At 38.9% G+C, this 288,358-nt stretch overlaps 1 protein-coding gene across 9 annotated transcripts; it reads right to left on the reverse strand.

The window, feature by feature from the left end:
• Window positions 1-52,862: 52,862 nt before the first annotated feature.
• Window positions 52,863-192,291, reverse strand: HEPH (hephaestin). 9 transcript variants are annotated; one of them, XM_015461727.2, is made up of 21 exons: window positions 192,243-192,291; window positions 184,205-184,410; window positions 181,988-182,232; window positions 180,851-181,063; window positions 179,974-180,156; window positions 178,268-178,522; window positions 176,690-176,858; window positions 175,391-175,527; window positions 171,067-171,198; window positions 169,208-169,419; window positions 167,654-167,804; window positions 164,694-164,906; window positions 157,488-157,701; window positions 155,720-155,859; window positions 154,832-154,963; window positions 66,378-66,484; window positions 64,953-65,178; window positions 62,403-62,542; window positions 60,898-61,060; window positions 57,378-57,422; window positions 52,863-53,788 (listed from the first exon to the last, which is right to left on the reverse strand). In XM_015461727.2, exons 2-21 carry the CDS (start codon window positions 184,369-184,371, stop codon window positions 53,556-53,558), a joined length of 3,477 nt encoding a protein of 1,158 aa, XP_015317213.1. In that variant the 5' UTR covers window positions 184,372-184,410; window positions 192,243-192,291; the 3' UTR covers window positions 52,863-53,555. The 9 variants fall into 9 exon arrangements, with proteins under 9 accessions (XP_015317213.1, XP_010820344.1, XP_002700213.3 ...); XM_010822042.4 differs by lacking the exon at window positions 192,243-192,291 and adding an exon at window positions 190,656-190,943 and having other exon boundaries at window positions 184,205-184,384; XM_002700167.7 differs by lacking the exon at window positions 192,243-192,291 and adding an exon at window positions 190,656-190,943 and having other exon boundaries at window positions 52,863-53,785.
• Window positions 192,292-288,358: the final 96,067 nt, after the last annotated feature.

A 288,358-nucleotide genomic window follows, 5' to 3' on the forward strand; every position in this document is an offset into this window, starting at 1 on the left:
GTGCACCTTGAGAAAAGGGGCCATCTTCTTTCTTATGATGCAATTAGTATTGCCTGGCAGAGTGTCTGGATATGTGGGCACTCAAATATTCTCTGAATGAAGGATCTCTACTGTTTCTGTGTGAATGGATTTGGATATATAGCCATAATGAATGATTGAATCCTACCTCTCCAAATACATTTGGCTAGCTTTTAATGTGGTGTAAAATGCCTTAGTGTGTATATAAGAAAAATATTTGGATCTTGCTACTTGTAATCCAATTTGCTTAATCTGAAACATGAGGTTTTAAAGACCTCTTTTGGTTACAAGTGTATATGGCTCATTTCCTCCACCTCCAAACCCAAATAGCATCCCTCATCAATCAACTCCACCACATGTTCAAACAAAGAACAGGTTAGGAATGACACTCCGAATCAGAGCTTCTCTGTTTGATGGGATTGAGCAGGGAACTGAACCTGCTCAGCATTAAAGAAATCCTCCACAGGATAACTGGAAGAACTGAACGAGGAGGCAGAAATGAAGGCTATGGACTAAATGTTTCTCATTAGCTCCAGGGAACATTCCTTGCTCACAATAAATAATTACACTTGCTTCCATTAGTTTTGTCCTGCAGGTTCACCCCAACAGATTTATGGAGATATTGTCTAAGTTTAAGATGTACACTGTGATAATTTTCATACAGGTGTATGTTGTAAAATCTTTCCCACAATAAGATAAAGGAACACCTCCTTCCCTTCACATAGTTAGCATTTTCTTCTTGTTGTCATGGTGAGAACATTAATGACCTACTCTCATAGCAACTTTCAAGTATACAAGAGAGTATTGTGAACCATAATCTCCATGCTGTACCTTAGGTCCTCGTAACTTATACATCTTACAACTCAAAGTTTGTAACCTCGGATGAGCATCTGCATATTGTCCACCACCCCAAAACCCCTCATGCCCATTTTTGTTTTTATAGTTTAATGGTATTAGATTGAGTCACTTAAAGAAAAAAAAAATCAAAACAGGGAAATTTTGCTTCCAAAGAGTCACAGTTTTACTGGTCATGGTGATGACTGAACAAAATAAAGAGTACTAGCAAAGGAGTAAGTGTGGGTAGTTGGGCCCTGCTTTCCCAACTTATTGCTCTAATACCAGGGCAGGGAAAGAGGATGGAAATGAAAGAGATCAGGATACACCTTACTTCATGCATTGTTCCCCTTTAGAACACCCTCAGATGTTCATACTGTTAAGTCTAGATTTAGTCTTAAATTCATGACTTGGGAAGAGATCAATATGTATGACCTTTGCTAAAACTCATTCTGAAAGTAAATAAATTAATAAATAAATAGACTGTAAGGACTGTCAATACAATTTATGGGCTAGTACGTTTTAAAAAATGCAGAGAACAGTGATAAGAGATAAAGGCAACATGAAATGTTTTATGGTGAAAATACCAGCCAGGTGAGCAGTGTGACATCATCTCCAGTTTCAGATAATCTTCGATTTTTTATTGGTTAAAAAAAAACAACAACAACACAGTTTTTTAACGTTACTTCATGAAATTCACCTGGGGATGCAGAATAATACGTGTGATCCTGGTCAGACCATTAAATATAGGTTCAGAAGTGTGTGTTTCTGTGCTTGTGTGTGTGTGTGGTTGTGTGAGTGTGTGTGTGTAGGGAAACTACCAAGGCAGATAGTATGAGGGAATTTGAATTATATAGATCTTGTAATTTATCTTCTTACCTTACGGAAAGGACATGTGTCTTTTTCAGGGCCCAAATCTAACAATCTGTGTGCATGTTTGGAGTGAGCTCCTCAAGGGGACATCACCTGTAGCCCAGGGCAGGGAGTCCCTGGGGAGCAAGCTCAGCTGTGACTAGGCCAGGGGGGCAGAGGGTGCATCCATAACCAAGGGATTCTCCTCCTCAGGGTGTCATTCTTCTTGACCACAGAGACAGAAGCAGGTGTTTCAGTGGGCCTCTTCCTGATCTTGCACTCTCCTCCATCGGAATCCTGTCCCTGGGCACCAGGCACTTGCTGGGGGTGGCAGCATGGGTTTTTGGGATGGCAGGATCCATAGTGTGGAGGGGGCTTCTGTGGCGGATTTTGCTGGCTTCGTGCCCGCTCTTGCTGTGCTCTTTCTCCAGCTGCTCTGAGACGCCTGGTGAGCATCTTGGACCAGGAGTGGTGCCTCAGCCCCTAGGGAAACTCAGCAGGCCCTGACCCCGCCTAGGATGCCCCTCCAGCCTTGTGATGTGGGTGGACCCAGGCTGCCAGTCTGACCGGGGGCTGCTGGTGGTAGCCAGGATCCATGGGTGGTGGGTCATAGATGGGGCCCTGCAGGAGGGCAGGAAATGCCTCAGTCGTTGGTCTTGGGAGTGGCCAGGCAGAGGGCGTCTGAGGCCCTGGGGTGCGGTGAAGCCTTCGCAGCTGCCCTCGCATTCATCAGCGTCGCCTTCCGTGCTCTTGGGACCTCGCGGTGGCGGTGCATGGCTGTGGATGCTGAAGCCCCAGCGGATGCTGCTATGGTGGGCAGTGTAGTGGCTTCCCTTCAGTGGTGCGTCCACTGGCCCGGTCACTTTAGCGGCCTTGGTGCCCTGCTCGCCCTGCACCACATCGAACTCCACTGTCTCACCATTCTCCACGCTGCCTCGGTACATGCAGGGGTTTTTCCTGGTGATGGCCGTATGGTGAACAAACACATCTTCCTGGGTATTGTGCATGCTGATGAAGCCATACCCTTTCTTCTCCTTAAACCGCACAACAGAGCCTAGGACACTCCTAGCGATGACCTTCTTAGGCGCTTTTCCCTTGGTGCCCCCGGTGGTGGTTTTGGGGATCCCATCCCCGCTGAGGTGGCTTGTGTCTAGGGATAGGGTCTGGTCTCCACCTCCCAAGGATGCTAGGGGTTTCCAAGTGGCATGAGGGCAGAAAGAAGTGGCCACGTCCGTGAGTGTGGCCTCTCCCGCCTCACTCATCAGGTCATCCTTGCTCTCCTTTGTCTGAGAATCAGAGGGTAATTTGTCCTTCTGTGGTTGGAAGGGTGGGAGGGGACTCGGGCTGGAGGCAGGGGCCTCTCTTTGGGAGGTTTGTGGGTTAGGGCCAAGGGCTCTCTGGATTTAGTCCGAGAGTCTTGGAGAGACCTGTGGCATCTCCTGAGACAACCCGGACATGGACCAAACAATGGCTGCCATGGTGCTGGTGAGCTCTCGAGGGGTAGGGGCAGGGTGGGTCCTTGCAGTAGCTTGAGCTAGGGGGAAGGGTGGGCAGGGCAAATATACTTTGCCCCAGCCCTCTGCCACCACATCATAGTACTCCTGCTTCATGGCAGAGAAGGAGGCACATTTGAAGCTCTAGGGAAGGGCCTTGAGCACCCTCTTGCTTGCCTGAGTGGATGTGAGGAGTGGACCTATGTTCCACCACTCTTCCTTGGTTGGGGAGATTCACAGCCTTCTAAGGGGACTCACTCAATATTCTCTCACAAATCTCTGGTCCTCTTCCAACCCCTGGGGAGCCCATTGTGTGGGTCAGGCATGTTGTGTCACTTGAGGCAAGAAGACAGCCGTGTGATTTGAAGACCCAATCCAAGAAACCTGCTGTGGGTTTTGTCTGTTTGTTTTGTTTTTGTTTCCCTTCTGAAGGCTGCCAGGCCTAGAAAGCTAGTGCTAAGAGGACCCTAAGGTAGCGCATGTTTATCCAGACTAGTGTTAAGATTGTGTTGACAATAGACTGCCAGGGATTGCTCCACCAAAAATGAGTTTACTCTAGATCAACAGAGAATTGCAATTCAGGGTCTACAACCATGCTGAACCATGCACAAGCTTCCCTAACAGGAAGAAGATAACTCTTTGGAAGAATGGGGAGTTTAGGAAGGCTGCACTAAACAAAGTGTCCATGGGAAACTGAGGCTTTGAGGTATGGTGGCTCTTCATTCGCTGAGTCCTGACAGTGTCTATTTGGCTGAGCTCTTAGCACGCAAGAAGAGGAAGGCTTTTTTCTTCCTGCTGGGCTCTGCTGTCATGTCTGAGAGCCCTCCCTTCTGGTGTCCCAACTCTATCTTAATGGAAATGTCTCTTAATTTTTACCCCTCACCTGTTTGACCAAAATCTTTCTCCGAAAGCATCAATGATCAAGAGTTAGATTTTTTCAGTTTCAGCAGCTTTCCGCCAACCCCTGCCCACCCTCCTTCCCCTCCTCCCCCCTCCATGCCCCTATGCCAGGAAAGACCTCTCCTGGGCATAGCATCCCATGTTAGAGTGAAAGCCAAGAGTCTGGAAGCATATTGAAGTCATTTTAGAGTAAGAAGGAGGGGCCAGAGGAAGAACTCTCAGGCACTTTTTCTCTAAAGTTCGTGTTTTCAAGATCATAGACCACCTGAAGCATCATGCCCCCATCAGAGGTTTGGCAGACAAACTTTCAAGAGACGTACTCTGAATATCCTGGGAAGGCTGTCTTGTCAGATATCATGTCTGCTTCCACTTCAGAAAACCTCAACTCTCAGATCACTAGGTACTGTGTGGGTCCTGTCAGGAGCGGTGCTTTCTTTAAGTGTGTCATATGAGTCCAAGAGGCTATTCCCTGGAGCTTGGTGGCACAAGGGCTGGCTAGCAGTACCTGATAGGGGCCTTCCCAGCAAGGTAGAGGTGACTCCTTCTGGAAGTGTTTCTGCCAGTAGATGTAACCTCCCTGTTGCAAGGTATGTTGGAATATCAGAGAACTTCTCCTCTTCTCAGTGGTGGGTTAAAAGAGGCAGGAGACAAGTAACCATCCTGTGACTGTCTCAAAGGGTGAGAGTTTATGCGTTCCAAATAGAGTGGATCTGTGATTCAGAAGGACCAAAAGGCAATGCTTTTGGCCAAGGTAATTGGAGGGCCTCCACAAATCTTGCCAACTGAGTCTTAATAATGTCGTTAAACCAGACTACACCAGAGGAGTGAGGCTGGTCCGTGTCGTGAAAGTGTTGTAAAACTAGCCAAATTGTGCAGAGTTGTGGAAGTAACTGACCAGTAAAATGGGGGGCCTCGATCATTTTGAAGTTTGAGAGGAGTTCCCCAGATAGGGATAATCTTCCTCAAGGACTTTAGCCACAGAAGAGGCAGTAGCCTGTCTGCAAGGAAAGGTTTCTGTCCAATGTGAAAACATACCGACCGTGACTTAAACACATCCACAGGGTGGAGGAGCTTGTAAGGAATCCTACTTCCAGTGCCTTAATGCTCCACTGAGGCCATTTAAACTGTCCAGGAGGATTACAGCCAGTCTTCTCTGGGGTGTATTTTGGACAAGTGGGTCACATTATTTCAAAGATGATATACAGCTAATAATAGCTAAGTTGACACAAGCATGATACACATCATACACTGTAAGGGAGCTACAGATGAAAAGAATAGGATAGCACCACGCACCTGTTGGAAAAGACCCTGATGCTGGGAGAGATTGAAGGCAATAGGAGAAGAGGGCAACAGAGGATGAGATGGCTCGATAGCATGACCGACTCAGTGAACAGCAATCTGAGCAAGCTCTGGGAGATAGTGAAGGACAGGGAAGCCTGTCATGCTGCAGTTCATGGGGTCACAAAGAGTCGGACATGATTTAGTGACTGAGCAACAAGAACACACACCTATTAGAACTGCTCCTTCCCTCCACCCTACCCCAAATGCAAAAACCAAATACTGGAGGTTGGGAAACATCACCAACTTTAACTCATTGCTGAAAGAATGCATTTGCTGCCTCTCAAGAAAGAGATTGTCAGTGTTTTCCGAAGCTAAGCAGGCCTCACACCTTGAGATCCATTGAGGTAGGCGCTTTTTGGCCCCTTGTTAGTGTTTCCCCACCAACAGGGATTCACAGATGCTATCATTCCATCAGTTGGTAGTAGTTTAATGCAAGTTACAATGGCTCCGAGGGGGAATTTTAGTCTCCAGTAAAGCTGCACTGCTATTTGGTCTGACTCGGATCTTTCCCTTTTAATCAAACCAACAATTGTTTAACCCTCCAGTCTTTCTTTCCCTTCTTGAGGCTAAGTGTCAGGCCCCTCTAGCCAGTTTTCCCAAGTTATAATTTGGGGAAATATCCCTGTGCACCATGACAGAGATTTGGCTACTGCTGGTTACTTTAAGAGCAGCATTCCTTGGGGAAGTATCAGCAAGGTGATTTGATTTGCCTTAGCTTCCAGAGCATCAAGTTTAGAATGCCTCGGTAAAGATTGCACCCCCTAATCCCTGAACAGAAGCCATCTTAAATTTTGCTTCCCTTGGCAGTTAGGAAGTCGTGTTGCTTCTACACCATTCCAAAGCCATGAGCTACTGTGAAAGCGTATCTGCTATAAATTTAAATACTGTTAGTTTTGTGCTTGAGAAGACTCTTGAGAGTCGTCTGTGCTGCAAGGAAATCAAGTCAATCAATCTTAAAGGAAATCAGCCCTGAATATTCATGGGAAGGATTGATGCTGAAGCTGAAGCTTAGGTACTTTGGGCACTGATGTGAAAGGACCCTGATGTTGGGAAAGATTGAAAACAAAAGGAAAAGGGGCTGGCAGAGGATGAGACAGTTAGATAGCATCAGTGACTCAATGGACATGAACTTGAGCAAACTCCGAGTAATAGTGAAGGACAGGGAAGCCTGGTGTGCTGGAGTCCATGGGGCTACAAAGAGGCAGACATGACATAGCGGCTGAACAGAGCAGAAAGTTCAAGCCTGTGTGCCTGCTAAGTCACTTCAGTCATGTCTGACTCCTTGTGACCCCATGGACTGTAGCCCTCGAGGCTCCTCTGTCCACAGGATTCTCCAGGCAAGAACACTGGAATTGCTTTCCATACCCTCCTCCCAAGCCTGTGTAAGAACAGAGAACTCACGCTTGTCTTTCAGGATGGTGGAGTAGAAGGACATGTGCTCCTCTCCTCCTGAGATTGCACCAAAACTGCAACTAGCTGTTGAACAACCATTGACAGGAGGATGCTGGAGCTCACCAAAAACAGATATCTCTTGTCCAAAGACAAAGCAGAAACCGCAACGAGACAGGAAAATCAAAACATGGGAAAGTGAAATCCCATACTGGCCAGGAGCGGGAACCACAAACTGGAGAAGAATAATTCCAAAGACGTTCTCCCACTGGTGTGAAGGTTCAGAGCCCCACATCAGGCTTCCCGGTCTGGGAATCTGGCACAGGGACTGGAATCTCCAGGGAATCTGTCATTGACCACCAGCGGGATTTGGTTACAAGCCTTCCAATGCCCTGGGGAAAACAGAGATGCCACTTTTGGAGGGCACAGACAGAGCTGTGCCTGCCCCAAGGCTCAAGGGAAAGGAGCAGTGACAGCACAAGAGACTGAAGCAGACAAACCTACCCACTAGTGTTGCAGATGTGGGTTAGCAGTGGCTCACTGCAGGGACAGGGGCACTGGCAACAGCAGTCCTGGAAGCTTCCCTTTGGCATAAGCTCTCTTGGAGGTTGCCATTAACTCTATCCTAGAGCCCAAAGAGCCCCAGGGCTGGGTCGCCTTAGGCCAAACATCTAACAGAGAGGAAGCACAGCCCCACTCATCAGCAGATAGTTCGACTTTTACTGAGCACAGCCCTGCCCACCAGAGCAAGAATGAAGTTTGCACACCACCAGTCCCTTCCATTAGGAAGCTTACACAAGCCTCATAGCCTCAACCGCAATCCCACAGCAGCCAGAACAGGAACTGCATTACAGGAAGTTAATCAGAATGAGTGATTGAACAACAACAATGCCTAAATCCTGATTTTTGCTCAGTCACTCAGTTGGGTCCAACTCTTTTTCGATCCATTGACCACAGCACAACAGGCTTCCCTGTCCTTCACCATCTCCCAGAGTTTGCTCAAACTCATGTCTATTGAGTCAATGATGCCATCCAACCATCTTGTCCTCTGCCATCCCCTTCTCCTCCTGCCTTCCGTCTTTCCCAGCATCTGAGGGTTTTCTGTTGAGTCGGCTCTTTGCATCAGGTGGACAAAATATTGCTGTGATAGCATCAGTCCTTCCAGTGAATGGCAGCATTGTTTTCCTTTAGGATTGACTGGTTCTCCGTGCAGTCCAAGGGACTCTCAAGAGTGTTCTCCAACACCACAGTTCAAAACCATCAATTCTTCAGTGCTCAGCTTTCTTTATGGTCCAATTCTCACATCCACATGTGACTACTGGAAAAACCATAGCTTTGACTTAGACGGGTCCTTTTCGGCAAAGTAATGTCTCTGCTTTTTAATACGTTGGTCATAGTTTTTCTTCCAAGGAGCAAGCATCTTTCAATTTTCAGAGCTGTGGAAGACACTTTAGGACACATTGTACTATTCCATGAGAAAAGATGTCAAGGGAGTGTGTTTTGTAAGTGTTGACTGCCATAGTCGTTGTTACTCTAATTAGATGAAACTGTATGGTCAGATACTATTCCATGAGAAATGAGGCCAGGGGAGTGTGTTTTTTGAGTGTTGACTGCCATACTTCTTGTTATCCTAATTAGGTGATTTTGTACTTTCTGATGACTTCCCATCAAGAAGTGGAAGCTCCTGTTTCTTTTCATAAAACACAAATACTTGTCCATAGCTGTTGTTGTAATGAAGGAAAAAATTAACCATTGTGCTTTATTTCAGGTTTCATGCTGAAACTATTCAGGTTTCACAGTGGGGAAATATTTCTTTTGCCCTGATTCCCCAATTCCCATGTTCACAAAAATGTTTTCCTGTTTTTTCAGAGCTTTGTAAAGACACATCTAGGAAACACTGTATCATTTCTTGAGAAAAGAAGTCAGAGGAGAGTGTTTTTGAGTGTTGACTGTCATACCCTGATTAGGTGAAACAATACTGTCTGGTGACTTCCCAGTAATAAGTGGGAAGCAGCCTGTTTTTTTTTTTTTTTTCCCTCAGAAAACTTAAAAACTTGACCAAAACTGTTGTTGTAATGAAGAGATAACAGAACCAGTGTGCTTTTCTGGAAGGTTTGAGGCTGCAATTATCCACTTTCCAAAGATGGAAAATATAGCTTTTGCCATACAGGCCTTATTCCCAGATTAACAAGGCTGACCATTTCAGAGTTGTGGCACGCTGTATCATTCCATGAGAAAATTTGCAGGGGAAAGTGTTCTGTGAATATGCACTGCTGTATCTGTTGTTACTCTTACTAGGTGAGACAGAAATGTCAGATAACTTCCGACAAGAAGTTGGAAGAAGACTTTATATTTCAGAAAACTCAAAATCATGACCAAAGCTGCTGTTTCAATAAAATTAAAATTGAACCAGTGTTTTTCTGGCAAGTTTAAGGCTGTAACTCTCCAGCATTCACTAGGAGAAGATACTTCTTTGCCATCAGGCCCCAATTCCCAGGTTCACAAAAACATGTTTTCATGCAGTTTTAGAGCTGTGTAAAGACATTTATAGGACACACTGTATGAATCCATGAGAAAAGATGTCAGGTGAGAGTGTTCTGTTAGTGTTGATTACCATACCAGTAGTTACTGTGATTAGGTGAAACTGTTCTGTCAGATGACTTCCCAGCCAGATTTCAGAGGCATCCTTTTTATTTCAGACACTCAAAACAATGAGAAACGCTATTGTAATGAAGAGAAAAATGAACCAGTGTGCCTTTCTGGCATGTTTAGGGCTGCAACTACCCAGTTTCACTGGGGGAAAATAATTATTTTGCCATCAGGACCCAATTTCCTGGATCACAAAAACTGATTTCCCACAGTTTCAAAGCTTAGTAAAGACACTGTTAGAACACCATGTACCATTCCATTAGAAAAGAGGTGAGGGGAGGGTGTTCTGTGAGTGTTGACTGTCATACCTTCTGTTACCCTTATTAGGTGAAACATACTGATAGATGACTTCCTAGCATGAAGTGGTAAGCATCCTGTTTCTTTCAGAAAACTCCAAAAGGAGACCAAAGCTGTTGTATTAATGGAAAAAAAATGAATCAGTGTGTTTTTCTGGCAAACTTAAGACTACAACTATCCAGTTTTCACTGGGGGAAAATATGTCTTTTGCCATCAGGCCCCAAATCTCAGGTTCACAAAGCATGTTTCCTTTCAGTTTCAGAGCTATGTAAAGACACTACTAGGACACATTGTACCATTTCATGAGAAAAGGTGTCAGCAAAGAGTGTTCTGTGAGTCTGGACTACCATATTGGTGTTTACTCTGATTAGGTGAAACTGTACTGTCAGATGACTTTTCAGCAAGAAGTAGCAAACAACCTGTTGCTTTCAGGAAACTAAAAAACTAGACCAAAGCTGTTGTGATGAATGGAAAATGAACCAGTGTGTTTTCCTGGCAAGTTTAAGGCTGCAACTATCCAGCTTTCACTGGGGGAAAGTACTCCTTCTTGACATCAGGCCCCAATGCTCAGGTTAAAAAAAAAAAAAAAAGCTTTGCCTACAGTTTCAGAGCTGTGTAAAACACAATTATAAGACACAATATACCATTCCATGAGAATGACAAAAGAGATCAGGGGAGAGTATTCTGTGGGTGTTGACTGCCATACCTGTTGTTATATTGATTAGGTGAAACTGTTCTGAAAGATCACTTGCCAGCAAGAAGTGGCTAGCAGCCTGTTTCATTCAGAAAATTCCAAAACTAGACCAAAGCTGTTGTTTTAATGAAGAGAAAAATGAAACTGTGTTTTTTTCACGCAGATTTGAGGCTACAATTACCCAGATTTGACATTTGGAAAATATTGCTTTTAACTTAAAGGCCCAAAGTAAAGCCTTTTTCTTTCAGAAAACTCAAGAAATCGACCAAAGCTGTTGTAATGAATAGAAAAATGAACGAGTGTGTTTTTCTGGATTGCTTGGGGCTACAACTACCAGCCTTTACAGTGGATAAGTACTTCTTTTGCCATCAGGCCCCAATTCCCAAGTTCACAAAAACATTTCACTGCAATTTCAGAGCTGTGTAGATATTCATAGGACACAGGTTACCATTACATGAAAAAAAGATGTCAGGGAGAGTGTTCTGTGATTGTTGACTGCCATACCTGTTGTTACTCTGATTAGTTGAAATTACTGTCAGATGATTTACCAGGAAGAAATATCAAGCCTTCCGTTTCTTTCAGAAATCTCAATATCTAGACCAGATCTGTTGTTTCAATGAAGAGAAAAATGACCCAATGTGTTTTTCTGACAGGTTTAAGGCTGCAAAAAATTTTCAGGGGAGAGTGTTCTGTGAGGGTTGACTGCCTAAGTCATTGTTACCCTGATTAGGTGAAACTGTACTGCCAGATGGCTTCCTGGTTTGCAGTGGGAAGCATCCTTTTTATTTCAGAAAACTCAACATCATGACCAAAGGTGTTTTCGTAATTCAGAGAAAAATGAGTTGGTGTGTTTTTCTGGCAAGTGTAAGGCTGAAACTATCTAGATTTCACTAGGAGAAAATACTTCTTTTGCTATCAGGTCCCAATGTCCAGGTTCACAAAAACATGTTTCTCTGCAGTTTCAGAGCTGTGTAAAGACACTACTTGGACTCAAAGTACCATTCCATGAAAAATGAAGTCAGGAACAACTGTTCTGTGTTGTTGACTGCCATCCCTGTTTTTACCCTGATGGCACCCCACTCCAGTACTCTTGCCTGGGAAATCCCATGGATGGAGGAGCCTGGTAGGCTGTAGTCCATGGTGTTGTGAAGAGTCAGACATGACTGAGTGACTTCATTTTCACTTTTCACTTTCTTGCATTGGAGAAGGAAATGGCAACCCACTCCAGTGTTCTTGCCTGGAGAATCCCAGGGACGGGGGAGCCTGGTGGGCTGCCATCTATGGGGTTGCACAGAGTTGGACACGACTGAATGACTTAGCAGCAGCAGCAGCAGCAGTGAATCTGTACTGTCAGATGACTTGCCAGAAAGAAGTGGCAAGCAGCCTGTTTAATTCAGTAAACTAAAAACCTAGACCACAGATGTTGTAATAAAGACAGAAATTAACCAGTGTGATTTTCTGGCAGGGTTGAAGCTGTAACTGTTGAGCTCTCACAATTGGACAATACATTTTTTGCTATCATGCCCAAGTTCCCAGGTTCACAAAAAATGTTTTGGTATGTTTTTTGTTTGTTTGTTTTGCATTTTTAGAACTGTGTAAAAACATACCTAGGAAATACTATACCATTTCAAGAGAAAAGAGGTCTGAAGAAGAAGGCGGAACAGTAAGACAGGGAGATCGTCAAGCCTGCCTCCCCACAAATACATCAAAAACTCATCATGATATGGAATAACTCCTACAAAGCAAACTCTAGGTGACAGCAGAATACCCCAAGCCTCCATGGGAGCAGACTAAACTCCCTGTAATAAAGTAGGGGAGAGAATGGAGTCATAAAAAGGGAAAAGATGGAGAACTTCTTGAAGGGAGCTTATGACCTGAGGGAGGGTGGGAGTCATGAAGCGGGAAGAGTTCCTGTGCACTGGGAAGCTCCCTCACAGAGGGGCCCAAGAGGGAGCTGAAGAATCTCAGAAGCTGGACAAAGCAGGGATTTAGAGGGCAGAAAACAGAAAGTTGCACTTCCCAGCCCATAAAAACTCATGGACTGTGGCCCAGACCAGACAGCTGGGTCAAGGAACAGAGAGAAGCCCACAGAAGCCAGAGGTGCAGAGGACGGGCCCGGGTGCTGTGAGAGGGGTAGCATGAAAACCTCTGCAATAAACATAATCCTCACATCACAGAGGGTGGGCCCAGGTAGCCAAGAGTGGCACAGCATACAAATCTCTCAAGTGCACTCAACTCTCGTGGTGCAGAGGGCAGGCCCAGGTGAGCCCAGAGAGGTGAGGCATACAAACCTCTGCAGTGCACACAAATCTCATGGCACAGAGTGTGGGTCCAGAGAACCAAGACAAGTGCACACAAGCCACAGACATAGAGGGTGGGCACTGGGAGCTGAGACAAGTGCAGATAAGACCTGTGTTGCAGAGGGCAGGCTTAGAGAGCCAACAAGTTCACACAAGCCTTGTGACATGGAAGGCAGGCCCAGTGAACTGAAACAAGTGTGCACAAGCCCTATGGCATAGAGGGCAAGCTCATGGGGCTGAGGGAAGCCCACACAAGTGTTTGTGATGCAGAGGGCACAGTTAGGGAGCTGAGAAAAGACCACACAAGCCCCTAATTAGCAAGCTTCAGCTGGCAGTGCAGTGTGCAACCTGGAAACAAAAATACCAGCAAAGATTCCAGGGACAAGTAGGGGGCTGGTGGCAGTGAAGATATGCTGATAGGGCCACTTTGACACGGCTATGGAAATAGACGTGTCTAACACTGACAAAGCCAGAAGGACTGCCCAAAGACATATTGAACCCATAGAGACCCCAAAACTTACTACTGAACACTGCACTGCCCAATAGACGTGTCTAACACTGACAAAGCCAGAAGGACTGCCCAAAGACATATTGAACCCATAGAGACCCCAAAACTTACTACTGAACACTGCACTGCCCTTCAGAAAGATGAGATCCAGCTCCATTGATTAGAACACAGGCACAGGGTCCCCCAACCCGGAAAACATCACAGGACACTGATCCAACCCCATCCACAGGGGCAGACTCCAAAACCAAGAACTACTTCTTTGATAACTTTTTGTGATTTTTCTGATGTTTCTGATATATTTGACAGCTTTTCTTATAGTTCTTCACAAGCTGTAGCTATTCCTGAATATATATAAATCCTTTTCACATATGTGTATTTAGCTTCTCTTTTCTATTTTTTCTTTTCTTTTTCTTTACCATCTGTTCTACTCCTTCCTTTTCTCTGCTCTCCATTCTCCTCTTTTATCTATATCTTCTCCTTTTTTTTCCTTAATTCTTTCTTTTTTCACCATATAAGCTAAATTGTTGTGCTCTCTTTGCAATATTTCCCAGTTGGCACTCTGCTCAGGATCAGATTTCCAAAATGAGCATTAGTTAGCTCTGCTTTTAATTGATTGATATGACTTTTGCTTTCCCTTGTTCACCAGGTCAATCTTCTGTACTCCTTTATTTAGAACATTTTGGTTATGACTGTTTCTGTGGAAGTGTTTAAATATGTCACATTATTCCTGTAATTACTTGCTTGATTTGCTTGATCTCCTTCCACTAGAACACAGGCACAAGTCACCACAAACAAGAAGTCAACACAAACTACTCAACCAATCTTTCCCTACAAGGGCAAAAAACAAAAGGAGGACTACAACCCTAAAGCATGGAAAAAAGAGTCCTCAAGTGGAGCAAGACAGGAAAAAAAAAAAAGAGAGAGAGAGAGAGAAAAGACAGAGAAATACAGCACAAATGAAAAAACAAAGTAGAGACTCATGAGACCAAATAAATAGAGAAGAAATAAGCAATCTACCTGAAAGAGAATTCAGAAGAATGATAGTGAAGATGCTCTGAAGACTTGAAAATAAAATGGAGAAAATCTAATAAACAATTAACACAGTTAATACAATCACCAAGGACATAGAAGAAATAAATAATAAGCAAATAGAGATGAATAATACAATTACTGAAATTAAAAACTCTCTAGGCAGGAACCACTAGCAGAATAACTGAAACAGAAGAACGGATAAGTGAGCTAGAAGAAAGAATGGTGGTAATTATTGCAGAAGAACAGAATAAAGGAAAAGGAAAGAGAAGAATTGAGAATAGTCTCAGAGACCTGTGGGACAATATTAAATGTACCAACAATCGAGTTATAGGGATCCCAGAGAAAGAAGAAAAAAAGAAAGGCTCTGAGAAAATTTTTGAAGAAATTACAGCAGAAAACTTCCCCAACATGGGAAGGAAACTAGTCAATCAAGTTCAAGAAGAAAAGAGTCCCTTACAGGATAAACCCAGGGGGTAACACATCAAGACACATATTAATCAAGCTAACATATTAAACATAAAGAAAGTATACTAAAAGCAGCAGGCAAAAGGCAATAGGAAACATACAGGGGAAAACCCATAGGATTAACAGTGGATCTTTCAGCAGAAACTCTGCAGGCCAGAAGGGAATGGCAGGATATATATAAAGTACTGGAAGAAAAAAAAATTACAAACAAGATTACTACATCCTGCAAAGATCTTATTCAAAATTGATAGAGAAATCAAAAGATTTACAGACAAGCAAAAGTTAAGAGTATTTAGCACCACCAAACCAGCCTTATAACAAATGTTAAAAGGACTTAAAATGCCAGTAAACACAAGAGAAAAGAAAGACCTAAAAAAAAAAAAAAAAAAGAATATGCCAATGGGAATATATATATCAATAACTGCTTAAATTTAAACTTATTAAATTCACCAACTGAAAGACACAGACTAACTGAATGGATACAGATACAAGACCATGTATATGCTGCCTACAAGAGACCCACCAACTTCAGAGCTAGAGACACATAGAGAGTGAAAGTAAAAGGATAGAAAAAGATATTACATGAGAATGGAAACCAAAAGAAAGCAAGAGTGGCAATCTTTATTTCAGACAATGCAGACTTTAAAATAAAAAATATTATAAGAGATAAAGACGGACATTACATAATGACCAAAGGATCAATCCAAGAAGAAGGCATAACAGTTGTAAATATTTATGCACCAAACATAGGAGCACCACAGTACAGAAGGCAAACACTAATAGGCATAAGAGGGGAAACTGGCAGTAACACAATAACAGTAGGGGACTTTAACACCCCACTTACACCAATGGACAGATCATCAAAAGAGAGTCAATAAGGAAACACAAACCTTAAATGCAACATTAGGCCAAATGGACCTGATTCATATCTTCAGGACTCTACATCCAAATGCAGAAGAATATACTTTCTTCTCAAGTGCACATGGGGCATTCTCCAGGATAGACCACATCTTGGGCCACAAATCAAGCCTCAGTAAATTTAAGAAAATTGGAATCATATGAAGTATCTTCTCTGACCACAATGCTATGAGACTAGATATCAACTACAGGGGAAAAAAAAAAAAAAAAAACCTTCAAAAACCACAAACTCATGGAAATTAAACAATACCTTACTAAATAATGAAGAGGTTACTCAAGAAATAAAAAGGGAATTCAAAAGATTCCTAGAAAAAAATGACAATGAAAACATGACAACCTAAAAACCTATGGGATTCAGCAAAAGTAGTTCTCAGAGGGAAGTTTATAACAATACAATCTTACCTCAAGAAACAAAAAAAGCTTAAAACAGACAACCAAACTCTACATATAAAGTAGCTATAAAAAGAAGCAGAAGAAGAACAACAACAACAACAACAACAAAACCTGAAAGTTAGCAGAAGGAAAGAGATCATAAAGATCAGGGCAGAAATAAATGGGAAAAAAAAATGAAGGAAACAACAGCAAATATTAATAAAACTAAAAGTTGGTTCTTTGAAATGATAAACAAAATTGGCAAATCACTAGCCAGACTTATCAAGGAAAAAGGAGAAAAAATCAAATCAACAAAATCAGAAGTGAAAAAAAAAGAGTGGTTATAACATAACTTTGGCATTGCCTTTCTTTGGGATTGGAATGAAAACTGACCTTTTCCAGTCCTGTGGCCACTGCTGACTTTTCCTAATTTGTTGTCACATTGAGTGCAGCACTTTAACAGCATTATCTTTTAGGATTTGAAATAGCTCAACTGGAATTCCATCACCTCCACTTGCTTTATTAGTAGTGATGCTTCCTAAGGCTGACTTGACTTCGCATTCCAGGAGATCTTGCTCTAGGTGAGTGATCACACCATTGTGATTATCTGGGTCATGAAGATCTATTTTGTATAGTTCTTCTGTGTATTCTTGCCACCTCTTCTTAATATCTTCTGATTGTGTTAGGTCGATACCATTTCTGTCCTTTATTGAGCCCATCTTTGCATGAAAATTTCCCTTGGTATCTCTAATTTTCTTGAAGAGTTCTCTAGTTTGTCCCATTCTATTGTTTTCCTCTATTTCTTTGCACTGACCACTGAGGAAGGCTTTCTTATCTGTCCTTGCTCTTCCTTGGAATTCTGCATTCAGGTGAATATTTCCTGCTTTTTCTCCTTTACCTTTAGCTTCTCTTATTTTCTCAGCTATTTGTAAGGCCTCCTCAGAAAACCATTTTGCCTTTTTCCATTTCTTTTTGTTGGGGAAGATCTTGATCCTGTCTCTTGTACAATGTCACCAATCTCCATCCATAGTTCATCAGGCACTTGAGAGCCCCTTGGACTGCAAGGAGATACAACCAGACCATCCTAAAGGAAATCAGTCCTGAATATTCATTGGAAGGACTGATGCTGATGTTCAAGCTGAAACTCCAATACTTTGGCCAACTGACTCATTTGAAAAGACCCTGATGCTGGGAAAGATTGAAAGTGGGAGGAGAAGGGGACAACAGAGGATGAGATGGTTGGATGACATCACTAACTCAATGGACATAAGTTTGAGTAAACTCCAGGAGTTGGTGATGGACAGGGAGGCCTGTTATGTTGCAATCCAGGAGGTTGCAAAGAGTTGGACACGACTGAGTGACTGAATTGAACTGAACAACAGACAACACAGAAATACAAAGGATCATAGGAGATTATTAGGAGCAATTATATGCTAATAAAATGGACAACCTAGTTGAAATGGACAGATGCTTAGAAAAGTTCAATCTCCAAAGACCAAACCAGGAAGGAATAGAAATTATGAACAAGCTAATTACAAAAGCTGACATTGAAACTGTGATCAAAAATCTTCCAAAAAGCAAAACCCAGGGTCAGATGGCTTCGCAGGAGAATTCTATCAAACATTTAGAGACAAGGTTGCCTATTATTCTGAAACTCTTGAAAAAGATTGCAGAGGAAATAACACTTCCAAACTAATTTTATGAGGCCATGATCACCCTGATACCAAAACCAGGCAAGGAAATCTCCCCCCCTCAAAGAAAATTACAGCCAATATTAATGATGAACATAGATGCAAAAATCCTCAACGAAATTCTAGCAAGCAGAATCCAGCAACACATTAGAAAGCTCACACAATTGAGAGGGTAACAGGCAGGAAGGCCAGGGGTCTCCAAACAGAGGAAATAGGCTGCAAGTGTCAGACATTTTTATCTCTCTTAAGTGACAGGAGGAAACAAACTAGAGATATTTTTTACTTCTCTATACAAATTTAAAAGAAGATTTCTCTTAAAATACTATGTTGCCGTAATAACACCTGGTCTCACCTGAAGTTAACTATTCTCAAACCTTGAGTTAACCTATACATTTTTCTTATGGAAATGTTTGTCTTAAGCTATGTTAATGTACTATGCATTTACCCCAGACTCTGTCTTCAAGTCGGTTCCACCTAATGGCTCAGAACCTACTTGACAAACCGTTATGTTATACTCAGATATTATTCCCCTAATCTATGTAAAAGAAACTATTTGTATGGTAATCTGCCCTTCTGCAAGATTCACGTCAATCATTTTATGGCCCGGGATGAATCATCTGGTGCCGAGATTATTCCAAATACATCTTATGGATGAGAGGCCTGGTGCCATTCTGAGTTTTAAGACATTCCTTTCTTTCATTGACAGACTGCTAGTGACTATATAACATCCAGCTGAAGACTAGCAGGGGGGGTACTCTTTCTTCCCCCTTCTGATGCTTATGTCAGAAGCTTTCTCTATCTCCTTTATACTTTAATAAAACTTTATTACACAAAAGCTCTGAGTGATCAAGCCTTGTCTCTGGCTCCGGATTGAATTCTTCTCTTCCAGAGGCCAAGAATCCAGGCATCTTTTCATGGGTCAACAACAACCTTTCCCAATGATCAAGTTTATTACAGGGATGCAAGGATTCTACAATATATACAAATCAATCAATGTGATACACCCAATTAACAAATTGAATGATAAAAACCATATGATCATCTCGATAGATGCAGAAAAAGCGTTTGACAAAATTCAGCACCCATAAAAGTGCTTCAAAAATGGGCATAGAAGGAACCTACTTCAACATAGTTAAGACCATATATGATAAGTCCACAGCAAACATTATTCCTAATGGTGAAAAACCAAAAGCATTCACTCAACATTAGAAACAAGACTAGGGTGTCCACTTTAACCACTACTATCCAGCCTAGTTTTGGAAGTCCTCACTATGGCAATCAGAGTAGAAAAAGAAATAAAAGGAATTCAGATCCAAAAAGAAGAAGTAAAACTCACTGTTTTGCAGATGACATGATACTATACATAGAAAACCAAAAAGAAACTATAAGAACATTACTAAAGCCAATCAGTGAACTTATCAAGGTTGCAGGATACAAGGTCAATACTCAGAAATCACTTGCATTCCTGTATACTAACAATTAAAAATCAGAAATAAAAATTAAGGAATCAATCCCATTCACCATTGCAACAAAGAAAAAAAAAATACCAAGGAATAAACCAAACTAAGGAGACAAAATAACTGTATACAGAAAATTATAAGACCCTGATGAAAGAAATTCAAAATGACGCAAACACATGGAGAGATATCCCATGTTCCTGGATAGAAGAATCCATATTGTGAAAATGACTATACTACCAAAGGCAATCTACAGATTCAATGTGATCCCTATCAAATTACCAATGGCATTTTCACAAATCTAAAACAATAATGTCATAATTCAAATGGAAACACAAAAGACCCCAAATAGCCAAAGTAGTCTTGAGAAAGAAGAATGGAGCTGGACAAATCAACCTTCCTGACTTTAGATTATACTACAAAGCTACAGTCATCATGACAGTATGGTACTGACACAAAAAACAGAAATATAGAACAATAGAACAAGATAGAGAGCCTGGAGATAGACCCATGCACCTATGGGTACATTATTTTTGACAAAGGATGCAAGAATATACAATGGGGTAAAGATAGCCTCTTCAATAAATGGTGCTGCAAAAACTGGACAGCTACGTGTAAAATAATGAAATTAGAACACTTCTTAATGCCATATATAAAGATAAACTCAAAATGGATTAAAGACCTAAATGTGAGACCAGAAACTATAAAACATTAGAGGAAAACATAGGCAGAACACTCAATGGCATCAAAGCAAGATCCTCTATTACTCACCTCCTAGAGTAATGGAAATGAAAACAAAATAAACAAGTGGGACCTAATTAAACTTAAAATCTTCTGCACAGAAAAGGAAACTACAAACAAGGTGAAAAGACATCCCTCAGAACGGGAGAAAATAATAGCAAACAACTGGCAAAGAATTAATTTCCAAAATATACAAGCAGCTCATACAACTCAATACCAGAAAAACAAAAACCCAAAGAAAAAGTGTGAAAAAGACCTAAATAGATATTTCTTTAAAGAAGACATCCAGAAGACTAACAAACACATGAAAAGATGCTCAACATCACTCATTATTAGAGAAATGCAAATCAAAACTACAGTTAGAAAGCACCTCACAATAATCAGAATGGCTATCAACAAAAATTCCAGAAAGAATAAATGCTTGAGAGGGTGTGGAGAAAAGGGAATCCTCTTACATTGCTTTTGGGAATTTAAATTCATACAGCCATTATGGTAGATGGTATGGTGATTCCTCAAAAAAACTTGGAATTAAATCACCATATGACCCACTAATCCCACTACTATGCACATACTCTAAGGAAACCAAAATTGAAAAAGATACATGTACCTCAGTGATCATTGCAGTGCTATTTCCAATAGCTAGAACATGGAAGCAACTTAGATGTCCATTGATGGATGAATGAATAAAGAAGATGTGGCACTTGTATACAGTGGAGTATTCAGTTCAGTTCAGCCCCTCTGTCGTGCCCAATTCTTTGTGATCCCATGGACTGCAGCACACCAGGCTTCCCTGTCCGTCAACAACTCCCAGAGCTTATTCAAACTCATGTCCATCGAGTCAGTGATGCCATCCAACAATCTCATCCTCTTTCATCCCCTTCTCCTCCTGCCTTCAATCTTTCCCAGTATCAGGGTCTTTTCGAATGAGTCAGTTCTTCACATCAGGAAGCCAAAGTATTGGAGTTTCAGCTTCAGCATCAGTCTTACCAATTAATATTCAGGACTAGCTTCCTTTAGGATGGACTGGTTTGAGCTCCTTGTAGTCAAAGGGACTCTCAAGAATCTTCTCCAATACCACAGTTCAAAAGCATTAATACTTCAGTGCTCAGTCCAGCTCTCACATCCATACGTGACTACTGGAAAAAACCATAGCTTTGACTAGACAGACCTTTGTTGGCAATGTAATGTCTCTGCTTTTGAATATGCTGTCTAGGTTGGTCATAGCTTATCTTTCAAGGAGCAAGTGTCTTTTAATTTCATGGCTACAGTCATCATCTGCAGTGATTTTGGAGTCCCCCAGTGGTTTTTCCAGTGGTCATGTACGGATGTGAGAGTTGAACTGTGAAGAGAGCTGAGCGCTGAAGAATTTATGCTTTTGAACTGTGGTGTTGGAGAAGACTCTTGAGAGTCCATTGGACTACAAGGAGATCCAACCAGTCCATTCTAAAGGAGATCAGTCCTGGGTGTTCATTGGAAGGACTGATGCTAAAGCTGAAACTCCAATACTTTGGCCACCTCATGTGAAGAGTTGACTCATTGGAAAAGACTCTGATGCTGGGAGGGATTGGGGGCAGGAGAAGAAGAGGACGAGAGAGGATGAGATGGCTGGATGTCATCACTGACTCTATGGACGTGAGTCTGAGTGATCTCTGGGAGTTGGTGATGGACAGGGAGGCCTGGTGTGTTGCGATTCATGGGGTCGCAAAGAGTCGGACACGACTGAACGAATGAACTGAACTGAAACACAATCCTGGGACACAATGTATCATTCCATGAGAAAAGAAGTCAGGAGAGTGTGTTCTTTGAATTGACTGCCATACCTGTTGTTTACCTGATTAGATGATTTTGTATTCTCAGATTACTTCCCAGCAAGAAGTGGCAAGCAGCCTGTTTCTTTCAGAAAACTTGACCAAAACTGTTTCCATTATGAAGAGAGAAATGAATGTGTGTGTTTTTCTGGCAGGTCTGAGGCTGCAATTATTGAGCTTCCAAAGGTGGAAAATATTGCTTTTACCATAAGGTCCCAATTCCCATGTTCACAAAAGCATGTTTCCTGGCTGCCTCAGAGTTGTGCAAAGACACACCTAGGATACACTGTGCCATTTTATGAGAAAATTAATCAGGGAAGACTGCTCTGTGACTGTTGACTGCTGTATCTCTAGTTACCCTCATTTGGTGAAACTGTAGTGTCAGATGACTTTCCAACAAGAAATGGTATGCAGCCTGTTTCTTCCAGAAAACTCAAAAACTTGACCAAAGCTGTGGTAATGAAGAGTAAAATGAACCAGTGGCTTTTTTCTGGCAAGTATTAAGCTGTAATTATGCAGCTTCCACAGGTAGAAAATATAGCTTTTACAAAAAGGGCCCAATTTGCAGGTTCAAAAAGGCATGTTTCCTAGCTGTTTAAGAAACGTGTGAAGACACATCTTCAACACAGTATACCATTCCATGAGGAAAAGTGTCAGGAGAGTCTTCTGTGAGTGTTGACTGCTATACCTGTTTCTACAGTGATTAGGTGAATCTGTACTCTCAGTTGGCTTCCCAGCATGAAGTCAAAAGCATCCTTTTTATTTCAGAATACTCAAAATCATTGCTAAAGCTGCTGTTGTAATGAAGAAAAAAATGAGCCAGTGTGTTTTTCTGGCAAGTTTAAGGTTGCAACTATTCAGGTTTCATTGGGGAGAAATACTTTTTTTCCCAACAGGCCCCAATTAACAGGTTCACAAAAATATGCTTCCCAGCAGTTTCACAGCTGCATAAAGACACACCTCGGACACATTATACCATTTTATGAAAAAATTAGTCAGGTGATAATGTTCTGTGAATCTTGACTGCCATACTTCTAGATACCATGATTAGGTAAAAATGTACTGTCCGATGACTTCCCAGGAAGAAACGGCAAGCAGTCTGTTTGTTTCAAAAAAACTCAAAAACGTGACCAAAGCTGTTGTAATGAAAAGAAAAATGAACCAGTGCTTTTTTTTCTGGAAAGTTTTAGGCTGCAGTTATCCAAAGCTGCTGTTGTAATGAAGAACATCAGTTGGGAAATACTTTTTTTGGCATCAGTCCCCAATTTCCAGGTTCACAAAAGCCAAGTTTCCCTGCAATTTCAGAGCTTTGTAAAGATATACCTAGAAAATACAGTACCATTCAACAAGAAAAGAGGTTAAGGTGAGTGTTCTTTGAATGCTGACTGCCATAACTGTTGTTTTCTGAACAGGTGAAATGGTACTATCAGGTGATTTCCCAGCAAGAAGTGACAAGAAGCCTGTTTCTTTCAAAAACACAAAAATTTGACCAAAGCTGTTATTGAAATGAAGAGAAAAAGGAAAGAGTGTGTTTTTCTGGAAAGTTTAATGCTGCAAGTATTCAGGTTTCACTGGGGGAAAATACTTCTTTTACCATCAGGCCCCAATTCCCAGGTTCACAAAAACATGTTTACCTGCAGTTTTAGACTGTGTAAAGACACTCCTAGGACATTTGAACAATTCCATGAGACAAAATGTCAGAAGAGTGTGTTCTGTCGGTGTTGACTACCATACCAGTTGTTACTCTGAATAGGTGAAATTGTACTGTTAGATGACTTCCCAGAAGAAGTGGCAAGCAGCCTGTTGCTTTCAGATAACTCAAAAACTTGACCAAAGCTGCTGTTGTAATGAAGAGAAAAATGAAACACTGTGTTTTTTTTCTGGCAGGTGTCAGGCTACAACTATACAGCATTCACAATGGGAAAATTGTTCCTTTTCAATCAGGCCCTACTTACCAGGTTCACACAAACAAATTTCCCTGCATTTTCAGAGCTTTGTAAAGACATATCTAGGAAACAATGTACCATTCCATGAGAAAAAAGGTCAGGAAAGAGTATTCTTTGAGTGTTGACAGCCATACCTGTTCTTACCCTGACTGTGTGAAATGGTATTGTCAGGTGACTTCTGAAGAGCAAGAAGTGGAAAGCAGCCTGTTTCTTTAGTAAACTGAAACATTGATGAAAGTGAGAGGGTAACAGGCAGGAAGGCCAGGGGTCTCCAAATGGAGGACATAGGCTGCAAGTGCCTCTTAAAATTCTGTGTTGCCATGGCGATACCTGGTTTCACTGGAAATGAACTTTTCTCAAACCTTGAGCTAACCAATGTGTTTTTCTTATGGAAATGTTTTACTTAAGCTATGTTAATGAAGCTATGTATTTGCTTTGGAATTTGTCTTTCTTCAAAATGGTTCCACCTAAGACTAACTTTTTTTCTTTTCTCAAACCTTGGGCTGATAATAGCTCAACAAACCAGTATTCATATCAATTGTTTTATGACTAGGGGATGACATACCTTGTGCCATCCTATCTCAAAAATGCATATTGTGGGAGAGGTGCCTGGAGAAACACTGTCAGCCTTGAAGTGTCTCTTTTATCTGATTAATAGCTTCCTAGCAGAGACATAAAACATCCGGCTAAATACTAGGAGGGGGGCAGTCTCTGTCTCCCTTCTGATGTCTATGTCAGAAGCTTTCTCTGTCCCTTTTTATACTTTGATAAATCTCTGCTACACAAAAACTCTTGAGTGATCAAGGCCGGTCCCTCATCCCAAAGCTAAATCTTCTTTGGAGATCACAACTCTGACACCGTTCACCATAAGTTATCATCTTGGGGGCTCGTCCAGGATCTTCAGGACAAGGTAAGAATACTCAAGAGCTCTAGCCTCTCTGCTTTCTCAGTATACACGTTTTCTGCTTTACTAACTCTCTGGTGTGCTTGTGTGAATGAATGACAAACCATGAACAAAGCAAGTGATGAGCCCTGCTCTGTGATTTCACGGTGCCTTGTAATGACTGAAGGCAGTCCCCGAAAGGGGAGACTTGTCAGGGGTTTATAGTGACCTGCCAATGCAAAGAGACACCCAATGTCCCTGCGAGGGGAGCAGCCAGAGATGGGTAAAGCGTGTGACTGAACTTTCCCTTCTCAGTCATCTTTTCCTGGCCTCTTTGACCACTTTGTAATTGTGTGGGGAATTAGAACTACTAACATAATCTGTCAGATCATAGAATTTCAAGGGAATTGTTACTATGTACTTTTACTTAGATGCCATGTATGGAAGTGTTTAGCCTTGCTAGGAGCCAAAAGTTACAAGAACATGTTTGGGAGTGAGGCAGAGCTCTAGCTCCAGGCATGTCTCTCAGGCTAGAGGTCACTCTCTTGGCTGCCTGCCTCAGGGGCCAGCGACCTGAAAGTGAGTCTTTGTCACAACTGTGTCTCCTGTCTATGTGAATAGAACCACTGCTGGTGACCATGAGGTTTCTGAGGACACAGATTGGGAACTGAAAGAGCTAGTCAGATTGGAAATGCAATGGGCTTCTTATTTTGGTAGTGCTAACTCTTAGTGGACCAGAGGAGGCTCTCTGATGGCTTTTGTCTCAACTCCTTAGATATTCCTTTTGTAGAATCTGTGGACATGAACTGGAAGGATTGGCCCTAATAGCTCAAGAACAAAAATCAATTTTTTCCTCGCTGGCCAGCCCTCCAGCACCTCTTTTGCTATCACATATACTGGTGTGGTGACACTCAGAAGGGACATCTTGGTTGTTCACTCCATTATGACTCACCAGTTCTACTGAAGTCAGGACTGTACTCAGGAAGGTGCATAGGCACATGAAAGATGAATGTTTCCCCTAGGAGTCCTAGCTTGGGAAACATTCTGGGAAAACTACTCTGCACCACTCCAGGTGGCATCAGAGAAAAGGGCAAATCAAACAAAGGTCTTGGTGGTTTGGAACTGAATCGGTCTGGGATACTATCAGATCCACCCCTGGTGCATCTCCATCTGCCTTGGTGGTAGAACCAGGAGGGACGAGTAAGAAGCCTGTGTCAGTAAGGGACAGGCTAAGTCTGACCAAGGAAGGAAAACTTTGGTGGAGAATCTGTCTACACTCCCATCTAGAGCAGGGAAGGATGATTCCAGTGGAAAAATGCCATGGCTGTGGATGGTGCTTTTTTCTCCCTTAAAAATGGGAGCTAGCAGTTTCAGAACCACTCCTTTAAGATGTGTTTTGTTTTAAAAAGTTGTGATGTTTGATCCCGAGTTTAAAAAGTCATGTCTGATCTTCTGTGATACTGAATGGCCATAGTATCCTTTGGAATATAGGGAATGCTGGCCTGTTGAAGTGGCTCTTAATTATAATGCTGTTTTACAACTAGACTGGTTCCATAGAAAACAAGAGAAATGGGTAGAAGTGCCATATGTGTTGCTCTTTATCTCTCTGTGAGACATGCAAGACTTATGTTCTAAGGGTGCAGTTTTGAATGTGAAACCTTCAGCTTCTTCCTGTCCTCTTACTTTGCCCCTGTATCTGGGGTTCCCAACTGAAAAGGCTGAGAATCAGTGCATCCTTCCGGGAGGGGTTGCCTCAGTCCCGGTAGAAATTTAAACGGTATCAATTGTGGTTGAGACCATCAAGAGGATCCAAAAAGTACATAGAAGCCTTTATGGTATTAAGTTTACTTTAAGAGATTACTTGGAGAGATGTAATGTATGTCTTGGGACAGACACTGACTCCTGATTCAAGAACTTGAGTTTTGGGGGAAGCTACTACTTTTGAAGATAAATGGCTTAAACATGAGACAAGGGGAAAGAGGGAACATGAAATAGCCTTTCTTCTTACTGGAAAGCAAATGGTTTCCATAACAGAGACACTTTGTCAGATGTATTCTTGAAGGACTCAAGCGAGCACACATGCTGAGATTTTAGACTATGTTAGGTTTGTTGACATACAACAGGGAGAGGAGGAAACTGCTGGCAAATTCCTAGATACAGTATGGGAGGCTCTCTGCAAGTTTACTGATGTTGATCCCAAAAGTGCAGAGGAAGAATGATCTTAAAAGATAGATTTATCAGTCAGCTCCAGATATCTGCCACAAGTTATGAAAACAGGAGTTGGGGCAAAATTAGTTAAAAAAAAAAAAAAAAAAAAAAAACCTGTTGCAACTGGCTCAGATGGTATATTATGGTAGAGAATATGAGGAGGAAAATAGGAGGAAAAAAGAACCAAAAGTGGCATCCAAAAGACTGAAGACCCAACAATGGCTGTTAGATATGCTCTGAAACAGCCTGAGGAAAAAAGCCCAGAGAAACTCAGGTGAAAAGGGATGGGCTTATTACTACTGTGGAAATGAGGGACATCTCAAGCCAGATTGTCGTCAGGCGTCTAAGCCGCCTCCAGCTCCATGTCCAGTCTGCAAAGGATCATACTGAAGAAGAGACTACCCTCTGAGGTGTTGGCTCCAGGAGTAGAACTCTCAAGACAATCAGGACTGAAGGTGGCCAGGGGTCCCCACACAAGCCCCAATCCTAAGTACCCATGAGGAACCCTGGGTAGCAACAACTGTGGAGGGCCAATCAGTCGATTTCTTTTGGACACTAGGGCAAATTTCTCTGTGCTCACTGAAGCCCTTGGTCCACATTCCACATGATCCACTACCGAAATGGGACTGTCTGGATGAGTCAAATGCTGTTATTTCAGTCATCCTTTAAGCTGCAGCTGGGACTCTGTACTGTTTTCTCATGAGTTTCTGTTTGTGTCTGAGTCTCCCTCACCTCTTCTAGGGAGATATATACTGAACAAGGTCCAGGCCTCTGCTCTTTCTTTCCCATTAATTGAACAAAATGTAAATCCTACTGTGTGGGCTGATTGAAAAACTATAGGTTGAGCACAAAATGCTGTTCCTGTCATCAAGCTCAATGATCCTCACCTATCTTCACATCAAAAGAAGTATTCACTGAAGCCCAAGGTTAATGAATTGGCAAAATCTTACTGTACTGACTTCTCATGATGTAAGTGGGCTCTTAAACTCTAAAGTTCAGAGTGACAGTCTGTCACTCAAGGGGTGTCAAAAGCTCTAGGAATAGAATATCACTTACACTGTTCCTGGAGACCCCAATCTTCAGGAGAAGTTGAAAAGGCTAATAATATTATTAAAAGACACCTATGTAAGCTAACTCAGGAAACACAAGACAGTTGGTTTAAAGTTTTACCCATAGCTTTAATGAGGGTTTGAACTGCCCCTAAGAAGAAGGGACAGTCTTTATGGCAGACCACTTTTGCACACAGATATTTTCATAGACCCTAAAGCCTTAAAATTAACTTTGTGACTCAGTCTTTTCAACAGACATTACCAGGAGGTTAACTCTTGACCCAGACTTTGAGTTAAACAAGCTGGTGTTTGAGCCAGAAACCGAGATGGACCTGAGAACCTATATAGGCTTGCTTCTGCTGACTCCAAAAGTCATGAGTCTGTCGTTTGGCCCTCAAGACAATGCCTTCCTGTCCTGGGCTCATTCTTACACTGCATTCCATAATCAACATAATTGCTGGGTCTGCAGAATGCTCCCCACTTCATCCATGGAAGTCTTCCATGGTGGGCATCTCCACTTCAAGGAAAGAACTTACTCCAAGTCTGCAAATACCTTCAATAACAACAATCATATGTGATGCCTCTTCTTAATCTAAGGACATCTAACAATCTACTTATGGGAGTGGCTTTCCCCTGACCAGATAGTGAGATGCACCCTAGGTCTAGTTTTATTCATGGCTTCATACTTTCAGAGCTTCCAGAGAAGCCTGCTAATTTACCACACCTTAGAACTCGCTGAGCAAGATCTGTATTTCACTGGCATGATCATTTGGCTGCAGCATTTGTTCCCTTTCTGGGAACTACAGATGTTATAATATGAGTTGAGACTCTGACTAACTTTACTCAACAGGCTTTACAAGATTCTCAAAAAGCTATTTCAGCTCTTAATACTGATAAAATACAAATTAGAAAGATAGTTTTACAAAATAGATTGGCCTTAGATATTCTGACAGCTGCACAAGGAGGAACTTGTGCCATTATTCATACCCAATGTTGTATATATATGCCAGATAAGAGTACCAATGTTATTCACTTTACTAAACACATGAACAAGATGATTCAGGCTATGGATACTCCTAAAGCCTCAGTCACTTCACTTTGAAAAATGTTAACTAGCTCCCCATGGTGGAGAACTATCTTAATTGCAATAATTCTAATTGTTTCTGTAACTGTGTAACTGGATTTGTTTCTAACTGTCTGAAAGCTTTTAAGATACAAATGGTTGTTCAGGCTTCTATGAGAGCCACAGCCTCCTCCATCTATTACTTGAGGCCCCTGGATCAGAGACCCTCCATATGAGGGTTAGGAGAATATGTTGCCTCAACAATTTAGGGGCAATGCCCCTCAACAGCAGGAAGTAGTTATGGAATGAGAACAATGCCCCTTTCCCTAGGCAACATAATTATCCTAAAGGAAAAGAGGGGAACAAGAGGGTAACAGGCAGGAAGGCCAGGGGTCTCCAAACAGAGGAAATAGGCTGCAAGTGTCTCTTAAAATTCTGTGTTGCCATGATGACACCTGGTTCCACCAGAATTTAACTTTTCTCAAATCTTGAGCTAACAAATGCATTTTTCTTATGGAAATGTTTTTCTTAAGCTATGTTAATAAAACTATGTATTTGCTTTGGAATTTGCCTTTCTTCAAAATGGTTCCACCTAAGTTTTTTTTTTTTTTTTTTTCCTTTTCTCAAACCTTGGGCTGATAATAGCTTAACAAATCAGTGTTCATACCAATTGTTTTATGTCTGGGGGATGACACACCTTGTGCTATCCTATCTCAAAAATGCATATTGTGGGAGAGGGGCCTGGTGAAACACTGTCAGCCTTGAGGTGTCTCTATCTGATTAATAGCTTTATAACAGATATAAAACATCTGTCTAAAGACTAGCAAGGGGGCAGTCTCTGTCCCCCTTCTGATGTCTATGTCATAGACATATGTCTATGTTCTCTGTCTCTTTTTATACTTTAATAAAACTCTGCTACACAAAGTCTCTAAAGTAATCATGCCTAGTCCCTGGTCCCAAAGCTAAATCTTCTTCTTTAGATATCATGAATCCAACTTTGTTCACTGTAAGCTATCAAAAGCTGCTGCTGTAATTAAGAGAAAAATGAATCAGTTTGTTTTTTCTGGCAGGTTGGAGGCTGCAATTATCCAGTTTTCACAGGTGGAAAATACAAACTTATCATAAGTGCCCAATTCCCAACTTCACAAAAGCATGCTTCCTGGATGTTTCAGAGTTGTGTAAAGATGCATGTAGGCCACACTGTACCATATCATTTCAAAAGATATCAAGTGAGAGTGTTCTGTGAGTGCTGACTGCCACACATGTTGTTATTCTGACCAGGTGAAACTGTACTGTCAGATGACTTCCCAGCAAGAAGTCACATACATACTTTTTATTTCAGAAAATTAAAAATCATGACCAAAGCTGTTGTTGTAATGAAACAAATAATGAACCAGTATGTTTTTCTGGGAGGTGTGAAGCTGTAACAATCCAGCTTTCAAAGTTGGAAAATACTTCTGCAATCAGGCCCCAATTCCTCGCTTCTCAGAAACACATTTCACTGCAGTTTCAGAGCTGTGTAAAGACACCCCTACAATACTGTTGTAGAAACCAATACTTGAGAAACCAAGCACTACACCTGAATAGTTAGAGAACTCAGGTTTATTATGCCAGCAGGCCCAGAGGAGTTAACACTCCAAGCTCTGAACCCTGAACAAAGGGATTACAGAGTTTTTATAGACAGACTCTAGTGGGAAGCACTAGCTGTTAATAAGCTGGTTTAAACTAAGGCGTTTTGTGCACATGGGAATAGCAGTCAAGATGGGGAGGGGGATGTCTGGCCTAGACAGGCATGATTAAGCAGGTTTGCAGGGGTTGGGTGATTGCAAAGAGCAGGACAAGGGTGAGAGAGATAAACTCCACTTCCTAGTATTGCAAGTCCCCACTTTCTGAGACTATGTGACCTATGTGATCTAGACTTTTCAAGGGGCAAGCTGAGTTACAGCAGCAGCAGGATAAGGAGGTTATGTAAAATATTAACTTTTCCTCTTCAATATCATGTACCATTCCATGAGAAAAGATGTCAGCGTAGAGTGTTCTGTAAGTGTTGACTACCAGTTTTACCCTGAATAGGTGAAACTATACTGTTAAATGACTTCCCAGAAAGAAGTGGCAAGCAGCCCATTGAATTCAAAATACTCAAAAACTTAAGCAAAGATGTAATGCAGAGAAAAATAAGCCAGTGTGTCTTTCTGGCAGGTTTGAGGCCAAAACTATCCAGCTTTCACAGTGGAAACAACTTATTTGCCATCAGGCTCCAACTCCCAGGTTCACAAAAATTTCAGAGTTATGTAAAGAAACGCCTAGGACACATTGTACCTATTCATGAGAAGAGACTTCAGGAGATAGTGTTCTGTGAGTGTTGACTACCAATACTGGTTGTTACATTGATTAGGTGACACTACTATCATATGACTTTCCAGTAAGAAATGTAAAGTGACCTGTTGATTTTAAAATACTCAAAACTTTGACCAAAGCTGTTGTGTTAATGAAGAGAAAAATGAACCAGTATGTTTGTTTCTGGCAGCTTTGAGCCTGCAATTATCCAGCTTTCACTGTGAGAAAATACTTCCTTTGATATCAGATCCATTTCCCAGGTTCACAGAAACATGTTTTCCTGCATTCTCAGAGCTTTCTAAAGACACACCTAGGCAACACTGTACCACTTCACAAGAAAAGAGGTCAGGGAAGAGTGTTCTGTGAGTGTTGGCTGCCATATTTCTTGCTACTCTGATTAGATGAAACTGTGCTGTCAGATGACTTCCCTATAGAAGTTGGAAGCATCCTTTTTTTATTTTAGAAAACTAAAAATTATAACCAAAGTTGTTGTTGTAATGTTCCCTTCAGTTCAGTTGCTCAGTCATGTCCGACTCTTTGAGATTCCATGAACTGCAGCACGCCAGGCCTCCCTGTCCATCACCAACTCCCGGAGTCCACCCAAACCCATGTCCATTGAGTCGATGAGGCCATCCAACCATCTCATCCTCTGTCGTCCCCTTCTTCTCCTGCCCTCAATCTTTCCCAGCATCAGGGTCTTTTCCAATGAGTCAGGTCTTTGCATCGGGTAGCCAAGTATTGGTGTTTCAGTCTCAACATCAGTCCTTACAAAGAACACCCAGGACTGATCTCCTTTAGGATGGACTGGTTGAATTTCCTTGCAGTCCAAGGGACTCTAAAGAGTCTTCTCCAACACCACAGTTCAAAAGCATCAATTCTTCAGCACTCAGCTTTCTTTATAGTCTAACTGTCATATCCATACACGACCACTGGAAAAACCATAGTCTTGACTAGACGGACCTTTGTTGTAATGTAATGAATAATGAACCACTGTGTTTTTCTGGCACATTCAAGGCTGCAACTCTCCAACTTTCACTGGGGGAATATACTACTTTTGCCATCAGGTCCCAGTTCCCACGTTCAGAAGAACATGTTCCCCTGAAGTTTCAGAGCTGTGTAAATATATTTCTAGGAAATATTGAACCATTCCATGGGAAAACATGTCAGAAGAGTGTATTCTGTCAGTGTTGACTACCATTTCAGTTGTTACTCTGAATAAGTGAAATGGTACTGTTAGATGACTTCCCAGAAGAAGTGGCAAGCAGCCCATCACTTTCAGTTCAGTTCAGTCGCTCAGTCGTGTCCAACTCTTCGTGACCCCATGAATTGCAGCACGCGAGGCCTCCCTGTCCATCAACAACTCCCAGAGTTCACTCAAACTCACGTCCATAGAGTCGGTGATGCCATCCAGCCATCTCATCCTCTCTCATCCCCTTCTTCTCCTTCCCCTAATCTCTCCCAGCATCAGAGTCTTTTCCAATGAGTCCACTCTTCACATGAGGTGGCCAAAGTACTGGACTTTCAGCTTTAGCATTATTCCTTCCAAAGAACACCCAGGGCTGATCTCCTTTAGAAGGGACTGGTTGAATTTCCTTGCAGTCCAAGGGACTCTCAAGAGTCTTCTCCAACACCACAGTTCAAAAGCATCAATTCTTCGGCACTCAGCTTTCTTCACAGTCCAACTCTCACATGCATACATGACTACTGCAAGAACCATAGCTTTGACTAGACGGATCTTTGTTGGCAAAGTAATGTCTCTGCTTTTGAATATGCTTCTAGGTTGGTCATAACTTTCCTTCCAAGGAGTAAGCGTCTTTTAATTTCATGGCTGCAATTACCATCTGCAGTGATTTTGGAGCCCCCAAAAATAAAGTCTAACACTGTTTGCACTGTTTCCCCATCTATTTCCCATGAAGGGATGGGACCAGATGCCATGATCTTTGTTTTCTGAATGTTGAGCTTTAAGCCAACTTTTTCACTCTCCTCTTTCACTTTCATCAAGAGGCTTTTTAGTTCCTCTTCACTTTCTGCCATAAAGGTGGTGTCATCTGCATATCTGAGGTTATTGATATTTCTCCCAGCAATCTTGATTCCAGCTTGTGCTTCTTCCAGCCCAGCATTTTTCATGATGTACTCTGCATATAAGTTCAATAAACAGGGTGACAATATACAGCCTTGACATAGTCATTTTCCTATTTGGAACCAGTCTATTGTTCCATGTCCAGTTCTAACTGTTGCTTCCTGACCTGCATACAGATTTCTCAAGAGGCAGGTCAGGTGGTCTGGTATGCCCATCTCTTTCAGAATTTTCCACGACTGAGCGACTGAACTGAACTGACCCTCTCCTTTCATTTGTGTTGTATTTCTCTCTTTTTCTAACCTGTTTCACTTGAGGTCTTCTTGTCTCAGGCCTTAGGGTTATATTCCTTCTTCCTTTCGGTCTTTTCCTTTGGAGGGAAAGGTTGTTTGAGAAGTCTGTGTTGACCTTGTTAGGGGTGACTTCTGCCTGTGTTATAGTGGGAGCAGATCAAGCAAATCAAGAAGGTATTTACGGAAACAATGGAGGATATACTCACAATTCTACACACACATTTATAAGCAACATATTCTATAGAAAAGATTACATGAGATTGACTTGGTGAACAAAAGAAAACAAAAGTGATATTGACAAATAAGCAGAGCTAGCTAATGCTCAGTTTGGAAAACTGAGCCCGAGCAGTGTGCCAACTGGGGGATACAGCAAAGACAGCTCAAATTTCATTTTGATATATGACAAAACCAATACAATATTGTAAAGTTAAAAAATAAAATAAAATTAAAAAAAATTAACTTATTTGGTGAAAAAGAAACAATGAAGGAAAAAAGGGAGAAGAAAAAGAGGAAACAAGAGGAGAGGGAAAGAAAAGATAAAATTAAGGGGTGAGAAAGAGGGTGGAAAAAAAGAGATAGAAAAGAAAACAGAAAAGCAAAGGTAAACAGACATATTGAATAAGATTTATATATATTCAGAAATAGCTACACCTGTTAAAGAACTATAAGAAAAGCAGTTGAATATGTCAAAAACAAATTCAGAAGAATCACACAAAAGTGTGAAAAAGGAAAAATATAAAGAAAATTCTTTTTATTAATTTATATATTATTTTATTTATATGAATGCTATGCTATAGATATGATTCTCTGTCAGATTTTTTCAACACTATCTTCTTATTTTTATTTTTTAATTTATTTATCTTAATTTGAGGCTAATTACTTTACAATATTGTATTGGTTTTGCCACATATTGACATGAATCTGCCACGGGTGTACATGTGTTCCCCATCCTGAACTCCCCTCCCACCTCTCCCCCCGTTCCATCCCTTTGGGTCATCCCAGGGCACCAGCCCCAAGCATCCTGTATCCTGCATCGAACCTAGACTGGAGATTTGTTTCACATATGATAATATATGTGTTTCAATGCCATTATCCCAATTCATCCCATCCTCGTCCTCTCCCACAGAATCCAAAAGACTGTTCTATACATCTGTGTCTCTTTTGCTGTCTCCCATACAGGGTTATTGTTACCCTCTTTCTACATTCCATATATATGCATTAGTATACTGTATTGGTGTTTTTCTTTCTGGCTTACTTCATTCTGTATAATAGGCTCCAGTTTCATCCACCTCATTAGAACTGATTCAAATGTATTCTTTTTAATGGCTGAGTAATACTCCATTGTGTATATGTACCACAGCTTTCTTATCCATTCATCTGCTGATGGACATCTAGGTTGCTTCCATGTTGTGGCTATTATAAACAGTGCTGTGATGAACATCTGTATACACGTTTCTCTTTCGATTCTGGTTTCCTCAGTGTATATGCCCAGCAGTGGGATTGCTGGGTCATATGGCAGTTCTATTTCCAGTTTTTTTAAAGGAAACTCCACACTTCTCCATAGTGGCTGTACTAGTTTGCATTCCCACCAACAGTGTAAGAAGGTTGCTTTTTCTCCACACCCTCTCCTGCATTTATTGCTTGTAGACTTTTTGATAGCAGCCATTCTGACTCATGTGAAATGGTACCTCATTGTGGTGTTGATTTGTATTTCTCTGATAATGAGTGATGTTGAGCATCTTTTCATGTGTTTGTTAGCCATGTATATGTCTTCTTTGGAGAAATGTCTGGTTAGTTCTTTGGCCACTTTTTGATTGGGTCTTTTATTTTTCTGGAACTGAGCTGCAGGAGTTGCTTGTATATTTTTGAAATTAATTCTTTGTCAGTTGTTTCATTTGCTATTATTTTCTCCCATTCTGAAGGCTGTCTTTTCACCTTGCTTAGAGTTTCCTTTGTTGTGCAGAAGCTTTCAATTTCAATTAGGTCCCATTTGTTTATTTTTGCTTTTATTTCCATTACTCTGGGAGGTGGGTCATAGAGGATCCTGCTGTGATTTATGTCGGAGAGTGTTTTGCCTATGTTCTGTTCTAGGAGTTTTATAGTTTCTGGTCTTACATTTAGATCTTTAATATATTTATATATATATATATATATGATATATATTTTTAGTATATTGTTGGATTCTGTTTGCTAGAATATTGTTAAGGATTTTTGCATCACTGTTCATCAGTGATATTGGCCTGTAGTTTTCTTTTTTGTTTGTGGCATCTTTGTCAGGTTTTGGTATTAAGGTGATGGTGTGTTATTGTTAATTTCCTCTTTCATACTTGTTAGCATTTGTCTTACACATTGTGGTGCTCTTATGTAGGGTGCATATATATTTATAATTGTTATATCTTCTTGGATTGATCCTTTATGTAGTGTCCTTCTTTGTCTCTTTTCACAGCCTTTGTTTTAAAGTCTATTTTATCTGATATGAGTATTGCTACTCCTGCTTTTTTTTTGGTCTCTATTTGTGTGGAATATATTTTTCCAGCCTTTCACTTTCAGTCTGTTTGTGTTCCTTGTTTCCAGGTGGGTCTCTTGGAGACAACATATATAGGGGTCTTGTTTTTGTGTCCATTCAGCCAGTCTTTGTCTTTTGGTTGGGGAATTCAACCCATTTACATTTAAGGTAATTATTGGTAAGTATGATCCCTTTGCTATTTACTTTATTGTTTGGGGCTGGAGTTTATACGCCATTTTTGTGTCTCCTGTCTAAAGAATATCCTTTAGCATTTGTTGGAGAGCTGGTTTTGGTGGTGCTGAATTCTCTCAACTTTTGCTTGTCTGTAAGGCTTTTGATTTCTCCTTCATATTTGAATGAGATCCTTGCTGGGTACAGTAATCTGGGCTCTAAGTTATTTTCTTTCATCACTTTAAGTATGTCTTGCCATTCCCTCCTGGCCTGAAGAGTTTCTACTGAAAGATCAGCTGTTATCCTTATGGGAATCCCCTTGTGTGTTATTTGTTGTTTTTCCCTTGCTGCTTTTAATATTTGTTCTTTGTGTTTGATCTTTGTTAATTTGGTTAATATGTGTCTTGGGGTGTTTCACCTTGGGTCTATCCTGTTTGGGACTCTCTGTGTTTCTTGGACTTAGGTGATTATTTCCTTCCCCATTTTAGGGAAGTTTTGCACTGTTATCTCCTCAAGTATTTTCTCATGGTCTTTCTTTTTGTCTTCTTCTTCTTGGACTCCTCTGATTTGAATGTTGAGGCATTTAACATTGTCCCAGAGGTCTCTGAGATTGTCCTCGTTTCTTTTAATTCGTTTTTCTTTTTTCTACTCTCATTTATTTCTATCATTCTATCTTCTACCTCACTTATTCTATCTTCTGCCTCCATTATTCTACTATTGGTTCCCTCCAGAGTGTTTTTGATCTCATTTATTGCATTATTCTTTATAGATTGACTCTTTTTTATTTCTTCTAGGTCCTTGTTAAACCTTTCTTGCATCTTCTCTATCCTTGTCTCCAGGCTATTTATCTGTAACTCTACTTTGTTTTCAATATTTTGGATCATTTTCACTATCATTATTTGGAATTCTTTATCAGATAGATTCCCTATCTCTTCTTCTTTTGTTTGGTTTGGTGGGCATTTATCCTGTTCATTTACCTGCTGGGTATTTCTCTGACTTTTCATCTTGTTTATATTGCTGTGTTTGGGGTGGCTTTTCTGTATTCTGGCAGTTTGTGGATTTATCTTTATTGTGGAGTTTTCTTGCTGTGGTGGGGTTGGAGGGGTGGCTTGTCAAGGTTTCCTGGTTAAGGAAGCTTGTGTCGGTGTTCTGGTGGGTGGAGCTGAATTTCTTCTCTCTGGAGTTCAATGAAGTGTCCAGTAATGAGTTATGAGATGTCAGTGGGTTAGGTGTGACTTTGAGCAGTCTGTATATTGAAGCTCAGGGCTGTGTTCCTGTCTTGCTGGAGAATTTGCATGGTATGTCTTGCTCTGGAACTTGTTGGCCCTTGGGTGGTACTTGGTTTCAGTGTAGGTATGGAGGCATTTGATGAGCTCCTATTGATTAATGTTCCCTGGAGTCAGGAGTTTTCTGGTGTTCTCAGGATTTGGACTTAAGCCTCCTCCCTCTGGTTTTCAGTCTTATTCTTACAGTAGCCTCAAGATTTCTCCATCTATACAGCACCAATGACAAAACATCTAGGTTAAAGATGAAAAGTGTCTCCACAGTGAGGGACACCCAGAGAGGTTCACAGAGTTACATGGAGAAAATAAGAGGGAGGAGGAAGATAGAGGTGACCAGGAGAAGAAGAGGTGGAATCAAAAGAGGAGAGAGCAACCTACTCAGGAATCACTTCTTTCTGTGCTCTCCACAGTCTGGAATGCTCAGAGATGTTCACGGAGTTATACAGAGGAGAGAAGAGGGAGGAAGGAGACAGAGGTGGCCAGGAGGATAAAGGGAGGAATCAAAAGAAGAGAGACAGATCCAGCCAGTAATGAGTTCCCTAAGTGTTCTCCACAGTCCGGAACACACAAAGAGCTTCACAGAGTTGGGTAGAAAAGAGAAGGGGGAGGGAGTAGATAGAGGCGACCTGGTGGAGAAAAAGGAGAGTCTGTAGAGGGAGAGAGCAATCCAGCCAGTAATCTTGCTCCCAAGTAAAAATGGGTACTGAAGATTGGGTTCTTAAAGGTAAAAAATTGATAACAAATACACAAAAGCAAAGATTAAAAATCTAGAGATTGGATTCTCAAAAATACAATATTAAAGAAAAACAAAGTCACAAAAATTATAAAATATATATATATGAAGTTTGATTTAAAAAATATGGTCTTTTTTTTGCAACATAATAGTAGATTATAAAAATGAAAATTAAAGGAGTAATAAAGAACTTAAAGTTTAAAAAGTTTTTTTTAATTTAAATAATTATAATAGTAAAAATATATCTTTTCATACTGTTCATGGGGTTCTCAAGGCAAGAATACTGAAGTGGTTTGCCATTCCCTTCTCCAGTGGACCACATTCTGTCAGATCTCTCCACCATAACCCGTACATCTTGGGTTGCCCTACGGGCATGGCTTAGTTTAATTGAGTTAGACAAGGCTGTGGTCCTAATGTGATTAGATTGACTAGTTTTCTGTGAGTATGGTTTCAGTGTGTTTGCCCTCTGATGCCCTCTTGCAATACTTACCGTCTTACTTGGGTTTCTCTTACCTTGGGCATGGGGTATCTCTTCACGGCTGCTCCAGCAAAGCACAGCCATTGCTCCTTACCTTGGACGAGGGGTATCTCCTCATTGCTGCCCTTCCTGACCTTCAACGTGGGATAGTTCCTCTAGGCCCTCCTGTGCCCATACAGCCAGGGCTCCTTGAACGTGCGGTTGGTCCTCCTAGCCACTGCCCCTGGCCTCAGGCATGGGGTTGCTCCTCCCGGCCGCCGCCCATGGCCTCAGGTGTCGGGGCATGGGGTAGCTCCTCCCGGCCACTGCCCCTGACCTCGGATGCTGGGAATCTCCTCTCGGCCGCCCCCCCGACCTTGGACGTTGGGTAGCTCCTCTTGGCTGTTCCTGCGCCATCGCAGTCTGGTCCTCCCGGCCTCTGCCCCTGACCTCGGACGTGGGGTGGCTTCTCTTGGCCGCGCTTAGTGTGCCGGTCGCAGCCACCTGTGCTTTAGCACACCGGTCACAGCCGCCTGCACTTTTCCATGAACAGCATGAAAAGGCAAAATGATAGGATACTGAAAGAGAAACTCCCCAGATCAGTAGGTGCCCAATATGCTACTGGAGATTAGTGGAGAAATAACTCCAGAAAGAATGAAGAGATGGAGCTAAAGCAAAAAGAGTACCCAGCTGTGGATGTGACTGGTGATAGAAGCAAGGTCCCATGCTGTAAAGAGCAATATTGCATAGGAACCTGGAATGTCAGGTCCATGAATCAAGGCAAATTGGAAGTGATCAAACAAGAGATGGCAAGAGTGAATGTTGACATTCTAGGAATCAGCGAACTGAAATGGACTGGAATGGGTGAATTTAACTCAGATAACCATTATATCTAGTACTGTGGGCAGGAATCCCTTAGAAGAAATGGAGTAGCCATCATGGTCAACAAAAGAGTCCAAAACGCAGTACTTGGATGCAATCTCAAAAATGACAAAATGATCTCTGTTCGTTTCCAAGGCAAACCATTCAATATCACAGTAATCCAAGTCTATGCTCCAACCAGTAATGCTGAAGAAGCTGAAGTTGAACGGTTCTATGAAGACCTACAAGACCTCTTAAAACTAACACACAAAAAAGCTGTCCTTTTCATTACAGGAGACTGGAATGCAAAAGTAGGAAGTCAAGAAACACCTGGAGTAACAGGCAAATTTGGCCTTGGAATACGGAATGAAGCAGGGCAAAGACTAATAGACTTTTGCCAAGAAAATGCACTGGTCATAACAAACACCCTCTTCCAACAACACAAGAGAAGACTGTATACATGGACATCACCAGATGGTCAACACCGAAATCAGATTGGTTATATTCTTTGCAGCCAAAGATGGAGAAGCTCTATACAGTCAGCAAAAACAAGACCAGGAGCTGACTGTGACACAGACCATGAACTCCTTATTGCCAAATTCAGATTTAAGTTGAAGAAAGTAGGGAAAACCACTAAACCATTCAGGTATGACCTAAATCAAATCCCTTATGATTATACAGTGGAAGTGAGAAATAGATTTAAGGGCCTAGATCTGATAGATAGAGTGCCTGATGAACTATGGAATGAGGTTCGTGACATTGTACAGGAGACAGGGATCAAGACCATCCCCATGGAAAAGAAATGCAAAAAAGCAAAATGGCTGTCTGGGGAGGCCTTACAAATAGCTGTGAAAAGAAGAGAAGCAAAAAGCAAAGGAGAAAAGGAAAGATATAAACATCTGAATGCAGAGTTCCAAAGAGTAGCAAGAAGAGATAAGAAAGCCTTCTTCAGCGATCAATGCAAAGAAATAGAGGAAAACAACAGAATGGGAAAGACTAGAGATCTCTTCAAGAAAATCAGAGATACCAAAGGAACATTTCATGCAAAGATGGGCTCGATAAAGGACAGAAATGGTATGGACCTAACAGAAGCAGACGATACTAAGAAGAGATGGCAAGAATACACAGAAATGTACAAAAAAGAGTTTCACAACCCAGATAATCATGACGGTGTGATCACTGACCTATAGCCAGACATCCTGGAATGTGAAGTCAAGTGGGCCTTAGAAAGCATTACTATGAACAAAGCTAGTGGAGGTGATAGAATTCCAGTTGAGTTATTCCAAATCCTGAAAGATGATGCTGTGAAAGTGCTGCACTCAATATGCCAACAAATTAGGAAAAGTCAACAGTGGCCACAGGACTGGAAAAGGTCAATTTTCATTCCAATCCCAAAGAAAGGCAATGTCAAAGTTATGTTATAACCACTCTTTTTTTTTCATTTCTGATTTCTTGAGAAATTTGTATGCACGTCAGGAAGCAACAGTTAGAACTGGACATGTTACAACAGACTGGTTCCAAATAGGAAAAGGAGTTCGTCAAGGCTGTATATTGTCACCCTGCTTATTTACCTTATATGCAGAGTACATCATGAGAAACACTGGACTGGAAGAAACACAAGCTGGAATCAAGATTGCTGGGAGAAATACCAATAACCTCAGATATGCAGATGACACCACCCTTATGGCAGAAAGTGAAGAGGAACTCAAAAGACTCTTGATGAAAGTGGAGAGTGAAAAAGTTGGCTTAAAGCTCAACATTCAGAAAACGAAGATCATGGCATCTGGTCCCGTCACTTCATGGGAAATAGATGGGGAAGCAGTGGAAACAGTGTCAGACTCTATTTTTCTGGGCTCCAAAATCACTGCAGATGGTGACTGCAGCCATGAAATTAAAAGATGCTTACTCCTTGGAAGGAAAGTTATGACCAACCTAGATAGCATATTGAAAAGCAGAGACATTACTTTGCCAACAAAGGTCCATCTAGTTAAGGCTATGGTTTTTCCTGTGGTCATGTATGGATGTGAGAGTTGGACCGTGAAGAAGGCTGAGCACCGAAGAATTGATGCTTTTGAACTGTAGTGTTGGAGAAGACTCTTGAGAGTCCCTTGGACTGCAAGGACATCCAACCAGTCCATTCTGAAGGAGATCAGCCCTGGGATTTCTTTGTAAGGAATGATGCTGAAGCTGAAACTCCAGTACTTTGGCCACCTCTTGGGAAGAGTTGACTCATTGGAAAAGACTCTGATGCTGGGAGGGATTGGGGGCAGGAGGAGAAGTGGACGTCAGAGGATGAGATGGCTGGATGGCATCAGTGACTCAATGGAAGTGAGTCTGGGTGAATTCCAGGAGTTGGTGATGGACAGGGAGGCCTGACATGTTGCGATTCATGGGGTCGCAAAGAGTCGGACACGACTGAGCGACTGATCTGATCTGATCTGATCTGAAAAATATATCTAGGACTTGTCTTGTATTCACTTATCTCTGCTCAAGGGGCCCTCCCTCTGAATCCTGGGGCTTGTGTACACTTGTTTTGGCTAACTAGCCTTCCCTCTATGTCATGGGGCTTGTGCGTTCTTTTGGCTCACTGGACCCGTCCTTTGCACCCCCACCCCCACCCCCAGTTTGTGTTCACTGGAGAGGTTTGTGTGCCATGCTTTTCTTGCCACCCTGGGCCACCCTCTGTGCATAGAGGTTTGTGTGTGCTTGAAAAGTTTGTATGCCATGCCACTCTGGGCACTCTAGGCCTGCCCTCTGCACTGTAGGGCTTCTGTGGGATTCTGTCAATTTTCCGAGCCCACCGTCTGGTCGAGGCCACAGTTCATGAGCTGTTTATGGGATGAGAAGTGCAGCTTTCTCTTTTTTCTGTCCTGTAAGTTCTTTCTTTGCCCGGTGTTCTGAGATTCCACAGCTTCCCCTTGGACTTGCCTGTCAGGGAGCGTCCCAGTGCATGGGAACTCTTCCTGTTTTAGGACTGCATCCTTTCCTTGGGGCACAAACTTCAGTCCAGAAATTCTCTGTCTTTTCCCTTTTTTTGTCTCCATCCACTCTCCTACTCATTCCAGGGAGCTTAGCCTGTCCCCTGGAGGCATGGGGTCTTCTACTGTCACCTAGAAGTTGTTTTGTAGAAGTTCCATATCTTGATGAGCCTTTGACATATTTGTGAGCTGGCTAGCAATCTCCCCATCTTACTCCTCCACCATCTTCATCTCCTTAGTTTTTTATTTTTATTTTTAGTTTTAGGCTGGATCTGTCACTCTTCTCCTTTACCCTCATCAAGAGGATCTTTAGTTCTTCTTCACTTTGGGCCATTAGAGTGGTATCATCTGCATATCTGAGGTTGTTGATGTTTCTCCTACCTATCTTCATTCCAACTTGAAACTCATCCAGCCTGGCATTTCTCATGATGTGCTCAGTGTATAGATGAAACAAACAGGATGACAGCAGACAGCCCTGTTATACTCCTTTCTCAATCGTGAACAAATAAGTTGTTCCATACAGGGCTCTGACTGTAGCTTCTTGACCAATATACAGGTTTCTCGGGAGATGGGTAAGATGGTATGATATTCCCCTCTCTATAAGACCTTTCCACAGTTAATTATGATCCACATAGTCAAAGGTTTTCTCATAGTCGATGAAACAGGGATAGATGTTTCCCCCCCCCCCCCTGGAATTCCCTAGCTTTCTCTATGATCCAGTGAATGTTGGGAATTTGATCTCTGGTTCATTTTCTAAGCTCAGCTTGGACATCTAGATTTTGGTTCGCATAATGCTGAAGCCAAGCATGCAGGGTTTTAAGCATGACCTTACTAGCATGGGAGATGAGTGTAATTATCTGATGGTTAGCACATTATTCAGTAGTACCCTTCTTGGGAATTGGGATTGAAAGGTTGTTGTTGAATCACACGAAGACACCGGGATTCTTGGCCCCCGGAGGAGAAGAATTCAATCCAGGGCCAGAGACGAGGCTTGATCGCTCAGAGCTTTTGTGTAATAAAATTTTATTAAAGTATAAAGGAGACAGAGAAAGCTTCTGACATAGGCATCAGAAGGGGCCAGAAAGAGTACCCGCTTGCTAGTGTTAACAATGAAGTTATATAATCCAAAGAATATCTGGAGGTTGTAAAGACCTCATCAGACCTACCCCCATAATTTACATTTTAAGATAACACTGTCCTCAGGCAAGATACATCCTTGTAAAGACCAGGTCTACTCCCATAATTAACATTTTAAGATAACAGAAGGTTGAATCCAAAGACTGTCCTTAGGCAGGATACATTATTGTTATATAATCCTAAGGAATGTGGAGAAAGAAAAAAAGTTTGTCCTTTCTTCCTCCTTGAGAATTCCAGACCCCTCTCTCCTTGGGGACCCCTAGACTCCCTATCAACCTGCCTAGGAAATGACTCTCTCAGGATGAAGATTGACCTTTTCCAGTCTTGTGGCCAATGCTGGTGTTTCAGATTTGCTGATATATTCAAGGCAAACAACTTGATGGCATCACCCTTTAGGATTTTGAATAGTTCTACTGGAATTCCATTGCATCCACTAGCTTTACTAACAGCAGTGCTTCTTAAGGCCCACTTGACTTTGCTCTCCAGAATGTCTGGCTTTGGGTGGCTGGCCACACCATCATAGTAACCTGATTCATTTGGATCTTTTTTGTACAGTCAACCTGGAAGATAGAATGATGGAAATAACTGAAGGAGAGAAGAATCGAGAAAAAAAGAATGAAAAGAAATTAGGACATTCTCAGAGACATCTGAGACAACATTAAGCACACCAACATATAAATTATAGGTGTCCCAGAACAACAAGAAAAAAGGAAAGAGTATGAGAAAAAAATCTGAGGAGATTATAGTCAAAAACTTTCCTGAGTTTTTTGGGGAAAGGAAATAGTGACCCAAGTCCATGAAATCCATAGAGTCCCACACAGGATAAATTCTAAGAGAAAAACACTAAGATACATGCTAATCACACTAACAAAAATTAAGCAGAAAGAAGAAATATGAAAAGCAGCAAGGAATAAGCAACAAATAACATAAAAGGAAATCCTGATAAAGTTAACAGCTGATCTTTTAGCAGAAATTCTGCAGGTCAGAAGGGAGTGGCAAAATATACTTAAATTGATGAATGAAAAATTAAAAACAAACAAACAAACAAACCCTACAACCAAGATTATTCTCCTCTCAAAGGTTCTCATTCAGATTTGACAGAGAAAGCAAAAGCTTTTACAGGAAAGCTAAATTTAAGAGAATTCAGCACCAGTAAACTAACTTTAAAACAAATGCTGAAGGAACCTCTGTAGACAGGAAACACAAGAAAAAGAGAAGACCTTAAAAAAAACATAAAACAATGAAGTAAGTGGTAATGGGATCATACATATCATTAATTATCTTAAATGTAAATGGATTAAAGACTACAATCAAAAGCCCCAGACTGGATGAATGGGTACAAAACAAGATCCATATATATGCTGGCCCTAAGAGACACACTTCAGATCTAGGGACACATACAGACTAAAAGTTAAGGGCTGTAAAAAATATTTCATGCAAATGGAAATAAACAGAAAGTAGGAGTAGAAATATTCACTTTGGGTAAAATAAACTTTAAAATAAATACTATTACAAGAAACAAGGAAGGAGACTGCATAATAATCAAAGAATCAATCCAAGAGGAAGATATAACAACTATAAATACATATGGACTCAACATAAGAGCATCTCAATACATAAGGCAAGTGCTATCAACCATAAAAGGGGAAACTGAGAGTAAATAATAATGGGGGACTTTAACATGTCATTCACACTAAAGGACAAAAAAATCAATAAAGAAACAAAAACCTTAAATGACACATTAGACAGATTCACCTAATTGATACCTACAGTGCATTCCATTTCTAAGGAGCAAATACAGTTGTTTTCTCAAGCACACACAGAACATGCTCCAGGATAGACTGTATCTTGGGTCACAAATCAAGCCTTTGTAACATAAAAGATGCCTCCTCCTTGGAAGAAAAGCTATGACAAAGCTAGACAGTGTATTAAAAAGCAGAGACGTCACTTTGCTGACAAAGGTCCATATAGTCTATATGTTTTTTTCTCCAGTAGTCATGTACAGATGTGAAAGTTAGACCATAAAGAAGACCAACAGCTGAAGAACTGATTGCTTTGAATTATAGTGCTGGAGAAGACTCTTGAAAGCAAGAGTCAGCAAGGAGATCAAATCAGTCAATCCTTAGGGAAATAAAGCCTGAATATTCATTGGAAAGACTCATGCTGAAGCTGAAGCTCCAATACTTCGGCCACCTGATGCAAAGAGCTGACTCATTGGAAAAGACCCTGATGCTGGGAAAGATTGAGGGCAGGAGGAGAAGGGGGCAGCAGAGGATGAGATGGTTGTATGGCATCATTGACTCAATGGATATGAGTTTGAGCAAACTCCAGGAGGTAGATAGTGAAGGACAGAGATACCTGGCATGCTGCAGTACATGGGGTCGCAAAGAATTGGACATGACCGAGTGAACAACAGCAACAGAAATTTTTTTATGACAACAAAACGATGAGATTAAATATCAATTAAGATTAAATATCAATTACTAGAAAAATAATTGTAAAAAATACAAACAAATGGAAGCCAAACAATATACTTGTAAATGAACAAGAGGTCACTGAATAAATCAAGGAAGAAAAATAATACCTAGAAACAAATGACACTACACTAAAATCTAAAACATATGCATATTAAGTTGTTTCAGGCATATCCAACTCTTTGCAACCCTATGGACTGTAGCCTGCCAGGCTCCTGTGTCCATGGGATTCTCCAGGCAAGAATACTGTAGTGGGTTGCCATGCCCTCCTCTAGGGGATCCGGGATGCAGCAAAAGCAGTGCCAACAAGGAAGTTTATAGTGATACAAGCCTACCTCAAGAAATGAGAAATCATCAAATTAAAAACCTGAGCTATCATCTCACCCTGGTCAGAATGGCCATTATCAAAAAGTCTATAAACAATAAGTGCTGGAGAGGATGTGAAGAAAAGAGAACTCTCTTACTCTATGGTGAGGGTATGAATTGATACTATGAAGAACAGTATAGAGATGATTTTTAAAAAATGGGAATAAAACTACCATATAATCCAGCAATACCACTACTGGGAATATACCCTAAAGAAACTTTAATAGAAAAGGACACATGTACTCCACTGTTCACTGCAGCACAATTTACAATAGCCATGAAATGGAACCAACCTAGATGTCCATCAATGGATGAATGGATAAGGAAGTTTTGGTGCATGCATACAATGGAATATTACTCAGCCTCAAAAAGAAATGAATTTGTGTCAGTTAAGATGAGGTGAATGAACCTAGAGCCTTTTATACAGAGCTAAGTAAGTCAGAAAAAAAAAGAACAAATATCATATATTAATACATATATATGTAATCTAGAAAGATAGTACTATTGAACTTATTTGCAAGGAAAGGATGGAGATAGAGATGTAGAGAATGGATCTGTGGACACAGCAGGGGAAGGAGAGTGTGGGGAAAATTGAGAAAGTAGCATTGACATATATACACTGTGAGTGCTTAATCGCTAAGTTGTGTCTGACTCTTTGCAACCCCTTGGAGTGTAGCCCACCAGGTTCCTCTGTCCATGGAATTTTTCAGGCAAGAATCTTGGAGTAGGTGGACATTTCTTCCTCCAGGAGATCTTCCCAACCCAAATATTAAAACTGCATCTCCTGTATTGCCAGGTGGATTATTTACCACTGAGCCACCTGGGAAGCTCTCTATATACATTACCATGTGTAAAATAGATAGCTAGTGGGAAGTTGCTATAACACAGTGAGTCCAGCCTGGCATTCTCTGATGACCTAGAGGGTCAAGATTGGGAGATGGGTAGGAGGGAGCCTCAAGAGGAAAGGGATATTTATATATACATATAGTTATGAGTGATTTGTGATGTTGTATGGCAGAAACCAACACAGCACTGGAAAGTAATTATGATCCAATTAAAAATAAATTTAAGAATGGGAGTGATATCCAAACTATACTTTTATAAGATCTCACAGTTTGCTGTAGAAAGGATGAAAAGTGGAAATGCAAGGGTAAAAGTATTAACAGGGAAGAGGCTATTATATCTATTCAGTTGAAAGGTGATAGTGGCTTGTACTTGGGTGGGGTGTAGAATTTTTTAAAATAGATTGGTTTTGGATATATTTTTAATATACAACTGGTACAAATTATGTTTAGATTGGAATTGAAAAGTGCAAGATAGGGAGGGCTGACAGATTACTCAAGTTTCCACATTGAATAGCTTCATAGATGGTGATATTTGCTGAAATGGGATACAATTGATGAAAAGCACATTTAGTGGGGAAAAGCAGTGTTTCTCCATTAGACTTGTTATAATTTGAATTTTATATTACATTCTAAAGATATAGTACATTCTCAAGCCCTCTCTTAGTCTGACCTGGAATGCTTTTTCACCTATCTACCAAGTTTCTCCTCATCCTTCAAGATTCAGCTGAAGTATATTCTCTTTGATATTCCTCCTAATCCCTCCCAGTTATCTGGTTCTTCCATTTGATTTTAGAGCACTTTAGTTATAACTGTCTTCTGTACTGGAAAATGATATCTAAAACACTGTCTTAATTTTTTTTACAAGTTGTAACAAGAGATTGGATGGAGGTATGCCCAAGGTGGCTGACTAGGAAGACCCTGATCTCACCTCCTTCCATGGGCATAATGAAATTGCAACTATTTATAGAACAACTATCTATGAGAGCAACCCCAAAGACTAGCAGAAATGATCTGCTACAGCTAAAGATATAAATAATGAATCACAACAAGATGAGTAGGAAAGACAGATCTTTTATATATATATATATATATATATATATATATATATATATATATATATATATATAATTGAGACCCATATTCCCTGGTAGATGACCATAAAAGGAGGATAAGCACAATTGAAGTGGTTCTTCCCAAGGCTTAAGGGAATGAGCCACATATCTGGGCTCTCCAGCTGAACCAGTCCTGTACCAGTAAGATGACCCATAGAACATTTGATTTTGAAGGCCAGTAGGACTTACTTTTGGGAGAGAAAGAGGGCTATGGGAAACAGAGACTCCACACTTAAAGGACACACACAAACTTTCACATGCTCTGATATCCAGATCAGAATCATTAATTTAAAAGGTACCTAGGTGAGGTCTACTTACCGATTTTCAGGAACCACTTAGAGAGGCAGGAGATGGTTGAAACTCACCCTGAGAACATTGACACTGGAAGCAGCAATATATGGGAACTCATCATACCAAGAGGGTTTCCCTGGTGGCTCAGTTGGTAAAGAATCTGCCTGAAATGCAGGAGATCTGGGTTCAATCCCTGGGTTGGGAAAATCACCTGGAGAAGGGAATGGCAACCCACTCCAGTATTCTTTCCTGGAGATTTCCAGGGACAGAGGAGCCTGGTGGGCTACTTTCCATGAGGTCGCAAAGAGTCAGACATGACTGAATAACTAATACACACACACATCATACTAAGAGGACACTGGTGTTGGTAAGTACCATTTTGGAATCCTCCCTGTTGCTTACTAGTTCTGGAACCTAGTCCTGCCCTCCAGCAATTTGGCACCAGGTCTGGGACACTCCAGGTCAAGCAGCTAGCTGAGTAGAAACACAGGCCTACTCACAAGCAGGTCAGCTTCTGTAAGATTCTCACCACCAAGCCTTTCCAGAATTGGACTCACCCACCAGAGGACCCAGGAATGACCCCCACCCACCAGTGGATCGTTATTAGACCTGGAATCCATCATCATCCACCAGGGCTTGGGCACAAGCTCCAGGACCCCCTGAGTCCTGGTATCACCCACCAGTAGGACAACTTCAGCTCCAGAAACTCTAGGTCCCATAGACAGAGACCCCAGGATCTGATTTTGCCAACCAGTATGCTGGCACTAAACTTGGCACCAGGACTCACCCACCAGCAGGCAGGCATCAGCTCTTGGATCAACAAGGCCCTGCATGCAGCTGTGATAAGATACAATGTAATCACCAGTAGCCTGGCACCAGCCCAAGGATTCCCTGGTACCTTGCCCTGTCCACCTACCTATACCAACTCCAGGACTACCAGGGCCGTGCAAAGTGACTTAAATCCCTAGCTCCATCCACCAGTGTGTTGGCATTTGCCCTGGGTCACCATGGGCCCTGGAACTGGATACCAATAAGCCAACACCAGCTCTGGGAACCTCTGGCTTTAGCCAGGGACCTGAGACTTCACTCTGAAAGTCAGTTGACCAGCACTAGACCTAGGATATAGCTTCACTACTTGTGTATGAGCACCAGCCCTGGGACTTCAGCAGGCTTTCATCTAGCTGTGTCAATATCCACCCCATTCTCTAGCAGGCCAACAGTACCCAGGATATCCTGGGCCTGGCCCTACCCAGCAGCCAATCAACATTTGTTCTGGGATCCTTGACACCAGAGTCAGCCATCCTGGGACCTGGCCATACACACTGGTGGACCAGCACTAGCTCTAAGATCTTCCTGGGGCTTAGTAGCCAGTTACCCTGTGACATGGCCTCAACCTGTCTGTGGCTCAGCACCAAGACCTGGACCCCCCTGACTGTGAACAGAGCCATACCAGGACATGGCCTTGTACACCAGTGGCTCAAAGACTGTTCACAAGACTGCCTGGCAGCCAACTGGACAAGAGAACAGTCCCACCTACCAGTGTCTTCACAGTAATCAGACCCACCACAACAGGACACACAAAGCCCACAGAGAGGACACTCATAAAGTATATTGTCTTTTCTCATTCAAGTTGTGATTTTTCTGGCTCTTGGTATGATGGAGCTCTGAACCATATTAAAACAATCTATTTTATGAGGCAATAACCCTGTTTGTGTTTAGCACAAGTACTGGCATAATTTTGTGTTAAAATGGCTATGCAACTTTCAGAGACTTTGCTTTACTTTTCTATTTTGCTTGGTTTCTCTGGTGTCACTGAGGCTCCTGTTGATCTCTGCCAGAGCTACTTATTGTCTCTGAATAGGAAAAGGGATTCTCCATCTTGCAGGCACAAAGAGTACTTCCTGGGCTGAAACTTGCTATGTTGAGATTCCCCTTACTGTTTCTTTCCCATGTCTAATTGGAGGAGGGGAGTCTCTGGCCAATAGAGATGAAGAGCAATTTCCAAGACTACTTGACATAAGCAAGGCCCCAGTCCCTCATTCCAGAGTCCCCAAATCCACCTGGGGTTGTCACTAGAACTCCTTTTGTTTTTACTTTGGGCTGCAAAGATGCCCTGTTATTGTGCTTCTCTATTCTTCTCCAGGCTCCCTTCTTCTTTTCTATCTTTTTTAGTCCTTACATCATTGTTTTTAAAAAAATTCCCAGTGTTTATTTATCACCAGAGAGAGATGTCTATGGTAGCTCATCTAAACTGGAAGTCCAATTTATGCTTTTCAACCATCAGTTTTCTGTGACACAGGTTCAATCCCTGGGTCAGGAAGATCCCCTAGAGGAGGGCATGGCAACTCACTCCAGTATTCTTGCCTGGAGAATTCCATGGACAGAGGAGTCCAGAGGGCTATAGTCCATAAGTTTTCACAGAGTTAGACACAAATGAAGTGACTTAACATGCACACAGAGTGAATGTAAAGCAATAAGCAGGGGGATAACACACAAGTCCAGGTAGCAGATGGCTGTGCTTTAGTAGCAGTGAAGATAGAAACAAATGAACAAATTAAAGTTATTTTGTAGGAAAAACAAGATTTACTGATGTGCAGACTTTGGGGCTTTTTGACTTGAGCAATTGAATGATTGGAAGTGCCACTTAATTGTCAAAAACATCTCCTCCATCCCCACAAGGAGCAAAACCACCACCACAAAAAAAAAAAAAAAAAATGTATCCCTTTCTGAAATATATGAACTTTAGCTTATATTCCTCAATCTGGAGTAGGATTACACACTCAAAAGAAATGTATCTCCATCCCACCTATTTCTCTTTGTCTCAGATTCATGACTGAGACCAAGTTAACAACCTTCCAGCTGCATACAAATTACAGCTAATAATTGAGTAGAGTTCCCAGAGTGGACTGGGTTTTCAATAACCTTCATGTTAACAATACACCAACAGAGTTCTGTTGTTTATTTCATTGATGATGCAATGGCTAAAATACCCCAATTTGATTTTATCATTAACAGTCCAAATCTTCTCCCACCTTTACCCCCGATATGTTTCTGAGATTTCCAGTAAAGCCTGCCATAAAGCCATTGACCAGAGTTAACCAAGAGGAATGATAGGCTCTGGCTTGTGTTTTATCATCCAACTTTCAACATTATTTATCAACTCAACACCATTTCTGCGGGTTTCTACACTTCAGAGGGTTGCTAACTTGGCAGATAAGTTTGCTGGAAAGACAAAAAGAGGGAAGTTGGATCCAATATGGATAATGAATGATGGAGATTAGTGGAGTTTCCATGATATAGAAGGATGAAGCAGATATTTGTAGTTGAATAGATGAAGGTTTGAATCCTCACTCAGTTTTTAGCTGAATGGCCTGAGGTAAAAATCACTTTCTCTTATCATTTGCTTGCTTAAAAGTACAGCAAAAATGTCACCCTGATAGAACTAATGGAAGTCAAATGCAATTAGGTATTAGATTTTTTTGTAAAATATAAAACACAATAGATTTAAGTTATTGTTTTCACTGTCTTGATGCTTCTTCCATTCTCTATTTGTTATGTAAAATGATACAGTGGATACCATAGTAAGAATGGGTCTTTTCTGTGTTCTTTGACCGAGGTTTTAGAGAGGGTTGAACTTGTGACAAAAGAATATTGCTTTAAATTACCAGAGGAAGGACTCTATAAAATTGCAAGTAGACATCTCATACCCCCAACTACCAAAAGAGCTCACTAGATCTGTGCCCTCCTCTCCTTGCCCAGTGTAAAGGTTTGAACCTAGTTTCAGCCCTCTATTTCCCTCTGGCAACATTTCTTAGCATCTATGATATTTTTGGCACTTATGGATCTTGAGATCTCCTCCGGGACAGCTTCTTCACTTTCCAAACACAAACTTGAAGCATCCACAAAGGATAGGCAGACTCATTCTATGCCCACCCCTAAACACTTCCACCAGTCTCACCAAATGCTCTCTCTTTCAGCAACAATCACAACCTTCAAGAGACCACAGAGACAATCAAAATCAACAAGTTCACTCTTATGGTGTTATAACAAGCACTTTAATATGTAGAATCTTCTGATGAAAGCATGGAGAGGACACTCAACATTCCCTTCAGTGCAACTGTACCAAGAACTTGGAATACTGGCTTCCTGAGGAGTTTCTGTCCCCAGAGGTTGTAGTTGCTCTTGGCAGTAATATTGCATTTACCCACTTAACAAAAATGGTCCACTCTCAAGAAAAGTAAAAATATAATTTGGATCCTTAAATCCTACCTCACTTATTTCCCATCATGCTATGTTCTTAGTCTTTAGATATGGATTACTGTCACAGCTCACTTAGCCTTGGTTCAGAAAAAATTTGCCTAAGTTCTGGAAAGCAATAGAGACTTAATCAATGAACCTTACTTTTGGCATCTACTTTGTGAGAAAATGTTTCAGTTTTTAGAAATTACCAGATATTCCAAGTGTCAGTGGGTGATATAATCTAGCTATTGAAATTTGTGATATGAGATTCCAGGGGACTCAGCCCCAGATGCCCAAGTGGAACAAAGAAACTAAAGAAAAAGAAAGAATACAATTTCCATACAAATAAATAAGTGAAGAAATACTCAGATGAGTTTGATTCCTTCCTCTGCCTTTTCTACAACTCATACCCTTTAAATGCATGTCAGCTGCTAGTCCATGGCCTGCTGAGAGTATATTCCAGATGTGCAGTTCCAAGATCCAGCTGTTACTGCTTGAGAGACAGAAGCTTGAAGCTGTCATCCAGGATGGACCTCCTGTTGCGCCGTAACTTCCTCTGACGATGCTGGTACCACACCACACCTCCAAGAACCAGAGCAATGAGCAGGAGAATGACACCCATGGCAATCAAGACAGAAGTCAGCATCTCAATATCCTTTATAGGGATTTGCATGCCCAGCATCTTCACACTGCCTTCTCCAATGTTTCTGGGAATTGCTACTGAAATGGAACAAGAGGAAAATGGGAACCATGGGCTGGAGAGTACTCCTAAAGACATATTTTATAATCAGCTCTGGAAGAGGAGAAATAAGCTCATCCAAATAGGACAGAAGAACGGTTCTTATACCTCAAAAGATCAGCCAGTGATGATAGACTCAGTGGTTATAGGGAATCAACGTAACAAAACGACATAGTTGAGAAAATCCTTAAGAAGCACTGAAGCTCCAATGCCCCCATACAAAGAACTAGGACTCAGAGTGAGAAGGGCCTTGACATATTTCTTAAAATATATAAAGGCTTATGATGTAGCAAAAAAAAAAAAAAAGAATTTTTGTTGCATGGCTCCAGAAGGTAGAACTAGTAGTAGTAGGTAGAATCTCCTGCGAAGCAGTTTGACTCAATTATCTAGCTTATCAATACTCACTTTGACAATTGGGCCATGATAAGAGTGTGCCACTGTTCTGTCTGGTCTCTTGCATCTTTGAGTCATTGTAACACTGATGTCACATTGATATTTCTAGGTGAAATATCTAATTTTCTTAGTCCCCAGCATATGAACATTTGATGACCCCCGATTAGCCCATGGGATAAAGCTCAGACTCAAATCAGACATTCCAACTCTCAGAATCACGTTCTAACCTACCCTACTCTTAATTGCTACTCTTCAGCCATAACAACTCATTCCTTGTTCTGCAGAATAGGTGATCCTTTTTTCAGGCTTTCAAGATTTTCTCATGCTGCTCATTTGCCTGAACAGCTTTTCTTCTTCCTTACCATTCTATCCCCAGCTTAAAACATTATAGGTCTCAGCAAAGATTTCATCAATTCAGCTAGACAATTAATAATGTTCATGTCTCAGTTTTGGTTATATTTATGGAAAATATTAAAATGCACACCCCACAACTTAGAAAAAAATAATGGTCCTCTATTTGGTTTGCCCAAAGCACCTGTACTATTTGTAATCCAACAGTTTACTTGCTTGGGCCAATTGACCCAAGCTACCCTCAATTCTGGCTTTCTGTCTCCTCTTTTATAAAATGAGGATAATAACCATGCTTAATTTTTTTAAATTATTTTTTAAATTTTATTTTATTTTTAAACTTTACATAATTGTATTAGTTTTGCCAAATATCAAAATGAATCTGCCACAGGTATACATGTGTTCCCCATCCTGAACCCTCCTCCCTCCTCCCTCCCCATACCATCCCCCTGGGTCGTCCCAGTGCACTAGCCCCAAGCATCCAGTATCCTGCATCGAACCTGGACTGGCAACTCGTTTCTTACATGATATTTTACATGTTTCAATGTCATTCTCCCAAATCTTCCCACCCTCTCCCTCTCCCACAGAGTCCGTAAGACTGTTCTATACATCAGTGTCTCTTTTGCTGTCTTGTACACTGGGTTATTGTTACCATCTTTCTAAATTCCATATATATGCGTTAGTATACTGTATTTATGTTTTTCCTTCTGGCTTACTTCACTCTGTATAATAGGCTCCAGTTTCATCTACCTCGTTAGAACTGATTCAAATGTATTCTTTTTAATGGCTGAGTAATACTCCATTGTGTATATGTACAACTGCTTTCTTATCCATTCATCTGCTGATGGACATCTAGGTTGCTTCCATGTCCTGGCTATTATAAACAGTGCTGTGATGAACATTGGGGTACACGTGTCTCTTTCCCTTCTGGTTTCCTCAGTGTGTATGCCCAGCAGTGGGATTGCTGGATCATAAGGCAGTTCTATTTCCAGTTTTTTAAGGAATTTCCACACTGTTCTCCATAGTGGCTGTACTAGTTTGCATTCCCACCAACAGTGTAAGAGGGTTCCCTTTTCTCCACACCCTCTCCAGCGTGCTTAATTTTAATGTTTATTGTGAGGTTTGAGTTAATATTTATAAATATTCAACATAGTTCTTGGAAGATAGCAAATGCACAATAATTGATCAGTTGTTACTATTTCCCCCCACCTTTAAAAATAATGTATAGCATCCAGAACTACAATTATTGTTTCTGTGTCTCATTCTACTTTGAATCTCCTCGAAAATGGTTATTATGTCTTATTATTTTGGTGTGTCTGGCAGTCAGCATGTGTTTGATGAATGTATACTTGGATGAATCAATATTCTTACAGAACTGAGAGAAGATGTAATAAAATGAGTTCAGTCAGAAGCTGGGAAGCATCCTGGTCTTGAGTTCACATTCCACCACTGACTTACTTCTCTTGTGACCTTAGAAAAATCACTTTCCATCTCTCAGTTTCTCATGTAGAAAATCCTGGACTTTTTTAGATCACCAGTTCTGAGGGGGTTTTCCCACTGTTCAACATTGTAAAACAAGCAAGAGCTTATGAAGATATATGTTTGTATGTACATACTGGTATGTACAAATGTATATACAAATGTATGTACAAAACATGTATATGCGTGTGTGTTAGTCACTTAGTCATGTCTCACTCTTTGCGACTCCATGGGCTGTAGCTCACCAGGCTCCTTTGTCCATGGAATTCTCTAGGCAAGTATACTGGAGTGGGTTGCCATTTCCTTCTCCAGGGGATCTTCCCAACTCAGGGATTGAACCCAGGTCTCCTGCACTGCAGGCAGATTCTTTACTGTCTGAGTAACCAGAGAAGCCTGCAAATATGTATATACATACACATATATGTATGGCACTCTGCTCTCTCTGCTTCACCTTTCCACTCCCTAACCCCTGGAGAACATAACCTAGTTTCCTGGTTGACTGTTTATAAGATACTTAGGCATATAATTGTTCAGTCAGTAAGTTGTGTCCAACTTTTGTGACTCATAGACTGTAGCCCTCCAAGCTCCTCTGTTGATGGGGTTTTTCCAGGCAAGAGTACTGAGTAGGTTGCCATTTTCTTCTCCAGGGGATCTTCCTGGACCAAGGATTGAACCTGCATCTCCTGCACTAGCAGGCGAGTTCTTTACCACTGAGTCCCCTGGGAAGCCCAGGCAGGTCATCAGGTCTTTTCCAAATAGAGCTGAAAAATTTCCAGACTGAACTGAAGATCTCTAAAATCTGATCTAGACCTTCATAACTTTCTGAATCTTTCTCAGTTTAGATGCAAATGAGGAAGAAAGTAAAATAATTATTTGAACCTAGCCTGGCTAGGACAAGAATCTCTGTTTTCTTGAAGTGCAGAAATGGCTGGTCCCCAAAAGTCAACTATTTAGTATTCCATGTGTCTTAGTTTCACACTGTTCTTGTGGGGAATTCATATCTGTGCTGTAGCTCCTTTATGCACAACTCAGTAAGACTTTGAATTTTCTTTCCCCTCACATATTAGGTGAAAGGATAAGATAGCAGCCTTCAACTGGAGATGAGGCCATTTCCCTCAACTAAAGTGGCTGGGCATGGGGGTCAGAGAGAATAAATCTGCCGAGAGAAGCTTAACTGGAAGCTTAACCTTAGATTTCTTGCTTCTGAAGTCTTAAATAAATCTCAGGATTCTTCCTGTTAGCATTGTAGTACAGCTTTCAGTCATGTGAAGCCCATTTTCTAGAGGCGCTGCACCTTTCCCCGAATGCACAACATATATAAGTACCAAATCTGTGTGTCATTCTCCCTACCTTTTCCAATCTCTTCAGGGATGGTGGTGGTAGTGCTTAAGTGTTCTGGAGGAAAAAAAAAAAAAAAAGAGGTTAGTCTTATTATTCTTCCTACCTGTTCACAGGCTTGTTGTAGGAGGTTAGCATTGATTGGAGGGAACTCTCTGTGATATAGTAAGCAAAATGGAGGTGACTGGAATTAACTAGCTTGTAGTCAAAGTCAGTATTGGTATGTGGATTTGATTTTTTAGCATTGATACAAATATGAACAAGTGTATAGGCTTGGGAGTCCAAAAAGTAAATCACCACTCTACCAATATTAACATATTTATTGGCACTTCATCTTCATTATTGTTATTTTTGCCACACTTTTCCAGCTTTCCTTCAGGAAGCCCCTGGTCTTTGTTAAACCCATCCATACATATTCAATCTCTCTGACTATTTCTTCCTCTTCTTGCTTTAAAGGGGCTGAACTCTTCTCTGAGGACAATATTTCCTTTGCATCCTCTCAATACTACTTTGAGATCACTTATTCCTCCCCTTTTTGCAAAGACTCATGTCTTTCGAGGCTCATTGCTGCTGATGCTAAGTTGCTTCAGTCATGTCTGACTCTGTGAAACCCCATAGACGGCAGCCCACTAGGCTCCTCTCTGTCCATGGGATTTTCCAGGCAAGAACACTGGAGTGGGTTGCCATTTACTCTTCCAATGCATGAAAGTGAAAAGTCAAAGTGAAGTCGCTCAGTCGTGTCCGACTCTTAGCGACCCCATGGACTGCAGCCTACCAGGCTCCTCCATCCATGTGATTTGCCAGGCAAGAGTACTGGAGTGGGGTGCCATTTCCTTCTCCTTTGAGTCTCAATATTTGGCTAGAAAAAAACGCAACCACTTCTTATAACTGTTACCTAGCAGTTCTCTTCATTCATGAAAGTCTTCGGTACGTGCTTCAGTCTTTATTGTCCTCAATTCCCACTGTAGGTATTGACCTATCTAACACTCAAGTCTCACAGTTTTTGGACCTCTTAACTCCAACAAATTTCAAATATACTCTAACTCTGGTCACATTGGCCTAATTATGCAGAACTGCTTCATCTCAAATGTCTAACAATGCTCTTCTATTCTATGTTCTAATGCAACTTACTCCATTTAACCTTTTATTTTATCCTCTCATGAAGATCTCTAGCTCTTGGACAGTTCAGTTTTTTTTCCCCAACTCACCAGCTTCATCTTGTTTTTCCTTCCATTCCTAGTCAGGTTAGACTCCATTGTTTATCACTTCAACTACTAGATTACCTGGACTGTTATAATCATTTGCTGAAACCCCAGTAACTATATTTTCTTTTTTCATATATATCCTGAATGCTGGTGGAGAAACATCATACAATTGTAAATATAAGTATTCTATTTTTTTAAGTATAAGTAAGTATTATTTGGGTACAAATTTAAGTCCTCAATGCTGCTTGGCAGTAATGAACTTATCTTCCACCACTCAGAGTAACTTTTCCCCCCACTTCCAAGAGTGGTTATTTCAAACCTTTGCCCACTTTTCTCAAGCGCCTTACCCTAGCCTCTGTCTTTCACTTCATTACAGATGAAACATAGCCCATCAGACAGAAATAGTCTATCTTTTTCGTCAAACTTTTCACCCAAACCTACATATTGATCCTTTCCTCTCACCAAAAGCTACACATTCATCCTTTCCTCTCTCCTTTTAGTAGAAAAATGGCCTTACTCCACTTTAATATTTTATTGTAGCTTTGGCTTTCATTCTCTGCTACTTCCACAGGAAGCTTTTTCCAACAATCAGTCTTTTATTCGCTATCTGCCTTCAGCTCTTCTCTCTGGTTGGCCTGGTTAGCTCATATGTAACTGGAACAACATCATATTAGACTATAGGGTGTCAAACAAACAAAAGAAAAATAGGTAAAATTATGGACTGGCTCATTATTAAAAAGAGACATGAGCTATTCTTTATGGACATTTCTTGATGACATGTATTGATGCAGTGTCTTATATAATAAATGGTCCATATTTGAGATGACCTGCCATTACACATGGAGACAATCTATTGCTTTGGATCTATAGGATCTTGATGATACAACAATTCGCCACTTGACTTTAATTCTAAGGACTGACAAAACACACTAAAGAATTATATGTGCTTGTCTTTGAGGTAGGGAGTAGTACTATAGTGGTAGCTAGAAGACACATTCTAGCAATATGTTACCAGAGAACAAAGTTTTCCAAAGATATAGGAAATGATAATGTACAATCATTTGTCTCCTTTCCTGGGGTTAAACGGAAGAGTTGTATTTTCTACCATGCTTTTCTAGACCTATTTGAATGCCTAAAGACATTTTCCCACTTTCTATTTATGCTGATAGAATGCCAGTGGCAAGGAATCCCAGAATACCTACCTCAATATTAAGTAAAGTGAAAGTGAAAGTCGCTCAGTCGTGTCCGACTCTTTGCGATCCCATGGACTATACACTCCATGGAATTCTCCAAGCCAGAATACTGGAGTGGATAACCTTTCTCTTCTCCAGGGGATCTTCCCAACCCAGGAATCAAACCCAGGTCTTCTGCATTACAGGTGGATTTTTCACCAGCTGAGCCACAAGGGAAGCCCAAGAATACTGGGGTGGGTAGCCTATCCCTTCTTCAGCGGATCTTCCCGACCCAGGAATTGAACCATGGTCTCCTGCATTGTAGATGGATTCTTTACCAATTGAGCTATCAGGGAAGCCCCTCTCAATATTACCTCTCAATAGTTTTCAAAACAGCTTGACTTAAACAAAAACAAACAAACAAAAAAACCTCCCTGAATTTCTGTGGGCCCTAAGAGTTTCTATTGGGCCTCTTGGGAGGGGGATAATGATGAGTACTGGATTCAGGTTAAGAGGCACAAGAATGAGACTCAACTTTTAACACCCCAAAGACATAAAATTCAACACAACCTACTCTTCTATGTTCTTGGTGATGAATAAAGATTGATAAAGAAACTACCCTGGCTATTACTTCTCCATATAACAAATAAAAGGAAAACTTTTTACCACCCTTGGTAGCATCTGTCTGGGATTAGTTTTAATTGAAAGCTAATTATCTCTTTTAAGCCTTAGACAGTCTCCACAAACAAACCAGTCAAGGGGTAGCTGTTGGAATTATATTTCTTCCTTTAGGGGAAAAAAAAAAAAAACTCATTAACAAGATTCTTTGAACTAGCTAGTACCTAATAAATTCTAAAGTAATAAATTTATATACAAATTAAATGTGTTGAAAGGAAGCAAGTCTATACTAAGCATCAATGCATAGAGCCCACTCAGTTTCAGGCTGAGTCAATTCATTGGAGCTCAACAGATGTCGAAGAAATTAGGAGGCATGACCAGGGGAGCAACAAGGTTGACAGAACACCTAGGGGGGTGGGTTTTGTTTTAAAACCTGGTACTTATTGGGATCAGAAGACAGATGCAAGAGACTTCTTGGGATTTTCTGGTTCTTATAGACTAGATACAACACTAGAAGATGGCATAGTTAGGCTTTACCTCTTTGGGACAAGACCGTAAAGACTGTCTCCATGCCAGCATGGACATGGTCAGTAACATGGCAGTGAAGCAGCCATGTCCCAGGGTTGCTGGCCACCATCTCCACAACCTCAAAGGTCCCTGGAAACAAATCCACTACATCTGCCCGGTAGCTCTCTCCACTCTGCAAAAGAGATTGGTGGTGGGAGAGAAAAAGTGAAGGGTATAACAATCATCTCAGAGTTTATAGAAAGTATAAGGCTTTGTTATCCACATCAGGTACATAGGACTCCAAGAGAGCAGCTAAAAGATTCTACCTTATCTATCTTCTCTGTGAACCCACCCATACAAACTGACTCAACAGAGGAGACTCTCTCTTCCTACTTTTCTCAAAGTGACCCAAAGTTAAATCAATTCCAACTCTCATTAGGGGGCTAAAAACTAGTATATCCATACATTTTAGCAGGTTTAAGCCTTGACCCCTAGGAAAGATCCACGTATTTCCTTTAGAAATAAAACTCAGTTTGCTTTATCTTCCATACCACCACCTTTATCAGCATTTCTAAATCTTTTATGTTATTCAATCACTAAGTTGTGTCCAATTCTTTGAGACCCCACGGACTTCAGCATGCCAGGCTTCCCTGTCCTTCACTATCTCCCAGGGTTTGCTGAAATTCATGCTCGTTGAGTCAGCGATGCCATCCAACCATCTCATCCTCTGTCGCCCCCTTCTTCTTTTGCCCTCAATCTTTCCCAGCATCAGGGTCTTTTCCACTGAGTCAGCTCTTCACATCAGGTGGCCATAGTACTGGAACTTCAGCTTCAGCTTCAGCATCAGTCCTTCCAATGAATATTCAGGGTTGATTTCCTTAAGGATTGACTGCTTTGATCTCCTTACTGTCCAAGGGACTCTCAAGAGTTTTCTACAGCACCACAGTTTGAAAGCATCATTTTCCCAGTGCTCAGCCTTCTTTATGGTCCAACTCTTACATCCATACATGACTACTGGAAAAACCATAGTTTTGACTATATGGACCTTTGTCAGCAAGTCCACTCATTAATGACTACAACTCTAACCCCCTTTCCTAAGACAAAATCTTCAAAACCCACGTGTTGTCCAATGTAGTTTTTGAATTGAAGTTCAGGAATGGATTAAGGATTTTCAGAGATCATGAAACAATTGTCTTAAATTTCTTGCTCTTAGGATGACTGCTCACTGGGCCTCAAGTCCCTGACTGAGATCTGATAACATTTATTCCTTTGATCTTCCTATCCCATAAATGAGCCACTCATTTCTTTTATATCAAAGGGGAAAGATAAGGCTTGGAGGACAATGACTGACCTTGGGATACAAACCCAAACTAGATTTCTCTGCTCAATACTCCACGTGCAATACCTTTCATCTTTTAACTGATTATTATCTTGTTTCTTGCTTTCCTCTTCCTTCTCAATGGATATTAGATAACTCCTAGAATCACCCCTGCCTAGAATCACCCCTGAGGGACTCAGCCCTCTTTCTAGCTCACCCGGTAGAGAAAGCTTTCTGCATGGAAATGGACAGTGTGTAGGTCAATATCTTGTCCCATTGCCATCATGTACCAGGCCACTCGTTCTCCTTGGTACATTGTAAGGCCCATGAGGTTGGCATAGAGCTTTCCATTAATGGCTGTAAGAGAAGAAAAAGTATTTTGTATATCTCATTTCGACTTACCACTGCCACTACCATAAAGATAATCCCTATCATCTCTGATGACAGCAGCATCCTCCTAGCTTCTCTCTTTTCTACTCCATTTGTCCCTCTCCAATATATCTCCCACATTGGTGCTATAAGAGTGGTCTCTCTAATAACTAGTATGACCATGTCATTCTGCTGCTTAAAATACCTTAAAAGCCACCCCCCCCCGCCCCGCCCAAAAGATCAAGTCCATGACTCCTTAGACCAACAAGGTCCTTCAAAATATAGTCCCAAGCTTTCCCATATGTGTCTAACACTATCTAACATATTTCAATTAGGGTAATTTCTTAACCATCCCTTATTTTGGCCCCTTATTCATGTTCTTTGTGTTCTTGCTCGTGTTTCTGATCTTCCCTCTCAAAAATTCTTCCTTTTACTCATCTTTTCAAAGCTCAGTCATATTTTCACTTCTTCTAACAATAGTTCCCTGATCTTTTTCCTCTTAGGACCCCTCATTCTCTGCATCCTCTTCCACATCTAAACTCCTCCAGTACTATCTGTATCACTCTTTGGAACTCACTAGAAACTGCCTCCTACATTCATCTATCTTTTAATTTGTGGAATTTCATATCCCCAAATAGGTTGAAGGTTTTTAATAAGCAGGAAATAAATGTATATACTATAACACTGTACTCGTATTCTTCAGAACACCAAGCAGACACCTGATCCTACAATATATGTTAAAAAATACTTGTCACATTCTTGGAATTAATAATGATATTAATGCATGGGACTCCCTATCTGCTTCTTCCCAGGACACATCTAATGCTCTAAAGATAATAAACCATTCAGCACTGTGTTAATTCACACTTTCAAGAGTATACCCAGGATAAACTTCTCCACTTTTAATATTTTCATAGAGGGAAGATAATTGATACTCTTCATCCAAGAGAGGAAATAATGGAAGGAACATTTATAGCCTGTTTATTTACTCTAGTCAAATTTTGTATTTGAGAAAGGAACTAAATATACTCAACTCAGCCCCATTCTGAATCTTCTCTCTCTTAGATCAGACCACTGGAAGTGGTGCAAATGGATTTGTTATTCCATCATGGGGAAGATTTTGCCTCTGAAAAGAAGGAGGGCTGTTTTTGTCCCTCTATGTCAATAACAGAACATAAAATCTACCCATTGTTGGGGCAGTATTAGCAAGCCCATTTTGCTGCAAAACTAAATTCAGTTTGCCAACTAGCTTTGTCAGTAAGTTCACATTTGATCTTAAGCAGCTCTGTCTCTTTCTCAATTAGTTCAGAAATCTAGACAGGAAGGAAGGTCTTATTTATTTGCTCTCAGACTCCAACATTACTTTTTTTGTTGTTTTATCTCTAATGCCCACATTCAGAGAGTGTTCAATAAATACTTGATAGATAAGTAGACTGATATCTGAAGAGTTGGATGAATAAACACTTAAACATCAAATGGAAATGAGCATTAGCCAAACCCCTGCACTAGCAAGATCTGTATCCTCATTCCATTTGGTTTTGGGCAATTTATTTATCAGATTTGAAAGGAGCTAAAAAGTCACTCTGTAATGTATTTGAGTCAACAGATCCAATGTGAATAACTCATATTTCCATCAAGGGGAAATAGCTATAATTTGTGTGACAATGAGATACTACTATTGAGTTCCAGTAGAGTAGCTATCAAAGTTTCAATTTACCCTCAAATCAAAGAAATATTGCACTACTACATTCCCCTGCACTGAAATTCTTCCTCTTAGTTGAGATTTTCTCTATTTTTAAAAGATACACAAATATGTAGAACAAAGGAAGGTTTGGGTGCACAATTTCCCTCCAAAATCCATTTGAGCATCAAAAAGTTCTTATTTGTAATATAACCCAGTATGTTGCTCTTTGAGGCTCTCTCTCCAATCCTTCCATCTGTAAATATAACCATTGTTTCAAAAATAGATTAAAAGACAAGCTGTCCTTCATTTATCTATATTAGAATCCATTGATAAAACATATCTCAGATCCAGAGTGGCAAGGAAACAAGATGATATTGAGAAACTAAATTCAGAATTTTTAAGTAGAGAGCCCCTAATCAGCCAGTGCACCAGGTACATTGAGGGTCATAAATGTCTGTCTTGCACTTTCTAACAGGTTAAAATGTGCTCGTGTTACCACAGCAACTTTATAGAGTCAGCTTCCTGCTTTCTGAGCACCTGATCTAACATGAACCACATTATAGATAATACTGTAGTACTAGACATTTCTTCTAATGTGTCCCCATTCCACCTTCCTAACCTTTCAGAGATTACATTCCCTTAGGTTGTGATGGGCCTATCAAAAATACCTCCATGAAACCAGTAAGGAAATGGGATAGGTTCCTTTCTACAGACCATGCATTTTATTGCTCTCCAAGAAAGTCTCATCCTGTAGGTTAACACGGCCTGGATCCTGGGACCCATAAGTTTCCACATTCTCCTCCAGATACCAAGACTTGTTCTCATCAAAAATCAAGAATAACAAGGCAAATTCTCGGTTCATGTCACGTCGTCCTCCGTAGGGCTCCAGGATGCCTTTTCGGCAGATGGCCAAGGGTCCCACCAGGCCACTGTACATGTCCTGAGGATGGGGAAGGAATGAACAAGATGTAGTTGTTCCTGGGCAATAGGTGCTCTACAGGGAGATAGGCTGGCATCCAAGCCCACTGTGTCCTCAGCACTTTATCATAATGCCTTGTATTTATAAGAGGCTTAACTGTATTATCTGAATCTATCTTCACAACCACCTTGGGGCACAGGTAAGATATGCTATTTCACCTATGATTTATCTCTGCAGGAATATTCATTGATCTCCAAACCCACCAATCACTTTCACAACCCAGTGCCTTTTCTCAGGTTGTTTCTTCTTCTTTGTAATGCCCACTCCTACACCATATCCCTTTTCTTATGTTATACCACTATTCCACTTTTAAGTCTCAAAGTGCATCTACTTATCATCACATTGCCTTCTCTAGTTTCCCTTTCATTCTCTCCTCCAAATAGAATTAACCACTCTCTCATGGACCCCATAGCACTTTCTATTAAATAGTTTTAAGTAGTTGCTAACACTATGCTATGTTTAAAACTCATTACATATATATATATATATATATATATATATATATATATATATATAGCTTCCCGTGTAGCTCAGTAAGTAAAGTATCAGCTTGCCATGTGGGAGAGACCTAGCCTCATTATATATTTTACTTATATTTTATATATTCAATGCTAATATTATGTTTATATTCATCTGTTTCCCACAGCTATTATAGATCTCACTCTTTGAAGATGGGAATTGAATCTTATACTTTTATCATCAAAAGAGCCAGGTAAAATGCCTAAAATGTAGTAGGCTCTCAATAAATTGATTGCTGGCATCTGGCTGTGGTTGGCTGGCCACACAGATTAGCCTTTTCCAGATAAGAAATCAGAGGCAGAATGACTTGCCTAAAGTCAATCAAAAGATAAGACAGAACCAAATTTGGGCTAGAAACCTAATCTCTTGACAACCAATTCTAAGTTCCTAAAATGATAACATATTGCCTTATACTATTCAAGAAGAAGAAACAAGGAAGAAAGCCCTCCGAACAAACATGAGTGCTACCTAATCATTTTATCTCTCCTTTTTCCTATTAAAACAAGCTCGGGATTTGAGGAATTTCCCTCAGTCCCTGGACTTCAGTGCTGGGCTCTTTACCACATCTGTTTAATAGCTTCTTTTTCCTAGGCAGTCTGCCCATTTCTGAGACATCTCCAAGAAGCCAATATTGCCTTTACCTTGATGGGATCCACTGCAGAATAGTAGATCCAAGAAACACAAGCAGAATCATTGAGACCAGGGCCAGATCTCTCTGGAATGTTCCATTGGTAAGTGAGAACCTCACCTAGAAAGGATAAAATAAATCTCCAGTTGGACCAGGTCAGAAATGCCTCCCAGTTCCCAGGTATCCCTAAAAGGCTGTGGCAGGTGAGTCCCAGGACCTTTAAGATATTTCTTCATCATTTCCATACCAATATTCATTTTATTTTTGTGACTTTATTCTTCTCCCTCCTGGGACACCCTTAGCTTCTCTTTTACTGTCCTTGTCTTTAAAGATCCAGGTCCAAACTTCTAGTGAGGCAGCTCTGCTACTGTTCTCCCTGTTTATCATGTCCTTCCTTCTTTAACTCTGTTCTGATCTCCTTTTCCTGCTGATGCTTCCTAAATGCAGCTGTTCAAGGTTCTGTCTCTAGTCCTCTTCTCCTATTTTTCCATATGCTCCCCATGGAAGCTTTCAGCCATCTTTCTGATGTCAATTTTAATCTGTGTGTACTGATGACTCAAATAGCCAGATCTTCCTTGTCATTAAGTTGTAATCCAAAACTTTCAATCATATACTGGAATTTTTTATTTATGTATTTAATGGAATTAACAGAAATGACCTACTATGTATAAAATAGATAAGCTACAAGAATATACTGTATAGCACAAGGAATTGTAATTATCAAATAATATCATATAATGGAGAATAATATGCAAAAACGCTGAATCACAACGCTGCATATATGAAGTTAACATAATTTTGTAAATCAAAGATACTGGACGTCTTTTGAAAGTTGACCTGACAACACATAAAAAACTAAAATTGCTATGAATTCACCTTCCTCCTTTGGAAAAAAAATGCTATTACTCAATCCATGCTCCCAGTATCTAGTGATGACATCAAAATCCTCCTAATTACCTAGATTCAAAAATGTAGTTTACTTTGTCTCCCCACTCTCATGAATTTAAAATCCAACTAAATGGCAAGTCTTACTGATTGAACCTCTATATTATATTTTATAATCATATTCTCTTCCTTCCAATTCCTGATATTTTCGCGCCAGTTTAGATGCTTATTTTAAAGACTGGACTAGGTTCCGAGCCAAGATGGTGGAGGAGTAGGACGGGGAGAACACTTTCTCCCAGACAAATTCATCAAAAGAACATTTAAACGCCGAGTAAATTCCACAAAACAACTTCTGAATGCCGGCAGAGGACATCAGGCACCCAGAAAAGCAACCCAAGTCTTCGAAAGGAGCTCGACAGAACAAGTGAGCTTAAAAAAAAAAAAAGTGTCCTCCACCATCCCCTTCGTGTCAGGGCGGAAACCAGACACTGAAGAGACCAGCAAACAGAAGAAGCTATAACAGCTACAAGCAATAGATTAAAACCCTGTGGTTACTACCGACTACATAGGAAGGGGCCTATAGATCTTGAGAAATATAAGTCGGACCAAGGAACTAGCCAAAAATGAACTGAACCCACAATACTCACAACAAAACCAGAAAAAGTCCTAGATATATTTTTACTATTTTTACAATCATTCTTTCTTTTTTTTAATTTTTTTAAAAAAATTTAAGTCCTCTATTATTCCTTTAATTTTCACTTTTATAACCTATTACTTTGAAAAAAAAAAAAAACCCTATTTTTTTACAGCAAACTTCATATATATATTTTTTATAATTTTTTGACCTTGGTTTTTTTTTTTTTTTTTTCCCTTCTTCTTTTCTTTAACATTGTATTTTTGAAATTCCAAACTCTACTCTAGATTTTTAATTTTAGTTTTTTGGTATTGTTATCAATTTTCTACCTATAGTCTTTTTTGTAATTTCTGTGACTTTTTTTTTTTCCCCTCTGTTTCTTTCTCTTCTTCTTTTATATAATATTGTATATCTGAAATTCCAAACTGTACTCTAGATTTTTAATTTATGCTTTTTGGTATTTGATATCAATTTTGTACCTGTATTTTCTTTATAATTTTTGCGACTTTGCTTGTTTTTGTTTTTGTTTCTCTCTTTCTTTTTCTTCTTCTTTTTTTTTAACATTGTATTTTTGAAATTCCAAACTCTACTCTAGATTTTTAACTTTTGCTTTTTGGTATTAGTTATCAATTTTGTACCTATATTTTCTTTATAATTTTCATGACCTTATTTTAGTTTGTTCGTTTTTTCTCTCTTTCTTTTCCTTCTTCTTTTCTTTAACATCATATTTTTGAAATTCCAAACTCTACTCTAGATATTTAATTTTTGCTTTTATGTATTTGTTACCAATTTTGTACCTTTAAGAACCCAATCTTCAGTACCCATTTTTCACTAGGGAGCAAGATTACTGGCTTGACTGCTCTCTCTCCCTTTGGACTCTCCTTTTTCTCCACCAGGTCGCCTGTGTCTCCTCCCTAACCCTTCTCTACTCTACCCAACTCTGTGAATTTCTGTGTGTTCCAGACGGTGGAGAACACTTAGGGAACTGATTACTGGCTGGATCTGTTTCCCTCCTTTACATTCCCTCCTTTTATCCTCCTAGCCATCTCTGTCTCCTTCCTCCTTCTTCTCTTCTCTGTATAACTCCATGAACATCTCTGAGCGGTCCAGTTGTGGAGTGCACATAAGGAAGTGATTACTGGCTAGCCCACTCTCTCCTCTATTGGTTCCACCTCATCTCATTCGGGTCACCTCTAACTCCCTCCTCCCTCTTCTCTTCTCCATGTAACACTGTGAAACTCTCTGGGTGACCCTCACGGTAGAGAAACTTTTCATCTTTAATGTAGATGTTTTATCAATGGTGCTGTATAGAAGGAGAAGTTTTGAAACTACTGTAAAAATAAGACCGATAACCGGAAGCAGGAGACTTAAGTCCAAACCCTGACTCCAGGGAACTCCTGACTCCAAGGAACATTAATTGACAGGAGCTCATCAAATGCCTCCATACTGACACTGAAACCAAGCACCACACAAGGGCCAATAAGTTCCAGGGCAAGACATACCAAGCAAATTCTCCAGCAACAAAGGAACACAGCTCTGAGCTTCAAGATACAGGCTGCCCAAAGTCACCCCAAAACTATAGACATCTCATAACTCATTACTGGACATTTCATTGCACTCCAGAGAGAAGAAATACAGCTCCACCCACCAGAACACCGACACAAGCTTCCCTAACCAGGAAACCTTGACAAGCCACCTGTACAAACCCACACACAGTGAGGAAACGCCACAAAAAAGAGAACTCCACAAACTGCCAGAATACAGAAAGGACACCCCAAACTCAGCAATTTAAACAAGATGAAGAGACAGAGGAATACCCAGCAGATAAAGGAACAGAATAAATGCCCACCAAACCAAATAAAAGAGGAAGAGATAGGGAATCTACCTGATAAAGAATTCCGAATAATGATAGTGAATTTGATCCAAAATCTTGAAACTAAAATGGAATCACAGATAAATAGCCTGGAGACAAGGATTGAGAAGATGCAAGAAAGGTTTAACAAGGACCTAGAAGAAATAAAAAAGAGTCAATATATAATGAATAATGCAATAAGTGAAATTAAAAACACTCTGGAGGCAACAAATAGTAGAATAACAGAGGCAGAAGACAGGATTAGTGAATTAGAAGATAGAATGGTAGAAATAAATGAATCAGAGAGGATAAAAGAAAAACGAATTAAAAGAAATGAGGACAATCTCAGAGACCTCCAGGACAATATTAAATGCTACAACATTCGAATCATAGGGGTTCCAGAAGAAGAAGACAAAAAGAAAGACCATGAGAAAATACTTGAGGAGATAATAGTGGAAAACTTCCCTAAAATGGGGAAGGAAATAATCACCCAAGTCCAAGAAACCCAGAGAGTCCCAAACAGGATAAACCCAAGGAGAAACACCCCAAGACACATATTAATCAAATTAACTAAGATCAAACACAAAGAACAAATATTAAAAGCAGCAAGGGAAAAACAACAAATAACACACAAGGGAATTCCCATAAGGATAACAGCTGATCTTTCAATAGAAACTCTTCAAGCCAGGAGGGAATGGCAAGGCATACTTAAAATGATGAAAGAAAATAACCTACAGCCCAGATTATTGTACCCAGCAAGGATCTCATTCAAGTATGAAGGAGAAATCAAAAGCTTTTCAGATAAGCAAAAGCTGAGAGAATTCTGCACCACCAAACCAGCTCTCCAACAAATACTAAAGGATATTCTCTAGACAGGAAACACAAAAACGGTGTATAAACTCGAACCCAAAACAATAAAGTAAATGGCAACGGGATCATACTTATCAGTATTTACCTTAAACGTAAATGGGTTGAATGCCCCAACCAAAAGACAAAGACTGGCTGAATGGATACAAAAACAAGACCCCTACATATGTTGTCTACAAGAGACCCACCTCAAAACAGGGGACACATACAGACTGAAAGTGAAGGGCTGGAAAAAGATTTTCCATGCAAATAGGGACCAAAAGAAAGCAGGAGTAGCAATATTTATATCAGATAAAATAGACTTTAAAACAAAGGCTGTGAAAAGAGACAAAGAAGGTCACTACATAATGACCAAAGGATCAATCCAAGAAGAAGATAAAACAATTATAAATATATATGCACCCAACACGGGAGCACCACAGTACGTAAGACAAATGCTAACAAGTATGAAAGGAGAAATTAACAGTAACACAATAATAGTGGGAGACTTTAATACCCAACTTACACCTATGGATAGATCAACTAAACAGAAAATTAACAAGGAAACACAAACTTTAAATGATACAATAGACCAGTTAGACCTAATTGATATCTATAGGACATTTCATCCCCAAACAATGAATTTCACCTTTTTCTCAAGCGCACATGGAACCTTCTCCAGGACAGATCACATCCTGGGCCATAAAGCTAGCCTTGGTAAATTCAAAAAAATAGAAATCATTCCAAGCATTTTTTCTGACCACAATGCAGTAAGATTAGATCTCAATTACAGGAGAAAAACTATTAAAAATTCCAACATATGGAAGCTGAACAACACGCTGCTGAATAACCAACAAATCACAGAAGAAATCAAAAAAGAAATCAAAATTTGCATAGAAACGAATGAAAATGAAAACACAACAACCCAAAACCTGTGGGACACGGTAAAAGCAGTCCTAAGGGGAAAGTTCATAGCAATACAGGCACACCTCAAGAAACAAGAAAAAAGTCAAATAAATAACCTAACTCTACACCTAAAGCACCTAGAAAAGGAAGAAATGAAGAACCCCAGGGTTAGTAGAAGGAAAGAGATCTTAAAAATTAGAGCAGAAACAAATGCAAAAGAAACAAAAGAGACCATAGCAAAAATCAACAAAACCAAAAGCTGGTTCTTTGAAAGGATAAATAAAATTGACAAACCATTAGCCAGACTCATCAAGAAACAAAGGGAGAAAAATCAAATCAACAAAATTAGAAACGAAAATGGAGAGATCACAACAGACAACACAGAAATACAAAGGATCATAAGAGACTACTATCAACAATTATATGCCAATACAATGGACAACGTGGAAGAAGTGGACAAATTCTTAGAAAAGTACAACTTCCCAAAACTGGACCAGGAAGAAATAGAAAATCTTAACAGACCCATCACAAGCATGGAAATTGAAACTGTAATCAAAAATCTTCCAGCAAACAAAAGCCCCGGTCCAGACGGCTTCACAGCTGATTTCTACCAAAAATTTAGAGAAGAGCTAACACCTATCCTGCTCAAACTCTTCCAGAAAATTGCAGAGGAAGGTAAACTTCCAAACTCATTCTATGAGGCCACCATCACCCTAATACCAAAACCTGACAAAGATCCCACAAAAAAAGAAAACTACAGGCCAATATCACTGATGAACATAGATGCAAAAATCCTTACCAAAATTCTAGCAATCAGAATCCAACAACACATTAAAAAGATCATACACCATGACCAAGTGGGCTTTATCCCAGGGATGCAAGGATTCTTCAATATCTGCAAATCGATCCATGTAATACACCACATTAACAAATTGAAAAATAAAAACCATATGATTATCTCAATAGATGCAGAGAAAGCCTTTGACAAAATTCAACATCCATTTATGATAAAAACTCTCCAGAAAGCAGGAATAGAAGGAACATACCTCAACATAATAAAAGCTATATACGACAAACCCACAGCAAACATTATCTTCAATGGGGAAAAATTGAAAGCATTTCCTCTAAAGTCAGGAACAAGACAAGGGTGCCCACTTTCACCATTACTATTGAACATAGTTTTGGAAGTTTTGGCCACAGCAATCAGAGCAGAAAAAGAAATAAAAGGAATCCAAATAGGAAAAGAAGAAGTAAAACTCTCACTATTTGCAGATGACATGATCCTCTACATAGAAAACCCTAAAGATTCCACCAGAAAATTACTAGAACTAATCAATGAATATAGTAAAGTTGCAGGATATAAAATCAACACACAGAAATCCCTTGCATTCCTATACACTAGTAATGAGAAAACAGAAAGAGAAATTAAGGAAACAATTCCATTCACCATTGCAATGAAAAGAATAAAATACTTAGGAATATATCTACCTAAAGAAACTAAAGACCTATATATAGAAAACTATAAAACACTGGTGAAAGAAATCAAAGAGGACACTAATAGATGGAGAAATATACCATGTTCATGGATTGGAAGAATCAATATAGTGAAAATGAGTATACTACCCAAAGCAATTCATAGATTCAACGCAATCCCTATCAAGCTACCAACAGTATTCTTCACAGAGCTAGAACAAATAATTTCACAATTTGTATGGAAATACAAAAAACCTCGAATAGCCAAAGCGATCTTGAGAAAGAAGAATGGAACTGGAGGAATCAACCTACCTGACTTCAGGCTCTACTACAAAGCCACAGTTATCAAGACAGTATGGTACTGGCACAAAGACAGAAATATTGATCAATGGAATAAAATAGAAAGCCCAGAGATAAATCCACGCACATATGGACACCTTATCTTTGACAAAGGAGGCAAGAATATACAATGGATTAAAGACAATCTCTTTAACAAGTGGTGCTGGGAAGTCTGGTCAACCACTTGTAAAAGAATGAAACTAGACCACTTTCTAACACCATACACAAAAATAAACTCAAAATGGATTAAAGATCTAAACGTAAGACCAGAAACTATAAAACTCCTAGAGGAGAACATAGGCAAAACACTCTCCGACATACATCACAGCAGGATCCTCTATGACCCACCTCCCAGAATATTGGAAATAAAAGCGAAAATAAACAAATGGGACCTAATTAACCTTAAAAGCTTCTGCACATCAAAGGAAACTATTAGCAAGGTGAAAAGGCAGCCTTCAGAATGGGAGAAAATAATAGCAAATGAAACAACCGACAAACAACTAATCTCAAAAATATAGAAACAACACCTACAGCTCAACTCGAGAAAAATAAACGACCCAATCAAAAAATGGGCCAAAGAACTAAATAGACATTTCTCCAAAGAAGACATACAGATGGCTAACAAAAATATGAAAAGATGCTCAACATCACTCATTATCAGAGAAATGCAAATCAAAACCACTATGAGGTACCATTTCACACCAGTCAGAATGGCTGCGATCCAAAAGTCTACAAATAATAAATGCTGGAGAGGGTGTGGAGAAAAGGGAACCCTCTTTCACTGTTGGTGGGAATGCAAACTAGTACAGCCACTATGGAGAACAGTGTGGAGATTCCTTAAAAAACTGGAAATAAAACTGCCTTATGATCCAGCAATCCCACTGCTGGGCATACACACTGAGGAAACCAGAAGGGAAAGAGACACATTTACCCCAATGTTCATCGCAGCACTGTTTATAATAGCCAGGACATGGAAGCAACCTAGATGTCCATCAGCAGATGAATGGATAAGAAAGCTGTGGTACATATACACAATGGAGTATTACTCAGCCATTAAAAAGAATACATTTGAATCAGTTCTAATGAGGTGGATGAAACTGGAGCCTATCATACAGAGTGAAGTAAGCCAGAAGGAAAAACACCAATGCAGTACACTAATGCAGATATATGGAATTTAGAAAGATGGTAATGATAACCCTGTATACGAGACAGCAAAAGAGACACTGATGTGTAGAACAGTCTTATGGACTCTGTGGGAGAGCGAGAGGGTGGGAAGATTTGGGAGAATGGCATTGAAACATGTATAATATCATGTATGAAACGAGTCGCCAGTCCAGGTTCGATGCACGATACTGGATGCTTGGGGCTGGTGCACTGGGATGACACAGAGGGAGGAGGGAGGAGGGTTCGGGATGGGGAACATGTGTATACCTATGGTGGATTCATTTCGATATTTGGCAAAACCAATACAATATTGTAAAGTTAAAAAAAAAAAAAAAAGACTGGACTAATACAAAACTTCCTAATTTGTTTCTCTGTCTCAAACTCTGGCTCTCTTCAATCCATCTTCCAACTGATATCATATTAATTTTATAACGTCTTTATTGAGGTATTTTCAAACCAAAATATTCACACATGTAAAGAGTACAAATCAATGGTTTTTAGTATATTCATAGAATTTTGTAATCATCACCACAATCAGTTTTAGGAAAATTATTACCATTAAAAAAGTCCCTGCACTCCTTAGCCTCATTCTCTAATCCATCTCACACCCAAGCCATGCACAACCACTAATCTACTTTATGTCTCAATAGTTTTATTTTTCTGAATATTTTATACAAATCAGATTATTCACAAGTCATGTCAGGAAGATAGCAGAAAGGAGATCCCAATACTCACTTCTCCCTACAATAACCACCAAAACAAGGAATAAGCAGCTATATACCCACTTAATAGTTCTGAGAGAGTTCCACAATACAAAGAACGTGTAACAACCCAGTGGGGCAAAAAAATTGAAGATAGGCAAATAAATAAATGTAAGAAGTATCTTACCCATATTACTCCAGTCTGGCACAGCTAGGAATCAAGAGGTAATCCCCATGGTTGAAAAAGACAGGAGGAGAATTCCAGCAGCCCTCACTACCAAACTGTCTTTGTTTACACTCACCTTTCAACTGAACTTGGAGTCCACACCTCTCTGCCACCTCTACAAGAAGGATCCACCAACATTCTGTCACAACTCAAGAAGAAGCTGTAGCTTCTCTGCATTCCATGAAGGAGCAGCCATCACCTCAACCTCAAGAAAAGCCTCCCCTTCCTTCCTCCCAAGAGAGAACCACTCCCTTGCCCCCCCCAACTCAAGGATCCATGGTCAGTTGGTCCTTACTCCAAGAAGCTTTAGTTGTCCCACCTCCAGCTCCACAAGGAGTAACTACTGATATGTCACACCAGAGAAGAAACTGCTACTGCTCCATTCTCCTAGAAGAAGCCATCACCACTGCATCCTTCTGAAAAGAAGCTACTGCTACTCCTTGCCGTCCCATATCCATAAAGAACTGCTGCCCTCTTTCCCCCTCCATTTGACAAGGAGCCATCAATGCTGCCTTTGCCAGAAGAAGTCACTGCTGCTCTGCATTTCACCAGAAGAAGCCACAACTGTTCCTTATGACCCCAATAAAGAGCTGCTTCAACTCCCCAAAGAGACACTGACACTTAGCTCCCCCCAAAAGGATCCATCAACACCTAAGCCCTCAAAAATGAGCTGCTGAAGCACCCTTTCCCAACAGACAATTCACCTCTGTGTTCTCCCAGGGAAGGAGCCATTGGTGCACTAATACTTCTACACAAGGAGCTTTTGCCACGCAGCCTTCCAAAAAGATCCAACTCTACTCTGGCTTCCCTACTCAGAAGGAGCCACTGCTGCTCCACTCCCACCAGCTGCCACTTGCACCTTCTCCCCCAACAGGAGATGATCCTCTGCTGAGGCACTACCACCACTGCAGCAGTGAGGGGCCCACAGAATTCTGGAGCCAAAGCTATTTCTGTGCATCACAGACACAGCTAGATGTGCACCCACATGTTGGACATAGTGTCAAGAGGAATGTTCTCAGTCATAATTCTGCCCCATGGTGGAAAAAGTGAACAGAAAGATCCAAGTAGTGAGAGTGTTAATAGCCCTGGAAGGGAGGGCAGATGTCCCAAAGCAGCAGGAGGAAATAAAACTGCAAGTGACAGACTATTTTTTTTTTCTTTTAAAATTCTGTGTTGTCATAATGACATCTGGTTCCATCTGAACTTAACTTTATCTCAAACCTTGAGCTAACCAATGCTTTTTTTCTCGTGGAAATGTCTTCCTTAGGATATGTTAATGAACTAGGTATTTGCTTGGAAATCTGCCTTTCTTCAAGATTCAGGTCAATTGTTTTTTAGCCCAGGATGACTCACCTTGTGCCAATGCTATCTCAAAGTGTATGTTGTGGGTGAGGGGTCTGGTGCAACTCTCTGTTTTGAGGTGCTTCCTTTCTCTAATTAGAATAGTTAATAGGTATATAACTCCTTGGTAAAAACTAGCAAGGGGCACTCTTTCTGTCCCTTTCTGATATCTATGTCAGAAGCTTTCTCTCTTTTATACTTTAATAAAACTTTATTACACAAAAAGCACTGAGCAATCAAGTCTTATCACTGGACCTAGATCGAATTCCCCATCTCTGGAAGCCAAAAATCCTGGCATTGTTCACAACTCTCATCAGCAACTTTTCAGTAGCCTTTACCACCAAGGACTCCAATAGATCTTGGCACTACTGTGGACACCTGGAGACTTAGTTTCTGAAGATCACTGCAGTTTTTAGCTGATGGAACTGTATATAGGCTATACCAGTGTGCCCTCCCCAGAGTCAGAGCCAGTGCCAAACAATCATAGAGCCAAAGCTATCATATTCTACCCAGCTAGCACCCTTGCATCCAAGTGTAGGAGAAGATCTTTCCCCATGGCAGCTAGTTCATAAAGTTTGGAAGCGGCGGTCAGTCTTTCAAAAGTGGAGATACCATTGCAAAGATAGAAAAACATGAATAATTAAGGAAATATGACATCATCAAATACCAACAAAGGAACACAGTTTTCCAGTAATCAGCTCCAACACAATGGAGATCTAAAATTGCCTGACCAAAAAAATTTATTGTTTTTTAAAGTTCAGTGAGCTACAAGAGAACACAGAGAGATAATTTAACAAAATCAGGAAAGCAACCCATAAAAAAAATGATAATTTCAATAAAAATGATAAAGAATCAAACAAAAACTCTGGAGCTAAAAATATATGTATGTAATGATCTGATCACTTCAGTTCAGTCACTCAGTCGTGTCTGACCCTTTGCGACCCCATAGACTGCAGCACACCAGGATTCCCTGTCCATCACCAACTCCCAGAGACTACTCAAATTCATGTCCATCGTGCTGGTGATGCCATCCAAACATCTCATCTGCTGAAATCCCAATCTCCTCTGGCCTTCAATCTTTCCCAGCATTAGGTGGCCAAAGTATTGAAGATTCAGCTTCAGCATCAGTCCTTCCAATGAATATGCAGGACTGATTTCCTTTAGGATTAACTGGCTTGAACTCTGTGCTGAGTTCAAAGAGACTCTCAAAAGTCTTCTCCAAGACCACAGTTCAAAAGCATCAATTCTTCAGTGCTCAGCTTTCTTTATAGTCCAAATCTCACATCCATACATGACTACTGGATAAACCATAGCTTTGACTAGACGGACCTCTGTTGGTAAAATAACGTCACTGTTTTTTAATAGACGGACCTCTGTTGGTAAAATAACGTCACTGCTTTTTAATATGCTGTCTAGGTTGGTCATAACTTTTCTTCCAAAGAGCAAGCATCTTTTAATTTCATGACTGCAGTCACCATGTGCTGTGATTTTGGAGCCCCAGAAAATAAAGTCTCTCACCGTTTCCATTGTTTCCCCATCTATTTGCATGAAGTGGTGGACCGGGTGCCATGATCTTTGTTTTCTGAATGTTGAGTTTTAAGCCAAATTTTCACTCTCCTCTTTCACTTTCATCAAGATGTTCCTTAGTTCTTCGCTTTCTGCCTTAAGGGTCGTGTCATGTGCATATCTGAGGTTACTGATATTTCTCCTGGCGATCTTGATTCAAGCTTCTGCTTCATCCAGACCTGCATTTTGCATGATGTACCCTGCATATATGTTAAATAAGCAGGGTGACAATATATAGCCTTTACGTACCCTTTTCCTGATTTGGAACCAGTCTGTTGTTCCATGTCTAGTTCTAACTGTTGTTTCTTGACCTGCATGTATGGATGTGAGAGTTGGACTATATGGAAAGCTGAGCACTGAAGAATTGATGCTTTTGAACTGTGGTCTTGGAGAAGACTCTTGAGAATCTCTTGGACTGCAAGGAGATCCAATAAGTCCATCCTAAAGGAAATAAGTCCTGAATATTCATTGGAAGGACTGATGCTGAAGCTGAACTCCAATATTTTGGCCACCTGATGCAAAGAACTGACTCATTTGAAAAGACCCTGGTGCTGGGAAAGGAAGGCAGAAGGAGAAGGGGATGACAGAGGATGAGATGGTTGGATGGCATCACTGACTCAATGGACATGAGTGTGAATAAACTTCAGGAATTGGTGATGGAAAAGGAGGCCTGTCATGCTGCAGTCCACTGGGTCACAAAGAGTCAGACATGACTGAGCAACTGAACTGAACGGAACTGAGATGAGTGCAATTGTGCAATATTTTGAGCTTTCTTTGGCATTGCCTTTCTTTAGGATTGGAATGAAAACTGACCTTTTCCAGTCCTGTGGTCACTGCTGAGTTTTCCAGATTTGCTGGCATATTGAATACAGCACTTTAACAGCATCATCAATTAGGATTTGAAATAGCTCAACTGAAATTCCATGACCTCCACTAGATTTGTTTGTAGTGATGATTCCTAAGGCCCACTTTACTTCTCATTCCAGGATGTCTGGCTCTAGGTGAGTGATAACACAATTGTAGTTATCTGGGTCATGAAGATCTTTTTTGTATAGTTCTTCTGTGTATTCTTGCCACCTCTTAATATCTTCTGCTTCTGTTAGGTCCATACCATTTCTGTCCTTTATTGTACTCATCCTTGCATGAAATGTTCCCTTGGTATCTCTGATTTTCTTGAAGAGATCTCTAGTCTTTCCCAGTCTATTTTCCTCTACTTCTTCACATTGGTCCCCGAGGAAGGCTTTCTTATCTCTCCTTGCTATTCTTTGGAACTCTGCATTCAATTGAGTATATCATTCCTTTTCCCCTTTGCCTTTAGCTTCCTTCTTTTCTCAACTATTTGAAAGGCCTTGTTAGACAACTGTTTTGCCTTTTTCATTTCTTTTACTTGGGGATGGTCTTGATCAATCCCTCCTGTACAATGTCACAAACTTCCATCCATAGTTCTTCAGGCACTCTGTCTATCAGATCTAAATTCTTGAACCTATTTGTCACTTCCACTGTATAATCCTAAGGGATTTATTTACATCATACCTGAATGGTCTAGGGGTTTTCCCTACTTTTTTCAAATTAAGTCTGAATTTGGCAATAAAGAGATCATGCTTTTGAACTTTTGTTTTGCTGAGCCACAGTCATCTCCTGGTCTTGTTTTTGCTGACTGTATAGAACTTCTCCATCTTTGGCTACAAAGAATATAATCAATCAGATTTTGTTATTGATCATCTGGTGACGTCCATATGTAGAGTCTTCTCTTGTATCATTGGAAGAGAGTGTTTGCTATGATGAGTGCATTCTCTTGGCAAAACTCTGTTAGCCTTCGACCTACTTCATTTTGTACTCCAAGGGCAAATTTGCCTGTTACTCCAGGTAGCTCTTGACTTCCTACATTTGCATTCCAGTCACCTATAATGAAGAGGACATCTTTTTTGGATGTTAGTTCTAGAAGGTTTTGTAGGTCTTCATAGATCCATTTGACTTCAGCTTCTCCAGCATACTGGTCGGGGCATAGACTTTGATTACTCTGATATTGAATGGTTTGCCTTGTAAACAAACAGAGATCATTCTGTCATTTTTTGAGATTGCATCCAAGTAGTGCATTTCAGATTCTTTTATTGGCTATGATGGCTATTCCATTTTTTCTAAGGGATTCTTGCCCACAGTAGTAGATATAATGGTCATCTGAGTTAAATTCACCCATTCCAGTCCATTTTAGTTCATTGATTCCTAAAATGGTAATGTTCACTCTTGCCATTTCCTGTTTGACCACTTCCAATTTGCCTTGATTCATGGACCTAACATTTCAGGTTCCTATGCAATATTGTTCTTTACAGCATCAGACTTTACTTCCATCACCCATCTCATCCACAAGTCAGTGTTGTTTTTGCTTTGGCTCTGTCTCTTCATTCTTTCTGAAGTTATTTCTCCACTCTTCTCCAGTAGCATATTTGACACCTATCAACCTGGGGAATTCATCTTTCAGGGTCATATCTTCTTGCCTTTTCATACTGTTCATGGGGTTCTCAAGGCAAGGAGACTGAAGTGGCTTGCCATTGCCTTCTCCAGTGGACCACATTTTTGTCAGAACTCTCCACCATGATCTGTCCTTCTTGGGTGGTCCTACATGACATGTCTTATCATTTTATTGTGTTGGGAAAGGCCATGATACATGTGATCTATCTGCCCTCTGATGGATAAGGATAAGAGGCTTATGGAACCTTCCTGATGGGAGAGACTGATTGAGGGGAAAACTGGGTCTTGTTCTGATGGGTGGGACCATGTTAAGTAAATCCTTAATCCAACTTTCTGTTGATTGTTGGGGCTGTGTTCCCTCCATGCGGCTTGACCTGAGGCCAAACTATGGTGGAGGTAATGAAGATAATGGTGACCTCCTTCAAAAGGTCCCATGCACACACTGCTGCACTCAGTGCCTCCAACCCTACAGCAGGCCATCTCTGACCCACACCTCCACTGGAGACTCCTGGAAACTCGCAGGCAAGTCTGGGTCAGTCTCTTGTAGGGGTCACTGCTCCTTTCTCCTGGGTCCTGGTGCACCAAGGTTTTTTATGCCCTCCAAGAGTCTGTTTCCCCAGTCTTGCGTAAGCTCTGGCATTTCTATGGTGGGATTAATGGCAACCTCCTCCAAGAGGGCTTATGCCATACCCAGGTCTGCTGCACCCAGAGCCTCTGCCTCTTCAGCAGGCCACTGCTGACCCATACCTCAATAGGAGACACTCAGACACAATTCTGGCTCAGTCTCTGTAGGTTGGGCATGTGTTTTGTGCCCTTCCCTGGTCTGAGCAGCTCAGGCGACCAGGTGCTTGGCAAGCACACTGTCCCAGGTGGGCCATGTGTCTTAATCAGTTCCCAGGTCCTGACCACTAGGTTTCCCAGGTGCACCATGAGAGCACCGTCTCAGGTGTGCTGTATGTCTCCTCTGGAGAGCTGATCTTAAGCTATGACCCTCCTGGTGGATGTCAACCATACAGTATCTCAGAAAGACGTGGTTAGCAGCTGGGACCTGCTCATAATTCAGTGGAAGATGCAGCAGCCCTTTGCCTTACGGCTTTGGCTGTTGCAAACCTGCCTCTCTGCCTTTGGGTGGGGGTGGGTGGGGAGGGGCCGGGTACCAGTGGCTAGCTCTCCTTTGGTATTCAGTCAATCCTTTGCTCTGTGAGCGGGCCAAGCTGCACTTTAGGTTGTTAGGTTATAGCCTTTAGCAGGAAAGTGCTTTTTTCTGCAGTTGTGGTTAGGTATGTATTCTATGGGTTTTTTGTTGTTGTTGTTGTTTTTTCTCCCAGTTATGTGGCCTTCTGAGAGTCCAAAACTCCCTACAGACCCTCTGTGAGAGGGTTTCCTACTGTGTGGAAAGTTCTCCTGCTTCATAACTTCCTCCTCAGGGCAGGTCTCCATCCCTAACTCTTATGTATATTTTTTTGTCTCTTATATTTTGTCCTACCTCCTTTTGAAGATAATGGGCTGCCTTTATGGGTGCCCGGTGTCCTCTGCCAGTGTTCAGAAGTTGTTTTGTGGAAGTTGCTTAGCATTCAAATGATCTTTTGATGAATTTGTAGGGGAGAAAGTATATGATAGGATAAGGGAAAAAAAGAGATTGTTCAAGCAGAAGAGAGAACCTGTGAACTTGAAGATAATTCATTTGAAGAATTGATAATTCATTTCTTACAAGAAGAAACAAAAAACAAAGGAAGAAGCAAAATGAGTAAAGTAAGGCTATGGGATTTATGGGATACCATAAAGACAACTGACATGCATTATGGGAGTTACAGAAGGAGAAGAGAGAGAAAGAGGGGCAGAAAGCCTATTTAAAGGAATGATGGCTGAAAACTTCCCAAATTACAAAAATGAAACAGACATCCAAATTCATGAAACTCATGTGGGCTCACTTAGTCGTGTCCAACTCTTATGATTGCATGGATTGTAGCCCACCAGGCTCCTTTGTCCATGGGATTTTACAGGCAAGAATACTGGGGTGGGTTTCCATTTCCTCCTCCAGAGGATCTTTCCAACCCAGAGACTGAACTCACATCTTCTGTTTTAGCAGGCAGATTATTTACCACTGAGTCACATGGGAAGCTCCTCATGAAACTCAACATTTCTCAAATAAGATCATCCCAAAGAAGACTGCACTTAGATATAAACAAAATTTCAAAAGTTAAATACACAGAATTTTGAAAGCAGCAAAAAAAGCAATTCACATATAGGGGGATGCTCATAAGACTAGACAATTTTTCAACAGAAACCAAGCAGGCTAGGAAAGAGTGGGCTGCTATACTCAAAGTATTGGAAGAAAAAAACTCAGTCAGGAATTTATAAAAATTATAAAATTACACATTAAAAATGAAGAAAATATAAAACAAAATCTTTCCAAGACCAAAAACAAAAAACTGAGTAAATTCATCACTACTAGATATGCCAATTAAAATAAATTAATTTTAAAAAGATGACTATAATATAGCAGAAAAAATAGATTTTAAGTCTAAAACTGTCTCTAGAAACAAATGTCACTATATAATGACAAATGGGTCAATTCAAAAAGAAGATTTAGCAATGATAAATATAGGCATACTCAACATCAGAGCACCTAAATATATAAAGCAAATAATGACGGCTTTGAAGGCAAAAATTGACAGCAAGACAATAATAGTAAAGTGCTTCAATATCCTAGTTACAATAATGTATATGACATCTAAACAGAAAGTCAATAAAGAAACATCTGACCTGAAAAATACCATATACCAAATGGACCTAACAGTGATACACATGAGATTTAATCACTTATCATGAATTTCCCAACATAGACAATCCCAGGGCTATAAGGCTTCATATGTGAATTCTATCAAACACTCAAAGAAGAATTAATGACAATATTTCTTTAAATTCTTTCAAAAAAGAGAAGAAATGCTTTCATATTCATTTTATGAAATGAGCCCTACAATGATAGTAAAACCAAAGACATAATTACAAGGAAAGAAAACTGCAGGCCAATATCCCTAATAAATACAGGTGCAAAATCAATAAAATACTAGCAAACTAAATTCAATAGCATGTTAAAAGGATGATACATTGTAAACCAGTGGTATTTATCCCTGGTATGCTAAGGTAGTAAGATATATGCAAATATATTAATTCAATGAACCACACATTAAAAAAAAAAGAAAAAAATACATGACCATCTCAATGTATACCAAAAAAAAAAATTAAAAATTAACATTCCATTCATGATTAAAATTCTTAAAAAAAATAGGTATAGAAGGAATTTGTCTCAATGCAATTACAGCCATTTATGAAAAGCCCACAATTAGCATCACAGTCAATGGAGAAAAATTGAAAACTTTCTTTCTAAGAGTCAGTAAAGGCAAGGATGTTGACTCTTGTTACTTCCATTTGACATAGTACTGGAAGCCTTTAACCAGAACAATCAGATAAGAAAAATATTTTTTAAAGACATCCAAATCAGAAAGGAAAACATGAAAATATCTGTAAATAAAATGATTTTATATTGCAAAATCTCTAAAGACTCAACAAAAACTGTAGAATTAATAAACATATTTAGAAAATATGTAGTATAAAAGCATACAAAAATCTGTTGTATTTCTATACACAGACAACAAACTGTTTGAAAAGAAAATTAGTAAAACTATCCCTTTCACAATAGCAAACATTTTAAAATATATCTAGAAATAAACTTAACCAAAGAGGAGAAAGACATGTACACTGAAGATTATAAAATCTTAATTTAAAAAAATAATGTTGAAGAAGTTATGACTAAATGGAACAATACCCTGTGCTCATGAACTGGAATAATTAATATTGTTATTATTAACTATATAGTCCATGGAATTCTCCAGGCCAGCACCTGGAGTGGGTAGCCTTTTCCTTCTCCAGGGGATCTTCCCAACCCAGGAATTGAACCCAGGTCTCCTGCATTGCAGGCAGATTTTTTACCAGCTGAGACACAAGGGAAGGCCAAGAATACTGGAGTGGGTAGCCTATCCCTTCTCCAGTGGATCTTCCTGACCCAGGAATCGAATTGGGGTTTCCTGCATAGCAGGCAGATTCTTTACCAATTGAGCTATGATGGAAGCCCAATTAATATTGTTAAAATTCTTATATTATCCAAAGTGATCTACAGATTCAATGAAATACTTATTAAAATTCCAATGGCATTTGTACAGGAATAGAAAAATATACTAAAATTTATATGGAACCACAAAAGACACAGAATAATCCAAGAAATCTTGATCAAGAAGAAAGCTGGAAGCATCATTTTTCCAGAACTAAAACATATTACAAAGCTACAGTAATCAAAAAAGCATGGTATTGGCATATATGTTTACATTTATATTTATATATTAGTACAACAGAATAAAAAGAAATCCATGGATCTACAAGCAACCAAACTTTTGAATTAATTAACTGTTTTTAATTGAATTGCAATTAATCTGCAATGTCATGTTAGCTTCCATTATAGATTCTTGCAAGACATTGAGTATAGTTTCCATGCTATACATTAGATCCTTTATTGTTTATTTATATAATAGTGTGTGCATGCTAATCCCAAACTCTTAACTTATCTCTCCCCTCAACTCCTGCTATTGCCTTTGGTGGCCATAAGTTTGTTTTCTACATCTGTGAGTCTATTTCTGTTTTGTAAATAATTTCTCGTGTAATTTCTTTAGATTCTACATATAAGTGATATCATATGATAATCATCTTTCTCTGTGTGACTTACCTCATTCAGTTTGACAGTCTCTAGGTCCATCCATGTTGCTACAAGTGGCTTTTTTTTTTCATTTATTTTTATGGCTGAGTAAAATGGGTAAAGATGATGTGGTATATATACCATATTGTCCACATCATCTTTATCCATTCTTTTGTCAACAGACATTTTAGGTTGCCTTCATTTCTTGGCTATTGCTAATAGTGCTTCTATGAACACTGGAGTGCATATATATTTCTGAATTATAGTTTTCTGCAGATATATGTCCAGAAGTGGGATTGCAGCATCATATGATAACTATTTTCTTTCTTTCTTTTTTTTTTTTTTTTTTGCTTTTTAAGCAACCTCCATTCTATTCTCCATAGTGAATGCACCAATTTACATTTCCACAGGAAAGTGATCTTTGACAAGTGTTCAAGAAACATACAATGAGGAAAGGATATTGTCTTCCATAAACGATGTATAGAAAACAATATTCAACAGTAAACAATGACATTGGATCCTTATCTCACATAATACACAAAAATCAATTCAAAATGGATTAAAATTCTTACATATAGGATCTTAAACCATAAAACTAATAGAAGAAAATATTGTGGAAAATTTTCTTGATATTAGTTGTGGCAATGATTTTTTAGATATGACACCTAAAGCAAAGCTGGCCAAATCAAACATAGTAGCTCTGTCTATAATCACCAAAAGTCTGGAACCAATTCAAATGTCTTTCAATGGGTAAACGAATAAAATGTGCTACATATATGCACTAAAAAGGAAATACCTATCAATACACATAATAACACTGATAAATAATAGTAAAGGCATTATGCTGAATAAAAGAAATCAGTCTCAAAAATGTACATACTATATGATTCCACTTATAGTAGAATTATAGAAAATGTGAAGCTATAGTTATAGTGACCATTTTAATGGTTGTCAGGATTTAGTGGTTAGAGGACGGTATGACTACAAACCCCTTCATGGATCACCACCTTGTAATGGTGAAGGAGCTTTTGTAACTCAGTGAGGATATGAGCCATGCCATGAAGGGCTAACCAAGATGGATGGAGCATAGTGAAGAGTTCTGACAGAACGTGATCCACTGGGGGAGGAAATGCAAACCATCCCAGTATTCTTGTTGCAAGAACTCCAGAAACAGTATGAAAAGGCAAAAAGATATGACACTAGATGAGTCCCTCCCCAGATCTGAAAGTGGCAGATATGCTACTGGGGAAGAATGGAGGAAATTACTAATAACTACAGAAATAATGAAGAGGCTGGGCCAAAGTGGAAATGATTTCCAGCTGTGGATGTGTCTGGTGGTAAAAGTAAAGTCTGAAGCTGTAAAACAGTATTTCATAGGAACCTGGAATAGTAGGTCCATGAATCAAGGTAAATTGGACATGATCAAGTAGGAGATGGCAAAATTGAGCATTGACATATTAAGAATCAGTGAATTAAAATGGACAAATTTAATTCAGATGACCATTATATCTATGACTGTGAGCGAGAATACCTAAGAAGAAATAGAGTAGCTCTCATAGTCAACAAAAGAGTCTGAAATGTAGTACTCGGGTGCAGTCTCAAAAATGACAAAATGATCTCAGTTTGTTTCCAAGGTAAAGCAATTAACATCACAGTAATCCAAGTTTATGCCCAAACCACTGATGCAACAGTCAAGAAGCAACAGTTTGAATTGGACATGGATCAACTAACGGGTTCCAAATTGGGAAAGGCATATGTCAAGGCTGCATATTGTCACCTTGCTTGTTTAACTTATATACAGAGTATATCATGTAAAATTCCAGGCTGGATGAATCGCAAGCTGCAATCAAGATTGCCTGGAGAAATATCAACAACTTCAGATATGTAGATGATACCAGTCTAATGGCTGAAACTGAAGAGGAACTAAAGGTGAAAAAGGAGAGTGAAAAAGCTGGCTTAAAACTCAACATTCAAAAAAATAAGATCATGGCATATGGTCCCATCCTTTATGGCAAATAGAAAGGGAAAAAATGGAAACAATGACAGAATTTATTTTCTTGGACTCCAAAATCACTGAAGACAATGACTACAGCCACAAAACTAAAAGACACTTGCTCCTTGGAAGGAAAACTATGAGAAACCTAGATAGCACATTAAAAAGCAAAGACATCACTTTGCTGACAAATGTCCATATAGTCAAAGCTATGGTTTTTCCAGTAGTCATGTGTGGATGTGATTTGGACCATAATGAAGGCATCAAAGAATTGATGTTTTTGAACTGTGGTGAGAGAGTCCCTTGACAGCCAGGAGATCAAATCATTTAAACTTTAAGGAAATCAGTCCTGAATATTCATTGGAAGAACTGATGCTGAAACTGAAGCTCCAATCTTTGGCCACCTGATGTGAGAAGCTGACTCATTAGAAAAGACCGTGATCCTGGGAAAGATTGAGGGCAAATGGAGAAGTGGGCAGCAGAGGATGAGATGGTAGCATCCTCTACAGTCTCCAGTAAGATAGAATCACTGACTCAATGCACATGAATCTGAGCAAACTCTGGGAGATAGTGAAGGACAGTGGAGCCTTGAGTGCTGCAGTCCATGGGGTCACAAAGAGTCGGACACAACTGAGCAACTGAAAAACAACAACAGCAGCAACAATTATCAAAAATAGAGATAGTGTGAGGGTCAAATTTGGATATGGGGATAGATGTATACATACTACTATATGTAAAATAAATAATAAGAACCTACTATATAGCACAGAGAACTCTATTCAATACTCTGTAATGGCCTACATGGGAAAACAATCTTTAAAAAGAGTGAATATATATATAACTGATTTACTTTACTGTACACCTGAATTTAACTGGGGAATATTGTATATCAATTATACTCCAATAAAAAAAATTAAAAGAAATAAACATAGCAAGCATTGGTGAGGATGTAGAGAAGTGGGAATCCTTGTGTATTGTTGATGAAGTGAAGTTAAAGTTGCTCAGTTGTGTCCGACTCTTTGCAACCCATTTTCCAGGCCAGAATACTGGAGTGGGTAGCCTTTCCCTTCTCCAAGGGATCTTCCCAACCCAGGGATCGAACCCAGGTCTCCTGTATTGCAGGCGGATTCTTTACCAATTGAGCCACAAGGGAAGCTCAAGAATACCAGAGTGTGTAGCCTCTCCCTTCTCCAGGAGATCTTCCCGATCCAGGAATCAAACTGGGGTCTCCTGTATTGCAGCTGGATTCTTTACAAACTGAGCTATCAGGGAAGCATGTAAATTAATATAGCCATTATGGAAAATAGTATGGAAGTTCTTTAAAAAGTCAAAAATAGGACTATTATTTGATACAACAATTCTATTTCTGGTTATATAGCCAAAGGAAGTGAAATTGAGATCTTGAAGAGATATCTCCACTCCCATATTCTTTACAGTATGATTCATAATAGCCAAGATATGGAAATCCATATATATATGTAAATTACCTGTCTATCATCTATGATGGAATACTATTCAGCCTTAAAAATGTTGCCTTTTTTTTTTTTTACCCCCCCCCCCCAAGAGATGTCCTTTTCATTATAGAGGAGTGAAGAAACATGTGGAGTCAACAGGAAAATTTGGCCAGAGTACAGAGGACAAAGGCTAATAGAATTCTGCCAAGAATACGCACTGGTCATAGCAAACACCAGATGCATTCCACAAACACTTAAAACATAAGCCAACAAGCCTAATTATATTACATAAAAGTGACAGTACACTGCTTTTGACAAACCAGTTTTGAGGCAACTAAACTAACTGGGAAAGCATTATGCTGGGTGAAAGAAAATAGTGTATGATCTCACTTAATGCATGCCCAGTTGCTCAGTTGTGTGTGACTGTTTGTGACCCCATGGGCTATACCCATCAGGCTCCTCTGTCCATGGGGTTATCCCACAAAGAATCCTGGAGTGGATTGGCATTTCGTCCTCCAGGTGATTGTCCTGATCCAGGGATTGAATCCGCAGCTCCTTCATTGGCATGCAGATTCTTTACCACTGAGCCACCTGGGAAGTCCATTATCTCACTTATATGTGGAATCTAAAATGGTCAAATGGAAATTGAAAGTAGAATGATGGATATTAGCAGTAGATAGAGGAGGACATTGGGAGATATTGGTCAAGAGGTACACAGTTTCAGCTATGCAAGATGAATACATTCTGGAGAATTGATATACATCAATGTTTCTATAATTGACAATATTATGTCATGTACTTGAGATTTGCTAGGACAGTAGATCTTGGGTTTTCTCAATGCATGCACACAGAAACACAGGAGAAAGTAATAGCTATGTCAGGCATTGGATATATTGACTAGTTTGAATGTGTTGAGCATTCACAATGTGTATGTATACTGACTTTTCAGATTGTATGCCTTAAATATATACGTTTTGATCAATTATACCTCAATAAAGCTGTGAAAAAGACAAATTGAATCATACAGGATATTGTCTATTGTGATTGGATTCCTTCATTTAGCATAATACTTTCACTGTCCACCAATGCTGCAGCATATATTTAGCACTTAATTTCTTTTTATTGTCAAAAATATTTCATTTTATGGCTATAATGTATTGTATTCATCTATTCATGAGTTGATAAACATGTGAGTCACTTCCATATTTTGGCTGTTAATGAATAATGCTGCTATGAACATTCGTGTACAAGTTTTGTGTGGACATTTGTTTTTATTTCTCTTGGGTATATACATAGTGATGGAATCACTGGGTCATATGTGCAACCATTTGAGGATTTGCCAAACTGTTTCCTAATGGAATTACCATTTTTATTTCCTATCAGTAATGGATGAGGGTTTCAATTTCACCATATCTTCATGAAAACTAGTTACTGCCTGTCTTTTTTAGTTTAGCCATCTTAGTGGATGAGAAGTTTTACTCACTGTAGTTTTTATTTGCATTTCCCTGACAACTAATGATGTTGAATGACTTTTAATATACTTATTGGCCATTTTTTATATCTTCTTTGAAGAAACATCTGTTCAAACTATTTGCCTGCTCTTAATTGGGTTATTTGGTTTCTTGATAATAGCACTGTCAAGTAATAAAAACACTGAGTTATAATTACTTTTATATCCTAGATACTAGCCTTTAATCAGATACATGATTTGCAAATTTTTCTCCCACTTTGTTCATTATCTTTGCATTTTCTTGATAATGCCTTTGAAGTACTGCTTCTGCTGCTGCTGCTAAATCGCTTCAGTTGTGCCCGACTCTGTGGGACCCCATAGACCCCAGAGCCCATCAGGCTCCCCCGTCCCTGAGATTCTCAAGGCAAGAATACTGGAGTGGGTTGCCATTTCCTTCTCCAATGCATGAAAGTGAAGAGTGAAAGTGAAGTCGCTCAGTCGTGTCCTATTCTTAGCAACCCCATGAACTGCAGCCTACCAGGCTCCTCCGTCCATGGGATTTTCCAGGCAAGAGTACTGGAGTGGGATGCATTGCCTTCTCCACTTTGAAGTACAAAAGTTCTTAATTTTGAGGAAGCCCAATGTATTTATTTTTAATTTGATCACGTGTGCTTTGGTGTTGTACCTAAGTAAAAAATTCAAGATCATGAAAATTTGATGTTTTCTCCTAAGAATTTTATAGCTTTAGCTCTTACATTTAGATCTTTGACTCATTTTGAATTAATTTCTCTAAATGGTGTGAGGTAGGGTATCCAATTCCATTGTTTTGCTTATAGATATCCACTATGTTTCAGCACCATTTGTTGAAAAAAAATGTTTTTATCCATTGAATTGTCTTGGCACTCATTGAAATAAATTGAACATAAATGTAACAGTTCATTTCTGAATTCTCAATCCTATTCCATTGATCTGTATAATCTAACTTTATGCCAGTACCACACAGTCTAGATTACTATAGTTTTGTAATAAGTTTTGAAATTGGTCAATGTGAGTTCTCCAACTTTGCCTCTTTTCTTTAAAATTGTCTTTGTTCCATGATTTTAATATTTCTAAAACCTCTGTTTGTTCATATCATTCCTATTTTCAAAAGGTTTTAATCTCTCAAACGAGTAATCTCCATACTCTTTACTGAAGAAACCAAGTCATTCTTTGCTCAGTCCAGGCCTAAATTTTAAGCCTTTTCTCACACTTTCCCTACTTCTTCAAAATATACACTGATCTCATCTCTGAGCATGCCCCATCCATTCTCAGCCATGTGCCTTTGATCACGTTATTCTCTTTACTAGACCACCCTGCAACCTCTTCACTGTGCTATACACTCCTTTATTCAACTACTTGATTAACAATTCTATTTGTCTATAATTTTCATCTTAAACTCAACATATCCAAAATATATCATTGGCTTCTCTCCAAAATCTATTCCTCCTCTAGTCTGTCCTATTTTAGTAAATAGTACCACCAATTATTCAAGCCAAAAATCAGGAGTTATCTTTTGTTTCTTTTCACTCTCTCATATCTCAAGTCCATGAGCAAATTCTTGCAAATCTACCTGAAAGATACATTACATATCCATCTCTACTGCTACCACCTTAGTACATGCCATTATCTTCTATTACCTGGACAACTACAATAACCAAATAACTGGCCCCTTGCATAATGCATGCCACATATAACAATATATTAATGAATGTAATCCTTTTATAAATATAAAGTAGACCACTCTGCTCTCTTGTAGCAACTTCCCATTGTAACTAGAATATAATGAAAACACTTACCATTGTCTGCAAAGCTCTACGTGATATATCACTTTTAGTTTATTTCTCCTAATTGACTTCCTACTCTTCTCCATTTTGCTCAGTATGCAGCAGATATACTGTCTCCTTCTTTCCTCAAGCACACTGAGATCATTTTGTATGAAGGTATTTTCACTTGTGGTTCAAGCTATCCTGAAATTTTGTTAATACAGTTGGCTCCTACATATCATTTAAATATCAGTCTAAATATCACTGCTTCAGGAGGGGGCACTGTTCCGACTATAGTAGCCAAGCTTTCACCCTTGTATCCAGAATACACAGAGAACTCTCTAAAGTCAACAATATGAAAATAAACCACCCAATTAAAAATGGGAAAAACTTTGAAAACACATTTCACTAAAGACGATGTAAGAATGACACACAAGCACATAAAATGCATTCAATATTTTTTAGCTATTTGGAAAGTGTGAATTAAAACCACAATTAGATATTACAACATATCTATGTGAATGACTAAAATTAAAAAAAAAAAAAGTGATAACATCTAATGTGAACCAGCATATAGAAAAACTGGATTACTCATACTTAGGTGGTGGAAATGCAAAATGGTACAGACACTCTGGAAAACAATTTGGAAATTCTTTATAAAAGTAAATATTGAGAGACAAGATGGTAGAGAAGTAAATGGACATGGGGTACGTCTTTCTCCATCAATGCATTAGGAACACACCTTCAGACACAGGTGATCTTGCAGAATACCAGCTAATAGTAGGCAAGAGTCCCTGACCACAAGAAAGGAATATATAGATCCATGCAAAACTTGGTAGGATGAAGGAAGGGAGGGAAAAAGAGGAGAGAGAGCAGAACTGAACCTACTGGAGGGTGAGAGAACTGAAGCAGGGGTCAGGTCCCCACATTAGGGCAATAGTCTGGGACAGAGGAGAATTTGAGGCTGTTGGAGAGTGTAGCAACTGATCTGTGACAGTCTGAATGGAATGAGAACCACACAGACAATCTTTGCACCACCCTACCCTGGACAGGGAAGTAAGTTGCCTGGAATGTGTGGCAACTGGGAGCTGGAGCATAGGGATTAGAGAGCAATCCCAGGGTGAGGTCTGCTGTTGAGTGTGGGGAGACAGCCTGAGTTGATGTAAAAGAGGAGATCACAGAGAGAAATGCCTTTGGAGGAAAGTTGTGCAGCCATGGAGGCAAGGCTATACTGCTGAGTCATGTGAAGAGGGTAGAGCCATCACTGTAGCCTCTCTCTCCCAATACACCAGCACAGGCAGTTGACCAATAAAGGCCCCAGAGAGGGTGGATTTTAAGTGCCTGATGCACCAAGCAGTAGAGGACTCCAGCCAGGCAGGCCCTTAAGTGCCTGATGTGCCAAGCAACAGAGAATGACCAAAGAGTCCCTTTGAACACCATCTGCCAGAGGCTAGCAAAATAATCTAATAGTGCCATAGTTTCTGTGGCTGAGGCCACCAGCATCCTTGATTACTTGGTGCTGCCAGGATCATCACAATCCAAACAGCTGCACCACATCCATGCTCAATCCTCAATGGGGCAGAGCTGCCAGAGAATAGAAAAAAATCCTAATAGCGCCATATCTACTGTGTCAGTGGCCACTGGCTCCCCTGTGTAGCTGGCATTGACAGGGTCTCCATGATCCAAGCAGCCATGCCACAGCCATAACTGGTGCTCCCTAGGGCAGAGCCAAGTCCTCCAGGGCAATCTCAGGAACAAACTCTTGTGGATGACTCACATGCACAGGTGGAGATAAAACCACAATTGAAACTCAGGGGCACTCTGGCTAAGGAAGAGGATCAAAAACCTTCCCAACAGATGTACAAGCTGAAACTAAATTCACATGATCACCTAGGCAGACTCTGTGCCTATGGAATATATAAAAAGACAATGAGAGTTCAAACAAAAGAAAACACACTAGTTTTGTCAGCTGTGAACATTGGAGGCAAGAAATAAAAGGAATCCAAATTGGAAAAGAAGAAGTCAAACTCTCACTGTTTGCAGATGACATGATCCTTTACATAGAAAACCCTAAAGGCTCCACCAGAAAATTACTAGAGTTAATCAATGAATATAGTAAAATTTGAGGATATAAAATCAACACACAGAAATCCCTTGCATTCCTATACACTAATAATGAGAAAATAGAGAAATTAAGGAAACAATTCCATTTACCATTGCAACGAAAATAATAAAATACTTAGGAATATATCTACCTAAAGAAACAAAAGACCTATGTATAGAAAACTATAAAACACTGGTGAAAGAAATCAAAGAGGACACAAATAGATGGAGAAATATACCGTGTTCATGGATCGGAAGAATCAATATAGTGAAAATGAGTATACTACAAAAAGCAATCTATAGATTCAAAGCAATCCCTATCAAGCTACCAACAGTATTCTTCACAGAGCTAGAACAAATAATACCACAATTTGTATGGAAATACAAAAAACCTCAAATAGCCAAAGCAATCTTGAGAAAGAAGAATGGAACTGGAGGAATCAACCTGCCTGACTTCAGGCTCTACTACAAAGCCACAGTTATCAAGACAGTATGGTACTGGCACAAAGCCAGAAATATAGATCAATGGAACAAAATAGAAAGCCAAGAGATAAATCCACACACCTATGGACACCTTATCTTTGACAAAGGAGGCAAGAATATACAATGGAGGAAAGACAATCTCTTTAACAAGTGGTGCTGGAAAAACTGGTCAACCACTTGTAAAAGAATGAAACTAAAACACTTTTTAACACCATACACAAAAATAAACTCAAAATGGATTAAAGATCTAAATGTAAGACCAGAAACTATAAAACTCCTAGAGGAAAACATAGGCAAAACACTCTCTGAAATAAATCACATCAGGATCCTCTATGACCCACCTACCTCCCAGCATAATGGAAATAAAAGCAAAATAAACAACTCGGACCTAATTAATAATAAATTTAAAAAAAAGCTTTTGCACAGCGAAGGAAACTATAAGCAAAGTGAAAGGACAGCCTTCAGAATGGGAGAAAATAATAGCAAACGAAGCAATGGACAAAGAATTAATCTCAAAAATATACAAGCAACTCCTGCAGCTCAATTCCAGAAAAATAAAAGACCCAATCAAAAAATGGGCCAAAGAACCCAACAGACAGTTATCCAAAGATGATGGCCATTTGGATGGATGTGAAATAATAACAGCAAAGGAAACAACTGACAAAGAATTGATTTCCAAAATATACAAGCAGCTCATGAATCTCAATACTGGAAAAACAAACAAACCAATCAAAAATGGGCAGAAGACCTAAACAGACGTTTCTCCAAAGAAGACAGAAATAGCCAATAAACAAATGAAAAGATGCACAATGTCCCTCATTATTAGGGAAATTATTTTTTTAATCACACTTTTCATTTCCTTTGTATACTTACGGGTTTCCCTTGTGGCTCAATGGGTAAAGAATCCACCTGCAGTGTGGAGACCTGGGTTCAATCCTTGGGTTGGGAAAATACCCTGAAGAAGGGAAAGACTACCCATTCCAGTATTCTAGCCTGGAGAATTCCATGGACTGTATAGTCCATGGGATTGTAAAGAGTCGGACATGACTGAACAACTGAACTGAACTGAATTGATACCTTCAGGACATTCCATCCAAATTAAGAAGAATACACTCTCAAGTGCACATGGAACATTCCCCAGGATAGACCACATCTTGGGTCACAAATCAAGCCTCTCTAATTTAAGAAAATTAAAATCATATCAAGCATCTTTCCTGACCACAGTATGAGACTAGATATCAGTTACAGGGAAAAAATTAAAAACCACAAACATATTGAGATTAAACAATATGTTCCTAAATAATAAACAGGTTACTGAAGAAATAAAAATGGAAATTAAAAAATTCCTAGAAACAAATAACAATAAAAACATGATGACCTGAAACTTATGGGACGCACCAAAGGCAGTTCCAAGAGGAAAGTTTGTAGCAATATAATCCCACCTCAATAAATAAGAAAGACATTGAATAGGCAACCTACCTTTACATCTAAAACAACTGAAAAAAAGAAGAACAAGAAAACCCCAAAATTAGTGGAAGGAAAGAAATCATAAAGATCAGAGAAGAAATAAATAAAAAATAACTGAAGGAAACAGTAGTAAAGCTTAATAAAACTAAAATGTGATTCTTGGGAAGATAAACAAAACTGACAAACTATTAGCCAGTCTCACCAACTACAAACTGGAAAGGAATCGTATCAACAAAATTAGAAATGAAAAAAGAAAGGTTACAACAGACAATGCAGAAATACAAAGGGCCATGAGAGACTATTATGAGCAACTATATGCCAATAAAATGGACAACCTGGAAGAAATGGACAGATTCTTAGAAAAGTTTAACCTTCCAAGACTGAACCAGGAAGAAATAGAAATTATGATGAAGCCAATTACAAGTGCTGAAATCAAAACTGTGATTTAAAAATCTACCAAAAACCAAAAGCCAACGTCCAGATGGCTTCACAGGCAAATTCTATCAAACATTTGGAAAAGAATTAATGCCTATTCTTCTGAAACTCTTTTTAAAAAATTGCAAAAGAAGAAACACTTCCAAACTCATTCTATGAGGCCATAATCACCCTGATACCAAAGCCAGAAAAAGACATCCAAAAAAAAAAAAAAAGATAGAAAATTACAGACCAATAACACTGATATTGCAAAAATCCTCAACAAAATTCTGATCAACAGAATTAAGCAACACATTGAAAAGATCATACACCACAATCAAATTGGGTTTATTCCAGGTATGCAGCAATTCTTCAGTACATGCAAATCAATCAATCTGATATACTATATTAATAAATGGTAAAAGATCTGCAAAAATGGTCATAGAAGGAACCTACTCCACGTAATAAAGGACATATATGATTAAATTCACAACAACATTATAATCATAGGTGAAAATAGGAAAACATTCCCTCTAAGGTCAGGAACAAGACAAGGGTGCCCACTATCATCACCATTATTCAATACAGTTTGGAAGTCCTAGCTACAGCAACCAGAAAAGATAAGAAATTAAAGGAATCCAGATTGGAAAAGAAGAAGTAAAATTCTCACTGTTTGCACATGACATAATGCTATATATTGTTGTTGTTATTCAGCCATCCAGTCATGTCCTACTCTTTGCTATCCCATGGAAAGCAGTACACCAGGCTTCCCTGTTCGTCACTATCTCCCAGAGTTAGCCTATTGTGTCGATGATGCCATCAAATCCTCTCAACATCTGTCACCCCATTGTCCTATTGCCTTCAATCTTTCCCAGCATCAGAGTCTTTTCCAATTAATCTGTTCTTAGCATCAGGTGGCCAAAGTATTGGAGCTTCAGCTTCAGCATCAGTCCTTCAAGTGAATATTCAGGACTGATTTCCTTTAGGATTGACTGGTTTGAACTCCTTGCTGTCTAAGGGACTCTCGAGAATCCTCTCCAGCACCACAGTTCAAAAGCACAAATTCTTTGGTGCTCAGTTTTCTTTATGGTCCAACTCTCACATCCACACATGACTACTGGAAAAACCATTTCTTTGACTAGATTGACATTTATTGGCAAAGTAAACCAATAAGCAGTCTAGTTTTGTCATAGCTCTTCTTCCAAGTGTCTTTTAATTTCATGGCTGCAGTCACCATCTGCAGTTATTTTGGAGCCCAAGAAAACAAAGTCTCTCATTGTTGACATTGTTTCCCCATCTATTCCCCATGAAGTGATGGGGCTGGATGCCATGATCTTAGTTTTTTGAAAGTTGAGTTTTAAGCCAGCTTTTTCACTCTCCTCTTTCACTTTCATCAAGAGGCTCTTTAGTTCTTCTTCACTTTTTTCCATGAAGGTGGTGTCATCTGTATTTATGAGGTTGTTGATATTTCTTCTGGCAATCTTGCTTGCAGCTTGTGTTTCATCCAGCCTGGCATTTTGCATGATGTACTCTGAGTAGAAGTTAAATAAACAGGGTGACAATATACAGCTTTGACATACTCCTTTCCCAGTTTGGAAACAGTCTGTTCCATATCCAGTTCTAACTGTTGCTTCTTGAGCTACATATAAGTTTCTCAGGAGGCAGGCAAGGTGGCTTGCAGCTTAGAGAATTTTGAGCAATACTTTACTAGCATGTGAGATGAGGGTGATTGTGCAGTAGTTTGAATATTCCTTGGCACTGTCTTTCTTTGGGATTGGAATGAAAACTGACCTTTTCCAGTCCTGTGGCCACTGCTGAGTTTTCCAAATTTGCTGACATATTGAGTGCAGCACTTTAACAGCATCATCTTTTAGGATTTGAAAGAGTTCAGCTGGAATTCCGTCACCTCCACTAGCTTTGTTCATAGTGATGCTTCCTAAGGCCCACTGACTTTGCACTCCAGGATGTCTGGCTCTAGGTGAGTGATCTTTCCATCATGGTTATCTGGGTCATTAAGATATTTTCTTTGTATAGTTCTTCTGTGTATTCTTGCCACCTCTTAATATCTTCTGCTTCTGTTAGGTCCATACTGTTACTGTCCTTTAATGTTCCCATCTTTGCATAGAAATGTTCCCTGGGTATCTCTAATTTTCTTGAAGAGATCTCTATTCTGTCTCATTTTACTGTTTTCCTCTATTTCTTTGCAGTGTTCACTTAGGAAGGCTTTCTTATCTCTCCTTGCTATTCTTTGGAACTTTGCATTCGAAGGGGTATATTATTCCTTTTCTCCTTTGCTTTCAGATGCTATGCATAGAAAACCCTAAAGATACTATCAGAAAATTACTAGAGCCAAACAGCAAATTTAGCAAAGTCACAGGATACAAAATCAATACACAAATTACTTGCATTATTTTACATTAACAACAAAAAATCAGAAAGAAAAATTAAGGAATCAATCCCATTTACCATTGCAACAAAAATAATAAAATACCTAAAAATAAACGTATCAAAGGGGGAAAAAAAGAGCTGTATACAGAAAACTATAAGACACTGATGAAAGAAATCAAAGATGATATAAACAAAAGGAGAGATTTTTCCATGTTCCTTGTTGAAAAAATCAATATTGCAAAAAATACTATACCACTAAATGCAATCTACAGATTTAATGCAATCCATATCAAATCACCAGTGATATTTTTCACAGAACTAGAAAAACAAATTTCACAATTCGTGTGGAAACACAAAAGACCCCAAATAGGCAAAGCAGTCTTGAGAATGAAGGATAGAGCTAGAGGAATCAACCTTCCTCACTTCAGACTATATTACAAAGCTACAGTTATCAAGACAGTATGGTACTGGCACCAAAATAGAAATATAGACCAATGGAACAAGATAGAAAGCTCAGAGTAATCCCACACACTTATGGGCACCTTATCTTTGACAAAGGAGGCAAAAATATAAAATGGAGAAAACAGTCTATTCAATGAGAGGTGCTGGGAAAAATGGACAGCTTTACGTAAAAAAATGAAATTAAAACATTTCCTAACACCATACACTAAAGTAAACTCAAAATGGATTAAAAACCTATATATAAGACCAGCAACTATAAAACTCTTTGAGGAAAACAAGAAGAACACTCTGTGACATAAATTACAAGATTCTCTATGACCTACCTTCTCAGGTAATGAAAATAAAAACAAAACTAAATAAATAGGACCTAATGAAACTGAAAAGCTTTTGTACAGCAATAGAAACTATAAACAGGGTGAAAAGACAACTCTCAGTTCAGTTCAGTCACTCAGTCGTGTCCTACTCTTTGTGACCCCATGAATTGCAACACGCCATCACTGTCCATCCCTGTCCATCACCATCACCCAGAGTTCACTCAAACTCACATCCATCAAGTCTGTCATGCCATCCAGCCATCTCATCCTCTGTTGTCCCCTTTTCCTCCTGCCCCCAATCCCTCCCAGCATCAGAGTTTTTTCCAATGAGTCAACTCTTCGCATGAGGTGGCCAAAGTACTGGAGTTTCAGCTTTAGCATCATTACTTCCAAAGAACACCCAGGGCTGATCTCCTTCAGAATGGACTGGTTGGATCTCCTTGCAGTCCAAGGGACTCTCAAGAGTCTTCTCCAACACCACAGTTCAAAAGCATCAATTCTTCATCACTCAGCTTTCTTCACAGTCCAACTCTCACATCCATACATGGCCACTGGAAAAACCATAGCATAGATGGACTAGATGGACCTTTGTTGGCAAAGTAATGTCTCTGCTTTTCAATGCTACCTAAGTTGGTCATAACTTTTCTTCCAAGGAGTAAGCGTCCTTTAATTTCATGGCTGCAGTCACCATCTGCAGTAATTTTGGAGCCCCCCAAAATAAAGTCTGACACTGTTTCCTCTGTTTCCCCATCTATTTACCATGAAATGATGGGACCAGGTGCCATGATCTTCATTTTCAGAATGGGATAAAATAACATCAAATGAAACAACTGACAAAGGATTAATTTCCAAAAAATGCAAACAGCTCAATGCAACACAATTCCAGAAAAATAAGTAATATAATCAAGAAGTGGGCAAAAGACCTGAATAGACATTTCTCCATAGAAGACATACAAATAGCAAACAAAGACATGAAAAAATATTCAATGTCACTCATTTTTAGAGAAATGGCAAATCAAAGGTACAAAAAGCTATCACCTCACATGGGTCAGAGTGGCCATAATCAAAAATCTCCCAACAATAAATGTTGGAGAAGATCTGGAGAAAAGGGAACACTCTTACACTGTTGGTGGAAATGTGAATTGATACAGCCACTATGGAAGACAGTATGGAGATTCTTAAAACAAAAACAAGGAATAAAACTATTGTTTGACCCAACAATTCCACTGCTTGGCATATACCCTGAGAAAATAATAACTTAAAAATACACATGTACCCCAATATTCATTGAAGCACTGTTACAATAGCTAGGATATGGAGGCAGTATAGATGTCCATCAACAGATGAATGAATAAAGAAGCCGTGTTACATATATACAATGGAATATTATGCAGCCATAAAAATGAAGACATTTGAGTCAGTGCTAATGAAATGGATGATCCTAGAGCCTATCATGCAGAGTGAAGTAAGTCAGAAAGAGAAAAACAAATACCATGTTTTAATGCATACATATGGAATCTGGAAAGATGGTACTGATGAACCTATTTTGGGGGCAGCAATACAGATGCAGACATAGAGAACAGACTTGTGAACACAGCAAGGGCAGGGAAGGAGAGGTTGGAATGAACGGAGATGGAAACATATAATTTACTATGTTTAAAATGGATAGCCAGTGGGAATTTGCTATATAACTCAGGGACTCAAAGGGGCTCTGTGAACACCTAGAGGGATAGGATGGGGTAGGAATAGGTATACACATATCCCCTCACATACCTACGGCTGATTCACATTGATGTATGGTATAAACCAACACAATATTATAAAGTAATTATCCTTTAATTAAAAATAAATAAATGTTTAAAATGCAAATATCTCCTTACTGTATGATTCAGCAACCCCATATCTATGTGTCTGCCATAGATAAATGAGAGCTATGTTCACATGGAAGCTTCTACACAGATACTCATAGCAATTTTATTTATAAGAATCCAAACTGGTTACAGCTCAAATATCCTTTAATAGCAAATGGTTGAACAAAATGTGGTTCTTTATTGATGATAGATAGATAGATGATAGATAGATATATAAGAAATATACTGAGATAGATAAACTATAGAATAGGGGACAGATTAGTGGTTGCCTGGTAAGATGGGGTTGAAGGAAAGATTGTAACTGTCTTGACTCCTAATAATGGTAGTGGTTACACTAAATTATATATGTGTTAAAATTCATGCAAATATATGTCCAAAAAAGTCAATGTTAATATAGAATAAAAAAAACAACTACAAGAGTTCAGTGGTATTGATCACTGGAGAAGGTATTATTAGAAATTTGAGGCTTGCACTGATTCTTAAGGAATAAGAAGGACAAGCAGTCATAAGGAAAGCATTGACTTTTCACTCATATAGCCAACACATTTTATTGAACACATACTACATGCTGAGTGTTTGGAATAGAATAGTAAGCAAAACAACATGATCCCTGTCCTCTTTCAATCTAGTGAGGGAGGGAAATAATGTATAAATAAATAAAAACATCTGGAATCACAAACTGAGGTAACGGCTATGACCTTATGAAGAGTCCTATTCTCCTCCACCTTATTTTATCCTAACTCTATCCTCTTCCCTATCTAGCCTGAATTCCTTATCACCGTGGTCAGTGCTTGAATTATTCTTTTACAAATATTTTGAACTCTCATGTTATTTGCCTACTTTGTTCAACACTGCATATGCTCTCCCAGCACCACTCTAACTCATAATATATCCCCCTAAATCATGTAGCCACTGGACCAGTAGCATCATAAGTTACCTAAGAACTTGTTAAAAATGCAAATTACTGGAACTCTTTCCACATCTACCAAACCAGCAACTATAGGAGTGGGCTCAGCAATTTATGATTTAGTAAGGTTTGCAGGTGATTAAAGTTTGAGTACCACTGATCTTCCTAAATCTACCTTATAATTTGCCTCCTCTGATCTTAGACCAGGGATTGCTAGACAGAGTTGAAGGAAATTGAACAATCCTGTGTATGGATGACTCTTCAAATTTACAATTTCCAGTCTCAGCTGTGTCTTCAGTGTTGCCTGATAATAATTTTGCTTGTTCTTCATAGCTCCATACCCCTTTCCCTTGACAAAAATTCCAAACTATCACCACACTCTTTAAGCCCCATCTGTTCCTTATGTCCCCACTCTTGATAGCTGGTTTCAACTCCAATTCCACAGAATAATAATATTTGCAAACATTTGTGTAGGACTTACAATCTTGTAACTTATTTAATTCTCACAAGCTCCTAAAAGATAGATTTTTAATAATAATAATAGCAGTGGCAGTAATAGCAATAATAGATGAAATAACTGAGGTTTAAAGATGTTCAAGACTTCACAAAATTCATGCATCATAGCTGAAATTTGAATCTATGCAGTCTGGAGAATCCCAAGAACAGAAGAACCTGGCAGGCTAAAGCCCATGGGGTCACAAAGAGAAGGACATAACTGGATGACTGAGCAGGCAGGCAGTCTAGCTCCAGAATCCCTGCTCTTATAACCCAACACTCTCTGAATGCTCACACTCCATGAATGCTCTCACTCCTCATATTCTCACTCCCCATCCCACCAACATATTAATATTTATATACACAAAGCTCTCCATCCTCAGAGGACCTGAGCAGCTTCATAGCAGCCTATTCCTGCTGCTACTGCTAAGTCACTTCAGTCGTGTCTGACTCTGTACGACCCCAGAGACAGCAGCCCACCAGGCTCCTCTGTCCCTGGGATTCTCCAGGCAAGAACACTGGAGTGGGTTGCCATTTCCTTCTCCAAGCCTATTCCTACTCAAGGCTAATAATTCCACGAGTGCTCTTTGTCCCATTTTCTCCCATTTCTTACTTGACTCAGACTCCTCTCCTTCATGAATCTTCAACTTCTCTACTGGTTCATTCTTATACATGAAGTAAGCTCAAATCTCTTTGTTTCTTTTCCCCATTACCCTCAAGCCACTACTTGCCCCACACTTTTCTTCAAAGCTAAACTTTTTGAAAGTTTTGTCATCATTTAGTATCTCCACTTCCTCACTTCCTATTCACTCCTTAATCTTCCACAATCTGGCTTCTACAACTTTTATCATTACATCATAACTGCTCTGGTTATACCTGTGTTATGGATTGATGGGTTGATTTATATGCCCCCAGTGCATATAATTTATATAATTCATATAAAACATCCAAATCTCCAGTACCAAAAAATGTAATCTTATTTGGAAATAAGATATCTTCAGAGGTCATCAAATTTAAATGAGGTCATTAATGTTGGCCCTAATCCACTTGTATTGCTGATCCTGTTCAGGATGACAATTATCTTGCTTTTTTCACTGTTTGCTGAACCCAGGGTAGGCAAGGTGTAAGCTAAGAGGTCGGAAGGAGATGTAAAGAGCCATAGGAACTTCAGACACATTTATTCTCTCCTAGTTGATGCAGTAGCCTTAGCAGTAGCCATAGTATAACCTAACACAACACAACCTCTCTCCTGGCTAACACAGCAGCAATAACAGCATTCTCTCCTGGCTGATGCAGCAGCCATAGCAGTATACATGCTATATTCTCTCCTCTCGTGGCTGACCCAATGGACACAGCCATGATGCAGCAGTAAATGCATTGTTTTCCTAGGTGGAGCTCACACAGGTGTGTGCCACAAAGAAACCCATGACCAAGTGACTACCTCGTGATGTGCATGTGTAGTGTTATAAATGAGCTCAGCTGTTACATAGTCATTATTTACAAAATGTGGGGCCAGAGAGCCTGAACACAGCATCTCGGCTAATTTACTCTCTCCCTACATTACTGTAACTTGTGTCCTTATAAAAAGGGGAAATTTGGCCACAGAGACACACATAGGGGAAAGAGTATGTGAAAAGACCTAGGAAGATGATGGTCATCTATAAACCAAGGAGAAAAGCCTGGAACAGAGTCTTTTCTCACAGTCCTCAGAAAGAACCAGTCCTACTGACACAAATTTTTTTTAGCCTTCAAGCTAAAGAAATGTGAGAAAATTAATTTCTATTGTTTAAGTCATCCAGCTTATGGTATTTCATTATGACAGCCCTACTGCTACTGCTACTGCTAAGTCACTTCAGTCGTGTCCGACTCTGTGCGACCCCATAGATGGCAGCCCACCAGGCTCCCCCGTCCCTGGGATTCTCCAGGCGTGGGTTGGGTTGCCATTTCCTTCTCCAATGCATGAAAGTGAAAAGTGAAAGTGAAGTCGCTCAGTTGTATCCGACTCTTAGCGACCCCATGGATGGTGGCCTATCAGGCTCCTCCATCCATGGGATAAAACTCGCTCCTGTTTTACTCACCAATCTGATGCTCCCTTTTGGTTTCTTTCATTAGTCTATCTTTGTCTACACATCTCTTTTTTCATTCTAGAATAGAAGTAATCAATAGCTGTATTTCTGTTTGGTAAAGTAATATATATACATAAAGTGTGTTTAAATGCATAGCAAAAGATTTAGAAGGAAATACACAATATTAATAAGATGGGCTGCCTTTGGGAAGAGAGTTGAGAGTAGACCCAGGGGGAGTTATGTGTACTATCTGAGTATAATGAAAATGAATTCATTATAAAATAACTATCATCTAATTAAAAATAAAATGAGAAAAATATTATTAATTTTACAATTAAAAATCCATTTAAATATATATATATATATATATATATATATATATATATATATATATAAACATGCTCAGTGCTGAATGTTTTGCAAACTATGAAAAGGATAAAAAATAAAGACACTAGTGTCTTATGTATATTATATATATATATATATATATATATATATATATATATGCAGTATATATATGGGTTCAGTATGTAAATATCACTACTTTCTTATATTTAAGTGCATTTTCTTTCACTGATTGTGAATACATGTAGAGAGGTAGGTACATGTATATATGTATACATAAGCATAGTTTATGGTATAATAAAATTAGAATCAAAATTTCTAATATAGTATTGGAGCATGAATTTTTTCATTTAACTTCATATCATCAGCATTTTCCTATTAACACACTACAAAAATTTACCTTAATGGCTACATAAATTCTACATTTTATGGATTTGCCATCATTAATATAACTGGTCTCCTCTTGTTGAACATTTAGACTGTATAATTTTTTTATAATGATGTGGAATGGTTATACCATTTAAAACCCCCAAGGGTAATATATATGGCACTGTTTTCTTGGTAACACAAATAATTACAATTAACACAATCTTTGAGAATTTGAAAATCAAAAATAAAACACCAAGATACAAATAAAAAACAGGAAAAAGAGGAAGATTGATCTCAGTTGAAATTCATTATCTAAAACCACAGATGGGCCCTTGTATACTGTTCAACACTTTTATTCTGTATTTCAAAAAAGCTTGTTTTTCTATCCTCTGAATTAACAACTTCCTATATTCTCCTTTGGCTTCAAAACTTCTATTCTAGCACCCACTTTAACATCATTTATGACCTTGCCTAAGATGTGAATCAGTAAGCTGAAGCCATTAGAAAAGAACTCTCATCATTCTACTTCAATATCTGCAAACCGATTTGCACCAATCCTCTTTTTTATTGTTCCAGTTACAACTGATAAAGCATCTCTTCCATAATCAAATATAAATTTCCCTCATTCATTCTCTGGATTCCCTTTTCTCTCCATTTTTTAGTTATCATAAATCCTTTAGTTTCTCTCTCTCTCAGTTTCTCTCTTTCTCTTTCCTGGATCATTGCCATTAACATAGAAGCATAACCTAGTTCAATACCCTCCAGTATAGCAGCCACTGGCCACATATGGCTAGTGCAACTGAGAAAATGAATTTTTAATTTAGGTTAATTTTAATTTTAATAACTACATGTGACTAGTGGCTATAGTATTGACCAGTTCAGTCCTAGAATGTCCCATTCCAAACCCTCCTGGGAGCCCACATTCCTGTCCAACTATTCCATCTTTTTACCACGTTTCACAACCAAGCCTCCAAAAGAGTGTTGATAACTCCCTTCCTTCACATCCACATCTACTTTCCAGTTATTGGTCCATTTATCATGACATTTGTTCCCATTACTCCACTAAAATGGCTCTTGTAAAGGTTATCAGTGACCTCAATGATGCAAATCTTTATTAGTTTCCTATTGCTGGGGTAACATATTACCACAAATTTAATGACTTAAAACAATGCAAATTTATACTCTTATACTTCTGAAAGTCAAAAGTCCAAAATGGATAACAATGGGCTAAAGTGATGTCAGGGACACTTTCTTTCTTTCTTTTTTTCCTGGAGGCTATAGAGGAGATTCCATTTCCTTGCCTTTTCTAACTTCTAGAGGCTGCCTGCATTCCCTGGTTTGTCCCATTCTCAATTTTCAAACCAGTAAGAGCAGATCAAGTTCTTCTCATGCTTCATGACTTTGATGTCCTGTTTTGTCCCCCTTTCCCACTTATAAGGACCCTTATGTTTACAATCAGTTCACTGGATTTCTATGATAATTTTCCTATCTAAAAAAGCAGACAAGCAACCATAATTTCAGCAGCAAGCTTAATAACTCATTGGTATGCTCCAGGGATCTGAATGTGGGTACTGTTGAAAGGTCATTTTTTTTTTTTTTTTGCCTACCACACAATTCAATTGTAACTTTTTCTTTCCAAAATTATTCCACTGCTGAACAGCATATGACACATGTAACCACAACTTCATTTTCAAAACTCTTACCTTTCTTTGTTTCCTTGACAGCATACTCTCCCAAATTCTTCCTACTTTCTGGTTAACTTCACTACTCTACCTTTAAATGTAGCAATTCTTCAGAACTCATTCTGATCCCTCTTTAGACTACAAATTTCCCTCAGATAGTTTAATTTACTCCTACAGCTTTTTTGTTGTTGTTTTTCAGTTACTAAGGTGTATCTGATACTTTGTGACCTCATGGGCTGCAGCATGCCAGGTATCTCTGTCCTTCAGTATCTCCTGGAGTTTTGTTCAAGCTCATGTCCATTGAGTCGGTGATGCCATTGAACCATCTCATCTTCTGTCATCCTCTTCTCTTCCTGCTCTCAATCTTTCCTAGCAATGGTATTTTCCAATTAGTCAGCTCTTCACATCAAGTGACCAAAGTAATGCGGCTTCAGCTTCAGCATCAGTCCTTCCAATGTATATTCAGGGTTGATTTCCTCTAGGATTGACTTGTTTGAACTCCTTGCTGTCCAAGGGACTCTCAGGAGTCGTCTTCAGCATCACAGTTTGAAAGCATCAATTTTTTGGGATGTAGACTTCTTTACGGCCCAATTCTCACAACTGTATATGACTACTGGAAAAACTACACATTGAAGGTCAGGAAGGGTGGTGGTGAGGAGATACCCCTCGTCCAAGGTAAGGAGCAATGGCTGTGCTTTGCTGAAGCAGCCGTGAAGAGATACCCCACACCCAAGGTAAGAGAAACCCAAGTAAGATGGTAGGTGTTGCAAGAGGGCATCAGAGGGCAAACACACTGAAACCATACTCACAGAAAACTACTCAGTCTAATCACACTAGGACCACAGCCTTGTCTAACTCAATGAAACTAAGCCATGCCCGTAGGGCAACCAAGATGGGCGGGTCATGGTGGAGAGATCTGACAGAATGTGGTCCACTGGAGAAGGGAATGGCAAACCACTTCAGTATTCTTGCCTTGAGAACCCCATGAACAGTATGAAAAGGAAAAATGATAGGATACTGAAAGAGAAACTCCCCAGGTCAGTAGGTGCCCAATATGCTACTGGAGATCAGTGGAGAAATAACTCCAGAGGAATGAAGGGATGGAGCCAAAGCAAAAAGAATACCCAGCTGTGCATGTGACTGATGATAGAAGCAAGGTCTGATGCTTTAAAGAGCAATATTGCATAGGAACCTGGAATGTCAGGTCCATGAATCAAGGCAAATTGGAAGTGATCAAACAAGAGATGGCAAGAGTGAATGTCGACATTCTAGGAATCAGTGAACTGAAATGGACTGGAATGGGTGAATTTAACTCAGATGACCATTATATCTGTGGGCAGGAATCCCTCAGAAGAAATGGAGTAGCCATCATGGTCAACAAAAGAGTCCGAAATGCAGTACATGGATGCAATCTCAAAAATGACAGAATGATCTCTGTTAATTTCCAAGGCAAACCATTCAATATCACAGTAATCCAAGTGGCAAACCATTCAATATCACAGTAATCCAAGTCTATGCCCCAACCAGTAATGCTGAAGAAGCTGAAGTTGAATGGTTCTATGAAGACCTACAAGAACTTTTGGAACTAACACCCAAAAAAGCTGTCCTTTTCATTATAGGGGACTGGAATGCAAAAGTAGGAAGTCAAGAAACACCTGGAATAACAGGCAAATTTGGCCTTGGAATACGGAATGAAGCAGGGCAAAGACTGACAGAGTTTTGCCAAGAAAATGCACCAGTCATAAAAAAACACCCTCTTCCAACAACACAAGAGAAGACTCTATACATGGACATCACCAGAGGGTCAACAACGAAATCAGATTGATTATATTCTTTGCAGCCAAAGATGAAGAAGCTCTATACAGTCAGCAAAAACAAGACCAGGAGCTGACTGTGGCTCAGACCATGAACTCCTTATTGCCAAATTCAGACTGAAATTGAAGAAAGTAGGGAAAACCACTAGACCATTCAGGTATGACCAAAATCAAATCCCTTATGATTATACAGTGGAAGTGAGAAATAGATTTAAGGGCCTAGATCTGATAGATAGAGTGCCTGATGGGAGACAGGGATCAAGATCTTTCCCCATGGAAAAGAAATGCAAAAAAGCAAAATGGCTGTCTGAGGAGGCCTTACAAATAGCTGTGAAAAGAAGAGAAGTGAAAAGCAAAGGAGAAAAGGAAAGATATAAACATCTGAATGCAGAGTTCCAAAGAATAGCAAGAAGAGATAAGAAAGCCTTCTTCAGTGATCAATGCAAAGAAATAGAGGAAAACAACAGAATGGGAAAGACTAGAGATCTCTTCAAGAAAATCAGGGATACCAAGGGAACATTTCATGCAAAGATGGGCTCGATAAAGGACAGAAATGGTATGGCTCTAACAGAAGCAGAAGATATTAAGAAGAGATGGCAAGAATACACAGAAGAACTGTACAAAAAAAGAGCTTCACAACCCAGATAATCACGATGATGTGATCACTGACCTAGAGCCAGACATCCTGGAATGTGAAGTCAAGTGGGCCTTAGAAAGCATCACTACGAACAAAGCTAGTGGACGTGATGGAATTCCAGTTGAGCTATTCTAAATCCTAAAATATGATGCTGTTAAAGTGCTGCCCTCAATATGCCAGCAAATTTGGAAAACTCAGCAGTGGCCACAGGACTGGAAAAGGTCAGTTTTCATTCCAAACCCAAAGAAAGGCAATGCCAAAGATTGCTCAAACCACCGCACAATTGCACTCATCTCACACGTGAGTAAAGTAATGCACAAAATTCTCCAAGCCAGGCTTCAGCAATATATGTACTGTGAACTTCCTGATATTCAAGCTGGTTTTAGAAAAGGCAGAGGAACCAGAGATCAAATTGCCAACATTCACTGGATCATGGAAAAAGTAAGAGAGTTCCAGAAAAACATCTATTTCTGCTTTCCTGACTATGCCAAAGCCTTTGATTGTGTGGATCACAGTCAACTGTGGAAAATTCTGAAACAGATGGGAATACCAGACCACCTGACCTGCCTCTTGAGAAACCTATATGCAGAACAGGAAGCAACAGTTAGAACTGGACATGGAACAACAGACTGGTTCCAAATAGGAAAAGGAGTACGTCAAGGCTGTATATTGTCACCCTGCTTTTTTAACTTCTATGCAGAGTACATCATGAGAAATGCTGTACTGGAAGAAACATAAGCTGGAATCAAGATTGCCGGGAGAAATATCAATAATCTCAGATATGCAGATGACATCACCCTTATGGCAGAAAGTGAAGAGGAACTAAAAAAGCCTCTTGATGAAAGTTAAAGTGGAGAGTGAAAAAGTTGGCTTAAAGCTCAACGTTCAGAAAACGAAGATCATGGCATCCATTCTCACCACTTCATAGGAAATAGATGGGGAAACAGTGGAAACAGTGTCAGACTTTATTTTTCTGGGCTCCAAAATCACTGCAGATAGTGACTGCAGCCATTAAATTAAAAGATGCTTACTCCTTCTAAGGAAAGTTATGACCAACCTAGATAGCATATTCAAAAGCAGAGATATTACTTTGCCAACAAAGGTTCATCTAGTCAAGGCTATGGTTTTTCCTGTGGTCATGTATGGATGTGAGAGTTGGACTGTGAAGAAGGTTGAGCACCAAAGAATTGATGCTTTTGAACTGTGGTGTTGGAGAAGACTCTTGAGAGTCCCTTGGACTGCAAGGAGATCCAACCAGTCCATTCTGAAGGAGATCAGCCCTGGGATATCTTTAGAATGAATGATGCTGAAGCTGAAACTCCAGTACTTTGGCCACCTCATGCGAAGAGTTGACTCATTGGAAAAGGCTCTGATGCTGGGAGGGATTGGAGGCAAGAGGAGAAGTGGACGACAGAGAATGAGATGGCTGGATGGCATCAGTGACTCGATGGACGTGAGTCTGGGTGAACTCCGGGTGTTGGTGTTGGACAGGGAGGCCTGGCGTGCTGCGATTCATGGGGTCGCAAAAAGTTGGACACGACTGAGCTACTGATCTGATCCGAGGCAAAATGATGTCTCTGATTTTAATATGCTGTCTAGCTTTGTCATAGCTTTCCCTCCAAGAAGGTATTTTTCAGTGATTTTTGAGCCCAAGAAAATAAAATCTGTCACTGTTTCCACTTTTTCCCCATCTATTTTCCGTAAAGTGGTAGGACTGGATGCCATGATCTTAGTTTTTTGAATGCTGAGTTTTAAGCCAGCTTTTTCACTCTCCTCTTTCATCCTCATCAAGATGCACTTTACTCCCTCTTCACTTTCTACCATTAGCGTTGTATGATCTACATGTCTGAAGTTCTTGATATTTCTTCCAGCAATCTTGATTCCAGGTTGTGATTCATCCATCCCAGCTTTTCTTACTCTGCATATAAGTTAAATAAGCAAGGTGACAATAAACAGCCTTTATGTATTTCTTTCCCATTGTGAACCAGTCCATTGTTTTATGCCCAGTTCTAACTGTTGCATCTTGTCCTGCATACAGGTTTCTTAGGAAGCTGGTAAAGTGGTCTATTATTCCCATCTTTTTAAGAATTTTCCACAGTTTGTTGTGATCCACACATTCAAAGGCTTTAGTGTAGTCAGTGAAGGAGTAGATTTTTTTTTTTTCTGGAATCCCCTTGCTTTCTTTATGATACACTGAATGTTAGCAATTTGATCTCTGGTTCCTCTGCCTTTTCTAAACCCAGCTTTTACATCTGGAATTTCTCAGTTCACATACTGCTGAAGCCTAGCTTGAAGAATTTTTATCATAATCTTACTAGAATGTAAAATGAGCACAATTGTGTGGTAGTTTGAACGTTCCTTGGCATTTCTCTTCTTTGGGATCAGAATGAAAATTGAACTTTTTCAATCCTGTGGCCACTGCTGAGTTTTCCAAACTTGAAGGAATATTATGTGCAATGCTTTAACAGCATTATCTTTTAGGATTTGAAATAACTCAGCTGGAATTTTATCACCTTTGCTACCTTTGTTCGTATTAAGGCCAACTTGACTTCACACCCCAGGATGTCTGGATCTAGATGAGTGACCACACCATCAAGGTTATTCAGGTCATTAAGATCTTTTTTGGTATACTTCTTCTGTGTATTCTTGCCACCTCTTCTTAAGCTCTTCTGCATCTGTTAAATCCTTGCTGTTTCTGTTCTTTGTTGTGTCCATCTTTGCATGAAAAATTCCCTTGGTATCTCCGATTTTCTTGAAGCAATCTCTCTTTCTTATTTTATTGTTTTCCTCTATTTCTTTGCATTGTTCACTTAAGAAGGCTTTCTTATCTCTCCTTGCTATTCTCTGGAACTCTGCACTCAGTTGAGTATATCTTTCCCTTTCTCCTTTGCCGATGGCTTTAAATATCACATACATGTTTTTGACTCCAATATATATATATATATATATATATATATATATATATATATATATATTTCTAGATCAACCTTATCCTATTCCTATGTTTCAGATATGTATGTGCATCTGACTCCTTATTCCATGTGGATATCTTATGGACATCTCACACTTAACATTGCTCACAAGCCTTTGTTTTCTTTCAAGCATAGTTTTTCCTTAGCTCTTTTCATTCTTATTTCAATGAAGGGCATCACAAAATATCCAATTGCTCACATTGAAAAACCCAGGAGTTATTATTACTAGTTAAAGGAAGCATAGTGCAAGAAGAAAACTATTATAAAAAAATATGTACTCAATAATACAGACCCAAAATATATCAAGCAAGAGCTGACAGAACTTCAAGGAGCAAAAACTACAGAACAAATTGTAGCTAGGTATTTTAATACACCCATACTGATACTGATAAATCCAGCAGAGCCAAAATGAGCCTGTATATCAAAATTCTAAAAAACAAAATTAATAACCTTAAACTTGTAGATAATATTTGCTGTCTGAACTATAACTATCCTAAGGTTTCCTTAAAGATTTGCAACAAATTCTGCCAAAAATTCACTAACCCAAATAAAAACCCTATTATAGTTTATTTATGTGTGGCAGTAAAAAGAGCTTAATACCATTCTATCTTCAAATGAATATAAATTTTATTGCCACCATAGCTCAGAACTTCTGATAGGATTACATATCAAGCTTCTATAGCTTAGATATATGGCACATTTTATCTACTCTCTTTTCTACTCCTTTTATAAATCATTACTGTATATTAGAATGTTATATCATAATGGAATTATTATATAATATATTTACACTTTTCAACATGGGAGCCACTAGTTATGTGTGACTACTAAGCATGTAAAATGTAGTCAGTGTGATGAGAAACTTTTTTTTTTTTTTAAACTAACAAATTTAGATACACACATGCAGTTCATGCTACTGTTTTGGACAGTACATCTCAAAAGGTTTAGTTCTTCATGGACTTCAATATTTTCTTTTCCCAGGTTCCTAGATGCACTATCGACCTCTTCTTCAATTCAGATACTATCTTTAACAAATGGTTAATTTAAATTACATTATAGGATCTAATTGAGCAGGGTCATTGAGTTAACACAAACATAGTTCCACTAATGTGGACTAAGGTCACTGAATGTTAAATAAGTTAATATACTATACAGAGATTATTGGAGAGTTGTTATAGGTGTTATATAGTGTTTTAGTAATGTTTTAGGGAAGTGGCTGGAGCTCTTAGATGATCTGAAAATTCATCATTTTTTCAATTTGAAATAATGGTATATAGGTTTCTACTGTCAGAAAATTCACTCTTGAACATGTTTTCTGAAATGAATTACATTTTGGTGGCAAGTGATACTTGTATATATAACCCTACACCCTTCCAATAATATATGCATTTTATTTTCATGTACATGAGGAACATATACAAAGGTAAACTGTGGTACTATATCATATGGTACTATACTACAAAAGAAGTCTTAATAATTCTAAAGATTCAAAACCATACAGAATATGTTCTCAGACCCAATAAAACACAATAAAATTAGGAAAAATTGTCAAAGGATAGTTTTTTTTTTTTAATTTTAGAAGAAATGATACAGGAAGGATATAATTTTACAACTCAATGACATAGTGGATCCAAGGACCAATTAATAAATGCATAAATAATTTTGATAATACATAAACCCACCAAACAATATAACCACAAAAATATGAGCAGATAATATGTGCTTACTGAGGCAATAAAAAGGAAGTATTCACAACCATATAAAAAGCATTACTGAATAAAAGCATTAAGCCTCTATATCCAATGACAAGTTACAGAAACAGAGGAGACAAAAAGTCACTTAAAAGGTCACAACTGCTCTGAGAAGTCACAAAGGTGGTAGAGTAAGAAGACCCTGAACTCATGTCCTCCAACAGGCATACTAAATATATAAATCCTTACAAAGCAACTATCTATGAGAATGACCTGAAGAGTAGAAGAAAAGATTTTCCACAAATAAAGGCTTTATGCTTGTGTAGTAAGGGGCTTCCCTAATAGCTCAGTTGGTAAAGAATCCATCTGCAATGTGGGAGACCTGGGTTTGATCCCTGGGTTGGGAAGATCCCCTGGAGAACCCACTCCAGTGGCAACCCACTCCAATATTCTCGCCTGGAGAATCCCATGGACAGAGGAGCCTGGCAGGCTACAGTTCATGGGGTCGCAAGAGTTGGACATGACTTAGTGACTAACCCACCCATTCTGGCCTGGAAAATTCCATGGATGGTAGAGTCCATGGGGTTGCAAAGAGTTAGGCATAACTGAGTGACTTTCACTTTGAAAGACATAAAAAAGGCACCACAAAGGGATAGGTAGGAGAGGCAGAAATAAAGTATAGTCAGAACCCCCACAACCAGGTCAGTAACACATCGATGGGAGTAATATCGTAATTGTAGAAGTCTTTTTCAAAGAACAAGGGATCCAAGGACATTGGGGTCCTCATCCTTGGTGGTCCTGTAGCAGAACATGTGTCTTTGAAAAACAGTGGGGACTAAGTTTGGGAAAGCCAGAGAGATATAGGAAACAGAAATTTGGCTCTTAAAGTGCATGCACAAAATGTCACATTTTCCAAGTTCCAGAATAGAGACAGCAGCTTCAAAGGAGCTTGAGTCAGACTCACTTGCTGATCTTGGAGAAGCGAGAGGAAAGTGGAAATCCCCCTGGGGACAAAGATACTGGAGACAGCCATTACTGGGAGCACATTTTACTGTAATTACAATAGTGTTGGCAAGTGTCATTTTGTAAATCTCTCTAGCCTACTACCAAAGAAGAGCATACAAAGAAAAACTGGGCAAAAAAGTTCTTAATGACCTGAAATCAATGATGGTGTGGTCACTCACTTAGAGCCAGACATCCTGGAATGTGAAGTTAAGTTGGCCTTACTATGAACAAAGCTAGTGGAGGTGACAGAATTCCAGCTGAGCTATTTCAAATCCTAAAAGATAATGCTGTTAAAGTGCTGCACTTAATATGCCTGCAAATTTGGAAAACTCAGCAGTGGCCATGGGACTGGAAAAGTTCAATTTTCATTCTGATCCCAAAGAAGGAAAATTACAAAGAATGTTCAGACTGCTGCACAATTGCGCTCATTTCACGTTAGCAGGATAATGCTCAAAATCTTTCAAGGTAGGCTGTAGCAGTACATGAACTGAGAACTTCCAAACGTACATGCTTGGTTTAGAAAAGGCAGAGGAACCAGAAATCAAATTGCCAACATCCACTGGATCATAGAAAAAGCAAGAGAATTCCAGAAAAACATCTACATCTACTTCTGCTTCAGTGACTATGCTTTTGATTGTGTGGATCACAGCAAACTGGAAAATCTTAAAGAGATGGGAATAACAGACCACTTTGTCTGCCTCCTGAGAAACCTGTATGCAGGTCAAGATTCAACAGTTAGAACCAGACAAGGAATAATGGACTGGTTCACAATTGGGAAGAAGTACATCAAGGCTTTATATTGTCACCCTGTTTATTTAACTTCTACTCAGAGTACATCATGCAAAATGCCAGGCTGGATGAAGCACTAGTTGGAATCATGATTGCCTGGAGAAATATCAATAACTTCAGATATTCAGATGGTATCAGCCTAATGGTGGAAACTGAAGAGGAACTAAATAGCCTCATGCTAAGGGTGGAAAAGGAGAGTGAAAAAGCTGGCTTAAAACTCAACATTCAAAAAAAAAAAATATATCATGGCATATGGTCCCATCACTTCATGGCAAATAGGTGGGGGAATAATGGAAACAGTGAGAGACTTTCTTTTCTTGGGCTCCAAAATCACTGCAGATGGTGACTGCAGCCATGAAATTAGAAGACAGTTGCGACTTGGATGAAAAGTTATGACAAACCTACACAGCGTATTAAAGAGCAGACATCACTTTGCTGACAAAGGTCCATCTAGCCAAAGCTATGGTTTTCCAGTAGTCATGTATTGATGTGAGAATTGGACCATAAAAAAGGTTGAGTGCTGAAGAATTAATGCTTTTGAAGTGGAGAAGACTCTTGAGAATCCCTCGGACAGCAAGTTCAAACCAGTCAATCCTAAAGGAAATCAACCCTGCATATCCATTGGAAGAACTAATGCTAAAGCTGAAGCTGCACTACTTTGGCCCCACCTGATGTGAAGAGCTGAATAACTGGAAAAGACCCTGTTGCTGGGAAAGATTGAGGGCGGAGGAGAAAGTGGTGACAGAGGATGAGATGGTTGGACGGCATTACTGACTCAATGGCATAAGTTTGGGCAAAGTCTCAAAGAAGGTGAAGGCCAGGGAAGCCTGGCATGCTGCAGTCCATGGGCTTGCAGAGTTGGACACAACTGAGTGACTAAAGAGCAGCAACATCTAGCCTATTACCAGTGGAGACCAAGACCTCTCCCCCCCCACCCAGGTCTCAAAGACAGCCATACATGTCCCAGTCTTGCCCTACAGCAGGCCAACATCAGCCCTGAGGCACTGAATAGGCTATATAGACACCTTCATAGGGCAACTGGCCTGCTCCAGAAGCCAGCATCTGTCCAGTGCCTTCCTGGTCTCTGCACCTGACTGAGTGGGAAGATTACTGCACATTCCATCAGGTTTGCAGCCACTACACAAGGCACAGGCTTTCAATCTACTGTTCCAAGGGCCAACCACGCATACCAGTGCACCCATAGTTGTCAGCCCCACCATAAGACTACACACAACCCACCTTGTGGGCACCCTTAGTTCATTTAGCTCTGGTAAGGACAAGAGAGCATGCTGCTGGGCCCTGTAGGATGTCTCTTATACAAGGCCAATTCTAAATTAAGAAATGTAACCAACCTAATACATTGAAATAAACACAAAATATTGTGCAGAATATGAATGAATGAGGCATAATCTCAGAGAAGTGAAGTGAAAAAAAACTATTAGTGATGTACAAGGTAATTCCCATAAGGTTGTCAACTAACATTTCAAGTGCACATAGAACATTTTCAAGGGTAGTTCACATGCTACACACACACATGCACAAATTGAAAGTAAAAAACAAAACAAAACACGTAGAGTATGAATAACATGTTACTAAAGAACCAATGGTTTACTAATAAAATCAAGGAGTAAATTAAAAATAAATACCTAAAGACAAATGAAAATGTAAATACATCCAAAATCCATGGCATGCAGCAAAAGTCATTCTAAGAAGGAAGTTGTTAGCAATACAAGCCTTCTTCAGGAAACAAGAAAAATCTCAAATACACAATCTATCTTTATACTTAAAGGAACTAGAAAAAGAAAATCATATAATAAAGGAAATATTAAAGATCAGAACAGAAATCTATGAAATAGAGACCAAAATAATTGAAAAGATCATGGCGACTAAGAGATGGTTCCTTCAAAAGATAAGCAAAGTTGATAAACCTCTACCAGACTCATTAAAATGAATAGCGAAAGGGCCCAAATGAATAAAATCATAAATTAAAAAATGTTAAAATTGACACCACAGAAAAACAAAAAATAATAAAAGATATCTATGTCAATAAAATGGGTATTCTAAAAGAAATGGATGAGTTTCTAGAAACATATAATCTTTGAAGACTAAATCAGAAAGAAATGAGAACTATGAATGGACAAATTAAGACTAATAAAATTAAATCAGTAATTAAAATATTTTCAACACACAAAAATTCACGACAAGAAAGCTTCACAAGTGAATTCTACCAAACATTTAAAGAAGAGTTAAAGCCTATCCTTCTCAAATTACTCCAAAAAACTGAAAAGAAAGACTGCTTCCAAACTTTTTCTTCAAGGCTAGCATCAACAGGCTATGAAACCCAGAGGACAACATGCAAATAAATAAATAAAATTACAGGGCAATATCTTTGATAAACATTGAAGCAAAAAAAACCTCAGCAAAATATTAGCAAAAAGTTCAACAATACACTGAAAGAATCATACACCATGATCAAATGGCATTTATTCCAGGGATGCAAGCATAGTTAAATATCAACAAATAAATCAATGTGATACATCACATTAACAAATTTTGAAGAAATAACAAGCATATGATTATCTCCATAGATGCAGAAAAGTTTTGTGATTTTTTTTTTTTTACTAAATTCAACATCCATTTATGATAGAAACTTTCAAGAAAGTGAGTAAGCAGGGAACATGTCTTAATGTAATAAAGGCCCTATAAGAAAAAACCACAGAAAGCATCATGCTAAATGGTAAAAAATTGAAAACATTTCCTCTAAGATCAGGAACAAGACAAAGATGCTCACTCACGACTTTTATTCAATACAGTAATGGAAACTTCCCTTGTGGTACAGTGGATATGAATCTGGCTGCCAATGCAAGGGACATGGGTTCAATCCGTAGTGTGGGAAGATTCCACATGTTTCAGAGCAACTAAAGCTCACACACTACGACTACTGAGACTGCGTGTTTCAACTACTGAAGCCTGTGCATTTAGAGCTTGTGCCATGCTCCTCAACAAGATAAACCACTGCAATAAGAAACCCATACACCACAACAAAGAGTAGCCTCTTCTTACTTCAACTAGGGAGAGCCCACATGCAGCAATGAAGACCCAGTGCAACCAAAAATAAATAAAAGTGGAAGTCTTACCCACATCAATCAAATGAGAAGAGAAAGCAATTCAGATTGGAAAGAAAAATAAAACTTTCACTGTTTGCTAATGCATGATACTATATGTAAAAAATTCTAAGCTACAAACAAACAAACAAAAACATCAAAACTTTTAAGACTAATAAATGAATTTAGTAAGGTGGCAGGATGCAATATTAATATACATAAATCTGTTGTGTTTCTATACACTACTAATTATCAGAAGGAGAAATTAAAGTTAAAATTTACTGGACTTGACAAGATGGCAGAGGATTTGGTGGATATGGAGCACATCTCTCTCCATGGATGCATCAAGAATACATCTACAGATGGCAGCATTCCTCACAGAATACCAGCTGAATACTGGCAGGAGTCCCTGACCACTGGAAAAGAATATATGGTTCCATGCACAACTTAGTAGGATGAAGGAAAGAAGGGAAAAGGAGGAGAGTGAGCAGGACCAACCTGCACCCAGTTGTGGGGGAGAAGAAGTAGGAGAGAGATCCTCACATCCGGGGCAATTGGTTGAAACAGAAGGGAAATATTTGAGGCTGTTGTGGAGAGTGAAGTAGGTGATCTGTGATAGTCTGAATGGAGTGAGAATCACAAAGACAATCTGTATGTATTCCAGACAGGGAAGCAAGTCCACTATTGTGCATGGCAGCTGGGAGCTGGACCATAGGTATTGGAGAGTAATCCTGGGGCAAGGACTGCTGCTGACTCTGAGGAGATAGCCTGAGGAGATGGGAGAAGGAAATCTCAATTTGGGCAGCCATGGAAGCAGTGCATTACTGCTCAGTTATGTGCAGTGGGTAGAGAAATCACTGTAGCCTCTGTCTCCTCACACACTGGCCCACAGCTGAGAAATGGAGAAAGACACCAGCAAGGGTGGCCCTTTGAGTGTCTGATATGCCAATAAATAGAATAGAGAAGGACCAACCAGGGAGGCCTTTTGAGTGCCAGCTACCAAGAGGCTAGAAAATAATGCTAATAGAGCCATATCACCTGCAAGTGTTGCCACTGGCTTCCTCGCACACCTAGTGCCTCTGAGGTCCCTGTGATCCAAACAGCCATGCCACCTCCATGTCCAGTCCTCACTGTGGCAGACGCAAATCCTCTAGAACCACCTCGGGAGCAAAGTCCAGTGAACTATCCATATGCAGAGGTGAAGATAAAGCCACAGTTGATCTCCAGAGGTGGAGCAACTAAGGAAGAGGATCAAAAACCATTCCATAAGCTGTATAAGCTGCAGATTAAATCTACATGATAACCTAGTAGACTCTGTCTATGGATTATATAAAAGGACAATGAATGTTTCCACAAAAGAAAACACTCTAACTCTGGAAGCTGTGGATTTTGGAGGCAAGCACACACAGGTGTAGGGCCAGATTAGAGTTTGAGCTGTCCTCACAGGATGTCCAAAGACTAGTCTCCCAGCATAAGAGTGCCCCATAGGAAGCTGGAGGGCCCCCTATGGACATGGAAGGCTGTGGCTCACAGCAGGGGAAAGGATGCTGACAGCTGAGACAAGAGGAAAAAAATTAGTATCATTCTTATGCTTGAGTCATTCTGTAGTTGGTTCTGGACTTTTGTTTTCATTTTTCCTCTTCTTTTTCTCTCTCTTGTTGTGGTTGTTATTTTTATTATTTATTTTTAGGCTTTTGGGAACTTTTTTATTCTTTTTTTAAAAATTTTATTATTATTATTATTTACTTTACAATATTGTACTGGTTTTGCCATACATCAACATGCATCTGCCACGGGTATACACGTGTTCCTCATCCTGAACCCCCCTCCCACCTCCCTCCCCATACCATCCCTCTGGGTCATCCCAGTGCACCAGCCCCAAGCTTCCTGCATCAAACCTGGACTGGCGATTCATTTCTTATATGATATTATACATGTTTTAATGCCATTCTCCCAAATCATCCCCTCCTCCCTCTCCCACAGAGTCCAAAAGACTGTTCTATACATCTGTGTCTCTTTTGCTGTCTCGTATACAGGGTTGTCGTTACCATCTTTCTAAATTCCATATATATGTGTTAGTATACTGTATTGGTGTTTTTCTTTCTGGCTTACTTCACTCTGTATAATAGGCTCCAGTTTCATCCACCTCATTAGAACTGATTCAAATGTATTCTTTTTAATGGCTGAGTAATACTCCATTGTGTATATGTACCACACCTTTCTTATCCATTCGTCTACTGATGGACAGAAATCTAGGTTGCTTCCATGTCCTGGCTATTATAAACAGTGCTGCGATGAACATTGGGGTACACGTGTCTCTTTCAATTCTGGTTTCCTCGGTGTGTATGCCCAGCGGTGGGATTGCTGGGTCATATGGCAGTTCTATTTCCAGTTTTTTAAGGAATCTCCACACTGCTCTCCATAGTGGCTGTACTAGTTTGCATTCCCACCAACAGTGTAAGAAGGTTCCCTTTCCTCCACACCCTCTCCAGCATTTATTGCTCGTAGACTTTTGGATCGCAGCCATTCTGACTGGTGTGAAATGGTACCTCATTGTGGTTTTGATTTGCACTTCTCTGATAATGAGTGATGTTGAGCATCTTTTCATGTGTTTGTTAGCCATCTGTATGTCTTCTTTGGAGAAATGTCTATTTAAAATCACACTTTTTAGTTCTTTTATATATTTATACATCTGTTGATATCTTATTGTTGTAATTTTTAAATTTGGTCTTCTTTTGACTCTTTTCTTGCAAATTTTCTTTGATACATAGATCTTTTTGTATACTTCTATTTAACTTTGCTTTTCTCTTTTTACCTTTTTTCACAATTTTTGTTCATTTGTCTTGTTTCCTTTGCTTTATTCCTTACTTGGCCTTGATGTGGTTTTGTTTTATGTTTTGTGCTTCAGTTAACTTAGTTTTTAATTGGCTGATGTCATTTTTTAAATTTCTTTTGCTCACCAGATCACTCTCTTGTACTCTGTTTTCTTTGGTCTATTTTGGTTTCGTTTGTGTATGTGTGTATGTGTTCCTTTGTTTTTCTTTCTATTTGTCTGATTTTGCTTTTACCATTTGTCTGGGTTTCATTTTTTGTATCTGCTTTTTTTTTTTTTTTTTTTTTGCTTTTTGTGTGTTTGTTGTAATCCCCTTTACTTCCATGACAAATGACTTGTGGAATCTTAGTTCCCCAAGCAAAAGTAGGGACTGAGCCCCTTGAGTGGGAATGCTGAGTCCAGGACACAAGATCACCAGAGAACTCCTGACCCCAGGGAGTATTAATCAGTGAGAACTCCCACAAACACCTCCATCAAATACAAGACACAGCACAACCCAACTTCCTGCAGCACCCAGCCCAGCATGTCTAACCCAAACAATCAGAAGACAGGAACTAAAGGCAATCATCATCAGACAGGCTGCTTACAGAAAACTCAAAACACACTGCCTCACAAGGCCCTGCCCATCAGAGGGAAAAATTTATCTTCTCTCATCACAACAAAGGCACACATCCCTGCCAATATGAAGCCTACAAAACCCACTGGACCAACTTCACCCAAAAGGGGCAGACCGTTTGGAAAGTACAATGAACCTATAGCTTGGGTAAAGGAGACCTCAAACACAGCATTAGGGAAAAAAAGGAAAAGACAAAGAAATAATGTGAAAATGGAGGAAAATGCTAAAAATGTACAAGACCAAATAAATGAAGAGGAAATAGGCAAACAACCTGAAAAAGAATTAAGAGTAATGATAATTATTATGATACAAAATATTGAAAATATAATGGAGAAAATGCAAGAATCACTTAACACACTTAACAAGGATCTAGAGGAAATAAATAATAAACAGCAACAAACAACACAATCACAGATATTAGAAATACTCTACAGAGAATCAGTAGCAGAAAAACTGAGGCAAAAGAAGTGATAAGTGAGCTGGAAAACACAATGGTGGAAAATACTGCTGAAGGGCAAAATAAAGACATCTGGCACAATATTAAATACTCCAACAATTGAACTATTAGGTTTATCAGAAAAAGACAAGAAAGAGAAAGGATCTGAGAAAAAAATTTTAAGAGATTTTGGTTGAAAATGTTCCTAACATAGGAAAGGAAATAGTTAATCAAGTCCAAGAAATGCAGAGTCCCATAGTGGATAAAGTCAAAGAGAAACACAGTAAGACACATAATGATCAAACTAATAAAAATTAAACACAAATAAAAAATAAAGGAGCAAGAGAAAATCAACAAGTAACACATAAGAGGAATTTCCATAAAGTTAAGAGATGATTGTTCAGTAGAAACTCTGCAGGCCAGAGGGAGTGGCAGGATGCATTTAAAGAAATACTATTCAACATAGTTTTGGAAGTTTTGGCCACAGCAATCAGCACAGAAAAAGAAATAAAAGGAATCCAGATTGGAAAAGAAGTAGTAAAACTCTCACTGTTTGCAGATGACATTATCCTCTCCATAGAAAACCTTAAAGACTCTACCAGAAAATTACTAGAGCTAATCAATGAATACAGTAAAGTTGCAGGATATAAAATTAACACACAGAAATCCCTTGCATTCCTATACACTAACAATGAGAAAACAGAAAGAGAAATTAAGGAACAAATTCCATTCACCATTACAATAAAAAGAATAAAATACTTAGGAATAAATCTACCTAAAGAAACAAAAGACATAAATATAGAAAACTATAAAACACTGATGAAAGAAATCAAAGAGGACACTAATAGATGGAGAAATATACCATATTCATGGATTGGAAGAATCAATATAGTGAAAATGAGTATACTACCCAAAGCAATCTATAGATTCAATACAATCTCTATCAAGCTACCAACGGTATTTTTCAGAGAATTAGAACAAATAATTTCATAATTTGCATGGAATTACAAAAAGCCTCAAATAGCCAAAGCAGTCTTGAAAAAGAAGAATGGGACTGGAGGAATCAACCTGCCTGACTTTAGTTTATACTACACAGCTAGAGTCATCAAGACAGTATGGTACTGGCACAAAGCCAGAAATATAGATCAATGGAACAAAATAGAAAGCCCAGAGATAAATCCACACACCTATGGACACCTTATCTTTGACAAAGGAAGCAAGAATATACAATGGAGAAAAGACAATCTCTTTAACAAGTGGTGCTGGGAAAACTGGTCAACCACTTGTAAAAGAATGAAACTAAAACACTTTCTAACACCATACACAAAAATAAACTCAAAATGGATTAAGGATCTAAATGTAAGACCAGAAACTATAAAACTCCTAGAGGAAAACATAGGCAAAACACTCTCTGACATAAATCACAGCAGGATTGTCTATGACCCAACTCCCAGAATATTGGAAATAAAAGCAAAAATAAACAAATGGGACCTAATTAAACTTTACAGCTTTTGCACAACGAAGGAAACTATAACCGAGGTGAAAAAATAACCTTCAGAATGGGAGAAAATAATAGCAAACAAAACAACTGACAAAGAATAAATCTCAAAAATATACAAGCAGCTTCTGCAGCTCAATTCCAGAAAATTAAGCAACCCAATCAAAAAATGGGCCAAAGAACTAAACAGACATTTCTTCAAAGAAGACATACAAATGGTTAACAAACACATGCAAAGATGTTCAACATCACTCATTATCAGAGAAATCAAAATCAAAATCACAATGAGGTACCATGTCATGTCAGAATGGTTGCTATCAAAAAGTCTGCAAACATTAAATGCTGGAGAGGGTGTGGAAAAAAGGAATCCTCTTACACTGTTGGTGGGAATGCAAAATAATACAGCCACTATTTAGAACAGTGTGGAGAAGCCTTTAAAAACTGGAAATAGAACTGCTTTATGACCCATCAATCCCACTGCTTGGCATACACACCGAGGAAACCAGAGTTGAAAGAGACATGTGTACCCCAATGTTCATTGCAGTACTATTTACAATAGCTAGGACACGGAAGCAACCTAGATGTCCATCAGCAGACGAATGGATAAGAAAGCTGTGGTACATATCCAAAATGGAATATTAATCGGCTATTAAAAAGAATGCATTTGAATCAGTTCTAATGAGGTGTATGAAACTGGAGCCTATTATACAGTGCAAAGTAAGTCAGAAAGAAAAATACCAATACACTATATTAATGCATATATATGGAATTTAGAAAGATGGTAACGATGGTCTTATATGTGAGACAGAAAAAGAGACACAGATGTAAACAACAGACTGTTGGACTCTGTAGGAGAAGGTGAGGGTGGGATGATTTGACAGAATAGCATTGAAGCATGTATATTATCATATATGAAATATATCACCAGTCCAGTTTCGATGCATGAGGCAGGATGCTCAGGGCTGGTGCACTGGGATAACTGTGAGAGATGGGATGGGAAGGGAGGTGAGAGGGAGGGTCAGGATGAGGAACACATGTATGCTCATGGCTGATTCATGTGAAAGTATGGCAAAAACCATCAAAATATTGTAAAGTAATTGGCCTCCAATTAAAATAATTTAAAAATTAATAAAATAATATACAGAGATACTGAAAAAAAAGAAATAAAAAGGAAAAAGCCTACAACCAAGATAACTCTAACCATCAAGGATCATATTCAAAATTGATGGAGAAATCAAAAGATTAAAGACAAGCAAAAGTTTAGAGAATTCAGCACCACAAAACAAGCTTTAGAGCAAATGTTAAAAGGACTTCTTTACACCAAAAAGATAAGAAAAGGAAAAGATATACAAAAAACAAACTGAAAACAATTAGCCATGCCCTCCTCCAGGAGATTTTCCCAACTCAGGGATCGAACCCAGGTCTCCAGCATTGCAGGCAGATTCTTTATCATGTGAGGCACCCAGGGAAACCCAAAAACAATTAAGAAAATGTCAAAAGGAATATATGTATATATCAATAATTACTTTAAATGTAAATGGATTAAAAGCTCCAACCACAACACAAAGGCTGGCTGACTGCATATAAAAGCAAAAGCTTTATATATGCTGTCTACAAGAGACCCACTTAATACCTAGAGACATATACAGACTGAAAGTAAGGGGATGAAGAAAGATACTTCATGCAAATGGAAATCAAAAGAAAGCCAGAGTAGCAATTCTTATATCAGTTAAAATAGACTTTTAAATAAGGAATATTTCAAGAGATGAGGAAAGACACTACACAATAATCAAGAGATCAATCCAAGAAGAAGATGTAACAATTGTAAATATTTATGCACCCAACCTAAAAGAACCTCAATATATAAGGCAAACTAACAGACATAAAAGAAAAAACTGACAGTAACAAAATGATAGTATGGTAGTTTAACAGCCCATTTACATCAATGGATCAATCATCCAGGCAGAAAATTAATAAAGCAATACAAGCATTAAGTAACACATTAGATCAGATGGACTTAATTGATATCTACAGGAAATACCACCAAAAGCAGCAGAATATACTTTTTATCAAGTGCACATGGAACATTCTCCAGAATAGATCACATCTTGGATCACAGATCAATTCTTGGTAAATTTAAGATAAATGAAGTCATATCAAGCATCTTTTTGGATCACAAAACTATGAATTTAGATATCAATTACAAGAAAAATCTATTAAGAAACACAAATATATAGGATAAATGATATGTTTCTAAATAACCAAGAGTTTACTGAAGAAAAAAAAAAAAAAGAAATTAAAAAGCATACCTAGAAATAAATGACAATGAAGACATGATGACCCCAAACCCATGGGATGCAGCAAAGCATTTATAAGAGGGAAGTTTATAGCATGGCATTCTTATCTCAAGAAACAAGAAAACCAACAAATATACAACTTAACCTTACACACAAAGCAACCAGAAAAAGAACAACAACAACAAAACAAAGTTAGTAGAAGGAAAGAAATCATAAAGATCAGAGGAGAAATAAATGAGAATAAATAAAGGAAACAATAGCAGAGATCAATAAAACAACAAAATTAGCAATCCATAAGCCAGACTCATCAAGAAAAAAAAGGAGAAGACTCAAATCAATAAAATTAGTAAGAAAAAGGAGAGGATACAGCAGAAAATGCAGAAATACCAAGGATTATAAGGACTACTATGAGCAATTATATGAAATTTTTTTAAAAAAATGGATAAATCTTAGAAAAGTACAAACTTTCAAGACTGAACCAGGAAGAAATAGAAAATGTAGACAAACAAAACACAAGCACTGAATACTGAAACTGATTTTTAAAAAATCTCCCCAAAAACAAAAGCCCAGGGCAAGATGGCTTCACAGGCAAATTCTCTCAAACATTTAGAGGTTAGCTAACATCTGTCTTTTTCAATCTTTCAAAAACCTGCATAAGGAAGAACACTCCCAAACTCATTTTATGAGGCCACCATCACACTGATACCAAAATAAAAATATCACAAGAAAAACAAATTATTGGCCAGTATCTCTGATGAACATAGATGTGAAATCCTCAACAAAATACTGGAAAACAGAATGCAACAAAACATTGAAAGCATGATATTAAATGGTCGAATGGGGTTTATCACAGAGATACAGGGATTCTTCAATATATGCAAATAAATCAATGTGATACACCAGATTAACTAATTGAAAGATAAAAAGAATATGGTAATCTCCACAGATACAGAAAAAGCTTTACAGAAGATCCAAAACCCATTTATGATTAAAAAATAACCTCTCCAGAAAATGGTTATAGAATGAAACTACCTAAACATAATACAGGCTGTATATGACAAACCCATAGCAAACATTATTCTCAATGGTGGAAAATTGAAACTATTTCCTCTAAGATCAAGAATAAGACAAGAGTGCCCAATCTCTCCACCATTATTCAACAGAGTTTTGGAAGTCCTAGCCATGGCAATAAGAGAGGGAATATAAATAAAAGGAATTCAGAATGGAAAAGAAGATGTATAATTCTCACTATTTGCAAATGACATGATACTATATATGAAAAATCTTACATATGCTGGATCATCAAAAAACAATAGAGTTCTAGAAAAACATATATTTCTACTTTATTGACTATGCCAAAGCCTTTGAATGTGTGGATCACAAGAAATTGCAAAATTCTGAAAGAGATGGGAATGCCAGACCACCTGACCTGCCTCTTGAGAAACCTTTATGCAGGTCAGGAAGCAACAGTTAGAACTGGACATGGAACAACAGACTGCTTCCAAATAGGAAAAGGAGTATGTCAAGGCTGTATATTGTCACCCTGCTTATTTAACTTATATGCAGAGTACATCATGAGAAAGGCTGGACTGGATGAAGTACAAGCTGGAATCAAGATTGCTGGGAGAAATATCATTAACTTCAGATATGCAGATGACACCACCCTTATGGCAGAAAGTGAAGAACTAAAGAGCCTTTTGATGAAAGTGAAAGAGGAGAGTGAAAAAGATGGCTTAAAGATGAACATTCAGAAAACAAAGATCATGGCATCTGGTCCCATCACTTCATAGCAAATAGATGGGAAAACAGTGGAAACAGTGGCTGACTTTATTTTTCTGGGCTCCAAAATCACTGCAGATGGTGACTGCAGCCATGAAATTAAAAAACACTTGCTCCTTGGAAGGAAATTCATGACCAACCTAGACGGTATATTAAAAAGCAGAGACATTACTTTGTCAACAAAGGTCCATCTAGTCAAGGATGTGGGTTTTGCAGTAGTCATGTATGGATATGAGAGTTGGACTATAAAGAAAGCTGAGTGCTGAATAATTGATGCTTTTGAACTGTGGTGTTGGAGAAGACTCTTGAGAGTCCCTTGGACTGCAAGGAGATTCAACCAGTCCATCCTAAAGGAGATTAGTCCTGGGTGTTCATTGGAAGGACTGATGTTGAAGCTGAAACTCCAATACTTTGACTACCTGATACGAAGAGCTGACTCATTTGAAAAGACACTGATGCTGGGAAAGATTGAGAGCAGGAGGAGAAGGGGATGACAGAGGATGAGATTTTTGGATGGCATCACTGACTCAATGGACATGAGTTTGGGTAAACTCCAGGAGTTGGTGGTGGACAGGGAGGCCTAGCATCTTGCAGTTCATGGAGTCACAAAAAGTTAGACATGACTGAGCGACTGAACTGAACTGAACTGAAATATACCATCAAAAACTTACTAGAGCTAATCAATGAATTTAATAAAGTCACAGTATGGAAAATCAATACACGGAAATCCCTTGAATTCCTATACACTAACAACAAAAAGTCAGAAAGAGAAATTGTAAGAATAATCCCATTCCCCATTGCAGCAATAAATAAATAAATAAATAAATAAATAAATAAATAAAATGTCTAGGAATACACCTACCTAAGGAGATAAAAGACCTATATGCAGAAAACTATAAGACACTGATGAAAGAAAACAGATAACACAAAAAGTGGAGATATGTATCATGTTCTTGGATCAGAAAAATCAACATCATGAAAATTACCATACTACTCAAAGCATTCTACAGATTCAGTGCAATCCCTATCAAATTAACAATGGCATTTTCCTGAGAACTGGAACAAAAAATTAACAATTTGCATGGAAACACAAAAGGTCTGGAATAGCAACAGTAATCTTTGGAAAGAAAAATGGAGCTGGAGGAATCAACCTTCGTGACTTCAAACTATACTACAAAGATACAGTAATCAAGACATTATGGAACTTTCACCAAAACAGATATACAGATCAATAGAACAAGATAGAAAGTCCTGAAATAAACCAACATCTATGGGCACCTTATCTTTGATAAAGGGGCAAAAATATACAATGGAGAAAAGAGAGCCTCTTCCGTAAGTGGTGTTGGGAACCCTGGATGGCTACATATAAAAGAATGAAAACAGAAGAGTTCTTAACACCATCCACAAAAATTATATCAAAATGGATTAAAGACCTAACTGTAAGGTAAGAAATTATAAAACTCTTAGAGGAAATCATAGACAGAACACTCTTTGACATAAATTGCACAAGATTCTCTTTGATTCATCTCATAATGCAATGGAAGTAAAAATAAAAATAACAAATGGGACTTAATTAAACAAGAGCTTTTGCACATCAAAGGAAATTATGAACAAGATGAAAAGACACCCTCAGAATGAGAGAAAATAATTACAAATGAAACAAATGTCAAAGGATTAATCTTTAAAATATTCATCAGCTCATGATGCTGAGTATCAGAGAAACAAATAACGCACTTTAAAAATAGGCAGAAGACCTAAACAGACATTTTTCCAAAGAACACAAACAGATGGCCAATAAACATGTGAAAAGATGATCAAGATAGCTCATTATTGCATGTTTGAGTTGCTTCATTTGTGTCTGATTCTTTGCCACTCTGTGGACTGTAGTCACTAGGTTCCTCCATCCATGGGACTTTCCCAGCAAGAATACTGGAGTGGGATGCCATGCCTTCCTTCAGGGAATCTTTCTGATGCAGGATTGAACCCATATCTCCTGGTAAGCTCCTAGCTCATTATTACAGAAATGCAAATCAGAACTACAATGAGGTATCACGTCACCCTGGTCAGAATGGCCATCATCAAAGCATTTACAAACAATAAATGCTTAAGAGGATGTGGAGAAAAGGGAACCCTTTTTCATTGTTGATGGAAATGAAAATTGATAGAGCCCCTATGGAGAACATTATGGAGATTCCTTTAAAAAGTAGGAATAAAATTACCGTATGACCCAGCAATCCCACTACTAGGCATATACCCTAAGAAAACCATAATTCAAAAACACACATGTACCTTGATATTCATAGCAGCATTATTAATAATAGCCAGGACATGGTAGCAACCTAGATGTCTACCGACAGATGAATGGATAAAGAAGTGTGTGTGTATATATATATATATATATGTGTGTGTGTGTGTGTGTATACACACACAATGGAATGTTACTCGGTCATAAAAAGCAATAAATTTGAGTCAGTTGAACTGGGGTTAATGAACCTAGAACCTGTTTTACAGAATGAAGTCAGAAAGAAGAAGGCAAATATTGCATATTAATGTATATATATGGAATCTAGGAAAACAGTACTGATGAACCTATATGCAGGGCATGAATAGAGACAGAGATACAGAGAAAAGATTGTGGACACAGCAGGGTAAAGAGAGGTTGATAATGTATTGAGAGAATAGCATCGAAGTTTATACATTACCATATGTAAAACAGATAGCTAGTGGAAAGCTGCTGTACAACAACAGGGAATTTAACCCAGTGCTCTGTGACAACCTAGAGGGGTGGAATGGGGAGTTAGTGCAAGGTTCTAGAGGGAAGGGATATATGAATACTTATGTCTAACTCATGTGGGTTTATGGCGGAAACCAAGAACACATTGTAGAGCAATTATCCTCCAATTAAAAATAAGTTCAAAATTAAGTGAAAGAAGACATATCACAACTAATAATACAGAAGTGCAAAGGATCACAGGAGACTACTAGAAACAATATCATGACAACAAATTTGACAACCTAGAAGATATGAGTAAATTACTGGAAACGTACACTCTTCCAAGACTAGAATATAAATAAATAGAAATATAAATAGACTGATCAACAGTAAGCAGATTTAATCTGTGAGCAAAAGTACCCACAAATAAAAGTCCAACACCATAAGTCTTCACTGGTGAATTCTACCAAATATTCAAAAAAGAATTAACAGCAGTCTTTCTCAAACTCTTCCAAAATATAGAAGAGGAGGAAACATTTTTAAACATTTTATCAGACCAGCTTTACCCTGATAGCAAAACAATCCAAGGACTCTATGTGAAAATAGTATCAACAGTCCATGACCAGGCCACACAGCAGGAAGTGAGCAGTGAGTGAGTGAGTGAAGCTTCATCTGTATTTGTATTTCCTCATCACTCTCATTACTGTCTGAGCTCTGCCTCCTGTTAGATAAGCAGCAGCATTCGATTCTCATAGGAGTGCAAACGTTACTGCTGACTCTGCATGTAAGGGATCTAGGTTGCACACTCCTTATGAGAATCTAATACTTGATGATCTGTGGTTGAGCTGAGGTGGTGATGTGGGAGTAGCTACAAATACATGTCATCACTAGCAGAGAGGTTCGATTGTACAGAGATAATAATAAATCAATTGCTTGCACACTCATATCTAGTCCATATTATTGAGTGGCAAGTGACAATCTGCATCTGATAGGAGGCTTTAAGTTAAAATCTGACACTTATTTTAGTCCACACATGGTCAACTTATTATTTGATTTACCACTTCCATCCATGCCTCTTTTCTACGCTGCACACTTGTCTCAGTCACAGCTTTGGTAAGCCCACAAGATATCACTAGCCAAAATGAATTAAAACAAACAAACAAACAAACAAATGTCACTGGAGAGCTTCGTTGAAAATTACAAAAGACCCAATGATGACAGAGCAGAAGACTCTAAGAGAGACAACAAAAAGAAAGCTCAATTTAAATACAATATAGAGAACTACTTAGGTTAGAAGTTCATTGCAACAGGTGATTCACATTCTTCCAGCCTGGTTTATATAATATGTGGCAACCACTATCCAAAAAGTCCATGAAACCTTCAAAATTGCTTCATGACATAAAGACCAAACATCTGAATTAAAAGACAAGCCACTGTATTTGTTCAAAAGAAAAAAAAGTGAACATGAAGAATAGAAGCAATTATAGAAGGCCACCAATTCAACAAATGTGTCCTCACTGAGAGCAGTATTCTTGGTGGCTAGGAAGCCTTCCTAAGTGATCAATGCAAAGAAATAGAGGAAAACAATAAAGTGGGAAAGACTAGAGATATTTTCAAGAAACCTAGAGATACCAAGGGAACATTTCATGCAAAGATGGGCACAATAAAGGACAGAAATTTAAGGACCTAACAGAAGTAGGAGATGTTAAGAAGAGATGGCAAGAATACAGAGAAGAACTATACAAAAAAATTAAAAAACTTAATGACCCAGATAATTAAATGGTGTGATCACAAACCTGGAGCCAGACATCCTGGAGTGCAAAGTCAAGTGGGCCTTAGGAGGCATCAATATGAACAAAGTTATTGGAGGCGATGGAATTCCAGATGAGTTCTTTCAAATCCTAAAAGATGATGCTGTTAAAGAGCTGAACTCAATATTCCAGCAAATTTGGAAAACTCAGCAGTGCCCACAGGACTGGAAAAGGTCAATTTTTATTTCAATTTCAAAGAACACTAATGCCAAAGAATGTTCAAACTGTCGCACAATTGCACTCATCTCACATGCTAGCAAAGTAATGCTCAAAATTCTCCAAGCTAGGTTTCAACAGTACAGGAACCAAGAACTTCCAGATGTTCAAACTGGATTTATAAAAGGCAAAGGAACCAGAGATCAAATTGCGAATATCTGTTGGATCAAAGAAAAAACAAGAAGATTCCAGAAAAACATCTACTTCTGCTTTATTGACTATGCCAAAGCCTTTGACTGTGTGGATCACAACAAACTGTGGAAAATTATTCAAGAGATGGGAATAACAGACCACCTTACCTGCCTCCTGACAAATCTGCATGCAGGTCAAGAAGCAACAGTTAGAAGCAGCCATGGAACAGTGGACAGTTTCCAAATTGGGAAAGGAGTGTGACAAATCTGTATATTGTCACCCTGCTTATTTAACTTATATGCAGAATACATCATGCACAATGCGGGGCTGGATGAAGCACAAGATGAAATCAAGATTTCTGGGAGAAATATCAATAACCTCAGGTATGCAGATGACACCACCCTCATGGCAAAAAGCGAAGAGGAACTGAGGAGCCTTTTAATGAAAGTGAAACAGCAAAAGGTGATGGGGAACGCGGGTATACCTGTGGTGGATTCATTTCGATATTTGGCAAAACTAATACAATATTGTAAAGTTTAAAAATAAAATAAAATTAAAAAAAAAAACAACTCCACATTCAAAAAACTAAGATCATGGCATCTGGTGCCATCACTTCATGGCAAATAGATGGGCAAACAATGGAAACAGTGAAAGACTTTTTACTTGGGCTTCAAAATCACTGTAAATGGTGACTGCAGCCATGAAATTAAAAGACGTTTGCTCCTTGGAAGATAAGCTATGACAAACCTAGACAGCATATTAAAAAGCAGAGACATCACTTTGCTAACAAAAATCCGTCTAGTCAAAGCTATGGTTTTTCCAGTAGCCTTGTATGGATGTGAGAGTTGGACCATAAAGAAAACTGAGTGCTGAATAATTGATGATTTTGAACTGTAATGTTGGAGAAGACTCTTGAGAGTCCCTTGGACTGCAAGGAGATCAAACCAGTCCATCCTAAAGGAAATCAGTCCTGAACATTCATTGGAAGAACTTATGCTGAAGCTGAAGCTCCAATACTCTGGCCACCTGATGCGAAGAACTGACTCATTTGCAAAGATCTTGGTGCTGGGAAAGATTGAAGGCAGGAGGAGAAGGGGATGACAGAGGATGAAATGGTTGGATGGCATCCCTGACTTGGTGGACATGAGCTTAAGTAAGCTCTGGGTGTTGGTGATGGATAGGGAAGCTTGGCATGCTGCAGTGAATGGGGTTGCAAAAAGTCAGACACGACTGACTGACTGAATTGAACTGAACCATATTGTTAAAGCTAAGAAGCTTTACTATGTGAAGTAGATCACCAGTCCAGGTTTGATGCATGAGACAGGGTGCTCAGTGTCGGTACACTGGGACAACCCTGAGGGACGGGATGGGGGGGGGGGAGTTGAGGGGTGTTCAGAATGGGGGACACATGTACACCCATGGCTGATTCATGTTAATGTATGGGAAAAACCACTACAGTATTTTAAAGTAACTAGCCTCCAATTAAATTAATTAATTTCCAAAAAAAAAGGTCCTTTACTATTGGTGAAGAGTTGATCCTGCCTGCTTCTAAGGGCATTTGTCATGAACTTTTAGGAGAGGGTACAGTTTCAATTGTGGCATGTGTTCCTCTTTCAACTAGCACCAAAACTAGAATAATGGATGAAATAGCAGAGGCTACTGAGCTACAATTTTTAGAGAGGATTAATGAGTCACTGGGCTTCCCTGGTAGCTCAGCTGGTAAAGAATTTACCTGCGATGAAGGAGACCCCAGTTCAATTCCTGGGTCAAGAAGATCCCCTGGAGGAGGGTATGGCAACCCATTTCTGTTTTCTTGCCTAGTGAATCCTGATGGACAGAGGAGCTTGGCAGGCTACAATTCATATAGTTGCAAAGAGTTGGACATTACTGAGAGACTAAGTACAGCACAGCATAGCACACATCACAAGGTAAGCAATCCAGGTGGACAAGTCTATTGATGTTGACAACAAGGCAATGATGCTTATTTTTGTGATATATTTGCAGGAGGATGTGCAGGAGGATGTATTATATGCACTTCTGCTGCCAATCAACACCGTAGCTGCAGAAATATTCAAGTCTTTGAATCATTGTGTTGTTGTGTCTTGTGCTTAGTCACTGAGTCATGTCCAACTCTTTGTGACCCCGTGGACTGTAGCCCACAAGGCTCCTCTGTCCATGGGAATTCACCAGGCAAGAATATTGGAGTGGGTTGCCATTCCCTCTTCCAGGGGATCTTCCCAACCGAGGGATCAAACCCAGGTCTCACTCACTGCAGGTGAATTCTTTACCAACTGAACCACCAGGAAAGCTCAAGAATACTGGAGTGGGCAGCCTATACCTTCTCCAGGGTAACTTCCCAACTCAGAATTTGAACCAGGGTCTCCTGTATTGCAGGGGGATTCTTTACCAACTGAGCTACCAGGAAAGCCCCTTTGAATGATTACATATCAGGAAAACTGAATAAGTCACTTTGTGTCATTTTATGCATGGACAGAGCAGCTGCCATGACTGAATGAGCTTATGGTTTTACTACTTGGGTAAAAGAAGTCACTTCTGAGTGTTCCCAAACCAGGGACCAAACCCAGGTCTTCTGCATTGCAGGCAGACTCCATAACACTCAGCTACCAAGGAAGCCCAGAGCAATGCTGGTTAGCCAAAAAAACACCACCTAAACTTAACAACGTTTTGAAGGAGATGATTAAAATTATCAGCTGCATTCAAGTCAGTCCAGTTCAGTTGCTCAGTCATGTCTGACTCTTTGCAACCCCATTCACTGCAGTACGCCAGGTTTCCTTGTCCATCACCAACCCCCAGAGCTTGTTTAAACTCATGTTCATTGAGCTGGTGATGCCATCCACCCATCTCATCCTGTATTGTCCCCTTCTCCTCTTGCCTTCAATCTTTCCAAGCATCAGGGTCTTTTCCAACGAGTCAGTTCTTCGAATCAGGTGGCCAAAGTAAAGGAACTTCAGCTTCAGCATGAGAACTTCCTATGAATATTCAGGATTGATTTCCTTTAGGATGGACTGGTTTGATCTCCTTGCAGTCCAAGGGACTCTCAAGAGTCTTCTCCAACACCACAGTTCAAATGCATCAATTCTTCAGCACTCAGTCTTCTTTATTGTCCAACACTTACATCCATACATGACTACCAGGAAAACCATAGCTTTGACTAGATGGACCTTTGTCGGCAAAGTAATGTCTCTGCTTTTTGATATATTGTCCTGATTTGTCATAACTTCTCTTCCAAGGAGCAAGCGTCTTTTAATTTCATGGCTGCAGTCACAATCTGCAGTGATTCTGGAGCCCAAGAAAAGTCTCTCACTGTTTCCATTGCTTGCCAATCTATTTCCCATGAAGTGATGGGACCAGATACCATGATCTTAGGTTTTTAAATGTAGAGTTTTAAGCCAGCATTTCCACTCTCCTCCTTCATTTTCATCAAGAGCCTCCTCAGTTCCTCTTCACTTTCTGCCATAAGGGTGATGTCATCTGTATATATGAGGCTGCTGATATTTCTCCCAGAAATCTTGATTTCAGCTTGTGCTTCATCCAGCCTCACATTTCACATGATGTACTCTGCATATAAGTTAAATAAGCAGGGTGGAAATATAGAGATTTGTCACACTCCTTTCCCAATTTGGAACCAGTCCACTGTTCCATGTCTGGTTCTAACTGTTGCTTCTTGACCTGCATGCAGATTTCTCAGGAGGCATGTAAGGTGATCTATTAGTCTTATCTCTTGTAGAATTTTGCAGTTTCTTGTGATCCACACATTCAAAGGCTTTGGCATAGTCAATAATGCAGACTATTTTATGAAACTCTCTTGATTTTTCTATGATCAAACCGATGTTGGCAATTTGATCTCTGGTTCTTCTGCCTTTTCTAAATCCAACTGGAAAATATGGAAGTTCTTCATGTACTATTGAAACCTACCCTGGAGAATTTTCAGCATTACTTTACTAGCATGTGCTGCTGCTGCTAAGTCACTTCAATCGCGTCTGACTCTCTGTGACCCCATAGACAGAAGCCCACCAGGCACCCCCGTCCCTGGGATTCTCCAGGCAAGAACACTGGAGTGAGTTGCCATTTCCTCCAATGCATGAAAGTGAAAAGTGAAAGTGAAGTCGTTCAGTCATGTCCAACTCTTAGCGACCGCATGGAATGCAGCCCACCAGCCTCTTCTGTCCATGGGATTGTCCAGTCAAGAGTACTGGAGTGGGGTGCCATTGCCTTCTCTGTTACTAGCATATGAGATGAGTGCAATTGTACGATACCTTGAACATTATTTGGCATTGCTGTTCTTTGGGATTGGAATAAAAACTGACCTTTTCCAGTCCTGTGACCACTGCTGAGTCTTCCAAATTTGCTGGAATATTGAGTGCAGCATTTTAATGGCATCATCTTTTTGGACTTGAAATAGCTCAACTGGAATTCCATCACCTCCACTAGCTTTTTTCAAAGTGATGCTTCCTAAGGCCCATTTGACTTCACATTCCAGGATGTCTGGCTCTTGGTGAATGATCACACTATTGTGGTTATCTGGAGCATGAAGATCTTTTTTTGCATAGTTCTTCCATGTATTCTTGCCACCTTTTCTTAATATTTTCTGTTACTGTTAGGTCCATATGGTTTCTGTCCTTTATTGTGCCCATCTTTGCATGAATTGTTCACTTGGTATCTAATTTTCTTGAAGAGATCTCTAGTCTTTCCCTTTCTATTGGTTTCCTCTATTTCTTTGCATTGATCACTTAGGAAGGCTTTCTTATCTCTCCTTGCTATTCTTTGGAACTCTGCATTCAGATAGCTTTCCCTTTATCCTTTGCCTTTAGCTTCTCTTCTTTTCTGAGCTATTTGTAAAGCCTCCTCAGACAACCATTTTGACCTTTTGCATTTCTTTTTCCTGGGTATATTCTTGATCACTGCCTCCTATACAATGTCATGAACCTCTGTCCATATTTCTTCAGGCACTCTGGCTATCAGATTTAATGCTTTGAATCTATTTGTCACTTCTACTTTATAATCATAAGGGATTTGATTTAGGTCATATCTAAATTATCTAGTGGTTTTCCCTACTTTCTTTAATTTAAATCTGAATTTTGCAATAAGGAGTTCATGATCTGAGCCAGTTAGCTCCTGGTCTTGTTTTTGCTGACTGTATAGGGCTTCTCCATCTTCAGCTGCAAAGAATATAATCAATCTGATTTCAGTATTGACCATCTGGTGACGTCCATGTGTACAGTCATCTCTTGTGTTGTTGGAAGAGGGTGTTTGCTATGACCAGTGCATTCTCTTGGCAAAACTCTGTTAGCCTTCGCCCTGCTTCATTCTGTACTCCAAGGCCAAACTTGCCTGTTACTCCAGGTATGTCTTGACTTCTACTTTTGCATTCCAGTCCCCTATGATGTAAAGGACATCGTTTTTGGTGTTACTTCTAGAAGGTTCTTGTAGAACCATTCAACTTCAGCTTCTTCCCTTGACTTACATCTGTTCATGCAGCTCTGTGAGGAGATGGATACAGAGCACACATGCCTTGTCTTATACACAGAAGTGAGCCAGCTTTCTATAGGTAGTTCAGTGGCCAGTGTTTTTGAATTATGAAAACAGCTCCAGGGATTTCTTTCAGAAAACAGTCATCACTGGCAGCACATTTCAGTGACAGAATGGGTCACAAATTTTGCTTACTTGTGTGACATAATCAACCCGCTCAATGAACTCAATCTGACACTTCAGGGGAGAATCGTGACTGCATTTAAATAAAAAGTGGCTGCATTCAAAGCCAAACTGGGATTACAGGGGCAACGAGTGAACATTGGAATTTCTGACATGTTTCAAACATTAGTAGAGGTTTTGAATGAGACTGAACAAGTGCCTTCTTTCTCCCAGCTAGTGCATGGTCACCTCTCTCAGTTTTTAAGAGTTTAAGCATCACTTCCCAACCACAAAAGACCCCTGGAGTGCGAAGGAGTGGATTTGCAACCCATTTGTGAATTAGCCAGGTGAATCAACTTTGTCTTTACCAGAAGGGGATCAACTGCTTGTGATCACAAATGATGGTGGCATTAAATGTATGTTTGAGAGAACAAATCTCCATACATTCCAGACTAACATCAAGGTGGAATATCCCGAGATTGCCACCAAAGCAATGAAAAGCCTGCTTCCATTTCCAACATCCTATCTTTCTGAAGCCAGTTTTTCTGCAGTGCCAACAACCAAAGAAGATTTTGGAGTAGACTGGGAATAAGTAACATACTTCGGGTATCACTGTTTCCCATGACCCCAAGATGGGACCATCTAGTTGCAGGAAAACAAGCTCAGGATCAGAATCAGAATCAAAATCAGAATCAGAATCCCACTCATTCTACATTATGGTGAGTTTTATACTTATTTAATTATATATCACAATGCAATAATAGAAATAGAGCACACGAAAAATGTAAAGCACTTGTACCATCCCTAAACCATCCACACCCTCAGTCTGTGGAAAAATTTTCTTCCATGAAACTAGTCCCTTATGCCAAAAAGGATGGGGACTGCTGCTCTACTGCATGTTTGAAAGCTGCAATGAGAATAGATGTTCAAAGTTCTCATCACAAGAAAAAATATTGCAACTATGCATGGTGACAGATGTAAACAACACTAATTATGGTGATCATTTCATAATGTATACAATTATTAAATTATACATCTGAAACTAACATGATGTTAAATGACAGTTTTACTTCAATAAAGAAGAAGCCTCATCATGCAAATTCAAGATTTCTGTTGTCATTACCAGAGACGAACAAAGTGTCTATTGAAACTCTGTTGTCTGGGGCTTCAAACCAGACTTAAAGTTCTGAAATGCAGTGATGGATACTTTTCAAGAGCCTGGTGAAGTGGATGTGATTTTTTTCCCTCAAAATTCTTACCTGTATGCATCTTCAATAAGATCTTTATCATATCCATATATATCCAGTTGGCCAATTTATTATAGAGAGAGCTTTATTGAAAAGATTTTATGATGTATTGTTATCAATTGTGTAGAGTATTCTAGATTTAACTTGTGACATTTTTGCAATAAATTGTTTATAATATGTTGCAGTTGTACTTAACTCACCCCATCTTTAAACTGAATGATTATTTACAGGCATAATGATGTGAGCACTGTTGATTTGGAGTTGACCACCTTTTAACATACAGAAGAGATAAATGATAGTTCTTCATTCTTGTGATGAATGCCTCTGCATATTAATGATTTGTTGGTGAGCACTTAAGGTATTAGAAGTGATACACATGTATTTACGGAGAAGGCGATGGCACCCCACTCCAGTACTCTTGCCTGGAAAATCCCATGGATGGAGGAGCCCGGTAGGCTGCAGTCCATGGGGTCGCTCAGAGTCGGACAGGACTGAGCGACTTCACCTTCACTTTTCACCTTCATGCATTGGAGAAGGAAATGGCAAACCACTCCAGTATTCTTGCCTGGAGAATCCCAGGGACAGGGGAGCCTGGTGGGCTGCCGTCTATGGGGTCGCACAGAGTCGGACACTACTGAAGCGACTTAGCAGCAGTAGCAGCACATGTATTTATGTATGACCTAAATCAAATAGCATGCTTCTGAAATAAAATGTATTCTTCAATCTAGATACTTAGTAATTGGGGTCATTATATTTGAACACACAGCACTATTAGAACATGAGATTTTCCAACTGTGTAATTTTTCCATGGTATAATTTATGGTCTCCTAAAAAGTAAATATGGTGTTTGTAGAATATGCTAAGTGCATTTATAATAACTATTTACATATTGTGATGTCAGTAACTTCAAATTATATTTTTACATATGTATATGGAGAAACATTTTTAAGATGGGTCAACTCTGACTGCATTATACTTGTTTTTATAGTAGTAACATATAATGCTGCATTGTTACTTGCATAAATCTCATTTCACTAAAGTTAGCCAACCCTCTAACTGACAATGCAGACATTAAACTAGGATTTAGTAAGGATTTTAGGTTAAAATACAAGTTGTTACTACCAATAGTCTGAAGTAGTAAATACAGCTTTTTAAAAGTGGTGCAATTAGCCTCATGATTAGGTTGGGCTTTTCCTATCTAACAAGAGGAAATTTATTGAATACAGGAGAATTTGTATGCTGTGTGGGAGTCTGTATTATAAAATCTTTAAATTTTCTTTAGGGAAGAAGAGGAGGAATATAAATTCCAAACTTACTGGCACTTATATCTTTAAAGATATTTTGGGGAATTAGGATATAATCATCTTAGAAAAGTCACTTTACATAGTTAATTTGTGAAGTGTTTTTAAATGATCCTTTTATTAAAGTTTTAGTCATTTACATTGCCTAAAATTTAAATAATTTTTATCACCTTCCTATAAAAAAGACTCTAGACATGACATCACCAGATGGTCAGTACTGAAATCAGATTGGTTATACTCTGAAGCTGAAGTTGGAGACACTCTATACAGTCAGCAAAAACAAGACGTAGAGCTGACTGTGGCTTAGATCATGAATTCTTATTGCAAAATTCAGACTTAAATTGAAGAAAGTAGGGAAAATCAATAGACAATTTATGTGTGACCTAAATCAAATCCCTTACAATTATACAGTGTAAGTGACAAATAGATTCAAAGCATTAGATTTGATAGACAGAGTGCCTGAAGTATTACAGAATGAGGTTCCTAATATTGTACAGGAGGTGGTGATGAAAACCATCCCCAAGAGAAAGAAATACAGGAAGGCAAAATTGTTGCTTGAGGAGGCCTTGCAAATAGTTGAGAAAAGAAGAGAAGCAAAAGGCAAGGGAGAAAGGGAAAGATACACCCAACTGAATGCAAAGTTCAAAGGATAGTAAGGAAAGATAAGAAAACCTTTTTTCATTTTTAAAAAAAATATTTATTTTTTATTTGAGGATAATTGCTTTACCGAATTTTGCTCTTTTCTGTCAAACCTGAGGTGAACAATGCAAAGAAATAGAAGAAAACAATAGAATGGGAAAGACTACAGATCTCTTCAAGAAAACTAGAGATACCAAGGGAATTTCCCTCAAAGATTGGCACAATAAAGGACAGAGGCGGTATGGACCTAACAGAAGCAGAAAATATTAAGAAGAGGTGGCAAGGATACACAGAAGAACTATACAAAGAAAGGTCTTAATGACCCAGACAACCATGATGGTGTGATCATGTATCTAGAGTTAGACATACTGGAATGTGAAGTCAGTGGTCCTTAGGACACATTACTATGAACAAAGCTAGTGGAGGAGAAGAAATTCCAGCTGAGCTATCTCAAATCTTAAAAGATGATGCTGTTAAACTTCTGCACTCAATATGCAAGCAAATTTGGAAAACTCAGCAGTGGCCAGACTGGAAAGGGTCAGTTTTCATTCTAATCCCAAAGGAAGGCAATACTAACGAATGTTCAAACTACCATACAATTGCACTCATTCCATGTGCTAGAAAGTAAATGCTCAAAATCCTTCGTGCTAGGCTTCAACAGTATGTGAACAAAGAACTCCCAAATGTACAAGCTGAATTTAGAAAAGGCAGGGGAACAAGAGATAAAATTGTCAACATCTGTTGGATCATAGAAAAAGCAAGAGAATTCCAGAAAAACACCTACTTCTGCTTCATTGACTACACTAAAGCCTTTGATTGTGTGGATCACAACAAACTGGAATTTTTTTCAAGAGATGGGATTACCAGACCACCTTACCTGACTCCTGAGAAACTTGTATGCAGGTCAAGAAGCAATAGTTAGAAACGGACATGGAACAATAGTTCAAAATTGTGACAGTAGCACCTCAAGGTTGTATATTGTCACCCTGCTTATTTACCTTATATGCAGAGTACATCATGTGAAATGCCAAACTGGATGTATCTCAAGCTGGAATCAAGATTTATGGGAGAAATATCATTATCCCCTAATATGCAGGTTGTAACACCCTAATGACAGAAAGTGAAGAGCAACTAAACAGCCATTTGATGAAGGTGAAAAAGGAGAATGAAAAAGCTGGCTTAAAACTCAATATTCAAAAACCTAGGATCATAAGATCTAGTCCCATCATCTCATAGCAAACAGATGGGAGAAAAATACAAACAGTGAAAAAGTATTTTCTTAGGCTCCAAAATAACTGCACACAGTGACTGCATCCATGAAATTAAAAGATGCTAACTCCTTAGAAGAAAAGTTATGACAAACCTACACAGCATATTAAAAAACAGAGACATCACTTTGCCAACAAAGGTCAAGATAGTCAAAGGAATGGTTTTTTCAAGTCATGTATGGATATTAGAGTTGGATCATAAAGAAGACCGAGCACTGAAGAATTGATGCTTTCTAACTGTGGTGCTGGAGAAGATTCTGGACAATCCCTTGGACAGTAAGGAGATCAAAACAGTCAACCCTAATGGAAATAAGTCCTGAATATTCATTGGAAGGACTGATGCTGAAGCTGAAGCTCCAATACTTCGGCCACATGATGCAAAGAGCCAAATCATTGGAAAATACCTTGATGCTGAGAACGATTGAGAGCAGAAAGAGAAGGGGATGACAGAGGATGAGATTATTGGATGGCATCATTGACTGAATGGACATGAGTTTGAGCAAACTCTGGGAGATAGTGAAGGACAGAGAAGCCTGGCGTGCTGCAGTCCATGAGGCTGCAAGGAATCAGACACTAAGGGATTGAACAACAACTAAAAATGATCCATAGCAAAAAGAGAAATATTAGTTGTGGTCCCCTTGAGATTAGGAAAACCACAAGGGTTACCACTGCTATCAACAATATTATAGCTCCTGGCAAACACACATGTGAAGAAAGAAATAATGGGTAGAAGGATACAATTCCCAGCATTTTTCACAATTAACATACTACAGAATTAATAAGGAAATTCAAGAAGCCACCTGATAAAATATTATCTTATAAAAATCAATAATATTTACCTACATTATTAATAATCAATTACAATTATAACTTAAAATTAACAACAAAAGGAATCAAATATCCACAGATTAATTTATCCAATCATATGTAAAACCTTTATAGTGAAAATTTCATAGCAAGACAAAAGGCATATAAGACTATCTGAATAAATGGAAAGTCATTCCAATAAGTGAATAACATAAAAATACCAATTATCTCTAAAATAATCTTTAAATTCAATGCAATGAGAAGCAAAATTCTAGATGCATTTTGTTGAGCAATTTAATAAACTCACTATAAAATTTGTATAAAAAAATGATACATACCTAACTCAATCCTGAACAAAGGAGGCTTATCCTCCAAATAGTAAGACAAATTTCAAATTCATACAGGGTGGGGGAGTCACCTGTACACCCGTAGCTGATTCATGTCTACGTATGGAGAAAACCACCACAGTATTGTTAAGTAATTCAGTTCAGTTCAGTTCAGTCACTCAGTCGTGTCCAACTCTTTGAGACCCCATGAATCACAGCACGCCAGGCCTCCCTGTCATCACCAACTCCCGGAGTTCACTCAAACTCACGTCCATCGAGTTGGTGATGCCATCCAGCCATCTCATCCTCTAGTAATTAGCCTCCAATTAAAATAAATTAATTAATTTAAAATGAAAAATTAAAAAATCAAATGTATAATAATAAAAATAGTATGATACTGATCCCTTAACAAAATAATATATAAATACAACAAAATAAACAACTTGGAATCGGATCTATTTATTTACAGAAAGCAAACACTAAAGGTGGCCAAAAAACAAATCAAAGGAGGAAGAGCTGAATTGTTTAGGATATGGCATTGAGAAAAGTGGGCTTCCGGGGTAGTTCAGCTGGTAAAGAATCTGCCTGCAATACAGGAGACCCTGGTTCAATTCCTGGGTCAGGAAGTTCCCCTGGAGAAGGGGCAGACAGAGATTCTTGTATTCTTGAGCTTCCTGGTGGGTCAGGCAGTAAAGAATCTGCCTGTAATGCAGAAGACCTGCGTTCCATCCCTGGATTAGGAAGATCCCAGGGAGGAGGGCATGGCAACCAGCTCCAGTATTCTTGCATGGAGAATCCCCATGGACAGAGGAGCCTGACAGGTTACAATCCACGGGGTTGCAAAGATTAAGCATATTGAGAAAACTTCCTCACTATATGGAGAAAATATGAAATGGATCCTTAGTTAATGGCACATAGAATGGTAGATTTTTCCATGATTAAATATCCAAATGTGGCAAAATAATAAATAGAAGATAATATAGAGATTGGAAGGACTTTAAAAACAAGACTTAAGAAGCACAAATCTTGAAGCCAAAATTTGATGAATTTGATTATATATGTTGTTCTATTCAACAAACAACACCATGAAGAATATTAACAGATGAATGACAAATGGGGAAGGGATATCTGCAATATACAAACACAGACATGGTACTAGTAGATAAAAGATAGAAACTTCCAAAAATCAAAAAGAAAAACCTATCTGGAAACCCCAATCCATCCATGTACTTTAAAATACATCCAGAATCAAAACACTTGTTATTCCTTTCGCTCTATAGGGCTTGCCTGAGTTGCCATCATTTTGTACATTGATCAATTTAATTATTTTGGTCACTCTTTATTATCTAACTCACACACTAAGTGATCTCATGCATGTTGTGAATATATATTTAAACATCATCATCTACATACTGATGATTTAAAACCCTTTCTCTAGTTCACACCTCTCCTCTAATCTGGTTACATGTGTAGCAAAGTGTCTACTTGATATTTCCACTTGGATGTCCATAGACATCTTAAACTTTATTTCGAACAACTATTTCCATTGATCCAGATCAAAAACCTTGGAACCATGTTTTTCTGTTCCATTCCCCTCCCATTCCTCATCTGAGACCATCAAAATATCTCATTCAGTTCAGTTCAGTCACTCAGTCGTGTCCGACTCTTTGCGACCCCATGAATTGCAGCATGCCAGGCCTCCCTGTCCATCACCAACTACCGGAATTCACTCAAACTTTGTTTCACTCAGACCTTTGTTGGCAAAGTAATGTCTCTGCTTTTGAATATGTATCTAGGTTGGTCATAACTTTCCTTCCAAGGAATAAGCATCTTTTAATTTCATGGCTGTAGTCCCCATCTGCAGTGATTTTGGAGCCCCCAAAAATAAAGTCTGGCACTGTTTCCACTGTTTCGCCATCTATTTCCCATGAAGTGATGGGACCCGATGCCATGATCTTCGTTTTCTGAATGTTGAGCTTTAAGTCAACTTTTTCACTCTCCACTTTCATCAAGAGTCTTTTTAGTTCCTCTTCACTTTCTACCATAAGGGTGGTGTCATCTGCATATCTGAGGTTATTGATATTTCTCCTATCAATCTTGATTCCAGCTTGTGATTCTTCCAGCCCAGCATTTCTCATGATGTACTCTGCATATAAGTTAAATAAGCAGGGTGACGATATACAGCCTTGACGTACTCCTTTTCCTATTTGGAATCATTCTGTTGTTCCATGTCCAGTTCTAACTGTTGCTTCCTGACCTGCATATAGGTTTCTCAAGAGGCAGGTCAGGTGGTCTGGTATTCCCATCTCTTTCAGAATTTTCCACAGTTTATTGTGATCCACATGGTCAAAGGCTTTGGCATAGTCAATAAAGCAGAAGTAGATAATTTCTGGAACTGTCTTGCTTTTTCCATGATCCAGCAGATGGTGGCAATTTGGTCTCTGGTTCTTCTGCTTTTTCTAAACCAGCTTGAACATCTGGAAGTTCACAGTTCGTGTATTGCTGAAGCCTGGCTTGGAGAATTTGGAGCATTACTTTACCAGCGTGTGAGATAAGTGCAATTGTGCGGTAGTTTGAGCATTTTTTGGCATTGCCTTTCTTTGGGATTGGAATGAAAACTGACCTTTTCCAGTCCTGTGGCCACTGCTGAGTTTTCCAAATTGCTGGCATATTGAGTGCAACACTTTCACAGCATCATCTTTCAGGATTTGAAATAGCTCAACTGGAATTCCATCACCTCCACTAGCTTTGTTCATAGTGATGTTTTCTAAGGCCCACTTGACTTCACATTCCAGGATGTCTGGCTCTAGCTGAGTGATCACACCATCATGATTATCTTGGTCATGAAGATCTTTTTTGTACAGTTCTTCTGTGTATTCTTGCCACCTCTTAATATCTTCTGCTTCTGTTATGTCCATACCATTTCTGTCCTTTATCAAACACATCTTTGCATGAAATGTTCCCTTGGTATCTCTAATTTTCTTGAAGAGATCTCTAGTCTTTCCCATTCTGTTGTTTTCCTCTATTTCTTTGCATTCATCGCTAAGGAAGGCTTTCTTATCTCTTCTTGCTATTTTTTGGAACTCTGCATTTAGATGCTTATATCTTTCCTTTTCTCCTTTGCTTTTTGCTTCTCTTCTTTTCACAGCTATTTGTAAGGCCTCCCCAGACAGGCATTTTGCTTTTTTGCATTTCTTTTCCATGGGGATGGTCTTGATCCCTGTCTCCTGTACAATGTCATGAACCTCATTCCATAGTTCATCAGGCACTCTGTCTATCAGATCTAGTCCCTTAAAATCTATTTCTCACTTCCACTGAATAATCATAAGGGATTTGATTTAGGTCATACCTGAATGGTCTAGTGGTTTTCCCTACTTTCTTCAATTTCAGTCTGAATTTGGCAATGAAAATGAAATTGCTCAATCGTGTCCGACTCTTTGCGACCCCATGGACTGTAGCCTATCAGGCTCTTCCGCCCATGGGATTTTCCAGGCAAGAGTGCTGGTGTGGATTACCATTTCCTTCTCCAGGGGATCTTCCCGACCCAGGAATTGAACCCGGGTCTCCCTCATTGCAGGCAGACGTTTTACCATCTGAGCCACCAGGGAAGCCCTAATAAGTACATGAAATTGAAAGCCGCTCAGTCATGTCCAACTCTTTGTGACCCCATGAACTATACAGTGCATGGAATTCTCCAGGCCAGAATACTGTAGTGGGTAGCCTTTCCCTTCTCCAGAGGATCTTCCCAAACCAGGAATCAAACTCAGGTCTCCCACATTCCAGGCATATTCTTTACCAGCTGAGCCACAAGGGAATCGGAGTTCATAATCTGAGCCACAGTCAGCTCCCGATCTTGTTTTTGCTGACTGTATAGAGCTTCTCCATTTTAAAAATCCATCCTAAATATGACCACTGCTCATCTCTTCTAAGCAACCATTATCTCATCTCTAACCATAATTACTGCATTGCTTCCTAGATTATCTCCATAATTCCTTCCTTGCCTACTTTCAGTCTTTTCAAAACACATCAATTAGATTGATTGTGTTAAAATGAAAGTTAGATCATGTTACTTCTCTGCTTAAAATTTTCCAGTGGCTTCACAATCTTTATGACTTATAAGATGCTACACGACCTACTTCCTGCTCTTCTTCTATTTATATTTTCTTTTAATTCTTTTATTTTTAAGCTATTTTACCTTGAATCCACTTATAATTTATTTTAGCATATGGTAATAAACAGAGATATAATTTTGTATTTCTGAAGGAATAACAACTTGTCCTAAAACCATATACAATCCTCCCTTGATAACCTTGGTGGATTGGTTACAGGAACCCCCATAGATATCAAAATCCATGCTTAAGTCTCTTATATAAATGGTACAGTATTTGTACATAAACTATGCACATCCTCTCTTCTTATATACTTTGTCATCTCTAGATTAGTTATAATATCTAATACAGTGTAAATGTTATTTAAATAGTTTCTGTTGTTGTTTAGTCACCAAATCGTGTCTGACTCTCCATGACCTCATGGACTGTAGCCCTCCAGGCTTCTTGGTCCATGGGACTTTTCAGGCAAGAATACTTGAATGGGTTGCCATTTTCTTCTCCAGGGAATCTTCCCCACCCAGGGATTGAACCTGCACCTCTTACTTAGCAGGTGTAATTGTTACCACTGAACCACATGGGAAGCCCCTAGCCCACGGCAAATTAAAGGTTTGCTTTTGGGAACTTTCTGGAATTTATTCTGAATACAGTAGAATCATAGGGGTTAATGATGCCAACCTTCACACAATCAAAAAACCACCTATAACTTTGAGGTTGGCCCTCCATATTCATGGTTCCTCATTGGTGGATTCAACTGACCACAGATTGTGCAGTATGTACATGTTTATTGAAAAAAATATGCATATAAGTGGACCTGTTCAGTTGAAATCCAAGTTGTTCAAAGGTCAACTATGTTTTTGTAGTTGCTTGAATCTGTGGGTTTGAAGAGTTGGCTGTATTGATTAAGTTTTCCTTTCTTCCACTGAAATGCTAGCTTTTTCTAATATTAAACTTTAAATATACTCAGCATTAGAGGCAATGTTCCAATGCTCTTGTGATGATATTAATACAGTAGCACAAGAAAACCTGGTTTTTACTAACTACTCCTCTCCTTGAGGCTTTTTATCAAAGAAAAATAAAAAGAATTGTGGCCAAATGAGAATCAAAGCACCACTTCTTTAATAGCTGAGCCAGTGTCCACTAACTCCTGTTGCAGAGCTCTGATAATTGATGAGTTTAAAAGCTTTGACTTAAAGGAATAAAGAAACCTTCCTCATTCTAGCCCCTTGAAACTAAGATGGCTAAATGTGCAGTGCAGACATTATCCTAACTCATATAACCAGTTCACTCATTCACAGGCACAGATCAGCTTACCACATGGAAGCAGGCAGCGCAACAGAGAGTGTTGAGATGAAAGAAACAATAACCCTGCCCATTAGTAAGACATTGTCCAACAAATATCCTAGGTTCTGATTAATCATATTAATAACATCTCCCTTGAGAGGAGACCTAAGGAGGGAGGTAGAAAGAAGAAATGTAGGTTAGTAGTGCAATAGTTGTATCCCCATGGCTATTGACAAAGATAGAACTTTGGGTCTGTTTCAGGGAATTTTCTTTTGTTCTATTAATTAGTTTTAACAGTGCCAGGCTGCTTTAATTATTGTACCTTTGTAATATTGAGTTGTGCTAGTCTTCTCTCATTAATCTTTTTTACTGAGGAATACCTGATTTACAAATATTGTGTTAATTTCAGGTATACAGTATAGTAATTACAGGGTTTTTTTTCTGATTATATTCCACTATAGGTTATCAAAAGATATTAAATATAAATCCCTGTGTTATACAGTTTATCTTTATCTTTATTGTTTGTCTATTTGATGGATCGTATTTTTCATCTTTTAATTCCATATTCCTAATTTGTCCCTTCCTCCTTTCCTCTCCCTTTTTGGTAACCATAATTTTTTTTTTTCTAAATCTTTGTTTCTGCTTTGTATATAGATTCATTTGTATTACTTTTTAGATTCCAAATATAAGTGATATCACATAGTATTTGTCTTAGTAAGATTAACTTCACTATGTATAATATTTCCTAGGTCCATCCATCTCATTAATTTTTTAAAAAATACTTCTTGGATCTTCTTGTCCAGGTGTTCCTTATTCTTCCAAATGAACTTTATATACAATCACTTCATTTAAGTACAAAAATGTCAAATTGTGCTTTTGAATAGAAATACTTTAAATCTATAAATTATTTAAGGTAAATCACCCCCTAGTAAATAATGGTATTTTACAAAGTTCCATTTTCAGCTCAATGTTATTGTCACTCTACACAGTATCTCACTGCTGCTGCTGCTAAGTCGCTTCAGTCGTGTTCGACTCTGTGCAACCCCAAAGACGGCAGCCCACCAGGCTCCCCCATCCCTGGGATTCTCCAGGCAAGAACACTGGAGTAGCTTGCCATTTCCTTCTCCAATGCATGAAAGTGAAAAGTGAAAGTGAAGTCACTCAGGTTGTCTACTTGAAAGTTACACAGTCGTGTCCGACTCCTAGTGACCCCATGGACTGTAGTCTACTAGGCCCCTCTGTCCATGGGATTTTCCAGGCAAGAGTACTGGAGTGGGGTGCCATTGCCTTCTCCGCAGTATCTCGCTAGGTAATCTCATAGATGATCATGACTTCAACTATCATTTATTGTAGTTACTGATGACTGTTAAATCTCTTCATCTCTTTCAGATGTTTCTTTCAAATTACAGACTCATACTCAAGTTGAGTATAGCCTCCTATTTTTATAAGCATTCTCTTTTCCACTAGGATGTCTTACAGGTAACTTATATTCAATACATTACAAAATAAACATAATATTATCCCCTCTAAATAAATAAACCAATAAAAAATACCCCGTACTTCTTCTTTTTTTTTTTTTTTCCCTTATTGGTACCACCATCTAGGTGCTTAATCAAAGAATCAGTTTCTTATCCTTAACACTACTGTCTCTCTTATTGCTTGCCTAAGACCTGTACAATCATCATGTCCTATTGATTATCTATTGGTGGTGCTGGTTTAATCACTAAGTTGTGCCCAACTCTTGCAACCCCATGGACTGTAGTCCCTAGTCTCCCTTGTCCATAGGATTTCCCAGGCAAGAATACTGGAGTGCCATTTCCTTCTCCAGGGGATATTCCTGACACAGGGATTGAACCAATGTCTCCTGTGTTGCAAGAGGATTCTTTACTACTGAGCCACCAGGGAAGCCCTGACTATCCATTAAAATCCCTCAAACCCAACTAATTCTCTCAATCCTCATTTCCTACAACTTTTGATAAAGTCATTGTCATTACTTGTATGTACTACTACAACAGACTTTTAAAAGTTTTCCTTGCTTCCAATGTATCCCCTTTCTCTTATTAGTCATTTATTGGTTATTTTAGTACCTGGGTCACCATCTTCCTTTCCACCTCAATCTCCACCACTCTTCTGAGTGACTTTAAAGTCTATATGGATAGCTCATCTAAAACGCTAGCCTTCTAGTGCCTTTGGCGATTCAATTCCTGTAACCTTCACCTCCACTTTACTTTGTGTGCCAGGTCACTTCAGTTGTGTCCGACTCTTTGCGATCCTATCAACTGTAGCCCACCAGGCTCCTCTGTCCGTGGGATTCTCCAGGCAAGAATACTGGAGTGGGTTGTCTTGCCCTCCTCCAGGGGATCTTCCCAACCCAGGGATTGAACCCACATCTCTTAAGTCTCCTGCATTGGCAGGTGGGTCTTTACCAATAGCACCACCTAGGAAGCCCCCACTTTCCTGTGGCCCTTGGTTAAACTACAGACCATCATCTTATCACCTGAAATTGCTCTGTTTAAGTTTTAAAATTAAGTTACACTCACTGTTTTCACTCCCAGATCTCCAAATTATTCTTTATTCCATTATGTTATTTAACCTCTCTGAGGAAGCTAAAACCATTAACTTCTTCATCTTTGAAATGATCTTTTTAACATCTTTGGTACCATCTTATCTGATTTTTGTTCTAACATTTTTCTCACTTTTTCTCACATTTACTTTTCAATTAGTACCTCCCTTAAAATCTGTTTTACTTGGTGTTTTATTCTAGGATTCCTACTGTCCCATTGAATATACTCTTCCAGGGTGACTGTTTATTACTTTGTCTTCAATTACTACTTAAATGTTGATGCTTTTCACATTTATTCCCTCAGATAATACCTTTCTTTTGAGCTTCAGATCTTTATGTCTATTAGATATCTCTATTTAGCTGTCTTATAGACATCTCTAATTCAAGAAATTCAAAAGTGAACTCATCATTACCCATTCTCTCCCATCCCAAATTAGTTGCTGCATACGGTCTCTATATTGTTGAATGATAGCCCTTGTACCTGGTTGTCCAGACCAAAAATTGGGAAACATTTCAGGATTTTCCTTCAAATAGGTGGTTACCATTCAAGAATCCTTCTCCTTCTCATGTTCCATATTCATTAATCAAATCCCACTGATTCTACTTACTTTATCTTTTTGGAACCCTTTCTTCAACTTCAAATTTCATCTATTTTACTCCTGAATCTTTACATATTGCATTACCCACGACTGGAGCTTCCTTTCCCCTGCTTTTGTTCCACACTATCCCTTTACCTGTATACTTATTTCTCATCCTTTAGATTAGTGGTTCTTAAAGTGTAGTTCTTGATCCAGCAACATCAGAATCACTTGGTCACTTTTGTGAGTGAGAACATTCTTGAACCCTATCCCAGACCTACTGAATCAGAGGTGCTGGAGTTATTGCAAGAAATCCATGATTTAACAAGTCTTCCAGGTGATTCTTATGCATGCTAAAGTTTGAGAATTACTGATTTAGATCTCAGCTAACATATCACCTACTTTGGGAAACCATCCTTGACCATCCGAACATTAGATTAGGTATCTTATTCTAAAATTCCATGGCACATTTTTTAAAGCCCCTATTTAAGAGTTAAAACACTACATTATAATTAGCAGTTTACTTATCTCTATACAATAATAGCCCAAGTGTTTTTTAGAGTATGAACAAGTATTATTCCCCAAAACTTCAATAACTTCTAACATTGTTCCTCACCCAGTAGGCCCCCAGTAAGTAAGAATGAATGAATGAATAGAAGATAATGTGGTCAAGATCATGGTAACTCTACATTTAGTATTAGAATTTTAATATGTAACTGCAGTTAGGATTCAGTCTGTACTAAGAGGACAGGAACTTTATCTATGACTAGGCTTAAGGATCAGTTTGTGGTCTGGGACAAGCCACTCTCTAGTCATGATTAAGAGCTCAGATTACATATAGCTAGATCTAGAGAGACTAGAAGCTCAGTCCGTATTCAGGGTTAAGGATAGTATAAGGCTCCATGTGTAACAAGTGTTGAGTATGTCTTTGATGAAGCAAAAGACCTAAAGTAGGCAGTTTGTTCTGAGATTGAAAGAATGAATATTTTATAGAGACAAATTCAGACTATGGCTTAGTTCTGGTAAATATTCCTGTTTCTGTTTGCTAAGAATACACTTTTAAAAATGGAACAAGCCAGAGGCTGAAACAGAGATGCTTCACCTCCTATGTCCCTTCACTAAATGTTCCCACTTACCAGGCTCAGCAGCCAGTGGCCAACCAGTGCTGGATTCTAGCACTCCATGGGCATGCACAGAGTAGGGGCGGCTGGCATTGTTCTTGAACACCACAGTTAGAATATCACCAACCTCTCCTCTGATAAGTGGACCTAGTAAATGCAAAAGAAGAAAAAATTTCTCATTAGTGGAATAGTGAAACAAGGGCATTAAAGAAATTAAAGAAAGGGATATACACAGGAGCCACCTAGAATTAAGGGTTTGCCCTGTGAAAGGGTCCCAAGACTGAAAGTCATAACTGGCTCCATTTTTTAAATTCAGAAGCCCTTGAACTGATACTGTTACCCACACGATGAGGGTACTTCAACAAGATTATGCCTTCAATTATTCCCACCTCCCATCTCTCTTTGTATAATAGCTCAAGGTTCTAGATAATCAGAATTCTGTGGAATCATTGTTGGTAAGGAATGAGAGAAGATTCCCTTCAAGGACCAGTGGGTATCTTCTGTATGATGATAAGAATGAGGAAGCTCATTGGCTCCTATAAAAGTGATGAAACTGAAGCAATAATTGCAAGGGTGTAAGGGTAATACTGGTTCCCTGTACCATTTCCCCCACTTTTTGATACTCTTAAGTTCTCTTGCCTTTAACATTTAAAAATTGTATCACTATTATAGATCCCAAGATATAGAGGCCTGGAAATACCTGGTTCAGATTGCTGCAGAATTCATGAATTAACTCCATTTGATTGCTTATTTTCATGGGTGATTTATAAAATATGACCACATTTCCAGTATGTCATAAGGAAAATTGATAATGAGGAATGGTGAGGGCTTCCTGATATGACACAGCCTCCCCAGGATCATCACAGGCTTCTAGATACTAGAAGGAAAGTGGAATTCCCTTACCTAAGATTCCCAAGTGTTCCTCTGATCCAGTCCTTGGCCGTTGGACCCTGAATGTGCCATCAGTATACTCTCTGAATACAGCTTTCTTGTATCTTGAACCCAGGAGTCCATCTTTGTTGCTCAGAAAGATGTGACCATAACTAGAGGAATCCAAAGAGTAGTATGAGCACCTGGCCTTTAACCTCTCATTTTCAGATATGGGAAAGCTAAGTCAGACCCAACTTCATGGCACAGATATTAGGAGAGCCCTATTCTTATGTGAGATTATCCACCTTGGCTGCATATCTGCAGTTAAAAATGGTAGATTTCAGTATTTATTTATAGTACTTTGTTTGCCATCATCTAGTTAGGGATTTATAGTAAAATTTATATGGTAAAAACACTATGATAAGAATCAAACCCTGAACGTTAGCTCCAGTCTTAATGATGTTTTAGATGAAATTAGTCTGACAAAGGACAAGGTACAGATGGTAGGAGAATACTAACAGCTTCTGCTTCTGTTGCTGGTAGGTAGGAAGAAAATGAAATCCTACAGATTTCTCATTATGAGATATTTTCCTATTTACAGAGAGCTATATTATTCATTGTATCATTTGGCATTTCCAATAGACTGATGAGGAATGTACATCCTAAAAGTAGAACCCTATGATTCAGTGATGACAGGACTTATCTTCATTGATACTGTCAGCCAGAAGGGGAACCAGGGCTTGGATTAAAATCTGGTCAAGTTCTTTCAATTATACCACATCACTTTAAAGACAAGTAAACCAGAAATCAGAAAAGGGCATTCATTTTTTCAAAGTTGCAGAACAAGTTAGCAAGAAGGCTTCAACCTTCAACAACCAACACAAATAATTGGCAAAGGGTACTGAGAACACCAAAAATAAACAATAGCGGACATTGCTAATCTGTACCATAGTTTCCATTCTTCCCTCCTTCCTTTTTAGTAATAAAGTCACCTAGGTTTTATCTAAGCACATTGCTGCCTAACCAGGGATTACACTTCCCAGACTTCCTTGCAGCTAGGTATGGCCATATGAATAAGTTCAGGATAATGGGGTATGAGAGAAAGTAATGTATACAACTTCAAGTCATTGCCTCACAAACAATGCTGCTTACCCTGGATTTACTTCCCCTTTCTTGACAGCTGGGAATGACTACAACTTGAATAGACATTTTAGTTCCTATTGGCCTTGAACTGCTCATATTTGCACTAGTATGTAAACAAGAAATAAAATTCTGACATACTTAAGTCACTCTTTGGGGGTTTTTTCTGCTATTCATTTTACCCTCTATCTTAATAACATTATGGTAAGGGACGTTTGAGCTTGGGATATTCAGTCCCCTAAGTAAATTCCATATAAAATTTAAATCCCAATATATGTGCTTCTGAGGAGAGGAGGAAAGGAGGCCAAGGCTTAGAGCATGAAGACGTGGGCAAGGTCTTTACTTCAGCTCTAGAGTATAGCAACATAGATGAAGCACTGAGTTCCACCTTACCTGTGTTTTAGTCCCTGCTCTAGATTTGTTGGTATGTTATTAGGTGAGTTTAGGAGAAGGAAATGGCGACCCACTCCAGTGTTCTTGCCTGGAGAATCCCAGGGATGGGGGAGCCTGGTGGTCTGCCGTCTATGGGGTCACACAGAGTCGGACACGACTGAAGCGACTTACCAGAAGATAAGTGCCTCATCATCTCAGAATATCCTCCATTTCAGTAAACTGGTCTAGAGTCTCTGAAAGGATGATCTCTTCTTTTCTGAAACCTTACCTGTCCTTCTCAGACTGGTTGTGCCATTCTAGTTCCCAGCTCCTGTCTGGGCAATAGTCCCACTCCATCTCTTCTGCCATGATGTAGTAGATCCTTGCAGCTTGGTAACGTTGATGAGGATTGGCTTGGTGTCCAGGACAAAGGGAGACATTATAGATTGCCCTCATCCCTGCTTCTCTATGGCTGCCTGCTTGGCAGTAAATTTCAAATGTCCCTGAGGTGGGAACAGAGAGCAAAATCTGAATTCAGAATACCCCTGTATAGTGCCTGAGGGAGTTTCTACTTCTCTCTAGTCATATAGCAGAGAGTAGGTAGCTTCAGATATGGTTTTGATATGCATTAGGTAAAATATTATTAAATTTATTGAGAATAATGAGCACAGAGGTTAACTAAACCTGCCACTAGAATGACAAACTCCTCTCTGTTTACCAATGGCTTCTCTAGTTTTAGGACTGAAAGTCCAACATCTCTGGGAATGCCTCAGTTATGGGAAAACTGGGATAGTCAATCATCTTATCTGACACTTATTAAGCATATAACTTTCAGGAAAATTTTAAGCTTTTGTGTATTTCAGTTTCCTCATGGTAAAGTGAGAGCATTTTACTTAATGGGATTATTTTAAAATTAATCAAGAAAATATGTACATATTGCTTGGCATAGTATAGTGTAAAATGTTCAATAAGTAAAACTATAAGTAAATAAAGCTGAATAATTACTATTTGAAAAAAGGAATTGATCAATTTTCTCCGCTTCCTACCAAGTCTTAAAGAAATAAAGGTGGGCATATATATAACAAACTTCTTGATCATAAGAATGCTTACATCAGAGAACTCTGAAATGGGCTTCCCCAAGTTTTTTTTTTTTTTCTTAATTGGAGGCTAATTACTTTACAATATTGTATTGGTTTTGCCATACATTAACACAATCAAATGTTTGGATATCAGCCATAAATATCTGAATTGTAGAACTGCCTGTATCTGATCTCAAGATCCAGGTTTCTATGTCAAGGACACAAAGGTTCATAGACTATTGATCAGGAGAAGCTAACTTTCTTACATTATTTCCCCAGTATTCCTTATTTTACTGATGACTGCCTATACCACCGCTATAAAATCTTCCTAGCTTTTAAAGGCTTCTATGAGCTAGCTGGGAAATAGATGGGGAAACAGTGTCAGACTTTATCTTTTTGGGCTCCAAAATCACTGCAGATGGTGACTGCAGCAATGAAATTAAAAGACGCTTACTCCTTGGAAGAAAAGTTATGACCAACCTAGATAGCACATTCAAAAGCAGAGACATTATTTGCCAACAAAGGTCCATTTAGTCAAGGCTATGGTTTTTCTGGTGATCATGTATGGATGCGAGATTTGGACTGTGAAGAAAGCTGAGTGCTGAAGAATTGATGCTTTTGAACTGTGGTGTTGGAGAAGACTCTTGAGAGTGCTTTGGACTGCAAGGAGATCCAACCAGTCCATTCTAAAGGAGATCAGCCCTGGGTGTTTTTTGGAAGGAATGATGATAAAGCTGAAACTCCAGTACTTTGGCCACCTCATGCAAAGAGTTGACTCATTGGAAAAGACTCTGATGCTGGGAGGGATTGGGGGCAGGAAGAAAAGGGGACGACAGAGGATGAGATGGCTGGATGGCATCACAGACTCGATGGACATGAGTTTGAGTGAACTCCGGGAGTTGGTGATGACAGGGAGGCCTGGCGTGCTGCGATTCATGGGGTCGCAAAGAGTTGGACACGACTGTGCAACTGAACTGAACTGAACTGATGAGCTAGTTCCAAACTATGGATGCAATCCCACTTCCCACTCTGCCCCAAATTCAACCAGGGCTCTAACTAAATTTGCCCCTGATTGCCCCTCTCACATATCTCATTCCTATCTTGAAATTTTCACTCATTATTACTTTTCTGGAATAGACCTCCCCTTCCTCATAAATATTTTTACGAGTTCACTCATTCTCTAAGACCCAATTCATATTTCATCTCTTCCAGAAAGTCCTTCCTGACTATTCAGGCCCACATTGTGCTCTACATTTTTGCTTTTCTACTTCTAAAACACTTCTCATCTAGATCACATGGTTAAGGACTAAGTGCTCCTCTCTTTAAAAAACAATCCTGGGAGGGAGGTGGGAGGGGGGTTCTGGATGGGGAATACGTGTACACCCGTGGCGGATGCATGTTGATGTATGGCAAAACCAATACAATATTGTAAAGTAAAAATAATAATAATAATAATAATTTAAAAAAGAAATAAATAAAAAATAAAAAACAATCCTTTCCACTAGTTTATAAACTTCATGGAAAAATATTTTTTCCATATCTACTTTCTGACTCTTCTATTTCTTTTATCCATCAAATCTGTTCCATCAATAAATCCTGTCATCACTTCCTTTACAGTCATTTTTCTGTTTCTACTCTGTCACTTCTCTAGTCAAACCCAGTATCATCTCTCACCTGAAAAACTTCAGCAGCCTCACAACTGCCTTTTCTACTTCTCCTTCCCTCTTCAACATTCTCCAAAAGGGATACAGGGTCCTCTTTAACAAATATGATCCAGAGCACATTACTCTCTTGCTTTAAATGCTCCATTCATACTCAGAATATAATTAAAGCTCCTGACTATGGTCTACAAGGCTCTATATAGTATGATTCTTGCCAACCTCTATGATTTCATGTGATGTCAGTCTTCTCCTTGTTCATTATACTCCAACCATACTGACCTTCTTTCCAACCCTTGAACAAGACATGCTTATTCCCATCTTGAGACATTTACAATTGCTGGGTCCTTTGCTTAGCATATTCTGCTTAGGGATCTTCATATAGCTTCTTCCTCCCCATTACTTAGGCCTTAAATGTCACATTCTCCAAGAGGCCTTCCCTAAACACCATCTCTAAAGTAATGCCCCTATCAGTTTATCACATCAATGTTTTTCCTTTCCTTCATGACATATATCATGATCTGATAGTGTCTTACCATTTTATATATGTGTTTTTGTGTGTTTGTTGTAGATCTTCCCTGGAAGTAAGTATCATGTCTATCTTTTCACCCCCCTACCCTAGACTTAGCACATGGAAAGTGTGCAATATATATGTGTTGAGTGAATGAATTTCTGTGCAAATGAATGACTGGACACACTGTGTACAATGTCTAAAAGTCATAGCTCAGGGGTTGGTGCAAACAACAAAGTCTGATAATCATTGGATGGAATAGAAACAAATAGAAGACTTTATGGAAGAATCATGTGACCTGAGAGTAACACATCATCTCATATGGACATTGTTGTCCAGGATGCTTCTTTTTAAATACTTTTCGGTACTTTGCATCTGAGTCTTCTCCTACCTCTGTGACCAATATTTCTGCTGTCTCCTTATTCTTGCTTATCTTTTCCCTTCTACCACTTAAATGTTGATTTCTGCCTTAAGTTTTATTTCCTATAACTTTCTATAACTTTTATTTCTTATAACATGCTAAAGGACACCAACATGAAAACACTCAAATCTCTCTCTAGCCTGGACTTCTCCTCTAATGTTTACATTATTACCCACAGCTACCTACTGTAAAATCCACACCACCTGCACTTCACCAGAAACTTAAAATTCAATATGCTCCCAATGAATACTTTCTATCTAAAATTTAGTACCTTTTCCTTGTTTCTGTGTTTGCTTATATGATTAATGACACTACCATCCATCTAGCACACAAGCTAAAAACCTCAGACATCCTTTCTTCTTGCTCAGCCCATTAGCAAAGTCTTGTCATTTTTCTCTCAAATATCTCTTAACACTGCCCCTTCTCTCTATCTCTGTTGCTCCCACCCATTGTCAGGTTCTTACCACTTCTTACAAGGGCCTCCTGCTATCATTTCTTCAATTTTATTTCTTGGTGTTTCTCAACAAGGCTGCTATTAGCATTTTGTATGTGATTATTCTTCATTGTTTAAGGCTGTCCTACATATTGAAGAAAGCTTTAGAATCTCTGACTCCCACTCTATAAACAACAGTATCATACCCTTATAACTCCTGTCATTGTGACAGCTAAAAGTAGTCCACATATTTCCAAATACCAGCAAACCACTTTAGTTGAAAACCATGAATAAAATCAATCTATGTAACCTTCTCTAGGCAGATGATGCTCTCAAGTCACTCTTAAGTGGTTCCTACTGCCTATAATACCCTCTTCACCATCCACCCTCTTTCTTTGCCTGGTAAGAGTTCACTAGTCTTTGAAAGTTCAATTTGAATGTCTACTTTTCTAGGAAAGCTTCACTCCACAAATCAAGCAGAATTTGTTCTAGTTTCCTGTGTGTTACTATAGCCCTTGTCTGATAGCATTGTCATAAAATTGTGAATACTGTTTACATACCTATCTCCTTTCCACACTAACTGTGAACTACCTCATTCATTCTCACATCCCTAGCATCTAGACCAACAAGTGTAAGGAAACACATGTTTACTATGTCTGGGGGAAATCTACCTGTAAAAAAAAAGAAAAAAAGGTAAAATAAAACAAGAGGAAGAAAAAAGAAAAAAACATGAAGACAAGAGACAAAAGAAAAGATACATATTAAAGGAAAAGGAAAAAGAAGCAAAGAAAATAAGAGGAATGGAAAAAATAAATAGAGAAAAGAAGATTAAAATAAGATTAAAAGCAAAAAGAAAGGAAGTAAAAAAAAGGCTAGGAAAAACTCACAGGAAGAAAAAAAAACAGTGAAAAAAGAGAGAAGAGAGGGAAAAGAAGAATAGGCAGAAAGACAAAACTAATGCAAGGAGAAAATGAAAAGAAGGAAAGATAAAAGGCAAGATAGGAGAAAATAGATTTAAAAAGGATAGGAATGAAGGAAAGAGGGGAAAAGAAGATATATAAAAAGGGAGAGAGAAACAAAACAAAGAAAGGATGAAAGAGGAATAGGAAAATGAGAGAAGAGAGGAAAAGTAATGGGGAAAGAAAAGAGGGTGTGGAGGGGAGATAAATGAATAAACAGTGAGTTCTAATGGTGAAAGAGAAAAGAAACTCTGAAGCATCAGAGCAGTAATAAATATTCTTTTTGATGCTGAGAAATCTAACATGAAGTTGGTGGAAAAGAGCACATTACAAGCTCTAGCCTCTTTACCTGCCACTTTCTCTGGCTATCAAAACTCTAGTATCAGTAGTTCTTCTGGGACAGCTGAGGTGTATTATTCAGGATATTTTTAAATGTAAAAATGTCATTTCCATTAAATGTAGTTGATATCTGAAATTAAAATTTTATTAGGATTTAAAGCAAAGCAAAAAGAAGATTTTAAAAAGTCACAAAGAAACTTATAACACTCACACTCTTAATATTTTGCTGCATTTTTTTCTGGGAATTTGTTCTTCTCTTTTGTTAAACATAATTGTAAGCATCCAGCAAACAACATGTTGAATCTCCATGGTGATGTTTTTAAGTTACCTGCAAAGCTGCTTGATTGCATATGCATATTGACCAATCTTCATTGCAACTTCTTTTTCTAGACTTCCAAAGCCAGATTCTGGTTCTGGTCTTTTCATTAATTTGGTACTTTTGTCCTATCTTTGGGGAGCTATTCCAATGGTCTCTCTAAATCCTAATTAGACATCAACCCCTACCAGAGGTATAATGTAGGTGACTTCAGATAAAAGATTATCTAGGAGTAAGAATTAACAGGGGTTGATGGAGATGGGACCAAAGGGGAGAAAAAAATAGAGCTGACATCCCTAACCTGAGAAAATCATTTTCCCTCTCCAGATTTCTGTCTCTTCCTCCCATTAGTAAAATAAGTGAAATAAGATTATCTCTGAGGGACTCTTGCAATATTCTATGACTCAAAAATTCTTCAGGAAGAGGAGAATTTGAAAGACTGGAAAATGCAGATAAAAAGTTAGGGTTTTTTGTGTTTTTTTGACTGAGAGTAACCTTTTAAGCTTTTCTTATAAACCCATTCACTGCCAAAATATTAATAACTGTGAACCCTAGAGAGCCATGCAGATCTTACAGGGGAGCCTGGTTAATTTTGTATGAAAGAGATTAAACCTAGGGTTTGGCTTTCGGACCATAGCTAGAGAGAAGAGTCTTTTTTTTTTTTTTCAGAACTTCCCCCACCCCAGCGCTCACTACAAGCATTCATCTGTTGGTCCTTTCAGCCCCATTAATTGCTGTTTCTAATTTGCTGACATCAACTCTCCTTGACCAAAGTATCCTAGGTAGATGGGCAGAAATGAGGACCCAAGAAGTCTGTGGAGGCCTGCTTCATGTCAAGTGTGTGTCAAATCCAATGCCAGGATGAAATCATTAAGTTGTCAAGGAAACTTGTTTTGTTTAAGGATTTTTCCTCAAATATGAATGGAATTTATAGAACTAAAAGTTTAGTGAGAACTGCACGGAACTGACAGATATTTCTTACAAACACTACTGTCACCTATTGCCTGGAAAAAAGAATACATCCTAGCAACTGCAGAGAAAACGTTCTGCCAAGTTAGGAAATGTCACACAAAGATGGAATCTGAAAAAACATTATAGTCAAATTTAATTATGAAAGAAAGATAAGGAGAGGGAGGAGGAGGGGGAATGAAGGAGGGATGGAGAAAGAGAGAGAAGAACGAAAGAGAGGGAGAGAGGAGGAGAAATGAACAAAAAAGAAAAGAAGAAAGAAATCTAGCCACAGAGAGGGGAAGTGACTAGACAAATTGTAAGACAGCAAGTTAATGAAAGACCCTGGACTAGAAGTTCCTGTGTTCTGATTCCTAGGCTAAAACTGTTACAGCACATGCCACCCTGCTCCTACCAGAAGGTTGCAAAAATCTTCACAGAATATCAGAGTTGGAAGCACTTATAGGTATATTTCATTGATCTTTTCTTCAATGCAGGGCTTATATCTATAGAATCTCTACATGGCCATGGGGCTACGTGGCCAAGTCCATTCTCTGCCTATGCAAGAATTGCCCTAATACTGGGCAGCATCTCTATTTTCCTCTTGTCATTCCAGAAAAGAACTTCCTCAGCTCTTTATTCTGCCTGCAGCTGAGAAGAGAATCCAAATAACCAAAACATGAGTACACATTGAGAAAAGGAGACAACAATTTTGAAAAGTTCTCAAGTACCTCAATATGACTTTTCTTTGCTGTTCAACAGCTCCACACCTCATCTGGCCCAATGCTCAAAAATTTTTCTCAGCCTAGGGCCAGCTGCTAAGGCACTTACCAGGGTTGTCAGGCTGCATGATGGCCATAACAAAGGTGTGAGGAAAGAGCGTGGCTGCACTCTTCCTCATGCCCTGAAGCTGCACAGTGTTGCCCTGGAATGTGACCCCGTGCACATCAGTCTCTGTGCCCAGGCCAAGCAGGTGCCAGGCCACTGTGTCACCCTTGCACATGTCCAGCTTGGGCAGATTAGAGAACAGAAACCCATTAATGGCTGGAAAACAGAAACACAAGACAAAATGGGAAGATGAGAACAGATTACTCAGACACCAGCCAGCAGTGTGGCATCAGCACTGTACTAAGGTTTCCCACAACTTGAAATTTCTGAGTCATTCTCAACTCCTCTACCTTGTTCTCTAAGCCACATTAATTCTACTTATGATGCTCTGTCTCGTTGGGATGAGGGCTCGAATGACCTTTCTGGTTTTACATCCTGACCCTCCTCCACCATATTTCACATTCTGGCAAAACTGAACTATTCTCCACTCCCAAAACCCCTTCACATAACAAAAAAGTATCAATCTCTCCTATTCACACTTTCTTAAAACTCCCCTCCCTTGGTTCTGTAGCACCATACTTCCCTGGTTCTCTTATAGCTTTTCTGATTGTTTCTCTTCCATCTTATTCTCATTCTCCATGCTCCTATAAAGTGTTAGTGTTCTCCAACATTCCTTCTTCAGCTTTCAATCTATATCATCCTCTTCATTTTCACTCCCATTGCCCTGATTCTGGCTTTCATCATCTCTGGCCTGAATCCTACAGAATCTTCCTCCCTGTACTTCTACCTATAATCTATCCCCACATTCTCTTCCATATACACATACACACCGTTATCCTGTGAGCTCTATTTGCCTGTGCATGTGGCTCAGATGGTAAAAAGCCTGCCTGCAATGTGGGAGACCTGAGGTTGATCCCTGGGTTGGGAAGATCCCCTGGAGAAGGAAACCCACTCCAGTATTCTTGCCTGGAGAATTTCATGGACAGAGAGGCTTGGTGGGTTATGGTGTATGGGATTGCAAAGAGTCAGACAAGACTGAACAACTAACACACACCACAAGACCTTAAACATGGTAGGCACTTAGAAAATACATGTTGGCTTTTCACATGTTGTTCCCTCTGCTGATAATAAATTCCCCCCACTGTCTTTTACTACAACAAACTACTACACATACATTATACACTAGCTCAAATATCACCTACCCTGTGAAGCAGAGTTATTACACTCTTTCTGGCTTCCTTGATATTTTCTTCCCACAAAATTCTGAAATGTCACTTACCATAGAGTCCTATAATTTACTTACATTTATCTTCTACACTAGATTGACTTAGCAGGAAGCACATCATTTTTTCTGTATCTAAGAACCTAGGATGTTGCCTAATACTTACCAGGTGCCCAATAAATTCAATCTGGAATAAATTTGGTTCATATACTGTATTATTTTTTCCAACTGATGTAACTGACTGGTAATGAGAACCAAGAGATAGAGCCAAAAGACAACATACTCATTTTTGACCACATCTCACCCTGCACACTCCCCTCAAAAATACAGGGAGACCTGCTTGAAGCTGATCCCTTTTCAATGTCCTTACACCCACTGAGACCAGCTTTAATGAGTAACTTTATTTGATAATTCCATGGGATGCTGATGGAAATATCATTAACCTCTTGATTATGCTTCCTTTACTACAGTGTTTGATTGCAAAGTTTGATTCAAACTTCAAGGCTTAGTCAAGCACTTCCTTCTTCCAAGAATTCTTTAACTGGATTTTTCTTCATCAATGTTCTCCTCTTCTGAACTTTATGTCATTTAAAAGCTGTTCCACACAATTTAGCACTTAATCATAGTCTGCCTTACATGTTCTATAATTGTTTAATGGGTATTATTAGTCTCATTTAATTGCAAAATGCTGAGAGCTCCTTGCAAACTTGGACCATTTCTCCGTATCATTTCACTCACTGATCCCTTCACCTACTCATTAATTTAGTAGTTCATCAGTTCAATAACTATTTACTATATATTAGACCATGTAAAGTGTAAACAGATAAACAACAAATAATACTCACCTTTAAGGAAACTACAGTCTAGCAGAAGTCAAAAGCCATGTAGCAAACAACTACAATATTGAGGATTGTATGGAACTTGCAATTTAAAAATCTGATAAAAATACAACAGTAGTTCACAAAAGGGTGTCATTATCCTGGGATCGGGTGATAAGAAATGGTTACATGGAAGAGGTTATTTATGAGTAGAGTTTTAGAGAATGGGCAGAATTTCCTTAGGATAAAAGCAAATATGTAAAGAGGGGCTTTTCAAGTGGAGTACAAAACATTACAAAAGCTTGAGCTCAGAAAAGTACAAGGGGTATGTCTGTATAGAATCCGCCTGCCAAGGCAGAAGATTCAGAAGACATAGGTTCAATCCCTGGGTCAGGAAGATCCCCAGGAGCAGGAAATGGCAACCCACTCCAGTATTCTTGCCTGGAAAATTCCATGGACAGAGGAGCCTGGTAGACTACAGTAGTCCATGGGATTGCAAAGAGTTGGACATGGCTGAGCGACTGAGCATGCTACACACACATGTCTACATAGAGAAAATATCTCCATTTGGCTGTAGTAGGAAGTTGGGAAGCAAGGATAGTGGGTGATAAAAGAGGAGGTAAGACTGGAAAGGTATCATCCCAGGTTACTCTCCTCATTTTCCTAGTGGGCCCTTTGTATGCAATCCTCATTTCATAGTACTTTTTTTCCAGTGTCTCCCACACTGCATAACACAGAACAAAGCACAGGAAGGTGTTAAGGATAAGATGTGTTGTCTTAGGTTTAATCCCTCAATTTAGCTTGTCTCTTAGCAGAGTTGACCAATAGAATCAATGTTTTCGGGGATGGATCATGATTAAGTCTAGGTTAGATTTTACTCATAACCTCTCAGCTATAGCTTAGGGTAAAAGCACTCCCCATACCATGCATCCGATTAGAGTCTTGAAAACCCTTGGCATCCTCTGAGAGCAGTCGGGAATCCAACATAGCAGCTGCTTGATTGGCATTGCTGTACCAGCTCTTGTTCTCATCCAACACAGTGAAAAGGAGAAAGAATTCTTTATCCACCCCTTTCTGTAGTCCCAGTGGAAGAAAACAAAGGAGAATAACAACAGTTTTAACAGTTGTGAACTGTGCAGCTTCAGATCCCAGTGATCCTTGATTATTTCCCATTTCCTTTCCAAACAGAGCCAAATCCATATCTCCTGCCTAGAGCTGTAGTTGTTGCTAAGAAGTTTTTCCTCAAGTAACTGCAAATTGTGTGTAGGTAAAGATGGTTAGAATAAAGTTATAAGACTGGAGGGGAGGAATGCAACAAAAGGGGCAGGGAAGAAGTAAAAGATTATGATGAAGAGGTACAGAGTATGATAGAAGAGTGCCTGGAATCAACTAGGAGTAGGAATGTGGAAAAATGGCTAGGAGATCAGTGAGAGACTCTATGGGGGGATAAGTTAGAAAATAAAATAAAAAATAAGTATACTAATTATTAACATATTTTATTATCAATTATTAATTTTAGTAATATTATTATTACTGAGTGTTTACTAGGTATCAGACACTGTACTAAGCATTCTATATGGATTATTTTAATTAATCTTCACAGAAAGCCAAGATATTTACTTCCATTGTTAACCTTTTACTATAGATGATAAAATTGAGGCAAAGAGAGGTTAAGTAATTTGCCCAAAGTTAAACAGCTAACAATTGTGGGCTGAATATAAAAGAAAACAAGAAAACAGTAGGGAAGATTTGAGGATTAGGAGCAAGTTTTATGGAGAAGGCGATGGCACCCCACTCCAGTACTCTTGCCTGGAAAATCCCATGGACAGAGGAGCCTGGTGGGCTGCAGTCCATGGGGTCGCGAGGAGTCGGACACGACTGAGCGACTTCACTTTCACTTTTCACTTTCACGCATTGGAGAAGGAAATGGCAACCCACTCCAATGTTCTTGCCTGGAGAATCCCAGGGACGGGGGAGCCTGGTGGGCTGCTGTCTATGGGGTCGCACAGAGTCGGACATGACCGAAGCGACTTAGCAGCAGCAGCAGCAGCAAGTTTTAAGGGCCACTGAGATTTAAAAAAATGAAGAGATATTGGGAGAATATAAAATTGAAAGGAATAGACACTAAGGAAGATGTGTGTTTGTGAACAGAATAGCATGCAAAATAGCATGAGGTCATGACTGATCTGTGTAGTTGTACGGCAGAAACCAACACAACATTGTAAAGCAGTTATCCTCCAATTTAAAAAAAAAAGTAAAAAGAAGAAGAAAAGGAAAAAAATAAAGTTTAGACAAAGAGATGAGGCCAAAAAAAAAAAAAAAATAGCATGAGGTCACCAACTATTAATTTCCAATTCAATAACTTGGTTAATTTTATGCTCTTATTTTTAGAACCCAGATCCATGCATAACTTCTATTTAACAACTCAGCCTTATCATCTTCCCAGCAGGCTTTCCAGCCAGAAACCTTGACAATACCTGCTTGCCATCTGTACCCAAGGTGCCAGCCTTGCACACCAGCAGGGGGCCCACCAGACCAGAATTGGTATCCCTTATGGGATCTGCAGCAGAGAAGTATGTCCAGGTGAGACAGGCAGGATCCTGAACAGTGGGACCAGCATGGGGAGGGACTGTCCAGCGGTATGTTACTTTCTCAAAGGGCCTAGCCACTAAGCCAGAGTGGGAAGAGTCTGCAGGAAAAACGTAGAATTTATTGCTCACATTGGCTAGAGTGTCAACATCTCCAAATAGTGGAGTAAAGATCATAAACTACAAAGGCATTTTGGAATTTATCACATGGTAGTATAATTTAGGATGATTTTAACTTATTTTTTCTTGTTCATTCATTGTTCCTAACTCTTTAAAGTTTCGAACATACAGAAAACTTTAAAGGATAGGACAATAACCACTCTACCACTTGGAGCTGATTAATATTTGGCCATCCTTCTTTTTGTATTTTATTTTTAAAATTTATTTATCAATTTTTTTTTTACAGTAGGGACTTGTTGGTTATCTATTTTATCACAGGCTTAGCCATCTTAAATTTATCTAAATCAATGTGTATAGTTACTTTTTCTAAATCATTGGGAAGTGAAATGTAAGAATAATGACATTTTACTTCTATATACATCAGTAACCATCTCTTATATTATCACAATAAGATTACCACACCTCAAAAATACCCTAGTACCATTTAATATCAGTGTAATAAAAAATCCAACTATCTCCCAAATGTATCTTTTTATACAACAAAAATTAGACAAGGATTTAATGTTGCCCTTGGTGTTGTCTCTTTGATTCTCCCCACCCCCACTGCCTTTGGTACCAATTTCTTGAAAAGTCTAGACCAGTTGCATTGCAGAATATTCTTTTATTCTAGATTTGTCTGTAACTTTGCCTTTTATGCTTTCAGTATTTTTTTTGGTACTTTTGACTTGAGATATTAGCATGCATGTGTTAGTATTACTCTCAAGGAAAAGAAGAAATTAACTACTCAATAATCCCACTTGTAGGATTCTTCCTGAGGTAGTAATTCAAACCAAATGTACATATTCATTCATTGCAACATGATATACAATATCAAACAAATAATGAAAGCAATGTACATGTCCAAATGATAGGGGATAAGGTAAATATTTTTACCCTATTACATAGTCATTAAAATGTTTGTAACATTATAATGACATAGAAGATGGGCACAATATAAAGGTAAGAGAAAATAGTAATTAGCCTCCAATTAAAATAAATAAATTTATACCAAAAAAAAGAAAACAGTAAGATACCAAAATGTACAAAACATATCATTATAAATATATACATTTGTATAAACACAGAAAATATGAAAAAGTATATCAAACTATAATGGCACTCTACCTATGGGGTCTATTTATTTTATAATTTTCCATTTTTATCAAAATTCCACAACATATATGTTATTTTTATAACTAGAATATATTTATATTTAAAAGTTGTCTCATTGGTCCCAGCTCTGTCTCACTATAATATCATACTCAACAACATCCATCCATGGTAGTTAATTCTGCCTTCTTTTCTCTCCTTCATTCCCCTATTTATATATCCTCTAGAGCAGGGGTGCCCAAACTCCAGAATCTAATGCCTGATGGTCTGAGATGGAGCTGAGGCAATAATAACGGAAATAAAGTGAACAATAAATATAATGCACTTGAATCATCCTAAAACCATTCTCTCCAACCCCGTCTATGGAAAAATTGTCTTCCATGAAACTAGTCCCTGGTGCCAAAAAGGTTGGAGACTGCTGCTCTAGAGGTACCTGTTATTTTCTGCAGCCCACATTTTTTGAAACCCTGCCTGCTCACCATCATTGTACACAGTTCCCTCAGAGTCCTTCTCATAAAAGACTCCATGAGGCTGTATGCTGAATGGCTGGGAGGCACGGTTGTAGAAGATCACCAGGATGGTGTCACCCACCTCAGCCCGGATCACTGGTCCTGGAAAATGGGAAGGAGAGACAATGGGAGTAAAAACAGTGATGACCAGAGAGGATGGAAACAGAAGGGAAAGGAAAGAAATGTAAAAGAGAGAAAACTTTTATCTCTGCAATAGTAAGAATAATCTTTTTCTAGTATATTGCCATTTATAGTTATAAAAAGCAATTTAAAATCCACTATCTCAGGCTTCCCTGGTGGCTCAGTTGTAAAGAGTCCGCCTGCCAATGGGGAAGACATTGGTTCAATCCCAGATACAGGAGGATCCCATGCTGCAGAGCAGCCAACCCATGCACCACAACTACCGAGCCTGTGTTATGGAGCTTAGGAGCCACAACTACTGAGCCTACATGCCACAATTACTGAAGCCCAAGTGTTCTGGAGTCCGTGCTCCACAACAAGAGATGCCACCATAATGAGAAGCCTACTTACCACAACTAGAGAGTGGCCCCTGCTTGCTGCAACTAGAGGAAAGCCTGCACAACAATGAAGACCCAGCATAGCCAAAAAGACTCAAATTACTAAAATTAGAAATGAAAGTAGGGACATCACTACTAGTCATATAGAAGTAAAAAAATAAAATTATAAGAGGATGCTATTCACAATTGTACATGAGCAAATAGATGAATTTCTAGAACAGAAAACCTACCAAGACTTAAGTGTGAGGAAATAGAAAATCTGAAAGACAAATAAAAAGATTGACCATTAATCAAAAATATGGCAACTAAGAAAAGCCAGATGGCTTTACTGGTGAATTCTACTAAACATTTAAAGAACTACTACCAATTCTCAAATATTCCCCAAAAATTGGAAAGGAGGGATTATATTCTAACCCATTCTATGAGGTCAGAATTACACTGATATCAAAGCTTGACAAAGATATTACAAGAAAAGAAAAACTATACACCAGTACTACTTCTGAACACTAATGCAAAAATCCCCAACAAATTACTAGCAAACAAAAGTTAGCAGCATATTAAAAAAATTACATATCTTGACTAAGTCATATTTATTCCTGTAATACAAGAATGTTTCAACACACAAAAAACAGTCAGTGTAATACACTATGTTAACAAAATAAAAAGAAATCATCATCTTGGTTAATGCAGAAAAAAAACACTGAACAAAATTGAACACCCTTTAATAATACAAAACATTCAAAAGCTAGGAATAGAAAGAGACTGCTTCAACATAATAAAAGCCATATATGAAAAACCCACCACAAACATCATACTCTATGTTGAAAGACTGAAACTTTTCCTCTGAGATTAGGAACAAGAAAGGATATTTGCTTTTACCACTTCTATTCAACATATTACTGGGGTTTCTAGCCAGAGCAATTAGTCAAGGAAAAGAAATAAAAGATATCCAAATTGGAAATGAAGAAGTAAAATATCTCTATTTGCAGATGGTATGATCCTTATCATAATTATTTGGAAAATCTTAAAGCTTCCACACACACACCCAAAATTAAAATAAATGAATTCCTCAAAAGAGTAGAATACAAAGTCAAGACACAAAAGTCAGTTGCACTAACAGGGAAAATTTGAAAGATAAATTACAGAAGCAATTTCATTTATAATACCACGAAAAGAATAAAATACCTAGACATTATTTAACCAAAGAGGTAAAAGATTTGTAGAAATAAAACTATAAACCATTGATAAAATACACATGAAAGTGGAAATACATCCCATGTTCATAAGTCAGAAGAATTAATATTGTTAAAATGTCAATTCCACATGAGCAATATGTAATCTTAAGGGACTCCAAGCAGCAAAATAATCTTGGGGGTAAAAAGAACAAACTGGAAGACATTACATGTTCTGATTTTAATACTTACTACAAAGCTACAGTAATCAAACCAGTGTGGTAGTAGCATAAGGACAACAGATATATAGACCAATGGAATAGCATATAGAGCCCAGAAATAAATCCTCACAGATATGAGGACAACTTTTTAAACAAATGGTATTGAGAAAACTGAATTTACATATGCAAAAGAGTGGCTGTACCTTTACCTAACATCATATGCAAAAAAATTAACTAAAAATGGATCAAAGTTCTAAATTTGCCTAAAACAATACAACTGTTTATAAACATATGGCAAAATCTTCATGACACTGGATTTGGCAATGATTTTTTTGGCTATGACATGAAAGGCACAGGTAATTAAAAAAATACTGTATTTCATAAAAAAGAAAACATTAAATGTGTATCAAGAGACACTACCAACATGGTCTACCTGGTGGTCTAGTGGTTAAGATTCCACACTTCCAAGTCAGGGGTGCAGGTTCAACCCCTGGTTGGGGAGCTAAGATCCTACATGCCATGAAACACAGCCAAGGGAAAAAAAAAAGAAGAAGAAAAGTACCAACAGAGTGAAAAGGCAGTCCACAGAATGTGAGAAAATATTTGCAAATCATATGTGACAAGGGATTAGTATCCAGAATATATAGAGAACTCCTAAAACTCAACAACAAAAAAATAATTCAAATAAAGATGCACAAAGGACTTGAATAGACATTTTTCCAAAGAAGATATACAAACAGTCAGTGGGCACATGGAAAGATGCTCAACATCACTAATTATCAGGAAAATGCAAGTCAAAACTGCAATGAGCTATCTCCTCATACCTATTAGGATAGATCATATGAGAAAAATAAGTGTTGCCAAGGATGTATAGAAATTGGAACACTTGTGCACTGATGGTGGGAGTGTAAAATGGTGCAGTTACTGTGGAAAATACCATGGTAGTTCCTCAAATAAAACTAGAGCTACCATAAGATCCAGCAATTTCATTTCTGTGTATATACCCAAAGCAATTGAAAGCATGTCTCAAAGAAACATTTGTGTACCCATATTCATAGCAATATTATTCCCAACAGCTAAAATGTGGAAGCAAACCAACTGTTCACTAATAAACAAATGAATAAGTTTAGCAAAACTTATATACCTACAGCGCAAATTCTGCAATATACTACAACATGGCTAGACCTTAAGGACATTATACTAAGTGAAATGTCAGACACAAAAAGACAAATATTGTATAATTCCACTTATATGAGGTACTTAAGGTAATCAAGATCATAGAGACAGAAGATATTAATAGAATGGTGATTGACAAGGGTTGGGGGGATAATAGGTAATAATTTGTTAATTGGTATAGTGTTTCAGTTTTACAAGATGGAAAGAGTATGGAAATGGATGGTGGTGATGGCTGTGCAATGTTATGAATATATTTAATACCATTGAACTACATACTTTAAAATGATTAAGATGGTAAATTTTATGCTAAACATATTTTGCCACAATAAAATATTGAAGGGGAAAAAAAGACTGGGGACCTATCCTGAATACCAGCTAATGATAGCTCTTTTATACTTAACACTCAATCTCTTTTCCAAACCAAGGTGTGTTTCTGCTCCTGATTATCTCCCTATCCAGCTAATGAAACACCAATTGTCCATTATCAGAACTCAGAAAATCAACTGGTAAATACCTAACCCCAGAACATGGTCTATTATATTATTTCATTTTCAAAATTTTGTCCCATCTAATCTATCTTGTTGCCTGGCTCTATGAATGTGTTGGGTATGTGAATAAGCCACACCCAACCTTCCTATACTATTTCAGTGCTATACTGTACTTTAGGCTTTTTAGATACCTTCCTTAGGTCAGGCCCTAAGCTTTGTTCGGCATTCCTCACCATAGCAACCATGTCTACATGTCATGCCATTTGCTCCTGGTCCTATATTTCCAAGATTCTGAACAGTCTTACTGCCTTAAATAGCCTCTCAGAAATATACCTAGAGAATAATGTTTAACAGTATGATCTGTACAGTACTGCTATGAGAAGATGTTCAATGTAAAAAAAAAAAGTTTCAGTAGTCAAATATATATAAGAAATGATGTATATTTTACTCCCATCATGGAGATTCATGGTAAACAAAAATAAATCCACAGCTCTGGGAAGCCCTGCACCAAAGAATACTATTTGACTAGGTTTAACTTAGTGTTTTGCAGACATTTTCAGACCCATAACCCTTTTCCACAAAACACTACTCTCTTGGGACTCATTCTGAGAAATGTTGGTCTACAGCATGTTTCTGAGTAGCCACCAGGCTCCAGTTTTTAAGCCCTCCCCAATTCTCTGGCTCTAGTCAATTAAATTCATAAGTTAAGAATTCCTCACCCAGAATTCCAAGATGCTTATCCTCCTCCAGCTGCACCTTTTCCTGGAATGTCTCATCTTGGAAGGCTTCATATCGAACTTTCCAGTAAGTGCCCCCAATTCGGATGGAGCTCTTCTGGAAGAATTTATCTGAGCCACTGGCATATAAGGAGGCAAATATCAAATTATTTAGCCATATATCAAATAAACTCCTGTTGCACACTTGTTCTTATCAAGTTATGGATCTTTGTTTAGGAAGGACCTCAGAGATCATCCAGGTTAACATCCATCTAGTGAAGGTATCTCGTCTGGCAAAATACAAATTAATGATACATAGCTTCTGCTTTAGCCTTTTCAAGATCAGGGAACTCATTTTCAGAGAAAATAATTCCTCTTACTGTTGGATAGTTTTTACGATTGGAGTTCTTTATAGTAGGCTGAAATCTTCTTGCTTGTAAGTTCTAGATGCTGGGATCAGTTCTATTCTCCAGAGTTACGTAGTCTTATATCTGTCCTTAATCATCCTCAGGTACTCTAAATCCTTTCTCCCCTTAGTATCTTTCATTTAAAAATGAAAGTGCACTAACTTAGAAAGAATAGTTGTAGATTCTTAGAAGTCATGCTGACACCCAAGTGCCTACTTTCCTATATTTTCTGCAGATTCATTCTATTATTTCCTACTGGAGAATAAACATGATTTGATGTTCTATAGTATTTTCCATAAACTCTCTTAGTCATCTATCAAGTGCATCTTTTAAAAAGACCTGGAATCACTGATAGCCCAGTAAGTCAGTGTAACTTAAGGCCCAGCAACTGATTAGGGCACCAAACTTCTACTCTATCTTGCCCATATCTGAGTCATGGATGAAGCATGAAAATTTGGAGAAATTCCTCAAAAAGGAGGGACATGGTATGACCATAAGGCAGGTTCCTTCCCCTCTTCTTATACTTTTCAGAGTACATTTTACACTTCAGCTTAAATGTGTCCTTCAGACTATGGTAAAGAAAGAAAGGAGCAACATGATAAATAAATGGTAGATTAGAATTGGAGAAATGTCATTTTAAATTACATGACCCCATCTTGGCCTTCTTTACTGCTTGGACCCCTGGCTGGGAATATTTCAGATGACCATACAAAAAGCTTTATAACTCTCCAAGAGCAGGCACTCCTGTAGGGTCACGAGAATTTGATTAATAGTTGTGCCATTAACTCCAGACAATGATTATGATCCCCAAGTGAAGTGAGAGATTTCTGAGATGGAGTAATAGGTGTTTGTGGGTAGACTAAGGAGTAGAGAAAGGAAACACATTACTTCTTACCTGCCTGGCTCCCTCAAGTTCTTTCCCGTACTCCCATCATGCCCCATAGGGCCATAGTCCCATTGAATCTCATGGGCCTCAATGAAGTACTGCCGGACTTTGCCTGTGAGTAAGTTCATGGGAGGTGCCATGGAGCAAGACTTGACCTTGTAGAGTGCTTGCATGCCATCTGGAGGAAAAACATCAGGGCTGGCTCCATTCTACCCAATACATCTTTTACCCAGGTGACTCATCTTCCTCCTTTTCCTAATGTTTCCCACTTTCTCCCTTCACTAGGCTCTTTATCCCTCCCTCTAAATGAGCTACTTTCTCTCACTCCTAAAGAGCCTGACTGGGAGACAGGGAGTGCAAGTGGGAATTCAAGTATCTCCCACCTGCTTATCACTACTAACTCATTTATCAGACCTTTATTCTTGCCTCTGCAAAATGCTTACACTGTAGCAACATCACAGAAATTGAAGTCAAAATACCTGAATTCCAAGTCCAAGCCTTATCACTATCTATAGGAATTTAGGAAAGTCACTTCCTAGATCTGAGCTTAACCTCTGATTTGTAAATGGGGAGAATAGAGAAATCTACTACACTAGGCCCATGGGAGCATCAAATTTTAAAAAGAGTGTTATTTGTAAAATGGGAAGCTTCCAAAGTAAAGGAACATCTACATATGAAGATGAAGCTCCACACTTGGGACTGTCAGGAAAGTGTAGATTCTAAGTAGTGTTTCCAAAAGTGGAGTTGTTACATTGAGGCATAGTGGTAATAGATGATATTGTGTTATATTTGCTTGGCTGTGTATATAGGTCACTCAGGTACATTATCTCATTTGAGTCTCACAACATCCCAAGGAGATCTGAAATTTGAAATTAGAAATCTGAGCTTTGAAGAAAGAGGAAATAAGGATATTCATTTTCATTGAATGTGTACTATCTGCTAGAACCTTTTTTGGGTGATTTACATATTTTAGTTACTTCCTTCAGTCCTCATAACTAGCCTGTGAAACAGACTTAATGTCCCCTTTTGCAGATGAAGTTTTCTTTCTAAGGATCAGAGAGGTTACATAACTTGCCCAAGATTACACAGCTAGTCAGAGGTAGAATTAAGATTTAAGTGCCTATCTTCCAACTGCACATTTGAGTGCTCATTTTCTTCTCTTGTATCCAGTCTTGGTCTCATCATTCCCTCATCTCTAAGCTTCAAAATCCCATTATTTCTCTGAAACCTCTTTACAACTTTTTAAGGTGGGAATTATTATTGCAATATTGCAATCCTCAGATGAGGAAACATAGACACAAAAAATGTGACATGACTTACCAAAGGTTCACTCATCCATTCCTCTACTATCTTATGTTAGAGACGGGGAAGATAAAACCCAGAGAGCATGCCCAAGGTCAACCTGCAATTTAATGACTGAGCCAAGAATGAATCTGGAATCCCAGAATTCTAATGTTTCATTGTTTACATCCACTTATCTCACCTGAAAGACCAATCTTATGGCTCCAGGTCAGAAACCCAGGCTCCTGATAACCATCACTGCCACCTACCTCCTATATCTAAAGGATCAGAGATGGTGGATCTCACCTTGCAAATGACTATTCACTTGGCAGCTGATTAACCAGGTGCCAGGTTCCTGGGGCACCATCTCAGCACTCACAAAAGTGGCTGGAAAGATATGAGCCACATCAGTTCTATGACCTCGGATGGTCAGCATCTGTCCATGGAAGAAAACTGTGTGGACATCTACCTCATTGCCCATGCCAAACAAGTGCCAGGCCACACGTTTCTGTGCACACATACTTAGATCTGGCAAGTTTCCAAATACAAAGCCATTTATTGCTGCAAAATAAAATACAAAGAAAATATCAGAGTTAGGAAATGATAGCCCAATGAGAGAAGCCTTACCATCTGATAATAATAATAGGTAACACTTAGGTGAGGTTTTGAAGAGTAAACTGTGCTGACCGTATGCATCATCTCGTATAAATCTCACAAACAGTCCTGGGAAATAGGCAGAATTCACTAGTATGGAAAAAAAATGTGAAAATCTAGGCTCAGAGAGGTAAAGTTATTAATACTTCTCTCCCAAAACCACAGAGGTATTAAGTGGTAGAGCCAGGATTCGAACCCAGCAATCTGAGGAAGCTTTCTAAGAAATGGAGTTTTATTTTATAAGCCTTCTTTCCTTCTAGGCCAATTTCATTCTGAAATTTCCACAGGGAAATTGTCAAGTTAACTAACTAATTGTCATTACAAGCAATTGGTATAAAACTCAAGAGAAATTTGAGCTGTCCAAACCATCTTTCACATATTCTCCTTGAGTTTTCACCTCCCCTTGGGACTCTGGTTTTGAGCCTGCCTCTGTCACTATGTAAATCACTCCTATAATTAAACAAAAGCAAAAGCAACTTTTTTCATTTCTAAAATCCATTTTCTGTCCATGCCTTAGGACTTCTGTGCCTTTTGTTTTAAATTTAATTAAAATGGTTGTGGTGTTGGAGAAGACTCTTGAGAGTCCCTTGGACTGCAAGAAGATCCAACCAGTCCATCCAAAAGGAGATCAGTCCTGAGTGTTCATTGGAAGGACTGATGTTGAAGCTGAAATTCCAATACTTTGGCCACCTGATGCGAAGAGCTGAATCATTTGAAAAGACCCTGATGCTGGGAAAGATTGAGGGCAGGAGGAGAAGGGGATGACAGAGGATGAGATGGTTGGATGGCATCACCGACTTGATGGACATGGGTTTGGGTGGATTCTGGGAATTGGTGATGGACAGGGAGGCCTGGCGTGCTGCAGTTCATGGGGTCGCAAAGAGTCGGACATGACTGAGCGACTGAACTGAATTGAACTGAACACACTTATGGGAACTCATTTCTTTTCTCTACAAAACATGTAATTTTTTCCAGTTTGCATCCTTTTTAGAACAAAGAAATGTTAACTACTTATATCATTGGGCAACCCTAGCCAGTGACTAAGCATAGAGTATATGACTTTGAAATTAACAACCCTGGGCTGTTCCATATTGTAAGGCAAGGTACCTAATGGCAAGAGCATAGTCTATGAGGTCAGAGAGATTAGGGTTGGAATTTTAGCTGTGCTGTTTATTTTCTGTGTAATCCTACAGCCTTGGTTTACTCATGAGTGAAACATGGAAAAGCCACCTACAACTCATGGTCCTCATGAGGATTAAAAAGAACCAGGTATGTGAAAACATTCACCAAATACTAGGCCCAGTGGAGAACCTCAATCAGTGTTCACTGTTATATGTGGTCAATTACTCCCAGCTCACCGTGCATCCTATTGCTCTTCTGAAAGTCCTCATCTTCTTTGTCCACTGAGGCAGGGTCTGAGCAGTAAGTGGCAATGTTCTCATTGATATGCCAGCTAAGGTTCTCATCTATCACACTAAAAAGGAGGAAGAAATCATTGTCCACATCCTGCCGCCGAGGAGGGAAGCTCCCATCCAGGGTTCCTATTGAAAGAAAGAAAAGAGCCTTTAAGAACCTTCTTTGTTTAGCAACAGTAAGCTGTAAGGGGTACTCACAATTAAGAATAGAAAGAGTGGAGCCTTAAGAGTCCATCAGCAACAGAAAAGTAGATAGAACCTTCTGCTGCTAATTTCTATTTCCAAATTCCTTAGATAAAGTCACCAGTTCAGTTGAGCCTAGGACTTGAAGGTGAAGTACACAGAATCTAGAATAATTCCCTCCCATCATCCCTGCCTATGTCTTCAACTCAGGGCCTTAATTTGACCACAACACACAGGTCTTCAGGACTGACTATACCTTAAACATATCACATTTCCAACCAAACTTACAATCCTCCCCAAATTCTGATGGCTACACTTTCAATACTATCCAAAAAACTATTAATACACATTTATTCTTATGTAACTTGATTTTCATCATTACTAATTTGAGTTTTTTTTTTAATGAAATAAGAAAAAAAAAGTAGCAAAGTATTTTTTAAATATATATTTTTTTTTAAATAATTAAATAGAAAAAAATAGTGAAAAGGGAGTTTGGTAGAGTTTATTCCTGCTAAAAAATGGGGGTGTTAAATTAATGCTCTCCAGGCTGTTGCTCAATATGTAGGTGATTCAATTATATCACAGCTCCCTCTAGATATCCCAAATTGTATCTTCAGCTCACACTTGGGGCTTATACCTCTTTTACAGGTTATAAGGGGTCCAATGAGACCAGTAGCAATATCTCGTGGTGCATCTACATGAGAATGGTAGACCCAGGTGAGGCATGCTGGGTCAGCATCAGTGGGTGCATGGCCTTCTGGAATGGTCCAGTTGTAGATGTGGCTGCCTCCTGGGGGTACAGAATCATCAGCTTTCAACCAACCAGAGGAACCATCTGGATACAAGGAACCTAAGAAATGAAATTGCACATGCTCAGTCCCAGGGTGAGAGAGACCTAGCAGATAGAGAAATCAGGAGAGTGCTGACATATGAGATATCTAGTTTCAGTTTTGTGGAAGGTAGAGTTCTAAAGTTCAGCACAGTATTCCTCACAACCTGAGGAAGGCCAGATTCAGGTAATATCTAGTCAAGAACCCTAGACTTTAAATCAACAGCAGGTTAAAAAGGTAGCAGCCCTTGGGGAAGGAGATATAGCCATTGAAAGTACTATACAGCTTAACCTAGTAATGTTCCAGTGCAAAGCCAATGACATGGAGGCAAGAGAGAATAAAAATTCCCTTCCTCTGAGCACTCACTTTGGAAAACAAAAAGCAGACAACCACAGAATTTCAGTCTGAAGGCAGCTCAATTATCAAATGGTCTACTTATGAAAGAGAAAACAGAGGGAAAATAACTTGTCCAAGATGATACAGGGAGTTAACAATCAAGTTAGGACCTTCTTATTTCTCTATTCCTCACTCACTGGTGTGTCAGTATTATAAACTGTTGGGCCTGGGATAGTGGGAGCTATGGATGAGTAAACCAATCTTTCTATTAAGAAGAAAATTCACAGAACACTCCTCTATTTCCAAGACAGTCAAATATTTTATGGGAATTCCATTCAAGCAATTTTTTGTGATAAAAAGTAAATTGAATCTCTACATTTTTAAGGAATAATTGAGGTTTAGAGAGGGGCAGTGACTTGCCCAAAGTTACACAGTGTATGAATAGCAGAGCTGATAATGGTACCCATATTTTCTCTGGGGAGAGTAACTGGCACCTCAGTTCAAAAAAGAAGACTATCTTCATTCCCAGCTTCTCTCTCTCTCATAAGACAGTAAAGAAAAAGGGATATTTGTTGCAAGTAGGAGAAATAAAGGATGGGATATTTTACCTTCTGAGTCCTTTTCATAGAATACACCATGGGGATGGATGGTATAGGGACGAGTGGCAAAATTCTTCAAGTGGATAAGGATGACATCTCCCACCTCAGCCCTCAACACTGGCCCCAGGAAGCCCAACCAGGCTGGCTGGACCATTTCATCCATGTATGAGCCATCCTTGTATTCCTTGTAGATGGTCTTCTTGTAGCTGTTCCCTATTCGGTTCTTGTCAGACTTCAAGAAGCTAGCAGCTACTCTGGGAAGGAAGGAAAGAGAGACTCACATTTTTGCCTTTCTTCTAGAGGAAGCTGACCAAAAAGTGACCATTTTTGTTTAGGGCAAAATAAGAAGAAATGGGATTGTACTGATCAAAATATTAAAGCCTTAGGCTAGGATCTGATTGTTAGACAATGAGAAGTATTAACTTAGAGTGTATGAATTTGCCGATATGCACTTTTAACCTACAAAATGGGTTCCTCAGGTGGGATAGTGGTAAAGAACCTGCCTGCCAATACAGGAGACATAAGGGATGTGGGTTTGATCCAGGGTTGAGAAGATTCCCTTTAGGAGAGCACGGCAACACACTCCAGTATTCTTGCATGGAGAATCCCATGGACAGAGGAGCTTGGCGGATTATAATCCATAGGGTCGCAAAGAGTCAGACATGACTGAAGCAATTTACCACTCATGCACACAACCTATAAAATAGACAGATTCACTCACTACAGCCTAATATATAGTAGTGAGGAGGCAACCAACTATGAACTGATCCTTTTTAAGTGCTCAACTTCCTATCCAGTTGGCTTGACTTACTGTTGTCCTGCTATATACGGGAAGTCTTACAGCATAATGTTAAGATCATAAACTCTGGAGCCAGGAAGTTTCAATTAAATGCCAATATTGCCATTTCCCCTGGAGAAGGGCATGGCAACCCACTCCCATATTCTTTCCTGGAAAATCCCCATGGACAGAGGAGCCTGGTGGGCTATAGTCCACAGGATCACAAAGAGTCAGACACGACTGAAGTGACCTAGCATGCATGGATTGCCATTTTCAAATCTGTAGGACTTTTAACAGTTTACTTAACTTCTCTGAGTATAATTTCTCCATCTGTAAGATGGAGGCAATCATGGTACCAGCTGTTACTGGTGAAAAGAGTTTAGAAAAATGCTTGGGAAATAGTTAAAGAAAAAAACCACAATGTTATGTATTACTTCAATGTATTGGAAATGGAGGATAACAAAGTTATCCCTCAAGGATACTTTTAATCCAGATTCTGTGACTCCAAAACTAGATAATTAGAAAGATGGTTCATCAAAAAAAAAAAAGGATGACTTTTTCTTACTCAAATTCTTCCTAGAGAACTCTGAGATGTTACTGTCAACTTTGGAAAACTCTGATGCTTTGGAGAGACAACATGATTCATGATCACAAAAGATTTTTTAATACATTAATTTTTTTTCAGCTGATATTTCTGGAATGCATGCAGAGCTCTAAGATCAAGAAAATTTATTCCTGTAGGATCTGTGAGAGGCTGAATGGTGAGAGGAGTACCAACTTTGTATCCACATTACCCAGGTTCAAATCCTAAATTTTCCATTTACTGTTGGACTTGGGGAAGTCATTTGATCTCCCTGAGCCTCAGTTTTTTCATCTATAAGATGAGAGTATTCATATTCACCTCTTAGTTTCTATAACAATTAGGTGAGACAAAGTATATAAATTTCTAATATGGTGCCTGTTACAAAATGTTATATAAGTGATAGCTATTACTGTTCTTTCCTTGATTCTAAGGCTGATCTTATTTTTTCACATTTTCACATATCTTAAATCAGTATAGTTCCATTGAACTATTTGCAGCATACATACACCACACACATCTTACCAACACTGTATATATTTCATGTTTCTTTCCTGTTTAAAAGCTAAACACCTATTATTAAAACAGCATAGTGGATATCACCTTAGAAATCAAGGAAATATGGAATGACCTTTAAGACTCTAAAAATGCTGAGGCATCTCAGTGTGGAAAAGCAGACTCCATATGAGATACTGCCTCCTGGGTCAATTAGTTGTTTCTCAGGAAATGCACCGCTGGGATTATGGCCCAGAGAGATCTGGAGCTGACTGCAACCACACCCTGGGAAAAGGTCCTCAAGAGCTACCTACTGACCTCAAGGGTGCCCCTCCCTAACTCCATCTCTAATTTCACAAGAGATTAAACCTACATGTCACTTTCCAGAGGCTGGTTCGTGATGATATTCCTTCCCTTAGGAGCATAGTTCCACCGCACATCCTGGATCCCCAGGTAGTAGACTCTAGTAGTCCCATCAGTCAGTTGGGGCCACAGAGGTTGCATGAACAGCAGAGCCCAGAGGAGATGGCCTGACTCCATGGCCCACGTTACTCTGGGAAACAGGCAAATGAATAACTTCTGGTAAGGAAGAAAGAGAACAAAAGGACTTTGAATGTGTCTGGAAAAGTAGAGGCAAGACCTAGACTGGGTGACTGAGAACATAAAAACTGACTAGCCTAGAATCTCTGCCTTACCTGATTCCTTTCAACAAGTGTTCAAGGATCTCTACACATTGGACTTTGGAAGGAAAAGTTAAAAAGTCACTTGTACTGACTTTTTTAAGGTATCACTTTCTTCAGAAGAGAATTATGAGTTCATTTTCTTCAGCAGTGTAAAAAGAAGAGTATACTCTGGCCCTCAAATTAGGAAACAAGCATCAGTAGCCTAATTGAGTCACTGTTACTCACTCAGTACCCAAGTGAAGTCACTAATTCTCCCTGTGTCTCTATTTTCATCATTATCACTTTCCATCCCCTATAAACTGTGTTTAAAAATAAATGAGAATTCAGCAAAAATCATTTGCTATAACGTTCATAGATGCAAACTGGAAACAGCCAACATGCCCACAACATTATAATGGATGAGTAAATTGTATTTTATTTATATAATGAAATTCTGTATAGCAATAGTAATGAGCAAACTAACACTACATGAAAATATAGATGCCTCTCACTAATATAATACTGCAGAAAGAAACCAGACATAGAAGTACATATTATATGATTTCATTTATGTAAAGTACAAAATAGGCAAAGCCGATCTATGCTGTTAGAAGCTAGGATAATGTTTGCCCTTAAGGTAGGGATCACTGGCTGGTAGGGAAGAAGAAGAAGGCTTTTAGGTAATGTTCTGTTTCTCAATTTAACTATTGATTACGTGGATGTGTTCAGTCTATGAAAATACACCGAGCTGTGAACTTAGCACATTTATCAGAAGAAATATTCTTTGCTGTTTCTTTGCAATGCACAAATCCGTTTCATGTGTCCAATCTTGACTCAGAGTTAGAACTAAGCCTCTAGTCTCTCATTCTGATACATCAACAAGGCAGTTAGACTTCTTGGGGCTGATATGAAGCACTCAGTCATACCATACACAGACACAGTCAATCCAAGAAACACAATCAACATAACATATACACAAATATACATACACTTGCATATACATGGACACATGCAGTCTTATCTAAAAGCAGAGACACACACACTTGCATCCACATTAGTTCCACAGTGTCACATAGAGCCTTAGTCACTGTCATAATAATAATAATAATAATAACCTATAATGGAAAAAATCTGAAAAAGAATATATATATTTCTGAATCACTTTGGTATATACCAGAAATTAACACAATATTGAAAATCAACTATACTTCAGTTTAAAATAATAACAGTCAATATTTATAATGTGTGTATACGTCAGACATTGTTCAAAATCTTTTACAGAATAAATCATTCAATCCTCACAATAGTACTATGAAGCAAATATCTTTATTATCCCCATATTATTAGAAAGAAGAACTATAAAACAGAGATATAAGGTAATTTGTCAAAGTTCCCATAGTTAACAATTAGCAGAGTTGGCTTGTGTGGTAAAGGGAGTATGTGTTCAGTGTTTATGTTTTTCTTTTTCTGAAGTATAAGTAATTGACAATATTATATTAGTTTCATGTTAATTACCATGCTATACTACTTTTCACAAAATATATTTGCACATGCACAGAGAACATTTGCAGGCATATCTTGCTTTATTATGCTTCACTTTAATTTACTTCACAGACATCATGTTTTTTACAAACTGAAGATTTGTGGCGGTTCTGCATTGTCAGGTGATGTTTAGCACTTTTTAGCAATAATATTTTAAAATTGATATACATACATTTTTAAAGACATAATGCTATTATACACTTAATTGACTACAGTATAGCATAAACATGACTTTTATATGCACTAAAAAATAAAAAAAAGTGTGAAGATTTATTACAACATGAACTTTACTGCAGAAGTTTGGAACTGAACCTGCAATATCTCCAAGGTATGCTTGTATGTGTTTATAGCTATTGCCATATCTGAGAATACCCCATATACTCTGAAATAAGCATGTAGTTATGTAGTTATGATCACTTCTAGAGAGACACATATATATTTATATAGGCAAAGATACATCTAATGAGTATCATTCACGATGATGATAATAATGATGGTAACAATCATTCATAGAGAAACTACAAAAAACATGATGCTCAGTTTTTACATAAATTATTTCACTAAATCCTCAACCTAACCACATGATATTAGGGATTTTAATTGAAAACAGAAAGTAAAAATATGCACAGAGTCACATGTGGATAGGAAATGCCCAGATATTTATTTACCTTGATTGATAAATAGAACTATGGACCTCTCTAAAAATTCTCAAACCCTTCCACACAAAGCAGTGGCCCAAGTGTGTAACCCTCAGTTTTCATATGACATTTGGAAGAAGCCCTTGATATGGGGGAGAACCTGCCTTCCCTGGAGAATCCCATGGACAGAGGAGCCTGGCGGGCCATGGTCCATGGGGTTGCAGGGAGTCGGACATGACTGAAGTGACTAAGCACATTGTCTTGGATTCTTCTAAAACCTGGCTTTCCTGCAGACCAATTGTGTAGACTTGGGTAATACTTAGGCACTCTGAACCGGTTTTCTTATCTATAAAATATATCTAATACTATAAGCTTTGGAGAAGTAAATTAGAAAACTTACATGAAAAGGCCCCAGGACAATTAGTGTTTAGAATATAACAAACTATAACTGTTGGTTTCCTTCCTCTTCTTTCTCCCTCCTGGTGACAGTTTGTTAACTTATCTTTACTGTCTCCCACACATCATGTATTTCAACTCTAAGGGCTAACTTAAATCTTATCTGCTCCAGAAGGCCCCCTGTAGCCTCTTCATATCACTGTCCTCTGAAAAACTACTTACTCTAAATAGCATAAAATGGCATGAAGTCAGACTTTTTATTATTATTACTTTTGTCTCATAAGCTGCCTCATGAACTGTCTTTATTTACCAGCTTGGACTATAAATCCCTTGAGAGTGGATGTAGTATCTTAGAAGTCTTTGTGTATCTATTGAAAGATACTTTGATGGGAGCCCTGCAGTTACATTTTACATTGAAGACACAGGCTTTGGAATCAGACTACCTAAACAAACCCTGGCTTCACTTTTCCTAGCTGTGTGACTTGATAAACTGCTTTACTTCTCTGGCCCTTGTGTTTTCATCTTAAATGGAATTAATATTATTTACTACTTCTCAGGGTAGTTCTGAGGATTAAATGAAATAAGATCTTTAAGTGAATAGAACACAAATAAATATTTAAGTGCACCAGTAAAAGACCAAAAGGCTTTAGTGGCTATGATTATTACAGATAAGGAAATAGATTTAAAAACGAAAATTGCCAGGCTCACAAAGCTTTAACATTTTATGGATATCCATAACACAAACACATTCATAAGTTCCTATATACAATAATACATTGTAAGCATACAGGCACATGTATATGGCTGAGATTAGTTTCTTTGGAAGCAAAATGATATAATGAAAAGAACCAGAACTTTTGAATCAGATAAACTCACGTTTGAGTACTGTTTTCAAATGTGTTTGAAAGAAATAGATAGGGACTTAGTAAGTATCTGATAAATATAATTTCTCATTTCCTCTAGTCACTAACTTCCTATTTCACTCCCAAAGATGCATTTGTTGTTGCTATTACTATTGTTATTTTTAAATTAAGTTTGTTATTATAAAACAAAAGAAAGGGAGAACCCATAAGATTCTTTTAGAATCATTTGTATATTTCATAGTAAAATTGAAAGACTCTAGACTCAGAAATGGAGAAGGTAGTGGCACCCCACTCCAGTACTCTTGCCTGGAAAATCTCATGGACGGAGGAGCCTGGTAGGCTGCAGGGGTCGCTGAGGGTTGGACGCGACTGAGCGACTTCACTTTCACTTTTCACTTTCATGCATTGGAGAAGGAAATGGCAACCCACTCCAGTGTTCTTGCCTGGAGAATCCCAGGGACGGGGGAGCCTGGTGGGCTGCCGTCTATGGGGTCGCACAGACTCAGACACGACTGAAGTGACTTAGCAGCAGCAGCAGCAGACTCAGAAAAAATAGATTCTAATTCTGTAATCATCATTTACTAGTTGTATAACATGGAACAAGTCACTTAGTTTCTTGAACCTGAGTTTTCTCATCTCTTAAATGGAGATAATCTCTGGTTTGGCCTCCTGATTAGTTTGCTATGAAAATCAAATGAGATGAAGGATTTGGAAGCCCTACATAAATTATTCATTTGGGGAGGGCTATTTTTAATCAGTTGAGCCCACAGGAGGAGATCTTATAGAAAGGCCAGACTGAGGAGGAAAAATAAAAGGGAAAGGTAAAAGGGGAAAGGGGAAATGAAATAATATGAGGAAGAATCCTGGAGGAAAGTTAAAAAGGAGGACAGAAGGAAGAGGTGGTCAAAGGAGGGGAGGGAGAAAGAGAAAGAATATCTGGGATACTTTGAATTAGACATAATTTAGTTAATATACACTGAGACTAGGCAAACCTTACTTTCCTGTCATCCCAATGTTACCTGGGCCTGGTCCCCTTTATCCACAATTTGCATCACTGTTTTCCCTAGAATTTTCAAGTTGTTCCTTTAATGTGATAATGCTCTTTTCTCTCTGAGTTGGAGTATACTGGCCTGGACAAGCTTATCCTGGACAAAGGATCACTCAACTGAACACAGAAATGCTGAGCTGTCCTAGAGGTTTTGTCTCCAATTTCAGAAGTCTTATTAACAGAACCCTCTATCAAGACTGACCTTTTGGTCTTCCACTTTCTTAATGTTTTTGTGGCTTTTTCTGCACCTTGTGACTCAAAATAGGGGATTTCCTCACCTTTAGGCGGTATGGGGCTTTTTTTTACTAGAAGGGAAAATCAAGAGAGTGTTGAGAGCCTCAAAAGATTCCATATAGCACAAGTACAATTTATATTATTTTTAATCATTATCATTATATTCTACTATGTCAGAAGTGGGGAAATTGAGGCCCAGTTGGAGAGACTCTAAGTCTCTAAGTCCTAAGAGCTAGTACTAGAACTTAAGATCCTTTAGCCTGACAATCATGTATATCATCACTGTGCTTTTCCTGGGACAATATGATTTCACTACATATGTGCATTTATATTAGGGGGGTTTCTTTATGTCCTCATACCCTAGTTGTAGTATAATAGAAAGTATACTGATACGAAACTATAAGACCTGGGTTGAAATTTTTTTTTTTTTTTTTGCCTATAATAGCTATGTAACTTTCAACAAGTCAATTTCACCTATTTTGCCTCAGTTTTCTCATCCAAAATTATGGATAATATTTCACAAATTGTTTTGAGGATCAAACAAAATAATGGATGCATAAGCCCCTTTCAAAGGGCTTAGAATACAATAAATGATTAGTAAAAGTCTTAATGCATTAATGGATTCATACATCCATAAAAAACTTCTAGAAACTATACTTTTTCAACCCCTTGACATGACATATAGAAAATGGACCAGAGAGATAAAGGGGTTTGCTTAAAGCCAAGCAACCAGTTTACTGGCAAGGCCAGAATTTAAGCCCATATTTTCTAAAACATTTCTTCTACTTAGGCACTAAGTGTGAGAAACAATTTAGATTTTAAGCTGATAGCTTAGTTCAGCTATCATTTACTGCCTTGCTCTGTGCCAATCTGGATCTCAAAGTATGAAAGTTAAGTGATTGTTTTTAAGTGTTCCATCAGTCCATGGGGTCTCGAAGAGTCAGACACGACTGAGCGACTTCACTTTCACTTTTCACTTCCATGCACTGGAGAAGGAAATGGCAACCCACTCCAGTGTTCTTGCCTGGAGAATCCCAGGGATGGGGGAGCCTGGTGGGCTGCTGTCTATGGGGTCGCACAGTGTCGGACACGACTGAAGTGACTTAGCAGCAGCAGCATCACCTCAATAAACCCCACAAACTGAGACCAAGAAATGAGCATACTATTTTAACAGGAAAATTAACTACTCTCTACAACTCCAGGATCATCTCTGAAACAGCTGAGCAATGTCCCTGGCCATTTTGATGAGAGGAACAAAGAGAGCATATTTTACATTTTAACTTTCCTGCACATTCAGCCGTGCTTCCTTCTTCTCAACCACTGACTTTCTCTCCCTGTGGGCCCAGGATTTCTCTAAACCAAGCTGAATAAAAGTTTTCTTTTTTGTTTTGTGTTTCAAAGAGAAGGAGGTAGGGTTTAGAAAGGGGCGGAGGAAGCTTACCTTTGCTGGAGAAAATCCTTCCATATTCATGTCAGCGGCCTACTGAGGCTAAACTGCAGACCCCAGCATGAGTCTGCCAGCCCTGCTCAGTTAGTATCCTGGGTTACAAGGCCTTTCTCATAAACAAAGTCCAGAGCTCCAATTGGCTGGTTTTACTGGGGAGGAGTGAATGGAGGCTGGGGCAGTTCTGGTTGCCCTCTTTTCCAGAAACTAATCTACTGGAATGTGTTGTTCCAGACCTGTATTGGTACAAAACCCGGTATGGTTCTTTAACCATGTCCGGGTGTTTTCCAAATCCCGGTTAGGATTTCCGGAGGAATTACAAGAGGCTGGGTTGCACTTCTGTTATCTCAGCTTGCTGATTGCTATTTGCTGAGAGGGAGGAGGAAATGCACTGTCAGTGAAGCTAGTGAAACTTCATAGAAAGATTCCAATACCCCTCTTTAAGAAATAGGTTCCACTGCAAGGGTTATGAGATGTAAGAAGAGCTCCCATCCCCAACACTTTCTCTTGTTGTGAAGCACAGTTATCATCCCTGCTATTATTCTGAGACCATGGTTGCTTGATAATAGAGAAAAATAAAACTGGTAATAAAACAAAGAGCTTTCTACATGCTAGTCCCTATGTTAACCACTTTACATACATTCTCACTTAAAATTCACAATTATTCTATGAAACGAATATGCTAATTCGTATTTTACAACTGAAGAAAAGCAGACTCTGAGAGGGAAAGTAACCGTTCAAAGTTACACCGTTAATAAGAGGGGGGAATTGTAGTAGGTCTGTCTAGTCTCTTAGTCACTACACTACCACACTCTGCTACTTAATGGAGAAACCCAGAAAGCCCTTTTGCAATGAGGGAAGTGACTTCACAATAATTGAGTGCCTGCTGTCCACCAGTCACTGCTAGATTTTTTTAAAAATGTACATTAACTCTGCCACTGCCATTTTTAGCAGCTCCCTGAGTGAACTCCCAGGGTCATATTACTCAAATTTTTCATTGTGGAGACTGGATGCAGCTAGTAGATAGCTTGGATTAACATAGATCAGCATCCTAAAACCTAGGAACACCCAGAAGAATTGGAAATATTAATTTTTTTAAAATGGAACTAAAAAATATCAAAATGGGTCCCAAAATCTCTGAGTGAAGCTGGAGTCTGAATTTGTTTAAAAGCAAAGGCCATCTTTGTTCTTGCTAGAAAGAGAGGGTACTGAAAAATCACTAGCCTGAGTCAAGTGACCCAAGTTCCTTCCCTGGCTTGCTCTTGAAGCAATCATCTATGTGGTCTTGGTATAGGACTTCCTCTTCTTTGGGCCTAAGCCTTTCCATTTGTACATTGAGGGCCTTAAACTAGATATAGACCCTCTTAGCCCTATAAATTTACATATCTAGGATTCCATGAAGAAACCACATTCTTGATATTAAGAGTAGAAGAAAAAGAGGTTTTAAACATGCAAAGTGTAAGAAAAGAGTGGGTGCAGAGTAATTCGTAGAGAACTCCATGTCTTTTTGGGAAGGACTACATCTACCCTCAGCTATAGGAAGGAAACAGGTATGATGGCAGTTCCACCATCTAGTATCCTTACTTGTGATGAGGTGATCTTGACTAGGAGCAGGTGCTGTTCCCCAGGCAGTCTTGACACATTATTTTTTTCTCTCTCGAATTTAAAGTATCTGGAGCAGGGTCCAGGGAGGAGGAGTTTCAAAGACTGAGGCAGTGGGGCAAAGTCTGGGTCATAAAACACTGGAGGTGCTTAAAGGTGCCTATACACTTAGGAGCTATCCCTACAGACTGCATCTCAGGCTAAGGCAAGTAGAAGCACCAGTAGGGAGAAGGGAGGAACCACCATTTATTCAGCTCCTTTAGAGATGATCAAGGGAAGCTAGATCAGGTAACAGCAGGCCCTAGGACTATCTGCCTCTTCCCCCACTTAGCACAAATGTAGACCTTTAAGCTGGAGGTGGGAAGGTAGATATCAAATCCATTAAGCTGGGATCCAAGTCCAGGCTTTAAGGCATTTATGAGAGGGAGGGGTAGGGATAAGACCTGTGTTCTGACTCACAAATGATAACAACAAACAGATCTTTTAGATATGCTTGAGTCAACACAGTGAAGGCTGCAGGAAGCCAACTAGGCCAGATTTCTGTGCCTATATTATTCATTCAGCAGTTCACTGAAAGGGCACCCAATACCAACGTATGCAAATCCTGGGCATATTTTTAGTGCCTTTCCTCAAGGATCACCTTAAAAAGGTTTAAGTTGATACCTATAGACCAGGAATTGGTAAACTATTTCAGTAAAACTCTAGTTTGTAAATAATTTATGTGCAAAACATATAGTCACTTTCTCTCATAACTATTAAAATAGGCCATTATAGTACATTGGGTATATCTGTATACCAATAAAAGCTAATTTACAAAAACAAGCAGCAGACCAAATTTGGCCCATGAGTTGCAGTTTGAATCCCCTGCAATATACAAATTTACAATATGAAAACATTATTAAGAGTGTAGAAGTGAAGTGAAGTGAAGTGAAGTCACTCAGTCGTGTTCGACTCTTTGTGACCTCATGGACTGTAGCTATCAGGTTCCTCCATCCATGGGATTTTCCAGGCAAGAGTGCTGGAGTGGATTGTCATTTCCTTCTCCAGTAAGAGTGTAGAAACTAGATTTAAATCCCAATTCTGAAACTTTCTGATTCTGTAACCTTGGAAAAGTCATCTAAGTCTTCTAAACTTCAATTTTGTGTTTCCAAAATGGAGACAATGGCATCTATTTCATAAGGTTGTTATGAGGACTGAAATAAAAACTTCAGTTCAGTTCAGTAGCTCAGTCATGTCTGATGTTTTTTGACCCCATGGACTGCAGCACCCCAGAGTTCCCTGTCTATCATCAACTCCCAGATCTTGCTCAAACTCATGTCCATCGAGCCAGTGATGCCATCCAACCATCAGATCCTCTGTCGTCTCCTTCTCCTTCTGCCTTCAATCTTTTCCAACATCAGGGTCTTTTCCAGTGAGTCAGTTCTTCACATCAGGTGGCCAAAGTATTGGAGCTTCAGCTTCAGCCTCAGTCCCTCCAATGAATATTCAGAAGTGATTTCATTTAGGGACTGACTGGTTTGATTTTTTGCAGTCCAAGGGACTCTCGTGAGTCTCCTCCAACACCATAGTTCAAAATCATCAATTCCTTGGTGCTTACCTTTCTTTATGGTCCACCTCTCACATCCATACATGACTACTGGAAAAACCATAGCTTTAACTAGACAGACTTTTTTCAGCAAAGTGATGTCTCTGCTTTTTAATATGCTGTCTAGGTTTGTCATAGCTTTTCTTCTAAGGACCAAAGGTCTTTTAATTTCATGGCTGTAGTCACCATCTGCCTTGATATTTGAGCCCAAGAAAAGAAAGTCTATCACTGTTTCCATTGTTTCCCCATCTATTTGCCATGAAGTGATGGGACCAGAGGCCATAATCTTTATTTTTTGAATGGTGAGTTTTAAGCCAGCTTTTTCAGTCTTCTCTTTCACTTTCATCAAGAGGCTCATTAGTTCATCTTTGCTTGCTGCCATAAGGGTGGCAATATTTGAGGGTATTAGCATTTCTCCCTACAATCTTGATTCTAGCTTGTGCTTCATCCAGTCCAGCATTTCATATGATGTATAATGCATGTACATTAAATAAGCAGAATGACAATATACATCCTTGATGTACTCCTTTCCCAATTTGGAACCAGTCTGTTATTCCACCTTCTGTTCCAGCTGTTGTTTCTTGACCAGCATACAGATTTCTCAGGAGGCAAGCAAGATGGTCCGGTATTCCCATCTCTTGAAGAAATTTCCACAATTTGTTGTGATCCACACAGTCAAAGGCTCTATTGTAGTCAATGAAGCAGAAGTAGATATTCTTCTGGAACTCTCTTGCTTTTTCAATGATCCAGCAGACGTTGGCAATTTTATGTCTGGTTCATCTGCCTTTCTTAAATCCAGCTTGAACATCTGGAATTTCTGTTGAAGCCTAGCTTAGAGAATTTTGCACATTACTTTGCTAGCATGTGAGATGAGTGCAATTGTGGGGCAATTTGAACATTCTTTGGCCTTGTCTTTCTTTGGGATGGGAATGAAAAATCACTCTCACTATCCACATCCATTTCATTGACAAATGTTGACATATTTATATCTTAAGTATCTTTTGAATTCACCCACTTTTCTCCATCTCAACTGCCATACCCTTCATCTGAGCCATACTCACCTCTTAAGTGGATCAGTGTAATAATCTCCACATTGTTTTTTTTTTTTTTTAAGAAAATATTTTTATTTTGTATAGGAATATAGCATATAGTTTATTAAAAAATAGTGAATATCATTCCCCATGATATATAGTAAATTATATATTTTATATGTTCTAGTATGTATCTGTTAATCCCATACTCTTAATTTATTCCCTTCCCTCTTTTCCCCCTTGGTAACCATATGTGTGTTTTCTGTCCATAAGTCTGTTTCTAGTTTTTTTTTTTTTTTTTTTTTTAACTTTGCTTTGTATTGGAGTAGAGGCAATAAACAATGCTGTGACAGTTTCGGATGAACAGCAAAGGGACTTCATCATACGTATATATGTATCCATTCTCCCCCAAACTTCCCTCCCATCCAGGCTACCAAATAACATTGAGCAGAGTTCCATGTGCTATACAGTCGGTCCTTGTTCAGTATCCATTTTATATATAGCAGTGTGTACATATCCATTCTAAACTCCCTACTATGCCTTCCTCCCATTTTTTTTTCTTTGTGGCAACTATAAGTTCATGCTCTGAGACTGTTTCTGTTTTATAAATAAGTTCATTTGTCTATGTCTTTTTAGATTCCTCACAAAATGGATATCATACAATATTTCTCTTTCCCTGTCTGACTTATTTCACTCAGTATGGCAATGTCTAGGTCCATCCATGTTGCTGCAAATAGTATTATTTCATTCTTTTTAATAGCTTTTTAATACATCCCTCTGTCAATGGGCATTTAGGTTGCTTCCATTTCTTCACTACTGTAAACAGAGTTGCAGTGAATATTTGGTTGCATGTATCCTTTCAGACCATGTTTTTCTCAGGTATGTGCCCAGTAGAGGGGTTGCAGGGTCATATGGTAGCTCTATTTTCAGTTTTTTAAGGCACCTCCATACTGTTCTTCATAGTAGCTATACCAATTTACATTCCCATGCACAGTTTAGGAGGGTTCCCTTCTCTCACCACCCTCTTCAACATTTATTGTTTGTGGATATTTTATGATAGCCATTTTGCCTTATGTGAGGTGATTTATCTCGTTGTAGTTTTGATTTGCTGTTCTCTAATAACCAGCAATATTAAATGTCCTTTCATGTGCCTCTTGGCCATCTGTATGTCTAATTTGGATAAATGTCTATTCAAGTCTTCTGCCCATTTTCTTATTGGGTTGTTTATTTTCATGATGTTAAGCCTTTTGAGCTGTTTGCAAATGTGGGGGATTATTCCCTTGTTGGTCACATCATTTGCAGATATTTTCTCCCAATCTGTGGGTTATCTTTTCATTTTGTTTATTGTTTTCTTTGCTTTACAAATGCTTTTGAGTTTAAGTAGGCATCATTTATTTATTTTTATTTACATTATTCTGGGAGACAGATCAAAAAGTATGTTGCTGCAATTTATGTCTGAGAAGATTCTGCCTATGTTCCCCTCTAGGAGTTTTATAGTGTCTAGTGTCACATTTAGGTCTTTAATCCAAGTTAAGCCTATTTTTGTGTATGATGCTAAAGAATGATCTAGTTGAATTTTTACATGTAGCTGTCCAATTTTCCCAGCACCATTTGTTGAAGAAATTGTCTTTCCATCATTGTGTATTCTAGCCTTCTTTGTTGTAGATTCATTAGCCATATATGTGTGTGTCGTTATTTCTGAGCTTTCCATCCTGTTCCATTGATCTATATTTCTATTTTTTTTTTTTTTTGCCAGTATCATACTTTTTTTGAAGACTGTAGCTTTGTAATATAGTATGAAGTCAGGGAACCTGATTCCTCCAGCTCTGTTTTTCTTTCTTAAGATTGCTTTGGCTATTCAGGGTCTTTTGTATCTCCATACAGATTTTAAGCTTTTTTGTTTTAGTTCTCTGAATAATATCATGATAATTTGATAGAATCTGTAGATTGCCTTCAGTAGTATAGTCATTTTGACAATATTGATTCTTTCAATCCAAAAACATGGTGTATCTTTCCATCTACTTGTGTTAATGATTTCTTTCATCAGTGTCTTGTAGATTTTGAAGTACAGGTCTTTTGTCTCCTTAAGTAGGTATATTCCTAGATATTTTATTCTTTTTTATGGGATGATAAATGTGATTGTTTCTTGAATTTCTCTCTGATCTTTCATTGATAGCATATAGAAATGAAACATATTTCTGTGTATTAATTTTGTAACCTGCAACTTTACCAAATTCATTGATGAGCTCCCTATTAGTTGTTTGGCCTGAGGTGACCCAGCCCTGGAGTCTACAGGATCTATGGCAGGGCTGATGGCAAACTCCAGGAGTGCTCATATCAATGGGTACTTCCTAGAACTGCTGCTGCCAGTGCCTTTGTCCCTGTTGTGAGCGACTGACACCCCCAACTTCTGCAAGAGACCTTGCAACACTAGCAGGTGGGTCTAGTTAAGTCTCCTGTCAGGTCACTGTTCCTTTCCTCTAGGGCTTGGTGCACAACAAATTTTATGTGTGCCTTCTAAGAAAGGAGTCTCTGTTTCCCCTAGTCCTGTGGAAGTCCTCTAATTAAATCCCACTGGCCTTCAGATTCCCTGGGGGTTTTAGTCCCTTTGCCAGATCCCCAGGCTGGGAAGCCTGATGTGGGGCTCAGAACCTTCACAACAGTAGAAGAACTTACGTGATATTATTGTTCTCCAATTTGTGGGTCACACACCCGGTAAGTATGGGATTTGATTTTATCATGATTGTGCCCCTCCTATCATCTCACTGGGGCTTCTCCATTGTATTTGCATACAGGGTACCTCTTTTGGTGTGTTCCAGTGTCTTCTTGTCAATGATTGTTCAGCAGTTAGTTGTGGTTTCAGTTAGTTGTGATTTTTGTGCCCTCACAGGAGGAGGTTAGCATATGTCTTTTTACTCTACCATCTTGAACCAGTCTCAGAACTCAAATAATTCAGATCTTAGCATGCTAGATCCCACAGCAGCTGCTTTTTGTCTTCATTCTTTCTTCCCAAAATCTGCTTTTCAAACAACAGTCAAAGCTATTTTGTACAAAGCACAAATGTATATTTCCCCCTTAACATCCTCTAGCAGAGCTTGCCTTATTGATTGAAATTACAGAGATTAACAGGGCTCTTGGGCAAGGATAACATTCAAACTGCTGAAATATTATTCTCTGAAATCATCCCATCCTCATACAATATTATAAAGTAATTATCCTCTAATCAAAATTAATTGATTAATTAAACAAAAACTGGTGAAATATTCCTCGTGTGTGTTGGTATGTGTGCATGCACACACATACAGAAATATATTCAATATCATTAAGTAGAAGGTAAGGTACAGAAGAATGAACATTTTGTGTTTGCTTCATTCACACACACATACTTCTATGTATATACTTTTTTATGAGAATAAGGAATTTTTATTCTGGATATCATCACAAAGACATTTTTAATGGTGGTTTCCACTAGAGAGAGTGACATAGTTGGGGAATAGTGTGACTTTCATTTTTTATTTTGAACTGTTTGAATTTTCAAACTTCATACATTATTTTTTTAAACAGTTCAGTTCAGTCACTCAGTCGTGTCCAACTCTTTGCAAATCCATGGACTGCAGCATGCCAGGCTTCTCTGTCCATCACAAACTCCCAGAGCTTGCTCAAACTCATGTCCATTGAGTCAGTGAGTTTTTTAAAAGATTATCTAGAAAGTACATATAAACTGACTTTTGTTTCTTTTTTGTATTTCTGTGCATAAGAAACATATAACTATTATATTGAGAAAAATTAATGACTTCTCATTTTCTCTAGGATAAATGTCAAACTTTTTAACATGACCTATATAGTCCTTTGTTGGAGAAGGCAATGGCACCACACTCCAGTACTCTTGCCTGAAAAATCCATGGACCGAGGAGCCTGGTAGGCTGCAGTCCATGGAGTCGCTAAGAGTCAGACACGACTGAAGGACTTCACTTTCACTTTTTACTTTCATGCATTGGAGAAAGAAATGGCAACCCACTCCAGTGTTCTTGCCTGGAGAATCCCAGGGATGGGGAAGCCTGGTGGGCTGCCATCTATGGGGTTGCACAGAGTCAGACATGACTGAAGTGACTTAGCAGCAGCAACAGCATACAGTCCTCTGTGATCTGGCTCCTCCTAATCTTTCTAGCTCACTGTTTGCCCTTTCTCACCTCATACTCTATGTTTCACCCATGCCAGGGTTCTGTCAGTTTGTCAATTTTCCAAGGTACTTTGTGCTTTCTATTACCTCCAGGCTTTATATGTTATTCTACCTGACTGAAATAATCTTCCTTCTATTATTCTTCCCACTCATCTTGTGGGTCTTAGTTTAGAATTTCCTTCTTCCAGGTGGCCTTCCCTGACTTCCTGTGTTTCCCAGTTAGGTGGTTCTGCCATGTGCACCCGATCCACAATGTATATTTAACCACAGTCTTATGAAATTGCTTATTTAACTGCCTGTCTTGACAGCTTATAATGGAAACCCTCTGAGTTCTGGATCACATCTTTCTTGCTTTCCACTGTAACCTCAGAGCCTAGAACATCACTTCATGTAGACTTGGTGCTCAATAAACATTTGCTAGATGAACGAATGATCAACAAAATAATCAATAACATCCTTTGAGCATGGTCAGCAAAATCCCAATAGAAAACAGCTGTTTCCATAACCTTCATTTGAGAAGATGATTCAAATGGGACATTTCCAGTTTTAAGGTTGGCTTCAGTTCAGTTCAGTTCAGTTGCTCAGTCGTGTCCGACTCTTTGCTACCCCATGAATCGCAGCATGCCAGGCCTCCCTGTTGTACTTAATAGCTTCACTGTTTGACCAACAAGTCTGTTTAGAAAAAAGGCCTCTTACTGGATGCTTGGGGCTGGTGCACTGGGACGACCCAGAGGGATGGTATGGGGAGGGAGGAGGGAGGAGGGTTCAGGATGGGGAACACATGTATACCTGTGGTGGATTCATTTTGATATTTGGCAAAACTAATACAATTATGTAAAGTTTAAAAATAAAATAAAATTAATTAAAAAAAAAAAGAAAGAAAGAAAAAAGGCCTCTATGTCTGTCACTGCCAGTCCCTATACTATTCTAATTGACCCATTGTAATCAGCCTGGTCCAGTTACTCTAAGCACCTGAATCCCAAATCCTCTTGGGTGACTTCAGGTTAGATGAATAGAGAGCAAAAAGAGGCCTCAGAAAGTGTTGGGGGTGTTTAATTGCAGATTAGATTGCTTCTCGGGGCTTTCAAAGGAGCTGCATTTACCTATTTTATATTCTGGGTTAGGCAGCCATGTAGACCTTCATTCAAATAAAGAGTTCCTAGCAAAATAAATCAGAAAACTTCTATTTTCTTATGACTTTACAAACTCTGTTTGGATGCCTCCAATGACTACGAACTCACAATCTCCCAAGGCAACTCATTCAACTTTCTGGTTACTTTTTCCTTATTAAATAGTCAAACATTTGCCTTCTTCTATCTTCTGTTTAATGGTTCCTTTTTGTACTGAATTCAGGACTCCTGAGTAAAAATTCTAGTCAATGCCATCTTACTTCCTTCTAACAGCAAAAGAACTAGCTATCTTGTAGAGAATATTTCTTATGTCTTAAAATGAGAGCAAAATAGCTATCATCTCCCTAATTGCCAGGATTGAGTCACATGACTCACATGGCAGGTTACCTTTTCTTTCCTAGTGTTCCTGGTGGTGGAAAGAGATGCAGTTGGCATTGCAGACATAAGTAGCCTGAACGCCAAGCCCAATGTAAAGGAAAACATGTGAGTGTTGTTTAAAAGCAAGTTTACTGAGTTAATTACTAGAATCTCTTATAGTCAAGAATAATGTTCTGCACACAATAAATATCTCTTGGATGACTGCATAAAGGAATAGTAATACTGGCACATACTGCAAAAAGCATAGAGTAGATTCACCAAAACCTAATGATCTAATGAATACTTAGATTTAAAGTGACTATTCTGACAAAAATAAACAAAGAGATTTTCAGGAAAGTAAATATGTTCCTTCAACTGTTTTAAAAACAAAAGCTTTCTACTGAATATCTTGATCAAGAAAGCAAATATTTTTGTTAGAATTCTCCTGTGAAGCTATCCAGTCCTGGGTTTTTATTTGTTCATAGATTTTTTATTACTGATTCAATCTCCTTGCTTGTTTTTAGTTTTCAGATATTCTATTACTTCATGATTCAATTGTGGTAAGTTTTTGTGTTTTTCTAGGAATTTATTAATTTCTTATAAATTATAAAATTAGGTGACATCATTGTTTATAGAAGTCTCTTATGATTGTATTTCTGTGGCATAAGTTATAAAGTCTCCCCTTTCATTTATATTTTTGTTAATTTGAGTTTTCTGTTTTTTTCTTGGTCTACTTCTGGAGAAGGAAATGACAACCCACTCCAGTATTCATGCCTAGAGGGTCCCATGGACAGAGGAGCCTGTAGGCTACAGTCCATGGGGTCGGAAAGAGTCAGACACGACTGAGTGACTTCACTTCAATTCACTTCACTTAAGGTCTAACAATTTTGTTACTCTTTTCATAAAACCAACTCTTGTCAGTTCTTTCTATTGCATTTTTAGTCTCTAATTCATTTATTTTTGCTCTAAATGTCATTATTTCCTTCCTTCTGCTAGGTGAAATAAGCTAGATAGAGAAAGAAAAAAATACTGTATGGTACTCCTTATATGTGGAATATAAAAAATAATAAAATGGTAAATTTCATAGAAACAGAGAACTAAAAGTCTGATTGTTGCCAGGAGCTGAGGGAAAAGAGAAATGGGGTTATGTAGGTGAAATGTTCCCCTTCAAAGACCACTGCTTTGTTGTGGCAAAGGGACTTGCATAACTCAATGAACCTATGAACCACACCGTACAGGGTTACCCAAGGCAGACCAAACCACCCAACTATTCTGACCATAAGAACTCCATGAACTATATAAAAAGGCAAAAGGATATGACACCAAAAGATGAGCCACACACATACACCAGAGGTGTCAAATATGCTACTGGGAAAGAGTGCAGGACAGTTACTAATAGCTCCAGAAAGAATGAAGTGGCTGGGCCAAAGCAGAAATGATGCTCAGTTATGGATGTGTTGGCGATGAGAGAAAAATTCTATGCTATAAAGAACAATATTGCATAGGAACCTGGAATGTTAGTTCTGTAAATCAAGGTAAATTGGATGTGGTCAAGCAGGAGATGGCAAGAATAAACTAACATCTTAAGAATCAGTGAACTAAAATGGACAGGAATTGCTGAATTTAATACAGATGACCATTATATCTACTACTGTGGGCAAGAATCCCATAGAAGAAATAGAGTAGCCATCATAATCAAGTAATCCAAAATGCAGCACTTGAGTGCAACCTCAAAAACAACAGAATTATCTCTGTTCATTTCCAATGAAAACCATTCAAGATCACAATAATCCAAGCCTACTCTATGCCCCCAACTACGCATTGCAAATAAGCTGAAATTGGTCAGTTCTATGAAGACCTACAAGACCTCCTAGGACTAACACCAGGAAAAAAAAAAAAAAGGTGCCCTATTCATCATAGGGGATTGGAATAAAGAAGGAGGAAGTCAAGAGATACCTGGAATAGCAGGCAAGTTTGGCCTTGGAGTTCAAAATGAAGCAGGACAAAGGCTAACAGAATTCTGCTAAGAGAACACACTTGTCATAGCAAACACTCTTTTTTCAACAACTCAGGAGACAACTTTTTACACGGACATCACCAAATGGTCAACATCGAAATCAGATTGATTACATTCTTTGTAGTTGGAGATGGAGAAGCTATATAAAACAAGAAAAAACAAGACCTTGGAGCATACTGTAGTCAGTATGCTCCAGATCATCAGCTCTTTATAGCAAAATTCAGGGTTAGACTAAATAAGGCTTCCCTAGTGACTCAGATGGTAAAGAATCCGCTTGCAATGCAGGGGACACAGGTTCCATCCCTGGGTTGGAAAGATCCCTTGGAGAAGGGAACGGCAACCCATTCCAGTATTCTTGTCTGGAGAATTCCTTGGATAGAGGAGTCTGGCTGGCTATAGTCCAGGGGGTTGCAAAAGTCAGAAATGACTAAGTGACTAAAACACAAAAACTAAAAAAAGCTAGTAAAACCACTAGGTCAGTCAGGTATGACCTAAATCAAATCCTCTATGATTATACAGTGGAAGTGATGAATAGATTCAAGGGATTAGATCTGCAAACTGAGTACCTGAAGAACTATGGACAGGTTTGTAATATTTTACAGGACGCAGTGAACAAAACCATCCCAAAGAAAAAGAAATGCAAGAAGGCAAAGTAGTTATCAGAGGAGGCTTTACAAGTAGCTGAGGAAAGAAGCAAGCAAAAAGCAAAGGAGAAATGGAAAGGTATGCCCAACTGAATGCAGAGTTCCAAAGAATGGCAAGGAGAGACAAGAAGACCTTCTTCAATGAACAATGCAAAGAAATAGAAGAAAACAACAGAAAGGGAAAGAGTAGAGATCGCCAAGAAAATTAGAGATATCAAAGGAATATTTCATGCAAAGATGGGCACAATAAAGGACAGAAAGAACAAAGACCTAACAGAAGCAGAAGAGATCAAGATGAGAAGTTAGGAATACAAAGAATAACTGTACAAAAAAAATCTTAATGTCCTGGATAACCATGATGGTATGGTCACTCATCTAGAGCCATACACTCTGGAGTCTGAAGTGGGCCTTAGGATGCACTGCTGTTAATGAAGCTAGTGGAGGTCATAAAACTCCAGCAAAGCTAATCAAAATCTTAAAAGATGATACTATTAAGGTGCTTCACTCAGTATGTCAGCAAATTAGGAAAACCTAGCAGTAGCCACAGCGCTGAAAAAGGTCAATATTCACCCAATTACCAAGAAGAGCAGTACTAAAGAATGTTCACACTACCAGACAATTGAACTCATCAATGGTGCTGGTAAGGTTATGCTAAATATCCTCCAAGCTAGGCTGCAGCAGTAAGTAAACCAAGAACTTCCAGATGTTCAAGCTGGGTTTAGATAAGGCAGAGGAATCAAAGATCAAATTGTCAAATTTGCTGGATCACTGGGCTCCAAAATCACTGCAGATGGTGACTGCAGCCATGAAATTAAAAGACTCTTACTCCTTAGAAGAAAAGTTATGACCAACCTAGATAGCATACTGAAAAGCAGAGACATTACTTTGCCAACAAATGTCTGTCTAGTCAGGGCTACGGTTTTTCCAGTGGTCATGTATGGATGCGACAGTTGGACTGTGAAGAAAGCTGAGTGCTGAAGAATTGATGCTTTTGAACTGTGGTGTTGGAGAAGACTCTTGAGAGTCCTTTGGACTGCAAGGAGATCCACAGTCCATTTTAAAGGAGATCAGCCTTAGGTGTTCTTTGGAAGGAATGATGCTAAAGCTGAAACTCCACTTCTTTGGCCACCTCATGCGAAGAGTTGACTCATTGGAAAAGACTCTGATGCTGGGAGGGATTGGGGGCAGGAGGAAAAGGGGACAACAGAGGATGAGATGGCTGGATGGCATCACTGACTCGATGGACATGAGTTTGAGTGAACTCCGGGAGATGGTAATGGACAGGGAGGCCTGGCGTGCTGCAATTCATGGGGTCGCAAACAGTCGGACACAACTGAGTGACTGAACTGAACTGAAGGAAAGCAAGGGAACTCTACAAAAAAAATCTACTTCTGTTTCAAAGCCTTTGACTAAAGGCTAAAGTCTTTGGCTGTATGGATCACAAAAAACTGTGGAAAACTTAAAGATTTGGGAATACCAGACTATTTTACCTGTCTCCTGAGAAACCTGTATACAAGTCAAGAAGTAACAGTTAGAACTTCATATAACTAGTTCAAATGGAACAAATAACTGGTTAAAATTGAGAAAGGAGTACAAGGCTGTTTATTGTAACCCTGCTTGGTTAACTTATATGCAGAGCACATCAGGTGAACTGCCAGGATGGGTAAGTTACAAACTGGAATCAAGATTGCTGGGAGAAATATCAACAACCTTAGGTATGCGGATGATACCACTCTAATAGCAGAAAGTGAAGAGGACCTAAAGAGCTTCTTGATGAGCATGAAAGAAGAGAGTTTAAAAGCCAGCTTAAAACCATATTAAAAAAAAAAAAAAAACTAAGATCATGGCATCCAGTCGCATTCAGTCAGTCAGTTCAGTCACTCAGTCGTGTCCAACTCTTTGCGACCCAATAAATTGCAGCATGCCAGGCCTCCTCCCTATCCATCACCAACTCCCAGAGTTCACTCAAACTCATGTCCATTGACTCGGTGATGCCATCCAGCCATTTCATCCTCTGTCATCCCCTTCTCCCCCTGCCCCTAATCCCTCCCAGCATCAGAGTCTTTTCCAGTCGCATTACTTCAAGGCAAATAGAAGGGGAAAAGGTGGAGGAGTGACACATTTCCTCTTACTGGCCTCTAAAATCACTGTAGATTGTGACCGCGTCCATGAAATTAGAAGACAGCTGCTTCTTGGCTGGAAAGCTATGAGAAACCTAAACAGTATATTAAAAAAACAAAGGCATCTCTTTGTCAACAAAGGTCCATATAGTCAAAGCTATGGTCTTTCCACTAGTCATGTATGGATGTGAGAGTTGTACCATAAAGAAAGCTGAGTACCAAAAAATTGATTCTTTCAAACTGTGGTGCTGGAGAAGACTCTTGAGAGTCCCTTGAACAGTAAGGAGATGTAACTTGTCAATCCTAAATGAAATCAGTGCTGAATACTCATTGTAAAGACTGATGCTGAAACTGAATCTGCAATACTTTGGTCACCTGATGTGAACAACTGACCCACTGTAAAAGACCTGGATGTTGGGAAAGATTGAGGGCATGAACCCATTGAGTTGGTGATGCCATCCAACCATCTCATCCTCTGTCACCCCCTTCTTCTTTCACCTTCAATCTTTCCCAGCATCAGGATATCTTCAAATGAGTCAGCTCTCCTCATCAGGGGGCCAAAGTATTGGAGTTTTAGCTTCAACATCAATCCTTTCAATGAATATTCAGAACTGATTTTCTTTAAGATGGACTGATTGGATCTCCTTGCAGTCCAAAGGACTCTCAAGAGTCTTCTCCAACACCAGAGTTCAAACGCATTAGTTCTTCAGTGCTCAGCTTTCTTTATAGTCCAACTCTCACATCCATACATGACTACTGGAAAAACCATAGCCTTGACTAGATGGAACTTTGTTGGCAAGTAATGTCTCTGATTTTAATATGCTGTTTAGTTTGGTCATAACTTTTCTTCCAAGGAGCAAGTGTTTTTTAATTTCATGGCTACAGTCACCATATGCAGTGATTTTGGAGCCCCCAAAAATAAAGTCTGCCACTGTTTCCACTGTTTCTCCATCTATTTGCCATGAAGTGATGGGACCAGGTGCCATGATCTTTGTTTTCTGAATGTTGAGCTTTAAGCCAACTTTTTCACTCTCTTCTTTACTTTCATCAAGAGGCTCTTTAGTTCTTCTTAACTTTCTGCCACAAGAGTGGTGTCATCTGCAGATCTGAGGTTATTGATATTTCTCCCAGCAATCTTGATTCCAGCTTGTGTTTCATCCAACTCAGGGTTTCTCATGATGTACTCTGCATATAAGTTAAATAAGCAGAGTGACAATATACAACCTTGACATACTCATTTTCCTATTTGGAAGCAATCTATTGTTCCATGTCCAGTTCTAACTGCTGCTTCCTGACCTGCATACAGATTTCTCAAGAGGCAGGTCAGGTGGTCTGGTATTCCTATCTCTTGAAGAATTTTCCACAGTTTATTGTGATCCACACAGTCAAAGGCTTTGGCATAGTCAATAAAGCAGAAATAGATGTTTATTTCCAGAACTATCTTGCTTTTCCGATGATCCAGTGGATGTTGACAATTTGATCTCTGGCTCCTCCCCCTTTTCTAAAACCAGCTTGAACATCTGGAAGTTCATGGTTCACATATTGCTGAAACCTGGCTTGGAGAATTTTGAGCATTACTTTACTAGAGTGTGCAAAACAAAAAAAGAAACAATTCTGTTTATCAGCAGATGGAAGCTTCTGGAAGTAAGGTTGAGCCTCTATTATGTGATAGTTTTGAACAACAGAAGAAAATTTATGGAAAAAAGCACCCTGTATTGTGATCTGAAACAGATGAAAATCTTCTCCTTTGCATCTCCTCAGGCTGTTTCCTTGCTGTCAGTATCAAATCTCACCCTGGGATTGCTCTCCAATCCCTACATTCTAGCTGAGCTGCCTTCCAGGGGACTTGCATCCCTGTCTAGGGTGATAGGACACCACAAGGATTGTCTGTGTGATTCTCATTCCATTCAAATCATCAAAGATTAGCTGCTGTGCTCTCCAACAGCCTCAAATGCTTCTCCTCTGTCCCAAACAATTGACATGATGTGGGGATCTGACCCCTGCTTCATTTACCCCATCCCCTTAGGTGCAGGGCCAGTCCTGATCACTCTCCTCCTCTTTTTCTCTTCCTCCTTTTGTCTTTCTGAGCTTTGTGGGGAACTATATATTCCTTTCTTATGGTCAGGGACTTCTGTCAGCTCTCAGCTGGCGTTCTGCAAGATATTCTGCAAGATATTCTGTATTTGAAGGTGTATTCCTGATGCCTCTGTGGAGAGAGATGTACTCCACATCCACTTACTCCACTGCCATCTTGTTTCTCCTCTAGCTTACTTTTTGTTTTCAAAATTCTCAGCTAAAAAAAGGAAAACAAAGGAAAAAACAAAGGAAAAGTGTTATAAACTCTAGACACCCTTAGTCATCCATGAGGTATGTGTTTCAGGGACTCTCTAAATTTTAAAGTGATAAATAAACAAGGGAATTTTTTTAGTATTCCTCCACTGATCACCATTCTTAATCACCCATATGCCATGATTATGATTATGTTTCAGTGCCTCATTACACAACTGTAAGTCTGAAATGTATTTTAAAAATGAAAGTTGAAAAGAGCAAGATCATTTCTTTTCTTATGTCTAATAGATCTCTTTTAAACGTATTTTTCTCACCCTTTTCCATCTTCCCTATTTCTTACTCATTCCTCTTTATCCTTAGTTGCATGTTTTTATACCAATTTTTTCCTAACCATCTTGTTTCTTTTTCTTCTTCTTCACACATTTCTATTTTTCTCTCTGTTTTTCAACACTGCCTAATGTCTTAAGCACTCCTTTCTTTTACATATTTTAAAACTCTCTCCGTTTTCTCTCCCTAGCTTCTGTGTGTGTCTCTGCCTTTGTTTCTCTATTCCTCTATTGGTATCTCAGTCTCTGTCTTGCTTTAACTTTTGATGATTTTCTTTTATATACCCTGTGCAAAGTTACTTCAGTCGTGTCTGACTCTTTGTGACCCCATGGACTGTAGCCTGAAAAGGTTCTCTGTTCATGGGATTCTCCAGGTAAGAATACCGGAGTGAGTTGCCATTTCCTTCTCCAGGGGGTCTTCCTGACCAAGGGATCAAACCCGCGTCTCTTACCTCTGCATTGGCATGCAGGTTTTTACCACTAGTGCCATCCAGGAAGCCCAACTGAGCTCAAATCTCTCAGGTACTAGATTACTCATTAGGAATTGTAATCTAAAATGTTTGACTGTAACTTTTTATTAGTTGGTAGTGTTTGATGATTTACTGTTATTTCTAGTAATTTTAAAGGTAACTTCATTAAAAAATTAGCTTTAGGTTTTTGCAATGTTGGTGACACTTCAAACTGAGTTTCTCTAGCTGTCGCAATAGCAAGGAAGGAAATAATTGTCCAGGGTGAACCAAGCCATAGAGTAAGACTGTTTAGAAGATTAAGTAAACACTAAGAAAATAAGATTTTGGACATGTCTGCTTCATTTTCCCTTTTCTATGACATCAAACTGCAGTGAAAATTTAGGTGGCTTAGATTTAGTTCGATCTTTGGCACTAACTATTTTCTTGCCTTTATGACCTCAGGACTAATAGTAAGAGCCTTACAATCTCCATCTGGTAGTAAAGAATAAAAGCCTCTGGCAATCAGACTCACATCCAGTCTCTTAAGATCAAATGAGTTAATGAATATGAAAGTGTTATGGGAAAGCATAAAGAATTTCATGTGAGAGTTCAAGATTCTTATAACATCTAAGGAAGGGTCTGATCTCATCTTACAAAGGATCCTTATAACATCTAAGGAAGGGTCTGATCTCATCTTACAAAGGATCTAGGAACCTTACCTATAAAGGCTCACCAACATAAAGACTAAATGAAAGGATTCTGAAATGGGGTCAAGTGTGAACTTGAGATGTTGAACTCTGACTGTGAATGCTAAAATTTTCCTTGATGACTGGTTTTGGAGAATTACCTCATGATTAGCAACTGGCTTTCTTAAACTGATATTGGAAAGTAAATAAGCCTTTGCACTTTTTCTTCTTTCCCTCAGATGCATATCTCTTTCACCATCATCAAAATAGCAATGATTATGCACATTCTTCTTCTTGGTGCCATGTCAAGCCTATTTCAAATATAAGTGCCCTCTGGTGACTTACAGTCTAAGACAAACAACACAACTGAGGGGTTTTAATTGATATTCAAAGATAATAAGAAACAGATGAGAGTGAAAGAAAGTGAAACTGAAGTCTCTCAGTCATGACTGACTCTGTGCCCAATGAACTGTAGCCTACCAGACTTCTCTGTTCATGGGATTTTCCAGGCAAGAATACTGGAGTGGGTTGCCATTTCCTTCTCCAGGAGATCTTCCCGACCCAGGGATTGAACCTGGGTCTCTCACATTGTAGGCAGACGCTTTACCATCTGAGCCACCAGGGAAGTACTCTCATAGATGAGAGTAACTTAGTGAAAAGGACTAGGAGTTCAGATGCCTAGTTTCTAGTTCTGGTACAATTTCTCATTTTCTGTGTGATTTAGGGCCAGTCCTATCATCTTTCTGAACCTTGGTTTTCCCACTGTGAAATAAGGCTAGATTATCTAAGAGCTTCATAAGTCCTAGAGTTTTGTGAGTTAACAATCAGATGAAGCATTTCAGTAAAACTGCTTTTTTCCCTTTCAGGTCGTGATGTCTGCCAATAGTAAAGTTATAATTGAATATTTTTTCCTACAAAATGGAACAGATAAGTTCTTGTTCTACCAATGGAGTCATTCCGTTCCCCATAGGTTCTCCCACTTAACAACAAAAAAGTCTTGAACACAAAAACAAATATGCATAGGGAGAATCTGAAATGTGTAAACAAAGCAGTCTTTCTAAGGACCATGAGACTTGAAGAACACCACAGGACATGATAGTAAATTCTGTGTTTTCTCATTGCCACCTACATATTCTATGAAAGACCCTCCAAAATTCTTCCACCTAGAACCACCAACAATAGACAAAGAGAAGAACCTTTCAAGAAAAGTCTTTTTTTTTTTTAGCCAAGGGACTTGGGAAATGGTAGACCTACTCTACTGTAGCTAAACTACAATAGAAAGAAAACACAGTCATATCCACAGCTGATCTTCAAACTCACCTCATTCTCTATACTCTCATCCCCAAAAAGTAAGTAACACTATTTCCCACTGAGTGAAGTCAGCAGGGTCAATCAGGGAGCTAGTCTTCCATTCCCTAAGCAGAGAGCTAATCTTTCATTTCTCATCTGGCAGAGGTAAAGGGGCTGAGATTCTCTCACTTGGTGGTGCCATTGGGGCCCAGCAGGAAACTAATCTTCCTCCCCTGCCTGAAGGAAACCAGCAGGCAGTACTCTGATTCCTCAACCAAGGTACACAACCAATGGGTCCATCAAGAAACTGAATCAGCTAAGAAGAAGCATGCAGTGGTGAAGTAAATCTCCACTTCTACCCAGCAGCAATAACGCTTAAAGAGATCACCATTAGGCTTTACCCTCAATCCCACCCCAGAGGTGGAGAGCCAACCTTCCTATCCAACCAGTGTCAACAAGGCAGAACAAAGTAGTACAACCTAGGGCTAGTAATCTCTCCTCTTTACTCCTAATATGATGCCAGTGAAGCCCCATGAAGAGCTTAATCTCCACCCCAACACAGCATCAAGGAGGCAGAATGAGATGGAGGAGGATTGGCTGGCAAAAAATAAGTTAAAATGAAATTTTGAACAATTCCATTTATAATATGATAAAAAGAAAAATACATAGGAATGAATTTAACAAAAGAAGTGCAAACATATTCTGAAACAAAATTTTATTGAAAAAACTTAAAAGACTGAAATAGAAAGTAACTCATGCTCGTTGATCCCAATATTTAATATTTTAAGATGGCAATACTTCTCCTCAGTAGACCTATCATTTCAACAATATCCCTTTCAAAATATGAGCTTGCTTCTTTGCAGTAACTGAAAGCTGATTATAAAACTTATTTGGAAATTGAAGGGACCTAGAACAAACAAAATCTTGAAAGAAAATAACAAAGTTGATAAACTTAGCACTCATGTTTCAAAATTTACCACAAAGCTACAATAATCAAGAGGTACTCATGTAAGTTTAGATGTATGGATCAATAAAATAGCCAGTTGATTTTCAATTGGGTGCCAAGAAGTTTCAATGGGAAAATAATAATTTTTATAATAAAAGATACACAAACAACTGGATATTAGAATGCAAAAGAATAAATTTGGACCCATAACTTGCACAATGTACAAAAAATTACCCAAAATGAAACAAAGACCTAAATTTAACAACTAACACTATTAAACTTTTGGAATAAAATATGGACTGAAATCTTGAATTAGTTAATAAATTATTACATATGACACAAAAAGCACAAGAGCCAAAATAAAAAAAAATAGATAAAATTGACTTTGTTGAAATAACAACATCTTGTGTTTTTTGAAGAACATCACGCAGAAAGTGAAAAGATAACCTACAGAATGAAAGAAAATATTTAACAAATTATTTATCTTCTAAAGAACTTGTATCTAGAATATAAAAATAACTACCACAACTCAATCATAAAGAGACAGAGATAATGCAATAAAGAATGATACTTTTTCCTCAAAAAAGGTATACAAATGGCCAATAAGCACACAAAAAATTCTCAACTTCATTAGTCATCAGGGAAATGCAAATTAAAATCTCAATACATTGAAATACTACATCACACCTTCTAGGATGACCATAATTTTAAAAAAGAAATTGCATAAGTGTTGATAAGGAGATGGAGAAATTGGAATACTAATGGTGCAGCCAAGGTGGAAAACATTATGGGAGTTATCAAAATGTTTAGACTGTGTTAACAATAATACATAAATTCCATTCTTAGGAATATATCCAAGAGAAAAGAAAACACATGCCCACTCAAAAACTTGTAGAAGCAAGTTTATAGTAGCATTATTATTGTTAATATTTAAAAAATAGAAACAACTGAACATACATCAACTGAAGGATGAGTACAAAAACGATGAAATATTAGTCAGCTCTAAAGAAGAATGAAGTACTGATACATGTTACCACATGGATAAATTTAAAAACATCATGTTAAGTGAAAGAAACAAATGTCAAAATTATCAAATATTGTATGATTCTATTTATGTGAAATGTTCAGAAAAGGAAATGCATAGAAATAGTAAGTAGATTAGTAGTTTCTTAGGCCTAGTGGGATGGGGATAAGTATTGAGTGACAGGTAATGGGTACAGTGCTTAATTTTGTTTTAATGAAAATGTTCTAAAATTGACTGTGTTGTCATTCACCTAACTCCATGAATATACTAACAAAAATTGAATTGTACACTTTAAATGGATGAAATATACAGTATTTAAATTATGTTTCAATAAAGCTATTATTTAAAATTTTCAAATTCCTTGAACTAAATTAAAATACAAATCACCAAATCAATATATGTGGAATATAGCTAAGACAGTCATTAGAGATAATTTTATAGCATTAATGCTAATATTAGAAAAGAAGAAAGGTTGGGAATATGGTCGAGGTAGCAAAGGAGGAAGATCTTCAGCTCACCTCCTCTGGGAACACTAAAATTACAATTTACAAAGTGACTACTGATGAGAAAGACTGGAAAACTAGCGGGGAAGTTCTATAATGAAAATATAAGAAATGAACCACAATGAGATGGGTAAAAGTGGCAGGGCCACAGTGTAGTCAAAACTCATACCCCAACCCAAGCTGGTGACCCACAAATGGGATGACAGATACAATTGCATAGGTTTCCCCCAAAGATAGAAATGTCTGAGCCCCACATTAGGCTTCATAGCCCAGATGAAGAGTGGAGGTTGTGAAGACCAGCCTTCAGAAAGTTTTTCTTTGAAGACCTGCAGGGCTTAATTTGGGAGAAGCAGACGACTGTGGGAAATAGATACTTCACTCAAAATATATAAACAAATTTTCACATGCTCTGGGACCCAGGGAATAAGCAGTAATTTGAAAGGAGCTTGCATCAAACACACCTACTAATCTTAGAGAGCCTCCCAGAAAGGCAGGAAACAAGAGTTCACCCTTGTGGCTTAGAGCTTAGTGGCAGCGATTTGGTAGAGCACCTCTGAGAGGGTAACAGGCAGGAAGGCCAGGGGTCTCCAAACAGAGGAAATATCGTGCAAGTGTCAGATATTTTTTACCTCTCTCTGTGACAGGGGGAAACAAACAAGTGACAGGAGGAAACAAACAAGTGTTAAATTTTTCCTCTTTTGTATACAAATTTAAAAAGATGTTTCCCTTAAAATTCTGTGTTGCCGTGATGACCCCTGGCTCCACCTGAACTTAACTTTTCTCAAAGCTTGAGCTAACCAATGTGTTTTTCTTATGGAAATGTTTGTCTTAAGCTATGTTAGTGAACTATGTATTTATTTACCCTAGAATCTTTCTTCAGTTGTTTTCTTTACGCCTGGAATATTTTTCTTATGTGGAACCACTACTTATTTACATCTTCCCATTAACTGGACATACCCCACATCCACGGGCAGAAAAGCCCCAGCAAGATGGTAGGCGCTAGAGTGGAAGCTTTGTGGTGCTGGGGTGGCTGTGAGAAGATACCCCACATCCAAGGGCAACGGAGAAGCCCCAGAAAGATGGTAGGAGAGGCAAAACTGTGTTTAGAATCAAACTCCGTACAACCCAGAGATGGTCAGAGGGCTCAAACAAACCTTGTGTGCACCATGACCCAGAGAATCCACAGAGACTGAGATAGAACTGTGTCTGAGTGTCTCCTGTAGAGGTATGGGGCAGCAGTGGACTGCCACAGAGGCAGGGGCCCTGGGTGCAGCAGACTTGGGTACGGCATAAGCCCTCTTGGAGGTCACTGTTTACTGCACCTGAGAGCTGCCAGATCTTACACAGGACTGGAGAAATAGACTCTTGGAGGGCACAAAGAGAACACTGTGAGCACCAGGACCTAGGAAGAAGGAGCAGTGACCCCACAAGAGACTGACCCAGACTTGCCCGTGAGTGTCCAGGAGTCTTTGGTGAATGTGTGGGTCGGTAGTGGCCTACTGCAGGGTTGGGAGCACTAGGTGTAGCAGTGTGTGCATGCTATCTTTTGAAGGAGGTTGCCATTATCTTAATTACCTCCAACATAGTTTGGTAAATAACAGAAAGGGAATGCAGCTTCACCCATCAACAGGAAATTGGATTAAAGATTTGCTGAGCATGGCCTTGCCCATCAGAACAAGACCCAGTTTCTCCCTCAGTCAGCCTTTCCCATCAGGAAGCTTCCATAAGCCCCTAATCCTTCTCCATCACAGGGCACACAGACTAAAAACCACAATCACAGAAAACTAACCAATCTGATCACATGGATCACAGCCTTGTCTAACTCAAGGAAACTATTAGTCATGCCATGTAGGGTCACCCGAGATAGATGGGTTATGGTGGAGAGTTCTGACAAAACGTGGTCCATTGGAGAAGGGAATGGCAAACCACTTCACTATTCTTGCCTTGAGAACCACATGGACTGTATGAAAAGGCAGAAAGACAGGGCACTAAAAGGTGAACTCCCCAGGTCAGTAGGTGCCCAATATGCTACTAGAGATCAGTGGAGAAATAACTCCAGAAAGAATGAAGAGAGAGAGCCAAAGCAAAAACAACACCCAGCTGTGGATGTGACTGGTGACAGAAGTAAAGTCTGATGCTGTAAAGACTAATACTGCATAGGAACTTGGAATGTTAGGTCCATGAATCAAGGCAAATTGGAAGTGGTCAAACAGGAGATGGCAAGAGTGAACATTGACATTTTAGGAATCAGTGAACTAAAATGGACTGCAATGAATGAATTTAACTCAGATAACCATTATATCTACTACTGTGGGCAAGAATCCCTTAGAGGAGTTGGAGTAGCCATCATACTAAACAAAACAGAAATGCAATACTTGGAGGCAGTCCCAAAAATGACAGAATGATCTCTGTTCGTTTCCAAGGCAAGTCATTCAATATCACAGTAATACAAGTCTATGCCCCAATGGTGATGCCAAAGAAGCTGAATTTGAATGGTTCTATGAAGACCAAAATGCAGTACTTGGATGCAATCTCAAAAACGACAGAATGATCTCTGTTCGTTTCCAAGGCAAACCATTCAATATCACAGTAAACCAAGTCTATGCCCCAACCAGTAACACTGAAGAAGCTGAAGTTGAACGGTTCTATGAAGACCTACAAGACCTTTTAGAACACCCCAAAAAAGATGTCTTTTTCATTATAGGGGACTGGAATGCAAAAGTAGGAAGTCAAGAAACACCTGGAGTAACAGGCAAATTTGGCCTTGGAATACGGAATGAAGCAGGGAAAAGACTGACAGAGTTTTGCCAAGAAAATGCACTGGTCATAACAAACACCCTCTTCCAACAACACAAGAGAAGACTCTATACATGGACATCACCAGATGGTCAACACCGAAATCAGATTGATTATATTCTTTGCAGCCAAAGATGGAGAAGCTTTATACAATCAGCAAAAACAAGACCAGGAGTGGACTGTGGCTCAGACCATGAACTTCTTATTGCCAAATTCAGACTTAAATTGAAGAAAGTAGGGAAAACCACTAGACCATTCAGGTATGACCTAAATCAAATTCCTTATGATTATACAGTGGAAGTGAGAAATAGATTTAAGGGCCTAGATCTGATAGATAGAGTACCTGATGAACTATGGAATGAAGTTCGTGACATTGTACAGGAGACAGGGATCAAGACCATTCCCATGGAAAAGAAATGCAAAAAAAGCAAAATGGCTGTCTGAGGAGGCCTTACAAATAGCTGTGAAAAGAAGAGAAGTGAAAAGCAAAGGAGAAAAGGAAAGATATAAACATCTGAATGCAGAGTTCCAAAGAATAGCAAGAAGAGATAAGAAAGCCTTCTTCAGCGATCAATGCGAAGAAATAGAGGAAAAACAGAATGGGAAAGACTAGGGATCTCTTCAAGAAAATCAGAGATACCAAAGGAACATTTCATACAAAGATGAGCTCGATAAAGGACAGAAATGGTATGGACCTAACAGAAGCAGAAGATATTAAGAAGAGGTGGCAAGAATACACAGAAGAACTGTACAAAAAAGATCTTCACGACCCAGATAATCACGATGGTGTGATCACTGACCTAGAGCCAGACATCCTGGAATGTGAAGTCAAGTGGGCCTTAGAAAGCATCACTACAAACAAAGCTAGTGGATGTGATGGAATTCCAGTTGAGCTATTCCAAATCCTAAAAGATGATGCTGTGAAAGTGTTGCACTCAATATGCCAGCAAATTTGGAAAACTCAGCAGTGGCCACAGGACTGGAAAAGGTCAGTTTTCATTCCAATCCCAAAGAAAGGCAATGTCAAAAAATGCTCAAACTACCTCACAATTACACTCATCTCACACGCGAGTAAAGTAATGCTCAAAATTCTCCAAGCTAGGCTTCAGCAATACGTGAACCGTGAACTTCCTGATGTTCAAGCTGGTTTTAGAAAAGGCAGAGGAACCAGAGATCAAATTGCCAACATCCGCTGGATCATGGAAAAACAAGAGAGTTCCAGAAAAAATCTAATTCTGTTTTATTGGCTATGCCAAAGCCTTTGCCTGTGTGGATCACAATAAACTGTGGAAAATTCTGAAAGAGATGGGAATACCAGAACACCTGATCTGCCTCTTGTGAAATTTGTATGCAGGTCAGGAAGCAATAGTTAGAACTGGACATGGAACAACAGACTGGTTCTAAATAGGAAAAGGAGTTCGTCAAGGCTGTATATTGTCACCCTGTTTATTTAACTTATATGCAGAGTACATCATGAGAAACGCTGGACTGGAAGAAACACAAGCTGGAATCAAGATTGTCGGGAGAAATATCAATAACCTCAGATATGCAGATGACACCACCCTTATGGCAGAAAGTGAAGAGGAACTAAGGGGCCTCTTGATGAAAGTGAAAGTGGAGAGTGAAAAAGTTGGCTTAAAGCTCAACATTCAGAAAACAAAGACCATGGCATCCGGTCCCACCACTTCATGGGAAATAGATGGGGAAACAGTGGAAACAGTGTCAGACTTTATCTTTCTGGGCTCCAAAATCACTATAGATGGTGATTGCAGCCATGAAATTAAAAGACGCTTACTCCTTGAAAGGAAAGTTATGACCAACCTAGATAGCATATTCACAAGCAGAGACATTACTCTGTCAACAAAGATCTATCTAGTCAAGGCTATGGTTTTCCCATTAGTCATGTATGGATGTGAGAGTTGGACTGTGAAGAAAGCTGAGCGCTGAAGAATTGTTGCTTTTGAACTGTGGTGTTGGAGAAGACTCTGGAGAGTCCCTTGGACTGCAAGGAGATCCAACCAGTCCATTCTGAAGGAGATCAGCCTTGGGATTTCTTTGGAAGGACTAATGCTAGAGCTGAAACTCCAGTACTTTGGCCACCTCATGCGAAGAGTTGACAAATTGGAAAATACTTTGATGCTGGGAGGGATTGGGGGCAGGAGGAGAAGGGGACGACAGAGGATGAGATGGCTGGATGGCATCACTGACTCGATGGACGTGAGTCTCAGTGAACTCCAGGAGTTAGTGATGGACAGGGAGGCCTGGCGTGCTGCCATTCATGGAGTCGCAAAGAGTCGGACACGACTGAGCGACTGATCTGATCTGATGAAGACCTAAAAGACCTCCTAGAAGTAACACCCAAAAAAGATGCCCTTTTCATTATAGGCACTGGAATGAAAAAGTACTAAGTAAAGAAATACTTGGAGTAACAGGCAACTTTACCTTGGAGAACAGAATGAAGCAGCGCAAATGCTAATAAAGTTTAGCCAAGAGAATGCACTGGTCATAGCAAACTCCCTCTTCCAACAACATAAGAAAAGACTCTACAGATGTACATCACCAGATGGTCTGTATCAAAATAAAATTGATTATATTCTTTGCAGCCAAAAATGGAGAAGCTTTATACAGTTAACAAAAACAAGACTGGGAGCTGACTGTGGCTTATATCATGAACTCCTTATTGCCAAATTGAGACTTAAACTGAAGAAAGTGGTGAAAACCATTAAACCATTCAGGTATGACCTAAATCAAATCCCTTAGGATTATACAGTGGAGCTGACAAATAGATTTAAGGGATTAGAACTGATAGAGTGCCTGAAGAACTATGGACTGAGGTTTGTGATATTGTACAGGAAGCAAGGATCAAGACCATACCTAAGAAAAAGAAATTCAAACAAGCAAAATGGTTGTCTGAGGAGGCCTTACAAATAGCTGTGAAAAGAAGAGAAGTGAAAGGCAAAGGAGAAAAGGAAAGATATACCCATTTGAATGCATAGTTCCAAAGAATAACAAAGAGAGATGATAAAGCCTTCCTCAATGATCAATGCAAAGAAATAGAGGAAAACAACAGAATGGGAAAGACTAGAGATCTCTTCAAGAAAAGTAGAGATACCAAGGGAACATTTCAGGCGAAGATGGGCACCATAAAGAACAGAAATGGTACGGACCTAACAGAAGCAGAACATACTGAGAGGAGATGACAAGAATACACCAAACTATACAAAAAAGATCTTCATGAGCCACATAATCATGATGTTATGATCACTCACCTAGAGCCAGACATCCTGGAATGTGACGTCAAGTGGGCCTTAGGAAACATCACCACAAACAAATCTAGTGGAGGTGATGAAATTCCAGTTGAGGTATGTTAAATCCTGAAAGATGATGCTGTGAAAGTGCTGCACTCAATATGCCAGCAAATTTGCAAAACTCAGCAGTGGCCACAGGACTAGGAAAGGGCATTTTTCATTCCAATCCCTAAGAAAGGCAATGCCAAAGAATGCTCAAACTATCGCACAATTGCTAGTAAAGTAATCTCACATGCTAGTAAAGTAATGCTCAAAATTCTCCAAGCCAGACTTCAACAATACATGAACCATGAACATCGAGATGTTCAAGCTGGATTTTAAAAAGGCAGAGGAACCAGAGATCAAATCGCCAACATCTGCTGAATCATTGAAAAAGCAAGAGAGTTCCAGAAAACATCTACTTCTGCTTTATTGACTATGCCAAAGGCTTTGACTGTGTGGATCACAATAAACTGTGGAAAATTCTGAAAGAGATGGGAATACCAGACCACCTGACCTGTCTCTTGAGAAATTTGTGTGCAGGTCAGGAAGCAACAGTTAGAACAGAACATGGAACAACAGACTGGTTCCAAATCGGGAAAGGAGTACATCAAGGCTGTATATTGTCACCCTGCTTATTTAACTTATATGCAGAGTACATCATGAGAAACGCTGGGCTGGAGGAAGCACAATCTGGAATCAAGACTGCTGGGAGAAATATCAGTAACCTCAGATCTGCAGATGACACCTCCCTTATAGCAGAAAACAAACAAGAACTAAAGATCCTCTTGATGAAAGTGAAAGTGGAGAGTGAAAAAGTTGGCTTAAAGCTCAACATTCAGAAAACTAAGATCATGGCATCTGGTTCCATCATTGCATGGCAAATAGATGAGGTAACAGTGGAAACAGTTATAGACTTTATTTTTTTAGGCTCGAAAATCACTGCAGATGGTGACTGCAGCCATGAAATTAAAAGTCACTTACTCCTTGAAAGAAAAGTTATGACCAATCTAGATAACATATTAGAAAGCAGAGACATTACTTTGTCAACAAAGGTCCATCTAGTCAAAGCTATAATTTTTCCAGTAGTCATGTATGAATGTGAGAGTTGGACTGGAAAGCAAGCTGAGCACCAAAGAATTGATGATTTTGAACTGTGGTGTTGGAAAAGACTATTGAGCATCCCTTGGACTGCAAGGAGATCTAACCAGTCCATCTTCATTGGAAGGACTGATGTTGAAGCAGAAATTCCAATACTTTGACTACCTGATGCCAAGATCTGACTCATTTTAAAAGACCCTGATGCTGGAAAAGATTTAGGTGGAAACAGAAGGGGATGACAGACGATGAGATGGTTGGATGGCATCACTGACTCAATGGGTATGAATTTGAGTAAACTCCAGGAGTTGGTGATGGACTGGGATGTCTGGCATGTTGCAGTCCATGGGGCCGCAAAGAGTTGGACATGACTGAGGGACTGAACTGAACTGAACTGTACTGTATTTCTTCAAGTTGGTTCTACCTAAGACTCAGAGCCAACTTGACAAACCAGTATGTTTTACTCACGCAAATATTCTCTTCAGGTATGCTAATTAGATTGAATTTGCTTATAAACCTGCCTTTCTTCAATATTCATCTCAATCATTTTATGGCCCAGGACAACTCACCTTGTGCTGATGTTATCTCAAAATGCATGTTTTGGGTGAGAGGCCTGGTGGCAGTCTCTGTTTTTGAGCCATTTCCTTTCTCTAATTTGCAAATAGCAAATGGCTCCAGTATCCTTGCCTGGAAAATCCATGGACAGAGAAGCTTGCTGGGCTGCAATCCATGGGGTCGCAAAATTTCAGGCACGATTGAGTGACTAACACTTACTTACTTAGTAGCTATATAACATCTAGCTAACGTGTAGCAGAGGGGCACACTTTCTGCCGCCTTCTAATGTCTATGTCAGAAGCTTTCTTTATCTCTTTTATAATTTAATAAAACTTTATTACACAAAAGTTTTGAGTGATCAAGCCTCATCACTGGCCCTGGATTGGTTTCTTCTCCTCCAGAGTCCAAGATTCTTTCACCACCTACCATTAAGTTACTTATGATGACAAGCACTGTTTAAAACCTCTGTAAATTTAAGAAAATTGAAATTATATCAAGCATCTTTTCTGATCACAATGCTATGAGATGAGATATCCAGTACAAGGAAAAAAAAGAAAAAAAAAACAGTAAAAAGCACAAAAACATGGAGATTAAACAATACATTTCTAAATAACCAACAGGTTACTGAAGAAATCAGGCAAAATTAAAAAATTTCTAGGAGTGGTCCTAAGATGGCAGAGGAATAGGATGGGGTGAGCACTTTCTCCCCCACAAATTCATCAAAAGAACATTTAAACATTGAGTAAAATCCACAAAACAACTTCTGAATGCCAGCAGAGGCCATCAGGCACCCACAAAAGGAGCCCATTGTCTTTGAAAGGAGGTAGTAAAAATATAAAAGACAAAAAAAGAGACAAAAGAGGTAGGGATTGAGCTTCGTCCCAGGAAGGGAGTCTTAAAAAGAGAGAAGTTTCCAAACACCAGGAAACACTCTCACTGCCGAGTCTGTGGCGAGCCTTGGAAGCACAGAGGGCAACGTAATAGGGAGGAAAAATAAGTAAGTAATTAAAACCCACAGATTACGAGCCCAACGGTAACTCCCCCAGCGGAGAAGCAGTGTAGACGCCTGTGCCCGCCACTAGCAAGAGGGGGCTGGGCAGGGAGGCGCGGGCTGCATTGCTTAGAGTAAGGATCTGCCAGAATGCCCCCGAGGGTAATCAGAGCGAACTAATTTGGGCTAGTAAACCAGACTGTAGGATAGCTACCATGCAGAAAGCCCTAAGACACCGCCAGGCCCACGCACAGAACAAAGGGCCGAACAGAACTAGCTGGCTGCAGACCATCCCCCTCCGGTGACAGGCAGCCAGAGCCAGAAGGGGGCAATAGCAGCCCCAGAGAGACATTATCTACCTCACTGCAAGCAGGCTTCTTTGCTTACTAAGACTTCTTGGGGTTCTGGACAGTCATCATCTGCCTGAGAAGGTGCGCCGGTTGTACACCCAGAAAACAGAGCAGCAGGGACAGGAGAGGTGATAAGTCGCAGTGATCACGCTCATCAAACACCTCATCACCCGAGCTGCTTGGAGCTGGGAAGGGCACAAAATGCAGGCCCAACCGAGTCTGCGCCTCTGAGGACTACCTGAGTGCCTGAACCTGAGTGGCTTAGACCTGGGAGGTGCATGCAGCCCAGGGCCAGCCTCGGATAGTTCTGGTGGAGCAACCTAGAGCCTGAGCTGTGTGGGCAGGGAGGGTGCATGCGCCATGAGCGGGGGCAGGCCCAGTGTGTCTGAGACACTACAAGCACACACCAGTGTTATTTGCAGCGTCCCTCCCTCCCCAAAGCACGACTGAACAAGTGAGCCTAAAAAAGTGTCCACCACCACCCCCTTGTGGCAGGGTGGAAATCAGACACTGAAGAGACCAGCAAACAGAAGCTAAAACCGAGGGAACTGCCTTGGAAGTGACAGGTGCAATTGATTAAAACCCTGTAGTTACAGGGTTACTACATAGGAAGGGGCCTATAGATCTTGAGAAATATAAGCCGGACCAAGAAACTATCCAAAAATGAAATGACCCCACAGTGCCCACGACAACACCAGAGAAAGTCCTAGATAAATTTTTACTACTTTTATGATCATTCTTTTCTTTTTTCTTTTTTTAAACCTTTTTTTAAAAATTTTAAGTCCTCTATTACTCCTTTAATTTTCATTTTTATAACCTACTATTACTTTAAAAAAAGACTATTTTTAAAGCAAATTTTATATATATATGTTTTAATAACTTTTATGACTTAGTTTTTTTTTCTTCTCTTTTCTTTAATATTGTATTTTTGAAAATCCAACCTCTATTCTAGAATTTTAATCTTTGCTTTTTGGTATTTGTTATTAATTTTGTACCTTTAAGAACCCAATCTTCAGTGCCTATTTTTACTCGGGAGCAAGATTACTGGCTTGACTGCTTGCTCTCCCTTTGGACTCTCCTTTCTCTCCACTAAGTCACCTCTGTTTCCTCCCCCCTGCTCTGTTCTCTACCCAACTCTCTGAATCCCTGTGTATTCCAGACAGTGGAGGACACTTAGGGAATAGATTACTGGCTGGATCTGTCTCTGTCCTTTTCATTCCCCCCTTTTATCCTCCTGGCCACCTCTGTCTCCATCCTCCCTCTTCTCTTCTCTGTATAACTCCATGAACATCTCTGAGCGGTCCAGACTGTGGAGCGCACATAAGGAACTGATTACTGGCTAGCTTGCTCTCTCCTCTTTTGATTCCACCTCATCTCATTCGGGTCACTTCTAACTCCCTCCTCCCTCTTCTCTTCTCCATGTAACTCTGTGAACCTCTCTGGGTGTCCCTCACTGTGGAGAAACTTTTCATCTTTAACCTAGATGTTTTATCAACAGTGCTGTATAGAAGGAGAAGTCTTGAGACTACTGTAAAAATAAGACTGAAAACCAGAAGCAGGAGGCTTAAGTCCAAATCGTGAGAACATCATAGAACACCTGACTCCAGAGAACATTAAGTGATAGGAGCTCATCAAATGCCTCCATACCGACACTGAAACCAAGCACCACATAAGGGCCAACAAGTTCCAGAGCAAGACATACCACACAAATTCTCCAGCAACAAAGGAACACAGCCCTGAGCTTCAATATACAGGCTGCCCAAAGTTACTCCAAATCCATTGACATCTCATAACTTGTTACTAAACACCTCATTGCACTCCAGAGAGAAGAAATCCAGCTCCACCCACCAGAACACCGACACAAGCTTCCTTAACCAAGAAACCTTGACAGACCACCGATACAACCCCACCCACAGCGAGGAAACTCCATAATAAAGAGAACTCCACAAACTGCCAGAATACAGAAAGGCCACCCCAAGCTCAGCAATAAAAACAAGATGAAGAGACAGAGGAATACCCAGCAGGTAAAGGAAGAGAATAAATGCCCACCAAACCAAACAAAAGAGGAAGAGATAGGGAATCTACCTGATAAAGAATTCTGAATAATGATAGTGAAAACGATCCAAAATCTTGAAATAAAAATGGAATCACAGATAAATAGCCTGGAGGCAAGGATTCAGAAAATGCAAGAAAGGTTTAACAAGGACCTAGAAGAAATAAAAAAGAGTCAATATATAATGAATAATGCAATAAATGAGATAAAAAACACTCTGGAAGCAACAAATAGTAGAATAACAGAGGCAGAAGATAGGATTAGTGAAATAGAAGATAGAATGTTAGAAATAAATGAATCAGAGAGGAAAAAAGAAAAACGAATTGAAAGAAATGAGGACATATATATGCGTTAGTATACTGTATTGGTGTTTTTCTTTCTGGCTTACTTCACTCTGTATAATAGGCTCCAGTTTCATCCATCTCATTAGAACTGATTCAAATGTATTCTTTTTAATGGCTGAGTAATACTCCATTGTGTATATGTACCACAGCTTCCTTATCCATTCATCTGCTGATGAACATGAATCAGTTCTAATGAGATGGATGAAACTGGAATCTATTATACAGAGTGAAGTAAGCCAGAAAGAAAAACACCAATACAGTATACTAACACATATATATGGAATTTAGAAAGATGGTAACAATAACCCTGTGTACGAGACAGCAAAAGAGACACTGATGTGTAGATCAGTCTTATGGACTCTGTGGGAGAGGGAGAGGGTGGGGAGATTTGGGAGAATGGCATTGAAACACGTATAATATCATGTATGAAACGAGTCGCCAGTCCAGATTAGATGAACGATACTGGATGCTTGGGGCTGGTGCACTGGGACGACCCAGAGGGAGGGTATGGGGAGGGAGGACGGAGGAGGATTCAGGATGGGGAACACAGGTATACCTGTGGCGGATTCATTTTGCTATTTGGCAAAACTAATACAATATTGTAAAGTTTAAAAATAAAATAAAATTAAAAAAAAAAAAAACCACCTTGTACTATTAAAAAAGAAAAGAAATGAGGACAATCTCAGAGACCTCCATTCGAATCATAGGAGTCCCAGAAGAAGAAGACAAAAAGAAAGACCATGATAAAATACTTGAGGAGATAATAATTGAAAACTTCCCTAAAATGGGGAAGGAAATAATCACCCAAGGCCAAGAAACCCAGAGAGTCCCAAACAGGATAAACTCAAGGTGAAACACCCCAAGACACATATTAATCAAATTAACAAAGAACAAACACAAAGAACAAATGCTAAAAGCAGCAAGGGAAAAACAACAGATAACACACGAGGGGATTCCCATAAGGATAACAGCTGATCTTTCAATAGAAATTCTTCAGGCCAGGAGGGAATGGCAAGACATGCTTAAAGTGATGAAAGAACATAACTTACAGCCCAGATTACTGTACCCAGTAAGGATCTCATTCAAATATGAAGGAGAACTCAAAAGCTTTACAGACAAGCAAAAGTTGAGAGAATTCAGCACCACCAAACCAGCTCTCCAACAAATGCTAAAGGATATTCTCTAGACAGGAGACACAAAAACGGTGTATAAACTCAAACCCCAAACAATAAAGTAAATGGCAACGGGATCATACTTATCAATAATGACCTTAAAAGTAAATGGGTTGAGTGCCCCAACCAAAAGACAAAGACTGGCTGAATGGAAACAAAAACAAGACCCCCATATATGTTGTCTACAAGAGACGCACCTCAAAACAAGGGACACATACAGACTGAAAGTGAAGGGCTGGAAAAAGATATTCCATGCAAATAGAGATCAAAAAAAAGCAGGAGTAGCAATACTCATATCAGAAAAAAATAGACTTTAAAACAAAGGCTGCAAAGAGAGACAAAGAAGGACACTACATAATGATTAAAGGATCAATCCAAGAAGAAGATATAGCAATTATAAATATATATGCACCCAACATAGGAACACCACAATATGTAAGACAAATGCTAACAAGTATGAAAGGGGAAATTAACAATAACACAATAATAGTGGGAGACTTTAATACCCCACTCACACCTAGGGATAGATCAACTAAACAGAAAATTAACAAAGAAACACAAACTTTAGATGATACAATAAACCAGTTAGACGTAATTGATATCTATAGGACATTTCACCCCAAAACAATAAAATTCACCTTTTTCTCAAGTGCACACGGAACCTTCTCCAGGATAGATCACATCCTGGGCCATAAATCTAGCCTTGGTAAATTCAAAAAAATTGAAATCTTTCCAAGCATCTTTTCTGACCACAATGCAGTAAGATTAGATCTCAATTACAGGAGAAAAACTATTAAAAATTTCAACATATGGAGGATGAACAACACGCTGCTGAATAACCAACAAATCACAGAAGAAATCAAAAAAGAAATCAAAATATACATAGAAACAAATGAAAATTAAATCACAACAAACCAAAACCTATGGGACACTGTACAAGCAGTGCTAAGGGGAAAGTTCATAGCAATACAGGCATACCTCAAGTAACAAGAAAAAAGTCAAATAAATAACCTAACTCTACACCTAAAGCAACTAGAAAAGGAAGAAATGAAGAACCCCAGTGTTAGTAGAAGGAAAGAAATATTAAAAATTAAGTCAGAAATAAATGCAAAAGAAACAAAAGAGACCATAGCAAAAATCAACAAAGCCAAAAGCTGGTTCTTTGAAAGGATAAATAAAATTGACAAACCATTAGCCAGACTCAACAAGAAACAAAGGGAGAAAAATCAAATCAATAAAATTAGAAATGAAAATGGAGAGATCACAACACACAACAAATACAAAGGATCATAAGAGACTAGTATCAGCAATTATATGCCAATAAAATGGACAACGTGGAAGAAATGGACAAATTCTTTAAAAAGTACAACTTTCCAAAACTGAACCAGGAAGAAATAGAAAATCTTAACAGACCCATCACAAGCACGGAAATTGAAAATGTAATCAGAAATCTTCCAGCAAACAAAAGCCCAGGTCCAGACGGCTTCACAGCTGAATTCTACCAAAAATTTAGAGACGAGCTGACACATATCCTACTCAAACTCTTCCAGAAAATTGCAGAGGAAGGTAAACTTCCAAATTTATTCTATGAGGCCACCATCACCCTAATACCAAAACCTGACAAAGATGCCACAAAAAAAAGAAAACTACAGGCCAATATCACTGATGAACATAGATGCAAAAATCCTTAACAAAATTCTAGCAATCAGAGTCCAACAACACATTAAAAAGATCATATACCATGACCAAGTGGGCTTTATCCCAGGGATGCAAGGATTCTTCAATATCTGCAAAACAATCAATGTAATACACCACATTAACAAACTGAAAAATAAAAGCCATATGATTATCTCAATAGATGCAGAAAAAGCCTTCCATAAAATTCACATCCATTTATGATTAAAACTCTCCAGAAAGCAGGAATAGAAGGAACATACCTCAACATAATAAAAGCTATATATGACAAACCCACAGCAAACATTATCCTCAATGGTGAAAAATTGAAAGCATTTCCCCTAAAGTCAGGAACAAGACAAAGGTGCCCACTCTCACCACTACTATTCAACATAGTTTTGGAAGTTTTGGCCACAGCAATCAGAGCAGAAAAAGAAATAAAAGGAATCCAAATTGGAAAAGAAGAAGTAAAACTCTCACTGTTTGCAGATGACATGATCCTCTACATGGAAAACCCTAAAGACTCCACCAGAAAATTACTAGAGTTAATCAATGAGTATAGTAAAGTCGCAGCATATAAAATCAACACACAGAAATCCCTTGCATTCCTATACACTAATAATGAGAAAAAAAGAGAAATTAAGGAAACAATTCCATTCACCATTGCAATGGAAAGAATAAAATACTTAGGAATATATCTACCTAAAGAAACTAAAGACCTATATATAGAAAACTATAAAACACTGGTGAAAGAAATCAAAGAGGACACTAACAGATTGAGAAATTTATCATGTTCATGGATCAGAAGAATCAATATAGTGAAAATGAGTATACTACCCAAAGCAATCTATAGATTCAATGCAATGCCTATCAAGCTACCAACGGTATTTTTCACAGAGCTAGAACAAATAATTTCACAATTTGTATGGAAATGTGAAAAACCATGAATCATCAAAGCAGTCTTGAGAAAGAAGAATGGAATTGGAGGAATCAACCTGCCTGACTTCAGGCTCTACTACAAAGCCACAGTCATCAATAGAGTATGGTAGGGGAACAAAGACAGAAATATTGATCAATGGAACAAAATAGAAAACCCAGAGATAAACCCACACACCTATGGACACCTTATCTTTGACAAAGGAGGCAAGGATATACATTGGAGAAAAGACAATCTCTTTAACAAGTGGTGCTGGAAAAACTGGTCAACCACTTGTAAAAGAATGAAACTAGAACACTTTCTAACACCATACACAAAAATAAATTCAAAATGGATTAAAGATCTAAATGTAAGACCAGAAACTTTAAAACTCCTAGAGGAGAACCTAGGAAAACACTCTCTTACATACATCACAGCAGGATCCTCTATGACCCATCTCCCAGAATACTGGTAATAAAAGCAAAAACAAACAAATGGGATCTAATTAAAATTAAAAGCTTCTGCACAACAGAAGAAACTATAAGCAAGGTGAAAATACAGCCTTCACAGTGAGAGAAAATAATAGCAAATGAAGCAACTGACAAACAACTAATCTCAAAAAATACAAGCAACTCCTGCAGCTCAATTCCAGAAAAATAAATGACCCAATCAAAAAATGGGCCAAAGAACTAAATAGACATTTCTCCAAAGAAGACATACAGATGGCTAACAAACACACGAAAAGATGCTCAACATCACGCATTATCAGAGAAATGCAAATCTAAACCACAATGAGGTACCATTTCATGCCAGTCAGAATGGCTGTGATCCAAAAGTCTACAGTACTTTGGCCACCTTATGCGAAGCGTTGACTTATTGGAAAAGACTCTGATGCTGGGAGGGATTGTGGGCAGGAGGAGAAGGGGATGACAGAGGTTGAGATGGCTGGATGGCATCGCTGACTCGATGGATGTGAGTCTGAGTGAACTCTGGGAGTTGGTGATGGACAGGGAGGCCTGGCATGCTGCGATTCATGGAGTCACAAAGAGTTGGACACGACTTAGCGACTGAACTGAACTGAACTGGAAAAAATCCAAAAGTCTACAAGCAATAAATGCTGGACAGGGTGTGGAGAAAATGGAACCTTCTTACACTGTTGGTGGGAATGCAAACTAGTACAGCCACTATGGAGAACAGTGTGGAGACTCCTTAAAAAACTGGAAATAGAACTGCCATACGACCCAGCAATCCCACTGCTGGGCATACACACCGAGGAAACCAGAATTGAAAGAGACACGTGTACTGCAATGTTCATCGCAGCACTGTTTATAATAGCCAGGATATGGAAGCAACCTAGATGTCCATCAGCAGACGAATGGATAAGAAAGCTGTGGTACATATACACAATGGAGTATTACTCATCCATTAAAAAGAATACATTTGAGTTAATTCTAATGAGGTGGATGAAACTGGAGCCTATTATACAGAGTGAAGTAAGCCAGAAAGAAAAACACCCATACAGTATACTAATGCATATATATGGAATATAGAAAGAAGGTAACAACAACCCTGTATGTGAGACAGCAAAAGAGACACAGATGTATAGAACAGTCTTTTGGACTCTGTGGGAGAGGGAGGAGGAGGATGATTTGGGAGAATGGCATTAAAACATGTCTAATATCATATAAGAAACGAATCGCCAGTCCAGGTTCAATGCAGGATACCAGAAGCTTGGGGCTGGTGCACTGGGATGACCCAGAGGGATGGTATGGGGAGGGAGGTGGGAGGGGGGTTCAGGATGGGGAACACGTGTACACCCATGGTGGATGCATGTTAATGTATGACAAAACCAATACAGTATTGTAAAGCAAAATAATAATAATAATAAAATTAAAAAATAATATAATAAAATAAAATTAATTTTAAAAATTTCTAGAAAAAGTGACAATGCAAACATGAAAATACAAAACCTATGGCATGCAGCAAAAGCAGTTCTAAGAGGGAAATTTATAACAATACAATCCTAGCCCAAGAAACAAGGAAAACTTCTAGCAGACAACCTAACTCTACACCTAAAACAACTGGAAAAAGAAAAACAAACAAACAACAACAACAACAAAACAAAATTAGCAGTAGGATAGAAATCATAAGGATCAGAGCAGAAATAATTGAAAAGAAATGAAAGAAATAATAGTAAAGATTAATAAAACTAAAAGCTGGTTTTTCAAGAAGATAAACAAAATTGGGAAACCTTTAGCCAGACTCGTGTAGAACAGTCTTATGGACTTTGTGGGAGAGGGAGAGGGTGGGAAGATTTGGGAGAATGGCATTGAAACATGTAAAATATCATGTATGAAACGAGATGCCAGTCCAGGTTCAATGCACGATACTGGATGCTTGGGGCTAGTGCACTGGGACGACCCAGAGGGATGGTATGGGGAGGGAGGAGGGAGGAGGGTTCAGGATGGGGAACACATGTATACCTGTGGTGGATTCATTTTGATATTTGGCAAAACTAATACAATTATGTAAAGTTTAAAAATAAAATAAAATTAATTTAAAAAAAAAACAAAAAACAAACAAAAAAAAAAAAAAAAAAAAAAACCCCAGAAATAAACCCTTGCACCCGTGGGTACCTTATTTTTGACAAAAGAAGAAAGAATATACAATGGTGCAAAGACAGCCTGTTCAATAAATGGTGCTGGGAAAGTTGTAAAAGAATGAAATTAGAACACTCTCTAACACCATTCACAAAGGTATACTCAAAATGGATTAAAGACCTAAATGTAATACCAGAAACTATAAAACTCTTAGAGGATAACCTAAGCAGAACTCTCGATAACATAAATCAAAGCAAAATCCTCTATGATACACCTCCTAGAGCAATGGAGATAAAAACAAAAGTAAACAAGCGGGACCTGATTAAACTTGAAAACTTTTGCACAATAAAGAAACCTAGAAGCAAGGTGAAAAGAGAACCCTCAGAATGGGAGAAAATAATAGCAAATGAAACAACTGACAAAGGATTAATTTCCAAAATGTATAAGCAGCTCACACACTTAATACCAGAAAAACAAACAACCCAATCATAAATAGGAAAAAAGACCTATATAGACATTTCTCCAAAGAAGACATACAGATAGGTAACAAACACATGAAAAGATGTGCAACATTGCTCATTATTAGGGAATTGCAAATCAAAACTACAGTGAGATATCACCTCACACTGGTCAGAATGGCCATCATCAAAAAGTCTACAAACAAGAAATGCTGGAGAAGGTGTGGAGAAAAGGGAATGCTCTCGCACTGTTGGTGGGAACGTAAATTGATACAGCCACAGTGGAAGATGGTATGGAGATTCCTTAAAAAAGTAGGAATAAAAGCACCATATGACCCAGCAATCCTACTCCTTGGCATATACCCTGAGGAAACCAAAATTGAAAGAGACACATGTATACCATTGTTCATTGCAACACTATTTATGATAGGTAGAATATGGAAGTAACCTAGATGTCCATTGACAGATGAATGGATAAAGAAGTTTCTGTTCATATAAGCAATGGAATATTACTCAGCCATTACAAGGAATGCATTTGAGTCAGTTCTAATGAGGTGGATGAATCTAGATTCTATTATACAGAGTGAGGTAAGTCAGAAAGAGAAAGTAAAATATCATATACTAATGCCTATATACAGAATCTAGAGAAATGACACTGAAGAATTTATTTGCAGGGAAGTGATGGAGAAACAAATATAAAGAATAGACTTATGGACATGGGGAGAGGGGAGGAGAGGGTGAGATGTATAGAGAGAGTAATATGGAAACTTACATTACTATATACAAAATAGATAGCCAACTAGAATTTGCTGTATGTCTCAGGATACTCAAACAGGGGCTCTGTATCAAACTAGTGGGGTGCAGTGTGGAGGCAGATGGGAGGGAGGTTTAAAAGGGAGGAGATATATGTATACCTATGGCTGATTCATGTTGAGGCTTGACAGAAAACAACAAAATTCTGAAAAGCAATTATCCTTCAATTAAAAAATAAATAAACAAAAAAATTACCAAAGTTTGATTTGTGGATCAAGATGTGATCTATTCTGGACAATGTTCCATATGCACTTGAGAAAAAAATTGAAATCTATTGTTTTTGGATGAAATGCCCTGTATATATCAATTTGGATATTAAGTGGTCCAATGTATTGTTAAAACTTGTGTTTCCCTTTTAAATTTTGTCTGGATGACATGTCCATTGGTGTGAGTGGGGTATTAAAGTCCCCCACTACTATTTTATTACTGTTGATTTCCCTCTTTAATAGTGGTTAGCATTTGCTTTATGTATTGAGATGCTCCTACATTGGATGCATATATATTTTAAATTGTTATATCTTCCTCTTGGATTCATTATTTGATTATTATGGTGCATCCTTCTTTGTCTCTTGTTTTGGTCTATTTTAATATCTATTTTATCTGATATCGGTATGGATATTCCTGCTTTGTTTTGATTTTTTTGCATGGAATATATTTTTCTAGCTCTTTACTCTCTTTCTGTATGTGACCCTAGGTCTGAAGTGGGTCTCTTGTAGACAGCATATATAGCAGTCTTAGTTTATATCTGTTTAGCCAATCTGTGTTTTGATTGGAGCATTTAGCCCATTTACATTTAAGGTAATTATTGATAAGTATGATCCCATTGCCATTTACTTTATTGTTTTGAGTTTGTTTTTGTAGGACTTTCTTTTGTGTTTCCTGTCTAGAGAACCTTTTAGCAATTTTTTTTAAGCACTGGTTTATTGGTGCTGAATTCTCTCAACTTTTGTTTGCATAGCTTTTTAATTTTGATTCTGCATGACATCCTTGCTGGATAGAGCAATCCTGGTTGTAGGCTTTCCCCTTTCATGACTAAGTATATTCTGCCATGCTCTTATGACACGCAGAGTTTCTGATGAAAAATCAGCTATTATCCTTATGGACATCTCCTTGTATGTTATTTGTTGCCTTTCCCTTTGTTGCTTTTAATATTTCTTATTTTTGTTTAATTGTTGATAGTTTGATTAATATGTGTCTTGGTATGTTTCTATGTGAGTTTATTCTGTATGGTACTCTCTGGGGTTCCTGGACTTGTGTGGCTATCTTTTCCCCCATATTCAGGAACTTTTTGACTCTAACATCCTCAAATATTTTCTTATATCCTTTCCTTTCTTCTTCTGGGACTCCTATGATTCAAATATCATTACACTGAATGTCATTCCAGAGGTGTCTGACACTGTTCTCATTGTTTTTTTCTTTTAAATTTATTCTATTCTGCTTCAGTTATTTCCATTATTCTATCTCCCAGCTCATTCATCTATTCTGGCTCAATTACTCTATTGGTTCCCTCCAGTGCATTTTTAATCTCAGTTATTTTGTTGTTTGCTGTTGATTGTTTATTCTTTACACCTTCTAGATCTTTTTAAAAGATTTCTTGCATCTTCTCAATTTATGCCCCCAATCTATTTATCTGTGCCTATATTTTATTTTCAATATTTTGGATCATCTTTATTATCATTACTCTGAATTCCTTTTCAGATAAATTGCCTATTTCCTCTTCGTTTGGTTTTGTGGATTTTTGTTTGTTTGTTTGTTTGTTTGTTTTGGAAACTAACTATTTACAATATTGTGGTGGGTTTTGCCATACATTTGCATGAATCAGCCATGGGTGTATATGTGCTCCCCATTCTGACCCTCCCTCCCACCTCCCTCCCCATACCATCCCTCAGGGTCATTCCCTTGCACCAGCATGAAGCACCCTGCCTCATGCATCTAACCTAGATTGGCAATCACTTTCACATATGATAATATACATTTTTAAATGCTATTCTCTTAAATCATCCCCCTCTCGCCTTCTCCCACAGAGTCCAACAGTCTGTTCTTTACATCCGTGTCTCTTTTTCTGTCTTGCATATAGGGGTCATCATTACCATCTTTATAAATTCCATATATATGCATTAATATACTGTATTGGTATTTTTCTTTCTGACTTACTTCACACTGTATAATGGGCTCCAGTTTCATCCACCTCATTAGAACTGATTCAAATGCATTCTTTTTAATGGCTGAGTAATATTCCATTGTGTATATGTACCACAGCTCTCTTAGCCATTAGTCAGCCATAGACATCTAGGTTGCTTCCATGTCCTGGCTATTGTAAACAGTGCTGGGATGAACATTGGGGTACATGTCTCTTTTAATTCTGGATTCCTTGGTGTGTATGCCCAGCAGTGGGATTGCTGGGTCATATGGCAGTTCTATTTTCAGTTTGTAAAGGAATCTCAACACTGTTCTCCATAGTGGCTTTAGTAGTTTGCATTCCCACCAACACTGTAAGAGGTTTCCTTTTTCTCCACACCCTCTCCAGCACTTGGTTTTTTTAGACTTTTTTTATAGCAGCCATTCTGACCAGCATGAGATGGTACCTCATTGTGGCTTTGATTCGCATTTCTCTGACAATGAGTGATGTTGAGCATCTTTTCATGTGTTTGCTAGCCATTTGTATGTCTTCTTTGGAGAAATGTCTGTTTAGTTCTTTGGCCCATTTTTTGATTGGGTCACCTATTTTTCCTGGAATTGAACTGCAGGAGATGTTTGTATATTTTTGAGATTAATTCCTTGTCAGTTGCTTCATTTGCTATTATTTTCTCCCATTCTGAAGGCTATAAGTTTCCTTCATTGTGCAAAAGCTTTTAAGTTTAATTAGGTCCCATTTGTTTATTTTTGCTTTTATTTCCAATATTCAGGGAGGGGGGTCATAGAGATTTGGCTATGATTTATGTCAGACAGTGTTTTGCCTATGTTTTCCTCTAGGAGTTTTTATCGTTTCTAGTCTTACATTTAGATCTTTAATCCATTTTGATTTTATTTTTGTGTATGGTGTTAGAAAGTGTTCTAGTTTCATTCTTTTACAAGTGGTTGACCAGTTTTCCAAGCACCACTTGTTAAAGAGATTGTCTTTTCTCCATTGTACATTCTTGCCTCCTTTGTCAAAGATAAGGTGTCCATAAGTGCATGGATTTATCTTTGGGCTTTCTGTTTTGTTCCCTTGATTTATGTTTCTGGCTTTGTGCCAGTATCATACTGTTTTGATGACTGTGGCTTTGTAGTAGAGCCTGAAGTCAGGTAGGTTGATTTCTTCAGTTCCATTCTTCTTTCTCAAGATTGCTTTGGCTATTCGAGGTTATTTGTAATTCCATACAAATTGTGAAATTATTTGTTCTAATTCTCTGAAAAAATACTGTTGATAACTTGATAGGGATTGGTTTGAATCTATAGATCGCTTTGGGTAGTATACTCATTTTCACTATATTGATTCTTCCGATCCACGAACATGGTATATTTCTCCATCTATTTGTGTCATCTTTGATTTCTTTCATGAGTGTTTTATAGTTTTCTATATATACATCTTTTGTTTCTTTAGGTAGATTTATTCCTAAGTATTTTATTTTATTTATTTATTTATTTATTTTGCAATGGTGAATGGGATTGTTTCCTTAATTTCTCTTTCTGTTTTCTCATTGTTAGTGTATAGGAATGCAAGAGATTTCTGTGTGTTAATTTTATATCCTGCAACTTTACTGTATTCATTGATTAGCTCTAGTAATTTTCTGGTGGAGTATTTAGGGTTTTCCATGTAGAGGATCCTGTCATCTGCAAACAGTGAGAGTTTAATTCTTCTTTTCCAATTTGGATTCCTTTTATTTCTTTTTCTGCTCTGACCAAAACTTCCAAAACTATGCTGGACAGTAGTGGTGAGAGTGGACATCCTTGTCTTGTTCCTGACTTTAGGGGAAATGCTTTCAATTTTTCACCATTGAGGATAATGTTTGCTGTGGGTTTATCATATATGGCTTTTATTATGTTGAGGAGTCTTCCTTGTATGCCTGTTTTCTGGAGGGTTTTTATCATGAATGGATGTTGAATTTTGTCAGAAGCTTTCTCTGCATTTATTGAGATAATCATATGGATTTTATCTTTTAATTTGTTAATGTTATGTATCACATTGATTGATTTGTGAATATTGAAGAATCCTTGCACCCCTGGGATAAAGTCCACTTGGTCATGATATGTGATATTTTTGATATATTGTTGGATTCTGTTTGCTAGAATTTTGTTAAGGACTTTTTCATCTATGTTCATCAGTGATATTGGCTTGCAGTTTTCTTTTTTTCTGGCATCTTTATCTGGCTTTGCTATTAGGGTGACAGTGGCCTCATAGACTGAATTTGGAAGTTTACCTTCCTCTGCAATTTTCTGGAAGAGTTTGAGTAGGATAGGTGTTAGGTCTTCTCTAAATTTTTGGTAGAATTAATCTCTGAAGCCATCTGGTCCTGAACTTTTGTTTGTTGGAAGATTCTGATTATGGTTTTAATTTCTGTGCTTGTGATGGGTCTGTTAAGATTTTCTATTTCTTCTTGGTTCAGTTTCGGAAAGTTATGCTTTTCTAAGAACTCGTCCATTTCTTCAAGTAGTCCATTTTATTGGCATACAGTGGCTGAGAGTAGTCTCTAATGATCCTTTGTATTTTAGTGTTGTCTGTTGTGATTTCTCCATTTTCATTTCTAATTTTGTTCATTTGATTCTTCTCCCTTTGTTTCTTGATGAGTCTGGCTAATGGTTTGTTTATTTTATTTATCTTCTTGAAGAATCAGCTTTTAGCTTTGTTGATTTGTGCTATGGTCTCTTTTGTTTCTTCTGCATTTTTTTCTGCCTTAATTTTTGTGATTTATTTCCTTCTAGTAACACTGGGGTTATTAATTTCTTCCTTTTATAGTTGCTTTAGGTGTAGAGTTAGGTTATTTTTTTTGAATTTTCTCCTGTTTCTTGAGGTAGGCTTTTATTGCTATTCAGTTCAGTTCAGTCGCTCAGTCGTGTCCGACTCTTTGTGACCCCATGATCTGCAGCATGGCAGGCCTCCCTGTCCATCACCAACCCCCAGAATCCACTCAAACCCATGTCCATTGTGTCGGTGATGCCATACAACCATCTCATCCTCTGTCATCCCCTTCTCCTCCTGCCCGCAATCTTTCCCAGCATCAGGGTCTTTTCAAGTGAGTCAGCACTTCGCATCAGGTGGGCAAAGTATTGGAGTTTCAGCTTCAACATCAGGCCCTCCAATGAACACCCAGGACTGATCTCCTTTAGAACTGACTGACTGGATCTCCTTTCAGTCCAAGGGACTCTCAAGAGTCTTCAACACCACAGTTCAAAAGCATCAATTCTTTGGTGCTCAGCTTTCTTTATAGGCCCACTCTCACATCCGTACATGACTACTGGAAAAACCATAGCCTTGACTAGACAGACCTTTGTTGGCAAAGTGATGTCTCTCCTTTTTAATATGCTGTCTAGGTTGGTCATCACTTTCCTTCCAAGGGGCAAGTATCCTTTAATTTCATGGCTGCAATCACCTTCCCCTTAGCACTGCTTTTACTGAATCCCATAGGCTTTGGGTGGTTGTGTTTTCATTTTCATTCTTTTCTATGCATATTTTGATTTCTTTTTTGATTCCTACTGTGATTTGTTGGTTATTCAAAAGTGTGTTGTTTCACCTCCATATGGTTGTGTTTTTAATAGTTTTTTTTCCTGTAGTTGACATCTAATCTTACTGCATTGTGATCAGAGAAGACACTGGAGATGATTTCAATTTTTTTGAATTTACCAAGGCTAGATTTATGGCCCAGGATGTGATCTGTCCTGGAGAAGGTTCCGTGTGCACTTGAGAAAAAGTTGAAATTCATTGTTTTAGGGTGAAATGTGCTACAGACATCAATTAGGTCTAACTGGTCCATTGTATCATTTAAAGTTTTTGTTTTCTTGCTAATTTTCTATTTAGTTGATGTAGCCATAGGTGTGAGTGGGGGTATTAAAGTCTCCCACTATTATTGTGTTACTGTTAATTTCCCCTTTCATACTTGTTAGCTTTTGCTTTACATATTGAGGTGCTCCTATGTTGGGTGCATATATATTTATAATTGTTGTATCTCCTTGGTTTGATCCTTTGATCATTATGTAGTGTCCTTCTTTGTCTCTTTTCACTCCCTTTATTTCAAAGTCTATTTTATCTGATATGAGTATTGCTACTCCTGCTTTCGTTTGATCTCCATTTGCATGAAATATCCTTTTCCAGCCCTTTACTTTCAGTCTGTATGTGTTCCTTATTTTGAAGTGGGTCTCTTGTAGACAGCATATATATGGGTCTTGTTTTTGTATCCATTCAGTCTTTGTCTTTTGGTTGGGGTGTTCAATCCATTTACATTTAAGGTAATTATTGATAAGTATGATCTCATTGTCATTTACTTTATTGTTTTGGGTTTGAGTTTACAAACCTTTTTTGGGTTTCCTGTATAGAGAAGATCCTTTAGCATTTGTTGGAAAGCTGTTTTGGTGGTGCTGAATTCTCTCAGCTTTTGCTTGTCTGTAAAGGTTTTGATTTCTCCTTCATATTTGAATGAGATCCTTGCTGGGTACAATAATATGGGTTGTAGGTTTTTCTCTTTCATCACTTTAAGTATGTCCTGCCATTCCCTTCTGTCTTGAAGAGTTTCTATTGAAAGACCAGCTCTTATCCTTATGGGAATCCCCTTGTGTGTTATTTGCTGTTTTCCCCATGCTGCTTTTAATATTTGTTCTTTGTGTTTGATCTTTGTTAATTTGTTTAATATGTGTCTTTGGGTGTTTTGCCTTGGGTTTATCATGTTTGGGACTCTCTGGTTTTCTTAGATGTGGGTGACTATTTCAAAACTTTCCCATTTTAGGGAAGTTTTCAACTGTTATCTCCTCAAGTATTTTCTCATGGCCTTTGTTTTTGTCTTCTTCTTCTGGTACTCTTATGATTTGAATGTTGGGGTGTTTAACATTGTCCCTGAGGTCTCTGAGGTTGTCCTCATTTCTTTTAATTCTTTTTCCTCTTTTCCTCTCTGCTACATTTATTTCCACCATTCTATCTTCCACCTCACTTATCCTATCTTCTGCCTCAGTTATTCTACTGTTGGTTCCCTCCAGAGTGTTTTGATCTCAGTGATTGTATTATTCATTATTGATTGACTCTTTTTTATTTATTCAAGGTCCTTGTTAAACTTTTCTTGCATCTTCTCAATCCTTGTCTCTAGACTATTTATCTGTAACTGCATTTTGTTTTCAAGATTTTCGATCCTTTTTACTATCATTATTCTGAATTCTTTTTCAGGTAGACTCCCTATCTCCTCCTCTTTTGTTTGCTTTGGTGGGCTTTTATCATGTTCCTTTACCTGCTGAATATTTCTCTGCCTTTTCACCTTGTTTAGGTTGCTGTGTTTGGGGTGTCCTTTCTGTATGCTGGAAGTTTGTGGTTCTTCTTTATTGTGCAGGTTCCTCCCTGAGGGTGGGGTTGGACAAGTTGCTTGTCAAGGTTTCCTGTATAAGGAAGCTTGTGTTGGTGTTCTGGTGGGTGGAACTGGGTCTCTTCTCTCTGGAGTGCAATGAAGTGTCCAATAGTGAGTTTTGAGGTGTCCATGTGTTTGGTGTGGCTTTTGGCCACCTGTATTTTTGTGGTCAGGGTTATGTTCCTGCTTTGTTGGAGAATTAGCTTGGTATGTCTTGCTCTGGAACTTGTTAGCTCTTAGGTGGAGCTTGGTTTCAGTGTAGGTATGGAGGCTTTTGGATGAGCTTTTGTCAATTAATCGTCCCTGGAGTGAGAAGTTTTCTGGTGTTCTCAAGTTTTGGATTTAGGCCTCCTGCCTCTGGCTTTCAGTCTTATTCTTATAGTAGCCTCAAGACTTCTCCATCCATACAGCTCTGATGATAAAACATCTAGGTTAATGGTGAAAAGATTATCCACAGTAAGGGACACCCAGAGAGGTTCACAGAGCTACTAGAAGAAGAAAAGAGGGAGAAGCGAGATAGTGGTGAACAGGAGGAGAGAAGAGAGCAGTCTAGCCAGTAATCAGTTCCCTATTTGCTCTCCACAGTCTGGAACACTCAGAGAGTTTCATTGATTTCCATAGAGTAAAGAAGAGGGAGGAAGTAGATAGAGGTGACCAGGAGGAGAGGAGGGGGAGTCAAAAGGAGAGAGATCAATCTAGCCTGTGATCAGTTCCCTAAGTGTTCTCCAAAGCCCAGAATGCCCAACGAGATTCACAGAGTTAAGTAGAGAAAAGAAGGGGATGGGAGAAGTTAATGGTGACCTGGGGGAGAAAAAGGAGAATCAAAAGGGGAGAGAGCAATCAAGCCAGTAATCACACTCCTAAGTAAAAATGGGTAGTGAAGATTGAATTCTTAAAGGTACAGAATTGATAACAAATGCCAAAAAGTGAAGAATAAAAATCTAGAGTAGAGATTAGACTCTCAAAAATACAATATTAAAAATACAAAATAAAATTGCAAAAATTATATTAAAAATATATGAAATTTCCCTTAAAAATAGGATCTTTTTTCCCCAAGGTAATAGTAGGTAATAATGAAAATGAAAATTAAAGTAGTAATAAAGAACTTAAAAATTAAAAATATTGAAAAATGATAATAGTAAAAATATATCTAGGAATTTCTCTGGAGCTGTGAGGGCAGTTGTGGTCAGTTCAGTTTCAGATAGTTCCTTGTTCCATCTTATGCTTCTTCTCAAGGTCTATAGGTCCTTTCCAATGTAGTCAGTGCTAACTACAGGGTTTTAATCTGTCGCACCTGTCACTTCCAAAGCCGTTCTCTCTTTGTTTGTTTTGGCTTCCTCTGCAAGTCTCTTCAGTATCTGACTTCAGCCCTGACACAAGGGGGCAAAGGTGGTCATTTATTTAGGCTCACTTGTTCAATTGTGCCACAGTGAGGGAGGAACACTGCAAACGATCATCACTGCCATGTGTGGGGAGTGCTTACAGTGTCTCAGCCACACTGAGTTTGCCCCCGCTCACGGCATGTGTGCTTTCCCCGTCTACACTGCTCAGGCTCCAGGTTGCTCTGCCAGGGAACTGTCTAAGGAGGGCCCTAAGTTGTGTGCACTTCACAGATCTATGCCATTCATGTTCAGGTTCTCGGGTACTCCACAAAGGCACAGACTCAGTTTGGGCTGCGTTTTGTGCCCTTCCTAGGTCCAAGCAGCTCAGGCAACCAGGTACTTGGTGAGTGCACTCTTCCCAGCTGGGCAGTGCGTCTTATCACCTCCTCTCCACCCCAGCTGCTCAGTTTCCTGGGTGCATAGTGGGAGCACCATCTCAGGTGTGCTGTGTGTCTCTTCTAGGGTGCTAATCTCTGGTTGCAAGGCTCCTGACGGATGTCAACCATCCAGGATCCCAGGAAGACTGGTTAGCAACTGGGAGCCTGCTTGCAGTTTGGTAGGAGATGCCGTATCTGGGGCCGTGTTTGCCCCTTTCCTTCTGGCTCTAGCTGTCGCCTGCCTGCCTCCCTGCCTCCAGCATTGGATGGGCCAGTCCACAGCCAGCTAACTCTCCTCTAGTATTCTCTCAGTTCTTTGTTCTGTGAGTGGGCCCAGAAGTGCCTTAAGTTAGAGCTTTTCATGGGAAAGTTCTCTCTCTCTCTCTCTTTCCTCTTTTTTTTTTTTTTTTCCTTGTCTCTGGCTATCCCATGGTTTGGGTTGCTATCTCATGCTGGCTCCCTCAGATTTCCCTCAGGGCATTCAGGCCTGGTGCTTACCCTAAACAGTGCAGCCCGTGCCTCCCTGTTCAGCCCCTGCTTGCTGGTGGTGGATACGAACGTCTGGGCTACTTCTCTGGTGGGAGTTGCAGTTAGGTGTGTAATCTGTGAGTTTTATTTATTTATTTTTCCTCCAAGTTATGTTCCCCTCTGAGATTCCAAAACTCCCCACAAACCCGCCGGTTAGAGGGTTTCCTGGTGTTTGGAAACTTCTCCTCTTTATGACTCCCTCCCCGGGAGGGGTCTCTGTCCTTAACTCTTTTGTCTCTCTTTTTATCTTTTATATTTTGTCCTGCCTCCTTTTGAAGAAAATGGGCTGCCTTTCTGGATGGCTAGTATCCTCTGCTAGTGTTCAGAAGTTGTTTTCTGGTATTTGCTCAGTGTTCAAATGATCTTTCGATGAATTTGTGGGGGAGAAAGTGGTCTCCCTGTGCTATTTCTCTGCCATTTAGGATCTCCTCCCGGTCCTGTGGGTTTTTACCATGTTCCTTTCATCTGCTGCATGTTTCTCTGTTTTCATTTTGTTTAATTTACTGTGTTTGGTGTCTCCTTTCTGCAGGCTGGAAGGTCATATTTCCTCTTCAATTGTGGAGTCTGACCCCCACAAGATTGCCAGGAGAAATATCAATAACTTCAGATATGCAGATGACACCACCCTTATGGCAGAAAGTTAAGAGGAACTAAAAAGCCTCTTGATGAAAGTGAAAGTAGAGAGTGAAAAAGTTGGCTTAAAACGCAACATTCAGAAAATGAAGACCATGGCATCTCGTCCCATCACTTCATGGGAAATAGATGGGGAAACAGTGGAAACAGTGTCAGACTTTATTTTGGGGGGCTTCAAAATCACTGCAGATGGTGATTGCAGCCAGGAAATTAAAAGACACTTAGTCCTTGAAAGAAAAGTTATGACCAACCTAGATAGCATATTCAAAAGCAGAGACATTACTTTGCCAACAAAGGTCCGTCTAATCAAGGCTATGGTTTTTCCAGTGTTCATGTATGGATGTGAGAGTTGGACTGTGAAGAAAGCTGAGCACCGAAGAATTGATGCTTTTGAACTGTGGTGCTGGAGAAGACTCTTGAGAGTCCCTTGGACTGCAAGGAGATCCAACCAGTCCATTCTGAAGATCAGCCCTGGGATTTCTTTGGAAGGAATGATGCTAAAGCTGAAACTCCAGTATTTTGGCCACCTCATGCGAAGTGTTGACTCATTGGAAAAGACTCTGATGCTGGGAGGGATTGGGGGCAGGAGGAGAAGGGAACGACAGAGGATGAGATGGCTGGATGGCATCACTGACTCGATGGACGTGAGTCTGGGTGAACTCCGGGAGATGGTGATGGACAGGGAGGCCTGGCGTGCTGCGATTCATGGGGTTGCAAAGAGTCGGATATGACTGAGTGACTGAACTGAACTGAAGACTCCACGGGCCACAAAGCATAGAAGACAATATCCTTAGACTAAAAGTGAAATAACATTCAACAGCCAAGAACACTCAAAAAGAGTAACACACTCACATAGAGAAAAGAAGAAAAAAATGGGAGAAAAAGAGAAAAAGCATAGAAAGAGGAGTCAAAAGAGAGCAATCAAACCAATGATCAAACTCCTATGTGAAAATGGATACTAAAAATTAGACTCTCAAAATACAAAATCAAAAACAAAAATCAAAACCATGGAAAAAATTTAGACTGTCAAAAACTAAGGTGTTTTCTTTCAAAGGAAAGAGTATAAAATAAAAAAAAAAAATAAAGGACTAATAAAGAACCACTTTAGAAAAATACAGGGGGTGGGTGGGTAAAAAGGGAAGGAGATATATAGAGTGTTAGTTGGAGGAATGCCCAAGTGATTCCTCTGTTTTCCTGCTCCAGTTGATTTACCTATTCAGAGTCCTCCAATATATCTAGGAAGGTCTCGACCTTTTGTGGGCAGTGTGGGGTCAGCTCAGACTCAGATCTTGCCTTGCTCCAGTTTATATTAGCACTTGCTCTCAAAGTCTATAGTTACCCTTAAAGTTCACAGTCTCAGGCTAATTGTGGGAATTTAGACCTCTGCACCTGCAAGTTGTGGGACTGTTTTCCCTTCTTTCCTTTGCTCTTGCAGCTCTTGGTTTTCCACTTTGGTTTTGGGCCTGCCTCTGCTTGTGAGTCTCTCTCCACTGTCTTTTCTCCACCCAGGCACCAGAGGGTGAAAGCCTCACTTACTCAGTTAGAGAAGGGAATGGCAACCCACTCCAGCATTCTTGCCTGGAAAATTCCATGGGCGGAGGAGCCTGGTAGGCTAAAGTCCATGGGGTTGCAAAAAGTCTGACAGGACTGAGCGACTTCATTTTACTCAGTTGAGCTGGGGAGAAGAAGGGGCACAGCAGATACCGCTAGGGGGTGTGGGAAGTCCCTGCATGGCTGGAATCTGCTGGAGGTCACAACAGTCTGAGGTGGGACATGCCCTTCCCAAGGGGAGTTGGCCCCAGGTTGGGGCACCATTGGCAGAGGCAAGCCATTCAGGCTCCCAAGAAGACGTGGGCAGTGACCTGGGGCTGCTTACAGCTTGGCAATAGCTGCAATCTCTGGAACTGAGACCATAGCAGCCTCCTGCCTTCTACCTCTGGTGCTCGCACCTGCTTCTCTGCCTCTGGAGAAGCACACCACAGCCAACTCACCCCCCCCCCTTTCAGTATTTGCTAGGATAGGGTCCTTTGTTCTTCAAGTTCACAGAGTTAGAGTATAGCATTAGAGCCTTCCCACAGGAATGATCTTTAGCTTCTCTGGCAGTCTCAGGCTTTTCCTGGTCTGCCCTTGCTGTGTTTGTATCTGTAACCCCCTCAGAGTATCTTCATGGCCATCAACCCTGATCCTCTCCCTGAGGGTCAAACACCAAAGACTGAGCCTCTGTATCCAGCCCCAACTCTTTTTGGTAGTCGTGAGCATGTGAGCCACTTTCTGGCTAGGAAGTGCAACTTGGCATGATCTCTGTGGTGAATTCTCTGTTTTGCCTCTGAGTTCCCATTGTTTCACTGCCTTCTGAGGTTTGGAAACTCTCCCCTGACCCTGCCTGTGAGGAGTTTCTGAGTGTGCAGAAACTTTTTCTTCAAGATTCCCTCCCCAGGCTGCAGGTCCCCATCCTGAAATCCTTTGTTTCCATTTTTGTCTTTAGCTTTTGCCTCACCTCATTCTGAGGAGATTGGTTTGCCTTTCTAGAAGGCTGGAGTCCTCTGCCAGTGTTCACAAGATATTCTATGGGAGTTGTTCCACATGCAGATGATTTTTTTTTATATTTGTGGGAGGAGAAGTGATCTCCCCATCCTATTCCTCCACAAACTTGAATCTCCAGCCCCCAAAATCAGTCCTTTTTGAATGAAAGTTGAACTATGGTAGTTTTTTTTTTTCTTTTTTCTTTTGGTCTTCGGTATACTAAATTTATTGTCATCATAGTCTGAAGCTTTTAAGGAATTCTTACATATAATTTCTTTAAAAATTATATCATTGAAACTTCCCTGGTGATACAGTAGATAAGATTCCACATGCCAATATAGGAGACATGGTTTCATTCCTTGGTCCTGAGATTCCACATGCAGTGGAGAAACTAAGCCCATGTGCTGCAGCTGCTGAGCCCACACTCTAGAGCCCACATGCTGCAACTACCGAGCCCGTATGCTACAACTACTGAAGTCTCTGCACCTAGAGGCTATGCTCTGCAAGAAGAGAAACCACCACAATAAGGAACCCCTGCACTGCAACAAAGAGTAACCCCCACTCATCACAACTAGAGAAAGCCCTCATGCAGCAACAAAGACCCAGCACAACTAAAAATAGAAAATAAATTATATAAAAATGTTATCATAGAGAAAAAAATAAAACTACCTTAAATGATTTAATCATTCAACAAAGAAACTGCCTTTCAAAGTGATGGAGAAAATCCATCAAACACTAAAGGTAATAGACATATGAATACAAAGAAATGAAATGGAGAACACCATTTAAAAATAAAGAAAATTAGAAAAATCAAACCTTGATGTTTTGATAAAACATTTTAAAAATCACTGGAACTTCCCAGGTGGCACTAGTGGTAGCAAACCCTTGTGTAGGAGACATAAAAGATGCATATTCGATTCTTTGGTCAGGAAGATCCCCTGAAGGAGGGCACGGCAACCCATTTTAGTATCCTTGCCTGGAGAATCCCATAGACAGAGGGGCCTGGAAGGCTACAGTCCATAGGGTCACAAAAAGTCAGATACAAGTGAAGTAAATTAGTGCACATATTTTAAATCTCATTCCTTTAACAAGACTGATCAGGAAAAAAAGAGAAAATGTAAGTAAAAAATTACAAAGAAAAAGGAGAATAACTATTGAAAATAACAGAGAAGGAGAAAACAAAAGTTATTTATGACTGTGCTAATAACTGTATCCATGATAAAATGGATACATTTTTTAAGAACATGCTACAATTGAAGAAAAATAAAAAATTTAAATCAATAATATTAAAGAAATTGAAATGGTAGTCAAATCCCTCCCCTACCTCCATGACAAGAACCACCTCATGCAGTATTCTAGTTCCAGTCAGTGAGAAGCAATTTCTACAAATATTTAAGAAGCAGTTAATTCCAATCATATACAAATTCTTTCAAAAGAACATCAGCAACAACAACAACAAAAAAAAGGAGTTAAAGCTTCCCAGCTCTCTTACAAGACTTAAATTGCCTTTATATGGTTTTACATATGGTAATATACATGTTTCAATATTATTCTCTCAAGTCATCTCATTCTCACCTTCTCCCACATAGTCCAAAAGTCTATTCTTTACATATGTGTCTCTTTTGCTATCTTGCATATAGTTTCTAAAACCATATAAAGCTAGCTGTCTCATGCTCATGGCTGGACAGTATCTAGGCCCTCACCAGGGCTGTCTCTTTCACATAGGTGGTCCCTATATATGACCATTTGCCACCAGGGCCAACTCACTCATGCCTGCAGCCACCAGCTACCCTGCATACCTCATCTCCACTGGAGCTCCTGCAACCCTGCCCACTACTGCCTAAACACTAACTTCACCCGGGTGAACTCGTGTGTTCTAGGGAAGCCTCAATAGCAGACCCCTGTGAGTGGTCCACATGCATAGGTGAGGCTAAAACTACAGCTAAGCCCCAGGGGTCATACAACTAAGGAAGAAATGCTAAAATCTTTTCTCACAGATGCACAAGTCACAAATTGACACCCCTGTGACAAACTTTGTAAAAGTTTCACTTACAGAACATCTGAATGGATGAGTGTTCTCACAGTCAAGACAGGTCTTGTTTTAGCAGCTGTAGATTTTAAGACACATATGTGGGGATTGGACCAGACTAGAGCCCGAGCTTCTCCCATAGTGCCCACAGCAGGTCCAGATCCATGATTACCACAGTCCTGATACCTGATTTAGTGGATGTACTCTGCTGAGCTGTTGAAAAAAATTCCTGAGAAACATCAGAGCAAATTGCTGATATATCCATGGCTAAAGTGGGGCCAAGGGCAGTGCCAAAAATAGGGCAGTTTTTGAGCTTGCACAATGACTTAAAGGTGACACAACAGAGCATGCTCACAAGGGAACAGCTTCAGGAAACGAATACTCAGTGGCCTCACTTTCAGTGGAGATGCTCCAATCCCACATTGCTTGCACTTCAGATCAGAAGCACAGGTAAGAAACTCATCTAGGGGCCTCTATTCCATCAACTAGAGAGTAGACCCTGCCCCTAACAAGGCTGTGACAACCACAGATTAAAGGGGAGGCTCCATTCAATATCCAGGATAGACTCTTGTCACCACAACACCAGTCAAACTCCCTATCAAGGCATTAACAGCCAGAATATACTGAGGAAAGAGATGGCAGACATCCATATGGAAACAGCCATCACACTAAAAAATAAATAAATAAAATCAAGCAGGATACACTGGTATGTTCTGACATTAAAATACCCCTTCGGGACAACCAAGGATCTAGCATTTAGAGGAAGAATCCCCAGAGTATTTAGGCTTGAAGGCCAGCAGGGTTTTAGTGCAAAACTCCACAGGGTAAGGGGAAACATAAAATCCATTCCTGGAGGACACACACAAGGTCTAATATGCCCTTGAACCTGGCACAAAGTACTACTTTCTAATAGCTTGGGCAAGATGTACCTAGTGGTCTTGGAAGGTCTCCTGATTGTAGCAAAATGTGGGAGCAAAGACAGGTAGCAGAAACCTCGGGGAATTCTGTTATTGTTTTTCCACATTTTTTATTGCTATTAATTTATTTTTTATTTTAATATTGCTTTTTGTTTTCTTTTTTGTTTGTTTGTTTTTCTCTGTTCATTTGTTTTCTTTGTTTTTTACTGTTTGTTTCATATTGATAATTTGGTTTGGTGGTTTCTTGTTGTTTTCTTGTTTATTTTCCCCCTTCTTTTTTGTTGCACCACACAGTCTTGGTTTGCCAACTGGGGGTAGAATCTGAGCCCCCATGGCAAGAGTTCTGGGTCTTTGCCACTGTCCCACTAGGGAATTCCAAGCCCCAGGGAATATTAATGTGTGCAAGCTCTTGCAGAGGCTGCCATCTCAGCACTAAGACTCAGTCCAAACCAACAGTTTGCAGACTCGAATGCCAGAGTATCTCCAGCCAAATGATCAGCAAGACAGAAAAACAAACTCACCTATCAGCAGACAGGCTGCCTAAAGTTGTACTAAGCTCACAGATACACCAAAACACAATACTTGACATGGCCCTTCCCATTAAATGAACAAGAACCAGCTCCATACACCAGAGAGCAGGAACCAGTCTCTCCTACCAGGAAGTCTGCACAAGATTCTGAGCAAATTTCACCAACTAGACGACAGACAATAGAAGTAATAGGAATTAAAATTCTGTAAACTATGAAATCCTGAAGGGCGATGCTGTTAAAGTGCTACATTCAAGTTCACTTCAGCTCAGTTCAGTCGCTCAGTCATGTTAGAATCTTTGTGACCCCATGGACTGCAGCATGCCTGGCCTCCCTGTCTGTCCATCAGCAACTCCCAGAGTTTACTCAAACTCATATCCATTGAGTTGGTATTGCCATCCAACCATCTCATCCTCTGTCATCTCTTCTCCCATCTTCAATCGTTCCCAGCATCAGGGTCTTTTCAAATGAGTCACCTCTTCGCATCAGGTGGCCAAAGTATTGGAGTTTCAGCTTCAGCATCAGTCCTTCCAATGTATATTGAGGACTAATTTCCTTTAGGATGGACTGGTTGGATCTCCTTGCAGTCTGAGGGACTGTCAAGAGTGTTCTCCAACACCACAGTTCAAAACCATCAAATCTTCAGTGCTCAGCTTTCTTTATAGTCCAACTGTCACATCCATATATGACTACTGGAAAAACAATAGCCTTGACTAGACAGACCTTTGTTGGCAAAGCAATGTCTCTGGTTTTTAATATGCTGTCAATGTCTCTGCTTTTTAATATGCTGTCTATCTTGGTCATAACTTTTCTTCCAAGGAGCAAGCGTCTCTTAATTTCATGGCTGCAGTCACCATCTGCAGTTATTTTGGAGCCCCAAAAAATAAAGTCTGACACTGTTTCCACTGTTTCCCCATCTATTTGCCATGAAGTAATGGGACCACATGCCTGTGATCTTAGTTTTCTAAATGTTGAGCTTTAAGCCCACTTTTTCACTCTCCTCTTTCACTTTCATCAAGAGGCTCTTTAGTTCTTCTTCGCTTTCTGTCAGAAGGGAGGTGTCATCTGCTTATCTGAGGTTATTGATATTACTCCTGGCAATCTTGATTCTAGCTTGTGCTTCATCCAGCCAAGCTTTTCTCATGATGTACACTTTATATAAGTTAAATAATCAGGGTGACAATATGCAGCCTTGATGTATACCTTTCTCGATTTGAAACCAGTCTGTTGTTCCATGTCCAATTCTAACTGCTGCTTCCTGACCTGCATACAGATTTCTCAAGAGGCAGGTCAGGTGGTCTGGTATTCCCATCTCTTGAAGAATTTTCCAGAGTTTGTTGTGATCCACACAGTCAAAGGCTTTGGCATAGTCAATAAAGCAGAAATATGTTTTTCTGGAACTTTCTTGATTTCTCGATGATCCAACAGATGTTGGCAGTTTGATCTCTTGTTCCTCTGCCTTTTCTAAATCCAGCTTGAACATCTGGAAGTTCATGGTTCACGTACTGTTGAAGCCAGCCTTGGAGAATTTTCAGCATTACTTTACTAATGTGTGAGATGAGTGCAATTGTGCGGTATTTTGAGCATTCTTTGGCATTGCCTTTATTTGGGAGCTACATTCAATATGCCAACAAATTTCAAAAACTCAGCAATGGCCACAGGACTGGAAAATGTCAGTTTTCATTCCAATCATAAAGAAAGGCAATGTCAAAGAATGTTCAAAATACCACACAATTGCATTCATTTCACATGCTATCTAGGTAATGCTCAAAATCATTCAAGCCATGACTCAACAGTACCTGAACCAAGAACTTCCAGATGTAAAAGCTGGATTTAGAAAAGGCAGAGGAACCAGAGATCAATTTGCCAACATCTGTTGGATCATAAAAGAGGCAAGGGAATTCAAGAAAAACATTTACATCTGCTTCATTGAGTATGCTAAAGCCTTTGACTATGTGGATCACAACAAACTGTGGACAATTCTAAAAGAGTTGGGAATACCAGACCACTGTACTTGCCTCCTGAGAAACCTGTATGCAAGTCAAGAAGCATCAGTTACACCTGGACATGGAAAAACAGGCAGGTTCAAAACTGGAAAAGAGTACATCAAGGCTGTATACTGTCAGCCTGATTATTTGGCTTCTATGCAGAGTACATCATGTGAAATGCTGGTCTGGATGAATCACAAGCTGGAATTAAGATTGCTGGCATAAATATCAACAACCTCTGATATGCAGATGAAAACACCCTAATGGCAGAAAGTGAAGAGAAACTAAATAGTCTTTTGATGAAGGTGAAAGACAAGAGTGGCAATTCTGGGTTAAAACTTAATATTCTAAAAATGAAGATCATGGCATTCACCCCCATAACTTCATGGCAAATAGAGCGGGGATAAAATGAAAGTAGTGGCAGATTTTATTTTCTTGGATTTTCAAAAATCACTGTGGACCATGACTACAGGCACAAAATTACAGGACGCTTGCTCCTTGGAAGAAAATCTATGACAAACCTAGACAGAGTATTAAAAAGCAGAGATATTACTTTGCCAACGAAAGTCCATATAATCAAAGTTATGGTTTTTCCATTCATCATGTATGGATGTTAGAGTTGGACCACAAAGAAAACTGAGAGTTGAAGAATTGATGCTTTCAAATTGTGGTGCTGGAGAAGACTCTTGAGAATCCCTTGGAGAGCAAAGAGATCAAACCAGTCAATCTTAAAAGAAATAAACCCTGAATATTCATTAAAAAGACTAATACTGAAGCTGAATCTCTAATACTTCGGCCACTTGATGTGAATAGCTGATTCATTGGAAAAGACCTTGATTCTGGGAAAGATTGAAGGCAGTAGGAGAAGTGAACAACAGAGTTGGGATTGATAGATTATAGTGAAAGTTTTCCCATCAGCCGACACTTTAGGATTTAGATTTTGTTCAATTAATGGGAGAGAAAGAGCAGGCTCCATATTCATGAAAACAGAGGCCTAGACCTTACTCAGTATATCCCTCCCCAGAAGGGGTGAGGGAGACTCTAGTGCGATCAGAAACTCGTGAGAAAACAGCACAGAGTTGCAGCTTAAAGGATGATTAAAATAATAGTGTTTGGCTCATCCTGACAGTCCCATTACAGTAGTGGATTGGGAGGAAAGTGGACCAGGGGCTTCAGTGAGCACAGAGAAAGTTGCTCCAGTAGCCAAAAGAAAATTGACTGATTGGCCCCCTGCAGTTAATTAGTACTCGGGGTTCCTCAGGTATTATTAGGATGGGAGCTTGTGTGGGGGCCCCTGAGCACCTTCAGTCCTGATTGTCCTGAGAGCCTGACCCCTGGGGCCTACACCTCTGGGGGCATTCTCTACTCCAATGTGTTCCTTCATGACCAGACAGGCAGCCAGGGGCAGCTTAGACGCCTGAGAGCAACTTCGCTTGAGATGCCCATCCTTTCCACAATAATAACAAGCTCGTCCCTTTTCACCTGGGTTCCTCTGGGCATTTTTCTCTTTAAGCTGATTCATAACAGTTTTCACAGCCATGACTATAGCCTGGGCCTTTTCTTTGGTTCTTTTCTGCCATTGTTTTTCCTCCTCATATTTTCTACTGTAATATAGTGTCTGAGCCAGCCGCAACAGTTTTTCTAAAGACTGATAAAGTCTGAACACCTGTTTTTGTAACTTACAGTGGATATCCGGAGCTGAGTGAGTGAGAAGTTTATCTTTTAAGATTGCCTCTTCTTCTGCACTCTCAGGAAAAATATTAGTGAACTTTTGAAGCCTTCCCAAAGTCTCTCTAGGAATCTGCCAGGAGCTTCCTTCTGTTCTTGTTCTATGTCTGCCAATTTAGCATATTTTAGAGGCCTAGTTCGAGCTCTCTTAAGCCCTTCAATAATGCAATTGATGGAGTGGGTCTGCTCCCATATCCCTTTCTCTTTGTGATAATCCCCATCTAGCTCTGCTATGGGAACCACTTGGCTCCCCATAGGGAGGAGGACTATTTCATGTTCCCTCTTTCCCCTTGTCTCAGGTTTCAAGCCATTCATCTCCAAAAGGAGTAGCTTCCCCTAAAACTCACGCTCTTGAGTCAGGAGTCAGCATCTATTCCAAAACATACATCTCTCCAAGTAAGCTCATAAAGTAAAGTTAGTCCCATAAAGCCTTCTATATACTCTTTGGATCTTCTCAAAAGTCTAAACCACAATTGGTACTGTTTGAATTTCTACCGAGACTGAGGCAACCCCTCCTGGAAGGGTGACCTAATTCTCAGACTGCTCAGTTGGGAGCCCCGGATATAGTGGCAAAGTAAGAGAACAGGAGGCAGCAGAAGGTTTAACACCCAAATCTTCACCCGTAGGACATCAGTCTGGCATATCTTGCAGAGAGATAAAGAGAAACACATATGTCACTTCTACTCATTTCTCTTGTCTTCTACAGAACAAATCTAGTTGTAAAACAGTATCGTAATTGAGACCCTTCAACCAGCATTGTCTTCCAGTTGTCTGCCACAACAGATATTGTGGCCATGCAGATTTGCAAAAGAAACCCAGGTATGTCTTTTTTAAACTCTAGGGGTCAGACTTACCCCAGTTTTTCAGGACGCAATCCGAGGGTGTGAGTCTGGAGCTTTGAGTAGCTCCCATCTGTAAGTGACAAAAAAGCAGCAGCCAGCACTTTTGCTTGTTTCTTTTTGAGGCATCCCTGTCTGCTTTAGATGGGGGTATAGACAGACTTTCCACCAAAGTTTCCCTTCCCTGGCTGGACTTAGTCTGTCCCTTACTGATGCAGATGCCTTACTCGTCCCTCCCAGTTCTACCACTGAGGTGCGGTGGAGATGCACCAGGGGTAGGCCTGATGGCATCCCGAATCGACTTATCATTCTATACCACCACGACCTTTGTTTGATTTGCCAGAGTAGTTTCCTGGAATGTTCCCCAAGCTAGTACTACTAGCGGGGGGGCATCCATCTTCCATGTGCCCATTCACATTCCTAAGTAGAGTCCTGACCAAAGTAGAAGTGAATGAATCATTGCCACATCAGTAAGCCACTGGAGAGCTTTATCTAGTCCACTAAGAGCTAGTACTACTAAAGGAAAAAGCCCATTGTACTCCCAAACTGGAATTCCTGCCTGACCTATGTTCTTAGAAACGTCATGCTCACTAGCAGCACTTCCATCCATATAGTTTGGAAGCACAGCTATGGCAAGGACTCACTAGTTCTGCTTAGTTTCTAAACACACTTCTAGCAAGTCTGGGTTCCTAAGACTAGCAAGTCTGGGTTCCTTGGAGTCTAAGTAAAAGTACATAGTAACAGCATGAATCACAAGTCCATTGAAAGCATATGATCCACCATATTAGATCAGTAGTCCTAATTTCCCATGCAATCATGAAATGGTCAAAGAGACCAGGAAAAGGTGACTGAGAAAGGAAAGTTCAGTTCACATGCTTCTCCGATTTCTGGTTGCTCCCCTCGCAGGGACCTTGGGTGTCTCTTGGCATTGGCTGGTTGGTATAAACCACCGACAAGGCTCCCCTTTTGAGGGCAGCCTTCAGTCATTACAAGGCACTTCAAAACCACAGAGCAGGGCTCATCACTTCCTTCATGCACCGTGTATCATTCATTTACACAAGCTCACTGAAGAGTTATTAAAGTAAAGCAGAAAAAGTGTATACTGAGAAAGCAGAGAGACTAGAGCTCTGAGGGTTCTTACCTTGTCCTGAAGATCCCAGGCGAGCCTCCAAGATGACAGCTTATGGTGAATGGTGTCAGATTTCTGATCTCTGAAGAAGAAGATTTAATTTTGGGACCAGGGACCAGGCTTTATCACTCAAGAGCTTTTGTATAGCAGAGTTTTATCAAAGTGAAAAGGGACAGAGAATGCTTCTGACATAGACACCAGAAGTGGGATGGGGAATGCCCCCCTCATTAGTCTAAGCAAGGGAGTTATATACTTTTTTAATTAGTTATTCAGCTCACTTCAGTTCAGTTGCTCAGTAATGTCTGACTTTTTGTGACCCCATGAATTACAGCACACCAGGCCTCCCTGTCCATCACCAACTCCTGGAGTTCACTCAAACTCATGTCCATCAAGTTGGTGATGCCAGCCAGCCATCTCATCCTCTGTCATCCCCTTCTCCTCCTTCCCCCAATACCTCCCAGCACTCATCTCACATGGTAGTAAAGTAATGCTCAAAATTCTCCAAGCCAGGCTTCAGCAATACGTGAACCGTGTAATTCCAGATATGCAAGCTGGTTTTAGAAAAGGCAGAGGAACCAGAGATCAAATTGCCAACATCCACTGGATCATGGAAAAAGCAAGAGAGTTCCAGAAAAACATCTATTTCTGCTTTATTGACTATGCCAAAGCCTTTGACTGTGTGGATCACAATAAACTGTGGAAAATTCTGAAAGAGATGGGAATACAAGACCACCTGACCTGCCTCTCGAGAAACCTGTATGCAAGTCAGGAAGCAACAGTTTGAACTGGACATGGACCTAAAGAAACTAAAAACCTATATATAGAAAACTATAAAACACTGGTGGAAGAAATCAAAAAGGACACTAATAGATGGAGAAATATACCGTGTTCATGGACTGGAAAAATCAATATAGTGAAAATGAGTATACTACACAAAGCAATCTATAGATTCAATGCAATCCTTATCAAACTACCAATGGTATTTTTCACAGAGCTAGAACAAATAATTTCACAATTTGTATGGAAATGCAAAAAACCTCGAATAGCCAAAGCATTATTGAGAAAGAAGAATGGAACTGGAGGAATCAACCTGCTTGACTTCAGGCTGTACTACAAAGCCACAGTCATCAAGATGGTATGGTACTGGCACAAACCCAGAAATATAGATCAGTGGAACAAAATAGAAAGCCCAGAGATAAATCCACGCACCTATGGACACCTTATCTTTGACAAAGGAGGCAAGAATATACCATGGAGAAAACAAGTGGTGCTGGGAAAACTGGTCAACCACTTGTAAAAGAATTAAATTAGATCACTTTCTAACACCATACACAAAAATAAACTCAAAATGGATTAAAGATCTAAACGTAAGACCAGAAACTATAAAACTCCTAGAGGAGAACATAGGCAAAACACTCTCTGACATAAATCACTGCAGGATCCTCTATGACCCATCTCCAAAAATATTGGAAATAAAAGCAAAAATAAACAAATGGGACCTAATTAAAATTAAAAGCTTCTGCACAACAAAGGAAACTCTAAGCAAGGTGAAAAGACCACCTTCAGAATGGGAGAAAATAAAAGCAAATGAAGCAACGGACAAACAACTAATCTCAAAAATATACAAGCAACTCCTGCAGCTCAACTCCAGAAAATTAAACGACCCAATCAAAAAATGGGCCAAAGAATAAATAGACATTTCTCCAAAGAAGACATACAGATGGCTAACAAACACATTAAAAGATGCTCAACATCAGTCATTATCAGAGAAATGCAAGTCAAAACCACAATGAGGTACCATTTCACACCAGTCAGAATGGCTGCGATCCAAAAGTCTACAAGCAATAAATGCTGGACAGGGTGTGGAGAAAAGGGAGCCCTCTTACACTGTTGGTGGGAATGCAAACTAGTACAGCCACTATGGAGAACAGTGTGGAGATTCCTTAAAAAACTGGAAATAGAACTGCCTTATGACCCAGCAATCCCACTGCTGGGCATATACACTGAGGAAACCATAATTGAAAGAGACACGTGTACCCCAATGTTCATAGCAGCACTGTTTATAATAGCCAGGACATGGAAGCAACCTAGATGTCCAAAAGCAGATGAATGGATAAGAAAGCTGTGGTATATATACACAATAGAATATTACTCAGCCATTAAAAAGAATACATTTGAATCAATTCTAATGAGGTGGATGAAACTGGAGCCTATAATACAGAGTGAAGTGAGCCAGAAAGAAAAACACCACTATAGTATACTAATGCATATATATGGAATTTAGAAAGATGGTAACAATAACCCTGTATGTGAGACAGCAAAAGAGACATAGATGTATAGAACAGTCTTTTGGACTCTGTGGGAGAGGGCGAGGGTGGGATGATTTGGGAGAATGGCATATATGATATGTGTAATATCATATATGAAATGAATCACCAGTCCAGGTTCAATGCATGATACAGGATGCTTGGGGCTGGTGCACTGGGGTGACCCAGAGGGATGGTATTGGGACAGACATGGGAGTGGAGTTCAGGATGGGGAACATGCATACACCTGTGGAGGATTCATGTTGATGTATGGCAAAAGCAATACAATAGTGTAAAGTAGTTAGCCTCCAATTAAAATAAATAAATGTATATTTAAAAAAAAAAGAACTGGACATGGAACAACAGACTGGTTCCAAATAGGAAAAGGAGTATGTCAAGGCTATATTTTGTCACCCTGTTTATTTAACTTATTTGCAGAGTACATCATGAGAAACGCTGGGCTGGAAGAATCACAAGCCAGAATCAAGATTGCCAGGAGAAATATCAATAACCTCAGATATGCAGATGACACCACCTTTGTGGCAGAAAGTGAATAGGAACTAAAAAGCCTCTTGATGAAAGGGAAAGAGGAGATTGAAAAAGTTGGCTTAAAGCTCAACATTCAGAAAACAAAGATCATGGCATTTGGTCCCGTCACGTCATGGGAAATAGATGGGGAAACAGTGTCAAGCTTCATTTTTGTGGGCTCCAAACTCATTGCAGATATTGATTGCAGCCATGAAATTAAAAGACGCTTACTCCTTGGAAGGAAAGTTATGACAAACCTAGATAGAATATTCAACAGCAGAGACATGACTTTGCCAACAAAGGTCCGTCTAGTCAAGGTTATGGTTTTTCCAGTAGTCATGTATGGATGTGAGAGTTGGACTGTGAAGAAAGCTGAGCGCTGAAGAATTGATGCTTTTGAACTGTGGTGTTGGAGAAGACTCTTGAGAGTCCCTTGGACTGCAAGGAGATCCAACCAGTCCATTCTGAAGGAGATCAGTCCTGGGTGTTCTTTGGAAGGAATGATGCTGAAGCTGAAACTCCAATTAATTATTACAATAAATCAAAAGAATGTCTCAAGATTGTAAAAATTTTAGCAGACCCACTCCCACAATTGACATTTTAAGGTAACAGTGTTAGAACTTAACAATAGAAAGATCTTACCAGACCCACTCCCATAATATACATTTTACGATAACAGGATTAGTAAGTCAGGAAGGACAAACTGTCCTCAAGTAGGATACATTGTTGTTATATAATCCTTAATACAGTGTTTCAACTGAGTTCTTTGTTGTGTAATCATCAGTTCTGGGATTAAAGTAAAAAACATAAAATAAAGTTTTTGTGACTAAGACTAAGAAATGGAAAGGAAAAAAAAAAAAAAAAAGACGTTTGTCCTTTCTTCCTCCCTGAGAATTCCAGACCCCTATATCTTCCTTGAGAACCCCAGACCCTTCTCTCCTCGGGGACCCCTGGACTTCTTATCAACCTGGCTAGGAATTCACTCTCTCAGTATCACCAACTCAATGGACATGAATTTTAGCAATCTGAAGGAGACAGTGAAAGACAGGGAAGTCTGGCATGCTGTATTCCGTGGGGTCTCAAAGAGTTGGACATGACTTGGCAACTGAACAACAATAACAACCTGTGAAAAGGAGACCACAAACACAGTAACTTAAACCAAATGAAATGACAGATAAACGTGGCAGATGAAGAAGCAAAATAAAAGCCTACAAGAATAACCATAATAAGAGGAGATAGACTCTTTAATTGAAAAAGAGTTCAGAATAATGATAGTAAAGATAATTTAAGATTTTGGAAAAAGAATGGAGGGACAGATTAAGAAAATACAAGAAATATTTAACAAAAACCTGAAGAACTAAAAAAACAAACAGTAATAAACAACACAATACCTGAAATAAAAAATATGCTAGAAGGAATCAGTAGCAGAATAAGTGAGGCAGAAGAATCGATAAGTGAGCTAGATGATAGAGTGTTGGAAATCACAGACACAGAACAGAATAAAGAAAGAGTGGAATGAACTGAGGGGAACTATAAAGGCACCAAGATTCAAATTAAACCAGTTCTTAATGAAGAAGAGAAAGGGACCGAGAAGGTACATGAAGAGATTCTAGTGAAAAGCTTTCCTAATATAGGAAAGGAAATATTCACCCACATCCAGGAAGCATATAGGATAGAGACAAGGAAGAACCTATCAATAAACATATTAATCAAACTAACAATTAAATAAAATGTAAAAATATTAAAAGCACTAAAAAAAAAAAAAAAAAGTAACATATAAGCGAATCCCCATAGAATAATCAATTGGTTTTTCAGCAAAAACTCTGCAGGACAGAAGGGAGTGGCAGGATATATTTAAAGGGATGAAAGAAAAAAATCTACAAAAAGAAAAGCTTATTCAGCAGGGTTTATTCAGAAATAAAAAGTTTTACAGACAAACAAATGCTAATAAAATTTAGCACCACCAAACCAGCTTTAAAACAAATGACAAAGGAGCTTCTCTTGGAAGGAGAAAAGGAGGTGACAACTAGAAAACAAGAAAGCCTCAAATGAGAAGCTCACTGGTAAAAGCAAATAAACAGAAAAAATAGGAAACAATCCAATAATAAATATAATATCAAAACTTGCAACCATGAGGAATACAAATGGAGCAAATAGTAACTGCACCTGAAATTAAGAGACCAGAAACTTAAAACTGTCATATATACCATATATATACTATTGAGGAGGGCACAGCAACCCATTCCAGTATTCTTACTCGGAGAATCCCAGACAGAAGGGCCTGGAGGGCTACAGCCCATAGGGTTGCAAAGTGTCTGCCACAACTGAAGCAAATTAGCATGCATATATATTACTATATAAACCTCATGGGAACAGGAAACACACAACTACAATATAAACAAACACTCAAAAGAAAAGGAAAGCCAAACACACCACCAAAAAATGATTTTTAACTGCAAGAGAAGACGAAAAAAGAGGAAGTTAAAAAAAAAAAAACCTACAAAAACAAACTGAAAATAATTAAGAAAATGGCACTAGGAAAATAGATATCAATAATTATCTTAAATTTAAGTGGATTAAATCCTCCAACAAAAATACACAGACTGGCTGAATTTATATAAAAACAAGATATATATATATATATATATATATATATATATATATATATACACACACACACATATGCTGTCAATAAAGGACTCACTTCAGACCTAGGGACACATACACTGAAAGTGAAGCGATGGAAAAAGGTATTCCATGCCAACGGAAATCAAAAGAAAGCTGAACTAGCAACACTCATATCGGACAAAGTACAATTTAAAATAAAAATTATTATAAGAGACAAGGAAGGATACTATATGGTGATCAAAGGATCAAACCATAAAGAAGATATAACAATTGCAAATATATATGTACCCAGCAAAACAGCATCTCAATGTATAAGTCAAATGCTAACAGGTATATAATGGGAAATTGACAGTAACACGATAATAGTGGGAGATATTAACACCCCTCTTATACCAATGGACAGATCATCCAGACACAAAATTGATAAGAAATGTAAGCTTTAAATTATAACATTAGACCAGAATAACTTAAATGTTATTTATTGGACATTCCAACAGTAACTAGCAAGATAAACTTCCTTCTCAACTGTACATGGAACATTCTCCAGAAAAGATCATATCTTAGGTCACTAATCAAGTCTCAGTAAATTTAAGAAAACTGATAGGATATCAAGCATCTTTTCCAAAAATGATATGAGATTAGAAATAATTACAGGGGAAGTATGTAGAACAACCAATGGATCACTGAAGAAACCAAAAAGGAAATAAAAAATACTAAAGACAAATGACAATGAAAATATGACAAACCAGAACCTATGGGATGCAGCAAAAGCAGTTTTAATAGTTAAGTTTATAGCAACACAATCTTACTCAGGGAACAAAACAATATCAAAAAAATAACCTAACCTTATACCTAAATCAACTAAAGAAAGAAGAACAAACAAAACCATAAAGTAGTAGATTGAAAGAGATTATAAAAGTCAGAGCAGAAATAAATGAAATAGAATGAAGAAAACAATATCAAATATCATGAGTCTAAAAGCTGGTTTTAGAGAAGATAAACAAAATTGGCAAATCTTTAGCCAGACTCATCAAGACAAAAAATGAGAGGGCTCAAATCAATAAAATTAGATATGAGAAGAAGTAACCATGGACACCACAGAAATGCAAAGCATCATAAAAGTTTACTACAAGCCACCCTACACCAATAAAATGAACATCTATAAGAAATGAGCAAAATCTTAGAGGTATAAACTTTCAAGACTACAATAGGAAGAAATATTAATAGAAGATATGAACAGACTAATCACAAGTACTGAAATTGAAGCTACGATGTAAAAACTCTTAACTAACAGAAGTCCAGAACTAGATGGCTTCAGAGGCAAATTCTATCAAACAGTTAAGGAAGAATTAACACATAGTCTGCTGATACTCTTTCAAAATATTGCCAAAGAGGGAACACTCCAAGCACATTCTATGACGCCACCATCACTCTGATACCATAACCAGACTAAAATATTAGAAATAAATTACAGGCCAATATCACTGATGAATATAGATATAAAAAAATCTCTACAAAATACTACCAAAAAAAATCCAACAGCACATTAAGAGTATCACACACCATGCTCAAGTGGGATTTATCCCAGTGATGTAATGTTTCTTCAGTATACATAAATTAATCAATGTTATGCCCCACATTGGGGTTCCCAGGTGGTGCTAGTGGTCAAGAACCTGCCTGCCAATGTAGGAGACATAAGAGACATGGGTTCAATCCTTAGGTTGGGAAGATCCCCTGAAGGAAGGCATGGCAACCCACTCCAATATTCTTGGAGAATGCCATGGACAGAGAGCCTAGTTGGCTGCAGCCCATAAGGTATCATAGAGTTAGACATGACTAAAGCAACTTAACACACATGCACCACATTAACAAACTGAACTATAAAAACCGTATGATCATCTTAATAATTCAGAAATAGCTTTTGACAATAATTCAACACCAACTTATGATAAAATTTCTCCATAAAATGGGCATAGAGGGAATGTATCTCAGCATAGTGAAAGTGATAAGAAACTGAAAGCATTTCTTTAAGATCAGGAACAAGACAAGGATATCCACCCCCCTCATTATAATTCAACATGGTTTTGGAAGTCCTTGCCATGGCAATCCGGAGAAGGCAGTGGCACCCCACTCCAGTAGTCTTGCCTGGAAAATCCCATGGATGGAGGAGCCTGGTAGGCTGCAGTCCATGGGGTCGCTAAGAATCAGACACGACTGAGCGACTTCACTTTGACTTTTCACTTTCATGCATTGGAGAAGGAAATGGCAACCCACTCCAGTGTTCTTGCCTGGAGAATCCCAGGGATGGGGGAGCCTGGTGGGCTGCCGTCTATGGGGTCGCACAGAGTTGGACATGACTGAAGTGACTCAGCAGCAGCAGCAGCAGCAGCAGCCATGGCAATCAGAGAGAAAGTGAAAGGGAGAAAGTCAGTTGTTTCTGACTCTTTGTGACGCCATGGACTATACTGACCATGGAATTCTCCAGGCCAGAGTACTGGGGGGTAGCCGTTCCCTTCTCCAGCTGATCTTCCCAACCCAAGGATTGAACCCAGGTCTCACGCATTGTGGATGGATTATTTAGTGGCTGAGCCACCAAGAAAGCAAAAAGGAATATAATTAGGAAAAGAAGTAAAACTGTCACTATCTGTAAGTGACATGGTACTATACATAGAAAATCCTAAAGATCCTATCAGAAAACTACTAGAGCTTATCAATGAAAATTAATACACAGAAGTCACTTTCATTCCCATTTGCTATGAAAGATCAGATGGAGAAATTAAAGAAATAACCCCATTTACAATTGCATCAAAGAATAAAATACCTAGGAATAAACCTACCTAAGGAGGCCTATACTTAGAAAACTATGAGACAATGATAAAAGAAATCAAAGATGCATGTCACTGGAGAAATATGCCATGTTGTTGGATTGGAAGAAATAAGTATTGTCAAAATAACAATGCTACACAAAGCAATCTACAGATTCAATGCAATCTCTGTCAAATTACCAATGGTATTTTTATTACAGAATTAGAACAAAACTTTTTACAATTTATATGGAGATACAAAGGCCTTGAATAACCAAAGTATTCCTGAGAAACAAAAACAGAACTGGAGGAGTCAGGCTCCTTGAATTCAGATTGTACAGTCATCAAAACAGTATGGCACTTGGAGAAAAACAGAAATATGGATCAATGAAACAGTATAGAAAGTAAAGATATAAACCCAGGCCAAAAAGCACGTAAAAAGTTGATTAACATCACTAATTATTAAAGAAATGCTAAAGCCTTTGTGTAGATCACAACAAACTGTGAAATATTCTTAAAGAGATGGGAATAACAGACCACCTTACCTGACTCTTTAGAAACCTGTATGCAGGACAAGAAGCAATGGTTAGAGCTGGACATGGAACAACAGATGGGTTCAAAATTGGGAAAGGAGTATTTCAAGGTTGTATATTGACACTCTGCTTATTTAACTTCTATGCAGAGTACCTCATACAAAATGCTGGGCTGGATAACTCACAAGCTGAAATCAAGTTTGCTGGGAGAAATATCAACAATCTCAGATATGCAGACAATACCACTTTAATGGCAGAAAGTGAAGAGGAACTAAAGAATTTCTTGGTGAAGACGAAAGAGGAAAGTGAAAAAGCTGGCTTAAAACTCAAAATTCAAAAAACAAAGATCATGGCATCTGGTCTTATCATTTCATGGCAAAACAGAAGTGGAAAAAGTGGAAACACTGTGAAATTTCATTTTCTTGGGCTCCAAAATCACTGCAGATGGTGTCTGTAGCCACAAAATTAAAAGACACTTGTTCTTTGGAAGAATAGCTATGACAAACCTAGACTGTATTAAAAAGCAGAGACATCACTTTGCTGACAAAGGTCTATATATGCAAAGCTATGGTTTTTACAGTAGTCATATATGGATGTGAGAGGTGGACCATAAAGAAGGCTGAGCACTGAAGAAATGATGTTTTTGAACTGTGGTGCTGGAGAAGACTCTTGAGAGTCCCTTGGACAGCAAGGAGATCAAACCAGTCTCTCCTAAAGGAAATCAACCCTGAATATTCATTGGAAGGACTGATGCTGAAACTGAAGTTCCAATGCTTTGGCAATCTGGTGCGAAGAGCCAACTCATTGGAAAATACCCCAATGTTGGGAAAGATTGTGGGCAGGAGGAGGAGGGGGAGTCAGAGGATTAAATGGTTGGGACTGTGTAAATGGATATAAATCCAAGAGAAATATATATACTATCTACTAAATTAACACAGATTGAATATGGGAGATGCAAAAAGCTATTTTGTGCATATGAAAATGAAAAGAAAGACAGGGTAGCAATTCTTATTTCAGACAAAGTAGAACTTAAAACCAAGGTTGCAATAGGAAACAAAGAAAGACATTTCATAATGACAAAGACATCAATCCTAAAAGAAGATATAAGAACTGTAAACATATATGCACCCAGCACAGGAGCACCTAAATAAATATACCAAATATTAAGAAACATAAATGTGTATATTGGCAGTTACAGTAATAGTACGGGACGTTAACAGCCCACTAACCTCAACAGACCGTCCAGACAGATCAATAAGGAAATCTTGGCCTTAAAGGTTACATCAGAGCAAATGAACTTAAGAGCTATGAATAGAAAAATTCATTCAAAAGCAGCAAGATGCATATTTTTTCCATGTACACATGGAACATTCTTCAGTATATAGTATATGTTAAGCCACAAAACAAGTCTCAGATAATGTATGAAAATTAAGATGATACAAGCATCTTTTCCAACCATGAAGCTATGAGACTAGAAATCAACTACAAGGAAAAAAAAAAAAAAAAAACAACAACAACAACCAATGGATGACTAAAGAAATCAAGAAGGAACTTTAAAAGTACCTCATGAGAGATTGAACAAGAACTCAATGATCCCAAATCTACAGAACTCAACAAAAGCTGTTCTAAGAAGGAAATTTATAGTAATACACAACTATCTCAGGAAACCAAAGAAATCTCAAATTTACAAAGTGACCTTTCACCTAAATGCACTAGAAAAAGAACAAGTAAAACTGAAAGCTAATGTAAGGCATATAATCACAAAGATCAGAACAAAAATAAATAATATAGGAAGTGTAAAACAAAACAAAACACCAGTAAAGCTAAACATTGGTTCTTTGAAAAAATAAACAAAGTAGATAAACTCGTAGCCAGATTCAACAAAAAATAACAGAGATAGCCAAAACTAATAAAATCAGAAATGAAGAAGGAAAACTTACAGCAGATACCATAGAAATAGAAGGGTTAGAAGAAGCTACTATGAACAACTATATGTCAATAAGGACAACCTGGAAAAAATTAGGAAGTTCATAGAAACGTACAATCTTCCAAGACTAAACCAAGAACAAGTAGAAAATATTAATAGATCAATTACCAGTAATTAAATTGAAATAGTAATTTTTAAAAAGCACAATAAACAACAAACAAGGACCAGGTGCATTCACAATGAGTTCTACCAAATATTTAGAGGAGAGTTAACATCTGTGCTTCTTAAAACATTCCAAAATATTACAGAGAAAGGAACACTCTAAACTCATTCTATGAGGCAATCATCACCCCGATACCAAAACCAGGCAAAGATATAATAATAATAAAAAAAGAAAACTATAGGCCAATATCATTGATGGACATTGGTGTCAAATTTCTCAATTAAATATCAGAAAACTGAATTCAACAATGCATTAAAAGGATCATACAGCATAAGCTCTTAGAAGAAAATATAGGCAGGGCACTCTGACATAATCACGGTAAGATGTGCATTGAAACACCTCCTAGAGTAATGAAAATAAACAAATGGGACCTAATTAAACTTAAAAGCTCTTGCACAGCCAAGGAAATAATAAATAAAATTAAAATAACCCTCAGAATGGGAGAAAATAATTGCAAAGGAAACAACTGGCAATGGATTAATCTCCAAAATATATAAGCAGCTCATACAGCTCAATATAAGATAAACAAACAGTCCAACAACAACAAAAAATAGGCAGAAGACCTAAACAGACATTTCTCCATAGAGGACACAGAGATGTCTAATAAAGACATGAAAAGATGCTCAACTTTGCTCATTATTCAGTTCAGTTCAGTCACTCAGTCATGTCCGACTCTTTGCAATCCCATGAATCGCAGCACACCAGGCCTCCCAGTCCATCACCAACTCCCGGAGTTCACCCAGACTCACATCCATTGAGTCGGTGATGCCATCCAGCCATCTCATCGTCTGTCGTCCCCTTCTCCTCCTGTCCCCAATCCCTCCCAGCATCAGAGTCTTTTCCAATGAGTCAACTCTTCGTATGAGGTGGCCAAAGTACTGGAGTTTCAGCTTTAGCGTCATTCCTTCCAAAGAAATCCCAGGGCTGATCTCCTTCAGAATGGACTGGTTGGATCTCCTTGCAGTCCAAGGGACTCTCAAGAGTCTTCTCCAACACCACAGTTCAAAAGCATCAATTCTTCGGCGCTCAGCTTTCTTCACAGTCCAACTCTCACATCCACGCATGACCAAAGGAAAAACCATAGCCTTGACTAGACAGATTTTTGTTGGCAAAGTACTGTCTCTGCTTTTCAATATGCTATCTAGGTTGGTCATAACTTTCCTTCCAAGGAGTAAGCGTCTTTTAATTTCATGGCTGCAAAATCAAAATCACCATCTACAGTGATTTTGAAGCCCCCCAAAATAAAGTCTGACACGATTTCCACTGTTTCCCCATCTATTTCCCATAAAGTGATGGGACCAGATGCCATGATCTTTGTTTTCTGAATGTTGAGTTTTAAACCAACTTTTTCACTCTCCTCTTTCACCTTCATCAAGAGGCTTTTTAGTTCCTCTTAACTTTCTGCCATAAGGGTGGTGTCATCTGCATATCTGAGGTTATTGATATTTCTCCCAGCAATCTTGATTCCAGCTTGTGTTTCTTCCAGTCCAGCGTTTCTCATGATGTACTCTGCATAGAAGTTAAATAAGCAGGGTTAAATATACAGCCTTGACGTACTCCTTTTCCTATTTGGAACCAGTCTGTTGTTCCATGTCCAGTTCTAACTCTTGCTTCCTGACCTGCATACAAATTTCTCAAGAGGCAGATCAGGTGGTCTGGTATTCCCATCTCTTTCAGAATTTTCCACAGTTTATTGTGATCCACACAGTCAAAGCCTTTGGCATAGTCAATAAAGCAGAAATAGATGTTTTCTGGAACTCTCTTGCTTTTTCCATGATCTAGTGGATGTTGGCAATTTGATCTCTGATTCCTCTGCCTTTTCTAAAACCAGCTTGAACTTCTGGAAGTTCATGGTTCATGTATTGCTGAAGCCTGGCTTGGAGAATTTTGAGCATTACTTTACTCGCATGTGAGATGAGTGCAATTGTGCAGTAGTTTGAACAGTCTTTGGCATTGCCTTTCTTTGGGATTGGAATGAAAACTGACCTTTTCCAGTCCTGTGGTCACTGCTGAGTTTTCCAAATTCGCTGGCATATTGAGTGCAACACTTTCACAGCATCATCTTTCAGGATTTGAAGTAGCTCAACTGGAATTCCATCACCTCCACTAGCTTTGTTCGTAGTGATGCTTTCTAAGGCCCACTTGACTTCACATTCCAGGATGTCTGGCTCCAGGTGAGTGATCACACCATCGTGATTATCTGGGTCGTGAAGATCTTTTTTGTATAATTCTTCTGTGTATTCTTGTCATCTCTTCTTAATATCTTCTGCTTCTGTTAGGTCCATACCATTTCTGTCCTTTATCGAGCCCATCTTTGCATGAAATGTTCCCTTGGTATCTCTAATTTTCTTGAAGAGATGTCTAGTCTTTCCCATTCTGTTGTTTTCCTCTATTTCTTTGCACTGATCGCTGAAGAAGGCTTTCTTATCTCTTCTTGCTTTCTTTGGAACTCTGCGTTCAGATGCTTATATCTTTCCTTTTCTCCTTTGCTTTTTGCTTCTCTTCTTTTCACAGCTATTTGTAAGGCCTCCCCAGACAGGCATTTTGCTTTTTTGCATTTCTTTTCCATGGGGATGGTCTTGATCCCTGTCTCCTGTACAATGTCACGAACCTCAGTCCATAGTTCATCAGGCACTCTATCTATCAGATCTAGTCCCTTGAATCTATTTCTCACTTCCAGTGTATAATCATAATATTGTGCATCAATTATATCTCAATAAAAGAGTAAAAATGAATCTTTATTTAAATAACTGGGAAAAAAAAAAAAAAAACAGTATCCCATTGACACAAAACAAACACATAGATCAATAGAAGAGAATAGAGAGCTCACAAATAAGCCCACATTTATAGGGGCAGTTATTCTATGTCAGAAGAAGCAAGAATACACAATAAGGAAAAGGCAGCTTCTTTGATAAGTGGACAGTTAAGTGTAAAAGAATCAAGCTATACTATATACTCACATCATGAAACAAAATAATTTAAAAATAGATTAAAGACAATTATAAGACCTGAAACCACAAAACTTTTAGAAGAAAACAGGCATATGTTCTTTGACATCAGTCTTATCAATATATTTTGAGATACCTCCTCAGTCTATTACCAAACTGAATTTGGGGACACTTGCCCAATGCTCTCAATCTACTGATACCAGGTTGTGGTAAAGTAAAGTACAACGCTTATTGCAAGGCTCCAAAGCAAGGAGTACAGGAATCTAATGTTCAAAAGATCTGAAATCCCCCATGGCTTATAGAAGGGATTTTAAGGCAACATTAGGAGTGGGGCTTGCAGAGTGTATGATCAGCTCATGGAATTTCATCTCATTGGTCATCAGTGAGGCAAACCATGATGTATCAGGATCTTAATCATCAACCTTCTGGTTCCAACTGTTATGGGCTCTACAAGCTTGTGGTTAGCATGCAGTTAATTTCTTCCATCAGTTGGGGTTGTAGTACATGTAAAACAACTCAAAAATATGGCTCAGGATATTATTTATAGCCCTTGAGGAGGAACTAAAGGTACTTGACTTTGTTTTACAGCTGAACTATTATTATTTTGTCATGGTTTACTACTTTCCTTAGTTTCTTCGGTTTCTCACTTTTCTGACTAAATTTTCTGTTTGAAACTCAGGCAAGGCCTAGGAGGCTAAAGCTTTTCTACAAATGACTGGCAGGGGACATAGAATATCTGACCCTGGGAAGGTCCCACAGGATACTTCTTGGTTTCAAGGCAAAAGAAACAAACATAAAGTTAAACAAAGGGGCATCACAAAGCACCAGGCTTGGCTCCTTGTGTTATAAAGCAAACTTCCACTCAAGAGAGAGGGTGTTTATATATAATTATGACTGAATTGCACTGTTGTATGATAGAAACCAACATGACATCGTAAAGCAATTTTCCCCCAATTAAAAAATAAATTTAAAAAATTAGCAAAAAAGTTATAAAAAAATAAAAAGTAATAATCACAGAAAAAAATAAACAAAGGGGACTACATCAAATTAAAAAGCACTTGGACAGCAAAAATACTACCAACAAAAGTAAAAGACCATTTGATGAATGGAAGAGGATATTTGTATACAATATATTTGATAAGGGATTAATACCCAACATATAAAGATATATAAATAAGTCAGATATGTAAATAAGTACACAGATATATAAATAAATAAACAGATAAATAAATAAGTCACACAACTCAACATCAAAATGTTGAATAACTCAATTAAAACTGTCCAGGGTATTTCCTCTATGACCTACCTCCTAAAGTAATGGAAATGAAAAAATAAATAAATAAACAAGTGGGACCTAATTAAACTTAAAAGCTTTTACACAGCAAAGAAAATTATAAACAAGGTGAAAAGACAACTCTCAGAATGGGAGAAAATAATAGCAAATGAAACAACTGACAAAGGATTAATTTCCAAAATATACAAGCAGCTCATACAACTCAGTATCAGAAAGCAAACAACTCAATCAAAAAGTGAGGAAAAGACCTAAACAGACATTTCTCCAAAGAAGACATACGAATGGCTAGCAAACACATGAAATAAGCTCAACATCGCTTATTAGTAGAGAAAAGCAAATCAAAACAACAATGAGATACATAACCACAAACCACATCACACTGGACAGAATAGCCATCATCAAAAAGTCTACAAACAATAAATGCTGGAGAGGGTGTGGAGTAAAGGGAATCTTGTTACACTATTGGTGGGATTGAAATTGATACAGCCACAGTGGAAGATGGTATGGAAATTCCTTAAAAAAACAATAAAGCTAGGAAGAAAACCAACCTATGACCCAGCAATCTCATTCCTAGGCTTATACCCTAAGGAAATCAAAGCTGAAAAAGACATATATACCCCAATGTTCATTACAGCACTATTTACAATAGGTATATCATGGAAGCAACCTAGATGTCCATTGACAGATGAATGGACAAAGAAGCTGTGGTGTGTGTATATATATTTATTCCTTTTTGTTGTTGAGTAATATTCCATTTTATGTGTGTATTCATAATGGAATATTACTCAGCCATAAAAAGGAATGTGTTTGGGTCAGTTCTAATGAGGTGGATGAACCCAGAGGCTATTATACAGAGTGAAGCAAGTCAGAAGAAGAAAGTTAAATATCATATACTAACACATACATATGGAATCTAGAAAGATGGTACAAGTTACTTTATTTGCAGGGCAGCAATGGAGAAACCACTACGCTATTCAGATATAACATAAATCAAATCCCTTATGATTATACAGTGGAAGTGACAATAGATTCAAGGGATTAGATCTGATAGAGTGCCTGAAGAACTATGGATGGAGGTTTGTAACTTTGTACAGGAAGTGGTGATCAAAATAATCCCCAAGAAGAAATGCAAAACAGAAAAACGATTGTCTGAGGAGGCCTTACAAATAGGTAAGAAAAGAAGAGAAGCCAAAGGCAAAGGATAAAAAGAAAGATATATCCATCTGAATGCAGAGTTCTGAAGAATAGCAAGGAGATATAAGAAAGCCTTCCTAAGTGATCAGCACAAAGAAATAGAGGAAAACAATAGAATGGGAATGACTAGAGATCTCTTCAAGAAAATTAGAGATACCAAGGGAACATTTCATGGAAAAATGTGCACAATAAAGGATGGAAACAGTATGAACCTAACAGAAGCAGAAGATATTAAGAAGATGTGGCAAGAATACACAGAAGAACTATACAAAAAAGACTCAATGGGCATGAGTTTGAGCAAACTCAGGGAGCTAGTGAAGGACAGGGAAGCCTGGCATTCTGCAGTTCATGGGGTGACAATTAGTCAGACATGACTGGACAACTGAACTGACCTACTGAATGGAGAAACAGACATAGAGAACAGTCTTATGGACATGGGGGTTGCGGGGAGGAGATGGTAAGATGTATGGAGAGAGTAACATGGAAACTTATATTACTGTATGTAAAATAGATAGCCAATGGAAATTTGCTGTAGTACTCAGGGAACTCAAACAGGGGCTGTTTCAATATAGAGGGATGGGATGCAGAGGGAGATGGGAAGGAGGGGACATATGTATACCTATGCTGATTCATGTTGATGTTTGACAGAAAACAACAAAATTCTGTAAAGCAATTATCCTTCAGTTAAAAAAAATAAATAAATTCATGTTGATATATGGCAAAACCAATACAATATTGTAAAGTTAAAAAATTAAATTAAATTAAATTTAAAAAAGAAAAAAATAAATTTTTAAAATGTACAGGAGATCTGAATAGACATTTTCCAAAAGAACACGGACATATGGCCAATAGTAACATGAAAAAGTGCTCAGCATCACTAACAATCAGAGAAATGCAAGTCAAAACCATAATAAGCTATCACATTACACCTGTCAGAGTGACTATTACCAAAAACACAACAAATAACAAGGATTGGAAAGGATGTGAAGAAAAGGGAATCCTTCTACACTGTTGGTGGGCCTATAAATTGGTATAGCCACTATGGAAAACAGTGTGGTAATTCCTCAAAAAATTAAAAATAGACCTCTAACATTATCCAGTCATCCATATTATTAGATATATCATGTGTGGATCAATAATTCTGTTTTTATTCTCAAGTAATATTGCATTGTGTGGATATACCACCATTTATTCACCCATTCATCAGTTGATGGAGATAAGTTGTTTTCCAGTTTTTTGCTATTATGAATAGCACTTCAAAGAACATTCACATGTAAATCTTTGGGTAAACACGTAAGAGTGGAATTGCTAAATCATATGGCAAATTATGTTCAACTTATAGAAACCACCAAATTGTTTTCCAAAGTGGTTATATATATATATATATATATATATATATCATTTCACATTTATTTCTACCAGAAATATGTGAGGGCTTTCCTTTCCACATTCATTGTCAATATTTGTTATTGTCTGTCTTTTTTATTACAACCATTTGAGGTTTGATTTTTTTCATTAAATTAAGGTGATAAAAAGGGCAGAATGTTTAAACATTGTATTATATAATAAGTAAAGGAAGAGGTTGTTGGCATATTTAGGTTATTTGACCTAAGTGTTTTAAATCTTCTTATGCTATTTGACTGTTAGGTATGCAACAGCCTATATAATTTGAAGTCTGGGAAACATTTTGAATTAATATTTTCCTGTGTTGATATTTCTTAGAAAAGACTGAAATGTCAATTCAGGAAATACCTATGAGCAAAGATTCCCTGGCCATTGGTTAGTATTTGATCATGCCAGGTTTCCAAGAACTAACGACAAAAGAATTCTTTGGACAGTAAAGATATTTCTTTGGAGTTAGTGTCATCTCCTTCTCAGGACAATGATCCAATCTTTTTTTTTTAATTTATTTATTTTAATTGGAGGCTAATTACTTTACAATATTGTAGTGGTTTTCCATATATTGACATAAATCAGCCATGGGTGTACATGTGTTCCCCATCCTGAACCCCCCTCCCACCTCCCTCCCCATCCCATCCCTCAGGGTCATCCCAGTCCACCAGCCCTGAGCACCCTGTCTCATGCATTGAACCTGGACTGGTGATCTATTTCACATATGATAAAATACTTGTTTCAATGCTATTCTCTCAAATCATCCCACCCTTGCCTTCTCCCACATTTTGATAGAAGACAAATCAGACACTCAGTGTAACACTATAATGGACAGACATATAATCTCTTCCTTCTCTAATCTAGAGGGTTCTCCACTTGTTTTTGAGAAAAATGTGTACTTTTTAAGTATTTTTATTGCCTTGAAATTATTTTGGATAGGGGAAAGGTAAGATATATCAACAGTAGCTTACAGAGTCCTTGAGGAGTCCCTCCACCCATTATTTCCTTTTTCTTTCTAAGGAGCCCAGGAACATTACTTAGAATAGTGATGGGGACTTGGAAATCCAAATCTACAGCTAGTGACCTCCAAATCTAGCTGAAGGTAGCATAATTTATGCTATACTTATTGTTGTTAAGTTGAATATTGAACTTACACTCTCTTTGAAACCTTTCCAACCAAACTTTTAAGAGAAAAAAATTAAATTATGCTTAGTGTCTTAAACCAGGAATTAGCTCTGATGTATGACTTGTGTTTCTGAAGAAATCTGGATGTTGATTTTCAGATGCTTATTCCTCTGGGATTAGAAAATTACCAGTTAGCCCAGAGGGTAATATTATAGAGAGGAGAGCAAAACATGATTAAGGAAATATTTTCCTTACACCTTCACTCCCAAACGTTATCATTCTCATAGACCACAAATACTTGCCTTTATTCTCCCTCTGTGGTCTTCTGAAAATGAGAGCCAAAAGTAAGCTCTTTAAGTAGAGGGAAACCTCCAGTTGGCACAGAACTGCAGGGGGGTGGGGGGAAAGAGAGAGAGAGAAAGATGTCATCATTTCCTGAAACTAGGAGGGTTTGTGTGCTTCAGCAGAAATATTACTAAATTGGAGCCACAAAGGCACTATAATCAGCAAATCTGTACCCATGAAAACCCTGAGTGGCATGTGGAGGAAGGGACTTTGCCTTAGTTTCACCTTCATCAGCAGCATTTACATTTTTCTGTTTACATGCTTTATCATTTTATATTTATACTATTCCTTGTTTTTCTTGCCCACTCCCAAAGATAAAAATGTCAGATTTGAGTCTTGATAGATCTTTTCACATAAACATCTTCCTGAAAAACACATCCAAAAAGGAACCCTGTGAACTGTCTCAACCTGATCCCAAACTTCACTGCAGACCATGCCCTTGGATCGGTATCAAAATGAACTAATATAGTTACTGAAGTAATCTTTATATTTCAGGGAGCTGAAGCTTCTCAGAACCTTAAATGATCATAGCAACCATCAGTTATGATTATCCTGAGTAATTTTAACATTAAATGCCAGAGTTAGATATCCACCAAAGCTGATTTCACATTCTGTTAGATTGAAAATGTTATGGGAAAGGCCAAAGGCTTCCTTTGTTACTGGGCTGTAAAAATCTACTGGCATCTGAGCCTCTTGAAATAAGGATTAATAGTAGTGGTTGTCAGTAATATCATAAATGACCTTCAAAGCACCTGATTTTTCCTAATGAATGGAACCATAAATTAAAGTCAATAGCTGTGTTATAGAGTAAAGTCAAAATATGCAACTTTTTTGTTTACTGACACCTGATATATGTCTTCTTCCTGCAAAACTTGACATTCCCATCTAGTGATGAGATTAAGACTGAATGTGGTTCCCTGGGAGGAATACAGTCATCTTAAATCCAAAATTGCTTTTGTGTAGATTCTCATAGACAGGAAGACCCTAAAAATTGTTTGGATTAGCCAACTACAATGTTGCAGTCCCTTGTACCTCATTGTGTTCTGATAAGAGATATTTTGGAATGATTTTATTGTCTTGCCTGACACCACATGAACAAAAGCACATCCTTTGTGCTGAAAGCTTCCCTGGGTTGAAGAGCAATTCATATAGGATTCCTAGGATCTAATCCAGACTATGTTTTTTTTTTTTTTTTTTCTTCAAACCTTCTTTTCTAGGATTCTTCAGTTTACATACAATGGTTAGATACTTGAAAGAGGCTTACTCTGCCTGGATTATAACCAATGAATTATGCACTGAAATCTTATGAATAACACTAGGCTTTATTGTCAGGAAGTAAAATATATGTAACTAGAAAATGCCATATGGTTTGTGGTTTCTTGATTAAGGATGACACTATCTGTTAAATGTATTACATTTGGGGTAGTTTATCAAAGACTGACTCTCATATTCATCTTGAGGTTATGTGTCTCCTGGCTGTTAGATTATTATTTTTTTCCATTTTTCTTGCCAACAGAACTTGTTGGCTCCTCACTCCTCCACTTGTCATTTAAGGGATGAGATGCTTATGTAATGTAGTGGATCTAAAGTGGTGAAGAAAAAGTCTTTGCTGCTGCTCCTGCTGCTGCTGCTGCTAAGTCACTTCAGTCATGTCCAACTCTGTGCGACCCCATAGACGGCAGCCCACCAGGCTCCACTGTCCCTGGGATTTTCCAGGCAGGAACACTAGAGCAGATTGCCATTTCCTTCTCCAATGCATGAAAGTGAAAAGTGAAAGTGAAGTCGCTCAGTCATGTCCGACTCTTAGCGACCCCATGAACTGCAGCCTACCAGGCTCCTCCATCCATGGGATTTTCCAGGCAAGAGTACTGGAGTGGGGTGCCATTGCCTTCTCTGAAAGTCTTTGCTACCAGAGAGAAAATGAATTATGATCTTGATCATATCAATGAGATAAGCATATCAATTAATTTTTAATATTTTATTGCATTATGAAGGTGCTTTAACAAAAATAGAGAATGAAATATGAAAATTGACACTAAGGATAATATTAGGCCTGAGATTCAAGAATATTTTAATTCTTATCTTGGCTTTTTCAGTGATTTATTTTATATGATGTTTGTGTTTTGATTTTCTAAACAGGAAAATAAAGAAGCTATTATAGTCTCTCTTCCCCAATACTATTATCAAAACTTATTTGATATTATGTGGTGTTTTTACTTTCTTTAATAACTTATATTATAACATATATATTGTATATATAACATATATATTATAACAAAATAATAAAGGTAGCCATTGTGCAGAATTGTGATTATTTAATAGCAGGTTTTCATTTATGTAAAGTCCTCTTCTTGTCATATTATTCTTCGCTATTGTGTAAGTTAGTTTTCCCCATAACTAAAGGTTTGGAACTTCAGTTCAGTTCAGTTCAGTTCAGTAGCTCAGTCTTGTCCGACTCTTTGTGACCCCATGAATCGCAGTATGCCAGGCCTCCCTGTCCATCATCAACTCCCAGAGTTACTGTATTTAGAAAATCTTGTTTATAATTCTTTTTTTTTCTTCAGTCAGTCAGTCCTGAGCTTCCCACTTTGATGATTAATGAAACTGAAACTTTATTCAATAGGGATGTAAAGGCAGAAATAACTGTAAGATTCATTCCTCTAATTATTTTATTGATTTTTATATACCACCCAGCTGCAAGAACGTGAATTGTACCCATACTGAAGATCACCATGATAGCTGGTTGTTAGCAAGAAAACTTTTCAGTTAACTAAATAAAACAGGATGACTTAAAGCACACCATATATATCCTCCCACTGCCTTACACATACTTTTTCTCTTCTGCCTTAATATTGACTAATTACCAAAAAGTCCAATTTAAATTAGTTTTTTAAAAATATTTTGTTACTTTGATGCACATACAAGATACATAAGAGATAGATAGTGAAGTAGAAATTCTTTGCAAATGGCTATTGATCAAATTAATTGACAATTTTTCCTAAGTAAACCATTGCTTTCATTAATTGCTTACTTTATGAATTATACAAAGATGAATTTTATTCTCCCTCTGTCTTTATGATCAAAACCTGAAAATATGTCTAATTCAATGGACTTTTATTCTAATACAATGTTGAATAACAGAAATTTCTTGAGTATTTGCCATGTGTAGCTAAGGATACTGCAGAGCATAATTATGGAAGTATTTTTTAAAGTATTTTGTCAGTCAGAAAAAAATAATATATATGTGTATAGGTATATACCGACACACACACACACATATAAATATAGCTTAATTGCTAGTATTGCCACACTAACCTGCTTTATTTTTTAACATTGCATCATGTCCAAGGCTACCTACCTCATGTTTTATAATTTTGGGGTATTTTAATGAGAATGTATGATAAAGGGTAAATCTGTGCATTTTAGACTGTGTCATGGTTAAATATCTAAATGTTAAATACATTACTGCACAAATATTGAATAAGTAACCAAATTTAAGCTATACAAAAAAAAAATCCATTTCAACCAGACAGAGTTAAGTAATGAAAGGTAATGAAAGGTCATAATTATAACTGAAAATTACATTTGTTAAGTTCTTCCTCAACTTCCTGGGAATAGCAAGGAAACTTAATTCCTGGAAGATAATTGTCTTTAATGCTGCTCTTACAGGTTTCTTTTTTTAGTTTAAGAAGGTCTTATTGTTGCTGCTATTAAAAAAATAAATAAATAAATAAAAACCTTGCTTTCCCCACAATTGTATTTCTTCAGCTAGGAAAGATCTGTGTTTGTGTGTGTGAGTCAGTTATGTCTGACTCTTTGTGACCCCATGGACTATAGCCCACCAGGCTCCTCTGTCCATGGAATGCTCCAGGCAAGAATACTGGAGTGGGTAGTCATTTCCATCTCCAGGGGATCTTCCCAACACGGATCGAACCCTGGTCTCCTTCATTGCCAGCAGATTCGTTACCATCTGAGCCACCAGGGAAGCACAGGAAGATCTCTAGATGCAAACTATTTTTTTGGTCATTGACCAATAATTAATGAAACTAAATAAACTCTGATATCCATTGGTTCTTGCTGTATTATTTAGCCAAGATGACTTGAAAGAAGTTTTCTTTCTGCCAGACAGACTAGATATGTTTGATGAGCCTTAATATTCGGGTTCAAAAATTCAGGTTCAAATTTGATATTTTCTATATTAATTTCTGTCTTGGCAGATAAATATGGGTAGATATTAGTTCAAACACTTGGGCCTACATCATACAGTTGATTCTTACTGCACCATCAATTGATTTTTCTCCCTCCTATCTAAAGAACAGTTAGCGAAGAAAACTATAATCTTTAGAAAATAAATGGAAATATCTTCCCCTCAGTTTTGTTAATCGGTCAATGTATTAACATCATCTCTAAAGATTGGTTGTTAAATATGCCAGTGCTTTTTCTTTCTATCTAGATATTAGGTTTAATGAAAAATTAAGGAAGGATAAGTCCACATGGAGTTAATTGAAAAAAAAATATGAAAGCATGTTTGTAGAAGGATTAGAAAACTTATGTTTTGGTCTTAGGACTGTTTAGATGACTCTGGGAAAATCATTCAAATTCTTTAAACTTGAGTTTACTCTTGTGTAAACAAAAGATAATAACTTACTTTTCTTGCTTCATAAGTTCTTGTGACTATCAAATGAAAAATCTATATGAAAGAACCCTGAAAACTGCTACGTAAACTTAACAGAAAATATGATGTTTCTGATCTGACAGCAAAGTAATGTAAGCAATATTATCAAAGGGATGCACTATTACTTTGCATGATTTCCAAGAAATTCTTTTTTTTTTTTTGTCAAATTTTGTCTTTTTTTTCTTTTTTTTTAAATTTTATTTAATTTTTAAATTTTACATGATTGTATTAGTATTGCCAAATATCAAAATGAATCCACCACAGGTATACATGTGTTCCCCATCCTGAACCCTCCTCCCTCCTCCCTCCCCATACCATCCCTCTGGGTCGTCCCAGTGCACTAGCCCCAAGCATCCAGTATCGTGCATCGAACCTGGACTGGCATCTCGTTTCATACATGATATTTTACATGTTTCAATGCCATTCTCTCAAATCTTCCCACCCTCTCCCTCTCCCACAGAGTCCATAAGACTGTTCTATACAACACTGTCTCTCTTGCTGTCTCGTACACAGGGTTATTGTTACCATCTTTCTAAATTCCATATATCTGCGTTAGTATACTGTATTGGTGTTTTTCCTTCTGGCTTACTTCACTCTGTATAATAGGCTCCAGTTTCATCCACCTCATTAGAACTGATTCAAATGTATTCTTTTTAATGGCTGAGTAATACTCCATTGTGTATATGTACCACAGCTTTCTTATCCATTCATCTGCTGATGGGCATCTAGGTTGCTTCCATGTCCTGGCTATTATAAACAGTGCTGCGATGAACATTGGGGTACGTGTGTCTCTTTCCCTTCTGGTTTCCTCAGTGTGTATGCCCAGCAGTGGGATTGCTGGATTATAAGGCAGTTCTATTTCCAGTTTTTTAAGGAATCTCCACACTGTTCTCCATAGTGGCTGTACTAGTTTGCACTCCCACCAACAGTGTAAGAGGGTTCCCTTTTCTCCACACTCTCTCCAGCATTTATTATTTGTAGACATTTGGATCGCAGCCATTCTGACTGGTGTGAAATGGTACCTCATAGAGGTTTTGATTTGCATTTTTCTGTTAGTGAGTGATGTTGAGCATCTTTTCATGTGTTTGTTAGCCATCTGTATGTCTTCTTTGGAGAAATGCCTATTTAGTTCTTTGGCCCATTTTTTGATTGGGTCATTTATTTTTCTGGAGTTGAGCTGTAGGAGTTGCGTGTATATTTTTGAGATTAGTTGTTTGTCAGTTGCTTCATTTGCTATTATTTTCTCCCATTCTGAAGGCTGTCTTTTCACTTTGCTAATAGTTTCCTTTGATGTGCAGAAGGTTTTAAGGTTAATTAGGTCCCATTTGTTTATTTTTGCTTTTATTTCCAATATTCTGGGAGGTGGGTCATAGAGGATCCTGCTGTGATGTATGTCAGAGAGTGTCTATGTTCTCCTCTAGGAATTTTATAGTTTCTGGTCTTAAATTTAGATCTTTAATCCATTTTGAGTTTGTTTTTGTGTATGGTGTTAGAAAGTGTTCTAGTTTCATTCTTTTACAAGTGGTTGACCAGATTTCCCAGCACCACTTGTTAAAGAGATTGTCTTTAATCCATTGTATATTCTTGCCTCCTTTGTCAAAGATAAGGTGTCCATATGTGCGTGGATTTATCTCTGGACTTTCTATTTTGTTCCATTGATCTATATTTCTGTCTTTGTGCCAGTACCATACTGTCTTCATAACTGTGGCTTTGTAGTAGAGTCTGAAGTCAGGTAGGTTGATTCCTCCAGTTATATTCTTCTTTCTCAGGATGGCTTTGGCTATTCGAGGTTTTTTGTATTTCCATACAAATTGTGAAATTATTTGTTCTAGCTCTGTGAAGAATACTGTTGGTAGCTTGATAGGGATTGCATTGAATCTATAAATTGCTTTGGGTAGTATACTCATTTTCACTATATTGATTCTTACAATCCATGAACATGGTATATTTCTCCATCTATTAGTGTCCTCTTTGATTTCTTTCACCAGTGTTTTATAGTTTTCTATATATAGGTCTTTAGTTTCTTTAGGTAGATATATTCCTAAGTATTTTATTCTTTCCATTGCAATGGTGAATGGAATTGTTTCCTTAATTTCTCTTTCTGTTTTCTCATTATTAGTGTATAGGAATGCAAGGGATTTCTGTGTGTTGATTTTATATCCTGCAACTTTACTATAGTTATTGATTAGTTCTAGTAATTTTCTGGTGGAGTCTTTAGGGTTTTCTATGTAGAGGATCATGTCATCTGCAAATAGTGAGAGTTTTACTTCTTCTTTTCCAAGTTGGATTCCTTTTATTTCTTTTTCTGCTCTGATTGCTGTGGCCAGAACTTCCAAAACTATGTTGAATAGTAATGGTGAAAGTGGGCACCCTTGTCTTGTTCCTGACTTTAGAAGAAATGCTTTCAATTTTTCACCATTGAGGATAATGTTTGCTGTGGGTTTGTCATATATAGCTTTTATTATGTTGAGGTATGTTCCTTCTATTCCTGCTTTCTGGAGAGTTTTTATCATAAATGGGTGTTGAATTTTGTCAAAGGCTTTCTCTGCATCTATTGAGATAATCATATGATTTTTATTTTTCAATTTGTTAATGTGGTTTATTACATTGATTGATTTGCAGATATTGAAGAATCCTTGCATCCCTGGGATAAAGCCCACTTGGTCATGGTGTATGATCTTTTTAATGTGTTGTTGGACTCTGATTGCTAGAATTTTGTTAAGGATTTTTGCATCTATGTTCATCAGTGATATTGGCCCTTGTTTTCTTTTTTTGTGGGATCTTTGTCAGGTTTTGGTATTAGGGTGATGGTGGCCTCATAGAATGAGTTTGGAAGTTTACCTTCCTCTGCAATTTTCTGGAAGAGTTTGAGCAGGATAGGTGTTAGCTCTTCTCTAAATTTTTGGTAGAATTCAGCTGTGAAGCCGTCTGGACCTGGGCTTTTGTTTGCTGGAAGATTTTTGATTACAGTTTCAATTTCCGTGCTTGTGATGGGTCTGTTAAGATTTTCTATTTCTTCCTGGTCGAGTTTTGGAAAGTTGTATTTTTCTAAGAATTTGTCCACTTCTTCCACGTTGTCCATTTTATTGGCCTATAATTGTTGATAGTAGTCTCCTACGATCCTTTGTATTTCTGTGTTGTCTGTTGTGATCTCTCCATTTTCATTTCTAATTTTATTGATTTGATTTTTCTCCCTTTGTTTCTTGATGAGTCTGGCTAATGGTTTCTCAATTTTATTTATCCTTTCAAAGAACCAGCTTTTGGCTTTGTTGATTTTTGCTATGGTCTCTTTTGTTTCTTTTGCATTTATTCCTGCTCTAATTTTTAAGATTTCTTTCCTTCTACTAACCCTGGGGTTCTTCATTTCTTCCTTTTCTAGTTACTTTAGGTGTAGAGTTAGGTTATTTATTTGACTTTTTTCTTGTTTCTTGAGGTGTGCCTGTATTGCTATGAACTTTCCCCTTAGGACTGCTTTTACCGTGTCCCACAGGTTTTGGGTTGTTGTGTTTTCATTTTCATTCGTTTCTATGCAAATTTTGATTTCTTTTTTGATTTCTTCTGTGATTTGTTGGTTATTCAGCAGCGTGTTGTTCAGCCTCCATATGTTGAAATTTTTAATAGTTTTTCTCCTGTAATTGAGATCTAATCTTACTGCATTGTGGTCAGAAAAGATGCTTGGAATGATTTCTATTTTTTTGAATTTACCAAAGCTAGCTTTATGGCCCAGGATGTGATCTATCCTGGAGAAGGTTCCATGCGCGCTTGAGAAAAAGGTGAAATTCATTGTTTTGGGATGAAATGTCCTATAGATATCAATTAGGTCTAAATGGTCTATTGTATCATTTAAAGTTTGTGTTTCCTTGTTAATTTTCTGTTTAGTTGATCTATCCATAGGTGTGAATGGGGTATTAAAGTCTCCCACTATTATTGTGTTATTGTTAATTTCTCCTTTCATACTTGTTAGCATTTGTCTTACATACTGTGGTGCTCCCGTGTTGGGTGCATATATATTTATAATTGTTATATCTTCTTCTTGGATTGATCCTTTGATCATTATGTAGTGACCATCTTTGTCTCTTTTCACAGCCTTTGTTTTAAAGTCTATTTTATATGATATGAGTATTGCTACTCCTGCTTTCTTTTGGTCCCTATTTGCATGGAAAATCTTTTTCCAGCCCTTGACTTTCAGTCTGTATGTGTCCCCTATTTTGAGGTGGGTCTCTTGTAGACAACATATGTAGAGGTCTTGTTTTTGTATCCATTCAGCCAGTCTTTGTCTTTTGGTTGGGGCATTCAACCCATTTACGTTTAAGGTAATTACTGATAAGTATGATCCCATTGCCATTTACTTTATTGTTTTGGGTTCGATTTTATACACTGTTTTTGTGTTTCCTGTCTAGAGAATATCCTTTAGTATTTGTTGGAGAGCTGGTTTGGTGGTGCAGAATTCTCTCAGCTTTTGCTTGTCTGAAAAGCTTTTGATTTCTCCTTCATACTTGGATGAAATCCTTGCTGGGTACAATAATCTGGGCTGTAGGTTATTTTCTTTCATCATTTTAACTATGTCTTGCCATTTCCTCCTGGCTTGAAGAGTTTCTATTGAAAGATCAGCTGTTTTCCTTATGGGAATTCCCTTGTGTGTTATTTGTTGTTTTTCCCTTGCTGCTTTTAATATTTGTTCTTTGTGTTTGATCTTTGTTCATTTGATTAATATGTGTCTTGGGGTGTTTCGCCTTGGGTTTATCCTGTTTGGGATTCTCTGGGTTTCTTGGACTTGGGTGATTATTTCCTTCCCCAGTTTAGGGAAGTTTTCCACTATTATCTCCTCAAGTATTTTCTCATGGTCTTTCTTTTTGTCTTCTTCTGGAACCCCTATGATTCGAATGTTGTAGCGTTTAATATTGTCCTGGAGGTCTCTGAGATTGTCCTCATTTCTTTTAATTCGTTTTTCTTTTATCCTCTCTGATTCATTTATTTCTACCATTCTATCTTCTAATTCACTAATCCTATCTTCTGACTCTGTTATTCTACTATTTGTTGCCTCCAGAGTGTTTTTTATCTCATTTATTGCATTATTCATTATATATTGACTCTTTTTTATTTCTTCTAGGTCCTTGTTAAACCTTTCTTGCATCTTCTCAATCCTTGTCTCCAGGCCATTTATCTGTGATTCCATTTTAATTTAAAGATTTTGGATCAATTTCAGTATCATTATTCAGAATTCTTTATCAGGTAGATTCCCAACTCTTCCTCTTTCGTTTGGTTTGGTGGGCATTTATCCTGTTCCTTTATCTGCTGGGTATTCCTCTGTCTCTTCATCTTGTAAATTGCTGAGTTTGGGGTGTCCTTTCTGTATTCTGGCAGTTTATGGAGTTCTCTTTATTGTGGCTTTTCCTCGCTGTGTGTGGGTTTGTACAGGTGGCTTGTCAAGGTTTCCTGGTTAGGGAAGCTTGTGTCGGTGTTCTGGTGGGTGGAGCTGTATTTCTTCTCTCTGGAGTGCAATGAAATGTCCAGTAATGAGTTATGAGATGTCTATGTTTTGGGGGTGACTTTGGGCAGCTTGTATCTTGAAGCTCAGGGCTGTGTTCCTTTGTTGCTGGAGAATTTGCTTGGTATGTCTTGCCCTGGAACTTGTTGGCCCTTGTGTGGTGCTTGGTTTCAGTGTCGGTATGGAGACGTTTGGTGAGCTCCTGTCTATTAATGTTCCTTGGAGTCAGGAGTTCCCTGGAGTCAGGGTTTGGACTTAAGCCTCCTGCTTCCGGTTATTGGTCTTATTTTTACAGTAGTTTCAAAACTTATCCTTCTATACAGCACCATTGATAAAACATCTACATTAAAGATGAAAAGTTTCTCTACTGTGAGGGTCACTCAGAGAGGTTCACAGCGTTACATGGAGAAGAGAAGAGGGAGGAGGGAGTTAGAGGTAACCCAAATGAGATGAGGTGGAATCAATAGTGGAGACAGTGGGGTAGCCAGTAGTCACTTCCTTATGTGCACTCCACAACTGGACCACTCAGAGATGTTCACGGAGTTATACAGAGAAGAGAAGAAGGAGGAAGGAGACAGAGGTGGCCAGAAGGATAAAAGGGGGGAATGAAAAGGAGGGAGACAGATCCAGCCAGTAATCAGTTCCCTAAGTGTTCTCCACCATCTGGAACACACAGAAACTCACAGAGTTGGGTAGAGTAGAGAGGGGTTAGGGAGGAGACACAGGCGATCTGGTGGAGAAAAAGGAGAGTCCAGAGGGAGGGAGAGCAGTCAAGTCAGTAATCTCGCTCCGTAGTGAAAAATGGGTCCTGAGGATTGGGTTCTTAAAGGTACAAAATTGGTAACAAATACATAAAAGCAAAAATTAAAAATCTAGAGTAGAGTTTGGAATTTAAAAAATACGATGTTAAAGAAAAGAAGAAGGAAAAGAAAGAGAGAAAAAACGAACAAAGAAAAACAAACAAGGTCGTGAAAATTATAAAGAAAATACAGGTACAAAATTGATAACTAATACCAAAAAGCAAAAATTAAAAATCTAGAGTAGAGTTTGGAATTTCAAAAATACAATATTAAAAAAAATGAAGAAGAGAGATAAAGAGAGAAAACAAACAAACAAACAAAAACAAACAATGTCGCAAAAATTATAAAGAAAATACAGGTACAAAATTAATATCAAATACCAAAAAGCATAAATTAAAAATCTAGAGTAGAGTTTGGAATTTCAGATATACAATGTTATATAAAAGAAGAAGAGAAAGAAACAGAAAAAAAAAAAAAGTCACAGATATTATAAAAAAAACTATAGGTACAAAATTGATAACATATACCAAAAAGCTAAAATTAAAAAACTAGAGTAGAGTTTGGAATTTCAAAAATACAATGTTAAAGAAAAGAAGAAGAAAAAAAAAAAAACAAGGTCAAAAAATTATAAAATATATATATATATATATGAAGTTTGCTGAAGAAGAAAAAAAATAGTGTCTTTTTTTTGCGAAGTAATAGGTTATAAAAGTGAAAATTAAAGGAACAATAGAGGACTTAAAAAAAATTTTTTTTCCCCTAAAAATTAAAAAAAAAGAAAGAAAGAAAGAAAGAAAGAAAGAATGATCGTAAAAATAGTAAAAAATATATCTAGGACTTTTTCTGGTTTTATTGTGAGTATTGTGGGTTCAGTTCATTTTTGGCTAGTTCCTTGGTCTGACTTATATTTCTCAAGATCTATAGGCCCCTTCCTATGTAGTCGGTAGTAACCACAGGGTTTTAATCTATTGCCTGTAGCTGTTATAGCTTCTTCTGTTTGCTGGTCTCTTCAGTGTCTGGTTACCGCCCTGACACAAAGGGGACGGTGGGGGAAACTTTTTTTTTTTTTTTTAGGCTCACTTGTTCAGTCGTGCTGTGGGGAGGGAGGGAGGGATGCTGCAAACAAATAACATTGGCATGCGCTGGCAGTGCCTCAGCCACACTGGGTCTGCCCCCGCTCATGGCGCGTGTAGCCTCCCTGCCCACACTGCTCAGGCTCTAGGTTGTTCCGCCGGGAACAATCCAAGGCCGGCCCTGGGCTGCATGCACCTCCCAGGTCCAAGCCGCTCAGGTTCAGGCACTCTGGTAGTCATCAGAGGTGCAAACTCAGTTGGGCCTGCGTTTTGTGCTCTTCCCAGGTCCGAGCAGCTCAGGTAATGTGGTGTTTGGCGAGCGCCAATGCTGCGACTTATCGCCTCCCCGCCACTCGGTTATCTGGGTGTAAGACTGGCGCACCTTCTCAGGCAAGTGTTGACCATCCAGACCCCCAAGAAGTTTTAGTTAACAAAGAAGCCTGCTTACAGTTTTATAGATAATGTCTCTCTGGGGCTGCGATTGCCCCCTTCCGGCTCTGGCTGCCTGTCCCCCGAGGGGGAAGGTCTGCAGCCGGCTATCTCTGTTCTGTCCTTTGTTTCGTGCACGGGTCTGGCCGTGTCTTAGGTTGGGGCTGGCTTTTCATGTGGTAGATATCCCCCAGTCTGGTTTGCTAGCCCAAATTATTTTGCTCAGATAGTGCTCAGGGTATTCAGGCCAGAATCTTACTCTGAGCGATGCAGCCCGTGCCGTGCCTCCCTGCCCAGCCCCTGCTTGCCAATGGCGTGTGCAGGCGTCTGCACTGCCTCTCCGCTGGGGGAGTTACCGTAGGGCTCGCAATCTGCAAGTTTTAATTGTTTATTTATTTTTTCTCCGTGTTATGTTGCCCTCTGTGCTTCCAAAGCTCAGCACAGATTCGGCAGTGAGAAGGTTTCCTGGTGTTTGGAAACTTCTCTCTTTTTAAGACTCCCTTCCAGGACGGAGCTCCATCCCTCCCTCTTTTGTCTCCCTTTTTGTCCTTTATATTTTTTCCTACCTCCTTTAGAAGAGTTGGTTTGCTTTTCTGGGTGCCTGATGTCCTCTGCCGGCATTCAGTAGTTGTTTTGTGGAATTTACTCGACGTTTAAATGCTCTTTTGATAAATTTGTGGGGGAGAAAGTGTTCTCCCCATCCTACTCCTCCGCCATCTTGGCTCCTTCCCCAAGAAATTCTTTTGTAGAAATAATGCTGGAAAATAGACAAGGGTCCCTTTATCTTTGGCTATCTAATGTTTTTTTCTATTATCTCTTAACTACAGTAATTACAAAATGTAGTTAAAATTGTTATCTCTTGGTACTTCACTGTTCAGTTGTTGTTGTTGTTCAGTTGTTCAGTTCAGGTCTGGTTCTTTATGATTCCATGGACTACAGCACACCAGTCATCTCTGTCCTTCATTTACTCCTCGAGTTTGAAAACTCATGTCCACTGTGTTGATGATGCCATCCAATCATCTCATTCTCCGTTGCCCTCTTCTCCTGTTCTCAATATTTCCCAGTATTGTAGTCTCTTCCAATGAGTCAGCTCTTCACATTATGTGGCCAAAATATTGGAGCTTCAGCTGCAGCATCAGTAGTTCCAATGAATATTCAGGATGGATATCCTTTAGGATTGACTGGTTTGATATCCTTGCTGTTCAAGAGACTCTCAAGAGTCTTCTTCAATACCATAGCTCAAAAGCATCAATTCTTCACCACTCAGCTTATTTTTTTGGTCCAACTCTCACATCCATACAAGACTACTGGAAAAACCAGAGCTTTGACAATATGAACCTTGGTCAGAAAAGTGATATCTCTGCTTTTTAATATGCCATCTAAGTTTGTCATAGCTTTTCTTTCAAGGAGCAAGCATCTTTTAATGTCATGGCTGCAGCCACACTCCGCAGTGATTTCTGAACCCAAGAAAATGAAGTCTGCCACTGTTTCCATTTTTTTCCCCATCTATTTGCCATGAAGTGATGGTACGGGATGTCATGATCTTAGTTTTTTGACTGTTGTGTTTTAAGCTAGCTTTTTCACTCTCCTCTTTCACTGTCATCAAGAGGATCTTTAGTTCTTCACTTTCTTCAATGAGGGTGGTGTCCTCTGCATATCTGAGGTTATTGATATTTCTCCCAGCAGTCTTGGCACTTCACATGTTGTACTCTGCACAGAAGTTAAAGAAGCAGGGTGACAATATACACCCTTGAAGTACTCCTTTCCCAATTTTGAACCATTCTGTTGTTCTATGTCCAGTTCTAACTATTGCTTCTTGACCTGCATAAAGGTTTCTCAGGAGGCAGGTTAGGTGTTCTGGCATTCCCAGTTCTTTAAGTGTTTTCCAAACTTTGTCATGATCTACAGAGTCAAAGATTATAGTATAGTCAGTGAAGCAGAAGTAGATGTTTTTCTGGAATGTCCTTGCTTTTTCTATGATCCAATTGATATTGGCAATTTGGTCTCTTGTGTCTTTGCCTTTTCCAAACCAAGTTTGTGCATCTTGAAATTATTGATTCATGTATTATTGAAGAATAACTCAGAGGGTTTGAGCATCATCTTACTAGCAAGTGAAATGAGCACAGTTGTATGGTAGTTTGAACATTTTTTGTCATTGCCCTTCTTTGGGATTGGAATGAAAATTGACCTTTTCCAGTCCTGTGGCCACTGCTGAATTTTCCAAATTTGCTGGCATATTTAGTGCAGCACTTTAACAGTATCATCTATAAGGGTTATAAATAGCTCAGCTGGAATTCCATCACCTCTACTAGCTTTGTTCATAGTAATGCTTCCTAAGGCCCATTTGAATTCACACTCCAGTATGTCTGGCTCTAGGTGAGTGATCACACCACTGAGGTTATCTGGGTCATTGAGAATTTTTTTGTATAGTTTTTTTGTGTATTCTTGCCACCTCTTTTTAATATCTTCTGCTTCTGTTATACCCTTAATTTTTCTATCTTTTATTGTGCCCATCTTTACATGAAGTGTTTCCTTGGTATCTCTCACTTTCTTGAAGAGAACATTAGGCTTGCCCATTC

This window comes from Bos taurus, chromosome X (assembly GCF_002263795.3).
Source record: "Bos taurus isolate L1 Dominette 01449 registration number 42190680 breed Hereford chromosome X, ARS-UCD2.0, whole genome shotgun sequence".
In the NCBI taxonomy this organism is placed as follows: Eukaryota; Metazoa; Chordata; class Mammalia; order Artiodactyla; family Bovidae; genus Bos; species Bos taurus.

Bases quoted from the DNA above. Each gene is read 5' to 3' on its own strand.
- HEPH (XM_005228266.5), bottom strand. From the start codon at position 190,685: ATGAATATGGAAGGATTTTCTCCAGCAAAG. The intron at 175,528-176,689 runs GTAAGAAGTAAT...CTTATATGCCAG, and splicing joins AACTTGAGGGAGCCAGGCAG to TGGCTCAGATAAATTCTTCC. The intron at 164,907-167,653 runs GTATGGGGAGTG...TCTGTTTTCCAG, and splicing joins AGACTCTAATCGGATGCATG to CCATTAATGGGTTTCTGTTC.